The following is a 282,228-nucleotide window of genomic DNA, read 5'->3' as shown; positions in this document are numbered from 1 at the left end:
GGTGGCTGGATCCCCATCCCTGGAGGTGTTTAAGAGGTGCAGAGATGTGGTGCTGAGGGCCATGGCTTAGCCCCAGCCTTGGCAGAGCTAGAGAGAGAATGGTTGGATTGGATGACCTTGAAAGTCTCTGCCATCTGCAACTGTTGTGTGATTCTGTCTTTGCATCTAGAGGATGCCCACACTGTGTGCCAGCAGCCACTGCCTCGGGGAGAGGCCAAAGCTGTCACTCTCTGAAGGGAGACCCAGAGCCACCCCCAGCAGGAAGCAGCACACATCACAGTGCTGAGCAGTGACAGCCACCAGCCTCTGCAGATCAGGGCAGCTCCACTTCTTCTAGGCAACACTTGCACTGCTTGGGCCCAGCAGAGCACATAAACAGATGCTTAAAGGCTGAGCCCATGAGGAATGTTCTGCTGAGGCAGCCTCCATGGGAGCCAGGACACCACAGTCTGCTCCAGCCCTGTCGTTCGCTGTGGCTCTTAGAACATCAGAGCGTGTCAGCTGTAATGGATAGGGACACATCCTGGCTCCTGCTTCAGGGCTTGCCAGGTTTATGCTGCTGGAAACAGCTGAGAGCAAAGTTTGCTCCTCTGTGACTAAACCTCTGCAACTTGTCTGGAAACTGGGTGGAGGGAAGCAGAGGGAAGATGTTCCCAGAGGCTGCACTCGTGGGTCAAATGGAGATGGCTGCCTTGCATGCTGTCTGGGCTCATGACTTCACCTGCTGGCCTCAGCTAGCTCTTTGCAAGGTAGGGTGCTGTTCAGTGTGTTGTGTCTGAGCCCCTGGCCCGTGCCTCTGGTGAGGTGAGGCACTGCCGTCCCCAGGAGCAGGTTGGTCTGTGCTGTGGCGTGTCCTGCTGCAGTGCCTGGCCTCCCTGGTGAGACAGCCCCCAGCTGCAGCAGCTGGATGTCAGCGCTGTGTGCCTGCTCACGAAGCCTTCCCCACACCACGTCCTGGCTCTCTGAGCAGAGGACATGCAGTGAGAATCATGCACACTCCTTGGAAAATTTATGGGCTGACCCTGAGCATTATCTCTGGGGAGGACTCCTTGGGTCAGGCAGAGGGAATTAAAACCAAATGTGTCTGGTCTTCATGTTTACCCTTGCCATAAACACAGCAGATGTGCAGTGTGCAGCTGCTCTCCTGAAAGGGGCTGCTCCCCTGGTGGTTGGGGGATCTGGACTTTCAGAGCACATTCTGTTGATAGCCCTGTAGAAAGAACAAGTGGTCCTGGACCACTTCACAATTCATTCATCAAACTGTCTGGAAGGATTTGAAGCAAGGTAAGACAAGAGTGAAGTCAGGAGCTGAGACAGTCAGCATAAAGTGCATCTGGGTAAAGAAAACGTAACAGCAAGTCACTGCCTTCCCCCTCTGCCCCTATCAGCTCCAGAAGAGATGATGGAGAGAGGTACAGAACCTCTCCCTGGGGGGAAATTACCAGTTGTTTTTATTGATTAGGGCCTTCAGGCTGTGCCCTCAAGCATGCCTGAGAGTGCCTCCCCCTCCTGTAGTGACTCCTTGCTGCTGGTGTTTGCTTTGACAAAGCAGTTTGCAGTCCCTCTGAGCAGGGAGGGCTCCTCAGAGCCACAGCTGCTGGGGTGCTGGATGTGTGGAGTATGCTGAGCCACCTAACCCTCTGAGGGCAGCACTCTTCCTTCTGAAAACAAGGGAGGATGTTCAGTCAGCCACATCAGGAGCTCTGGCATCTCCTGACAGAGATTCCAAGTGCAAACAAACCTGCTCTGAGCTCTGTGGGAGGCTGAAAGTCCACCAAGGAGTTTCTCTATCCAGAAGTGGTTTGAAGTTGAACCAGGGGAGGTTTAGGTAGGATGTAAGAAGAAACCTCTTCACTGAAAGGGTTCTCAAACACTGGAACAGACTCCCCTTGGAGGTGGTTGCATCCCCATCCCTGGAGGTGTTTAAGACACAGAGATGTGGTGCTGAGGTTTCGCACCAGCCTGGGTAGAGCTGAGTGTGGCTGGACTTGATGATAGATAAGGTAAGGCTCAAGGACAGACCATCAGAGAACTTTCCAGCTGCAGCAGCTGAGCTCCAAAGACCCTCCCTCCCTAGCTAATCTGTTCTCTGATCCTATGACTGAGTGAAAACTCAAACTGGATCCCATGAGGATGGTGGGAGCAGGTGAGGAGCACAGGGCTGAGTGACTAACCCACTTTGGAGCCTATGGGGAAGAAATCAACAGCTTGGATGAGGCTCTGCAGGGGCCAAGTGAAGTGCTGGATGGGTTCCTGCAAGCCTTTGAGACTCCTGTTCCTACAGCAAGTCAAGGCTAGCAGGGCAAGAGAGGGGATTCTGCCCCTTTGCTCTCGTCAGACCCCACCTCGAATACTGCATCCAGTTCTGGTGTGCCCAGTAGAAGGATGTAGAACTGTTGGGGTGAGTCCAGAGCAGGGCCACAAGGATGATGCAAGGGCTGGAGTACCTCTGCTGTGAGGATAGGCTGAGGGAGCTGGGCTTGTTCAGCCTGGAGAAGACTCTGGGGGGACCTTAGAGCTGCCTTCCAATACCTCAAGGGATCCTACAGGAAGGCTGATGAAGCAGAACTTCATCTTTGCCTGAGCCTGCAGATGGCTGTGACCTGGTGCTTTTCTGTGGGTGAATTTAAAGCAGCAGCTCCATCAAGCAGCAGTGGAGCTTGTCCTCCTCTCAGCAGGATGATCTCCCTGCCAAACCCCCTTTTAGGGGTCTGGAGGAGCTCTCTGGTTCCTGCTCTCCTCCTGTCCCATCACTGGCAGTGGGCTGGGAGAGAACAGAGTCACAGACTGCTCTGGCTTGCAAGGGACCTCTCAAGATCATCCAGTCCAACCCCCCTGCAGCAAGCAGGGACATCTGCAACCAGAGCAGGCTGCTGAGAGCCCCAGACAACCTGACCTGGGATGTTTGCAGGGATGGAACCTGGGTGAGTGTCCCACACCCTCAGCTTAAAACATGTATTCCTTGTCTCTGGTCTAAATCTCCTCTCCTTCAGTGTACAACTTGTTCTCTGCACACTTCTACCCCAGAGAAGGGCCAGCCCCATGCCAGAGCACCTCACCAGCTCTTTCCAGGGAAGGTTTGGGGGCAGACCTGTGGCTTCCCTGACCTCCAGCAGTCAAACCCTGCGTGCCACTGTTCCTGCCCGTGCTCCTTCAGCAGCCCGCGCTGGGACCTGGGGGAAGTGCCCACAGTGAAACCCTTTCCTGGTTGAACAGGCTTGCATAATGTCACCCAACCTCCCCAGCCAGCCAGGACCTTTTGGAGCCAGTCTGTATCCTTTGCTTGCCGTTGCCATGGCAAAAGAGACTCATTCACCTTGGTCTTGTGGGGGCACCCAGGAGTCGCTGTCCTGGCTTTGGCTGCAGTCGTTTGGAAGGCACAGAGTCACTGTGGGTTGATTTAAACACCAAAGTCACCTTTGGGGGCAGCTTTCTCTGGTGGAGCTGTCTGGGAAACCCCTGCAAAGCACCGAGGACAGGAAACTGACCTGATGCTGGTCACAAATCCTCCTTTAAAGGCTAATTATCCAGGTAGCCAGGCTTGCATTTGGGCTGCCAGGCTGGCATGTCCTGCAGAGGCAGAGGCCAGGTGCCAGCCTGCCGTGGCTTGGGCTGCTTGGGCTGCTTGGTATTGGAAGACAAACTGCACGAATTTAGCTTGAAAGCAGAGAGGTTTGCTTCTGGTTTCAGGTGTATGGATACCACAGCTGCTGGCTGTGAAGCCCTAGTTTCTTGGTTCTCCTTGAAAATAGCCTAGAAAGGCAGCAGGAAGCAAACCAGCATGAGCTCTGGGATGTAAATTCCATTGGTTTGTTGGTGTTTTGTATTGGAGAGCAAGGTTTGGCACTGTTGGGGTTGGTTGGCACTGCTGGAGTGTTGCACTGTTGGGGTTGGTTGGTTTGCACTCCAGTGGCTGTTTTGCACGATTCTAGCTTTGCTCACTGGAGCCTGAACAGTCCTGTGATAATTCATAGACTCATAGAGTGGTTTGGGTTGGAAGGGAACTTAAAGCTCATCCAGTTCCAACCCCCTGCCATGAGCAGGGACACCTCCCACCATCCCAGCTTGCTCAAGGCCTCATCCAGCCTGGCCCTGAGCATCAATGACCACCCTGGGCAACCTGTGCCAGTGTCTCCCCACCCTCACTCTAAAGAATTTCTTCCTCATCTCCAGACTAAACCTCCCCTCCTCAAGCTTCAATCCATTCCCTCTCATCCTATCACTACAAGCCCTTGCCAAAAGTCCCTTCCTGGCTAACACAGTAGCTCCATCATGGATTGCTGCAAAGAATGGGATGGGATGGGATGGGATGGGATGGGATGGGATGGGATAGAGTAGAGTAGAATAGAATAGAATAGAATAGAATTAACCAGGTTGGAAAACCTTCGAGATCATCGAGTCCAACCTATCACCCAACACCAGCTGATCAACTAAACCATGGCACCAAGTGCCTCATCCAGGCTCTTCCTAAACACCTCCAGTGATGGTGACTCCACCACCTCCCTGGGCAGCACATCCCAGTGGCCAATCTCTCTTTCTGGGAAGAACTTCTTCCTCACATCCAGCCTGAACCTCTCCTGGCACAGTGTCCTCTTGTTCTGGTGCTGGTTGCCTGGGAGAAGAGACCAACCCCCACCTGGCTACAACCTCCCTTCAGGTAGCTGTAGACAGCAATAAGGTCTCCCCTGAGCCTCCTCTTCTCCAGGCTAAGCAACCCCAGCTCCATCCTACCCCCAAAACCCCATTTCCAACTGGCAGCAGAGGATCCCCCCTGGCACAGGGCGGCTGAGCCGGGGCCAGTCTGCATCCCACTGCAGGGATCCCTGCTTTGTGCTGCAGGCAGGAGTGCTCTCAATGGGATTAGCCTGCAGCAGGGGCGAAAGGCTGTGGGAAAACCTGCGTGTGTCATAGTTCCCTCCCCGGCCGCCCCAGCGGAGCGTCGCCGCTCGGCCCCCCACAATGGGCTTGGAAAAGTTAGGGACAAGTGTTGTGGTAGCTGGATTTTGAATTATGTATTCATGGATCTGCATAATGGCCTTTGAGCTGCTGCATTGTTGGGTAAATCTGGGAATTGTGAGAGGGGGCAGCCAAGGGGGGGCAGGAAGAGGGATGGAGAAGCGCAGAGGGTGAACGTGGGCAAAACTAAGCCTTAACCAAAGGAGGGGAGGGCGAGCTGTAGGAAATGAGATTTTCTTCCCTGCTTACAGAGTGCCAATGAAACCAGTTTTCACTTGGAAGTGCTGACTCCTCTCCCAGCCTCCTGCTGCAGCTTGTGCTTCCTCTCTTGGGTAAGTGCTTAGAGTGCTAACTGGGAAGGGAGGGAAGCTGTAAGTGCAGGCATCTGCCCTGCTGAGCCGTGCTCACCCAGGTCCCCTGGGTTTGCCTGTCTTCCATGCAGGCAAGATGAGCACTTGGCTACCTTAGTTTGCTCAATGCCAGGCTGTGGCAATTAGATGTCCAGGAGAGGAATGGATAGATTCAGAGACTAGCAGGTTGGAAGGGACCCCAAGGATCACCTAGTCCAACCTTTCAGGCTGAGAAGGGAAGAGACATCACTGGAGAGGGGTGAAGATGAAAAGCAGCCAACACAGGCAAAGCCATTGGCCAGTTCTAAGGAGAACCATCAAATTGTTTTGGTTGGAAAAGGCCTTTAAGATCGAGTCCAGCCACTGAGCTAACAGCACCATGGCCATCAGAGCATGTCCTGAGAGCACCAACATGCAGCTCCCAGTGCAGTTTCACTGACATAATCACCTCTTATCCTGTGTTTGAGGACTGAGCTCCCACAGCAACAGCTGTAGGCACCAAGGAGGACGTGGGTCACGCTGGGCAAGAGTGATCAGAGGCAACATCAGCATCAGCCCTGCCTGCCCATGGTCCAGCAGCCCCCAAGAGCCCAGGACTCAGCGTGGGACACAGCCCACCAGAAGCCCTCTGCCTCCCACTTGAATAATTGCCACAACAAAACAAGGGGCTCCAAGCACATTCTTCTTGCCAGCAAAACGTTGTTTTCTCATCTTTGCCCTGGGTTTTGTTCCCCCCACATTATATTCTCATTCCCCCATATCTGGGGAGGTTTAGGCTGGATGTGAGGAAGAAGTTCTTCCCAGAAAGAGAGGCTGGCCATTGGAATGTGCTGCCCAGGGAGGTGGTGGAGTCACCATCACTGGAGGTGTTCAGAAAGAGCCTGGATGAGGCACTTGGTGCCATGGTTTAGTTGAACAGATGATGTTGGGGGATAGGTTGGACTGGATGATCTCAAAGGTCTTTTCCAACCTGGTCTGGTCTATTCCTATTCCTATTCCTATTCCTATTCCTATTCCTATTCCTATTCCTATTCCTATTCCTATTCCTATTCCTATTCCTATTCCTATTCCTATTCCATTCTATTCTATATTTTCATCCCCCCCATATCATACTTTCATTGCCCCCATGCCTCCATATAATATGCATAACCAGGGCAAAATATTGTTCTTCCCCACCTCCTCCCCCCAAAACAACTCCATTCCACAATGCAAGAGCCTCTGGTGATGCTGCAGCAGACCCTCCTCAAAGCCTCCCAGCCCCTCTGCTCAGCGTGCCAAAGGTGCTCCCCAGCTCAGAGAACACATGCCCTTTATTCCCCAGCTCTGGAAAGCTGGAGGGTTTTCTTTCTGCTCTCGGCCCCTGTGCAGTTTCCATGAATGTGCCCAAATAAACTGGCTGATTTGGCAGAGCCAGCCTGAAAATCATTAGTAAAACATACCTGATGAGGTCCCCAGGCAGCTCTGCTGCTGCTGCTGCCTAACAGAGGTGCACATTGTCAGTTGTGACAGCCCCTGGAACTCGGCCCAAGGCTTGCAGGGGCTGCAAGCTCAGGGATTTTCCAGAGCAGCTATTTTTAGGCGTTCTATAGGCTCTGCTTGGAGCAGTACCTGCGCTCCTCTGGATGTGCAATGTGTTTATTCTCCCTGTGAGGTCGGGAGGAGTGAACACAAGCCGCTGCAGCCACGCTGGAGCTCCTTTCTGCTGGAAGCTGGTGAGCTTCAAGCCTCTTCCCTGCTGCTGAGGCACAGCCACGGAGTGCAACAAGCTTGAGAGCCTTTTAGTGCACCAGTTGTAGTAAAGTCTGTTTCCAGCTAGCATAGAAGACACTCACAAGATAACTGGGTTGAAAGGGACTTTTAAAGGTCATCTAGTCCAGGCCCCCTGCAAGTCTGCAGGGACTTCTTCACAGGATGTTAGGGGCTGGAAGGGACCTCTGGAGATCACTGAGTCCATCCCCCCTGCCAGAGCAGGACCATAGAATCCAGCACAGGTCACACAGGAACACATCCAGATGGGGCTGGAAAGTCTCCAGAGAAGGAGACTCCACAACCCCTATGGGCAGCCTGCTCCAGGGCTCTGTGACCCTCACAGTGAAGAAGTTCCTCCTCATGTTGGGGTGGAACCTCCTGTGCTGGAGTTTCTATCCATTGCCTCTTGTCCTATCACACAGGGTGCAAGTGAGCAGAGCCTGTCCCTGTCCCTTCCTTCCTGACCCCCAGCCCTCAGATATTGCTAGACACTGATCAGATCCCCTCTCAGTCTTCTCCTCCAGAGCAGGCTGCTCAGAGGCCCTTCCACTCTGTCCTGCACTGTTTCAAGGGACTGGGAATCTACCCCTGCTCTGGGCAACCTGTGCCAGTGTTTTCACCACCCTGGATGTCAGGTGTCCACCTGCTGCAGGTGGAGTTTAGACAGTGTGCTGCCTTTCCCTTCCCCCTCATGCTTTTCTTGTCACTGTCTCTGCGGAATCCCACACCTGCAGCGTTAAACACAGTCCAGCCTGCAGCATTTTCCGTTCCCAGGAACTTAGGAGGAGATGCACTTGCTTCAACTGAGGGGTTGAGGTTTTGCTTGCTGGGTCTTGCTGCCATCATGTAGCTGCACTCAGTGTGTGAGGCTGATGCTGTGAGCCAAACTATGGCTCTGTGGAGCCACAGCTGACCCAGTGTCTTGTAACTTCTTCCTTCCCTGCTCTCTGGGCTGAGCTTTTCTCTCCTGCCACTCAGGCTGTCTTGTATTTTGCCTTGGTTGTTTTGGTGGTTTGGTTTGGGTTGGGTTGGGGCTTTTTGAGTCAGTACCTGGCTTCTGTGGCTCACATTTTGCTGCTGTTTGGTTGGTGACTGTATGCCCTCACCCAGAGCTGCTGGGGGATGGAGAGGTTCCACCCAAGCAGAGAGCTTTCTCCTTGGGCTGGATTGTTGAAAGCTGCACAGACTCATCCTCCTGTCGCTCATGGGTACCCTTTGCACATCTGCTTTCTGCTGCCTGTGTGCTTGGCCTGCAGATAAACCCTCTGGCTTCCCTCAGGCTGCAGTGGTGTCTCTGCACCATGATGTCAGCTCTTTCAGCTGTAAAATTCCTTCACATAAAACCAGGGCTTGTGTGCACAGCTGCTCTCTCACCTTGCCTCTTATGGCACTTGATGAATTTTGGTCAGTTCCAGAACATGAATGGTTTGACTGTTTTATTTGCCCAGTTTCAAGCTCTTTTGGGTTGCCTGGAAGCTCCCTCTGAGATGTGCAGGTACTGGAAACAGGTGGCCAGGCTCTGGCTCTGCAGGGCTCTTTGCATGGCATGCTGCTCCCTCCAGCCCTGCTGGGAATGGCATTCCCAAGCCCAGCCATACCTCCCTCCTCCACTGCTGCAGCCCCAGAGACCTGCCCCCAGTTTACTTTGGCTGCATCCAGCATGTTTTCATCATGATGCTCTGAAGCAGTTGGGACCAGCCTGCTTTTCCTCACTGGTGCTTCCTCTTCCCTTCCTTCCTCCCCAGCACAAGTCTGAGGCTGGGTTTGCTCTGCCATGTAACTGCTCTTTAGTTGTTCACCTTGGATTGGACTGCCTCTTGTTCCAAGGACACTGGTGGGTTGGCTGTTAGGCATCTTCAGGGCAGGCACACAAAGGGTCTTCATGCCTGTTCAAGTGCTGCTGTTGAGGTTCTGCTCAGCAGGGTTATCTCTTCAGCCCTGCTTTTTCTGTGAACTGCCTCTGGCAGTCCTTCCCTAGACCTGTGTGAGCTGCAGATCCTTTTCCCCAGTGCCTCTGGCAGTCCTTCCCTAGACCTGTGTGAGCTGCAGATCCTTTTCCCCAGTGCCTCTGGCAGTCCTTCCCTAGACCTGTGTGAGCTGGAGATCCTTTTCCCCAGTGCCTCTGGCAGTCCTTCCCTAGACCTGTGTGAGCTGGAGATCCTTTTCCCCAGTGCCTCTGGCAGTCCTTCCCTAGACCTGTGTGAGCTGCAGATCCTTTTCTCCAGAGCCTCTGGCAGTCCTTCCCTAGACCTGTGTGAGCTGCAGATCCTTTTCTCCAGAGCCTCTGGCAGTCCTTCCCTAGACCTGTGTGAGCTGCAGATCCTTTTCCCCAGTGCCTCTGGCAGTCCTTCCCTAGACCTGTGTGAGCTGCAGATCCTTTTCTCCAGTGCCTCTGGCAGTCCTTCCCTAGACCTGTGTGAGCTGCAGATCCTTTTCTCCAGAGCCTCTGGCAGTCCTTCCCTAGACCTGTGTGAGCTGCAGATCCTTTTCCCCAGTGCCTCTGGCAGTCCTTCCCTAGACCTGTGTGAGCTGCAGATCCTTTTCTCCAGTGCCTCTGGCAGTCCTTCCCTAGACCTGTGTGAGCTGCAGATCCTTTTCTCCAGAGCCTCTGGCAGTCCTTCCCTAGACCTGTGTGAGCTGCAGATCCTTTTCCCCAGTGCCTCTGGCAGTCCTTCCCTAGACCTGTGTGAGCTGCAGATCCTTTTCTCCAGAGCCTCTGGCAGTCCTTCCCTACACCTTTGTGATCCTTTTCTCCTACTTCAAAGCCACTTTTTGCTTGGCAGTATGATATCCATGCTGCATCTGCCTCCATCCCTCTGAGCCTCCATCTCCAGCTGGCCCAGTGGCTCTTGTCTTCCAGCTGTCTTTCTGGGTTCTCCAGCTGCCACTGCAGTGTGGAGGTTTCTCCAAGCCTAGAGCAGTGTCTCCTAAAAACGTCTTCTGTTGAAGAAAGTTTATTTGTGTGTCTACAAGTCATCCCTCCCCTGTTTGGCAAGCCATGTTGGCTTCCAAATTAAACCCAGAGCTCCAGAGAGTTCTGCTCTGCTTTGCAAGCATGCTTCCCTTCTTTTTCCTCATGATTTTGCTGCAGGATATCTGTGGGAAGAGAGTTGCCTCTCTGCAGCCTCTTGCAGTTTGTGATCCCAGCACTCCCTGACCCCTTTACTAGGTGTTCTGGAGCTCATTGTTCCTGCCAATGGCACACCATCCACTTCTTGTCTCTTTTCCCTCCTGAGACAGAAGCTTTACTTCCCTTTTCTCCTCTGTGTTTCCCTCCCAGGGAGCTCTGAAGTCAAACTCAGTACTTGCTTCCATGGCTTGCACAAGTGTTTTCACTCTGGAAACTCAAGTTGCTTGGCAGCCAGAGTCCATGTGGCTGAGCCCAAGCTTGTTTTCTTTGCTAACCTGATGTGAGATTCCATATTGAGAGCCTTTGCTAGCCTCCTATGGCTGTTTGTCACCCCTCACATGCAGGACAGATGTGTAGGAGAGAAGCCCACGTTCATGGGCTGCACAAGCTGGCTTGCATGAGAGCTGGGGCTCCAGCACAAAATCGAATTTCCCTGTGTCAGCAGAGAGCTGGGAACAAGCCTGCTGTGACTGCTGACCTTTTGTGGAAGTGAGGAAATTCTTCTCAACTCATTCTGCAGGAGAGAGTTGTTGTGCTCATTCTCAGTGCTCTGTGCTGTGGGCTCGAAGCAGGCATGGGCTGAGTGGTGATGGATGCCTCAGCTGATGGGTACTGCTCTCTGGTCCTGCACCACAGCCCTGTCAGATCTCCTACCTCAGAAGTCCTCTGTTGTGACCTACCTCAGAAGGCCTTTGAGATCTTCCCCTTCAGACAGCAGTAACCACAAGCAGCACTTGGGGGGCTGGTTGGTGTGAGAGCAGTGAGCTGCCTTGCTGATACCAGCCAAGCAGCTGTATCAGGGGGTGATTCACCTTTCTACAGGGCAGGGACTAGCCTTTACTAGAGGGCTGAGCAGCACCCTGTGGGTTGCAGGCTCAGCTACAGCCCTCAGGTGACCCTTGGAGCCAACACCTGTGATACCTGTGTTCAGGTAGCCCAGCAAATGATGCCCTTGGGGAGTCCTTGCTGTTGGTCCCCACTCCAGACCAGTGGTTAGGATGGATCAGAAGGCACAGGGATTTTCAAAGACCTGTTTGAATCATTCTCTCTCGTTTGCCTCTTCCACAGACAGCCCATCTGATCCCCTGGAGATCCCAATCAGCATGAACAAAGAGTTCCAGGTTGGATGGGAAAGGCTTGGCCCGGGCAGGCTTTACTGCTGCGAGGTGATTAACATTCCTGAGGCGATTTTAAACGAAGTGATGGAAACCACAGCATCAAACTGTAGCACTTCCAAGTCACTTCTGCAGTGGAATAGCATGGCTAGAGGTCTGTGATGTGTTTGATTTCCTTCAGCCTGGGATTCTACTTTGATTTAACCAGTGCATGAAACCTGACAAGCAGGGAGCCTGAGGTGAGAAGCATGAACACCTCCCTGCCAGCCCTGGGGAGGAGAAGGTCAGGCAGGCTGCAGGGCAGAGGCCAGCAAGGTGGTCACTTTGGGGGTAGCAAATGAGGCCATAATGCATTTCTCTTTTTCCCCTGCTCTTTTCAAGCAGGCTGGTGGAGGCAATGGGATGCAGGATAGCAAGCTGGCTCTCTAGGCTGGGTTTTCTCCTTGTGGTTACCTAATATTGACCCAACCACTTCTGGCTGATTTAAGGGAAGAAAGGTGTGGTGGGTTGAAATTACCCCCCCCCCAATTTGGAGAAACTACCCCCCAAAACAAAACTGCCAGAGCAGCTCAGTTTGGGATGGAAGCCAATGGAGCTCTAGTTACAAGCAACCCACAGTCTAGAGATCTGCAATGCAATGACCATGTGCAGAATATACAGGAGGTGTGCTAGATATGTTATAAACAGCACAAAAACTCCCCAGACCCCCCTGGATGGATCCAGGGCACCTGTTCACCTCCTCCCCCACTCCCTCCCTCCTTCCTGTTACCTCACACAGCAGTCAAACCAGAGATCCCCTGGCAAGGCCATGGAAGAGAGAGGGAAGTTGCCAGCAGAAGCAACAGAAGAAGAGAAGAGAGGGAGAACTGTTTCTGCCTCTGCTGTAAATGCCCTTTAGCAACCCACTGGATTCTGCAGACCTGGTCATCCTTTTCCTTTTCCAGCCAATGGTAATTCATTTTCAGGCTTTGCAGTCCAGGGACCAGGCTAAAGTTCCCCCTTCAGACTGCAACAAAAGGCCAGCAGACATGAGGAGAAGATGCTGCCAAGGAGGTGGTCTGCAGGGCTTTTTCTGGGCACTGTTGTCACAGGTGATGTCTTTCACTCCTGTGCCACAGCAAATGCAGGCCCTCTGTGCATGGTGCAGCGTTCTGCTGTGCAGCAGCCTAGGAACAGAGCAGACCAGGGGCACTGATGGCAATTGCTGCTGCATTGCTCCTGAAGGGCAGTCACAGCCAGGAGTTTGCCTTCCATTTGCTTTGGGAAACAGCAATTTGATTGCTTTCAAATGCACAAACACAGTCTCAAGCTGTACCAGGGGAGGTTTGGGCTGGGTGTTAGGAGGAAGTTCTTCCCAGCAAGAGAGATTGGCCATTGGGATGTGCTGCCCAGGGAGGTGGTGGAGTCACCATCCCTGGAGGTGTTTAGGAAGAGCCTGGCTGAGGCACTTGGTGCCATGGTTTAGTTGATGAGATGGTGCTGGGTGATAGGTTGGACTTGATGAGCTCAAAGGTCTTTTCCAACCTGGTTGATTCTGTATTCTATTCTGTAAACCCAGGCTGCATCAGGAGAGCAACACTCCCAAGAAAAAGGTCATTTTCCTGAGGTGCTCTTAAAGAATTGTGACCTACTGCAGCAAAACACAACGATGGATTCCACCTTAAATCACAGGTAAGAGAAGAGGAACAAAGTTGTCTTTCTGCAGCAGCCTTTTTCCTTGCAGTGATAGCTCTGCATTTCTTCCCAGCCTCCCCCTGGCTCTGGTGTGTAAGCAGTGGAGTGCAGGAGAAGCTCTGTTTTGAAGTGGCATGTTGAGAGTTAAAGTATAAACCCACTTGGACCTAGACAAGTCTCTGGGGAGCTTCAGTAGTGAAGCAAATGAGGTAGACAGGGAAAGTAAATACTTGCTGCTCTAAGAGGGCTAATGCACATTTGAGAGCCCAGCCTCTGAAATCCTCACAGGTGGAACAAATGCTGGGCTGCTTTCTTTGCCTAAGTCAATTGCCTCTTTCTGTATTAGAAGTTTTACTTTGTGTTGACTTAAAGCTACCTCTAGTGCTTGGCACTCTTGACTCTCCCCTCACTGCCACTCCAGCCAGGGACAGATGCCCCATGGGTTTCGATAGACCCAGTACCAACCCCTTAATCACAGAACTGTCAGGGCTGGAAGGAACCTCAAGGCTCAGCCAGTCCCAACCCCCCTGCCATGGGCAGGGACACCTCACACCACAGCAGGTTGCTCACAGCCACATCCAGCCTGGCTGCAAACACCTCCAGGCAGGAGGCTTCCACCACCTCCCTGGGCAGCCTGTGCCAGGCTCTCACCACCCTCATGGGGAACAACTTCTTCCTAACATCCAATCTCAATCTACCCACTTCCAGTTTTGCTCCATCCCCCCCAGTCATATCTCTGCTTGACACCCTCAAAAGTCCCTCCCCAGCTTTCTTGTAGCCCCCTTCAGGTACTGGAGGGCCTCAATAAGGTCTCCTCAGTGCCTTCTCTTCTCCACACTGAACAGCCCCAACTCTGAGTCTGTGTCCATAGGAGAGGTGCTTCAGCCCTCTGCCCATCCTCATCAGTCAGCAGGGACTTTGTCCACTGCATCAGCAGGGACATCAGGTTGCTCAGAGCCCTGTTCAACCTGGCCTGGAATGTTCCCAGGGATGGGCATCTACCACCTGTTTGGGCAGACTGTGTCTCACCACCCTCATTGAAAATGTCTTCCTTATGCCTGGTCTGAATCTTCTCTCTTTCACTTTAAAACCACCAGCCCTTGACCTGTCACAATTGACTCTGCATATCTGGGTACCTGGAGCTGCACACCCCTGCATTAGAATCTGCTCTTACCCTGGGATACATTCACAGGCTCACAGGATGTTAGGGGTTGGAAGGGACCTCTGATGATCATTGTGTTCAAAAAGGGATTGGATATGGCACTTCCCACCTTGGTGACGCTGTGATACTTGAAGCCATGGTTTAGTAGTCATGAGATGTTGGGTGACAGGTTGGACTTGATGATCTTTGAGGTCTTTTCCAACCTTATTGATTCTATGATTCATCCAGTCCAACCCCCCTGCCAGAGCAGGACCATAGAATCCAGCACAGGTCACACAGGAACACATCCAGACGGGGCCAGAAGGTCTCCAGAGAAGGAGATTCCACAGCCCCTCTGGGCAGCCTGCTCCAGGGCTCTGTGACCCTCACAGTGAAGAAGTTCCTCCTCATGTTGAGATGGAACCTCCTGTGCTGTAGGTTATATCCATTGCCCCTCATGTGCTGTTCTTGATGGCTGAGAGCAGGAGCTGTGAAGGCTTGCAGTGGCTGGGAGGTGCTGGGCTCTGCACTCTGAGATCAGTCAGACACTGAAATATTTGCACTTTTCCCTCTCCCTCTTTCTTCCCCACTGAGCTCACATCAGAAAATCCCAGATCAGGGCTCCTCACCAGAGATGTTTTTCATCGGGCTGTGCTTCCCCTGACACTGAATTTGGCTTTGTTTTGGTCTTTGTGGGCAGCAGCATTGCTGACCTCCGTGCTTTTCACTCCCTGTGCAAGGCCTCCTGTGCCCTGTGATGCCACACTGTGTGTGTTGAGAAGCAGCTGCACAAGGCCATGCTGCAGACACCGACTGACAATCCTGCTCTGGTTTTTTCCCTCCCAGTTTCCTTGCTTTTTAGCAAGGATGTTGCCTCCATCTATTTCTCAAACTCTGTTTTGGTACCACCCCCCCTGCCCCGTGCCCCTTCAGAAAGCATCAGGATTCGGTACCATTCTCCCAGCCCTTTGTGCCAGCTCTTTCGAAGGTGGCCTCAGCCCCGGGGGCAGACTGTTGTGAAGGTGGGCTCGCCCCCCGGGGCAGGTTGTTTTCTTGCCGAGCAAGGTTTCTGCGCTGGGCTGCCGGGCTGCGGCCGTGGCAGTGAGCGTGCTCTCAGCTAATTGAGCGGGTGGGTCTGGGGGCATTGTCGGCGGCCAGGGCAGCCCTCAGGGCAAGCAAAACCCTGTCAGAGATGGTAATTGAACGGTTTGTACAAAGGGGTAAGAGAGAGCTGCGGGGTGAATGCCACTTTAATCAGACCTGGTCGGCGGTGTAGGGTTGCTCCCTCGTCCTCCTTCCACTTGGGACCTTTCATCTGGTTACAGCCACGTCTCTGAATCCCCGCAGATACACTATTTGCAAACTTAATCAGGAGCAACAGGTTTTTCTCATGACCTATTGTATAGCCTCCCTCCTGAATGGGCTGTTGTGCCGCGGCATCTGCCAGCGGCTCCGGCTGCCGCATAAAGAGCTCCGGGCTGCCCTCCTGCCCCTCTGGATTTCACACTGGTGTGGAGAAACGGCACTACACATCCCCGCTTTCAAGTGACACCCAATGGTTCATTTTCTCCCCTATTCATCGCGGATTTAATTGCCCTGCACATCAAAAGCAGAATATCCTCCCCCCCAATTACCATCCTCTGCCCCAGAGAACAGCGCTGCCGACCCCAGGAAGTTTGCCAAGAGATCCGGGCAGGCAGAGGAGAATGGAGGTGTCCAGACACAGGCCAGAGGAGCAGGGGATAAAGGAACTGGCACAGGGAAGCAGGTGTTAAAGCACTCCTCTTTTTCTGTGCACCTCCATCTGCTGATGTCTGCAGAGCATTCCACCTCCAGCAGCAGCAAAGGGAGGCACACAACAGCCTCCTGACGGCTTGTAGGGCTTCCAGCCCCAAAGAGGATGCACAGGGGCAGTTACAACTTGCATGCTGCCTTAGCAGGGGATTTACCCTTGCCTTAAAAGTGCTTTATCTGCACCTTAAAATATTTGCCAGTTATAAAGAACTCTTTGACTCAAAGCCCCCCCAAAAATCATTTCAGATCCATAATGCACCAAGAAGGAGGATTTTGGTGACAAAGTAGCCTTCAGGTTGCTGTAGGGCTGCTGGGTTCATCTTCACAGACAATTAAAACCGGGGTTGTTTTCAGCAAGAGGTGGTAAGGTGTCCCTGCTGACTGCAGGGAGGTCAGGCTAGATGACCCTTGGAGGTCCCTTCTGGCCTGGACCATTCTGTGACTCTAGTCTATGAATCCCCTAATGAAGTTCTGGGCTCCTCAGTTTAGGAAGGATATTGAGATGCTGGAAGGTGTCCAGAGAAGGGCAACAAAACTGGGGAGGGGTCTGGAGCACAGCCCTGTGAGGAGAGGCTGAGGGAGCTGGGGTTGCTTAGCCTGGAGAAGAGGAGGCTCAGGGGAGACCTTCTTGCTCTCTGCAACTACCTGAAGGGAGGTTGTAGCCAGGTGGGGGTTGGTCTCTTCTCCCAGGCAACCGGCACCAGAACAAGAGGACATAGTCTCAAGCTGTGCCAGGGGAGGTTCAGGCTGGATGTTAGGAAGCAATTCTTCCCAGCAAGAGAGATTGGCCATTGGGATGTGCTGCCCAGGGAGGTGGTGGAGTCACCATCCCTGGAGGTGTTTAGGAAGAGCCTGGATGAGGCACTTGGTGCCATGGTTGAGTTGATTAGATGGTGTTGGGTGATAGGTTGGACTGGATGATCTCAGAGGTCTTTTCCAACCTGGTTAATTCTATCCTATTCTATTCTAAGTTCTCCCCAAACCTGGACATTGAAGCTCTCAACATGTCAGCTCTCAACATGTCACAGTACTGTTTCTATGTCATTTTTCTCTCTTCACCTCCTTTTCTGCCTGGGTTTGTTTTGTACCTGTTCTCCACCCCTGCTAGCAGCTGAAGCTCTGTGTCCTTTGTCAGTGGTAGGGTTTGTCTCATTTCCAAGAGAAGGTGACAGCATCACCACTGTATGGGAAGCTTGCCAGGTGCTTGGAAAGATTTTTCCCTTCCCAGCTTTGCATCAGTGTAGATCTCAGCCAGAAGTGTTGGCTTAAAAAGTTTGCCAACTCACACAGGAGTCAGGAAACTTTCTAGGCTGATTACAGAGATAGGTCTTCAAAGGGAACCAGGAATGTAGAGATGACTTCACTGGAGCTGTGTATCAAGGTAAGGAATGCCTTTGAATTGCTAAGCCATGAGAAAATGATTCAAACTCCCCAGAGGTTGCCTGGATAGGACAGTCTGGGGGAAAAACTGGCAGTGACTTGAAACCTTTCCAAAGAGACTTCCAGACGTGGAAATTGCCTTCTGCTCACGTCCTGCATCCAAGCCCTTTTCAGGATGCTGAGGAAATGCTCCTCCTGGCTGAAGCCACTGACTCTCCAGGGGCCTGGCAAAGTGCAAGGGTAGCTGAGCAGATCCACAAGTGATGGCTGGCACCACTGCACGGCTGGGGCTCCCAGACAGTTTAGGTTGGCTCAAGTAAGAGTCAGCCTTGACCTCTGTCCCTCCTTCTTCTCACCCTGTCTCACTATGCTGTGACACTGCTGCCTGCACCACAGCTTTCCTCAGGAGCAGTTCATGAGCTTCTTTTGTGTGTGTGTATAAAAGCTTGGACTCAAGGTGCTCCTCCTGGCCCCAGTCCTGCAAATAACTAATCATGTTAACTATAGCAGGAACGGGGCAGCTTGTGTGCTTCAGGTGCAGCACAGGCACAAAGATGTTCAGTAGCAGAGCTCCCGGTGACTTCCTTGTGGGTGGATGCCAGTGTGGCAATTTCAGATGTCTGTGAATGCAAAAAATTACAGAGTGGAGGAACTGGAGAGGGACAGAAGTGCTTCCAAGTGTCTGCTGGGTGGAGGCAAGCACGAGGAGATGGAGGAAATGGCCTTTGTCAGAGCTTTATGATCATCCAGTCTAGACAAGGCTGGTGCCTGAAGCAGCATCCAAAGCCTGAGAGGTTAAGGTGTGCTGCAGCCTGGGAGTTTGCTTCAGGTTTTCCCAGAGGTTTCTGTTACAGGCACACAGGTACCTGCAGCAGCAGCACTTGTGTCTGCACAGGGGGAATTCCACTTGCTTCATCCTGGGGATTTGTCCCCACAGTTTGGAAGGTGACTGTCAGTCACTGGGACCACAGCAGGGTGTTTGCAAATGCCCAGTTCAGGCTAGGGGAAGGACTTTCCCCCCTTGGCAGTAGCTAAATAAAACCCCAAACCCCCCTGGCTGTCACTCAGACCTGGAGTGCAGACAAGCAGGTGGTGAGCAGAGGCACAAGTCTTGAACACAAGTCTTTGAGGAACAGCTAAGGGAATTGATGGTGTTTAGTCTGCAGAAGAGGAGGCTGAGGGGAGACCTCATTGCCCTCTACAACTATCTCCAAAGAGGATGGAGAGAGGTGGGGGACAGCCTCTTCTCACATGCAACAAGTGACAGGATGGGAGGAAGTGGCCTCAAGTTCTGCCAAGGGAGCTTCAGGCTGTACACTAAGAAAAAATGTCTTCACAGAAAGGCTTATGAGGTGTAGGAACAGGATGCCCAGGGAGGTGGTGACCTCACCATCTCTGGAGAGGTTTGAAAGGCGTGTGGATGTGGTGTTTAGGGCCATGGGTTGGTGGTAACAGTTGGCAGTAGTGGTGGGACTCCGAGTTCTAGGCAAGGTCTCTTCCAACCCCAACAGTTCCATGATTCTATGACCTCACCTCACCAGACTGCCTGACCAGGCAAGTGTAACTGCAGATCATCTCTGCCAGTAGGATAATCAAAGACAAGTGTAAGTCATCTCACTGGGTGGCTGTGGTGATTTTTCCCTTGGTACTTTGGCATGTTAAACCCCTGTGCTGCTTCTCTTCCCTCCTCCTCCTCATCTTCCGATGAAGTAGAGGGTGGTGGACAGTGCACCCTGCTGCAGAAGGTTGTCCTTTGCTGAGAGAGGACCCTTTATGGCCAAACACTCATAGAAGTACTTCATAACTGAGCATACCAGCAGTGTCTGATGCCGACCCTCAGCAGTCCATTCCCATCTGCTTCTGAACATCATTGTCTCAGCAGGAAAAAGCCCTGCATGCTTTTATAGGTGCAAGGAAACAGAATCCCATTGTCTGTGAGGGGTTAGGGTTCTCATTTTTAACCAAGACTGGGAAGACCTGGGGGTGTCAGCCCCAGCAGTCCCTGTTGCTGTCAGCCTCCTTCAGCCCGTGGCAGCCCTGTTTCATTAGATGCCGTCTCCGCTCTGTGCTCCCTGCCTGCCCGCCCAGGCTTGCCCTCCTGGCCTTGCTTCTCATTATTGCTCTTTGCATTTCCAGCACCTGGGAGCAGCCTACCCAGCATATGTGCAGGTAATTGGTTTGTATGTAGCTGGTGTAGGTTGTGCAACCTTCAGTTCCCCCTCGGCTGGCTGTTCCTTGCCGTGCGAGTGCGGCGTTTGCGGAGCGGTAGTGTTTCCTGTAGTAAAGACTTGATTCCCTGCTGTGTCAGACCATGAATCCCTTGATACCCCTCCAGTGATGTTCTTAGTTTCAAATGAAGGTTCTTAATGCTGTCCAAGGTGCCATGGTCAAAATCAAAAGCCAAACCACCCTTCTATTTCACTTTCCCTAAGCACCTCTCTGCATCTCTTTTAACTCACCACGAGCCAGCAGTGGTCACTTGCAGCCCATAGAAAGCCAACCATATCCTGGGCTGCATCAGCCCTGTGACCAGCAGGATGAGGGAAGTGAGCTGAGAAAGAAGTTCTTCACAGAAGGAGAGATTGGCCATTGGAATGTGCTGCCCAGGGAGGTGGTGGGGTCAACACCCCTGGAGGTGTTTAAGAGGAGCCTGGATGAGGCACTTGGTGCCATGGTCTGGTTGATTAATTAGGGTTGGATGATCAGTTGGACTTGATGATCTTGGAGGTCTCTTCCAGCCTGGTTGGTTCTGTGAAGTGATTCTTCTGCCCTGTTCTGCTCTTGTGAGACTCCCCAGGAGCACTAAGTTCAGTTCTGCTGCCCCCAGCATAAGAGGGACATGGAGGTGCTGGAGCAAGTCCAGGGAAGAGCCACAAAGATGACCAGAGGGCTGGAGAACCTCCCCTGTGGGGACAGGCTAGGAGAGCTGGGGCTGTTCAGCCTAGAGAAGAGAAAGCTCCAAGGAGACCTTAGAGCAGCCTTCCAGTACCTGAAGGGGGCTGCAAGAAAGCCAGCAAAGGACTTTTGATAAGGGATTGTAGTGGCAGGATGAGAGGCAACGGATTGAAGCTTGAGGAGAGGAGATTTAGACTGGAGATTAGGAAGAAACTCTTTCCAGTGAGGATGGTGAGATTGAAGCTTGAGGAGGGAAGATTTAGACTGGAGATTAGGAAGAAATTCCTTCCAGTAATGGTGGTGAGACTCTGGCACAGGTTGCCCAGGGAGGCTGTGGATATCTGCTCCCTGGAGGTGTTCAAGACCATGCTGGGTGAGCCCTTGAGCAAACTGGGCTGGTGGGAGCTGTCCCTGCCCATGGCAGGGGGTAGAAACTAGATGATCTTGAAGGTCCCTTCCAACCACTCTATGAATCTTTGTCTGCTGGCTCTTGCCTTGTGCTGGAGACCGAGGTCAGTACTCCTCAAACCAACACCTCGAGTACTGTGTCACACCTCGAGTCCTGTGTCCAGTTCTGGGCTCCTCAGTTTCGGAAGGAGGTTGACTTGCTGGAACGAGTCCAGAGAAGGGCAACGAAGTTGGTGAGGGGTTTGGAACACAGCCCTGTGAGGAGAGGCTGAGGGAGCTGGGGTTGCTTAGCCTGGAGAGGAGGAGACTCAGGGCTGACCTTCTTGCTCTCTACAACTACCTGAAGGGAGGTTGTAGACAGGCAGAGGTTGGTCTCTTCTCCCAGGCAGCCAGTGCCAGAACAAGAGGACACAGTCTCAGGCTGCACCAGGGGAAGTTCAGGCTGGAGGTCAGGAGGAAGTTTTACACAGAGAGAGTGATTGCCCATTGGAATGGGCTGCCTGGGGAGGTGGTGGAGTCACCATCACTGGAGGTGTTCAGGAGGAGACTTGCTGGGGTGCTTGGTGCCATGGGTTAGTTGTTTGGGTGGTGTTGGGTGATAGGTTGGACACGATGATCTTGAAGGTCTCTTCCAACCTGGTCTGGTCTATTCTATTCTATTCTAAAAGCGGAGGCTCGGCGATTGCCGTGGCTGAGCTGACAGCTCGAGCGCTTCCATATTCATGTCTGTCAGGGTGTGATGCTGAGTGACAGCGCTCCTGACTGGGGGCTGCCAAGAGCACTTTGAGCACTGCAGATGCATGAGGAACCAACACAGTGGGGTTGTTTTCAAACCAGTCCATCTGAACCTCCTAGAAATACCACGTTCCTATCGCACCAGGGCTGCCAGCACCGGCAGGGCTTTTCCTCTGCAGAAAGGGGGCCTTGTAAAGAGTTGTATTCATTGCAGTTACACTTGGCTCTCTGTGGGGTTGACTCCCAGCCAGCTCTTCCCACAGGGCAATTTTTGGGTTTATTTTTTAATTTTTATTTTCTCTAAAGCCTTAAAATAGTAAAGTGCCTATGACATAGTCTGTGAACTCCAGAGTCCAGCTGAACTAAAGCTTCCTTTATACTCCTTCCATCCAGGGTGCCTTGGTGGAGCAGTGTGGCAGAAAGCTAACTTCCTTTAGCCTGCAACTTTTTTTTTTTCCCTCCAGTTTGAGCTTCTGTAGGAGTATCCTGAGGGATTATAGTTACAGAGAAGGAATAAAACTCTTCCTCAAACCATTTGATCCGAGGCAGTTTGGTTGGAGCTTGATCCATGAAGGTACACGTGTCCAGAGAAGGGCCAGGAGGATGAGCAGAGGGCTGGAGCTGCTCTGCTGTGAGGACAGACTGAGAGAGCTGGGGCTGTTCAGTCTGGAGAAGAGAAGGCTCTAAAGAGACCTTATTGAGGCCTTCCAGTATCTGAAGGGGACTCCAAGAAAGCTGGGGAGGGACTTTTCAGGGTGTCAGGGAGTGATAGGACTGGGGGGGAAGGAGCAAAACTAGAACTGGGGAGACTGAGATTGGATGTTAGGAAGAAGTTGTTCCCCAAGAGGGTGGTGAGAGCCTGGCACAGGTTGCCCAGGGAGGTGGTGGAAGCCTCCTGCCTGGAGGTGTTTGCAGCCAGGCTGGATGTGGCTGTGAGCAACCTGCTGTAGTGTGAGGTGTCCCTGCCCATGGCAGGGGGTTGGGACTGGCTGAGCCTTGAGGTCCCTTCCAGCCCTGAGAGTTCTGTGATTCTGTTCCCTTGCTTCTTCCACTTGGATTAAAAAAAAACAAAACAGGAATATTTAGGGAAGGTTGAGGTGGATGTCAGTGTGTTTATTTCTTTAAGACAAAGTAGTCCATTTTCTGGAGTGGCCAAGAGTGCTGTGAGCCACTGAGCAAGTGAGCTGGGCACTCGTGGGTCCCTTCTTTGGTACACTCCGAAGGCAGAAGTTCTGTTCCCCCTCACCCCATGCCTAGCACTGAGTCTTCTTCCTGCCTTAGCCAGGGTCAGAAGTAAGTCTTGGACTTTCTAGCAGGCAGACACTGTTCATCTCACCTCTCTTCTGCCTTCTCCTGGCACTGCTCCACAATGCCCTGGGTCGTGGACTGTCAGCACACCATCAGCATGCTCAGGAACAAGGACCTGCCCTTACCAGTGTGAAACTCCTTAAAGAAAAGAAGTTTCCCTGATTCAACTAAATATAGGAAGGGAGATGTGGTGACATTGACTGCCACAGGGGGTTATGAGCTGCTTGCTGAGCCCTCCTCCTTCCTCTGCCAACTGCTCTTTTGGGCAAGTCACAGCTGGATCACAGAATCAGAGAATAGTTTAGGTTGGAAGGGACCTTAAGAGATCATCTGGTCCCAGTGCCTCTGCCATGGGCAGGGACACCTCCCACCAGCCCAGGCTGCTCAAGGGTTCACCCAACATGGTCTTGAACACCTCTAGGGAGCAGATATCCACAGCCTCCCTGGGCAACCTGTGCCAGAGTCTCACCACCATTACTGGAAGGAATTTCTTCCTAATCTCCAGTCTAAATCTTCCCTCCTCAAGCTTCAATCCGTTGCCTCTCATCCTGCCACTACAAGCCCTTATCAAAAGTCCTTTGCTGGCTTTCTTGCAGCCCCCTTCAGGTACTGGAAGGCTGCTCTGAGGTGTCCTTGGAGCTTTCTCTTCTCTAGGCTGAACAGCCCCAGCTCTCCTAGCCTGTCCCCACAGGGGAGGTTCTCCAGCCCTCTGATCATCTACTAGGCCACAGTGCTCAAAGCCCCATCCAACCTGGCTTTGAACACAGCAGGGATGGGACATTTCTCTGGGCAACCTGTTCAAGTGTCTTGCCAGCCCCCCAGTAAAGAGTTTCTCCCTTGGATCTGGTCTAAATCCACCTTCTTTCAGCTGGAAACCTTCACCCCTTGTCCTGTTGCCATGTTCCTCTGATCAAGTCCTTCCTCACGTTTCCTGTACTGGAAGGATTATGAAAGATTCTTTTGAGTTCTTTTGTGCAAGGTCTGGTGGATGTTGATGGGAAACAAAGTGACTTAGAGTTCAGGGATTGTTATGGTATGGTTCATCTGTCCATCCCACTGAGCATTGCAAGGGGATGAAGCACCAATACTTGTGTCCTTTGGCAGTATCTGCTTTGTGCAAGGTTTCTCACCCTTAAAAGCCATCTACTCCCTCTCAGGTCCAGATGCTGATGCTACACCTGCAAAGTAATTGCAAGTGAGATAAGCCTCCAGATGTGCTCAGGGTGTTGTTTGCTTTTGCAGGAGGAATACGTACCAGGTGAGGTGAGGCTTCAGCCTTCGTTCTCTGGTTGCTGCTAACATCCTTGCCTGATTCAGCACCACAGCTAAACATTGCAGCTTTCCCTGGGCAAAGTGAAGCCAAGGTGGAGCCTTGAAGATGGTCATAAATCAACTGAGATACAATAGCTCTCTTTTCTGTTGACACCTCCCGTGAGCCCCTCGTGAATGCCACTGGGTTAATTTGCAACCTACTAGAGCTTAGAAAACAAAATCAGCATCTTGAGGGCACCCTTACTGAAGGGCTATTCACAGAGACCAGTCACCCAGAAACAAAAACACACATCAAAGGGAAATCTTTAAATGGGACCTGTGTGGCTAACAATTATAACATGAAGGCAATGATGCTTTCATTATCAAGGGAACTTCATAAGCTTCAGGATGGTGCAGTGAGGTTGTGCAATTAACTGCTGTGGCTGAATCTCCTGCTAGCAGTAGTCTAGACCATGAGGTTAGAGGAGGAGTAACATCTGTCTTCTGCCCACTCCCTGGCTCAGACCTTTCCCTCTCTACCTCTCACCTCTGGTTTTTCATTAGCATCCTGTTGAAGGGAGTCAAAGAAGCATGAGGAATAGAATGGAGTGGAATGGAATGGAATGGAATGGAATGGAATAGAATAGAATAGACCAGGTTGGAAGAGACCTCCAAGATCATCGTGTCCAACCCATCAACCAATCCAACACCACCTAAACAACTAACCCATGGCACCAAGCACCCCATCAAGTCTCCTCTTGAACACCTCCAGTGATGGTGACTCCACCATCTCCCCAGGCAGCCCATTCCAATGGGCAATCACTCTCTCTGTGTAGAACTTCTTCCTAACCTCCAGCCTAAACCTCCCCTGGTGCAGCCTGAGACTGTGTCCTCTTGTTCTGGTGCTGGCTGCCTGGGAGAAGAGACCAACCTCTGCCTGTCTACAACCTCCCTTCAGGTAGTTGTAGAGAGCAATAAGGTCACCCCTGAGTCTCCTCCTCTCCAGGCTAAGCAACCCCAGCTCCCTCAGCCTCTGTTTCTTAGCATGCAGACCCCGGCTCATCTGGTGAGATTTGTAGCTCTCTTGCAGACTCTACCTGACTTTTGTTCATTTCCATCTGGGGTCTCAGCAGGCTAAGAGCCTCTAAAGCCAGGTAGCTGTGTCTGTCTGCATGAAGCAATCCAGAATGGGCATATGAAGGGGTACAGAAGGAGCAGGGTCAATAAACCAAAATGAAGATGACTGAGAGTCCCTCACAAAGCTACTGAGATCTCTGGTTCCATGTCCTCTCAGGCTTTGCCCAGGTTGTGAAGGGTTTGGCCCCAAAAATGAACCTCTCTGCTTCTAATTGAGTTAAATGAATGGCAGTGAGTAAGGGAGAATAAACGACCCAAGCATTCTCCTCTCCTTTCTTTGGGAAGCTTTATCTATGGCAAGTTTTTCTGCATCTGGAGTGGAGAAAAGGAACCATTCTGCCTCCTCCTTTGCTTTTCTTCTTCCTTGCAGGGTATGAGAGCTAAACTAACATTTCTGCCTGCCAGCTTGTCTTGGAGTGTGAAATTGCATTGGAGGCAAGAAAGAATAGTAGAGAGTCTGAAAAGTAAGCTTTCCCTGACAGTAGAGGTGTGCAGAAAGACCTGCTTCTGTTTGTGTCATGAGAAACTGGTAGGGAGGGCTTTGAAAGCTCCCTCTGCTTGTTTGCATTGGCAGGTACAGCAGCAAAGCTCTTGAGCATCTGCCATCAGGCTTGGGTTCCTCCTGAACGGGGGGCTTGGGGCAGAGGATTCCAGGGGCTTGGACGGTGAGCTTCGATTTCAGAGCCAGGCAGTCAACTCCTAATTAATTTATCGACTTATTTATTGAAGAAAATGGGGGTTGATCAGCTCCTTGGGCCAAGCCTGGATTGGAATCCGGCTGGGTGGGAGCAGGGACCGGAGCCTGCGTGGCGGCTGGGCTCCTCTCTCCGGCCGAGCCGCAGCGCTGGCATTGCTGGTGGAGGCAGAGAAGCCTTTTCCCTTCCACACACAACCTTCTGCTTCTCTGGTGCCAGTAAAAATAAGAGAGCAGCATGGCTTAAATAGCAGACCTCCCTCAAAATAGCTCTGTGGTCATGAGCTAAGGGCAGAAATTGTTCCTGCTAGGCGAGCATACGTGAGATAAATGATTTGTGTGATTATTTCTTTCCCTTTCCCCCTTCCTTGTTTGATTTTTTGTTTTCCTTAAGAAGAGGGTTCATATTTTGGAGTGGTTTCCTTCAAGGAAGTGTATGAGAGCTATTAAACACATATTTCCTTTGGAAATATCGCTGGAGCCTTCTCTTCCCTGCACTGGAAAAAAGAGCTCTGTGAAAATGCTGTCAGTGAATGGAGCTCGGCTGTGCCATTTGTTTGGTTGTTCTCCTCGGTCTCATCTATTCTTTGTCATTTTCACTTGAAGTGGTTCCTCTGGCAACAAATCATTCCTCCCTAATCAGACAGCCCAGCCTGGGAATTTCTCTAATTTGCCCCACAACTCACTTCAGTCGGTGGAGGACCAGGGGAAGCTGAGGAATGCTGAAGCAGTTCTGCACACCCCCACTTACTGGCATCCTGAGATTGAAGTCCTCCTTTCTCTCGCCGCAAACCCCTGACCCCTCTGCTTTCTTGCAGCTCAGCATCCTCTAGATGGCCCTTAGGCACAGCTTACTGCCTGGGACGTGCAGATAGCTTAATAATAGGGGCTCCTGCTGTGAGGGTCTTATGGACTCTGTGAAATCCCAGAGGGATTCAGGGAAATCTGCATTAGAATGCAGTGTTTGGTACAGGTCTGTGCACTGATCGGGTACACAAAAGGTAACGGAAACTAAATGTGTCAGGCATCATCTTTCTAATCCAATGTGGGCGCTGTTTAATCTCTTTCAAAAGATGTCTTAAGAACTCCCAGTGTCTTCATTGAGCTCTGGGCTTTCAGCCCTGCCTGTAAGGGGGCCGGGGCTGCTGCACGGTGGGGCTTTGCCGGCCGCTGCTCCGCACGGTGGTGAGCTGCCGCAGACGGAGCCTGGCTTAATTAACACATAGAGGCACGTCGGCTGCTAACCCGGCCCTGCCGCTTGCCTCCGCCTGGGCAGAAGGCTGCCACGCTTGGGCTGGAGGTGTGTCTGTAAGCCTACAAGCAGCTCATTGGAGGGCAGGAGGAGAGGACTGGGAATTCGTTCTTGTTCCGTCCAAGTAGGAGAAATCGAACAGCTTTATCACCAGGGAGTGTTGGATGAGGGCTGGTGGTCTTTAAACTGAAAAAGGATTGAATTAGATTAGGTGTTGGGAAGAAATTCCTCAGCGTGAGGGTGATGAGGCCCTGCACTGGTTGCCCAGAGAAGTTGTGGATGCCCTGGGTGTGTTCAAGGACAGGTTGGATGGGGCTTTGAACAATGTGATCCAGTGGAAGGTGTCTCTGCTAATGGCAAGGGGGCTAGAACTAGGTGATCTCTAAGGTCCCTTCCAACCCAAACCATGAATTAGACCTGATACATTCAAAGCAGAAATGGTCAGAGCACCCTGACTACAGTGCTGCTGGCTCTGAATTCCAGCACCTCCATACCCCTAGGATTTCCCAGGCCCCTGCTCACTGCAAATCTCAATGTCTCCTGCAAAGTTCTCTGGCTCAGGCCCCAAGCTCTAGACTCAGATTCGGTTTATGATTTTCCCCATGCAAATATCAGTCTCCTAAGCCAGCTAGGAAAAGGTGGATGCCATGGGAAAGTGGAATGGTGTTTGGAATCTGGGGGTGGGGGAGTGAAATGGATACTGAGTAATAATGGAGTCCTATGACCCCAAAAGCTCTATCAAGCCTGCAACTCCTGTCTATTAAAGTGGTAAAAATCAAGGGCAGGCAGTTGAGAGAAGAGGACAGATGCTGTGGTCATGAACAGCTGGCTGTGCCAGTCGTGACTCAGCTGAGCTCCCTTCTGTCTATGTCTAGAGAAGCTACAGACTTTGCAAAGGCACAAAAGAAGGGGAGAGGTAGGACACAAGCACAGAATCCCTTTCTTTTAGTCCACCTCCCAGTGTTTGGCTTAGCTGCAGCAAAAGCACTCACAGGAGAGCTCTGGTGTGTTTATTAGCTGAAGGCTGGAGCTTGCCTGTCAATGTCTACAGAAGGAAGAAAGCCATAACCCTTGTGGAGCCAGGCAAGCTCTGTCTCTCCTTCTTAGCACTGGCATCTGCAGTTTTGCCCAACTGCTGTCTAAGAGCTCTTGAGCTGTACTCCTGTGACAAAGCAGCTACTTCTTTCCAGGGTATTCACGACCACCACCACCCGGCCTGTGCTGCCTCAGACAAAGTGTTCTGCTTCCTGGTCTGGGTCCCTGTGACTGTGCCCTGGGGAAATCTGCCCCAGCTCCTATAAGGATGAGCCCAACCCCGCGTTCAGCCAAGAAGAGAGCATGCAGAAGAGCCTTTGTGCATCGTCAGTCTCAAGCTGCCTTAGCCGCTGCACCTCCCACCCTCTTAGTTCAGCTTCCAGTAGCACACAAGTGCCACTTCAGGTGGCCAGAGCCCCAAATCTTGGCAGTGTTTCAGGGCTGTCAGTCACTGCGTGGGCTTTGATCTTTCAAAGACCCACCTGGAGTCCTAAGTGACTTTTTAAAGTGGTGCTCGGGGTGGTGGGGTGGTGGTAGAGAGACCAGGAATGCCCGGCAGGAAGAGGCTCAGGCTGATACTGCTGGAAGCAGTGCCTCAACAAAGCTAGGTGTCAGCACATGCTTTGGATGCTGGACTTCAAATGTTGCAGGCAACGATTGGCACTCCCTGCCCGTGGCAGGGGGGTTGGAGTAGACGGTCTCTGAGGTCCCTTCCAGCCCCAGCCATTCTAGGATTCACCACTCGGGGACACAGACCCCCAGGGTTTCCTAGCAGGGCTTTCAGATACCTCAATACACTGTCAGTGGATGCCAAGCACCTGGAGCATACAACAGACTGCTTTCTAGAACTCTCCTGGCCTTTTCTGACGGCATTGTGTGGTCAGAGCTGGGGTTGCAAAAGAAAATGTGACAAATCCCTTGAATATTTAAAAAAACTGTAGCTATCTCCTGCCTGATTTGTTAGCAATGGCTCTTTCATGTGCTGGGACAAAGGGACATTGTGCTAATGGGGGAGTGTGAAATGTTTTCCTTGTTTGCTTGGGACAACAACTGGGAGTACATGGCTTTGCCTATTCACCCTGCATTGTTAGGACAACTTTTTTTCCTTCTTCTTCTTCTTCTTCTTCACCAAGAGTTTGAAAGGCAGCAGTATGAAAGGACTGGAGCTGGCTGTAAATCTGGAGGAGTTTCATGCCTTTGTTTTAAGCTTGCATGTATGAGCTTTGTCAAAATCGTGAGTCTTTCATCCGCGGTGTCTGCCCGATTCAAGGGTTCTTTTCTTGTTCAAATATCCCTCAGTGAAACCCATTTGACTGAAAGGCTGTACAAACATGGGCTGGCTATGATAAGAGTTCTACACCAAATCTTTAATGTGCTTTGTCAGCAGGAGGCTGGGGTGGGTTTTTTTTCAGCTCTGTGCCCTAGTAAACATTTCCCCACCCCCCAACAGTAAGTTCATTTTCTTGTAGTGCCTTTCTTTATAATTGCTGTGATTTTGTGAAGGATTTATGACAATAAGCCATTATGCTGTAGGTGAAATGCTAATCCACTGTGGATTAGTGCTGCTTGAAAGGTACTGCCCTAGTCCAAGCTGTGTTACTAGAGCAAGCTGCGTCAGAACCTAGGTCCCAGCCATGACTGACTTTGCAGTGGATCTATTTTCTCTTGTCTCCTTCCCCAGAGAGCTGTCTGCCAGGCTTTCTTCAGCGCCCAAAATGCTGAAAGGCATCGTGAGAGAGTCTAATCCTCCAGAAGGTGCTGGAGGAGAGCACATTAATCAGCTTAATCAAAACTGAAAGACAAGCTTTTGCTTTCAAATGTGGCTGTCCTAGGCGAGGACCTCATGGCACAGGCAGGAGCTGGGGAGAGAAAGGTTTGGTTAAACCCTTTCTTAGCCCTGTAACACCTGGGACAGCTGCTGGAAAAAATAGCTGTTTGTCCTGTATCAAACTGCTTCTAGCTGCAATACACAACCTACCTTCTCCAGCTGGCTTGGTCCTGCAGCTGGTTTGCAGGAGGAACAAGAGGCAAAACATTGAGAAACTCTTTGTTCCGCTGCTGCTCGGTTCCTGTGCTGCTGTTTTAATGTCTGAGCTTTTCCAGCTCCTATTCATCTCCCCTCACCTTTGCTTTTCTTGGTAACCATATGCATTGGCATCCAGCTCTAAGGCAGGAAAGGAGGAGACATTTCACCACATGCCTCTGCTGAGCACTAACTAATAACGTGCTGGATGCTTTCCACTCCGCCCAAGCTGCATAATTGTTCACCGTACGCAGCGAAGTTAATTCTGTGTAATGACTTGATGAGTAATTTTAATCAGGGCTGTGGAGAAACTGCTCTCAAGTCTGGAAATGTAAGTGCTTCCTGTAGTAAACAAATCCTGTGGCTTTTTGCATTTCACTTCATTTGATTTCTCAGATGACAGAACATGTTCCTTCTCTTGCCCTCTAGTCCTCAAGAATTAGGTGCTCTTCTGTAGCACAATTTAGTTTGTTCCTCCTTTGAGCCAGTCGAAGGGAAGAGAGAAAAAGGTAGTTTTCATCCTCTGGCAAGTCAGGAGAAGCAGTGACTGTAACTTCACAGGACATTAGAGGTGGGAAGGGACCTCTGGAGATCATTGAGTCCAACCCCCCTGCCAGAGCAGGACCATAGAATCCAGGTCACACAGGAACACATCCAGATGGGGCTGGAAAGTCTCCAGAGCAAGAGACTCCAAAACCAGTTCCAGTGCTCTGGGACCCTCAGATGAAGACATTCCTCCTCATGTTGAGGTGGAACCTCCTGTGCTGGAGTTTATATTCATTGCCCCTTGTGCTACCACAGAGTGCAACTGAGCAGAACCTGTCCCCTTCTTCTTGACCCCCAGCCCTTAGCTATTTGTAGACATTTATGAAATCCCCTCTCAGTCTTCTCCAGACTGAATATCCCCAGGGATCTCAGCCTCTTCTCGTCAGGCAGCACTCCAGTCCCTCCATCATCCTTGTAGCCCTCTGTTGGACTCTGTCCAGCAGATCCCTGTCCCTCTGGAAATGGGGAGCTCAGAACTGGATGCAATATTCCAGATGAGGTCTCATCAGGGCAGAGTAGAAGGGCAGCAGAACCTCCCTGGGTCTGCTGGACACCCTCCTCTCAGTGCACCCCAGGTCTCTTTCAAGCCAGAGCACTCTGTGAGTCTCTGAGTCTGTGACAGCAATACTACAGATTCAGGCTTGCTAAAGCCTCCTGCCTGCTGCCAGGCTAAGTGGAGAGGGAGCAAGGGAGCAGGGACCAGAGATGCCTGTGGGTGTGGTGTCTGTATTTGTGTGACCACCCAGCGCCAGTGGCAAGCACAGCTCTTGGAAGCAATTTCCCCAGAAAATGGGAGTGGCTGCCGGTCAGGAATCCACATTTAACAGATGCCCTCCAATACCTCCCTGCCACTCTCCACTGCTCTCCATTTTCCATTCACAATCGAATTTCCCAGGATGTTTCCAGAAAGGAAACACAGGAGAGAGTCGTGGTCGCTTGAACGCGTGTGGAGAGAGCAGGGCAGCGGTGTCAGGCAGGGGTTAGTCCCACTGAGCAGCACTCCTCCAGTTATATCATCAGCACCATTTCACACCCCTGTTGGAAGGGCCAAGCCCCAGCCCCAGGAGCTCTCCTGCCTCCCGCTTTCATTAAATTCTTTGTCGTGGATCCGTCCTTTGCCAAGCACATTACCTGCTGCTTCAACACTCAGGAGCTCCAGATGGTCACTTTTTACCTTGTCGTTGTTGCTCAGGCTGGTTTAATGTTCCCTTGAAAAGCACCGGGGCGAGCAAAAGCTGCGCGCTGCTGCGGCCGTGACGGCTCGCTCGCCTTCCAGCTTGCCTTCCCCTTCCTGCTCTTTGCCTTTGCATTTCTTTTCTTGGTTTTTCCTTATTACTGCTTACTTTTCCTTTTTCTTTACCTTTTCCGCTTTTTTCCTTTCTCTTTGTCTTTTTCTTTTTCTCTTTTAAAATATTTTTCTTTTTCTCTTTTTCTTTTTCTCTTTTTCTCTTTTTCTTTTTATCTTTTTCCCTTTCCCCTTTCCCTTTCCCCTTTCCCCTTTCCCTTTCCCTTTCCCTTTCTCTTTTTCCTTTTCTTTTCTTTTCTCCTTTTCCTTTCTATTTTTCTTTTCCTTTCTCTTTTTTTATTTTCCTCTTTTCTTCTTTTCCTTTTCCTTTTCCTTTTCCTTTTCTCCTTTTCCTTTTCTCCTTTTCCTTTTCTCCTTTTCCTTTTCCTTTTCCTTTTCCTTTTCCTTTTCCTTTTCCTTTTCCTTTTCCTTTTCCTTTTCCTTTTCCTTTTCCTTTTCCTTTTCCTTTTCCTTTTTTCCTTTTCCTTTCCCTTTTCCTTTCCCTTTTCCTTTCCCTTTTCCTTTCCCTTTTCCTTTCTCTTTTCCTTTCTCTTTTCCTTTTCCTTTCTCTTTTTCTTTTATTTCTTTTTAATTTTCCCATTTTTCTTTTTCCCCCTTTTCCCCTTTTTTCTTTTTTTTTAAATCTTTTTTTCTCACTTTTCTTTTTTTTTCTTTCTTTCCTTTTTCCTTTTCCTTATTCCTCCCCCTCCCCCCCCTTTTTTTTCCCTCCCCCCCCCCCCCTTTTTTTTCTTTTTCTGGCATGAATTCAAGGGGCCAGGAGTGCAGGGAGTGCCTGCTGAAGTTCATGTTTCCCAAACTCCAAAAGAGCTCTTTTCATTCCACCCTGCAGGTGACCAGGGGTGTGCAGCTCCTGTCACTGTGCAGCATTCGTAGTGCAGATGTTACCCTAATGAGGGCAACAGAGGAGAGGCTGCCCCCCCCCCCCCCCCCCGGCAAACATAGTGAGAAATCTCACCAGGGCTTGAGTCTATTTCAGCCTTCATTTGCTAAGGAAGTCCATCTGTGAACATGTGACTTGGTTCCTTACGATGTGTCAGCCCCAAACTGCAGAAGGCATCAGCTGCCTCCCCTGGTGAGCTGGCTGCAAGCTAGCAAGGTAAGATGCTGCAGCAGCAGCCTTACAGGGCTTAAACCTGCACTTGACACCTTCAAAGGCTTCTCTGTAGTAGTCATTGTCCCCATTTGTGCAGCATTTGCCACTAGGTGATGTTCTTGCTGCTGCATCCCCCTCCTGGGGCTCTTTAGCCTGGAAAAGAGAAGACTGAGAGGGAATCTTATCAATGCTTATCAGCAGCTAAGGAGTGGAGGTCAAGAAGATGGGGCCAGGCTCCTTCCAGTGATCCCAGGGACAGGAAAAGGGGCAACAGCAACAAACCAGAATACAGGAGGTTTCACTTAAACATAAGGAAAAATGTGTTTGCTTTGAGGGTGATGGAGCCCTGGAACAGGCTTCCCAGACAGGTTGTGGAGTCTCCTTCTCTGGAGGATTCCACACCCACCTGGGCATTGTGAGACTGTGAAATCTGCTGTGGGTGGCCCTTCTTTAGCAGGGATCAGAGTAGATGATCTCCAGAGGTCACTCCCAACCCCTCTGGTCTGTGATTCTGTGATTTGGGAGGGAGAATCACAGCTTCATAGATTGACAGATTGCATTGGGTTGGAAGGGACCATCAAAGATCATCGTGTCCATTCCCCCTGCAGTCAGCAGGGACACTTCCAACTAGATCAGGCTGCTTAGGGCCACATAGTCTGACCTTGAATGTCTCCAGGGATGAGGCCTCAACCACCTCCCTGGCAAACCTGTTCCAGTATTTTACCACACCCATTGTAAAGAACTTCTTCCTTATGTCCAGCCTAAATCTGCCCTGCTCCAGCTTCAAACCATTGCCCCTCATCCTATCACTCCAAGCCCTCCTAAACAGTCCCTCCACAGCCTTCCCGTAGGACCCCTTCAGGTATTGAAATGCAGCTCCAAGGTATCCCCAGAGCCTTCCCTTCTCCAGGCTGAACAGTCCCAGTTCTTTCAGCCTGTGCTCCCATTTTGCAGAGAAGAGCTGAAAAGCAGAATTAAATGGGCTGTGCAGCCCCTCAGAGGAGCTTTAGCCTCCCAAGAGCCTCGCCAGCATCACAGTTCCTTTCCCATGTTCCAAGGGCTTCTGCTACATAAGCCCAAATGGACAACATCATCCTGAGGGTATGCAGCCACTTGTGCTTGGCCCAGAAAATCCTGCTGGCTGGCTGAGGTTCATGTAGGCTTCCAACACAATTGCTGGGTAGGGATTTTATGTCCCATCTGAAGCCCTTCTCAAATGCTTAACACAATAAGTTGGGATGTGAAGATTGCAAAACCATCCCTGGGCTGGAAGGGAGAGCGAGGTGTGCACGCTGCCAAGGTGCAGCCTGTGTGAAACATGTCTTGAACAGAAAACACTGATTTTGCTGTGACCTGGAGGATTTCACAAGTTAGTTTTGCCCTGTGTTTTGTCACTTGAGCTGTCTGAGCAGATCCTGCATAGCCCTTAAAAAAAATAAACCCCTTTGTGGCTCAGCCTTCACTTGTCCTTCAGTGCAGAAGTACACCCAAGCTGTATCCTTCCCCTCCCAAAAGCAGCACCCAGTCTTGCCCTTCCCTGCTTTATCCCTTCCTCTGTGAACCATTGGTTCCTCCATTCAACACATCCCTTTTGCCAGCAGCAGTTTCTCTGGGTCTGTTGGTCACACAGTTACAGCACAGCAGAGGATCTGATGCTGTAGTCATACACTGGGGGGTGAGTTTGAAGCAGCCAAGATTCCAACCTGCATTTCCTACAGGCAAAGCAGGTTCTGATTCTGGTTGAGAGCAGGGGTTTAGCTTTGGTGAAGCTCAGAGACGTGCATTAACTGTGCCCCTCTGATCTCCTTGTTCTTCCTTTGCAGGTAACCTTCAGCAGTAGGCCACTGCTGGGGGTAAGCTGGGCTAGAGGACACCAGTCTGCCTGCCTCACGTACGTGCAGAGACACCGGATCAACACCTGCAAAACACAGCCAGCCGTGGATGCCACACATTGCAGCCTTCCCTCCCCTGCCTGGGAGGGGACAGAACAGATTGTCAGCTTCTCTTGCAGCCATCTAATAAGCCACCATCTGGTTTTCATTTTTAATTCAGACATGAGCCACAGCCCTGCATCAAAGCCCTGCTTCCAGGTCCCACCAGGGTTGCTACAATTTCTTCTGAGTTTAATAATTAAATAAGGAGAGAAAAAAAAAAACCCAACCCAAACCCAACTATGACTGAATCTCTCAGCAGAGTGGATCCACCAAGCTGTGCAGGTGCCTGCCATGAGCAACTGTGTGCTCATTCCCTCCTTCCTCCCAGCCCCCCTGCTGTTGGGACTTGTTCCTTGTCACATCTCAAGGCTGTACCATGACTTCTGCGTGTGTTTGCCTGGTGATGTAGCTATGGGAATAACCCAAATGCTGATGGCATTGGCAGCAGCAAGTGTGAAAGGGCATCTGGAATCTGGGATTTGTTTGGAAGTTTGGTGTTGAGGTTCACCCAGAGCAACCAGGCAGAGAATGGAGGAAAGAAAGAAACATCCCCCTCCAATGGACTTGAAATGAGAAATGCCAGCACAGCCACTGCTGCCCTCAAGGCAATGGGCAGTGACCTCAGCAGGTGTGCCTGCAGGACTTATGAGCCCAGCTCAACACCGCTCCAGCATGGACACCGGGACTCCTGCGTCCCTTCGGTGGTTCAGGGCTATGGTCAAGGGTGTGGGCATGGTGCAGACCCAAGTAGGGATGTGGCAAGCAGCTTGGGGACCAAAGGAGGAGAGGTTGAGTTGCACTGCAGCATTCTCTCTGGAGCCTGGTTTGGGGATAAATCAGTCCTGCCAGCTGGAAGCAGTGACTCACAGGGACCACTCCTCCTCCTGATTCTTCTCCTGTCCGGACCTGGTTCTCTCCCTATCTCCTCTGTCATCACCCTCCACTCTTCAGCCCTGCTGGTGTGGCCCCAACCTGCCTGCTGGCAGCCCAGGAGAGGTGTCTGCCTGGAAGACTGGAGGAGCATTGGTATAAAAGCATAATATTATCAAAACACAGGATTTGAGGGTGAGGTTTTCCAGGGACTGTTTCAAGCTGCTGAGGACTGAAGAGTCATCAGAGTCAAATAGAATAGACCAGGTTGGAAGAGACATTCAAGATCATGGTGTCCAACCCATCAACCAATCCAACCCACCCAAACAGCTAGCCCATGGCACCAAGCACCCCATCAAGTCTCCTCCTGAACACCTCCAGGGATGGTGACTCCACCACCTCCCCAGGCAGCCCATTCCAATGGGCAATCACTCTCTCTGTGTAGGACTTCTTCCTCACCTCCAGCCTAAACCTCCCCTGTCACAGTCTGAGACTGTGTCCTCTTGTTCTGGTGCTGGCTGCCTGGGAGAAGAGGCCAGCATCCACCTGTCTACAACCTCCCTTCAAAAGGAAGCTATTTCCTTACAGACTTTTCCCTGAAGTGGCAATGCTAACAGGAGAAAGAGAGGAGGGGAAACAAATCTCTCCTGCTGAAGCAGACATCCCTTGGAGGTCACAAAAGCTGAGTGAGCTCACGTGGCTCTGTGGACTCCACCGGCATCCTGCTGCTTTGTACCACCTAGGGATGGTTGCCAGAGACACTGCTCTGGCACTGAGTGCTAGGCTTCAGCTTCTCCCTTGCTGCCAGTGTCCCCAGATTCCTCTGAAGTGAAACCCTTTCAGATCACAGGCTTTGATCCCACAATGGGCCGTGCTGACTGGGCGCCGCAGCACGTAGCCCTGGCAGCTCTAGGGGCTGGGGCACCACAGCTCTGCTGCTCTGTTTCCAGAAGTTTCCCAGCGCCTCCCAGGCGTGTCACAGTGAGGGAAGGGCTTCACCAGTGGTGTCAGAGGGCTGAAAAGCATTTGGGGGCTAAACAGGGGAATGCCTTCACAAGGAAGGCAGAGGATGGTTCAGCCCTTTGCTCCCAAGGCACAGTGCACTGCTTGGCTGTTGTGGGCCTGTGGCACTCAGGTTTTGCTGTCTGCAGTCTGGGGAGTCAAGTGCTACCTTGGAATTCTCAGCAGCAAGTCAGACAGTCCTTGGTGTAGAAGTGGATGTCATCAAAGCCCTGACATGGCTGCAGGCACTTCTGCCATCTGCCCCTGTTCTCCTAGGGGCAGTAAGCAGGGCAGAAGCCAGACTCCCACGAAATGGAGCCAGATTACAGGGATGAAGCAGAGGTGGATTTACTGCAGTGTCATAGAGATGCCTTCACCTGAGGTCTGTCAGTGGGAGAAGTCAGCTGGCACTGTGTGGCTGGATGCTGGTAGAGTGATGAGAGATGTCTGCCTCCTTTTGGCATCATGAATAGCTGTATTTGGTTTGCTTCTCCCCGGGGTGCCAGCGTGGTGGACAAGCTGACAGCACTGATGCAAGTGCCAGCAGAGAAGGGAGTGGAGCAGCAGCATTGCTGGGAGCCATGAGGAAATGATGTAGGGCTAGGACAGACTTCCCTCTGGGTCTTACCTGTGTTTTAAAACCCAGAACAGAGTCTCAGAGTTGATTAGAGAGAACTTCTACCTTCCTCCAGCTGCAGCCCTACCCATAAGGGTAGGACAAGAGGAAATGGCCTCAAGTTGTGCCAGGGGAGGTTTAGGTTGTATACCAGGAAAGATTTCTTCAGTGCAGGAGTGGTCAGGCATTGGAACAGGCTCCCAGGGTGGGGGTGGAGTCCCCATCTTTAGCAGTGCTCAAAGCCCACAGAGAAATGGCACTTTGGGACAGGGTTCAGTCTTGGGTTGATGGTTGGCCTTGGTGATCTTAAAGGTCTTTTCCAACTTTAATGATTCTCTGACTGCCTGAGACAGTATCTGAGCTGCTGAGCTGGAGGGACAGTTGCCATCCCAGTGCCTCTGCTGTTATTTTTGCCCCAGGAAAGCAAGCATGTGGCTCTCTGCATGAGGACAGAGGGCTTGAACGCTGCCTTCAGGCCTGGACCTCTGAATGGAAAGACTGAGCTCTGTGCACCACGGAGCAAAGCTCTTCTGCAGCTTTCTGCCCAGAAGCTGTGTCTCCTGTGCCAGCTCCCAGCTGTGCCCAGCTTTCCCAGCACACCATGCCAAACCATCCTGCCTTCTGCTCCTACTTGCAAGGAGCTCCCAATTAGGGTTAGGCTGTGTGGGTACTGTCACGACTCCACGTGGGGAAAGCTGGTTGTTAGGAGCATGCCCCTGAGAGTATCTGTAGAGGTGATCCTACAGAGGTCATCTGATGTGGTGGGAGCAGCTTTGGTCTGAGTCTGGCAGGCAAGCAACAAAACCATTTCAGCCATTTCAGCTTCTGCCTGGCTGATGAAACCCTCCTGTCCTGCTCTGGCAGGGGGGGTGGACTCAGAGTACAGAATGAACCAGGCTGGGAAAGACCTCTGAGATCATCCAGTCCAACCTATCACCCAACACCAGCTGATCAACTAAACCATGGCACCAAGTGCCTCAGCCAGGCTCTTCCTAAACACCTCCAGGGATGGTGACTCCACCACCTCCCTGGGCAGCACATCCTATGGCCAATCTCTCTTGCTGGGAAGAACTTCCTAGCATCCAGCCTGAACCTCCCCTGGCACAGCTTGAGACTGTGTCCTCTTGTTCTGGTGCTGCTTGCCTGGGATCAGAGTCCAGGCTCGATGATCCCCAGAGGTGCCTTGCAGCCCCTGCCGTTCTGTGACCCCGTGCTGCTTTGCTGCATCACCCCTGCGGGCTGTGCAGTGGGGAGGAGCAGGCAGCCCTGCTGTTGCATCACTGGCCTTTACTGCTCACTTGTGGCTGATACTTGCTCCTCAGCCCTGCAATTGGAATGCAGTAGCACTGCTTTGCATTACCACCCTGGAGCTGAGAGCCAGGCCAATGTCATCAAAATTCAAGGCATTCCTTTCCCAAATGTACTTGACATGGAGGAGGATCCTCAGCTCTCTCTAGCCCTGCATGCCAGGCTGGAGAGCCTCTCTACCTGCCAGGGGTGCTGGGCAAGCTTACAGGCAGCTAAACCCCAGGCAGCTGGGGAGCAGGAGGTGGCTCTCGTCCCACCACTTGAAAGGCAGCTTTCAAGAGCTGGTTGCCACTCAGCCTTTAATTTTGCAGCCACAGACCTGAGCCCCTGGTCAGGTGTGAGCTGGGATCTGCAGATCTCATCTGCTGCAGCACCTAAGGGCTGTCACCATGCCCATGGCCTGCCTAGATCCAAAAGAACAGTTAGCTGATTAAATGTCTAAACCTCTGCAAGGTTTTTTTTCCCCCACCACTGGCTATGGGCAGAGAACTAAGAGGCATTGAGCCCTCTGCACACACCCTGCTTGAGCACATTCTTGTGCCCCTTATCTCCTGGTCATTCATTCAGTGTCTGTGAGTGTTCCCAACAGCTTTCCCATTTATCCCAGGCTGCTTACCTGGGAGGAGGCCTCTGCTGTGCTCTGCCAAATGGAATAATAATTGTTAGTATTGCAGAGTCATAGATTTGTTTTGGTTGGAACAGGCTTTTAAGGACCATCAAGTCCAACCACTAAGCCAGCACTGCCAGGTCACCACCAAACCATGTCCCTCAGCACCCCAGCCACATGGCTTTGAAATCCCTGCAGGTGTAGTGACTCCAGCACTGCCCTGCAACAGGCTTTCCAGGGCTTGACAACCCTTGTGGTGAAGGCATCTTTCCTGATGTCTGACCTGAACCTCCCTTGGCACAACTTGAGGCCATTTCCCCTTGTCCTATCACAGAATGGTCAGGGCTGGAAGGCACCTCAAGGCTCAGCCAGTCCCAACCCCTGCCATGGGCAGGGACACCTCACACTACAGCAGGTTGCTCACAGCCACATCCAGCCTGGCTGCAAACACCTCCAGGCAGGAGGCTTCCACCACCTCCCTGGGCAACCTGTGCCAGGCTCTCACCACCCTCATGGGGAAGAACTTGAGGTCCCTTCCAACCTCTGATGTACTGTGATACTGTGCTTGGGGTGTTCATGATGCTGAACCTGATGTTCATCAGCTCGCTAGGAGCCATGGAGCGCCGGGGACGCCAGGCTCCCCAGGGAGCTGTCTCAGCTGGGCCCTGGCCGCTCGCAGCCCACTGCTGTCTGCACAGAGGGATGCTCTCTCCAGCATCTTGGCCAGCTTCCCAGCAAGGACAACTGGATTGGGATGGGGTTTTCTTTTTAATTTGTTTGTTTGTTTTCTCCTTGCATTTCCACTGCTTGATAAATGCCCTGCAGTATTAACTCCACATTTCCTGCCCTCAGCTCTTGAGCTGAGATTGAACACATCCAAGTGCCAGGTGCTGCACATTGGCCACAGCAACCCCAGGCAGTGCTGCAGGCTGGGGGCAGTGTGGCTGAGAGCAGCCAGGCAGAGAGGGACCTGGGGGTGCTGGTGCACAGCAGCTGAACATGAGCCAGCAGTGTGCCCAGGGGGCCAAGAAGGCCAATGGCATCCTGGCCTGCATCAGGAACAGTGTGGCCAGCAGGAGCAGGGAGGTCATTCTGCCCTGTGCTCAGCACTGGTTAGGCCACACCTCGAGTCCTGTGTCCAGTTCTGGGCTCCTCAGTTTAGGAAAGAGGTTGAGCTGCTGGAAGGTGTCCAGAGAAGGGCAACAAAGCTGGGGAGGGGTCTGGAGCACAGCCCTGTGAGGAGAGGCTGAGGGAGCTGGGTTTGCTTAGCCTGGAGAAGAGGAGACTCAGGGGAGACCTTATTGCTCTCTACAACTCCCTGAAGGGTGCTTGGTGCCATGGGTTAGTTGATTAGATGGTGTTGGATGATAGGTTGGACACGATGATCTTGAAGGTCTCTTCCAACCTGGTCTGGTCTATTTCTATTCTATTCTATTCTATTCTGTTCTGTTCTGTTCTATTCTATTCTATTCTATTCTGTGCTGTGCTGTGCTGTGCTGTTCTGTTCTGTTCTGTTCTGTCCTGTTCTGTCCTGTCCTGTCCCCATGGTGGAAGTGGTGGTGGTGGGGAGGAGGTTTGTGACGCTGTGCAGGCTCCTCCAGGATGCAAGAGCCTGTCTGAGGAATGTTGGGGCTTATTGTTTGTTTCAAGGATGTTTTCATGACACTGCAGTTCCTACCCCAGCATGGTGAGGCCATGAAAGCCTGGTGGGGCTGTCTTAGAAGAATGTGTTTTATTTGGCACATTTTGGGAGCAGGAGTGCAAAGGGAGAAAATAAAGTGGCAGCTGGGTCCTCTGTCCGTTGGTAACCACTCACCACAAATAACTGCTGGCTGGTGCCCACAGATGGTATTTTAAGGTCCCAGCTCTTAAAAAGAAGCTCTTAAACATCAGCAATATTTAGTGCTGCACAGCCTGCTGGCCACCACATAATGACTGCAACCTTTTCTCTATGAAAATGAAACCCATCACTTCCTGGCCTTTGCTTTAAGACCTCCCATCAATCACTCAACCCCAAGCTGTGCCTCACACCTTTCCAGTTCCCACAGCCTTGCTCTTTCCCTTCATGCCTCTTTTCTGCCTTCTTCCTTGCTGCCTGCTCCCTGAGGAAATATGCTGTCTCCAGAGGTGTCTGCTGAACAATCCTCTCACTGATCTGGAGGAGTCACAGAACCACAGGATGCTCTGGGTTGGAAGGGACCTCCGAAGCTCATCCAGCCCAACCCCCTCTGCACTCAGCAGGGACATCCTCAACTGGATCAGGTTGCCCAGAGCCCTGTCCAGCCTCACCTTGAATACAGGATGGGGCCTCAACCACCTCCCTGGGCAACCTGTTCCAGTGTTCCAACACCCTCATGGTAAAGAACCTGTTCCCAACATCCAATCTGAATCTTCTCTGCTCTAGTTTGAAAGTCCCTGGAAGGTCAGTGTGAGTTGTGAGGACTGGGTCCTGTGCAGAGTGGGCTGGATCTGCCTCACCTTCACCCCCTGTGCTTTTCAACCATGCTGTGCCTAGGGAGTAAAGCAGCTACAAAACATCATTCCCAGCTGCAGCAGTGCAGTTAATTCCAGGTACAGGTTTGCCTTGCTGATGAGGTGACTCAGTTCTTTCACTTTTTGATCTCTGAGTTTCCTCCTTTCTGCCTAAATATTGCCTTTCTCCTGCTCTCCCATGATGGCTTGTGTGTGCATGCTCCTCAGGGCTCTGACTGTGTCTGCCTTGCTGCAGGGCTGTCTCATGCAACTGAAGCCAGGGCAGTAGCTTTGATTCATTCACTTTCTCCCACTCCCTGCCAGCACCCTATGGCTAAGGCTCTCCCTTGCTCTTTAGTCTCCTCCCCTCTGAGCAGTGGACAACAAATGCTGCACAAAGTCTTTCCACCGAGCAGACACGTTGGTTGGGGCTTTCCAAAGCCTTTGGGCCTGGCTTAGTCCCTCCCCACAGACCCTCCTGGTGAAACAGAGGTTCAGCAAGCCACGAGGCCGATCCTGAGTGTCTGACAGCTCTGCCCACCACTCTGTTTTGCTCTGGAAACCAACCACCCATTGGTGGGTTTGAATTAGGGGTTTGGCCTGGGATCACTGAAATACAGGGGAATATTTATTGCAAACAGAACACAAGGCTGTTCTGGGGCTGCCAGTTGCCTATGTGGTACCCTGGGGTACATCGGGAAGACTGTAGCCAGCAGGGCTAGGGAAGTTCTTCTCCCCCTCTGCTCTGCCCTGCTGAGACCACAGCTGCAATCCTGTGTCCAGTTTTGGGCTCCCCAGTTCAAGAGAGACAGAGACCTGCTGGAGAGAGTCCAACAGAGAGCCACAAGGATGCTTAGGGGACTTGAGCATCTCCCCTGTGAAGACAGACTGAGAGCCCTGGGGCTGTTCAGGCTGGAGAAGAGAAGGCTGAGAGGGGATCTGATCAATATCTATCAATATGTGAGGGCTGGGTGTCCAGTGGAGGGGGTCAAGGGTCAAGCTCTTTCCTTATTAGTATAAGGAACAATGGATACAAACTTGAACAGAGAAGATTTCAGCTCAATATGAGGAGAAACTTTACAGTGAGGGTGACAGAGCCCTGGAGCAGGCTGCCCAGGGGGGATCATGGAGTCTCCTCTGGAGACTTTCCAAACCCACCTGGATGCATTCCTGTGCAGACTACCCTGGGTGATCCTGCCTTGGCAGGGGGGGTTGGACTGCATGATCTCTTGAGGTCCCTTCCAACCTCTGGTGCTCTGTGCTGCTGTGCTGAGATGCCTTAGCATCACTCTATACACTGTGACTCAGAGAGTGCGGGCTGCAGTCAGCTGAATTTCTTGCTCTGAGGCTGCACTCTCTCCTATCTAGGATTAGGATCCCAGGAAGGAAATGAAAGGGAAGATAAGGCACTGCTTCAGATACCTCATTTATCTTCCCCTTGCTCATCTGAGATGCTGGCATACAAAGAGATACTGATGGGCTTTGTTTCAGTGCCTGGTTGAGGACGGCAGTGATGCTTAGTGCTGCTAGTCACCAGATGTCCCGACGCTGCCAGGGAGGGCCAATGAGCCCACAGTAAACAAGTGGGGACAATGGGGACTCTCAGGAGGAGGAATGGGCTTGTACCAGGGCTGGTAACTGTACCTGAAATAATAAAGGGGCAATTCAGCTCCTGGGGATGGCATCCTGCAGCACAGCGTGGGAAGAGCCGAGGAGGAACGATCAGCAAGGCTTGGCTTGTGCAGGCTGGCACTTGAGAACCTTACTGCTTCTGTCATTTGCTGCTGAGTGAAGGATGCAGAGAGCTCCTCTGGAGAATCTAGAACAATACAGCGTCCTGGGCTGGAAGGGCCCTTTAAAGGTCCTCTGCTCTGACTCTCTAAGTCGACTGAGGTAGCCTATGGCATGGGGAAGGTTATTCTCTGGGCTTTCTGCTCCGTTCCCTTTTCCTGTCCCTGAAGCCATCCCTCTTCGCCTTTCATCTGGTGATATCCTTGCTTATCAGGCAGGGCCATGGGATTCCTCACATAGCAGAGCCACTGCTGACCCAGCAGGGACTGATAGACTCAGAAATTCCTGGGGTGCCTTACCAGCAGTCTGGGCAGGTTTGAATGGATCACAAAATGGGTGCCTGGCCCGGGACGTTCAGGGTGGAGGAAAGGTAACCCCCACCTGAGAGCAACAGCAACCACAACGTGGTCTGAGGCAGTTTTGTGCTCAGGCATGGGGCAGCTCTGCTCAGGAGAGCAGGCACACCTTGAGAAACCCAGCACTAAGCATCAGGTTTGTACTCTCTGTGACACACCTGGAAAGACAGAAATAGTAAATAGGAGCAGGGAAAGGATCATTTGCCATGAAGAAAAGGAGCTGGGCAGGCAAAGAAGCAAAGGCAGCTGCAAGAATGAAGGTCCCAGATCTCACAGGGCATTCATTTGCTTGCTTACTTTGGCATGAGACACGGGTGTGAGTTCCTTCTTTGTGTCTTCCTGCAGGCTGGAGGAAAGCCCTGCCTGCTCCTTGCCATGCAGGTAAAATAGCTCAAGTGCTCTTGAGAGCTGTGCTTTGCCACCTTTGTGCAGTGAAAGGACACATGCCTTTGGGGAAAATCAGGAAGTTCAAGGACCAGCCCAAGCCAAATAAATCAAACCTGCAAACTGTTTCCTGCAAGGCTCTGGTGGTGGTTTGCATTCACTCTCCTCACCTCTCCCCAGAATAAGATCAACTTTGGATGCTCATGGATGGCTCTCCCCACTCTTGCATCCTGGCACAGAGCTTTCCACAGGGTGAATCTCCATGGGCCCTCCTGACTCTCCACATGCTCTCTTCTTGGCTCTGTTTGTACTTTAAGCCTTGGAAGGCTTTTCTCATCCATACTTTTGGATCTTAGCCAGCTGTGGCCCTTTCACCGAGACTTTGATGGTGTCTTCTCTGAGGGCACAGAGAGTTTGAGAGAGGGCATAGGGAGGATGGCTGAGCAGAGCCCAGGTAGGAGCTGCTGGCTGCAAAGGAACAGTTTTAGGGGAGGGCTGGACTCATCCAGCTCGAGGAGAGGGAGTTCAGCTATCAGAACTAAACCCAGCTGTGGGGAAGCCCAGCCTGGAGTCTCAAGTGGGTGGAGGAAAGCACCATGCTGGATCAGGAGATATCCACCCAGGCCAGCTGTGAAACCTGGGGTGGGTAAAGGGGAGAAAAGGAGCACTTGGAGAGAGCAGGTGGGTGGACTGAGAAGCAGTATCTTTTACTTAGACTTGCAGAGGCTGGAGAGCAGCAATGGAAAGGAAGAGCAGAGGGGAAGGGAGAGCAGACAGCTGCTCTGTGGCTGGCCCAAGTATTTGGCTAATGATGGTAATAAAACAGGATTAGCTGCAAGCCCTGGATTGATGGCAATTGCCAGAACCTCTGCTTCCCTTCTGTGTGTAAATGAAGGTGGTGGCACGTGGAAATTACTTTTTAAAGCTAATTAGCAGGGTGTTAAGTCTCATCAGACAGTTAACATTTCAAACGAGTCCAACCTGGGTGTAATTGCAGGCTCTGTAAATCTGCCTGCCCCATTACTGCCTGTCACTGGCCATTATTCCATTCCTCCCCAGCCCTTCCAACGCTCCTTTGGAACGGGGCTTTACCTGGGTGCACTGATTTGTCTCTGCTGCTGCCAGGAGGGATTAGGAGCTGCTCAAGCCAGAAGAGGTGTCTCCTGCCTCACCGGCTCTGCAGTCTGAAGGTAAGAGATGAAGTGGGAGACTGGAGAAGGGCGTGAGGGCTGTGTGCTGCTGCAAACCCCACGGCAGCTCTCTGAGGCGAGGGCAAGCCCAGCACTGAGAGCCTCGATGTGTGGAGGACCTGCTTTGGGTTTCAGAGATGTGGCTAAGAGCTCCTATCAAAGCAAAGACAGCCTGAGAGAGAAACTTCTGCTCCTGTTTACAGCAGCAATGAGAGAGGTGCAGCGCCGGGAAAACAAACTCGGAGCGAGGACGGACGTGAGGCAGCCCTGGGGAGTGCAGTGAGCAGGAGCCCAGTAGGGATGCTGGAGGGGAGAGAGGGTCACCCATCCTGAGACACTTGGGGGGTGGATTCGCCCTGCCAGCCTGATAGGGAAAATAATAACCAGGAAGAATCTTCATTAGAGCTGACTCAAACATTTTTGCCCTATCTGAAATGGGAATGTTTGCTTTTTACTGCTGTTGAATTTATCTCTCTCTTCCCCCCCTTCCCCCTTGCTGGCTGCTGTGTCTCTGCTGAAATTTTTGTGGCACAGATGGCCCAGGATTCATATGCTGCTCCCAGGCAGCTTTGCTTGGTGGTGGTGATCTGTTTGATTTGAGTATGAGCTGGAGAGAGCAATGGAGAAGTGAGCTGTTAGGTGGAACCCCTTCCTTCATCTCCCTGTGCTTACCTTTAACACTGTTAAGCTTCTAGCATCAGAATGATTCATTAGGGTGGCACTTCTGTGGTCAAATGGAGAGTGCTTCTTTGGCTCATGGCTCTTTGCAGCTGCTCAGCTACTGTGTGAGCAAGAATTGCTGTGCAGTGCACGTGTGTCCTGCTGCAGTCCTGGCCACTGAGTACAGAGGGTTATTCTGGAAGCTGCTGATGGCTTTGTTTGCACATTTATTCCCTTTGCTGACACTGGCTGCACACTGTTGCTGTGACCTCTTGTGCCACCACCAGAAGAAGCTGTTTGGAGGAACATGGGTCTGGGGCTTTGGCCACCCATGAGCCTTAGCAAAGGCCTTCAGCCCATCTCTGCAGGGGGAGGTGTGATGATGCTCTTTGCAGCTGGAAACCATAGGCTGGGTAATATCTGCTAGGGTTAGATCTTAGAACTCAAAAATGAAAAGGGCTAAGCCAATGTACTTACTCTGGGCTGCTGATGTGGAGGCATCTCCAACCATTCCAGGACTGTTTGACAGAATCATTTAGGCTGGAAAAGACCTTTAAGGCTGTTGAGTCCAATTGTTAACCCAGTACTGCCAGGTCACCACTAGAGCATGTCCCTCAGCACCACATCTACACAGCTTTTCAGTACCTCTAGGAATGGTGACTCCACCCCTGGGCAGCCTGGTCCAGGGCTTGACAACCATTCTGCTTGAAGAAGTTGCTCCTCAAGTTGGTTTCCAACAGAACAGAGAGACACGTGCAGAGGGGAATGTGCCTTACTCCTCTCTCAAGCTGTGCCAGGGAGGTTTAGGCTGGGTGTTGGGAAGAAGTTCCTCATAGAAAGAGAGATTGGCCATTGGAATGGGCTGCCCGGGGAGGTGGTGGAGTCACCATCCCTGGAGGTGTTCAAGAGGAGACTGGATGGGGTGCTTGGGCCATGGTTTAGTTGATTAGATAGTGTTGGGCTGTAGGTTGGATGTGATGCTCTCAAAGGTCTTTTCCAACCTGGTTAGTCCCATTCTATTCTGTCTTCCCTGTGGAAAACTGCAAAGTTGTCAGGTGCCAACTGAAGAGGGCCTTCAGGTTTGTATAGAGGTTGGACTTGCTGATCTCTGAGGTCTTTTCCAACCTGGATGATTCTATGATTGTCAAAAGGGAAGTGGCAAACCCCCCTGAAGACAAAGCAGTGAAGTGTTCTTCTGTCTTTAGAACCTCTCTCAAGCAGAGCTGCAAAGAATTAAAGCTGAAATGCCAATTCCCATATAAGAAGCAAACTACAAATTGTGCTCTGTTCTTTGTTTTGGCACCAGAGCTGCACACCAGGCATGTCATGTTGCCTGCATAAATTCACACCCAAACAATTAGCTCTGATTGAGTTTCAAGTTTTGGTAGCAGTGGCTTCCATATATGTCCCCAGCTTGTATTAGCATAAATCTAGTTACACGAACCATAAATTATGTCAGGGACAAATGAATTAGCTACCAGGATGATGAAGGGACTGGAGCACTGCCCTGTGAGGAGAGGCTGAGCGACTTGGGGCTGTTCAGTCTGGAGAAGAGAAGGCTGAGAGGGGATTCAATCAATGTCTGTCAATATCTGAGGGCTGGGGGTCAAGAGGGAGGGGACAGGCTCTGCTCTCTTGCACCCTGGGATAGGACAAGGAGCAATGGATGTAAGCTGCAGCACAGGAGGTTCCACCTCAACACGAGGAGGAATTTCTTCACTGTGAGGCTCACAGAGCCCTGGAGCAGGCTGCCCAGAGAGGTTGTGGAGTCTCCTTCTCTGGAGACTTTCCATTCCTGTCTGGATGTGTTCCTGTGTGACCTGTGCTGGATTCCATGGCCCTGCTCTGGCAGGGGGGGTTGGACTTGATGATCTTTGGAGGTCTCTTTCAACCCTTAACATCCTCTGATCCTGTGAATTATGAAGAACTTCTTGCTGGACGTCCTAGGTGGGTTTGTTTGTGCTTGGGTAAACAAGCAGCTTGAAGCTGGCCAGTTGAATAAAGGAAAGAAAGAGCCAGCAGTGCCTGTTGCTCCTGCAGTGTCCCTCTCAGGCTGTGCATAACATAATCTATAACATGAGGCATATTTCCATGGCTGCCATTCTGGAGTGAGCAAAGCTTGGTATTAGATGTCTAGCCTGGTTTGTTTGATTTGAACTGCAGGCGGAGGGATGAGTGCATGCTTGACATTTCATCCCCAGCAAAATGTCTAAAGCCATGCCAGCCTGGGCTCCATTAGGGGGGAAACTAATAAAATCCATTCAGTGTGTGCAGGAACAGCTCTGACTTACAAAGCATAGAACCACTTTTGGCCACCAAATGTTTTTGATGTTAAAATAATGATAATAACAATAATGATGTAGGTTTTCTTAGATATGGAACAAAAATATATGAGCAAAGCCCATGTTTGCTTTATGTGAGCTGAGCCTGTTTGTACTGCCCCTGCTAAGGATTATGTTGCCCTCAGATGGGAGGGGAAATCTTGCCTACAGCTGGTGTGGAGAGCCTTCCTTGGAAGAGACAAGGCAGAAACACTGGGGAGAAAAACTCTCTTAATGGCCACATGAATAGTGAAAATAGGAGACAGACCAGCAGCAGGGACTTCAGCGCAGTTCCTTGAACCCTGGAAGTACTTTAAGCACATCCCTGAGCTGACCCTTGGGCCCCTCAATTCAAGAAGGACATTGAGACACTTGAAGGTGTCCAGAGAAGGGCAACAAAGCTGGGGAGGGATCCAGAGCACAGCCCTGTGAGGAGAGGCTGAGGGAGCTGGGGTTGCTTAGCCTGGAGAGGCGGAGGCTCAGGGGAGACCTCATTGCCCTCTACAACTACCTGAAGGGAGGTTGTAGCCAGGTGGGGATTGGTCTCTTCTCCCAGGCAGCCAGCACCAGAACAAGAGGACACAGTCTCAAGCTGTGCCAGGGGAGGTTTAAGCTGCAGGTGAGGAGAAAGTTCTTCCCAGAAAGAGAGATTGGTCTTTGGAATGTGCTGCCCAGGGAGGTGGTGGAGTCCCCATCCCTGGAGGTGTTCAGAAAAAGGCTTGGATGTGGCACTTGTTAGGTATTAGGCAATAGGTTGGACTTGATGATCTCTGAGGTCTTTTCCAGCCTGGTTGATTCTGTGATTCTGTTCTCTGGTTCTATGAACACACAATGTGAATATCTCTTTCAGTATTACAGCCTGCAGAAGTGTTCAGTGATTGTGTAGTAAAGGCTCTGCTGAACTGGGGTCTGCTTTTTAGGTCGTGGGTAAAGGTGTTTCATAGAATCAGTCAGGGTTGGAAGGGACCACAAGGATCATCCAATTCCAACCCCCCTGCCATGGGCAGGGACACCCCACACTAGATCAGCCTGGCCAGAGCCTCATCCAGCCTGGGCTTAAACACCTCCAGGGCTGGGGCCCCAACCACCTCCCTGGACAACACATTCCAGGGCTTCACCACTCTCATGGGGAAGAACTTCCTCCTCACCTCCAGCCTGAATCTCCCCACCTCCAGCTTCATTCCATTCCCCCTAGTCCTATCACTCCCTGAGATCCTGAGCAGTCCCTCCCCAGCCTCCCTGTAGCCCCCTTCAGACACTGGAAGGCCAGGTGTTTGTCCAGCTTGTCCTGATACTTACAAGTAAAACCACTCTCTGTGTTCAGAACAGTATTACACATGCTTGAAAACATTAAAGCAATCCACAAAGTGTTGTTCTCCCTCTTGGATTCCCTGGGGTTGCCTGTCTCATCTGATCCATGGTTTGCCCTCCTCACCAGTGTTTCTCAGCCCATCAGCTTGAAGCATGCTACTCCTTAAAACATCTCCAGCATACCTTCTCCTTCAAGCTGTAAGATCCTCACATCAAGGTGAAGGAGCTGGAGTCTTCTGAGCTCTGCAGCTGTCAGCCCATGCTCCAGTGGGATGTGGCATTAAGAAGCCACTGATGGGCTGTGCCTAAAACGGGAGCAGAGTAATGTCACTCATCCTAGAAATGTAAACTCTTTCTCTTGCTGATGTCCCAGGAGGTCCATCAAGGAGGCATCTGCCTTCTACAGCTATGGAAAACAGCAGGGCCCCAGGTCTCAGGCAGTGATTTCAAGCTTGCTGCTGCTGGGGCAGAGGAACACAAGGAGCTCCCTCCTGGGGGCACTTGCACTGCAGATAGGGTCTTTGTTTCTTCATTCCCCACCCATCCAAATGCAGAGGAGAACAAAGGGGGACAAAGAGGAAGCCTATACACCTTCCAAGTCCTCTGCTAGGCAATTAGCAGGATCTCTGACATGAATTCAGTATGGCTTTTGGGTTGTGGCTAGGACAGATGCTGGATCAATATCGTCATCAGATACGCATCACTTCAGATACTGCTGTGCAAGCTCCAGGCATCCTCTGTCTCTCCTAATGGGATAACTTCTGTATCTCTAGGTATGCACAAACCTCTTCTCAGCACAGCAATCAGTTAACCAGCCTAAAGACTGACACAGATGGCAGGTCACTAAGACCAGAAATCAGTGTGCAGAAGTGGCCTCTACCACAGCCCTGCGCTGGTGGCTTGGCTGGAGCCCTGCCAAGGCTTCCTCCAGCAAGCTGTGTTGGGCAGGCCAGAGGGATGCTCTAACTCACAAGCTCAGCCAGGACCGAGGTGGTGGGAGGCATCCTGGCGCTGGCACTTTCAGCAGGAGCAGCAGGAAGTGGTTTCAGAGTTTCTCCTTTGGGTTCATGCCACCCAAACTGGGATATTTTGTGGGTAAATAGAGGATGTGTGCAGCTTATTTTACCTTGGTAAACACAGCGTGAAGGTGTGTGCAACCTCGGTGTTGGGGCAGGGGTCACGACCCCCAGTCTGGCAGCTGGGAGCTACCACAGCCTGGCTGCAGGGTTGCAGCTCCTGCAAGCAGAGGAAGGCAGAATGAGTGCCACCAAGGCTGCTGGAGTAGCAGAACAGCCAGAGCAAACCAGGTATGTGCAGAGAAGATGATGATGGAGCAAAAGCAAGGAGCCTGCATGTCTCTGAGATCCATCTCTACAAACAGGTTCCAAAGAGATGTTCCCATGCCAGTCACACCAGTGCATGACCAAGCCTGGCACAGCAAAAGGACATCCTCCCACCACTCACTGTCCTGGCTGGAGATGTGTCTCTCCACCACATGGTCTTAGTGCTTTGTTTTCACCCTTTGGCAGCTGGACTAGATGATGGTTAGGGGCTCCTTTAACTGAATAGTCTGTTCTGCTGTTTTCTGTTGCTTCCCTCCCCTGACTGTGAATGAGCCACTTTGGCCTGCCTCTAGAACACACATGTGTCAACAACAGCTCTGGTGTGATGCAGGGCTTGCTTAGCCTGGGGAAGAGGAGACTCAGGGGTGACCTTATTGCTCTCTACAACTACCTGAAGGGAGGTTGTAGACAGGCAGAGGTTGGTCTCTTCTGCCAGGCAGCCAGCACCAGAACAAGAGGACACAGTCTCAGGCTGTGCCAGGGGAGGTTTAGGCTGGAGATGAGGAGGAAGTTTTACACAGAGAGAGTGATTGCCCATTGGAATGGGCTGCCTGGGGAGGTGGTGGAGTCACCATCACTGGGGGTGTTCAGGAGGAGACTTGATAGGGTGCTTGGTGCCATGGGTTAGTTGATTAGGTGGTGTTGGATGATAGGTTGGACACAATGATCTTGAAGGTCTCTTCCAACCTGGTCTATTCTATTCTGTGCATAGGCAGCCTCATGGTAGAAGACTCTTCAAGCTGCTGAAGGCTGGTCCCAGTGTGGCAAATAGAATCATTAGACTTCAGATGAGGAGTGTCCTGGTGGCCCATCTCTGGAGGTGTTTGCAGCCAGGCTGGATGTGGCTGTGAGCAACCTGCTGTGGTGTGAGGTGTCCCTGCTCATGGCAGGGGGTTGGAACTGGCTGAGCCTTGAGGTCCCTTCCAACCCTGACAGCTCTGTGATCCCATGAACAGGGCACTGCTGGATGATGTAACCAATCTGTGGTACTGTAGTGTGTGCACTACAGCCACAATTCCATACCTTTTCCCCTTGAGTGATGGAGAAGCTGGGCAGCTGGGAGTATCTCTGAAGTGGCTTTTGCATGGTGAATACAGGATGTAACTGGGCTGGTTTCACTGCAGGAATGAGAACAAGATGTCACAGACCACTGCAGCACAGGCAGCAAACCGGGGCTCTTAGCCACTGCCAGCTGTTTCTCTGGTGCCTGGCAGCTATCACTTGAATTCTTCTAGCTAATTAGTGGCCCAAATATTTGCCCTCTCCTCAGTTTACTCTGAAGTAGAGATTGAGCTCTTTGTGCACAAAGATGGTTGGGGTTGGGTTTTTTTCCAGCACTGTCAATGTTGTGTTTCCTTCATGAAGCTCCCACTTTGGGATGCCTGTGGTGGCTTTAAGCTGTCTGTCTCAAGGTTCAAGGTTAGTAGTTGGTGGCAGCAGTTTCTGTAGCACTTCCCATCAGGCAGTGTAACTAACATTTCACTGCTTGTTGGTTGGCTCTCTGGGATAAGCTTTCCTAATTTTCCTACTGAAGTTTAATTGGGTTACCCAAAGCAGACATTACTGTGAGGGTGAAGCCTCCTGTAAACAGGATTATGTTTAATGGTCCCACTTCCAAGTGCTCCGCAGCACTGCTGCAGTTCTGAAGTCCTCATTGTGAACTTCCTGTTTGAGTGTAAGGGCAGGGAGCTGCTGCCCTTCCATCGCTACTCTCAGCGTTAGGCTGTGTGCACCACTCCTGGAGTGCAATGAATTTTGGCAACAAGGCTTCTGGCTTTCTGCAGATGAACTGACAGAGTTTGAGAGAGACTTTTGAGGGTGTAGGGTAGTGATAGGGTTGGGGGGAATGGAGCAAAGCTGGAAGTGGGGAGATTGAAATTGGATGTTAGGAAGAAGTTGTTCCCCATGAGGGTGGTGGGAGCCTGGCACAGGTTGCCCAGGGAGGTGGTGGAAGCCTCCTGCCTGGAGGTGTTTGCAGCCAGGCTGGATGTGGCTATGAGCAACCTGCTGTGGTGTGAGGTGTCCCTGCCCATGGCAGGGGGGTTAGGACTGGCTGAGCCTTGAGGTCCCTCCCAGCCCTGGCAATTCTGTGATTCTATTACTGCATTTCCATTCATTTTATGCATTTTGCTTCAAGATAATATTTCAAACAAGTGTGTGACTGGCAGTGCCAAACTGCTCCTTGAGCCACCCTTGGTCCCTGTCAGGACATTTCCAGTAGTGGTTTGGTAGCACTGAAGATGGAGGTGAAGGAAAACAATGTGGCCCCAGTGAAGCTAATTGGAAAAACTCTCATAAACTTCAGCAGAATTAAGATTTCATCCCTGCTATTTTGCAGTAAAGCAAAGCTACAGGAGAGAGAGAGAAAGAAAGAAAAATTATTAGAGGACAGTTGCAATCTTGCCTGTCAAATGTCTTTAATTAGAAGGATTTTTCCAGTCTCTCCAGAGAACTCAGGGACATTCAGGGGGACCTTCTTTTCTGTTTGGAAAATGCTTTGCCCATTGTGGGCACTGGGAGAGGGGGGAGGGGAAAAAAAAATAGTAATTGAAATAAGCTGTCTCCAATTGCAGTTGGAAGTGTAATACAATGGGAGAGGGCTGAGACCCACAGGGAAGGCAGTGGCAGCTCTCCCACTGACCTTAATGGGAGCTGGACCGCGTCCCACACCGCCTTGGAGCCGCTTGTGGGAAAGAAATGTCTACTGTAAGGCTGAAAGATGAGGAGGAAGAAACGCAAGGGTTTCAAAACTCTGTGGCTCAGAGTGGGGTCAGGGCCAAGACTCACTGAGGCAAACACCAAGTCAACGGTCAGGGCTGACTTTGTTTGACTCAGCTGGGTCTTGGGGCAGAAAGTGTCACCAGTTGGTTAGCTACTGCTCTCAGGACTCCCCCTCTTCATCACCTGCATAATGAAGGTTAGCAACAGCTCTCCTTTGTACAACTGGTACTTTGGGTTTGGCCCAAAGTCATGGGAGACAGGTTAACTTTTTGTGTCTTTGAGGTCCTTGCTAATGAAGCCCACCAGAAGCTCCTGACCTCTGCCTGCTCCCCACCCACAGGTTCTCAGGGAGGTTCCCTCTGAGATGAGCCAGCAGGCCCTGTGGGCAAGGGCTGGGTGAGCTTTCAGTCTGGGGGGACACTGGCACAAAAGGGGTCTTGCAATGCTGGGTCTCTTCCTGCAAGGTGAGGTAGACCCTGGTGGTCTACAAATGCTGCCATCACGCTGGTTTGAAAGACAGCAGTGAAATAAAGAGGAGTTTTCATTAGAGGTAAAATGTCTGGGTTTGAAATGAAGCTGAGGAACCAACCTTGGAGGAAGTCAGGAGGGTCCTCACTCCCAAAGCAGGGCTGACACCAACCTTGGAGGAAGTCAGGAGGGTCCTCACTCCCAAAGCAGGGCTGACACCAACCTTGGAGGAAGTCAGGAGGGTCCTCACTCCCAAAGCAGGGCTGACACCAACCTTGGAGGAAGTCAGGAGGGTCCTCACTCCCAAAGCAGGGCTGACTAACACCAACCTTGGAGGAAGTCAGGAGGGTCCTCACTCCCAAAGCAGGGCTGACTATCAGCCTTGGAGGAAGTCAGGAGGGTCCTCACTCCCAAAGCAGGGCTGACTATCAACCTTGGAGGAAGTCAGGAGGGTCCTCACTCCCAAAGCAGGGCTGACTATCAACCTTGGAGGAAGCCAGGAGGGTCCTCACTCCCCAGGAGCTAGGCAAGGGCCGGTTAAGGCGCAGTGAGGTGAGGAAAGAAAACAGCTCCCAACAAAGAGCTTGTTTGCATTTTCAGAAGAACTTGCTAGAAGCCACAAGGCAGCTTGGAAGGAATGGGGCTCATATTTCAGGCCTGGGTTTCAGGCACATGTTGTGACAGCCCGTGGCAGACGTGCCAGGAACTTCATTCCGCAGAGCACATTTCTCGCGAAGGAGGCCTCTGTGCTCAGTAGTAGCAGCGTTTGGTTCTTCTTTTTCTTGGCTGCCTGGCTTGGAAGTGGTGTAAAGGCTTAACCCTGGTGAGAAGGACCTGCAGAGAAATAATGGAGTATGTGAGAGCTCCGGGTTTTGCCTTGTTAAATGAAACTCAGTCTATACGAGCAGCCCTGGCCAAACCCAGTGGTACCGCTGCAAGCCGAGGATCCAGCAGCAGGCTGCTTCCACTTAGCTTTTTGGCAGTGCTTTTAACAAGAAAAGGCTTTTTTTCCCTTTTTTTTCCTCCTCACAACTCTCAAACCAGACACATCATCTTGGATGAACTATGATGGCAATAAAAGCATTGCAAATATCTCTATTTCTAACCCAGGTTTTGCTGGAAACATCTTAATACTTAGAGGAGTCTTTGTGTTGCTTAGGAGTGTGCCCCAAAGCAGAGTCCTGCCTTTACTGCTGCCCCAGCTTTAACTCCTAGTTGTTGGCAGGTTTAGGCTGATGCCCAGGAAAGTCTTCCTCAGATCTTGAGTAGAAAGTGGTTGGATGTAAATAAATTGCCATTGGGTGTAAAGGGGAAATAATCATAGAATCATGGCTGAGATATTAGCTTAAATCAAAATGCATAAAGTGAATGGAAATGCATTAACAGAAGCACAATTGTCAAGGTTGGAAGGGAACTCGAGGGTCAGCCACTTACAAGCCCCCTGCCATGGGCAGGGACACCTCACACCACAGCAGCTTGCTCACAGCCACATCCAGCCTGGCTGCAAACACCTCCAGGCAGGAGGCTTCCACCACCTCCCTGGGCAACCTGTGCCAGTCTCTCACCACCCTCATGGGGAACAACTTCTTCCTAACATCCAATCTCAATCTCCCCATTTCTAGTTTTGCTCCATTCTCCCCACTCCTATCACTCCCTGACACCCTCAAAAGTCCCTCCCCAGCTTTCTTGTAGCCCCCTTCAGATCCTGGAAGGCCACAATGAGGTCACCTCAGAGTCTTCTCCTCTCCAGACTGAACAGCCCAAATTCCCTCAGTCTGTCCTCACAGCAGAGCAGCTCCAGCCCTCTGCTCATCCTCGTGGCCCTTCTCTGGACACCTTCCAGCACCTCCAGATCTTTCCTGTAATAGGAACTCCATTGGTCTGATGAGTTAGTTGTCTAAACTCTCTCTCTTGTCTGCTGCTTCACTCTAGCACATACTAGCTGGTTGCTTCTGAGCTTGGCTGCATTTCTTTGCTGTGGCTAAGTACTAGCAAGCTACTCTCTGTCCTTCTCTCTCTCTCTTCTACCTTGTATAGGGTGGGAGAAGGGATCATGGAGGGGGCAGCTATTAGTAGCCCCCTAGTTTTGTCCAGGGGTGTCCTTGTGTTGCTTATAAATTGCAAAGCTATGTAAATACAGCGTATTTTGTACCTCTTCATTGCATTCCATACTTCTGGATTTCAGTTTTGCTTGTAAATAGAGCTTCATTTGCTTTCCAGCTGAGCTGGCCTGGCAGTTTTGGTTTGGGGGTATTTCTCTCCAAATTACTTGGGGGGGTAAATTTCAAACCCACCCCACTAGTGTTCCTCCTTTGGTTTGCTCAGTGTCACAGCATCTCATTCTGGGTGGCTCAATCTTTGATCTGGCCATCTTGCAGTAACTTCAGAAGCTACTGGCCTGATGCACCTTGGTGGTGTTTTCCCTCTGAAGTGTTTGATGTGTTCTGTGTAACCATGTTTCATGTGCACAGAGGCAAGCACCTCCTCACAGGAGTTGTTTGCAGAGAAGTCTCTCCAGTCAGTTGCTGAAGGGGAGGAAGAGCTTTGCTGTCAGGTTAGATGCTGCTGCTGCCTGGAGTGAGGTCTGCTTTGAGTGCTTCTGGATAGATACTGGGGGGGTGGGGGAAGGTGTGTATGGACCTGTGGCATTCAGTGGTGACACTGAAAAATGGTAGTAGGAAATGGTAGTGGAGATAGTTATCACAAAAAGGGTTTAATCAGCAAAACAGCTACTGCTGTGGGAGCTGCTGCCATTCAGAGTCCCTGCCTCTGCAGAGATACTGATCATGGCCATCCACTCTCATCAGCAAGCACCTCATGTAATCTGTCTACCTAGCTGCAGCCTGAGCTTGCCTTTGTCCCTCAGTGAGGAGCTTTCCCTCACTACCATCTAGAAAGCTATCTCAGAATCTCTCTCTGTAGCTAGAAACTTTCTAACTTCCATTCCTCTTTTACTTGAGCTCTCCACAGGGACGGCCCTGTGTTCTGTCAGCAACAAAAGAGGCACAATTCAATGTGGACAAGAGATATTGCTAAGCACTGCAGGCTTTAGCCCCCCCAAAAAGAGCATGTTTTGGTAATTAACACAAACAGAAACATTAATTTGATGGCTTCCTTGCTTTTATCTATGGGAAGTTTCATCTGGAGCCAAATAGTTGTGTTTTCTCTCTTGACCTAACCCAGCTCCATTACACTTCTGAATGCCCAGGTCTCCATGTCCTGAAGTTACAAGGCTTAGAAATAGACATTTAAAGGTGGCCACATGCAAACAGCAGTGATGCCTCCTCCCTGGGGGTGCTCAAGATGAGGTTGGGTGAGGCCTTGAGCAGCCAGGGGTAGCTGAGAGGTGTCCCTGCCCATGGTGGGGAGGTTGGAGGAGATGATCTCTGAGGTCCCTTCCAACCTGAGCCATTCTATGAAACCTTCTACATTTTCTGGTCATTGCCAGCTTGGCACAAATTGTCATTGTGAATCCTGAGCAGCACAGCTCCTGTTCATCCTGCCAGTGAATTCAGGCTGCTCTCTTTGTTCTGGGCTGTTCTGACTCCCCTCTCCCAGGATGGGCAGTCCCATCTTCCTCTCTTTGGCAGTCCTGCCCAGCTAGAGGCTATCAGCAAAGTTCACCTATGTGCTCTTATTTCCTGTGCTAAGAGTATTAATGAAGTATCTAATACATCCAGCCCTGAGACCAAGCTTCTGGGAGCTCTCCTATTTGTCTCCTTTCATGCTGAGAGCACCCCTTTTAGCTTCAGATGATACCTCCAGCCTCTCTGTGTATTTCCCTCTGCCTCTCCAGTGACAGAGCTGCCAGAAATATTGGACTCTACCCATTCCTCTGCCCAAAAGCTGGGAGAAGCCCCCATGACCCGAGATAAGGCTGCTGCCTGTTCACTGGTGCAAGAAAGGCTCTGCTCTGGCACATTCCTCCCTCCCCAGTGCCTCATGGCATAATTCCCATGATGAGTACTCTCTTTAGTATAGAAATGAGAAAAATAACCAACTGTTGACTTCAGCAACTCTGCCTGCAAACACCTGAAGGCAGGCTGCAAGCAGATGAAGGAGGGACTGAGTTAGGTGAGCTAAGCTCTGCAGTGCTGCTGTGTTTTACAGCCTCCTGAGGTGGCCAAATCCTAGGGAATAGGCTGTTTATCACCAGGAGACCTCCAGTATCTCATTGCTTTGTTAAAACATAGTCTTGCTGTCCCTGAAGGTATGGATTCTATACATCATCAAACAGCTGCTTGTGACCTGTGCAGCTTTTTACCTTGAAAATGTGGCATCTGCAGAGGAGCTTCCCTTGCTTTAGAGCAGAACTTCATGGGAGGATGTCAGCCACACTGCACTCCGTGCTGCAAATGCAACCACAGCAGAATCACCACCTCCAAACTCCTCATTGCCTCTTCCTGTCCAGAGCACTGGGTTCTAGGAAGTTCTTCACTTATGAGGGTGGTGGAACCCTGGAACAGGTTGCCCAGGGAGGTGGTGGAGGCCCCATCCCTCAAGACAATCAAGATGAGGCTTGATGGGGCTCTGAGCATCGTGAAGATGTCCATGCTGACAGCAGAGGAGATGGCCTGGATGACCTTCAGAGGTCCCTTCCAACCCAGACCATTCTCTGATTCTATGGCAACTGGAGACCTTGCTGTGCCCAAGTGTGTCCTCTTTCACCCAGCCAGGGGAGCAGCTCTCCGATGCCACTGAACCACAGCAGGCTGCAGGGTGTGTGAGCATCACTGCCTGAAGGGGAGTGCGAGGGGGCAGCGCTCCGGTGGGGCCGGGGGTCGCTCTCTGGCCGCGCCGCGAGGCGTGCAGGGAGTTAACTCTGCTGCGCTGTGGCTGGGAGGCACAAGGCAGCCGCTTTGCATGAGCGCTGCCCACGCACCGGGCAGCTCTGTCGAGCTGCAACACGCCAGAGACACCCAGACACACCTCTTGGAATAGGGCTTCACCTTCCCCCCCGCTGCCTTGCCTTGCTTTAGCCTTCAACCTGAGTGGAAAACAACAATCAGGTACCGGAGTGCTCAGGGTCAGTCTCCTTGTGCCAAACGCAGGAAGCCTTCCCCTTGCTGTGGGGCGCAGGCAGCCCCAGGAGCAGCCTGCTTGCAGAACTCTCCTGTGACGGTGCCGCGGTTGTGGCTTGTTGCACCGTGGGCTTGTGGCGCCGGCGGCAGCCCCAGCCCTGCGTACCTGCGCTGGGCTGCTCTGCTCTTCTTAGGTGAATGCTGCAGCTCAGTGATGCTTCAGGCAGCACAGTCTGTTGTAGCACGGCAGCTGGCATAGGAGGGCTTCCAGAGAGGTGCCCATGCTGGAACAGGCTGCCCAGGGAGGTGGTGGAAGCCTCCCTGCAGGTTTTGAAGGCCAGGCTGGAGGTGGCTGTGAGCAACCTGCGTAGTGTGAGGTGTCCCTGGCCGTGGCAGGGGGGTTGGAACTGGATCATCCTTGAGGTCCCTTCCAACCCTAACAATTCTATGATTCTGTGTGAGCTGTGATTGTCACTGGGAGCCAGGAAGTGCTGAGACACAGCTTCACCCCAAGAGGAGTCTGAAAGGAGGCTGTAGTCAGGCCACTGTTGGCCTCTTCCTCCAAGTACCTGGTGATAGGATGAGAAGAAATGGGCTTACATTGTGCCAGGGGAGGTTTGGCTGGGGTAGCAGGGAAAATTTCCTTACTGAAGAAGTGGTGAGGCATTGGACCAGCCTGCCCAGGGAGGTGATGGAGTCACCATCCCTGGGGGTGTTCCAGAAGGTGTAGATGTGGTGCCTCAGGCACTGTGGTTCAGCGGTCAGGGTAGTTGGGTTATGGTTGGACTCCATGACCTTAAAGGTCTTTTCCAACCTTAATGATTCTATGATTCCATAGCCCATTTGCAGTGAATCATTACTCTCCTCTAGCCTGCTGGGGTACTTAGCTGAAACACAACATTCCTACAGTGGTGTGTGGCCACAGGCTTTGCAGAGGGAGAGGGACAACATCACAGCATGTGAGGATAAACTTGAAGAGCAAGAACTGTACAAGGGCCACTTGGTGGTGGGAATAAAACCACAGATGAGCACTGCACCAAGGTGCTGGAGGTAGCTGGGGCTGCATTTGGCCCTGGGACAGTGCCTTTGGGGGCCGGAGAGCGTACAGGGTGAGTGCCAAGAGGATGGAGCCAGGCTCTGCTCGGTGATGCCCAATGGCAGCACAAGGGGCAATGGGTGGTGGCTGAGGCACAGGAAGTTCCATGGAAACAGGAGGACTGTTTGTTTTCTCTGTGAGGGTGACAGAACACTGGAACAGGCTGCCCAGGGGGGTTGTGGAGTCTCCCTCTCTGGAGACTGGCTGGAGGTGAGGAGGAAGTTCTTCCCCATGAGAGTGGTGAAGCCCTGGAATGGGTTGTCCAGGGAGGTGGTTGGGGCCCTGTCTATGCAGGTGTTTAAGCCCAGGCTGGACGAGGCTCTGGCCAGGCTGATCTAGTGTGGGGTGTCCCTGCCCATGGCAGGGGGGTTGGAACTGGATGATCCTTGTGGTCCTTTCCAACCCTGACTGATACTATGATATTCAAAACCCACTTGGATGTGTTCCTGTGTGATCTGCTGAAGGTGCTCCTGCTCTGGCAGGGGGGTTGGACTGGATGATCTCTCAAGGTCCCTTGCAGCCCCTAACACTCTGTGACTTTGTGAAACTGGGGAGCAGGAGTGGGGTGTGTGGCTCCAAAGGTTCTCTCCTGCCTGGAGCCAGCAGCAAAGCTGGGATGTGTTGTCCCTGCTGTCGGTCAGACACCACAGCTGAGCTGTGCTAGGGCATGGTCCTGGCACACTGAGCCTGCTCTGTTTTCTTTCAGATGTTAAATTGGTCTAAAGAAAAAATAAAATGGGATAGCCAACCCTAATTTGGTTTACTTGGGAAATTCCCACGGAGTGTAACTCTGCTCTGAGTCGAGAGGCTCTCCTGTGTGAACTCTCTCTGGCAGTGTTTGCCTCACCCCACGCTCCTCTGCATGGACAAACCATTCGTGCCAAGGTGCTGGTGTGGGGAAAAGGGCTCTGTAATGAAGCAGGATTATAATGAGGCTCTGTGGCTGAAAGCTGAAGCTGGAGAATCCAGCCCAGTAATAAGGTGTGCATTCTTGGCCACTGGAGAATTTAATATCTGAAACAATTTGCCTAGGGACATGATGAATTCTCTCTTTGAAAACTTCATTTAAGATGGGCTTGTTTATTTCTCTCTGGTTTAACCAGAAGTTATGGTCTTGATGCTGGAGGTACTGGGAAGCAGCTCCCTGACCCAGGAGATGCAAGGGGTCAGGCCAAACACTGCAAGTCTCCACTTGGGATATTCTATTAAGCCACGGCTTACCCTTGTGTTTTGAGCCTCAGTTCAGCCTCCCCTGCATGAAGAAGTGGGGGAAAACTGAGAACAAATGACACTTACTGAATGGTTTCTGCTGTGATATCTTCCTGTTTCATCTGTTCTTCCAGCAATGGCTCACTGACACTAAAGGTGCTTGACCTAAGAGGAGCTGGATCAGCTCTGCAGAACTTTGAGTCTCTCTTCTTGTCCTGGGGAATGGGTTACTGCCTGCTTGTTAGAATACCAGTGCTAAGGGATAAATCACCAGGAAATACCCCAGGCCAAATAAAGAGCTGCTCAGCACAGCAGCCCTCTTTCTGCTCGTTTTCCTGCAAAAACAATCCCTGTGCTTAGATATTTGAGGAATGCAAAATAAAGTGCTGGTAGTGACTTGGAGCTATTAAGTCTATTTCTTTACTCTATGCAGCACTATGCTGAGGGAAGAGGGAGTTACACAAAAGCCTCTATATTTGGCAGGGTGCAGACCTCCCTGACTGGAGCAGGGCTGGCTCCTTCTTCTGGTCCCTTGTAGAGGGTCTGTAGCTGGAGACCAGTGATATCCAAACCACTGTGGACCTGGCAATGTTTACTACACCACCTTGGCTGGCAAGAGCTGACAAGGCTGTTGCCATGACTGTGCTGAACAGTTGGTAGCAAGTTTTTGATGGGAAGGAATTAAAAGCCAGGTAAGAAGAGGACCTTTGTTTGATACAATGCCATGGGAGCATCCCCCACAACCTGAGCACCCTGCAGAGTCTTTCAGCCATGTGTAGATCTACTAAAATAATCTGGCAGTGATGATCAGGATGAACCCTTGTACTTATCACAGCTGTTTCTGTGTGAACCTGGAAGTAAAGGGAAAAGAAAAGCTTATATGCAAGCTCTAGTTGGCTTTTCTGTTGTTAATGATAGTGGTGAATGGGTGTAGGATCATAGAATTGGAAGGGACCTCAAGGCTCAGCCAGTTCCAACCCCCCTGCCATGGGCAGGGACACCTCACACTACAGCAGGTTGCTCACAGCCACATCCAGCCTGGCTGCAAACACCTCCAGGCAGGAGGCTTCCACCACCTCCCTGGGCAACCTGTGCCAGGCTCTCACCACCCTCCATGGGGAACAACTTCTTCCTAACATCCAATCCGAATCTACCCATTTCTAGTTTTGCTCCATCCTCCCCCAGTCCTACCATTCCCTGACACCCTCAGAAGTCCCTCCCCAGCTTTCTTGTAGGCTCCCTTCAGACACAGGAAGGCCACAATGAGGTCTCCTCAGAGCCTTCTCTTCCCCAGAGAAGTATGCAAGGAGTGACTAACTCTTCTCCAGAGGGTATCCAAGGAGTGACTAACTGAAGTGTGTTATACGTGAGTAAGAAGCCTTCTCTTAATTAGGAATTAAGTAAGTAAACATGGAATTAGTTAGTAAACATGAAAGTACTTTTGGGGGAGCTCAATGTAGTTCCCATGAGTCTAATTTATTTGGTCAGCTGGTTTAATTAGCCCTCAGGCTATCCCCCCCCAGCTGCATCAGTCAGGCTCCCTCTTTTGTGCTTTAGGAGCCAATTCTAATAACTGTTGCTAGTTCTCCTCTGGCCCTGCTCTCTTCACACTGAAAGCAGCTGCTCAAAGATCTGAATTGCCAGTTTACTCCAGGGGAAGGGCTTGTGAAGAGCCCAAGGGGTAAAATCATGGGAAATGCTTCTTGGATCCTGGCTTTGCCATGATAAGGCCTCCATCTTTTAGCCAAGGCTAAATGATTCTTTGTTGAGCTTAATGCAGCTGCACAACTTCTGTGACTTTTTCAAGCTTATTGCCCAGTAGCAGTTGAAACTATCTTAGAATCAGTCAGGGTTGGAAAGGACCACAAGGATCATCCAGTTCCAACCCCCCTGCCATGGGCAGGGACACCCCACACTAGATCAGCCTGCCCAGAGCCTCATCCAGCCTGGGCTTAAACACCTCCAGGGCTGGGGCCCCAACCACCTCCCTGGACAACCCATTCCAGGGCTTCACCACTCTCATGGGGAAGAACTTCCTCCTCACCTCCAGGGGAAAAAAAAATTATGCTTTCAGTTGAAAAATGCTACACTTTGGGAGGAAAAAAATTGTTTACTGATGAGAATTTGCATTTTTGAGGGGAAAAATAACAGTTGGCTGAAGAATGTTTTGGGGGAAAGTGCTGCTGTTTATCTCCCTGTGTTTACTGAAAATAGAAGGCTTTTCCTGACGAGTTCCTTTCAGTGGCAATGAACTGCAGCCTTGAAAACTCGGCTGGGTTGTGAGCTGGCAGCTGGGAAAGTTGTGAATGTTCTTCTGCCTTGTGTGGCTTTCAGCAGCAGAGAGATGCAGGGTGGCATTTTAAGGTTGTAGCTCACCAGGAGACCATGCAGAAAGCTGGGAAGGATACCCTCTGGACAGGCAAGGCAGTGAGATTTATATGAGGAATTGCCAAGTGTGCAATGAAGAACTAGGTCATTTCTGCTGGGAAGATATTTCTTTGGTGGCCTGAGACACACTGCACATTAAAGTGCTTCATGCTGTTTGACCAGTAAATTATTTGATGGAATAAACAGTTAATCTTCAGTGTCCTAGCCTTGACTCTGGCTCTGCTCTCCAGAGCAAACATTTCTGCTGACAAATTCACGGTGATTCTTCCTGCTGTCGGTGTGGTCTGGCACATTTCTTCATGGAAAACCAATCCTGGTATCAGAGAAGGGGAATCTTCCCCTTGGGAGGAGCTGAGGAAAGGCTGGCTCTGTGCATGTACCTTCCACCTGAAGAAGAAACTCATCCTTGTGTTTGGAGCTTGAGAGATTTTACTGACTTCAGGTAGGATTAAAAACCACCTAGTTAAGAAGAAAGGCTCCTGACAAATATCATAGTAGTATCCTAGTATCAGTCAGGGTTGGAAGAGACCACAAGGATCATCTAGCTCCAAGCCCCCTGCCATGGGCAGGGACACCCCACACTAGATCAGCCTGGCCAGAGCCTCATCCAGCCTGGGCTTAAACACTTCCAGGGACAGGGCCCCAACCACCTTCCTGGACAACCCGTTCCAGGGCTTCACCACTCTCATGGGGAAGAACTTCCTCCTCACATCTAGCCTGAATCTCCCCACCTCCAGCTTCATTCCATTCCCCCTAGTCCTATCACTGCCTGAGATCCTGAGCAGTCCCTCCCCAGCCTTCCTGTAGCCCCCTTCAGATCCTGGAAGGCCACAATGAGGTCACCTGGGAGCCTTCTCTTCTGCAGACTGAACAGCCCCAACTCCTTCAGTCTGTCCTCACAGGAGAGGTGCTCCAGCCCTCTGCTCATCCTCCTGGCCCTTCTCTGGACACCTTCCAGCACCTCCAGATCCCTCTTGTCATAGGGGCTGCAGAACTGGAGGCAGTACTCCAGGTGGGGTCTCAGCAGAGCTGAGCAGAGGGGGAGAATCACCTCCCTTGCCCTGCTGGCCACACAAATCTCTCTGCTTGGACTCCTTCGTAGAGCAGAGCTGGAACCAAGCAATGAGTAAATGCCATCAGGGAACATCCAGCAGATGAGGCACATGTTCAAGGGGCAGAACCCCTCCTCATGGTCAAATTAAGATGGGGTTGCCAACCAGCTGCTTATACCTTTCTGGGGTTCTTTGATGTTCCTGTAGACTGGGGAGAGGCTGGCATGCTGGATGCATGCACACACTGGGGAAGAGACGGTCCTATCTCAAGTGAGTTGTTAGTGTCCCCAGCAGCACAGCTGCCTCTCCACCCCAAGGCATGGCCAGACATTTTTGCCTGGCTGTAAGGATGATTCCAGATTAACTGAAAGTGTCATCAGCACACAAATCTTTCTTCCTTCTACTACTTTCCTGATGAAAATATTTCCCACTTCAGGTTTTAGTCCAGAGGGTAGTGAAATGTCCATGTTTTAACTTACAGGGAGTGCTGAGGAGAGGAGGATGGCCATCAACTGCAGCATCAGGTGTGACCCTTTTGGGATGTGGGTGCCCTTGTGATAGAAGGCTGAACATGAGCCAGCAGTGTGCCCAGGTGGCCAAGAAGGCCAATGCCATCCTGGCCTGCATCAGGAGTAGTGCGGCCAGCAGGAGCAGGGAGGTCATTCTGCCCTGTGCTCAGCACTGGTCAGGCCACACCTTGAGTCCTGTGTCCAGTGCTGGGCTCCTCAGTTTAGGAAAGATGTTGAGATGCTGGAAGGTGTCCAGAGAAGGGCAACAAAGCTGGGGAGGGGTCTGGGGCACAGCCCTGTGAGGAGAGGCTGAGGGAGCTGGGGTTGCTTAGCCTGGAGAAGAGGAGGCTCAGGGGAGACCTCATTGCTCTCTACAACTCCCTGAAGGGAGGCTGTAGCCAGGTGGGGGTTGGTCTCTTCTCTCAGGCAACTGCCAACAGAACAAGAGGACACAGTCTCAAGCTGTGCCAGGGGAGGTTTAGGCTGGAGGTGAGGAGGAAGTTCTTCCCACAAAGAGTGATTGGCCATTGGGATGTGCTGCTCAGGGAGGAGGTGGAGTCCCCATCCCTGGATGTGTTTAGGAAGAGCCTGGCTGAGGCACTTGGTGCCATGCTTTAGTTGATCAGATGGTGTTGGGTGATAGGTCTGTGATCCCTGAGGTCTTTTCCAAGCTGCTCCATTCTGTTCTAAGAGCCCATCATCTGCAACCTGCCTGTGCATTGGTGCTGTCACTGTTAAATGTGACACTGTGAGAGCAAAGGGAGATGAGGCTCTGAGGTGCTCCCCAGCAATCAGGATCCACTCAGTACTGAACTGACAGGAGCAGACACAGAGTGTGTCTAACCCAGCCTTACCCCAGCACGGTGATACTCAGGGTGGAAAACTGACCTCAGGGGGATTAGTTGTATGAAAGCAGCACCCAGCCCTCACACGGAAATGATTTCCACTGCTTATCTGCAAGCCCCTCTGCAGCCTGGGTGAAGTCAACTATTACACTTTAAAAGACAATTACGTGTCCTTCACTTCCTCCAGCCCCTCACAAGCCAAATAGTGCTATCTAATCTAAACCACCCCGGCTCTTCTCCATCCCTTCAGACACATGCTGTGCATTACATTTCTGCAGAAATTCATTGCAGTCTGGTTCAGCAATCCCTTTGAAGTCCTTGGGAGCTTATCTGTACTCCAGCGAGCACAAGGGTGTGCCTCTCAGCCAGCTTGCAGGCGACTGTAAAACAGAAATTCATCCCAGAGGCCACAGGTGCCTCCTCTGGGGACTTTTTCCTCAGCATGGAGAAATCTCCAGGATTCATCCCAGAATAAAGGGCTGCTCCTTCTCTGGAGACTTTCAAGCCCCATCTGGATGTGTTCTTGTGCAACCTGTGCTGGATTCTAGGGTCCTGCTCTGGCAGGGGGATTGGACTCGATGCTCTTTGCAGGTCTCTTCCAACCCTTAACATCCTGCGAGCTGTGATACTGACACTGTCACTTGGTCAGAGCTCTTGTGGGCATGGGCCATGAAAGCTTTGAACAACCACCACCCCAAAAAAAGGCTTCAGGAAAGCCCTGAAAATGGTCACAGCTGCTTCTTGGTGCTACTGAGAAGGTGGAAACAAAGAGGGGCTAGCAGGAGGCATCCAGCTGGCTGCCCACTGAACTGCAGCAAAGAATCAGTGCTTCAGAGCGCCGTAACCCCACCCCAGGTACACCCCCCCAGCATCAACCTTGCTCTTTTCACTCTCCTGAGGGTGTCTGGACCCTGCTCCTGCTGCCCCAGGCTCCCACACCCATTACCATTCTCACCTCTTTTCCTGGTAACCACAAATGCCTTCCTTACCAAAATAAAGAAGCTGGAAAAGGGTTTTACTGCCACAGGACAGAAAAAGAAAGAAAGAAGTCTGACATTAATCCTGAGATGAGGAAAAAAAGGCTGAGCAAGTATTTATGTTGATTTAAGGCTGTTCTTGTTACATTCTTGAAACTACTGAGGTTATCTTGTAATCCATCTGAATTGCTGCTCGCGGCGTTTAGAGCTGGTTTTCGATGGTGCTGCTGCCTTTAACCGTTCTTTACCTCCTTCTGCCTCCCAGGGCATGTGGGAAGACGTCGGTCAGGTTTTGGAATCCCCTAAGCTAGGGCCTGCGGGGTGTCTGTGCACCAGAAAAACCTGGAGATAAAGCATTCCCTGCGAAGAGACATTCTGGGGGCCGGTAAGACTTCGGGCTCGGCTGGAAGGCGAGGCTTTCCCGGCGCGGGGCTGGGGCTGGGGCTGGGGCTGGAGGAGGGCTCTGCCGAGCAGCACTTTCTGTTTATTTTCAGAAGGGTTTGAGTGAATGCACGTCTCTGCAGTTGTTTAGAGAGCAGCAGCGCTGGAGATGAGGTTTATTTATTCACAAGATATGTATCATGCAAACAGCTGCGAACTGCTTCTCCTCACTGCTCTGTTGATGCAGTTCGGCTCCCGCCCCCACGGACCACCCGATCCGGGGAGCGGAGGTCTGCGGCGCCTGGAGGCTGCCGCCTGTTCTCCAGCATGTATCTCACTGTTGGGCTTACCGGGTCCTGGAGCCGCAGCCCCATGCAGCAGGCTGAAACGTGGATGAAAAGCTAGACGTGTCCCAGCAACGCACGCTAGCAGCCCAGAAAGCCAACCTGACCCTGGGCTGCACCAAACGAAGCGTGGCTAGCAGGTTGAGGGAGGTGATTCCACCTCTCTGCTCTTCTGAGAGGTCGTCTGCAGTGCTGGGTCCAGTTCTGGAGAGCTCAGCACAAGAAAGCCATGGACCAGTTGGAGTAAGATCAGAGGAGGCCCCAAAAATGGTCAGAGGGCTGGAACATCGCTTCTGTGAGGAATGGCTGAGAGAGTTAGCTTCATAAAAGTGTAGAATTACTTAGGTTGTTAGGTTGGAAAAGACCTTTAAGATGTTCAAATCCAACCTTTAACTTGGCACTGCCAAATCCACAACTAAGCCATGCCACTGAGCACCACATCTCCACATCTTTTAAATGCCTCCAGGGAGGGTGACTCCAGCATTTCCCTGGGCAGGCTGTTCCAGTGCTTAACAACCATTTCTGAGAAGAAGAATTTTGCGCCCTAATATTCAACTTAACCTCCCCTGGCACAACTTGAGACTATTTTCCCTTGTTCTATCACTTGTTACTGGCTTTGCAGCCGCTCTCACCCGAGCTTGGGTTGTTGTGGGTTATTGTGACCCAAGCACAGGATGCAGCACAGCTGGGGTTGCTCAGCCTGGAAAAGGCTTCAGGGAGACCTTATTATGGACTTTCAGCACTTAAAGGAGTCCCAGAAGAAAGATGAGGACAGACATTTTTTTTAGTGGGGTCTGTAGCAATAGGACAAGGGGGGGGATGGTTTTAAATGAAAAGAAGGAAGAGTAGATCTAAGGAGGAATGTTTTACACTGAGGGTGGTGAAACACCAGCACAGTTTGCCCAGAGAGGTGCTAGAATCCCCATCCTTGGAAACATTCCAGTCAGGTTGGATGGGGCTCTCAGTAACCTGATCTAGTGGATGTCCCTGCTTACTGCAGGGGGGTTGGACGAGGTGACCTTTAACTGTCCCTTCCAGCCCACACCATTCTGTGATTCTGACATGGACACCTGGATTTTGGAAGCCTATTTTTCCTCTGGTGAAATTAATTTCCTTCTCTCCTGATTCTCCTTACTGAAAGAAGAGCTCCAAATGAGTGACAGATTGCCAGATTTTTGAATGCAAGGCATGAGGAGGAATTTTCTCCTGGGCCCACTCGGTGATCTTCTTAGCATCCAAGAAAAGGAAGCCTCAGTATTAAACCCTGGATGTGACATATCCAAGGACCAGGCAGATTTTCCTGGAGGACAAAGCAACTCACTGTCTCTAACCACACTGAATCGCACCTCTGGGATCTTTTGCAAGTCGTTTTCTGAGGAAGCTGGAGGAGGTTAACCCCATTTTTCACATCCCTTTGGAAAATGCTCCTTACACCCAAACCAGCAGAAACCTGGAGACCTGAGACAGGCAAAACTTGCATTTCCACATCACCTCCTGCCTTCCTGACAGCTTTAGTGGGAGCACCATATCAGTGCCTCCCTTCCCTCCTTCTCCTGCTTTTTCCTTGAGCCCTTTCTTCTGCCTTTCCTCATCCCACGGGACCTGCTGAACCCGAGCCCCACGGCGGCACAGGAGGAGGCTGATTGCTTGTAGTTACTGCTGTTTGTTTGTGGACACAGGGCTAAACAGGTGTTATTCCTTATCTGTTAGTGATGTTTTTCCTGTTGAGTAAAATTACAAACGCAGCTCCTTTGCTTTTCAGCCCCTGCTTTCCCCCCTCGCTCCCTCTTGGTTGTGGGCTGGAGATCACAGCAGTTTCTGTCTGAAATGTTTCAGCTTCTCTGCTTTCCAGAATTTGACGGGGAGCCTGTTGCTACACGCTGAGCAGGGTGGGACTGCTGATCCTGTTGGGTTTTTTTTCCCTTCCCCTCAGAAAGTAGCTTGCTGAATGTAAGGCTTCAGGGAATAAAATTTACAGGAGAGAAATTGCCTCCTATGTTTTTAATGCTGAGCTACCTCGCTGGCCACCGTGGGATGGCCAAGGCTGCACGCTGGGAAAAGCTTTCCTCGGTGCTAACTGCTCTCTGCGACTGGGGCTTCAACCTTGCCCCAGATCCTGGCTCCTTGCTACACTTTTCTCCTCCTCTGCGGTGAAAATGAAACTCGTTGCTTTCAGATTCACTGCTGAATTGCTCTTATTTGCATGTAATGAGGCTGAATACTCCAGTAAAAATTGGAGCCCCTAAAAAAAACCCAACCTTCTTTTGAGAGATTTATCAGCTGTCACTCACCCTCCTTACAACAATCAGGCAACGTTTTGGGAACCATCCAGCCTGGGAAGGTGGGGAGAGGAGATGGCTTGGAAGAAGCCATCTCTTGTGAGCCTCCCCACCGCCCCCCGGCTGCCCTGTGGGGGATGCCGGTGGGACAGGGTGCTGCAGATCCCCGGATAGGAGCTAGGTCGGTCGGTCTGTCTGTCTGTGCCCAGGGTGAGGAGCATAAGAGGTCACCCTCATCTTCCCGCATATGCTGCTTCCTCACAGGAAGCATCGTGGGGGATCTGCTGGGACATTTTGCCGTTTTTTCTCCCCCCCCCCCCACCCCGCTCTGTTTATGTTCTTAGGACCTGAGCAGCAGAGGGCCGGGGCCAGGACGCACTGCTTCTTCTTGTGTGTGGCCGGGTGGAAGGCAGCACCAAGAAAGGTCCACTCAGTGCTCACTCCACACTTGACAGCCGAGGAGAAAGCACTCCGTGCAGGGTGGGGTAGGCGGTGTGCTGGCTTCGCTGGCATCTCCTCAGATGGATATTGGCTGGGACCTGCGACCTGGAACCCTGCCATCACCTTTCTATGGCAGGGCTTTCCTGACAGTGCCAGGCAGTTTCTCGGCCTCTAAGCTTTTGTGCAGCTTGCTCTCAGTCTCTTCAGGGATGGTTATTCCAGACTAGACAAGTGACACCTCTAAGGCCTTATAAACCTTGTTTCTATCAGTCCTCTTGCCCAGAATGCTCATGCTACCTGCTCACCAACTGCAAGGTGGTCAGATAATCAAGTCTTGTGGTCTTTATGAGACTCTTCTTGGCAAATCAAGGGAGCATTACCTGTGGCCAACGTTAATAACCAGGAAAAGCATTTCTGCACTTCCACACAGATCTGCTGTGTTCCTCCCACTAGAGGACAGTAGCTGGTGTACACAGCTGTCAGTAGCATTTTACAACAGGGGCAAGAATAGAACAGCCTTACCCTTCCTGTAGAAACATGCTCCTTTCCAGTGGTTGTCACATAATGAATCCCAGTGAATATTTAACTAAGTCTCCCCTGTAATCGAGCTCCTGGCCTCCTTACTCGGATCCACAATGTAAAACATTTCCTCATCCATTGCACTCAGCATTTCTGGGAGTCTCCATCAGCATCTACTCCTCTGCTCTGGCATTAGACAAGCTGCACTCGATTGCCATTGAGTTTTTCTCATCCAGCCATCACTGATACAACCTTTCCTATCCTGTCCTTTAAGAGAGGAGAAGGATCTTTAGGACCATCTAAATGAAAAGCAGGCCTTGTCTCCAAGCCCTGGAATACTGCTGTATAGCCATACACCTAGGAATATTCATTGACAGGCACATGAATAGCAATGCAAGTCTAGAGTTCATGCAAACTGAGCTTCCCTCAAACCCTCCCTTTTAAGCACAGCAGAAGGAAGGAGGAAGGTGTGCTTCTGCGCCTCTGTGAGCAAGGAAAGAGGGTGGTTTAGGTCTGTGTGCTGACTTGGGGAACTTCTCTGTAGTAAAACCTATGACTTCTGTATCGAATAGCAAATCCCTGTTTGCTTTTGGGCTTTACCTGCCTGACCATTACCTTTTCATTGCAGCTTTTTGGAGCTGGACGCTTATGAATGTGGTTACAGTGTTAACAAACGAGGACTGCCGAACCTCCATGCACCTCTGTTGACACAGAGGCTCTCTTGGGCAGGTCGCTGGCTTCCCTCCAGAGCAATCCAGTTTCTCAAGTGAAATTGTGGGTACCTTAATCACCTGGCAAAGAGGAGGAGGAGGAGGTCATCTTGCAGTAGGGACTGGAGCTGATAAAAGACATGGCTTTCACTGAGAGGGAGACACACAGGAAGAAGCAAATTCCTCTGAAAAACGAGGGTAGGAGATAGGGAAGTGAAATGATGTGCAAAGGACGAGGAGGGAAGAAAGCCTATGAAGTGCTTGGGGGATGCTGGTTTTAAGAAGTTTGAGGGATGAGAAGAATGAGGCAGGGAAATAGTTGTAGGCATTTAGTGCTTTATTACCCAGGGCTGTGGAAAGTTTAAAAAAGAGCAAAAAAGCCTTTCTGTTGTTGAGCTGCTGCAGAGTGAATGTGCCAGCCTCTGTCTGCAGCTGGGCCCCTCAAAGTGCGAACTGGAAACGCTGAGCTTGGCAGTGCGGCCAAGGATGTGGGAAGCAGAAGGGCTCTGCAGGGATTTGGTAGTGCAGCATGGCTGGGTCACAGGACCCTGCCCACAAGGAACAGAGTGCCTCCACCGTGGATCCTTGCCACGAGTTTTGTCCCTCTTCCAGGGTTTGAACCGTAACACGAGCCCCGGCGTAAGCCCAAGTTCACACCTTCAGCTCTGAGGTTGTGTCTGAAAGTCAGAGCAGGCTCGCTGAACCCTGTGGTGTCACCAGAGAAGAATCTGATCTGATGTAACGCTGCAGGGGAAGCTGCCACAGCCACCAGTTGGTCTAGTTAGACAGCAGAGCTCTGGCGAAACGAACCAGCGTGTATCGATCAGCTGGAAGCGGACCTGAGGAGCGCATGGGCCAACATGCCAAATATATCCAGGATCTGCAGCAGAAAGACAAATTGTCTTTGCAGCCTTTGTCTTCTCAGTTTTTATAAGTCTGGCTCTGTCTTGCTGTGCCCTGCCTGGCGCTGAAAAGGGGTTTATTCACATGGTTTCTCTGAGGCCTGCTTTAGGGGAGCTCACTGCTCCAAGTCCTGCAAAGGATGCTGCTGCTTTCCTCTCTTTCAGGAAAGATAACTCTTCCCCAAGAGCCAGAGGTGCTCCAGCAGGACAGCGTGTGACGAGTTCTAGATGGGAGACTACATAATAAATTGAGGATTTGCTTTTATTTTGATTATTTAGCATTCAATATTTGCATTATGGAAGTGCCTGGAGGTTCCAGCTGAGATCAGTGCCCTATTGTTCTAAGCCATGCATAAAACCACGGTCAGAGATGAGGAGCTTACCATCTAAATAGATGAGCTGGATAAAGGGTGGGAGACAGGAAGCATCTATTATTCTCATTTCATAGCTGGAGAGCTTGGACACAGACAAATTAAGTGCCTTTCCCAGGACTGTGTAGGAAAGGCAACACAGAAGGGAAGAAAGCAGCAAATGTCCAGCATCCCAGTGCAATGCCCTGCTCCTAACACAGCACATTTCCTGTTTAAATTTATCTTCCAACAGTGCAGCAATAACAACAAATATTTTTTGGGAGTCTTTTCCTTAAGACATACAAAATGAGAGAGGAGTCTCAGGAAGGTTACATGGCTACGAGGCATAACAGTCTGGAGAGAGTGTTGACACTCAAAACGCCATTGCAAGTCATTGACACCAGAGCAGGGAAATTCAGCTCTTCTTTTTTATTTCCAGCTGCCTGGGCCTTGCTGCTTGAAGATTCTGCTGTGCATAATGTAGAGAAACATCAAAAATGGATGGGCAGAAGCAACTCATTTGCTTCACCAAAACCAGGGGGCTTTGCTGATAAACAGCCACAAAACCTACTCCTTGATGGGCTGGGATCTGCAGCTCTCCCCTTCTTGTATGCATTTTGCTGCAGAAGAACTTGGTAGCCAGTCTGCTTTACACTCTTGTGGATAATTATTGGATCTCCTGGCATTAAAACAGAGAAATTCTTATCTCCATTTTTCAGCTTAGCAGCCTCTTGAAGTAACACATGGTGAGGACTAGTGATGGAAGTGTCTCAGAAGCAGTTTTTGTCTTAGGAGGGGTTTGTGTTTACATGAAGTGACTTTCCCCTAAGATGCTGACAAATATAGAGAGCAACTTTGCCTGTCTTTGAGAACAAGAATTTCAGCAGTGGGTTCCTGTGATGTGCTGCTTTGCCACTCTAAAAAGTGTGAAGCTGCCAGGAATGGGAACCATAAATACTTTGGAAGCCAGGTAAACAGTTGCTAGAGTTTAGGTGCTTGGAAGAAGTCGATGAAATGAAATCTTGGGCAAGTATTTAATGTCATCCAGCACGGCCAAGCCACAGGTTTGGACAAGACAGCTTGAATTACGAGGAAGAAATGTTGCTTCTCATTGTCTTGTGTGGAGAAGCTAAACTCTCAGTGCTGTGCATGGCTGAATTAATACCTAGAGGATTTCTCCCCATGGTTCTCTGAAGCTCCAGCGTGTGGGTTTTCCTTTTCTTTCAATTTGTTTAATTTTCTGCATTATATTCCTTTTTAAAATCAGACAGATAGGAATGTGATATGTTAGCAGGTCCAGCACCTGGAGAACAGATCAGGGATGGAGAATTTGCTTCCCTCAGGTCCCCATGGCCTCCCTTGCCATCTGTCTGCAATGTGGCAGGAGCCAGGGCTTGTTCCTCGCTGTGGTCCCACAGAGGAGCTGCTCGCCGTGGAGCCATGACTACACTGCTACCTCCAGCACTTAAAAGAAATGCCAGAGCCTCTGTAAGGATTAGAACTGAGGAGTGCTCAGAAGCTCTGTTATGTTTTTTTCCCTGTTTTTTTCCAAAGGTGACTTTTCCCACATCACTGGAAGGCATTGCATGCTTATCTTACCTCATCTCTCCATAGACACAAGCTCTTTGTCTTCTGCTTAACCTTCTTTTACCTTCATCCCTAAAAGCCCTTAATTTGGCCTTTAGTGGATCCACCCAGAAGCAGCAGGCACATTTTCACCTTGCCCTGCCAGGTAAAAGAGATGCCAGGTGGAAAGGAATTCATCATCTTACCTCTGTCTGCTCCTCGGTGGAGTTTTGGCTGAGCCCAGCTGTGCCTTTCCTGCGGCTGGAGCCCCTCACTCCGACCGTGCCCCTGTTGAACATTAACTGTATCCCTGCCTGCATGCGGAGGGGGGGACCAGGGTCCAGCTGACAGCAGTGACAAAGAGCTGGCAGGGCTGAAAGATTCAATTTAACTTTCTTTCTCCTCCCCCGCTTCCATATGCGAGGGGGGACAGCACTGTTCCTGCTTTTGAAACGTGCGGGTGCAAAGGAGCATTGGTGTCCTCATTTTCCTTCCTCCCTATTGATGTATCATTGCCAGGATGAAAAAGGACGTCTCAAGAGCTTTTGAAAAAATGGGTGACTACTCAAGACATTTTATAAAGGAGGAAGAATGGGAAAGAAAATAGGACTCGGTAGGGGGTAGAAGGAGCCTGAATGCGTGCCTTGTCTGTCTATTCTTTCGCTTGAAACCTGGAGCTGTTGTTCCTATTTCAGTTCAAACTGTCACCTTTAGTTCATGATGGCTTTACTGCCCTTGCTCCTGAACCTCAACAGATTGGGGCTTATTTACCTATTCACACTCTGCTGTGGAACCTCATTAATAGGCTTATTAGCCACACCATTCACGTGCAGGAGGGCTCACAGAAAAGATCCCAGCCACTTTGAGAGGAGGAGGAAAAAACTGTAAAGAGATTATGCTCTCATTCAGCAGCCTAACTGCTATGAAAGGCTCCCTGGGCCCACTGAGATCTCTTGAAGCCTAAATATGATGACAGAATTGATCCCACCTCCCCCCTTTTAATTCCAAACATGCTTCTGCTTTTCTCCAATTGAGGAGCTGGGCTGTTGTGAGCCACTTCAGGAGAATGCGGTTCGCTTAAGAGAAAGGGCTGCTATTGATAGACCGCTGTCTTTTCATCCCCCAGTAAAGAAGAATTTCTGACAAGTGCTTCCAGACATTGGAAATAGGTGTTCTGATTTGTCTTTATCTATCTATCTATCTATTTATTTATTTATCAGGGGAATGCTTCCTTTTCTTTCAGAGGATGCAAAGATATCGATGAATTGCAGCTTCCTGCGCCGGACAATAATTTATGTGAGAATCCCTTTACAAGGTTTTCAATGGGAGATGGACATGCCCAGAGCTGGGAAAATTGGATCTTGACATCTCAGCTTCTCAATTAGTCTGTTCAGATGCCTGATGCGTTAGGAACAATATATATATACACATAATAAATTAGCAAACAGTTAATAGAAGAAACAAAATGAACCCTGTGCTTCTAACCCATTAGAGATTGGCCTGCTGCCTTGCACACCGCTGGCCAGGGTGGGAAAGGGTTTTCTGCAGATAACCTCTCCGCAGGTTTTTGGTGTCTGGAAGTCGTGTACACAGAGTTACTGCGCAGCCACAGTCCTTGAAAATCCCCTTGATGGGTGCTGCACACAACGTATCAGCTGTGCAGTAGGGCTCCGCTTAAATAAAGTAACATTAAATTGATCAGCACTTGATTTAATTTGAGGCAACCACCACTTATCGATTTTCTTGTCAGGCCGATTCTACAAAGCCAGCATTACACGGGCTGTGTATTAGCAACCTTTTAGTCCGCGGCTGTCTAAAGCCAGTGCTTCATTAAGTAAGTACCAGGTTAAGTTATGCTGAATTGTGAATACCAATATTCAGCAGTTTTAAATCTGTGCGTGCAGGCAAATGATGTTTGCAGAGCTGTTTGCCAACGTTCCTGTTCAGGCACCACACACGCTGTTATTAAAGGTGCAGACAGATTGACAGGGCAGTCAAAATCAGGCTTTGCACTGAAAGGCCACTACCGCAAGGGCGATTTTCGTTTTTCAGTGGGCGTTATCCAGCCATCCTCTGTAGCTTGAACAGGTCACAGGCTGAGAGAAGAAAAACAAAATCTGGAGTTTTCGAGGCAAGTTGTTTCAATGGTACCATCTTTGTGTGAGCATTTCCATGCCGCCTGGCATCACCCCTCTGCGTGGAGTGCACCAGGGACCCAAGGAGGCACCATGCCAGGATGGTGATGCCACGAGCCAGGCCCGAACCAAACTACCCGGGTGGGACGTGCCCCGCTCCCCGTCTTCCCAACCCGCTGGAAAACTTTTAATGGAGCGACCCACGCAGGGCTGTGCGGCTTTCCTCCTCCCCACTCCAGCCCTGTGACCGCTGCGGGATGCGCTTTCCCGTTCTCCCGGGGACACAGAGGCTGGAGATGGAGCGGGGCCCCGGAGCGGGGCCTCGGGGCTCTCCGGGCCGAGCCCAGCCGGGCCGGGCCGGGCCGGGCTGGGCGGCGGGGGAAGGGGCTCCGCGCCGCAGCCGCGACGATTGGCAGAGCCGAGCAGCGCCGTCCAGGAAACGGCTCGGGTTGCAGCGGGGGGAGTGACCAGGGGAGGGAGGAAGGGAGCCGGAGAAGTGCGTCGAGAGAGAGAAGGAGGAGGAGAAGGAGGAGGAGGGAGGGAAAGAAAACCACCAACCCACCCACCGAGGGGGGTTGTCGGCTTGACGAAGCTGCGGCGGCTCGGGGAGGGCGGCTGGATGGAGCGGAGCGGGACCCGCGGCGCTCTGCTCGGCCATGCCTGCGCGGGGGAGGAGGCAGCTGGCGCCGGGCACGGCGGGCTCGCCCCTCTGAGGCGGTAGCCGCTGCTTGCCGAGCGAGGGGACGGGACGGGACGCCGAGCCGGCTCCTGCCTCGCCTCCCTCCCTCCATCCCGCCTGCCCCAGCCGCGTCCCGCGGGGGATGCGCCCCGCTGCGCCGCTGCGGGTTTGCCAGCCGGCCCCGCCGGGGCTGCCCGCGGACTGACTGCGGCCGCTGAGGAGTTTCTTTACCCCAGTTTCAGGGTGCCGCTGCTCGGCACCGCGCCTCAGCCCGCCTGTTGCGGGGGAGCAGAGCCTTCTCGCGGAGCCTTTTCGCTGCAGGTAAATGGCACCGGGCTGGGCTGAGCGGTGGCGGAGGGAAGGTGCAGCCCCTAAAAAAAGCGAGGCGGTTGTGTGGTGGTTGAGGACCGGGAGTCCCGGCGCTTCCCCGCCTCCCTGTGCTCGCCCGCTGCAGAGCTCCGGCTCCCGACGCGGGGCCTCGCACCTGGAGCGCGGCTGTACCGGGGCGGGCTGCGGCGGTGCAGGGCTCGGGCAGCCCCCGGGGCGGGCTGCGGCGGTGCGGGACCCCCGTTACTGCCCGACGGGACTACGGGTCGGTTTTTCTGTCACTTGATCGTCTTTTGCGTAGCGCGGCGGGCAGCCCGAGCAGCACCGCTGGGTCCGTGCCGGTTGGATGCACGGCGGTCTTTGGGGACAGTTTCCAGCGGTGACAGCGGGACGGTCAGCGGGGGATGAGAGAGGGAGGCTGAGCTCCCGGGGGAGCAGCCCCTCCTGGTTCGGGGACCGGCACCGGCTGGACGGGCCGCTCGGACCAGCCGGGAAGCGGGAGGTCCTCCCCCGCCGCGCCCGCCGCGGTGCTTGGGGGAGAGGGGCCGGCGGTACACAGCTGCCCCCCGCCTGAGGTGAGGGGGCAAAGAAATCCGTAGTGAAATATATATTTAAATGCAAAACGGCCCGTTCAAACAGGGACCCATTATGCGTTTGGTGTGAAACGCTATCAACATTTAAAACTTCATTGTCTCCTTTGTACCAAATCCCTGTAAATCTTCCACTAGCCTTTACTCATTTTCATCTGAAAAGCCTGTTTGGGCTGAATAGACAGCAATCAGCAGCCTCTGGACTTCTCTCTCTCTCTCTGGAATGTCAATTAAAATGCAGATTTTTTTTTCCCCTCTCCCCCCCCCATTTTTCAGTGGCAAAAGACTTGAGAAAAACAGGATAGTACTGGAAAGCAATTGAAAGAAGTTCAGACAATGAAAAAGTACTGAAGCTTGCAAGCTGGTTCCCATTAGTCCTCCAGAATTAATGTTTAATAGCTGCGATGCTCAGATTTGCTTGGAGTTGAACTGCGATGAAGAATCTTCTTAGATCCATGTGTGTGTATGTGTGTGTGTGTGTGTATATATATATATATTTATAGATGCATAGGTGTTCGTGCGTGTCTATGCGTATACAAAGCTGTGAGCATTACAGCTTCGCGTACCTGGCTTTTTTTTTGCGATGAAGCCACTGGGGCTTTTAGGGCGCTTGAGGTTTCTTTGTGGAGGGAAGGTCCAGATTTCATTCAGATTTTGCTGTTCCCTGCCTAACAGCGCAAGATGCCGAGGAGCTCTACAGTGAGCTGTGTATTGATTCGGTTAACATGCTCTACAAATTGTACTCTTCCCTGGGGAGTGATAAACATCTTATAAACAACAATGGAAGTAGATTAAAAAGAACACTGAGCATTGAATTTAATTAATGCCACGGCTGAACAAGTACTACTTGTTTGTGTGTGCTAGTGTGTTTAAACTGAAGTGCAGCTTGGAGGAATTTGGTCGGGCTCCCAAACCAGTCAGCTTTCCCATGCTTGTCAGTTTGGCAAAGAAATTCGGGCAGGTATGTGACGAGGTGAAAATTGACTTGATGAGCGAGTGGCAAGGAGAGCCATCAATCATTGGAGGCTGACAACTCCTCCCCAAAGTGTAGGCTGAGAAGAGAGACAGAGTTCCCTTTCAAGGGGAAAAATAAACACTACGCGTGGCTTTCACTGAGTCTGAGACTCCAGGAGGGATTATGGTATTGTAGTCAGGAAGCCAGAATTGTGGAGGCCAAAAAGCATGCTGGGGCTGTGTTCCAAACATTGAGATAGAGGTACATAATTATCCAGCCCAGGAGGTCTTTCCAGGGACTCGTCCCCCGGCGACTGTGGCGCTTAAACTGTGGAAAGAAGTTGGGGTTGTTTCATCCTCCTTGGACTCCGCTTCTTTTGGGGAAGGGCAGCAGCCCTCGAGCCCTGGCTGCTGTCGTGGCGGTAGAAAGTGGTTGGGCTTCATGGATGGGTCCAGAGCTGTGATTTTTGCTTTGCTATACCTTTGCAAGCCACGGTGTTGAATCTTTTTATGCTGCCCCGTGGATGTGGGGTCCCTTCTTTTCTACTGGCAGATGTGCAGGGGCAGAAGCTGGCAGAAATCTTCAGGTGAGAAGACCTGAAGTAGCTTTGTGCTGCCGTCAGGGTTTAGGGTGAGGGTAGGAACCACAAGCGTGCTTTCAATGGCATTTAACGTAGCCTAAAAATCTGAAACAGCTGAAATGTGAGTGGGATTAATGCTGTTAAAAGGCAGTCTGGAGTATGTAGCCGAGCTCTGGAATGTTTTCTTTTTGCAAATTTATGATTAAATTTTGCATTTATATACATAGGCTGTAATCAGGCTTTACAGGATGATTTATGGAAATTAAAGCAGCATTACAGCTAGTCTGTTAATGAGGGTTTCTAGCAGCTGTACAGCTGGGTAAACTGAGCTACAGAGCTGCGGCTCTCAGCCAGCCAGTCGGGAGGCTGACCTGGGTGGTAGCGTCCAGGAGGGCTTGCTCTGGTCCCTCACCAAAGACAAACCGGTTCGGGAGACAGAGCTCTCTCTGCTTCTCCACCTGCTCTGTGCTTATTTAGAGAAGTGCTCCGTGAACTCTTTGCAAATGTTTATGCCGTGGTCTGGTGGTGTTTTCACTGCAGATTTAATAGTAGTTGCTAGCTTGTGGTCTGGGATGCTTGCACTGTGCTTCAGCTTCTAGAGTAGGCACAGAGCTTTGAACTGCTATCAGCTGAGGTGAAAAAAGCTTGCCCCGAAGTGCCAGGGATTCACCTGAAGGGCCATCTATTAGTGACTACCCCAAGTGTCTTATGTCATCTGAAATCTGTTTCTGCTCTCTCTGGAAGTTAACTGTATGTAGTGCCCCAAATAAAAGGTGCCTCAACGCATTTCTGCGCTCAGCACTGTAACCTTGGTTTGCACGGAGCAGGCAGCAAAAGCCTAATAAAACCTGAGAACTTCTTAAGAGTTGGCTTTATACAAGGAGAATAGTTGTCCCCGTTTCTGTGCACTGCACGCTGAGGTGCCTTGTCCAGGGGGGTTTGAGGAGTTTTGCCTTTGTGCCTGCTTCCCCTTTTGATTTATTTGTTTATTTTTTCAGGGTTATTTTTTTCTTTGTAAGGGCTGAGAACAGGAGTGAAACAGTTTCTCACCTTGTTTTTGCCTTTCCAAGAGAAGCACTCTTGTAAGTTTCAGTTGGGTTTCATCACATCTGAGATGAATCATTGAGGAGATGAGAACAATTGCTACAGTTACTTGTTACAGTTACTTGTTTTCATCCCTTTACTGAGTTTGGCTATCTTTTATGTTTTGAAAATCAGGTCTAATTTTCTGCTTGAGCTGTTAAAGCACCCTTTGAGGATGCTCTTCTGACCCTCACCTGGCTTCTTAGTGTGGTGGCAGCAGGGCCCTCTGAAGGGAGTGCCAATTACTTTGGTCCTGCTTTTCTTTCACCCCATGCCTGGATTACCAGTTAACTCCATACAAATTACTGTGGATAAAGTGGACTTGTCCCACTCCCACCCTTCTTAAAAATAGATACCAGTAAGCATTGCTGAGGGAGAGAGAGAAATGTGTGTGCCTGCAGTTCAGCATACGTGAATGGAAAATGCTGCTGGGGAGGTCCCTGCTGAAGCTGGAGTCTTTACACAGATTTTAATTGCCTGTAATGCAGTGTAGCTAACCAGTACCCCTGTAAAGAGTGGACAGAACTCCCAGGCTCTAAGAGCACAGTGAACTGAGTCTTCTCCCAGGCACCCAGTACCAGAACAAGAGGACACAGTCTCAGGCTGTGCCAGGGGAGGTTCAGGTTGGATGTTAGGAAGAAGTTCTATACAGAGAGAGTGATTGCCCATTGGAATGGGCTGCCCGGGGAGGTGGTGGAGTCGCCGTCATTGAAGGTGTTCAGAAGGAGACTTGATGGAGTGCTTGGTGCCATGGGTTAGCTGTTTGGGTGGGTTGGATTGGTTGATGGGTTGGACACGATGATCTTGAAGGTCTCTTCCAACCTGGTTTGGTTTATTCTAATATTCTAAAAGAAGGCACATCCATAGGGGAGCTGCAAGTCGTGAGATGAAATGACACTTTAGAGCTTATCCAAGCCTGAAGAGTAGATTTTTTTTGTTGGTGTTTTTGTTCAGCTGTGTTTTCTTGTGGAAAATTACCGAATCCTTGCAAATTCAGCTAGCTGCAGAGCTTGCCTAGGTGAAGGAATGCAAACTGAGGCACACTTACATAAACCTTCAAACAATAACAAGAATATCATTTGTGTAATCGTGGTAATTTTGTAACGTTACAGGTGACGTGCCTGCACAAGTGTGTGCCTCTCATTCAGTTGATTTGAGATTGTTTTTTATTAACCTGTGTATTTTTGTCAGTGAAAGAGCTCTCTAAATATGTGCTGAGAAGTGATTTTGTGAAAACAAGGAGGGCTTGGTTACGCCTCAGGTGATGATGGAAACTGCTAACAGAAAATGAAAAGTCACTCACTTTTCACATATCCTTGAAGCTGGAAAACTATTTTTCCAATCCTCCTCCTCCCCTCCCTCTCACTTCAGCTGTGTTCAGGGCTTCCTGAAGTTGGTGTGGTTTTTTTTGGTCTCTGCTTTAAGGTGTTTTCTCTGACAGTGTTAAATCTCTCTCCTCCCCACAGCAGCAGCCCTCATTCCGAGGGAGGAGGTATTACCCTGGCCGAAGACACTGCTTTCTCTCCATGCTTCTCTAGAGGTGTTCAGATGGGATTAAAGTCCACATGGAGCTATGGAAATGGACCAGGAATTTACTCTAAAAAGATGGTCAGCTGGGATTTGGGTTGCCTTATCTGCCTGGTGGTGGTCACCATGGCTGGACTTTGCCTGGCTCGACCTTCGTTTAATTTAGTTGTTGAAGACACCACGCTGGAGCCTGAAGGTAAATCCCTCTAGAATCCTTAATTCCACACAAAGTAAGTTTAAATGTAAATGCCTGGACGTGTGAAATGGAAGCCAATATCTTTATATGCTTTGGTAGATCTGAGGCAAGTACCAGACTAGCCCTCAAGCGTGGTGTGTGTTTGCGTTTCCTTGCTTGCACATGGGCTGTGCTCACGGCCAGCACACACTTGTTTGATCTGATGCAAGCAAGTGGAGGCAGTGGTTGCACTTGGGACTGTTACCATGGTGCAGAATCAAAGTGTAAGGCTGAAAGTTCTCAAGAGTGGGGCTTTAAGGAAACCTGTTTCACTTGCATGTGTGACCTGTGTTGCTGCCTCAAGGAGTGAGAGGGCTGTCCAGCTGCATGTCTTTGTGATGGCCTTAACCTGAGAAGCTCAGAACGAAGTCCCAGTTCCTTTCAGACGTGTGGACTGAATGTTTAGTTTTGCCAGGCACTCTGCAGAAAAGGTGCTGCAGCTTTGTTGTTGTTTGTGCCCAGAACAAATGTCCCTATTGCTGTTAATACCCAAGAACAAGTGCTACGGTGTCTGGATGGCAAGTTCTGTCAGTGTAAATGTGGAGTAGTGAATAGCAAGGGCTGCAGGTTGTTACTGTGAAAGCAAAGGCTAATGAGACCTTTACACTGGGACAGCTGTTTTGATTGGAATCTCCTATTTAGAGCCTGCACCTGTTGGTATCTTCTTCTAGGTATAGCCCTTTGGAAGTGGCTTTCCTCTCAGAAGAGCTAAGGAGGGGCTGCCTTTCTTCCTTGTGAGCTGGTTGTGTTTAAGAATGATTTTGCTGTATTGTGTAAGATCTTTCCTGCTCTTGGGGAGCACCTCAGGGGGGAAAGCAGGTTTCTTTTGTCAAGTTTTGTCTGTCCTTTGGAGGAGTGATTACACTTCTAATATCTCAGCTGTCAAACCAATAGATCCTGCGAGCTTGCTGGAGAGAATTTGCTCTTTGTGTGTTGCCCACGTGTTGCTCATGTCCACAGGCACAGCTTTGTTTTTATTTAGTACCTTTTCATGCACAACTTACTGTTTCTACTCTCTGCCTCTAAAAATAGACCTGACACATCCTTTAGAATCTATTCCAAGTACATTTTTGTAGGTGGCAGGGGATGAGCTATGCAGGGATGATGAACTCGCAGAGATGACGAGCCCTCCTCCCTAGCAAGCGCTCCTGAGAAAGATTGACAAGGTTTAGCAATATTGTCATCTGTCAGTCACAGAGGTGGTGGAGAGGCAAGATCTCAGGGTTTGCTCCTTCTTGTGAAGGTACCCAGGGAATTAAAAACCAAACCCACCAAAACTGAAGCTCGTGACCCTCATCACCACTTCCTCTGTGATCTGTTAATTGCACATCTGGTGGTGCCTTTTTGGCTTGGAGTCGTGAATAATTCCAGTTTGAGATGAGCTGTGTGTAATGAGGTCCCCTCCTTTTTAGGGTTAACTCAGAACGTGGTTGAATGATGGGTGGAGTGTTTTGTAGGGAGCAGAGCAATGTAGTTTTGAGTGATACCTGATAATTTTTGGAGCTTTCTCAGGGAGAGAAGAGCTTTTATTATTTTTAAAAGGCAGGGTTTAAAAATATGTTTCTTCCACAGTGAATATCCAGGGGGTAGAATCTGGGCTTTATCAAAGAGTAAATTGTTAAAAAGGATTTAAAACTTCTTCCCTGGGCAGGAATAGGACTGACATGAAACAATTTTTGACGTGAGAACCCGAATCATTACCAGAAACCAGGAGGGGGAAAAAAGAAAAGGCAAACCACTTCTAAGTTAATGGTATAATAAGAGCTTTTATGCTGCAGAATACAGGGAGTTGGGTGGGATTTATATCTGAGATTTGGGAAATAAAACCTCCTTTATGTACTTCATTAAACCCCTTAAAAAAAACACACCTTCTCTGGGTTCCATCACTGCCACCCACAAGCTCTCTCTCCAAGCTGAAAACAAAACAAGAAAACCCTTCAAGAAATCTCTTCAAAGACAAAGCTGACTCTCTCTCTTAAATAAATAAATAGTAAATGCCAAAGATTTTGGCCACAGCTACTCTGGGGGTCAGGTGCTCTCCTAAGGCAGATCTTCAGCAGGGCTGCTGACTGTGCAGTCATTAGAGCTATGACATTTCATACCGGCTGAGAAGGTCCTCGGGGCCATGACCTTTGGTGACACAGGTTGATCTGTTCCTTAGCTTCCTTCATGGAAATGCCCTAAAGTTTGTCCTTGGTTTTGTTTAGGTGCTTTTATTGTTACTCTTTGTTGTCTTAGTGACTCAGAATACTCAAAAAGCTGTGTGCAGTGGCAACAGGAATGATGGCTGTGGCTCTTGGTTCTTTTGACTGTAAGAGAGTGTACTGCTGTCTCTTAGCTCAATGTGGCTGCAGGCACATTTGGAACTGTTTTCCTTCAGAGCCTCTGGTTAAGTGTCCTTCAGTACCAGCAGTATTTATCTAATAGGCTAATCAACTGCATGGAGATGTGCAAGATGTTGACAAGCTGCTTCTGAGCACCTGCAGTCAGTCCAAGCTTCTCCTGTGTGCTTTTATAAAGCACAGCACTGGCTGAGCTCTGAATCTTCTCTGTGACCGTGGTACATGTGCAAGTATTTACACTGAAGATGGTATCTTGAGCCATTGTAAATGATAATGTCAATATTGACAGCATGGGTGCTCGCTAAGGGCTGGATCCTGGCTGTGGTTGTTACCTGGAGCAGTGACGGTAAAATCAGAGGCGGCTGAGTAGTGTGAGCAGAAGCAGGACCTGTAGGAGTTGGTTTGGGGACTGTCAGCTGTTGAATTATGTCCTGCATCAAGTGTTTACATCTGTGTTGTTTTCACCCTAGGCAGTGTAAAGACTTTCTGCTTTCAAATATTTAGAAACAAGTCTCCCCCAGTGTGTACAAAGGAGCCATTCTCTTTCTGTGTACCCAGGCTGGGAAGGCCTTTGATGATAGCCAACGTTTCCAAAGGGCTCTGACCGCACACATAGGCTGAAGGGGTTACTTTGTGAACTGCATAATTAGTTTAGACATATATTTGATAAATACCAAGCTCTCCCTTGACCTTCCCTTGCCCAGGCTGTGTGTTGTCGTTCTGCTGGGTAGCTAATTTAGGCTCTTCCCCACGTGTGATGCCTTGACGCTGTCCTTGGAGCACCCCCTCGCCTGGTGCGTTGACAAAGTGCTTCAGGTCTTTTAATTTAGGGCAAGTTTCAGAGGACTAATTTGAAGCTTTCCAAATTTCAAAGAGCTATTTTTAGGCTTTCCACAAGGGAGAGACTAATTCTGTGTCCTGTGAAAAACACAATAGTGCCAAACGGCCTCAAATGTGCGTTTGGGAGGTTCCTGGAAGCAGCAGTGAAGAAGAGAGAGACCTTTAGTGAGTGATGTATGCTTGTGGTGGAGGTGTCACTTGGGCTTGAAGTGGGGCACAGCTGTTTTCTGGCACTAACCAACACACAAGTATCAACCCTTTCGGTGCAGTACCCAGGGCAGTGCCTTCCTTGTGGTAAAACAAGCCCTATGAGGAGAGGCTGAGGGAGCTGGGATTGCTCAGCCTGGAAAAGAGGAGGCTCAGGGGTGACCTTATTGCTGTCTACAACTACCTGAAGGGTGGTTGTAGCCAGGAAGGGGTTGGTCTCTTCTCCCAGGCAACCAGCACCAGAACAAGAGGACACAGTCTCAAGCTGCACCAGGGGAGGCTTAGGCTCGAGGTGAGGAGAAAGTTCTTCACCGAGAGAGTCGTTAGTCATTGGAATGTGCTGCCCAGGGAGGTGGTGGAGTCCTCATCCCTGGAGGTGTTCAAGAGGGGATTGGATGTGGCATTTGGTGCCATGATCTAGTCCTGAGGTCTGTGGTGACAGGTTGGACTTGGTGATCTTTGAGGTCTCTTCCAACCTTAGTGATACTGTGAAAATGGTTGCAGAGTGTGAGCAATAGAGGTCAGTTTGTGTAGGAGTGCTGGCAGTACTTAATGTCACCTGTGGTCGCAGTGGTTAGCACAGTCCACTTGCACATCCCTTGATATCTGATGCAACCGGCCTGGATACAGTGTTCTGAGGTGCTTCTCAGGGCTGCAGTGTGTGGAGGGGGGCATGCTGATGGCGTGGCCCTGTCCCACAGAGGGAGCAGCAGCAGCCTGCTCCTTATCCTGGAGTGCTGCCTTGGGTCCTTCCCATGCTGGTGCCACCCGGCAGCGAGGCGGCAGGGCTGGTGGGACCCCACACAGTGGTCATCTTCCCCAGGCAGACGGAGAAGCGGCACCAGGAAAAACGATGCTAAAAGGTCACCCAGGGTTCCCTTGTTACAGTATTTATTGTTGTGTAACAAGAACAGTGGCTTTTAATATCTCCAAGTTCTGATTAATAATTCAAACCGATTAGTTAAATTGGAGGGCTTTGTTTCTTCTCCAGGAAGGGCAATTATCACAGGCCATTACGGAGGAATGTGACATCCCCACAGCTCCGGGTGAGGGCTGGATGCCCTTTCAGGGATCTGGTTCAGTAAGTTGTTTGGCCCGGTACGGGAACAGCTAGCCGAGATTCTGGGGAATTGTACAAGCAGCCAGATTAAATCAGTCTTAATGTGTCCATCCTGCCTTCAGAATCCGCAGCAGCCCTTTAGCAGGGGCATAGTCTTAGGCTGACAAACTAATTGGGCATGGGGAGGGTTGTTATTTACAGTCAGTGTTGACGAGATGCTGGGAGTCAGCGAGGCAACCAGTTTGAAATGTGCACAAATAATTGCACGTTTCAGTCTCATCTGCCATAAAATTGCAGCCTTTTAGAGGGGAGGGAAAACCATTAGCTTCCAGAGATTTGATCCCTTCAGTGAGATCTTTTTCTTTTTCCTTCCTTTGGAGGCAGATTTTCAGAGGTGCTGCCTTGAATGATACCTTTGTGTGCGTGTGTCTGTTTGTTTTTAAAGCCACTCATGTAGATAAACCCCCAAACCAGTGACAACTAACTACAGTGGATGGATAGCTTTCTAATTTTCAAATAGCTCTCTCCCTTGGCAGAGAACTGGCACAAAAAATTCAGGCTATGGTAACTTCCCCCTCCCCACCCCGTTTTTACTTTGAAAGCAGAGTTGAGAATGAAATTGCTGTCAGCTGAAGTTGCACAAGGTTGTGTATGCAGGAGGCAGTGGCCTGTTGTGATGCTTTAATAACAACCACCATAGCAGAGCTCTTAATGAGCATTTTGCTGGGTCCAGCTTCAGCAGACACGATCACTTGGCTTTAAACAAACACCTTTGAAGCCTCAGCGTTAGCTTGGGATGAGCGTTTAGTTCAGGAACAGGTGAGAAAGCAAGAAAAACACTTCACTACCCCTTTTGCTGTCGTTAACAGGGAAAAATTCTTTACTAGGAGGGTCAGCTTTTCAAGCATTAAGCATTTTGTGAGTCCTCGAGGTGGAAGGTTTCCAGGGAAAGCAGGCTGTCCTTGAAGCAGAGCTCCTCAGCAATCTAAACCTGCGTTTTTGAGAGAACCATCACCCGCTGCAGGCAAGTTGCGTCTTGTCTGTTCATTAACAGTGCACCTGGTTTAACTAGGAGAGAAAATGAATTCCAGGGTAGTTAAACAAGTGCAGAATTCATGCTGAAAAGGCAGGAGGAACCCATGACATACCTGAAACCTGGAGTTCTGCACCAGCGTGACCACGAGCTTGGATCTTTGCTCATGGGCTGAGCTGCCCAAGTGGGAGCTTCTTCTGCAGTCGTGGTCAGGATGCACTGGTTTGTGTTTGCAGTGACTGTGGAGAACTGGGCAATACTTCATTTGGTGTGGAGCCTGCCAGGGTGAAAAATATCCTTACAGTAATTTGGGACCCGATGTGAAATTCAAACCTCTCTTTGGATTTAGGTTCAGTTTATAGGCTGCTTTTAGGGGCGGGATTTGGCATGGGGCGGCCCCCAGAAGGAAAGATGCCATCTTGTAGTACCAGGAACTGAAGTGAATTTCAAACTGATTGAAAGAGAAGTTGGAGCAACTTTCAGTACAGGCAACTCTTAAATGAAGACCAGATTTGCAAGAGTGCAGCAGCAGCCAGCAGCTCCTGTTGGAATTGCCAAACCTGCGCTGGGAGCTGTGCGGCGAGTTGGGCCCTTTGGAGTCCAGTCAGCAAAGCCCTGTTGGCGTTTCAGTGCTGGGGGATTGTGCCCCTCCACCAGGACAGCTGAAAATGAGAGAGTCTGTAAAAGGGGTGGATATTTGCATGGACCAGCTGTGCACATCTCCAGGTTATCCTTCCCCATCTCTTCATTGTCTCAGTGCTGGTTCATTGTTGGCTTTTTTTTTAAAGAACCTCTTTTTGTAGAGGTTTAGTTTTCCTGGACCTGCTCCTGAGTGTCAGAGGAGTCAGCATCTCTGGTACAGAGAGATGTCTCACGGGCTTTGCTTTCTGCTGGTTCAGGTCCTTGTGCTGCCTGTCACCACGCAGTCAGAGAGAGGGACAGAAGAGCAAGCTAAGCGCTGAGGCGCGCTCCTCGGCGCGGCTTCCCTCTCTCGCCACGCCAGGGTTATTTGCATTGTATTTCTTTGAAATGCCTGTAAGTGAAAGCATTTGGTGAACCTCAGCGAGGCTGAGGAGCTGTGAGATCTGACCTACTTTTCCTTCCCTTCCTCACATGCCGTTGCAAGTTGTGTGTAATTATTGCTTCTCCTCCTCGTGAAAGAACGGGCTCATCAGTTTGGGACGTTCACCGATGGCCAGAAGCGCCTTACGGTAGCAAAGCCACAAGAACGGAGAGGAGGGGGGAAATTCCTTTGTACCGAGGAAAGAGCTGGCTTTTGTGAGGCTTCACTGGGAAGGGCAGTGTGCTGGAAGGGAGAAAAAGAAGGATGAGAAGCAGGCTGGGGAGGAGAGAACGCTCTTTCGGCTGTGTTATGTATTTGGGTCTTTTATTTTCCTTCCTGGCTTTTCATGAGTTTCTATTTTGAAAGGAGTTCTGTGCCGTGGTAGTTATCACCCCAGGCTTTCTCCCAGGCAGCTTGTGGGTGTTTCTGAGTGAGGCCTGGGGTTGGGTGCTGTGGCTGGGCATGCCTTGGCAGCCTGCACTGACCAGGACGGGTGTGTAGGAGGCGAGGTTGTGGTTGGATGGAGCAGAGCTTGCTCAGAGCTCCCTGCTGCAACTCGGTCTTTAAAGGTAATTAAAAAGTTGTGGTGTAAGAAAACTAGGTAGGGTTCACGTTCCTCTTGCTTTAGGGTGGCCTGCAAGGGTGTGCAGGTGAGCTGCTGGCAGGACCAGCTGCTGGGCAGTGTGCTCTAGTGAGACTTGCTTTGCAAGTTTGTAAAGTGTCTCTGTGGTGTTGCAATGTTTAATTTGTTTCAAGGAAAGCAGCAGGGTTTGTAATTCTGAGTGCCACCCAAGAGTTCTTCAAAATCATTTTGAAACCTCAGCTTCAGTTTTGAGCAGCTCTTCGAGCTTGGGTTTGTTAAAGAGAGTTTAATCACGGAAAGTAATCCCGTTCAGATGTCGCAGCGTGGAAGCGCTCAAGTTGATGTGATCTGGTTTGCTCTCCAGGGAAGCACGGCTATGGCAGGCATGCAAGATTGACCTGGGGGCTCTCTGTAAAACCTGCAGCACACCACTGCTCACTGAAGTCCTTCTCCACACAGTTCATCTTCCATTAGTAGAGCAGAGTGCCCAGGAGCCACGCTGCTGCTGTAAGGGGCGGCAGAGGTGTCTGCATGTTAAAAGTAACCTTTGTCATGTAAATGCTTGTGGGCCACCTGGAAGCGCAGCTAGCTAGCCCAGCTTCTAACTTCAGAGCTTGTTCTGCTGCTCCTTCCTTGTTCTCAGGTACCACTGGGGACTGTTCTGTCGACGGAGCTGGAATTAAATGAGCTGTGATGTCGTTGGGCTGAGCCCTGCTGTGGGTTAAAGCGGAGCCTGGTATGCCTTGAAGCTTTCAAGCCTTTGGCTTTTGAGCATCGTGGATAGGGCTTTCAAAAGCGCCGAGAGGATGTTTTGGGGATCTTGTTTCCAGTGACGTTTTTCACATCCCACTTTAGGAAGATGAATTTCAGGGGACCAGGCAAGATGAGACTTCCAGACGAGCTGCTAAAATTAAGAGGATTTGTGTAGTCAAGTCAAAATGGGACCCTGTACAAAAGCAACAACTGCTGACTTGCTTAGAGGGAATCTGAAGAGATGTTCTCTGCATCCAGAACTAACACTTCAGCATGGAGTTGTGCAATTTTTAACCTCCCACTTGCAATTTATTTCTCTTGCCTGTTGAGGAGTAACAGCCCCGAGCCTGGCCTTTGGCAAAGCTGGAAGCAAAAGGTTGTGTTTGGGTTTATGCTGTGCTCTGTTATGTTTTTATATCACTCTCAAAATGCAAATAATCAACTGGGGGGGGGGGGAAGGAAAAAAAAAAAGCTACAGATTGGAAAGGATGCAAGAAAATAGCCAACCCAAGGAAAAAACCCTTTGCAACTAAATATACATGCTCACAGCTTTTCCCAGGGCTGTGTGTCTTAGGTGGAGCCTTTCCCAAGCAGGCTCTAATGCTAAGTTGGACAATGGGAGTTGGTTGAATTGCTCTGCCGCCTGGTTCTGTGCCTCGTACGGTCAGGGAGGTTTGCTGTGCTGCTTTTAGTGGAAGCAGGAACAATGGCAGAGTGATCCTAGCCTTGGAGCCTGCTTTTTTTCTGTCTTTTTTTCCTTTTTTTTTTGAGAGAAGGTTAATTTTCTTCTTCTTTTTTCCCCCCTCAGCTTTTCATTTGAGGTCCTGGCAAACAGTGATACATTTCCCCTTTGCATTGTGTAATAGATTACACGAGAAGACTTTCCTGTAATGAGTTTAAAGAGTAGTTAATTATTTTTGAGATTGTGTTACATGTGTCTTAAGCTTCTATTGTGCTCCCCAATCCACCTTCCACAGAGACTGTCCTTCTGTCACTTTAGGCAGCTGATGGAGCTTGTGGCTTCAACAGAAATGGCCAAGACTTGTTGCCTGGAACCAAAGGCTCACATGCTGAAGGGAGCCTGTGGTTTCATCACACTGATTACATTATGAAAGACAGCACAAGAACTTCAGGGGTCTGCTGCAGGTTAGGAGTGCTTGCTGCATCCCTGATTACCACCTCTTCGTGCAGTAGCCAGGCTGATGCTTTGCTGGCTCTTGTTCTGCTCTGTATCTGGAGGTGAATGCTAGGCTCCCATTGTTGCATAACGAAGCCTTCGGAACAGACCGTGGCGAATGGGGACAAACAGGAAGAATTTGCAGGGCAGTTCCCAGCAGCAGGAGGGGGCCTTGCTGCTCTCTCAGCTGTTTACTCTGAACTTGGCATGCTGGAAGTCTTCCTTGGCTTGGCTTCCAAAGGCACAGAGCACAGGGCCAAGCCCATGGGCATGTGATACCTGGCGCTTTTGACGTCCGTGGCATGGTTGTGCAGCCGTAACTCAACAACTGCAACGCTAAGGACAGGGAGGAGCAAGCAGGCTACAAGCTGTAGGAACCTTCACTCTTTGCAGGAAGGCTGGATAGATACCTTTTTCTTTTTGAGGAGGAGTCCTTTCTCTCTAGCCACAGGATGAGACACATCAGCCCAATTGCTTTGCAGCCATCAAAGCCTTGCTGAAAGAGTTCCTGTGCCTCACCCCACATCAGCCAATGTGGAGCCTGTTTGCCCCTACTGCTCCTTGCTGCTGAGTGTGAAGAAGCTCTTGTCTATAGCCAGAGCTAAATGATGCTTGAGGATGGTTACTTTGAGGTGCTGCAGTTCCATAATTGCTTCTCTGCCAAGGAGTGTGGCAGTTTTAGGCTGATGCCTAGGAAAAATTGCCACAGGTTGAGTAGAAAAGTGGTGGAATGTAAATAAATTACCACTGGAGGGATAAGGGGAAATAATGACAAGTAATCCCCTTGGTCTGATAACTAACACAGTTAGTTGTGTGAACTAACTCCTTCTCTTTTCAGCTTCTCAGCTCTAGCAGATGCTAGCTGGCTGCGATTCTGTGTTGTGCCTAAGTACTATCAAGCTACTCTCTGCTCTTCTCTCTCTTTTGCCATGTACAGGGGGAAGGGAGTGGAGAAGGGGAAGCTATTAGCAGCCCTGGGGGGGTGAGGGTGGGTGTTCTTGTGTTGCTTATAAATAGTTGTGTATTGTGTGCATATTCCTTGCATTCCATGTTTCTAGATTTTAGTGTGCTTGTAGGTAGAGCTGCATTTGCCTTCCACCTGAGCCAGCCTGGCAGTTTTATTTTGGGGAGTAATTCCAGCCCACCACATTCTATGAATGGGTGCCCAAGGTGGGGCTGGAATCCACAGCCCTGGGATCAAGAGCCCCATGCTCTACCAGCTGAGGTAGGCAGAGGTGGTCGTGTGGGGTAACTTTTAGCTGCATCCACGCAGCTGCTTTTCCTGGCCAGGAGGTGCTGCGAGCAGTGAAACCTTTCTGCTGCTCGCTCAGAATTATTTATTTTTCTCAGTCTTCAAAGCTTAGGAAAACAAGTTAGGGCACTGTAATATTTTCCCTTGTCCATGATGACCTTGGCAAGTATTTCAGCTGGAGGAGATTCTCTCTCCATTTTATGATCTTAGTATATAGTCAGCTCAATAGGACTTGACGTGATGCTGGAGCTCCGTGCTATGGCGCTGTCAGTGTGGCTGGAAGCTCTGTGCCTCCATCTGTTATGTGCCACCACTTACTTTGTTTTGCAGATGTTCACTCCCAGGGCTAAAGGATTCCTCCTGGATTGTGTGTGTGTGTTTGTTTGTTGGTTTTTGGTTTGTTTGTTGTCAGGTCAGAGGCTGGACTTGATGATCTCAGAGCCATAATAATTCTGTGGCTCTATTTCTTGTTGTGGTGGTTTCAGGCTATGCCTTTAAAATGTAGTTACAGATTTTACTCCTCAGGTGAGTAGGGTCCTTATTGAATCAGGAGAGTTGTTAAAAAAAGATGCCAGGAGGGGGAAAAAAGGCCCAAATCTCAATTTATTTTGGAGTGCCTGGAGCTTAACACTTGGTGGAGAGCATTGCTTTCCAATAAAGCACCCTGGGAGCTTATTCTAAAGGAGTAAGTTGAGACTTAGAATCTGATGAAGGGACTGGAGCACTGCCCTGTGAGGAGAGGCTGAGAGCCCTGGGACTTTTTAGCCTGGAAAAGAGAAGACTGAGAGGGGATTTAATCAACGTCTATCAATATCTGAGGGCTGGGGGTCAAGAGAGAGGGGACAGCCTCTGTTCACTTGCACCCTGTGTGATAGGACAAGGGGAAATGGATGGAAACTCCAGCACAGAAGGTTCCACCTCAACATGAGGAGGAACTTCTTCTCTGTAAGGGTCACAGAGCCCTGGAGCAGGCTGCCCAGAGAGGTTGTGGAGTCTCTTTCTCTGGAGACTTTTCATCCCCATCTGGATGTGTTCCTGTGTGACCTGTGCTGGATTCTATGGCCCTGCTCTGGCAGGGGCGGTTGGACTGGGTGATCTCCAGAGGTCCCTTCCAACCCCTAGCATCCTGTGACCTGTTACCTATGCTTGTAACTTGTATGGATCTCTCTTTGATGCTTTGTGTTTGACAAAGGTTTTCTGCAAGGCAAGAGCTTTTTCATCAGTTTTGAACAATTAATATTATACATCAGAGAGGAGGGAAATAGCTCCTGCTCTTCAGAGTATTGTTAGTGCCAGTGGGTTTTGGTTTACTTCACTCTTTTAGTGTTTTAAAACTATAGAGGGAACTCCAGTCATTTGGAAAAGGTTTGTCAGAGAGGCTCCCATGTTGGTGGAGGCAGAGCTGGCAGCCAGCTGATGGAAATGCAGCACAAATCAGACTGCAGGAGAAGGGCAGCAAAGCTGGGGAGGGGTCTGGAGCACAGCCCTGTGAGGAGAGGCTGAGGGAGCTGGGGTTGCTCAGCCTGCAGAAGAGGAGGCTCAGGGGAGACCTTATTGCTCTCTACAACTCCCTGCAGGGAGGTTGGAGCCAGGTGGGGGTTGGTCTCTCCTCCCAGGCAAGCAGCACCAGAACAAGAGGACATAGTGTCAAGCTGTGCCAGGGGAGGTTTAGGCTGGAGGTGAAGAGAAAGCTCTTCCCAGAGAGAGTTGTTAGCCATTGGAATGTGCTGCCCAGGGAGGTGGTGGAGTCCCCATCCCTGGAGGTGTTCAAGAGGGGATTGGATGTGGCACTTGGTGCCATGGTAAGAGGTCTGTGGTGACAGGTTGGACTTGATGATCTTTGAGGTCTCTTCCAACCCTGGTGATTCTGTGTGACCCCAGTGACTTTGGAGGAGCTGATGGGTGAATTGCAAATGCCATTCTGTCCCCTTTGTGGCTTGGGTTTGCTGCCAGCTCATGGGAGGTAGTCAGTGGGGCCAGGACTGGCTTTTTGCATGTTTGCACTAGTGGCTGGCTGTTGCAGGCTGAGTCTATCATCCATCATCAGGAGGCCACTCTCAATGTTAGCCTGCCAGCTTCAGCTGGGGGAGCAGCTCATCAGCTTGTACCTGGGCGGTGGGAGGGAAGATTACAAACCTGCCTGATGATACTTAGGCTTCCTGACCCTGCAGAGCAAGCATCCTGGAGGGAGGATGAAGGCCTGGCTTTGACTTGCAAAGTGGTGGGGCTCATGGCTGTTCTGCTGCAGGCATAGCTTGGCGTCCCCATTCCGTATTGCCTGTCCAGCAGAGCCTTGCTGGATCGTCCTCAATGACAGGAAGAAGAGGAGAAGGGGTGGGAGGAAGCCAGAGGAGTGCCGGTGGTTGGCAGCCTGGTGTTCCCTGTGGGGACATTCAGTTTTGCAATGAGCCTCTTGGATTCCTGACAGGTCAGGTCTGTTGACCCTTCTGGGCATGCTGTGGTGAGGGTTTAGTTATTTACTAAAGCCTTTTGAGGAGAAAGTGGCTTGATGGGATCCCAGGCTTTTGTGTTGTGGAGAGTTGTGTGAGAATCTTTGCTGGGGTTAGCTATTAGCCGATTGTTTAATTATTTGGCTCTGTAACTAAGTAACTAACTGCCTTGAGCCCCAAGATAAGCAGCTCTTTGTTACCACTTTAATAAATGGAGGCAAATAATAATAGTAATAATTTAAAACCTTAGGACGTGTAAATCTCCTCTTTTGACTCCAAATCTTGCATGGAAGCATGGCTTGGAATATAATCCTGTATCACATAATGGTCTGAAATTAGCACAGTCAGAGTGCCCCCAGCCCTCTATTGTAGTCCTGATTTTAATGCAAACACTATTTGATGGCTGGGTGGCACAAACCAGGCTGAGAGACTCTCTGGGTCGGCAAAGAAAAAGTTCACTGCTGTTTGTTTAAGAGCAGCTCGGTTTTCCAGGCTGCTATTGTTCCACAGCTCCACCTTTTCAAGTTTAACTAGGTGGCGTGCAGCACTGTTACAAACAAGGATGTAGCTGAGGGGGGACAATAGCAGGAGCAGCGTGGCCTCCCCAGTGCTGCAGAACACCAGCAGCAGCTTTGCAGCGTCTCCAGTGCTTTGTGTGGGGAGGGCTGACAGGCAGGTGGTGTTCACATCGGGTAATGCAGCCCTGCTCGAGCCACTGATGCCACAATTACAGGATTTGCAGGAGAGCTTGCTCAGAAAGGAAGGAATCCTGTGCTGCCTTCCCAGGCAGAGCTTGCACAGCTGAGCGCTGATTTCCAGGCATGTGGGGAAGCCTACGGTTTCAGAGCAGAGCATCAGAGAGTCATAGAATCAGTGAGGTTGGAAAAGACCTCAGAGATCATCAAGTCCAACCTATCACCTAATACCTAACACCTTCTGACAGCTAAACCATGGTTCCAAGTGCCACATCCAAGCCTTTCTTGAACACCTGAGGGGGAGGGCTGGAGAAGCATGAAAGGGAATTCCACCTCATCAAGCCTGGCTTGGTGCTGCAAGCTCTAAAGGGCTATCTCCTCCACCTCCCATCCAGCCAGTCTCACTAAGGGAAAATCTGTGAGGATGCTGCTGAACAATGCTAGAACAGCATAGAATTAACCAGGTTGGAAATGACCTCTGAGATCATTGAGTCCAATCTATCAGCCAGCACCATCTGATCAACTAAACCATGGCACCAAGTGCCTCATCCAGGCTCTTCCTAAACACCTCCAGGGATAGTGACTCCACCACCTCCCTGGGCAGCACATTCCAATGGCCAATCTCTGGGAAGAACTCCTAGAGGATGGGTGCAAGTGAGGGCTGAGCACCCTTGGGTTTCTCTGGCAAGCACAAAAGATGTGGGAGCAAGGACAGAATCCCTGGGGGAAGCATGGATTTAGTGGCACAGCATGCCCACGAGTTCAGGATTTGTCCCTCAGATTCCTGAGTGGTGTCCTGGCAAGAGGGTGTAGTTCCCAGCACAAGTTGGTTGTGTGCTGCTGGGAGTTTGCTGTGATTTTGTTAAGAGTTTGAGCTGGTTGATTGTTGTTCCCAGCGAAGCTGTGGGGGCAGACTCGGGGCTCGCAATCCCACCTGTTCCCTGTTTGCTTTTGGGCACTGTTTCAAACCCAGGCTGGAAAAAGTTTATAGGCAAACATTATAAAAAGTGACAGTCTTAAGTGCTGCTACATTCAAGTCTGGCAGCACAAAGGCTTACCTGAAGCACCTCACTGTTTCCAAACATGACTTCATTATTTCACGACAGGGCTTTGTGCTGTCTCTTCCCCAATGCTCTGGAGAGCAAGAAATGGAGTGGGATAATATTTACCAAATGCTAATACTGATTCGAACCTTGTTTTGCTTCAGTGTGCTGGTAATTGGCCTTGGAAAAGGACTTTCTATGTTCTTCTGGGGGGGGGGGGAGAGTACTTTTGAAATGCTGTCTGGAGTTTGGATTTGTGCTGGAAGACTTGCTGTGAATGTGGGGATAGTAGCTTCAAGAGAGACTAAATCAGGGATGGGAGGCAGAAAGGTTATTTTCCTTGTAAGGGTTAGATGAGCAGAGGGCTGGAGCACCTCTCCTCTGAGGACAGACTGAGAGTTGGGGCTGTTCAGACTGGGGAAGAGAAGGCTTCAAGGAGACCTTCTTGTGGCCTTCCAGTATCTGAAGGGGGCTACAAGAAAGCTGAGGGTGTCAGGGAGTGATGGGACTGGGGGGAATGGAAAACAAAGCAAACAGAAATGGGTAGATTGAGATTGGCTGTGAGGAAGAAGTTCTTCCCCATGAGAGTGGTGAAGCACTGTGCAGGGAGGTGGTGGAAGCCTCCTGCCTGGAGGTGTTTGCAGCCAGGCTGGAGGTGGCTGTGAGCAACCTGCTGTAGTGTGAGGTGTCCCTGCCCATGGCAGGGGGGTTGGGACTGGCTGAGCCTTGAGGTCCCTTCCAATCCTGACAATTCTGTGACTCTAATTGTGGATGGCTGGGAGGACCCTGCAACCTCTGTGACTGTCCTGCTGTGTTTCCTGGGGCTCCTCAGCAGAAACCTCTAATGCACTTCAAGGAGGGTTCAGAGGAGCACAGGCTGAGAAGGTTGGGGTTGTGGAGCCTGGGGGAGAGAAGGCTCTGGGGAGACCTTATAGTGGCCTTCCAGGATCTGAGGAGGGCCCTTAAGAAAGCTGGGCAAGGGACTACTTACCAAGCCCTGCAGCAGTAGAACCAGGGGCAGTGGTTTTGGACTAGAGCAGGGTAGATTTAGTTTGGACACTAGGAAGATGCTTTTTATGAAGGTAGTGGAGTACTGGAACAGGTTACTGAGGGACATGATGGAGGTCCTCTCCCTGGAGACCATCAAGATCAGGCTTGATGGGGCTGTGAGCAACCTGATTTAATTGGGGAGGTCCCTGCTTACCGCAGGGGGGGTTGAATGGACCTCTGGAGGTCCCTTCCAGCCCAGTGCCTTCTATGATTCTCTGATCTTCGTGGTAGCTTTGAAACAGTTTGAACAAAGACATTTTTAGACTGCAATACGTGGTTGGCACAGTGGAGACTCTGTGGAGGAAGTTTTCTTTGCAGGTACAGCATTGCTAAGAAGTCTTAAAACCTTCCAAGTAAATTAGCTGCCTTCAGCTGCATATTACTTTGACAGTGGAGTCTGACCTAAAACAATCTCAAGCAGACTCAAATATACTCATGACTGATACAAAATAGGTGTAGAAAGGAGCTGGGGCTCCTTCTGAAGACGAGGTTTCTAGCAGTGTAGTGCTCAGTGAAACACTGGCCTTGCAGCTCTCTGGATGTACCAGCAAGGCTGACTTAGTGTCTGAGGAGTAGAAAGCTGTAGTGCAGCTTGCCCTGGACTTTGAGGTGCAACACTGCATGCTAGGAAGTTTATAGGCCTTGTTATAAAGTCTGAATCTGAGAATCTACAGTCTCCATAACTGGCCTTGGTTAAAGGGTTTTATGGCCTCCTGGCCACCATCTCAGTGTGCTGCATGTGTCAAATCTATCTTTTGATAGCACATCTTTGCCCTGGGGAAGGAGGCAGGAGAAGCTTGTGCTTGGTATGCAGGGGCACATCCCTGGATCTGTTCTCCCTTTGTTTTGGGCAAGCTTCCACTGATCTCCCTGAAACTGCCTGATTCCAGGATAAGTTGGAGAGATTGGGCACGCCGCTTTCGAGTGGGTTGGTGTAACCTGGTGTTTGAGTGCGTGAGTGTCCTGCTGTGGGGGCTCCTTCTGGTACTCCTAGAATCAGACTGTCTTGAGGTGGAAAGGATCCATAGGGATCACAGAACTATTGAGGCTGGAAAAGACCTCTGAGATCATCAAGTCCAGCCTATGACCTAACACCACAGCATCAGCTAAACCCTGCCACCAGGTGCCACATCCCAGCTTTTCTTAGACACCTCCAGGGATGGTGACTCCAGCACCTCCCTGGGCAGCACATCCCAGTGCCTCATCAGCCTTTCCATGAGGAAGTTCTTCCTAACATCCAACCTAACCCTCCCCTGGCACAGCTTCATCCCATGTCCTCTTGTCCTGTCACAGGTTGCCTGGGAGAAGAGCCTGACCCCCACCTGACTACAGCTTCCTTTTAGGTAGTTGTAGGGAGTGATAAGGTCCCCCCTGAGTGTCCTCTTCCCAGGCTGAGCGCCCCCAGCTCCCTCAGCCTCTCCTCATACACCGAGTCCAGCTCCCTGTTCCTTGCCTACTGTCAGAGCTTCAGCATTTCCAAACTCCTGCTTGAGACTGCACTGTGGAAAGTGTGATGGAAGAAACAACAGCTCTGTGTCCCAAGGACGAGGAACAGGAGTGTCAGTATTCTTAGAAACAAGGGTGGGAACTGAGGAGCCAGTCACCTGCTTTAGCCTTCCCTGGGGTGTGTTTTATGGAGAGGTGCACAGTTGGTGCCCGTGTGGGGAAGGCTGCGTGCTGGGGAGCAGCTGGCTGTGTGGTGTGACCCTCCTCCTGAGCAAACACAAGATGCCTTCATGCTGCTGCCCTTTGTTTACTCTTCATGCTGGCCCTGGTGAGGCCAAGAGTCTTGTGGGAGAGGGATACTGTGGCTGTGGGGAGAAACCAGTTGCAAAGGCAATCACCATGCTGCGTACAGCATAAATGTGTCGTAGGTGTGATGTGGGGGGATCTCACTGCCCCTGTGGAGGTGATCCCTAGTGCCTTCCTCTTGCTGAGAGCCAGCCTTGGAAAGGGGTGATGAGGCTGTAGTGATTACAGGCAGATACAGTTTTCCAAGGAGATAGATATCTATTTCCTCCCAAACTGTGTTTTGACATTGTTCTTGCTATTTGATCACCAAAGGGATGGATGAGCTCTTTTGCTTTGAACTTCTGTGTCCTTGGGGACTTTGAAAGCTTTCCTTGTGCTCCCAAGGTGGTGCTGTATTCTGCTTGGGGGAGGCTGTGAGGTGAGAAGGAAAGCAAAAAGCCAACTGAAAGGAAAAAGTGAGTGCTGCTGGGAGCAGAGCAGGCAGTGTGGGAGGCAAGTGTAGGGCTTTGGGGAAGGGTGTATAGGGAGAAAAATGAAGGCCATCAGAGATGCTGTGTCCAGGAACTCATGTTTGTTAGCATAGCTTGTGAAGGGATCTTTTGCCATCCTTTTCTTCCAACACAGCTCTTCTCAGTTTGTCTTCTTTAATTTTTATCTTTAAAAAAGCAACTGCCAACAGGTGGGGACAGATAAATGCTTGTTTGAATCACCAACTCAGATGCTAAGATAGGAAACTGAACTCTCCCTGGCATGTCCTTGGGTTTGCCTTGCTGTGACCAGCAAGGAGAGTTGTGCCTTGGCATGGCACCTGGGACAAGGCATGGATCCTCAGAGTTGACTTGCTGTGACCAGCAAGAAGAGTTGTGCCTTGGCATGGCACTTGAGATGAGGCACATATCCTTGGAGTTGCCTGGCTGTGACCAGCAAGAAGAGTTGTGCCTTGGCATGGCACTTGAGATGAGGCACATATCCTTGGAGCTGCCTGGCTGTGAGCAGTGAGAAGGGTTGTGCCTTGGCATGGCACCTGGGACAAGGCACAAATCCCCAGAGTTGCCTTGCTGTGACCATTGAGAAGAGTTGTGCCTTGGCATGGCACTTGGTCTGAAGCACGTGTCTGACCTTGCTCAGAAGGGAATGAGCTTTCCTTGACAATGAACCCCAGCCCCTGCCCGTGGCTGGGTTTTGCCAGACCCACTGCTGGGCTAATCTGGATGCCACTTTTTGTTTTCTTATTGAACATAACTTGCTTTCTGTGGATCAAAAAGGGCCCTCACTGACTTGTGTTGGAAATTCTCTCCTTTCCCTTCTCTTTCTTCTTCTTCTTCCTCCTTTCCTTCCCCCTTCGCAGAGCCGCCAACCAAATACCAAATCTCTCAGCCCGATGTGTATTCAGCACTCCCCGGAGAGCCGCTTGAGTTGCGCTGTCAGTTGAAAGACGCCGTCATGATCAGTTGGACTAAGGATGGGCTCCCTTTGGGGCCCGACAATAGGACAGTCATTATTGGGGAGTACTTGCAAATTAAGGATGCTACAGCCAGAGATTCGGGCCTCTATGCTTGCACTGCTGTTAGGAGCCTAGACAGTGATACTCTGTACTTCATTGTAAATGTTACAGGTGAGTGAGTTAAAGAGGTTTGGGTTGGGTGGTTTTTTTTCCCCCCCTTGCATGTAGAAGCTGTAAAATGTGATACAAAGGCACATTATGATGTGATGTGCAGCAGCCCACTGGGGCACAGCTGAGTCCTGTAGTTATTTCAGGTATTTTCCCCCCTTGTCCTGACCCTGAAACACACTCTGTACACTCCTTTTGCTTTGTGGGATCTGTAGTGATTAACAGCTGCTGAATAGCTCTCTGTTTTATGACAGGATTCAATGATACAGAGGCACTGTGATGATGACAAAGCCAGCAGAATGAATACAAGTTGTAGGTTGGGGGTTTTGTCTTCCCCCTCCCCCCCCCCCCCCCCCCCTTCTTTTTTCTCTTCTCTCTGTGCATCAAAAAAGGTAAAGGGATGTCCTACATCCTTTAAGCTCAGAGGGAAATGATTCTGGGGATACTCAGCTCTGCTTGATTGCATGGCTTAGAAAAATAACAGTTGTAAGTGGAAAGAGAGTTTTGGAGTTAGCAAGCTTCCTTTGGAAACTTTAAGCATTTCAGGCTGATTAGCTGCTTGAGTTAAGAGTTTTAGAAGAGAAACAGAGGTTTTGTGGCTGGATTTCCTTTTTCTGTGGCTTCTATCACAACTACCCCAAAGCCTGTTGGTAATCTGAGATAGACCTCCTTGGCCTGCAAAAATAGGCTGCTTTAAAGACTTGGTTGTTTTTCATGTGCAGATGCCCTTTCTTCTGGGGATGATGAAGATGACAATGATGGGTCCGAGGACTTTGTGAATGACAGCAACCAGATGAGTAAGTAACAGTGGACTGCCAGAAGTCACTTGCAAGATCCACGTGGGAGATTGCGTCCTGTCTCTCGCGCTTCTGCCTGCGGAGCCTCTTGACTGTTAGCTGCATGAGCTGTCAAGTAGTGGCACCTCTGTCACTTCCCATTTTCTGTTTCACATGCTTGGAAAAGCAATAAGAAAAATAAACTAATACTCTTCTGAACCCACTTTTTTACTGGTCTGTACTTTTTCCTCCCTTCTTCCTGGCTTTTCTGCTGTTTCCTTTCTTCCTGGAGTTCCGTCTTTGTCTGGCTTAAACCCTCACAGATGAACTAACTTCCCCTGCAGCTGAGCCTCGAGGCCCAGCTCGCCTGGGCGAAAAGGTGGGGTGAAAACTTGAAACATAACATTGAGTTGTAACGAAGCAAATCCCTCAGTCCTTAGTCTTGGCAGAGATCTCCCCAGGCAAGAGTGAATTTGGAGACAATGAGGTTCTTTTGTCTGCAGAGGACCTCAAGTTCTGCCGCAAAGCAAGCAATCCAGCGCTAAAACCGCAGTTTTATGTTGCTTGTGCATGCTGAAAATGGGCTTAAAAAAAACAGTCTTAAACCTATCTGAATGTTAAACTTCAGTCCCTTTAGAGAATTTGGAAAGCTATTAATAGGCTCTAAATAGAGCAGTTGCTAAGAAAGAGAAAAGGGAAAAAAAGAGTAGTGAAATACATATTGGTTCCTTATGCCCCTGTGCGCTGATGTGAAATCCTGGTGGCGATGGAGTTTGCTGTGGCTCCTGCTTGGTGGGGTTGGGAACAGGCAGAACACAGAAATCCTCCATGGGAGATGTCAGCTGGTTCCAGCAGCAGTAGCCAGGTAGTATATTTGCTGCTCAGCCTGATTGGTAATTGGCAGCTGTACTGTGTGCTTGAAACCCTTGTTCAGATGATAGAGTACGAGCTTGGCTGCCGCTCCCCCAGTTACTTACTGCTGTATACGACTGCCCCAGGTCTGAAGCTGTGAAACATTAGATGCTATTTAAAATGATATAAGTTCTTAGCTGCCTACTTGGCCCCTGCCATCTGTTACTGTGATTAGCCCGGCCTGATTTGCAGGTGCAGCTTGAAGTGGCTGAGATGAAGCAGCTGGAGGCTGCTCTGACAAAGGAATGCGGTGGCAAAGATAATTGGTGGCTTTGGAAAAGGGACACTGGCTTTTGAAAGAGGTTGTCTAGGCAAAATCCACCAACCCAGGCAAACCTTGGTGTTTCCCTGAAAAGGGTTTGTGGGTAGAAATGCCTTTTGGGAAACATCCCTGTGTGTGGCATTGCTTCATGGCTTCATTGGTGTTGGTCAGCAAAGGGCTTGCAATACTTTTGGCGTGTTTTGGTGTGTGCTGGTATCTGTAGAGCTTCATTGTGAGCACAGTGACTTATGGAAGTGCATAATGTGAGGCCAAAAAAGCCACAAAAGGACCTGACCTCAAGGCAGCTTGTGCTGTGTAATGTTGTGGTAACGATTGCTGCCCTTTCACACAACGGGCAGAGCTACCCAGTGGTGTCCTCTCTAACACTAGGGGATGTTCCTGTAATAGGAGCTATGCTTTTTAAGCTACTGTTAATCAATCTTGATTCAGGAGCTGGTGAAAGGCCATTGACAATTTCCATCTGCCAGGGATGGGGTGTGTGCTTCAGCTGGGGTCAGTGGCACTTTCCCTGCCCAAAATGAAGGCTGCCTCTGGAGTGCGAACGTTCAAACGTCTTGGGTGGTGGAGGGAGTGCAAGCTCTTGCAGCACGGAAGAGGGGAGACTGCAGAAGAGAGACTGCTCCTGAGAAGGGCATTCCACAAACAAGTCCTCACAAGGCTGCTCTTTGCAAGGTGCCCACAGACTGCTGGGGCTCCTTAAAGCTGCAGGCAGGTGCGGGGAGCAGCTCAGGCTTCCTCCTGCTGCCTGAGCGCTCAGTGGGAGGAGCTGGAGCCGGAACAATGCTCGTGGCGCTGCGTTCTTGCAAGCAGTCTGTTTTCAATGAAAAGTTGCATCACAGTAACTCAGTTGGATTAATACAACGTTGCTGAAAGAGGGCTGTGATTTGGCAGGAGCTGAACTGTGTGGAAGTTAGGGCTGGGACTTGGTGTGGTGCCTTTGCGAAGCACTGAAGCTTGCAGCTTGAGGGTCTTCAAAGCCTTTCCATCAGCGTTGCTTGCCATTCCCCTTCTAGATTTTATTTTTGTGTCCAGAAGAAACTCTTGCAAGTCAAATTGAAAAGTGAACGGGGAGTTGAGAGGCAGTTTAAGTCCTAGGTGTGCCATGTGTAATGGTCAAATGTCCTTTACAGAATCACAGGATGCCAGGGTTTGGAAGGGACCTGTGGAGGTCAGTTAGTCCAATCCCCCTGCCAAAAGCAGGTTGCGCAGGGTGACGGCCAGGTGGGCTTTGAATGACTCTAGAGGTGGAGACTCCACCACCCTCAAAGTGAAGAAGCTCCTCCTCCTGTTTAGACAGAACTTCCTAGGTTCAAGTTTGTGCCTGTTGCCTCCTGCCCTCTTGCTGAGCGCCACTGCAGAAAAGACTGGATGCACTGCCACCATCCCCTGCCGAAGCTAAGCAGAGGCTAGGGAAGTCCAGGACCTCAAGAGGGTCCCTGGGTTGCTGCTCTTTGAGAGAATAAATCTTCAAGTGTTTCCTGGTTTGAGCTTTGCAGATCTAAACCGATTTAACTGATAATTTACATACAAATTACAGCTGTGATTGTTAAGGATAAGAAATGGAAATGGGCCTGGTTATGCCTTTGCTGGTGGAAACAAAGGCCACAGTCTTCAAAGGTTGTTGCTTTTTGATGAAACAATTCTGATAAAGTCCAGCTGTCCTGGCATGTTAATTATGATGTGATGAGGCAGGAAATGGCTCTAGTGCCTTCCCCAGGAAGCTGAACCTTGGCATTCTCATTCCTGCATATTTAAAAGCCAAGCAAACCTTTCAGAGCTGTTTTGTTTAAGATGGTAAGTAGCCTTTGCAGCTTTTCACATTTTTCTTTGCCTCTGTTTACAGATACTTCTTTCTTTTCCCCCGAGGCCAAGGGTTTTTTTTTGGGGAGGCTGTTGAGGAAATCCAGTGTAGTTTTCAAGGCTGCTCAGGAAATACAACTGCTCCTGAAGGCAGGGGAGGCTGCGAGTGGCTCGGTAGCTGTGAGGAACAACTCGCTCTCAGGAGAGGAGGGCACTCAGGTGCACACGTGTGTGCTCCTGACCATTTGCCCTGGGTGTATTTCGAAGTCCAAGGCATGCATGGCAGATTGCACTCTCTGCTTGGTGTCCTTTGAGCTTGACAGATATTTTAACTGTCTGAGAAAACACTGTGGTAGATTTGTTCCAGACTGCATCCTGAATGGCTTTTTATTACTTCCAGCTTTTGTTGAAGGGATTAGTGATTGTGGGGAAGGTGCAGGACTGGCTCCACTGCAGAAATAGTGCTCTCTCCTCAAAAAGGCTTCATGGTTTTTCCTTTTACTGCCCTGAAGAGGTGCCTTAGCTTGGTTCTGGAGTCCCACCTCCAGGGATAGAATAGAATAAACCAGGTTGGAAGAGACCTTCAAGATCATCGAGTCCAACCTATCATCCAACACCACCTAAACAACTAACCCATGGCACCAAGCACCCCATCAAGTCTCCTTCTGAACACCTCCAGTGATGGTGACTCCACCACCTCCCCAGGCAGCCCATTCCAATGGGCAATCACTCTCTCTGTGTAAAATTTCCTCCTAACCTCCTGCCTAAATGTTGACCTAGGACTTCCTTTTCAGCCAAGGGATGATAATCATTATCAGTGCCTACTGACAGCAGTGCAAAACACTTTGTTGCTACTCTTTGCCTCATCCTCATCATAATTTTGAGAGGTAGCCCTAATTTAAGGGGCTTCTATAGTCTTCACTTGGTGCTGGCAAGGCAGCAGTTACCATGATGGTTGCACTGAGGTCCAGCACTACTAACTTGTTGTGGAGACCCCTGGGTAGCCCTGAAGATGCTGCTCTTCTGGCTGGGCTTCTGCTCAGGCAACTGGAAGCTTTATGACTTTTTTTTCCTTATCACCCTTTAAACAATTTCTCCTGGGCCAAGCAATGGCAAATTGGCACTGAGAACAAAAAAGTATCCAAATGCAATCCACATGCTGTTCTTTTCATGCCTTGAAGAGTTTCAGAAAGGATGAAACAAGCTTCAAATTCATCAAATCCTGTAGAGTGGAAACCCACTCAAGGGAGCAGCAGAAATTGGATGTTGCCTAGAAGTGTTTTTTAATTAAAGGTCAGACACAATGGTAGGGAAAACCTCGGGTTTGATGTGGTCACTTCAGGCGCACTGTTGCCTGCTCGAGGTGCTCGTCGGGCAGGCTTGGGGGCTGACTGCTTTTTGTGTTTCTTTGTGCTAGATAAGCCTAAATAAAAACTTAAGGAGTCCTGAAGTGAAGTGGTCCCCTGGGCTGCCTAATTTCAATTTCACATGCAGGAGATTTGCCTGATTAGATGTAATGTATTTGCAGTGGAGTGCAGTGTGGGTCAGCAGGATATTTTCTTCGCTAATGAGGGCTCTAAAAGCAATCAGGAATTCCCACCCGTTCCCCTGCTGCTCGTTACCACTGTGTGCTGGAGCCTGCTCTGTTGTTGCTGTGAACTTTGAGCAGTGCTGCTACCTACTTCCACCTGTCCTGCTAGCAAAGATGGGATGTGATGGACATGGTCTGTAAGACGACTTGGCACTCGGTGGTGTGTACTTGTTAACTGTGTTCATTATTGGGTTTAGTGGATCTGGAGGGTTTCCTCTCAAGACAAACAGAACAGCAAAAGGTGCTTTTGGGCTCTAATTTAAACTCTAGAGGGAAATGCTGTGTGTTAACTGGGTCAGTTGCTGTATGAAAGCACAAAATGAGGGTGGGTGTTATGCTTTGTGGATGCTGCTGCCTTGTTCTTTTGCTCCTACCTAGGGAAAAGTGGGAGGATGTTTGCAACATGTGATGTCCTCATGTTTTTCTCCAGTCCCCAGAAATTCAGGAGCATGGCAGATTGTGCTGAGGGACTGTGTGAGGGGAAGCTTTCCAAGCAGAGCCCTTTCTCCCAGCCTGGGGAGTTGACTTTCCGCTTCTCTGTGGCACAGAATCGAGCTGTGTCACTTCATTCCTGTTGCCTCCTCCTGGCCTCCTCTCTGCTCCCATCTCTTCTGCAGAGTGAAGTTTTCCCTGCCCTTTGCATTTGTTCTCCTCTGAGTCGTACTGGAGCGCCTCTCTTCCGGGAGAAGAGTTTTTCAAGGGTGGTGGCTGATGGAAAAGGAGGTTGCATGCAAGAAAAGCAGAGGATGAGCTGCCCTTGCACCGTAGAAACCTGGCTGCATGAAGCAGCCTTGTTTGGGAAACTGTAGGTGGCTGGATCTCAACGAGCTCAAGTGCTCTGGTTCTGGGCTGCACCCTGAAGCTTCTGCAGAGCTTTGTCCATCCAGCCTGTGCGCTGCAGAGCAGCCTTGCTAATGAGCAAGCTGTGGAGCCTGTGGTTTGAAGGCTGTGCTTGCCAGTGACTGAATCCCAGCTTTGATGCCCTGTGTGAGAAGGTGCATGTGACGGATGTGATGAGAAGCGGCTGTGCTGGCTGTGAGGTTCCTGGGTTGGTATTGCCAATTTGGGGTCACATGTGTCTGAGACAGCAATATCACTGCCTCATATGGTTGATTGGGTTTGACTTGCCACAGTTTACTTCAGCTTTGTGGGAACTGTGGGTAGAGCCCAGTAGTGGTCACCTTGCATTGCCTTGTGGAAGATGTTTAGTGGTCCAGTGGAAATATCTGTTTAATTTGTCGGTGCCAACATGTGATTCTGCCTGTGCCTGCTGTACTGTGATGTGATTTGTTCTTTGCATGTAGCAGCTAATTCCTCTGGTTGGCTTTGTTTAGAAGTCTTCTGTTTGCTTTAATGTGATCCTGATTTTAGCAAACAACATTAGCAGTGATTGTTCCTTTTCCTTGCGTCCCTAATTCACTTTAGTCCATGTAACCATTTCGTAGTTAAATCTTCCATCCTTACCTGATTCTCTGTTTTGATTACATGCACAAATTTGCTTGGCTTTTCTGCTTCATTAATTTCAACACTAATTGCCACTGGAGGCAAAAAAAATAGTAACATAAAATAGAGCCCCTTATCATTCTCAGCATCGTTTTGTAAGCCTGGCTTTGAGGATGTTTGCTTTAGACTGAGAGAAATGTTGTGAGAGGACTGATTCCTGTCTTTTCTATCCAGCTGCATTTTTATTCAGGGGTGGGGGTGTTTGGGGGGGGTGGGGGGTGGTGGCAGCAGGATTTCAGAGTTTGCAGTGATTGCAAGGACTGCTATAAATATTTGAGGAATGGAAGAGTTTATGGTGGAGTGTTAGGCAGCTAATGAAGGAAATGAAACAGGGCTGAGAGCAATGGAGTTGTTTTTCTGGACCCCTATAGTCCCTAAAAATTCCACACTAATCTGATTTGCTTCAGGAGAACTCCCATTCTGAAAGCAATGAAGGTTTCCCACCATTAAACAGCATCTTTAGCTTTTTACATGGAAGCTGTTATGGTGAGACAGCTGAAGCGATGCCGTCAGGATGCCGTGCAAGGCAGCCAGAATGGTGCATGGAGTAACTTTGTATATGGATCTGTCTACCCAGCTTCCCTGCCTGGAGGATAAAAGCAGATGGGTAGCATTGAAGGTGTTCAGGAGGAGGCTTGATGGGGTACTTGGTGCCATGGGTTAGCTGTTTGGGTGGGTTGGATTGGTTGATGGGTTGGACACGATGGTCTTGAAGGTCTCTTTCAACCTGGTCTGGTTTATTCTAATAATATATATATAAATAGATTTACTTTAGTGTTTTTTCTTCTCCTGGTGTGTTTCCTGTGACAAGTGCTGATGCCCTGGGTGGGGGAGGGGTTTTCTGCGTGCTCCTCACTCTCATGGGGTGGGCGCAAGCTGGGCCAGGGCATGGCAAAAGCCTGGAGAAGAGGAGGCTCCAGGGAGACCTCATAGCAGCCATCCAGTAGCTGAAGGGGGCTATAAGAAGGATGGAGACTGTTTGGCAAGGCCTATGGTGACAGGATGAGGAGCAGTGGCTTCAAACTAGAGCAGAGCAGATTTAGATTGGATATGGGGATCAGGCTCTGCACTGTGAGGGTAGTGGAATGCTGAACAGGTTGCTCAGGAAGGTGGTTGAGGCCCCATCCCTGGAGATACTCAAGGTGAGGCTGGACAGGGCTCTGGGCAGCCTGATCTAGTTGAGGATACTCTTGCTTACTACAGGGGGGACTGGAGTGGATGACCTTCAGAGGTCCCTTCCAGCCTGGACCATTCTATGGTGAGAGCCAGGAGAGCCTTGCCAGGAGCTGGGACAGGTGACCACTTCAGTAAACATTGGCTGAGACACTCTGGTTTTGTGCTGTGGTGTGGGTCATCACTGAGCAGTTGGGCTTCACTTTGCAGGGCTTTCCTGCTCCTGAGTTGGTCAGTGCTGCTGCTGGGTTTCGCTGGCCCACATTTACTCCTTGGGTTTCTTCTTCTTTGGGTAAGATTTCAGGAATCTGTTCCATTTGTAAGTGTGTTTCAGTGGTTTCTATGACAGTAACAGCACAGCTCACCTTGCTGTGAGCTTCAGTGTGCTGCCAGGCAGGCAGATGTGTTTATCCCCCTCCTAACAGATGGGGGAAGGTTAAGGCTGATGCTTCCAGCAGGTCTTCTGTCTTGGCCTGTCTGGCTTCGCAGCTGAAGGCTCCAATTTGCTGAGCGCTCGCAGTAACTCGTCTGGAGGTCAAAAGCATCTGGTGGCTTGAGTCTGCTGAAAACCTTGGTGCCTCTCTCTTGCTTGATGTACACAGAACAAAGGATATCTGGGGTTAATTATTGGAAGTTTTGTCATTGATGATAAACTCAAAGCTGCAAACTGAAGCCTTGGCAGAGCTCTGGTCAGCACTTGTGACATATGATTTCCAGCCCTCTGCTCCTCCAAAACCACACCGTGAGTGAACGTGTGCTGGGCTTCAGGTCTGCAGAGGGGCTGGGAAGGGAGCTCAGGTGCTGAGTGCTGATGTGCCTGGCTGTCTCTCCTTCCCACAGGGGCACCATATTGGACACACACGGACAAAATGGAGAAGAGGCTGCACGCGGTGCCCGCGGCGAACACCGTCAAGTTCCGGTGCCCTGCCATGGGAAACCCAACACCAACCATGAGGTGGCTGAAAAACGGGAAGGAGTTCAAGCAGGAGCATCGCATTGGGGGATACAAGGTAAGATCACAGAGTCACAGAATGTTAGGGGGTGGAAGGGACCTCGAAAGGTCATCCAGCCCAATTCCCCCCGCCCAGGGTGGGTCACCCAGGAACACATCCTGAAAGTCTCCAGAGAAGGAGACTTCACAACCAGCAAATTTGCAGATGACACTAAGCTGGGAGCTGATGTTGGTCAGTTAGAGGGCAGAAGGGCTCTGCAGAGGGACCTTGTCAGGCTGGACAGATGGGCAGAGTCCAACAGGATGGCATTCAACAAGTCCAAGTGCCAGGTGCTGCACTTTGGCCACAGCAACCCCATGCAGAGCTACAGGCTGGGGTCAGAGTGGCTGAGAGCTGCCAAACAGAGAGGGACCTGGGGGTGCTGATTGACAGCTGCCTGAACATGAGCCAGCAGTGCGCCTAGGTGGCCCAGTTCTTCACTGAGAGAGTCATTGGTCATTGGGATGTGCTGCCCAGGGAGGTGGTGGAGTCCCCATCCCTGGAGGTGTTCAAGAGGGGATTGGATGTGGCACTTGGTGCCATGGTCTAGTCATGAGGTCAGTGGTGACAGGTTGGACTCGATGATCCTGGAGGTCTCTTCCAACCTTAGAGATGCTGTGAGACTGCAACCTCTCAGGGCAGCCTGCTCCTCGCCCCCAGGACTTGATTTTGCCTTTTTTTGTTCTTGACTGAAAAACCCCAAACCAAACAACAAAAAAGGACTCATAAAAACCCCCTCCAAATCAACCCAACCCACACCCCACACCCCCCCAAAAAAAAACAAAGCACAAACCCCAACCAACAACACCGACACCAAACCCCCAAACAAGCAAAACCCCATCCCCAAACAACTTGCTGGAATCAGCAGAGCATCTTTAATGGCCTGGATCAAATGTAGACAGGGTCTGTGTTCTTCTGGGGAAGGGGTGGGTGGTTTCATTTGGCAGCTCCTGAGCACTAATTGTCTGTCTTTTGTGGTATGTGTAGTGTTGTTTTGGTCTCAAATTCAAACTTGTAGCAAAGAAGTGCAGCTGAGGATTATTTGCAGAGAGTTATGAGGATGACTTAAAGACTGTGCAGAGTGAGGCTGTTTTGCTATGCTCACTGTCAGCTGCATGGATGAGAGCAGGACCATTCCCTCTGGTGACTGCAGGGAGTTTAAGAAAGGAGGGGCTGGAAGGCAGAAGTTATTATATTCTATGGAGTTTATGGTCTGTGAAACTGAAATGGGAAGTAGAATTTGAGGGAAAGCAGCAGCAATTACTTGCAAGGGATTGTTTGAATTTTAAACAGCTTCAGATTAGATGTTTCATTCTCAGTTGGTGGTTACTGATTAAGAGAGGGCTTTAGGGAGGCCAGCTTAGCTCTCTGGGGGAGTGCATGGACCTTTAACCTCCTGGTATCTGCCTAGGTCAGGTCATAAGTCAGGACTCGGTCATCTTATCCCATTCCTCCCAAGGAATGGGAGTGTGAGACTGATGGCAAATTGCTTTCAGGCTCTACCCTTCCCATCCTGCTCTGTTTGAGTTACCTTAACCTCTTCTGAGTACCTTCTGTCAGTGGCTTCCTCACGTACCTGACACCTCAGCAAGTGCTCTCCAAAGAGGAGAAGGTTCCTAGTTAGTCACCTTTTAAGTCCCAGCCTAGAGCTTCTCCTGAGGAGCTCAGAGAAGTTTGTATTTGTCCCTGGAGCTGTTCAGACGCTGTGTGGAGCTGGCACTAAGGGATATGGTTTAGTGTTGACCCTTCAGTGCTGGGTCAAAGGCTGGACTGGATGAGCTTGGAGATCTCTTCCAACTGGATGTATTCTGTGGCTGGTAATTAAGACAGAAGTTAACTGACTTTTCCAGATGTCACAATAAGCTCCAGAGTGAGTCCTGGGGCCTGCCTGCTCCTGCCTCACCCACAGCAGCTGCAGTATTTTAGGGGTGCCACATTTTGCCATGCCCTGCTGGAGCCAGGGGCTATATTGCTGCTGTTGACTCAGATCCTGCTTGGGACCCAAAAAAACCCCAACCCAAACCCACCAGTTTTGCAGTGCAGAGGAGGACAAGCCATGGTGCCCTTTGCTTTCTAGCTGGCTTGACTGGAGAAAGTGTCACATTTTCCAACCTTTGTGCTCACAGAGAGTGCAGCCCAGAAAGTCTCTCCCTGCATGAAGACTAATTATCTAAGTAGACTTTTCCATCTAGCTTTGCTTACCCCATAAATTACTGTTGCTTGTGGGTCTGCACCTGGCAACACCTTCTGCCTTTCATAGCGCTGTGGAGAGTTAACATCTTGGCTATAGTTCAGTGATTTTTTTTCTCCCCCCACCTATTTTAGTGCTTTTTTTAAGGACAGGAAAAAAAGCTGGTTAAGAAAACAAACCCCAAACCAAACAACCAAACTAATCCTCTCCTGGAAAAGAATAGTAACTGGGTTAGCACTGTCTGAGGCATAATTTGTAACCCTTGACATCTCCTGAAGGGGAAATGAAGATATCACTCTTGACAACAAGGAAGGAAAATGTCTCTTGGAAGGCAGGGTGGAGATACCTGCTCTCCCTTGGTGGGGTAGATGAGCCTGCCTGTGTTAAGGGTTTGGGTGAGCTCATTTAGACTGGAGCCCTTGCAGTGGCACAAATGAAGCTTTTGCTCATGTATCTTAGTATCATAGGATCAGTCAGGGTTGGAAGGGACCACAAGGATCATCCAGTTCCAACCCCCCTGCCATGGGCAGGGACACCCCACACTAGATCAGGCTTGAAACCATTCCATTTCCTAGGTCTGTATGTGTGCTCTGTGATGGACCCACAGGTGGCTGGTGTCTGAAAGCCAGCTGGATGAGTGAAGTACAGACCTATGGAATCCTAGCTCCTTGCATCTCTTCAGGCAAGAGCAAGGAAAGAGGGGACACAGCTGTGGCTCTTGGACTTTTTCTGTTGGTTCCCCTCAGAAGTACATCACATTCCAAATGACCTTCCTGCATTTGCATGCTGTCATTCTGCCTACCAAATCTGTGTGTGTTGTAGGTTCTCTCAGTGTGTTGAGTAAGGTGGAAGTTTGATTTCAGTGAACAGATCTTAAAGAGCAAGAACTTTTGGAGGCTATATCCTCTTGTTAGAGGCTTAGGATGGGGTCACTGTGGACCTACCCAAATTATTCTGGGATTAAGAGAGAATTGTGTTTGCTTGACACCTCTCTACTGACAAACTTGTGATGAAAGAATTTTCAGGAAGGACTGAGGCTTTCCCTGCTGGCTGTGTCCAGCCAGATATCACAGCAGCTGAAATCATGATCATTCTTGTGCATTAGCTGCTTGTGGATCTGCATCTATTTCTGCTCCTGTACTCAGCACTGGTTAGGCCACACCTTGAGTCCAGTTCTGGGCTCCTCAGTTTAAGAGGGACACTGAGACACTTGAATGTGTCTAGAGAAGGGCAACGAGGCTGGGGAGAGGTTTGGAGCACAGCCCTGTGAGGAGAGGCTGAGGGAGCTGGGGTTGCTTAGCCTGGAGAAGAGGAGGCTCAGGGGAGACCTTCTTGCTGTCTACAACTACCTGAAGGGAGGTTGTAGCCAGGTGGGGATTGGTCTCTTCTCCCAGGCAACCAGCACCAGAACAAGAGGGCACAGTCTCAAGCTGTGCCAGGGGAGGTTTAGGCTGGAGGTGAGGAGAAAGTTCTTCCCAGACAGAGAGATTGGCCATTGGGATGTGCTGCCCAGGGAGGTGGTGGAGTCCCCATCCCTGGAGGTGTTTAAAACAAAGTATCTTTCAAGAGATTCCTACATGCAGGGTATCTTTATTAGAATAAACCTTTATTAGAATAAACCAAACCAGGTTGGAAGAGACCTTCAAGATCATCGTGTCCAACCCATCAACCAATCCAACCCACCCAAACAGCTAACCCATGGCACCAAGCACCCTGTCAAGTCTCCTTCTGAACACCTTCAATGGCGGCGACTCCACCACCTCCCCGGGCAGCCCATTCCATAGCACAATCACTCTTTCTGTATAAAAAAAGCTTGGATGTGGCACTTGAAGCCATGGCTTAGTTGTCAGGAGGTGTTAGGTATTAGGTAAGAGGTTGGAGTTGATGATCTCTGAGGTCTTTTCCAACCTGGTTGATTCTGTGATTCTGTTTCTGCTGGAGACCTTCATACTCAAAATACTTGGAGCCACTGGAATAGCTGGAAGGAAACTTGGCCATGTCTGGCATGACCAGTTGATGGAACACTGCCTGTCCCATTGGGAAGAGGCAATTGTCCCTTTGAGACTTTAAGAACAAAGTCAAAGGAAGGAAAATGTGCAGCTTGCCATAATCCTTCAGCCACCTTGGTCCTGCTGCCTGGAGCTCAGAAATCTTTCTTTGTATTTCCTTTATCGCAATCAGATAGTGACCTGCAGCACTTTGTCCCTCTGAAGTGGGGAATGTCTTGAGTCAATTTGCACTGGGGCAGGCCAGCAGAAGGGTGTGTGTGCTGGCCAAGATAGCCTCCAGAGCAAAATTCCTCCCCTGTGACTAATTCTGGGTGGTGGATTTCAGAACGGAGCTCGGGATGGTTCTTCAAGGTGTGCAAAGAGTTCCTGCAGCAAGGAGAGAGGAATCAGTTATGGAGTGTTTAAATCCTTTGTAGTGTTTTCTTTTTCCTCTGAAGTGGTGAGCTTGCTTGAGTATTTAGAGGCTTTGAGTGACTCATCTGAATCCTCTGGGACAGCACAGGAGCCTTTGCTTCCTTGCACCCACCCAGAAAGCAAACGTGCTTCTATCAGCTGTTCCTGTTTGACAGGTGTGTGCTTTCACATATGCATTGTGATAAGCTCCATCGCCACAGCCATCACAGACACATGTAAATGCAGGCAGCTAAATGGCAGAGTCAAGACAGAGTTCTGACTCCATAGGCTTTTCCACTTCCTACAGCTTCTGGGTGGCTGTTCTGCACTACTCCTCTGTGGTGGGTTGAAATTACCCCACTCACCCCAACTGATTTGGAGAAAACTGACCCCCGGCATAGAATTGCCAGAGCAGCTCAGGTGGAAGCAAATGAAGCTGTGTTTACAGGCTAAATTAAACCTAGAAATATGAAATGCAATGAATATGTACAAAAGATGCAGCATTTACATGTATTCACAAATCAGGAGGGTCAGATGGGATGTTAGGAAGAAGTTCTTCCCCATGAGGGTGGTGAGAGACTGGCACAGGTTGCCCAGATCCAGGAGATCCTCTCCTATGGGGACAGGCTGAGAGAGCTGGGGTTGTTCAGTCTGGAGAAGAGAAGGCTCTGAGCAGACCTCCTTGTGGCCTTCCAGTATCTGAATGGGGGCTACAGGAAAACTGGGGAGGGACTTTTGAGGGTGTCAGGGACTGATAGGACTGAGGGGAATGGATCCAAGTTAGAGGAAGAGAAATTTAGATTGGATATTAGAAAGATGTTCTTCCCCATGAGGGTGGTGAGAGCCTGGCACAGGCTGCCCAGGGAGGTGGTGGAAGCCTCCTGCCTGGAGGTGTTTGCAGCCAGGCTGGATGTGGCTGTGAGCAACCTGCTGTAGTGTGAGGTGTCCCTGCCCATGGCAGGGGGGTTGGAACCTGCTGATCCTTGAGGTCCCTTCCAGCCCTGACAGCTCTGTGATTCTATGATTTGATAATTTAGTTAATCAAAATGTTCAGAGAGATTGTTTGCAAACTGGTAAAAGTCTGATGGAGAAGATGGCCAAAAAAGAACCTCAGCAATCTGTTAGAAGTGTCCACACCTAGTCAGGAGAGGGGGAAAAAAACCCCAACATGTTGAAATGCTATTTATTAGTCACCAAAGTACCATTCTGGGGCATGAGGCACAGATAAAACACAAAAATAGGTATTGCAAAGCAATAAAGGGGAAAAAAAAGGCAAAGCTTTTGGTTTATTAAACTGTGGTGACAAAGTATGTGAAGGGTCAGGCTGTGATTTGAGATGCTTGGAATGCAGTTGTTCCCTGACTTTTCCTCCCTCAAGAGAGGCAATGACAGATTGAGCTGGGTAGTCTGAGGATCAGGTCGTGGAGGGGGTGGAACTGTGAGGGTGTTCTCTGGGATTTTGGGAGAACTCAGTAGGAAGCTTCAGGGAACAAACCAGAACTAAGAGGGGAATAGCTGGTGGAGAGCTAGGTGAAAGAGCTGCAGGAGTTTCCTACAGCCAATGAATCTCTGTTGGGGGATGCTTATCCTTTCACAGGATGTTAGGGGTTGGAAGGGACCTCTGAAGATTGAGTCCAAGGCCCCTGCCAGAGCAGGACCATAGAATCCAGCACAGGTCACATAGGAACACATCCAGATGGGGCTGGAAAGGCTCCAGAGAAGGAGACTCCAAAACCTGTTCCAGTGCTCTGGGACCCTCACGGTGAAGAAGTTCCTCTTATGTCTGGTCAGGATGCCTCTGCTTTCAGCAGCTTGTTGCTGCTCTCCTGGTTTTCTCCCAGTTCACATGAGCTCCCTATGTGTTCTGTGTGCCAGATGAGCTCAAGTCATCTATGGGACTTCAGTAGACCAGCTGACATTGCCTAGGGAAATTCAGTAGGGACTACTTGGAGAGCTGAAGGCTTGGTGCCTTCAGTTAGAAGTGACCTAGTGAGCAACCAGGAGGAAGCTAATGGCTTTGACCTCCATTACCAAAGAGAGTCATCTATTTGCAGCTTGAGTCATAAGGGTGAGGGTTTTTTTGGGGCTGGTTTGTTGTTTTGGATTCCTCTCCTCCCCTCCCCCCCAAATGAATATCACTGTTGTGGTCCATCCATTCAGAGAAGACCTGTGTACTGTGGAAGCATGGCTTTAAAGCTCTTCTGAACCTAGCTGGGTGCTGGTTGTCAGTAATGGCACCAGCTTTGCTGCTCAAAGGCAGACTTTGTTGGGACCAGGCAGTGAAGGCAGGTTACAGCCCACATTAAAAGTCCTCTATGGTCATGGGTGTTACAAGGTGAGTGGTAGCAAGACCCCACTGTGCCTGGGAACCATAGAATCATTGGGTGCTTGGGAAGGGACCTTAAAGGTCTTCTAGTCCAACCCCCATGCAGTCAGCAGGGACATGTTCAACTAGATCAGGTTGCCCAGAGCCCTCTCCACCCTGACCTGGAATGGTTCTAGGGCTGGTGCATCTACCACCTCTCTGTGCCAGTGCTTCACCACCCTCAGTGTAAAAAGTATTCCCTAGTCTGAATCTTCTCTCTTTAAATTTCAAACCACCACTCCTCCTCCTGTCACAACGAGCCCTGCTAAGAAGATTCTCCCCATCTTTCTTGGAGGCCCCCTTGAAGTATTGAAAGGCTGCAACAAGCTTTTCCAGAAGGAGATGTTCCATTTGGGAGTCTTCAGCAGAAGATGCCATCATCTGGGTTTGCAGTGCTGTGCTTGCAACCAGCAAGTGCTGAGCTGGCAAGCTGAATCGAGTTGAATCCAGCTCCCTGACATGAATCCAGTTGTGTGATGGTGCAGCAGAAGTACTTTGGGCCTCTGCAGCAGTTGTTCAGCTTCAGCAGAGGAGGCTTAGGCTGATGTTTTATTCTAAAGCTGTTGTCTCTTCTCATTGGAGTGACAAGAAGGGAAATGGCACAAATTCTTGCTCATGTTGCCACCCAGTACAACAGAATGGAATTAACCAGGTTGGAAAAGACCTTTGAGATCATCAAGTCCAACCTATCACCCAACACCATCTGATCTACTCAACCATGGCACCAAGTGCCTCATCCAGGCTCTTAAACACTTTCAGGGATGGTGACTCCACCACCTCCCTGGGCAGCACATCCCAATAGCCAATTTCTCTTTCTGGGAAGAATTCCTTCCTCACCTCCAGCCTAAACCTCCCCTGGCACAGCTTGAGACTGTGTCCTCTTGTTCTGGTGCTGGGTGCCTGGGAGAAGAGACCAACCCCCACCTGGCTACAACCTCCCTTCAGGTAGTTGTAGAGAGCAAGAAGGTCTCCCCTGAGCCTCCTCTTCTCCAGGCTAAGCAACCCCAGCTCCCTCAGCCTCTCCTCACAGGGCTGTGTTCCAGACCCCTCCCCAGCCTTGTTGCCCTTCTCTGGACACCTTCCAGCAACTCCCTTTCTGTGGCCAATTGTGGCTGCAAGTTGGTTGTGTTTCCTTGTTGAATGGTAAACCATCTCCTGTGGTTTCCTGTCAAATTAACTACTCTGATTTTTCTGTTACTCTGATTTTTCTTGTGTTTTAACTTCTGCAGAGCCCTGATTTGTTCTTGTTCTTGCAGTCCATCAGGTTAAAACCCACTTGCTCTGGTTCTGAGGAGTGTGATGTAGCTTGTCATGGTGAAAAGTTCAGGTTGCTGTGACCAAGCCTCCTTCAGAAGAGCTCATAAAGAATTAAAACACTCCAAATATGTAGCTGGGGCAGTGGTTATTTACCAGTGGCTTATGGCAGTCATTCATCCTGATCCAAACCCTGACTTGCAAGGTTGCTTAGCAGAATGACAATGCAGTAAACCAGCCCTGATGAGCTCTCTCTAGTTCCATAAACTCACTTTCTTAGCTCTTTATAGTGTGAAAAACTAAAGTCATGATACATGTGTGATGCATACCACCAAGGGGAGGGCCTGAGGAGGGGAGCTGTGAGTTGGGAATGCAGGTTTTGAGGCAGTGTCACACACTTCTGTGGCATTAAGAAGCATCCCTGCCCTCCACCTGCTGCTGGAGTCTCACCAACATTCATCTTGTTGTTCAAATCTCACATGGGCAGTCTTGAACTAATAATTGATAGGACAAGAGGAAACTGCCTCCAGATGCTCCAGCAGAGGTTTGGGTTGGACATTAGGGGAAAAAATTACTCCCAGAAGGGTTTGTAAGGCACTGGAAGCAGGCTTCACAGGGCAGTGATGGAGTTGCCATCCCTGGAGGTATTCAGGAGTTGTGTAGAGACATGGTGCTTAGGGACATGGTTTAGTGGTGACCTGGCAGGGCTGGGTTAGTGGCTTGGCTTGATGAAGATCTGAAAGGTCTCTTCCAACCAAAACTATGATTCTAATATTATTAGCCTGTAACTGGACAGTAGTAGCAGTAACTAGATAATGAGCTGGTTGCTCTCTGGGGGACTAGGAAAGCCAGAATCCCCTTGCAGAGAGGCCTCTTCTTCCAAGCTTTGAACTGAAGGCACTTCTACCTCCAGCAAGTGTGAGGGCTTAGGTCCTGGCATCTGGGACACAGCCCTGTGCAGCCTTTTTCTGCTGGAGAAGGACCTACACACGAGCCAGGCACCCAGCAGGATTTCAGGGCTGAAGCTGTAATAGTCTTTTAAGAGTATATAGAGTTGCTGGAAGTGTCACAGCATGGCCCTTAACTTTTTGCCTGGTGTGCTGCACTGCAAGCCTGCTTTCCATTTGGCTGATGAAAATGACTGTACCAGACTGCAGTTTTTTATTCCACTTGCTAAAATAAGTAGTTTGCAGTTGAAAAGCTGCACAGGACAGCTACAGGAGGTTCAGATTTTTGAGTGCTTGGTCAGAAATGCAATGCTAAAACAAGGGATTAGTGGAGAGCCAGCAGAAGGGCATTTTGGCAGCCAAGTTATGATGCAGGAAATCTATATGTGTGCTGGATGGCTCTGTATCCTCCCAGTGCTGGGGTGGATCCTGTTCTCTGCAAGACCAATGCCAGCACTCCTTTTCAGTTCAAACAGGAACAGAACAGCACCTTCAGTACATTCTGTCCAAGAAGGATTATGTTACAAGAAAGATCTGGTGGTGCTGGAATGTGTCCAGGGAAGGGCCAAGAGGATGAGCAGAGAGCTGGAGATCCTCTCCTATGGGGACAGGCTGAGAGAGCTGGGGTTGTTCAGTCTGGAGAAGAGAAGGCTCTGAGCAGACCTCATTGTGGCCTTCCAGGATCTGAAGGGGGCTCCAAGAAAACTGGGGAGGGACTTTTGAGGGTGTCAGGGAGTGATAGGACTGGGGGCAATGGATCCAAGTTAGAGGAGGAGAAATTTAGATTGGATGCTAGGAAGAAGTTGTTCCCCATGAGGGTGGTGAGAGCCTGGCACAGGTTGCCCAGGGAGGTGGTGGAAGCCTCCTGCCTGGAGGTGTTTGCAGCCAGGCTGGAGGTGGCTTGAGCAACCTGCTGTGGTGTGAGGTGTCCCTGCCCATGGCAGGGGCTTGGAACTGGCTGAGCCTTGAGGTCCCTTCCAACCCTGACCATTCTCCATAAGTGTGCATCCTCATGTGCTTTTTCTGTGAGGATTTTCTTTAGGCATTTTTGGCCAGGCAGCATCTTAATTTCTTTCTTGTGCTACCCCAGTGCAGCAAGAGGTGAGGCCACTCTGTCTGTCCAGCCCCATCTGGATGTGTTCCTGAGTGACCTGGGCTGGATTCTCTGGTCCTGCTCTGGCAGGGGGGTTGGACTTGATGGTCTTTGAAGGTCCCTTCCAACCCCTTACATCCTGTGATCCTATGAACCCTTCAGGAAGTGTTTCTGTTGGGGGGGGGGCTGGTGGAGAGGGTGCAGTGCTCAGCCGTTGTGGTTTCCCCCGCCAGGTCCGCAACCAGCACTGGAGTCTCATCATGGAGAGCGTGGTCCCGTCCGACAAGGGGAACTACACCTGCATAGTGGAGAACCAGTACGGCTCCATCAACCACACCTACCACCTGGATGTTGTTGGTGAGTAGAACTGGCACCTGGGAGACAGCAAATGAGTTGCTTTGCTAAACCCCTCAGGGCTGAGCTGATGCCTTTTGCATCAGCGTTGAAGATGGTTTTGCAGGAGTCTGAAGGTGAAGCTCTTGGCACCTACCCAGCTGCTCCTAAACTGTGGACATTCACCTCTCTGACTTGTGTCTGTAGGACTGATCTCCCCATGCCTTGGCACAGGTGTAACATCCATCTGTTTAGCCTGGAGAAGAGGAGGCTCAGGGGAGACCTTCTTGCTCTCTGCAACTCCCTGAAGGGAGGTTGTAGCCAGCTGGGGGTTGGTCTCTTCTCCCAGGCAGCCAGCACCAGAACAAGAGGACACAGTCTCAAGCTGTGCCAGGGGAGGTTTAGGCTGGATGTTAGGAAGAAGTTCTATACAGAGAGAGTGATTGCCCTTTGGACTGTGCTGCCTAGGGAGGTGGTAGAGTCACCATCCCTGGAGTGAAGAGGAGCCTGGATGAAGCACTTAGTCTGGTTGATTAGATAGGGTTGGGAGATCAGCTGGGATTGATGATCTTGGAGGTCTCTTCCAAGCTGGCTGATTCTGTGGTTCTGTGGGATTGCTGTTGCTGGGATGCATCTACAAGTGTGCTGTGGTGACCAAATGATAAACAGATGCAATTGGAATAATTAGTCTTACAGTTCCATGATTGCTTCCATGATTGTGCTAACCAATTGTAATGACTACAGTGAGGAAAACCACGAGGTGATCCTTTAGGTTGTTGTTACTGGAGCCGAAACAATGATTTTAGCTTTTCAAGGGAAAAGCTAGATGCTGACTTGGAACTTAGTGCAGATCTGGAGCTTCAGCAGGGGTACTTTGCATTCACAGCCATGTAACAGAGAGAGTAGTCACTAAGAGTCATGCCTTATTTGTCTGGGTCCACTTAAATACGTGGGAAAACCCAAATCCAAAAGAAAGGAAGCATCAGCTCCCTCAGTCAGCAAGAAATCAGAGAATGGTAGGGGCTGGAAGGGACCTCGAAAGGTCATCCAGCCTCCAGAGATCTCCAGAGATCATCCAGTCCAACCCCTGCCAGAGCAGGATCACCTATACCAAGTTGCACAGGAATGCATCCAGGCAGGTCTTGAATACCTCCAGAGAGGGCGACTCCACAACCCCCCTGGGCAGCCTGCTCCAGTGTTCTGTCACCCTCACAGGGAAATCATTCTTCCTCCTGTTTCCATGGAACGTCCTCAGCTGCCACTCCCTGCCCCTTCTCCTGCCATTGGGCATCCACCAAAATGCCACTGAGAGCTAGAGGAACCTGCATGGAGCAGGGGAGGGAAAAAGACAGTGTTGTGATGGGGCTGTCCTGAGGCTCCAGTGTGTTGAAGTCCTCAGAGTCTGCGACATGAAGCACAGTGGTGGAGCAAGGCAGCCCTTGTGAGCCACCCAGCTCGTCTGTTCTTGGGCTTAGGTGTAGTGAAAAGCACTGAAAGCAGGATTCTTGTCTCCTGAGTGGTGTTTTGTCATCCTAGGTGGAGTGAGCTGTGGGTATTGTTGAGGTGAACTGAGTGAGTGGCAAAGCTTTTTTTTGTTTGAACACTTGTTTAAACAAAGTTTATGGAGGGTGCAGCAGCAACGGCTGCCAGAGGTGGTAGTAAATCGTGTCCTGCGTGCTCCTGTCCTCCACTGACCACCCTGCCTGGGCTTGTTGGGGACGAAGCTTGGTTTGCAGAGCCTTGCCCAGGAAGGATGTAAGGAAATGATGACTTGTGGGAGCTTTGGAGGGGGTTTAGGGGTTTTTTCCTTAACCCTTTAGGGAGCCCTGGCTTGGCTCCGCTTCGGTTTTGCTTGAAACCGTTTTGCAGTAGGCTCCATGGGAGGCAAAAGGCAGCTCTGCTGTGCTGGGAATTGTCCTTGCTGAAACAAAACTTGTTGAAAATTCCCCTTCCCTTCTCTTTGCCCTGCTCATTTTCCTCATTACCTCTGCAGGCTGGATCTGGCATGTTTCATGGTGACTGTAAATTCTTTTTCACCCACTTTTGCTTTTTTTGTCCCTGGGCAATGTGTTCATGAGCAAATATTTGTCAGAAACCCTCCTGCCCCCTTCCCCCCCTCTGAGCCTTCTGAATGTCTTACATTGAGAAATCTTATGCAGAGGTTTATTTTTCCTGGCAGCACGTTACAGTGACCTGCATGAATGAATGGAATGGTAATAAGGATTATGTCATTTATTGAAATGTCTATTCCTTTCCTATAGAGAGGCAGGAAAGCAAATAATGAGGCTTCTCAGAAGTGCCCAGTGGTTTGGTGGGCTGGTTACCTGGCTGGTGGCACCCAGCAGAGCCTTGGGTTTTCTCTGGGCAGGTATTCACTCACTCAGCCTTTCCTGGTGCTTGAGCCTTGTGAGAGATGAAACCAGAAGTGCAAAAGTGGCTCTTGCAAGTCAGGACCTGCGTTTTGGAGCTCTCTGCACAGATTGGTTTTGCTTCCAGGTTGGAGTTTGCATTCAATTTCGAGGGTGTAATGATCAGCTTGCCTTGAAAACATGTGTAGGAAGATGCATCCTATGATTCACAGAAGAGTTTGGGTTGGAAGGGACCTTAAAGATGATCTAATTCCAACCCCTCTGGCATTGGCAGGGACACCTTTCACTGGACCACGTTGCTCAAGGCCTTATCCAACCTGGCCTTGAAGACACCTGTCTTGAGTTGACTGTGAGTCTTCCAAGAGACATTGCATTGGGACTTTGACCTGAAAGGAGGATGGATGCGAGAGAGCTCAGCCATCACTTGGTTGCTGAAAGGTTATAATAATGGTGGAGGTTGGGCATGAAGTTGCTGAAGCAGTGACTTAAAGCTGGCCAGGAGGGGAAACTGACAGGCTCTCCATTTAAGACTGTTCCACAGAAATGAATTCTGTGCTTTTCTTTCTGTGTCCATGTACAATTTCAATTCCCCCAGGGCTGTGGAGGGTTAGGGATGTTTGTTTGGAGGCAATTGCATGCCTAGAGCACATCTTACAAGCTTCAGGTTGTAATTTTAGGCCGAGTTGTGTGTGGAAAAGTGTCAGTTGCAAGCCTCTGAAATTGCTTTTTCTATATGGTTTAACTGGTTCCAGAGCTGATTAAGTGTAAGTAATAGCAAATGGTATTAAACATGGTAATGTATTACACTAACATGAGCATCTGACTGTATGGTGTAATGTAGAGAACCCTCTGATTATGTCACAGATTTGGGAGGTATTCCAGCAAAAAAACCCTGCCAAGTAATGACACAATGCTAGTTAGGAATATCCAGGATTGCTCCCTGCCAATAACTTTCCAAACCTTGAACTCTTATGACAATTAAGAGCTTGGAGCCAGGAGGGCTGAGCGGTTCTCATGTAGGTGTGAACTGCTCTCGTTTTTACCTTGTAATTACTTGCAAGAACCCTCTTAAAATAGTCAGCTCGGCTCAGATGGTCTCATTCAGATTTACAAACTTGGCAAAGTTTGCACAGAGCTTTGTACAATGGGAGTAGAAAACGCTGAAGGAAAAATGCAGAAAGTCCTTGGCAGGCTCTCTGTGTTGCAGGGGATACTGGTGCAGGTTGACAGCGTTAGAGAGGAGCTGTGGCTCTGGCCAGGAGGTTCTGTGGGACAAAGGTTATTCCTTACCTGTTGGGGATACCCCAGTTGCCTGCTTTCCCCCCCTCTCCTCCACCTCCATTTCAAAACAGGCTGCAGTGTGCCCAGGCAGCCAAGAGGGCCAATGGCATCCTGGCCTGCATCAGGAGCAGTGTGGCCAGCAGGAGCAGGGAGGTCATTCTGCCCCTGTACACTGCACTGGTTAGGCTGCACCTCGAGTCCTGTGTCCAGTTCTGGGCCCCTCAGTTTAGGAAGGAGGTTGACTTGCTGGAACGAGTCTAGAGAAGGGCAACAAAGTTGGTGAGGGGTTTGGAACACAGCCCTGTGAGGAGAGGCTGAGGGAGCTGGGGTTTCTTAGCCTGGAGAAGAGGAGACTCAGGGGAGACCTTCTTGCTCTCTACAACTCCCTGAAGGGAGGTTGTAGCCAGGCAGAGGTTGGTCTCTTCTCCCAGGCAGCCAGCACCAGAACAAGAGGACACAGTCTCAGGCTGCACCAGGGGAGGTTTAGGCTGGAGGTTAGGAAGAAGTTCTACACAGAGAGAGAGATTGCCCATTGGAATGGGCTGCCTGGGGAGTCCCCATCACTGGAGGTGTTCAGAAGGAGACTTGCTGGGGTGCTTGGTGCCATGGGTTAGTTGTTTAGGTGGGTTGGATTGGTTGATAGGTTGGACTCGATGATCTTGAAGGTCTTTTCCCGTCTATTCTATTCTATTCTAATTCTATTTCTATTCTCAGGGCTACAAAATGTGTTAGGCTGCAGGAGCCTCAACTGGTGGCAAAGCCAAATCCCTCTTGGGTGCTGTGAAGGGGAGACGAATGGAGTTGGGCTTTGTATCGGAGCACTATCCAGAGACCTTAATTATTGTCGGATACTTACTGTCCAAGGCAACGTGCCAGCACCCAGTAATTGCTTACAACCAAAATGCAGAGAGGCCAGGAGAAGGAAATGTCATTGTCCATTTTATAGATGAAAAACTGAGCTGTGGAGTGATGAAATTTCTTGCCCTGGGTCACACAGGAAGCTGGTGGCAGAGCCAAAAAGCAAAGCTGGTACTTGAATCCTAATCCAGGACCTTAATTAAGAGACTGTTCTTTCCCTTGTACAGTTTAGCCCATCAGCTGGGTTTTTTTTACGTGCAGCTGAAGTGCCTTTCTGTTCTTTTGTGTTGAACAGCAGGTAGAAGCTTGCATTTTTATAGTCAGCTTACTAATAGACTAACTCCATTCTCATTAAACATATATAAAGTCATGCAGTCTTAAGGGAGAGTGAATGGGAGCAGCGTGGTTTGCACTGATTAGTTGTATTGTAGTGAATCCGGGTTGGAGGAAGCAACGTGGGAATGCAGCCACTGAGACTTGTATATAATTAGATCACTCTTGGATTGCAATTATCACTGGAGTGCAATTTCAGCTCTGTTTAAGCATGGAAGTAACTAATTGAATTTATGTTTTAATGGCCAAAGAAAAGGAAGGAAAGAAAAGGTTAAGTCTTTGAGCAGTCTTAGTGCAGGTAGCCTTTCCTGTCCTATTTAATGTCATCATCCAGGGAAACAAAAAGGTGGTTTGGTTTCAGCTGAAGTTTGGCACATTACCTCATTTGCTGGGCTTTTATAGGCAGCTGTAATAGCATGACACATCTTCCAAGAATGGATAAGACAGTCCTGCTGTTTACTATGAAAATGAACACAGCTTTTCACACATATATATATGAATGTGTAAATATCTATATGTCTGTATATTTTGAACAGCAGTCCTTTTGCAGCCAGTGTAGCTGCAGTTTGACCACTTCCTACTTTGCCCTTGGCTCTTGTTACCGAGGAGTCAAAACTCCAGAGGTGGCCAAGTACCACGCAGTTGGTCCCTTAATATTTCCAATTTTCATATGAAAACAAGTGAGAGAATAACTTCTGCTCCAGGAAGCATTTGAAGTGACTCTCAGTTTAAGGCTCGGGCCCCAGGAATCTCCTGTATGAGTGGTTTTCCCTGATGGCTGTGCAGAAGAACCCTTTTCATTCTGAACTCTGGGAGGCTTTAGAGGGCTTTGGATGTAGTTTATTCTTGTGTTTTACAGCACATTAGTGAAAGAAACCTGATCAAAATGGAACCAACTTTCTGCTGTTGGTGCTTCACTGTTTCTAAATCCAAGTGTGACCGTTTGAGGAGGCAGGAGATGGAACACAGCAAAGTGCCAGGTTCTGCACATTGGCCACAGCAACCCCATGCAGAGCTACAGGCTGGGGTCAGAGTGGCTGGAGAGCAGCCAGGCAGAGAGGGACCTGGGGGTGCTGGTTGATGGTAGGCTGAACATGAGCCTGCAGTGTGCCCAGGCAGCCAGGAGGGCCAATGGCATCCTGGCCTGCATCAGGACCAGTGTGGCCAGCAGGAGCAGGGAGGTCATTCTGCCCCTGTACACTGCACTGGTTAGGCTGCACCTCGAGTACTGTGTCCAGTTCTGGGCCCCTCAGTTTAGGAAGGAGGTTGACTTGCTGGAACGAGTCCAGAGAAGGGCAACAAAGTTGGTGAGGGGTTTGGAACACAGCCCTGTGAGGAGAGGCTGAGGGAGCTGGGGTTGCTTAGCCTGGAGAAGAGGAGACTCAGGGGTGACCTTATTGCTGTCTACAACTACCTGAAGGGAGGTTGTAGACAGGTGGATGTTGGTCTCTTCTCCCAGGCAACCAGCACCAAAACAAGAGGACACAGTCTCAGGCTGCGCCAGGGGAGGTTTAGGTTGGATGTTAGGAAGAAGTTCTACACAGAGAGAGAGATTGCCCATTGGAATGGGCTGCCTGGGGAGGTGGTGGAGTCACCATCACTGGAGGTGTTGAGACTTGATGGGGTGCTTGGTGCCATGGGTTAGTTGTTTAGGTGGGTTGGATTGGTTGATGGGTGGGACACGATGATCTTGAAGGTCTCTTCCAACCTGGTCTATTCTATTCTGTTCTGTTTCCCCTAGTTTAGGGCAGGAGGGAAGGCTTTGTTTCTAGCCACTTTTATTTCTGGATCCTCATGTGCTCTCAGAGCTGCCAACAGGGCACAGACAGATTGCTTTTTTTCTTCTTTAAGAGCCATGTTTCCATTCTGTCATTCCCCAGTTCATCACCACAAATGCATTGTTATTTGCTTTTTGTTGAGGCTTGTTCTGCCAAAACACAGTTCAGAGCTGCTTTGACTTCGCTGCAGTAGGTTCCTTTAATTTCCAAAGGTCTATTTTTGGGACTCAGGTTGCCTATGAAGAAGGAACTGACACCAGCTAAATACATGCCTTGGACATTGCATCACTGATGTCTGGCAGGAGTTGAGTGCAGGTATTACAACCAAGCCTAAACTTGCATTGCTGGCAGGTGTGCTCAGAGTTGTTGACTGACTCTCTCCATGGACAAGCTTTGGCTTGATGTCTTCACCCGAGAGCTTGCGGCAAGGGACGTGATGGGGCAGGGGCTGGAAGCGTGAAGGAATCCACACTGGTGCCTGCCCTCCGGTGTTTAGTTAGGCTGAGAGGGGAAGAAGATTTTATTTAATGTACTGATAAGGCCAAGTGTGGACTTTACACCTGGCACTGGGCTTTGGGCAAGGCGTGTGCCCCTGAGACGTGACGCAAATGGTTTGGTGCTGCAGGGTGTGCGGTTCGCCCCTGAAAACAAAGGCTGCAGTGTGATGGTTCAGCTAAGGGAAAATGAAAGGTGATGCTTCCCCCCCCCTTTAGCAAGGTAAAAATATTCCAACCTGCTAGTTTTGTAGTGATAGAGCTTCAGATTTCACTGGAGTAGTCTGGCTAAGTTACATTTTCTGGCCAAGTGCTGGTGTCATTACTTCATCTGCTGGGCGAGCAGCGGATCTGTCGTCTTTGGAATGCTTCCTGCAGAGTCTGCTCCAGGAGGACTGGTCTCCCTGTCCCACTTTCTGTCGTATTACAGCCCCAAGGCAGGTATTTCTCTCTTTTCTTTTGATGAGTGATGAACAGGATATTGTTTCAGCTCTGTTATTACCATTTTTAATCATGCCTTCTAATTGGTGCAGTATCCTCCTCGTGGAAGTGCAAGCAGGAATTTGCAGGAGCTGCCTGTGAAGATGCTCAGATGTGAAATTGGCAGGTGTCAAAAGCCAGGGCTGGGCCTAATTCTTATCATTAATCCTTTTATGACCTGATCCAGTCTCTCCTAACAGTTTTGTTACTGGGAAAACCATCAGTGTAATTAGCAGTAAATTGGTTAAGTTACATCCTCTTCAAAAAAAGGTGGGGGGAAAAAAGCAGCTTTCAGTCATCAAAAGTATTGAAAGAGCTGTGATTCTGACTGGATGAACCCAGGGTTGTGAATCCTGTCTGCCTTATTACTGAGGAGTTTGCACCTGCATTGCTTCCTGTCCACTGTGGCAGGAAACACAGAGGTGGGACAACCCCATGGCTGTGTCGGGGTAGCTGCCGGTGGTGGGCGAGATGAATCCACCACAGATCCTTACTGAGACACCACCCTGGTGGTATTGGGGTTTAAATTAGGCTTAAAAGAGATGTAGCAGAGGTGGAAGTGAATGGAGGTGGCAGTTGGCAAGTTGTGCATGACTGTGATGAGCTGAGGCTGGGGGAGTCTGGGAAGATCCGAGAGGGTGGGGATGCCCAGGGACAGGACAAGGGGCAATGGGTGGAAATTGAGGCATAGGAAGTTCCATGGAAACAGGAAGAAGAATTATTTCCCTGTGAGGGTGACAGAACACTGGAACAGGCTGCCCAGGGACATTGTGGAGTCTCCCTCTCTGGAGATACTCAAGACCTGCCCAGATGCATTCCTGTGCAACTTGATATAGGTGATCCTGCTCTGGCAGGGAGGTTGGACTGGATGATCTCTGCAGGTCCCTTCCAGCCCCCTGACATTCTGTGATCCTCTTTGCAGTGTGGTTTCTGCTGCCAGCTTTGGATTAGAATAGAATAGAATTAACCAGGTTGGAAAAGACCTTTGAGACCATAGAGTCCAACCTATCACCCAACACCATCTGATCAACTAAATCATGGCACCAAGTGCCTCAGCCAGGCTCTTCCTAAATACTAGAATTGCATTTCATTAGTTGGTTTCAAAGGTGCAGTTCTGTTGACACCCTGGCTGACGCATGGCTGTAGAGGAGAGGTCAAGAACTGCAGAAAGCAACAGAGAGCCTTGGTGTGGAGCACCAAATTGATGTCCAAACGTGCTGTGAGAGCTGCTGCATCTCACAGACTAGCTGGGTTTACTGAATCACTAGAAATAGAGTGACAAATATACATTGCCAGGGGCACACACCAAGAGCAGTCATCTTCAGCATCTGCTACAATGTTTAGGACAGATGAGGGATTCTGTGCTGCAAAAGTGAGGGTGATCCTGATGAAGGAATAACTCCCCTCCTGACATGGGACCATGGCAAACTTCATCAGCAGGGCAGGCGAGCCCAAAGGCTCAGTAAGGTCCTACCCAGGCACACCTTGAGGTGAAGCCAGGATGATCCAGCATAGAGCATTGAAATTGGGCACTGGAGACTCTCCAGCCCTGAGAGTCTGTGCACTGGGTATGGCCAGGCAGCCAGCTGGGCAAGGGAGAAGGCTGTGGTCCTGCTGATAATTTCACACCTGCATTGCTCAATGGAGCAAGTGTGCTGTGTAGGGGAAGGGGGAGAGTGTAGAAATACAAGAGGGGTTTTAAGGGTTTGCATAACCTTTTCCATTTTGCTTTAAAGGCAGAGCTGTTTCCAGGGAAGGAAATGTGGAGGATGAAAAAATACACAGTCAGGTCACAATAACAACAGCCACAATAAGTCCCAGTGTGTGCTTTATGGCATTGCTGGGTACAGTGGTGAGCTAAACTGCCTGCAGCTGGGAGAGGACATCATCCCTGTGGGGGAGATGCCATTTGCCAGGCATACAGTAAACCTTTGGCAGAACCTGCTGGAGAGCCCACTCCAACGATGCTGGACCCCAGCATTGTCTCTGGTTATTGTAAAGCAGCTGAGGGCTGGGAGCTGTGCAGAGTACAAAGGAGGATATCTCTGAGTGAAAAAATCAATGCAGTCTCTGGGAAGAGCCAGAACAATAACATTTTACCACTTGTCTGTGAGAAGACACGAGTTGGTTTTCATATTCTCTTGTGTTCCTTTTTCTCTTAGGGTACACTGAAAAGAATTTGAATGAAAACCTTGGCTGGTCATTGTTCTGCTTCCCACGTTGTTTTTTCACACTAAAATAAAGCCTCTTCCCCCTTTGTTCAGACATGGATGAAGCTTTTGCTTAGGCATGCACTGCGTGAGGGATACTGCAAGGGAGCTCCCCGTTAGTGTTGTACAACTCTTGCTGCTGTGGCTTTTCTTGCTCCACAGGGCTGATGAAACCCACCCTGTATCAGCCTGACAATGGAGCCTTTGCTTTCAGGACAGACTGCTCTTAAAACCCTGTTGATGGTTTCATGTTTTAAAACAAGAGCCTTCATGTTGCCTGCCTTAGCCCTTAGGCTTGCTGAACGTTCCTGCCTCTCTTAACCCTCTGATAGAGGTGTGATGTGAAAGGATGGCTTTTAAACTAGCCCTGGTTGTGCTTGGTTTTCTTTGTCCTCCTGTTCTCACTCCCCTCAGTGGGTTTTGTATCAAGCCAAGTCAGGCAGTCTTGTTTGCTTCCTTTTCCCGGCTTGCTGCCGCACGAGGAGGAGGTGTGCAGGTGAACTTCTGCTGTAAAGGTGCTGTGTGAAGATGGATTTTAGCTGAAATGCACTTAGGACAGCAAGCTGGAGCCATGCTGCAGAGCTATCCAAAGCAGCAGATGGGATAACATCAGCGGGAGCTGGGCCTGCTGCAGAAACAGTGCCATTACTTCAACTCGGAGGTGAAGGTGGTGAAGTCAAGGACAGAGAGTTTGAATGCACCTGGTTAGCTTCTGGGAAGATTTGTCTTTCTGTAAAGGCACTGCACTTGGCTGGCTGTGGTGAATAGGAGGACTTGGGTGGCACCAGGAAGCTGGAGGGGGTGGCAAAGGCTTTGCTGTGAGTAGCAAGTGGGTCTGTTTCTGGTGTCTGTGACAAAATCTTACTCCTTAGAACTTAAGGGTCTCTAATGGTGTTCAGATGTTTTAATTTTGAGGAAAGCATTCAGTGACAGCAGGGAGTGTGTGGAGTCTAGTTCCCTGCTGTCTCACTTTGTGCTGGCTGCTGATACTCATCCACAAAGCAAAGCAGAGATGGATGTTTGGGCCGAGTGGTTAGCAGTGATGAGGTGTGTGAGACAGCAGTAGAAAGAAATGCCTCAGCTTTATGGAAAAGGCTTTTAACCAGCCTGCAGCCTGCTCTAGGTGAGCCCACTTCAGCAGGGGAGTTGGACTGGATGATCTCTAGAGGTCCTGTCCAACTCCCACCGTTCTATGGCTCTGTAGACTTGAGGACAGAGGGAGTTTAGCAAGTGGTTGTGGAGGTCAGCCCTTCACTTCCACCTCTGTGGGCAGATCCCTGTGCTGTTTCAGGTCCTGTTGAGTTTGCTTGTGAGGAACCAGGAGCCCCGGCTGCAGCGATACCCCTTTGAGCTCTTGGCCCCTGTGATGACTTCTTCAAGCAGCTTTGGGCCAATAGGAAGTGCTCTACATGGAGGCTGCTGCTGTACAGGAACACTGAGTAGTAGGAATGTGTGTTGGCTAATGCCTGCTGATAAAAGATGCCAAAATGTGTGAGGCATGATTTCATCAGCACTGCTCTGGTCCATCAGCCAGCCTGCTGGTCTGCCTGACAGGCTCCTGCTCTTTATCAAGTGTTCTTGCCAGGGATGCTCTTTATCTCTTGGTGCTTAACAACAGTGATCTGTTCTTCCTTGTAGCCTTAAAATATCCTCTGCATTTGCAGAGTTTGGGGAGAGAGCTTTGTCCCTGCCTTGCTCCTTGGCTCGTGTAAGTCACCTGGCCAGTGATGGCTGGAGGGCTGTGTGTGTATGGACAGATAAATGGAACATGGCAGGTCAGCAGCACTCCTGAACTGCCCACAAACAGCATACAGTGCTTCAGACTATGCAGAAAGAGAACCAAACTGAGGTGCAGCTGCTGGAGCTGCTCAGCTCCTGGCTCACTTACGCGTAGTGTATGACGTTAGTCAGCAGAGCCCTTTCGCCTGCACCTGCTTGGTTGTTTCTGGCCTTTTGAAGAGCAGCCAGTACTCAACCTTGCTTCTTCACACCATGGAAGCCAATAGTGGAGTTAGCAGTGTTTTCCTTCCAGTGTTTCATAGAGCACAGGCACCCATAAGCAATTGCTTGCTGCTGCAGAAAAGAAGCCAGGGTTTGGCTTGGCCTGTGTGTAGAATGCTGGGTTGGAGGAGAAGATTCCTGTGGGGACTCTGACATCTGTTTGGTTAGACCCCTTCTATGCACTCTACTTAGGGCTGTGGAGAGGAAGTGTAGTTTCAAACTGGGTCCTTTGTGTGAACTTGGGCAATGCTGGGTTTATAGGCAAATCTGAGTTGCAGTTCCTCATGCCCTGGCTCTTCCTGGAACCCTCCTCAAAAGAGGTCTCTGATTCAGAGATCAAGAATCAAACCTTCCTCTGAGAGCTCCTGAGCTGAGGTCAGATTTGCTGCTTGTGTAGGTGAGACCTTTCAACAAGGGCAGTGGTCACAATCATAGAAGTGTTATTGCTGGAAGGGAGCTCAAGGCTCAGCCAGTTCCAACCCCCTGCCGTGGGCAGGGACACCTCACACCACAGCAGGTTGCTCACAGCCACATCCAGCCTGGCTGCAAACACCTCCTTCTACCATCTCCCTGGGCAACCTCCTGATCCTTCTGTTACTCCTTGCAAATTGGCTGGTTTGCTGTCAACTGGGGCAGCATAGAAGCGTGGAAGATCTTCACTCACTGGAAGGTTGAGGCACTGACAAATATGTAGTCTTGTTTTTAATGGTTAATAGGTAGTGATCAGGCACTGACATCCTGTGGCTGGCCCAGTGGCTTGAGTACATGTGGTGACCCAGTGGTAGGGATCTACACCACCAAAACATCATCAGGGCCAGCATTAATAGTGTGTATGTGCAGTCTCACCAGAGAGGCCAAAAGAGACCAGCAAGATAGACTGGCTTGCAGACTATGTCGGAAATGGTCATTAGTGCCACTTCTGAGAACAAAGAGTGTTTCAGCTTTGAGGTGGCCCTGTGGGAAGGTGGAGCTGAGAGCTTTCACCTTCCTGTCTGTTCTGGGCAGTGGTTAAATCACCTGGGAAGTTACCATGTCGCTGCATTTTTCTGTTGAGGCGGTTCTGATCATCCCATAGCTACAGTTTGGATAGAGGGCATGAGACAGGGGGCTATGGGTCTTCCAGAAATGGGTAATGCCACACAGGCTTCCCACTCCACAGGGCTTGTCTGTGGGTCAGTTGGTGCCATGAGGGATGTGTCAGGTACATATGCATCCATCTGCAAAGTATCTGCCCAGGGAATCCCCAGTTGTGATGCCCTGCTGGATAATAGAGGACACGCAGAGTTCATGTGAGGGCAGAGCCATGCACCAACAATCTTCCATAAGCAGTCCTGCTGCCAAGCCTTGGTGGCCTTCTAGATCTTCTCATGTTAGGTACATCTCTGCGGAAAAGCTGGGAGAGTGGTGTGTGAGGATGAAACACAGAGAACTGCTCCAGTGCTAATGCGTGAGGAAAAGGCTGAGCTCTTTTTTCTGTTGAGGTTTTGTTTGGCTTGTTTTTTCAAGGCAGAAGAATCAATCTTGCAAGTCTGGGATGCCAAGGCAAGAGGCTGTGATTACAGCCCAGCCTACAATGCTGTAGCATCCTGTTGAGACCCATCATTTGCAGGATAATTAGCATTTTCCAAAGCAACAGATGTTGCAGCAGGAAGGTGGTTGGGAACGGGCAGGGCTTTCGCTGAGCAGGGACCAGACTGCTGCTGAGCCTGGAGGCAGGCAGGATAAGCAGCTAGGGCTGAATGTGCTGTGCTGACCAGGACAAGCAGGCATGGCAGGCCTCTGCTTTCAGTCAAGCAGAGAAACACCTGGAACTGCTTCGTGTTTGTGTTCTGTGATGACTGAACATGCAGAGCTTGTACCAGAGGCTGTGGATCCAGAACAGAGGTGCACTGAGAGGCATCATTTGATGGAGCTCTCTGTAGCTTCATGGTGGCAGCCATCAAGGTGACTCTGTAGGAGTCAGTAACTCTTCCAAACTGGTATTAAAGGCTTTGATGAATGTGTCTAATTAGAGATTGTGGAAAAGAATTAGGTAACCTTTTTTTCTTCCCTCCCCTTCATAACTGAGGATCTTTGTTGTCCCCAGAACTCGTGTTTTGTTGTATTTTATTGCATTTGCTATTCATCTTTTATTTTCCTAGCCTGCACTTGATTCACACATTTGCAAGGAGAGGAAACAAGCACATTCAAAAGGAGAAAATAAGAGTAGTTTTCGTGGCTCTTGAAATGAATCAGATGCCTTATCCCAAGCCCATTGAATTCCATGTGAGTTTTCCCCCTGACTTCAATGGGCTTTGGTTCTGGCTTTTAGCTCCCAGGAAAGGTCCTGAACTGTCTGTGCTGGGGTGACAAGGAGGCTTGGATAGACAATTACCAGAGCTCTTCTCAGCTCCTGGCACGGCCAGGTTGCTAGGGAGACTTGGCCTCAGGATGGGCCCCAGAGCTCACCCCTTCCGGGGTTATTGTCTCCTCTCCCTGCCAAGGCACTCCAGTAGCAGCAGAGCCACTCTTTCAGCCACAATAGCCTCTGCTTTGGCCTCTGGCAGCAAGCAGTTCCTGCCCTACATCTTCCCTCTGCCAGCCTGCTCGGCGAGCAGCCTCTCTTCCCACAGCTTTTCCATCGCTGCTCCTGCCGCGGCAGGACCCGAGAGGTGGGGTTGGATCTTCTAGCTCTGCTGGCTGTGAAACTTGGCCCCTGGCATCCCCCTCTCTAGCCCAGCTTCTTCACTCATCCATCCACTTCATGGCTTTTTCCTCTGCCTCTCCTCTCTGATTTCCCTCTGTGCTGGCTACAGCTGATCAGAAAAAGATTCAGAAATAAACAAGCTATGAAGTTGAATGGGAGAGAGCTGAGGCCCTTCTGTAGGACCCATCTGCCCAGGGGCTGAATCTTAAAAAGCCAGTTCTCAGGACCCCTTGTGAAGCATGCAGGTTCCAGTAGTCATTTCCAGAGTGATCCTTCCAGACACTTCTCCCTCTCCATCATCTGTGGCAGGATGGGTTCCCACCATCTCCAGGCGTCCTGCAGGCCTAAGAGCTTCCTGGACAGCTCCTTCCTTTGTGCCAGGATTTGGAGACGTGGAGGTTTCTAGCTTTGGAGGATTCTTATTTCTCTCGTAAAGGAAGGCACTTTGAAGTTTTAGCATGAGCAGGCTAAATGAGAGTTTCTTCCAAGCCATTGGGCAGATCATTGTCAGTTGTCTCTGCAGGTAGTCAGCCTGTCTGCCTTATAGATAAGGGAGGAGAATTTGCTCAGGCCACCCTGAGAGGAGTGCTCACGCCCTGGGCACTTTTATGATGGTGTGAAATGTAGATGCTTATAGCCTTGAGCATGATAACTCCTCAGGTGTGCAATCATTTCTGTTCTGCTTTGTGTAGATAACTGACCCCTGGGGTGGGGATGATGATGGTTTGGCTGGAGGAAGCAAGCAGATGTCTGTCTCTTAAGGTGGGATCCAGCATTGAGGAACCTGTCAAGAAAGCAGTATGAAGTTAGACCTTGGGAAGGAGCAGAATAAAAATGAAACACAGAGATTTAGAGGCAGTTATCAGTTTGCACTGCTTGCAACATAACAATTTTTTCCCCTCTGTATTATCTATATTTTAAAGCATCCATTGAATTGACCTTTGAACCTCTCTTACATTTGATCTGCTGGAGGGTAGAGAGGCTCTGCAGAGGGACCTGGACAGGCTGGACAGATGGGCAGAGGCCAAGGGCATGAGATTGAACACATCCAAGTGCCAGGTGCTGCACATTGGCCACAGCAACCCCAGGCAGAGCTACAGGCTGGGGTCAGAGTGGCTGAGAGCAGCCAGGTAGAGAGGGACCTGGGGGTGCTGGTTGATGGTAGGCTGAACATGAGCCTGCAGTGTGCCCAGGCAGCCAAGAGGGCCAATGGCATCCTGGCCTGCATCAGGAAGAGTGTGGCCAGCAGGAGCAGGGAGGTCATTCTGCCCCTGGACACTGCACTGGTTAGGCCACACCTCGAGTCCTGTGTCCAGTTCTGGGCTCCTCAGTTTCAGAAGGATGTTGACTTGCTGGAACGAGTCCAGAGAAGGGCAAAAAAGTTGGTGAGGGGTTTGGAACACAGCCCTGTGAGGAGAGGCTGAGGGAGCTGGGGTTGCTTAGCCTGGAGAAGAGGCTCAGGGGAGACCTCATTGCTCTCTACCACTACCTGAAGGGAGGTTGTAGTCAGGCAGAGGTTGGTCTCTTCTCCCAGGCAGCCAGCACCAGAACAAGAGGACACAGTCTCAGGCTGCACCAGGGGAGATTTGGGCTGGAGGTTAGGGGGAAGTTTTACACAGAGAGAGTGATTGCCCATTGTTACTCCATGACATTGTTGACTTGGGTTTCAAACATGTTGTGTTAGCAGAGCGGAGCGCTTAGGATTTCAGTGGTCAGGTAGCAAATATTTATTTGAGGTTCTGATTCAATTAAATATTAATGAGTAAGGGGAGCACTGAAATCAGTAGGGCTACAGAGATTTACATTAGGTGTTAGGAAGAAGTTGTTCCCCATGAGGGTGGTGAGAGCCTGGCACAGGTTGCCCAGGGAGGTGGTGGAAGCCTCATCCCTGGAGGTGTTTGCAGCCAGGCTGGATGTGGCTGTGAGCAACCTGCTGTGGTGTGAGGTGTCCCTGCCCATGGCCACAGGGCTTTGGAACTGGATGACACTTGAGGTCCCTTCCAGCCCTGACACTTCTGTGATTCTCCATATTTAGTTCTTTTTCCTAAAGCTGGGTGGTTTTGGAGGTTTTTCATGGAACCCTGCTTAATTTGCATCATGATTCAGGCTAGATGTGAGGAGGAAGTTCTTCCCCATAAGAGTGGTGAAGCCCTGGAATGGGTTTTCCAGGGAGGTAGTTGAGACACTGTCCCTGGAGGTGTTTAAGGCCAGGCTGGCTGAGGCTCTGGCCAGGCTGATCTAGTGTGGGGTGTCCCTGCCCATGGCAGGGGGGTTGGAACTGGATGATCCTTGTGGTCCTTTCCAAGCCTGACTGATACTATGATACTATGATGTGTTCTGTGCTCTTGGACATAGGAGAGGTCCCTTCTGCTGGAGTGGGGTTGTTGACCAAGAAAATCATTGCTCCATATGTTGGAGGGCCACTGAAGTTGATTTTTGACTCCTTTATCCTTACAGAAGAAATGTCACCAGTGGCTGTGTGTGTATAAATATATACACACACACACTCCCCCCCTCCACAAGCACACACTCTCTAATTGTTTAAGAGCAATTTGGGACCAAGAAAATCAGAACTCTGCTCTTACTTCTTTGCTTTGCCTCCTCCTTTTTTTGGTAGGGGAAATGTTTGACAGCCATCAGTAAAAGATTAAATCATTGATGGCTATCAGGGTAAACTAAACACGTTCTGTGTGTTGATGCTGGCATAGTAGGAACTTTTCCAAGATGTTTCAGGCCTCCTTCTCTGGTTTGTTTAAGGGCAGAGAATAAGGTCACAAAGGAAATCAAACCCTGATGTGGAGAAATGAAACATGAGGCCTACTGACTTCTAAAAAACATTTTAAATAACATTCTCTAAGGTTTCATTTTATACTGAAGGCAGCTGTAATAAGTTTTGGGAGACGGTGTAAGGTTTCTATTAAAGAGAGACTTTTTTTTTCGCTGCTTGCTGGTTTTGTACCCGAAGGAAGGGGCGAGGGAGGTGGAACTGGAGCTTGTTTGTATAAGGTGAGAAACTGCAAGCTCTCTCCAGGAGTGTAAAATTGTCATTTATATGTTGTGCTGTCACTTCCAAATTAAAAGCCATTAATCTGCTCCTCCATCTCTGACAGTGGCACACGTAGCCATGGAATAACTTAATAACTGCACCACGAATGCACTCTTGCCACAAGCGAACTAAGGCTGCTGCTGCTGCTTTGTAGCATGCTGCCAGCATAGCCTCAGTGAACAAATTCCCAGTAGATGTTTGCTGCATGCCAAATATATTGGGCTGTATAAAAGATCCCATTGTTCCCTGGGCATCATTATTTGCTATTATACTCGCAGTGTTTGCTTGTGAAACAGTTTATTGGCAGCCAGTACGCTTCAGGAGGAACGCTTGACTTGAAATGCAGTTGATTTGGCTCCTAAAGTCAAAGCTTTTACAGTGTACAGCCTCTAAAAATAAATATTTAGGTCTGCTTTTCTTTTTTTTCTTCCAACTTTATCTTCAAAAGAATTCCTGGAGCAGGGGAGAGCAGGCAGCTTGGACTGAGGACAGGCAGTGGGCGTTTCACTTCTGATCCCTAGGTTGAACGTACACGTGGGTCAGGATTCACTGTACATCCTGATAAAAAGCAGTGAGCAGAGTTGAGCTGGCCTGAAGAAAGTGGCTGGTTCACACCTAGGAGGATGGAACTGCAGCTCTCTGAAGGCCTGCATCAGGAACAGTGTGGCCAGCAGGAGCAGGGAGGTCATTCTGCCCCTGTATTCTGCACTGGTTAGGCTGCACCTCGAGTGTACTGTGTCCAGTTCTGGGCTCCTCAGTTTAGGAAGGAGGTTGACTTGCTGGAATGAGTCCAGAGAAGGGCAACAAAGTTGGTGAGGGGCTTGGAACACAGCCCTGTGAGGAGAGGCTGAGGGAGCTGGGGCTGCTTAGCCTGGAGAAGAGGAGACTCAGGGGTGACCTTATTGCTCTCTACAACTACCTGAAGGGAGGTTGTAGCCAGGCAGAGGTTGGTCTCTTCTCCCAGGCAGCCAGCACCAGAAGAAGAGGACACAGTCTCAGGCTGTGCCAGGGGAGGTTTGGGCTGGAGGTCAGGAGGAAGTTTTACACAGAGAGAGTGATTGCCCATTGGAATGGGCTGCCTGGGGAGGTGGTGGAGTCACCATCCCTGGAGGTGTTCAGGAGGAGACTTGATGGGGTGCTTGGTGCCATGGGTTAGTTGTTTAGGTGGTGTTGGATTGGTTGATGGGTTGGACACAATGATCTTGAAGGTCTCTTCCAACCTGGTCTGGTCTATTCTAGGGTGGGTGGCATCGTCCATCCCATTCCCTGGGTACTCATGGAATCGTTTCAGTTGGAAGGGAGCTTTTAAGGTCATTGAGCTCAATCCTTATCTTAATCCAACCAAAAATACAGCACAGCGAGCTGGTAACCAGGGCTCTCATACTGAGGACTTTTCAAAGAGGTAGTTCTTATGCTATGCCCACTTAACCTGGTCCAGCAAAAAAAACCTGCCTGGCCCTGTTCTTGTGTTGGTGGTTGAGTGCTGGTGAATGGGGCAACAAGGCTGGGGAGGGGTCTGGAACACAGCCCTGTGAGGAGAGGCTGAGGGAGCTGGGGTTGCTTAGCCTGGAGAAGAGGAGGCTCAGGGGAGACCTCATTGCCCTCTACAACTCCCTGAAGGGAGGTTGTAGCCAGGTGGAGGTTGGTCTCTTCTTCCATGCAAGCAGCACCAGAAGAAGAGGACACAGTCTCAAACTGTGCCAGGGGAGGTTTAGGCTGGAGGTGAGGAGAAAGTTCTTCCAAGAAAGAGTAATTTGCCCATTGGGATATGCTGCCCAGAGAGGTGGTAAAGTGCCCGTCCCTGGAGGGTGTTCAAAAGGGGATTGGAGCCATGGTTTAGTTGTCAGGAGGAGTTAGGTGTTGGGTAATAGGTTGATTTGATGATCTCTGAGGCGTTTTCCCACCTGGTTGATTATGTGATGGACTTGGTAGCCCTGAGGGTTGGGAAGCTGGCTCATGTACTGGCCACCACTCAGAAGATTTTAGCAGCTTTTGGGCTTGGTGAGGGTAATGTAAAGCCGCCAAATGGTCATAGCTGAGGACAAGGCTCCCAACAGTGCTTTCCCCAAAGACTGTGGATATCACATCCACAATGTTGACCCAGGAAGCCTGGCTGCAGTGGCTTTGGGTACCCAGGTGATACAGTATGCACCTACATCATAGAGTGGTGGAATCATAGAATATTAGAGGTTAAAAGGGACCTCATCCACACCAATCACCCTGCCAAAGCAGGATCACCACATGAACCCCACAGGAATGCATCCAGGTAGGTTTTGAAGGTCTCCAGAGGAGACTCCACAACCTCTCTGTGCAGCCTGCTCCAGGGCTCCATCAGCCTCGCAGTAAAGACCTTTCTCCATGTGCTGAGGTGGAGTGTTCTGTGTTCCAGATGATACCCCTTGTTCCTTGTCCTATTACTGGGCACCACCAAAAAGAGCCTGGCACCTTCTTCTGACACCTACCCCTCAGCTATCCACAGACATTGGTCAGATCCCTTCTCAGCCTTCTCAAGACTAAGCAGCCCCAAGGCTCTCAGTCTTTCTTTGTAGCAGAGATGTTCAAGTCCCCAGTCAGCACCGTGGCTCTCTGTTGGACTCTCTCCAGCAGGTCTCTGTCTCTTGAGCTGGGGAGCCCAAAACTGGACACAGTATTGCAGCTGTGGTCTCAGCAGGGTAGAGTAGAGGGGGAGGAGAACCTCTCTCAGTTTACTCAGTGGAGTAAGCTCAACAAAGCACCCTGGAACAATCCCACAAGCCCTTGGACTACAAGCTCTGTTGGCCCCCATTGAATACACTACAGTTTTCCAGAGAACTCTGTGTTTCCCTGGGTCCTGCTCAGGATAAGAACAAAGGGGTGCTTCTGCTGCTGTGGCTGGGTAAAGCAGAGAGCAGTGCTCATGGCAGTGCTGCTCAGGGTGTTCTAGGACGTTGAGCTGTCTGACATGTGCATCCTGCATGGGGAGCTTCAGTGCTGCTAGTTTTGAGACATTGCCTTTGGTTTATCTTAATACATTAATAAGAGGTTTTAAAATTTAGTATTACTAATACTTTCTAATTCACAGCATCACAGAATTGTCAGGCTTGGAAGGGACCTCAAGGGTCAGCAGGTTCCAACCCCCCTGCCATGGGCAGGGACACCTCACACTACAGCAGGTTGCTCACAGCCACATCCAGCCTGGCTGCAAACACCTCCAGGGATGAGGCTTCCACCACCTCCCTGGGCAGCCTGTGCCAGGCTCTCACCACCCTCATGGGGAACAACTTCTTCCTTACATCCAATGTGAACCTACCCACTTCTAGTTATGCTCTACTCTCCCCCCTCCTATCACTCCCTGGCACCCTCAAAAGTCCCTCCTCAGCTTTCCTGTAGCCCCCTTCAGATACTGGAATGCCACAATTAGGTCTTTTTGGAGCCTCCTCTTCTCCAGACTGCATAACCCCAACTCCCTCCATCTGTCATAGCAGAGCAGCTCCAGCCCTCTGCTCATCCTCCTGGACACACTGGAGATGTATATTCCAATCAGATGGTTTAAAACTCTTCAGGTAGTTATTACAATAGCTTTAAAAGAAAAGCTGGGTGCATGAAAGTTCCCAAGCAGGGCTTTTCCCCTCCCCCCACACAGCTATTCTTGATTTTTTACAAGTGTAGTGCTCAAGCCCTCTCCTTTGGACTGTAGTTTTTGTTACAGGTTTTGGCTGCAGTGTTATTTCGGAGGAGTCAGCCAACAGGCTTTGCAGGGCTTTTTGGCTCCAGTTCACTTGCAGCTTTCCTGGCAGCTCTGCTTATTTATGCATCTTTATTTCTCTCTCTCCCTCTCTCTCTCCTTCTCCTTGCCCCCACCTCACCGGCACAGAGCGATCGCCGCACAGGCCCATCCTCCAGGCTGGCCTCCCAGCAAATGCCTCTGCGGTCGTGGGAGGGGACGTGGAGTTCGTCTGCAAAGTCTACAGTGATGCTCAGCCTCACATTCAGTGGATCAAACACGTGGAGAAGAATGGCAGCAAATATGGACCAGATGGGAGGCCGTATCTGCAGGTTTTAAAGGTGAGGCTGCGCAGGTGCCGGCGATGGCCACGGCTGCTGTGAAGTGTTGACTTTATTTGGTGTAAATCCGAGAGTCTTGAGAGCTGATCTTCCTCTTGAAAGTGGAGGTGTTTGTGTTCCAAAGGAAATGATGAGTTAGGTAAATATCCAGCTGTCTAAATGCTGATTGTGCTACTCATAGACACCGTTTTGCTCTGTTTTTGTGTGTGTGCTTGTATGCTTCTGTGAAGTCCTTTTATCTCTGAATGTTTCAGGAATGACTTTGTTCAGAACAAAAGCCCCATGAAATCACTCTCAAAGAGCATCATTGACATCTATGTATGGGTAAAATGCATCCAGAACATACCCAGGACAACCTTCTCCCTTTTCTTCATGTTTCTTCAGCTTTTTTTGTTGTTGTTTCAAAGCAGCGTGACAGCTGCTGCCAAAAGCTTGTTGGCAGGTTGGCTTTTCTGGATGCTGAACCTACAGAGAGCTCCGTTTTCACCAGTCTGTTGGTGCTTCCACTCCTGCCTGCAGGCCTGTGGAGCAAGCCTAAGCAAGGGAAGTCCAGATTTTTCTGAGCTGGGTGGCACTGCCAAGCCCAGCGCGTTGGCAGGCAGGACTGCCAGCTCTCTACCATCTTGTTCCACACAGCTGCTCTGCCAGCCCAGGTGTTTTTTTCCCTCCACGCTGCTGTTTTCCAACTCCTTGAGCGATGCTTCAGATACTAAAAAAGAAACCAAACCCAACAACCCAACCCAACAAACACACCAAAACCAAGCAGCAACGAAAACAGCCCAACCCAGCCCCAAGCCCTCAATGTTTTGATGCTGATACCTGTGTGAAGTGGAAGGCATATTCGTTCTGAGGTGTTGGTGGTGGGACCATAGACAGATTGGTGTCCCTTCTGGGCAGCAGTGACGTTGTTCTCCTGTGTTATTGGTCTATTCTAGCATTCGGGGATAAATAGTTCCAATGCTGAAGTGCTGACACTGTACAATGTGACAGAGGCGGACGCTGGAGAATATATTTGTAAGGTCTCCAATTATATAGGGGAGGCCAACCAGTCTGCCTGGCTCTCTGTTCTGCCAAGTAAACAAGGTAACAACGTTTTTTAAAGCAAGCTGGATGTAGAAGCTGGAAAAACTGGTGCTTTGGGAGACTGCAGGCAGCTTGTAGGATCCCTCTTTTGGCCTTTGTGGTATATCTGTAATCCTCCTTTGGTGATGCAACTGGTATTGCGCCAGCAGCCATGGAAAAATTCCCACAATACCCTGTGTGTACCATAAGCACTGCTTTCTGATGCTGATCTTCACTCTCTCCTGTGTCTTTGTGCCTGTGTGTTTATGTCCAGTTTTGTTGCTAAGTCTGCATACTTTGCAGTTAGGATAGAGTAGAATAAACCAGGTTGGAAAGATCTCAGAGATCATCCAGTCCAACCTGTCCCCCAACAACATCTAATCAACTGAAACATGGCACCAAGTGCCTCATCCAGGCTATTGTTAAACACCTCCAGGGATGGTGACTCCACCACCTCCCTGGGCAGCACATTCTAATGGCCAATCTCTCTTTCTGGGAGGAACTTAATTACCTAATACCTAACTCCTTCTGACAACTAAAATATGGCTCCAAGTGCCACATCCAAGACTTTTCTGAACACCTACAGGGATGGGGACTTTACCCACCTCCTGGGCAGCACAATGGCCAATTACTCTTTCTGGGAAGAACTTTCTCCTCACCTCCAGCCTAAACTTCCCCTGGCACAGCTTGAGACTGTGTCTTCTTGTTCTAGTGCTGGTTGCCTGGGAGAAGAGACCAACCCCCACCTGACTCCAACCTCCCTTCAGGTAGTTGTAGAGAGCAATAATGTCACCCCTGAGCCTTCTCTTCTCCAGGCTAAACAAGAGCTGGGATGCCTTCCACTGTGCTTCCAAGCACACCAGCAAATATGACCAGGCTTGGGTTAGAAGATTTGGCACCACAGCACAGCGTACACTGTTTAGCTGTGGTGCAGTGGATGATGCAAGGATCATATGCTGCTTGAGACAGCTGCTAAGTTGTGTCTTTTGGAGCAGAATTGGCCCTCTTCTTTAGAAGAGCCTTTCAGAATATATTTTGACAGCAAATTCTTTCCTCTGAAGAGCTCCATGGGAAGGACTGCATCCTCTAACTCCATGTAAAGGATCCTGTGTTCTGTCCTACTTCGTTTTCTCTTTGCTTTCCTTTCGACTTTCTTTCATTACCAAAAAAAAACAAAAAAGGAAAAACAAAAGAGAATAAACGATAATAACCAAAGAAAAAGCTTTGTGGGGTAATTTTTCCATGTTGTTTGATTGCATGCATGTCTAGGTGGTGAGTTTTCAAGTCTGGTGAAGGGTGTTGATTTACTTTCTGAGGTGAGCTGGGACCTGTTGGTAACCGCCTTTCGGATGAGGGACTGTGGATGGGGAAGGAGCTTTGCCTCTCTCTCCTCCTCTGCCCTGTGGCTCCATCTCCCTATCCACAAGGATTCTCTCAATGTCTAGCTTTTTTTTTTCCCCCTCCCCTCTCCTTTTTTTTTTTCTCCTTCCTCTCTTGCTTCCCTCTTTTGTTTTTTTCTAGGCTGCCGGTGTTAACACCACGGACAAAGAAATTGAGGTTCTCTATATACGGAATGTAACTTTTGAGGATGCTGGGGAGTATACATGCTTGGCGGGTAATTCTATTGGGATATCCTTTCACACTGCATGGTTGACAGTTCTGCCAGGTATACACTGCTCTCTTTCTGTGGTTTTCCCTCCTTTTTTTTTTTGTTTGTTTTGGTTTTATTTCCCCTCCCCCCCACCTGTGGTGATCGCTGCAGCATTAGCACAGCTTCTGTCTCGGAAAGCGACTTTTGCAATGATTTGGAAGTGCCTGTTGTTTTTAACTCAGTTATCTCACACTGGTGGCTTTTGGTTGTGTATTTGCAACTCAAGAGGGGCAAAATGGAAAAAAAGGGAAGGGGTGGGGGCTGGGCAGGGAAATGGCTATTGCACTTCATTGAAATATATATATATATATATATGTATATATATTTTAACATCCGTTAAATTTTCATCAGAAAGGCTAAGGACCTGCATTTCCTTGGCACTGAAGTGAGATAACTGAAAGCCAGCACATTAATCATTGTAAATGTTTTCAAGAGGAGGAAATTCAAGGTTTCTTAGGAAGCTTTGGGACTAATTTGGCCACACTCATGTTAAAAAAAAAAAAACAACAAAACCAAACCAAACCACAAAACCAACCAACCAAAGATCCCCAAGTCAACCAAGCAACAAACAAACAAAACCCCCAACTGTGTTATTCGCTGCCCTAAAATTGGCTTTTTCCCCTCTCATCCAAAGCTCTGATGGAAATTCTGATCTGAATGCCAGTGGCTTGTGTACAGAAGCAGTGCCTTCCATATCTTGGGAGTGGGCTCCCTGCATCTTTAAACATTGCATGCTCTGAGAAAAACCAAGTAGCCATTTGCTTTTCCTGCAAAGCATGTCTCGCTGTGCTGGGGTTGATGGTGTTTCTGCCCTTAAAAGAAACAAACATCAATGTGCTTTTATTGCCTGAAAATTGTTATCAGCTGTTAGATGATGTAACCAGAGTTGGTTTTGACACCAGTCAAACTTTCTCATTTATAACTGTTGGCAGCTGCCTTAGGAGTTCCTCTGGATATAAAAAGAGAAACCAAACCAAACCAGAACCATGAACCACCTGAGGTGTGCTGGGTCATCTTGTGCTTTTAACATTGATTAGTCGTTAATCCTAAAGTGAAAAGGTGCAAAACCTGCATGTGCATATTGCTGAGGTTCCCACTTTGTGCAGATAGTTTCTAAGCCTTCATTAAAGCCCCATGAAACAAAGGCAACTTTATCACCTCCCTTACGTCAACACAGAGCCTGCGTGGTCTGCCGCCAAGCAGGCACAGCAGTGCTTGCCTAGAGCAGAGCTTGCTTCTGCTAGCAGTGTTTGCCATTTTGCAAGGGCTTGAGCAGCGTTTTTGTAACCACATTTTCTTGAATGAAACATTTTTATGTCAAGCCTGAGGACGAGGCACGAGAAAAGTTCAGCCTGAAACACGCGTCGCTTTGCGGAGCGACCACCGCTGGCTGTGGAATGCTGTTTATGCAGGGGTTGAATCCCAGATAAGGGATTAGGGACAGTGTTTGCACAGGGAAGTGTCTTGGAGATCATTTCAAAATGGTTTCAGTCAGAGAAACAGCTCTGCAGGACCACTCCCCCCCTAAAACCTGATCTCCAAGACTAGTATGCACTGGTGAGGTTACTTGAAAGGTGCAGTCCTCGCAGAAGAGGACTCGCCACTTAAAGTCTTGTTGGCATTAAAGGTCCTGCTTGCTTTATGCTTTTAAATCTGACTCTGGTCTCTCAGAAGGACCTCAGGGGGGTTAGGCACCCAGCACAAACTGCAGTGAGTCAAGGTGCTGGGTCCTCAAAACACTCTTGAACCTTAAACCTGAGCTGATAACCATGAGGAGGGACCAGTTTATTCTGCCTTCCCTCTGTGCCTTGAGATGCAGATACAAACTTGGGCTAAGCAGGCGATGCAGACTCAAGCCTAAACACCTGCTTCCAAATTTGAACACTTGTCTTCTAGGCTAGCTAGCTCAATATTTTACTCTTAGATGTGTCTCGCTGTGCCCAGAAGAATTACAGTGCTTTTGAGTTTTGTTGTAGGCAACAAAATGAACCTGAGCCTAGTTTGAGCACTGTGGTTTTTACTTCATCCCTAAAATGCTGCTTGACCACCTCATATTTCAGTGTTTCTGTGTCTGCCTAGCTAGGCAGACACATGTATGTGTCTGTATATGTGTACTTAACATGCACAAGCTCACACTCAATGGCAAACTGAGGAGTCAAAGCAATAATCTAGCTAAGAGAAACTCCTCTCAGGCTGCAGGATGACCCAAACATTCACAGTGTGCGCCGTGTCACACGGTCACTGCCCAAACCGCTGATCTTTGACCATTTGAAAGTTGTTCCAAGCAACTGAACGATGCCTGTCCTGCCTGCTAACTTTGTGGTGTGGTTGTTCCCTCCTCCACACTCCCAATCCAGCTCCAGAGAAGGAGAAAGAATACCCCACCTCTCCAGACTACGTGGAGATCGCCATTTACTGCATAGGGGTCTTCCTGATCGCCTGCATGGTGCTGACAGTCATCATGTGCCGCATGAGGAACACCACCAAGAAGCCTGACTTCAGCAGCCAGCCGGCGGTCCACAAGCTGACCAAGCGAATCCCCCTGCGCAGACAGGTAACAGAAAGTAGATAAAGAGTTCAAAAAACCTTTTACCCACCCACTGAGCCAGCACAGCCTCCTGATGAAAGCTTGGGAGGAGGGGAATAAATAATCCTTTGACTGGATTGCGGTGGGATCTAACCTGGCAGCTGCTCTGCCCTGGTGAGGCCACACCTGGAGTATTGCATCCAGCTCTGGGCTCCCCAGGTCAAGAGGGACAGGGATCTGCTGGAGAGAGTCCAAGGGAGGATTAAGGGACTGGAGCACTGTCTTGTGAGGAGAGGCTGAGAGACCTGGTGCTGTTCAGTCTGGAGAGGAGAAGTCTGAGAGGGGATTTAATAACTGTCTATCAATATCTGAGGGCTGGGGGTCAGGAGGGAGGGGACAGGCTCTGCTCACTTGCACCCTGGGATAGGACAAGGGGCCATGGATATAAACTACAGCACAGGAGGTTCCACCTCAACATGAGAAGCAACTTCTTCACTGTGGGGGTCACAGAGCCCTGGAGCAGACTACCCAGAGAGGTTGTGGAGTCTCCTTCTCTGGAGACTTTCCATCCCCATCTGGATGCATTTCTGTGTGACCTGTGCTGGATTCTATGGTCCTACTCTGGCAGGGGGGTTGGACTCTGGAGGTCCCTTCCTAACCCTAACATCCTGTGAGCCTGTGATCTAGGAGTCTGGCATGGGAGGAAAGCTCATTTGTGACACAGCTATGTGTATCTCCAGGCTAGGAAGTCAGGGGTAGAGGTGTTAGAGGAGAAACGTGAAGAAAGGGAATGTGTTCTCTATTAGCAGCCTAAAGGTGGGGAAAAAAGGTATTTACAGCATTTTGGGGCCTGGTCCCACAGCTCATTGAAGCTGATGGAGAAATTTTCCCTGGGTTAATGGACTTTGTGGCAGAATCCTGTTTAGTTGTGTATCTAGAATATCTCTAAATGACTACTGTCTTAGTAACTAGGTTACAGAGAGGGCTTTCAGGAAGAAGGGTGAACGTGGAAGGGAGGGAATTTCATGGCCAACTATCCAGAAACCACCCTAAAACCAGAGAGAAGGCTGTAATGAAGTAGAAATGGGGGAGAGAGCATACCAGAGCTCAGACAGTTTGATCAAGATGCTGATGCTTTTGAATGAGGAACAAAAGCAAATGTCAGATTTGAAAGGCACACAACAGCATCACATGAAATACATTTTACAATGGCTTCTGGAAAGGGCAGTGCCAGGAGCTACAAACCAGTTGAACGAGTATCAGGACTTTGGCTTTGCCACAGGCAGCCTCCAGTCATACACACTAGCCTCTCCTGAAAGACTTGTTCCTCTGGAAGCTGCAGTTTAATAAACTTTGGTTTGCTTTTGGTTTTTAATGTTTTTTTTCCCCCCTCCCCCCTGCAGTAAGTCTGAACCTCTGAACTCACCAAATCCACCTCCCCAGCTTTCAGCCCCGTGCAGTGGAGGGGTGTTAGCATCCGAGCTGGGGCTCACCTCCTTGTTCCAAATAGGGACCATCTGTGGGGGGTTGGATCCAGGCTTTGGCCAGGGGTGGGTTGGCTCTGGGGATGTAATTGAGGTCAATCTGCATCACGGAGAGGTGGCGCCGAATTCCTGCGGATTGTTTTCACAGCCTGGTCAGAGCATTATCACTGTCAGAGACATGCAGGCAGCTCTCAGACTGCTTCTTCAGTGGGGAGAAGTGATTGAAATGGAGATGCAGAGAATTTAGAGCTTGGTCTTGGGATTTTTGACATCAGTATTGCTTTTTTTTCCCCTTTTGAATCCTTGTTTTCATGGTTTCTGAAACTCCTTGGTTGAAAGTGCTACAGAGGAGTAAGGCTACAGAATAGAATAGACCAGGTTGGAAGAGACCTTCAAGATCATCGTGTCCAACCCATCATCCTACACCATCTAATCAACTAACCCATGGCACCAAGCACCCCATCAAGTCTCCTCCTGAACACCTCCAGGGATGGTGACTCCACCACCTCCCTGGGCAGCCCATTCCAATGGGCAATCACTCTCTCTGTATAGAACTTCCTCCTAACCTCCAGCCCAAACCTCCCCTGGTGCAGCCTGAGACTGTGTCCTCCTGTTCTGGTGCTGGCTGCCTGGGAGAAGAGACCAACCTCTGCCTGTTTACAGCCCCCCTTCTGGTAGTTGTAGAGAGCAATAAGGTCACCCCTGAGTCTCCTCCTCTCCAGGCTAAGCAACCCCAGCTCCCTCAGCCTCTCCTCACAGGGCTGTGTTCCAAGCCCCTCACCAACTTCGTTGCCCTTCTCTGGACTCGTTCCAGCAAGTCAACCTCCTTCCTAAACTGAGGGGCCCAGAACTGGACACAGGACTCGAGGTGTGGCCTAACCAGTGCAGTGTCCAGGGGCAGAATGACCTCCCTGCTCCTGCTGGCCACACTGTTCCTGATGCAGGCCAGGATGCCATTGGCCCTGTTGGCTGCCTGGGCACACTGCAGGCTCATGTTCAGCCTACCATCAACCAGCACCCCCAGGTCCCTCTCTGCCTGGCTGCTCTCAGCCACTCTGACCCCAGCCTGTAGCACTGCATGGGGTTCTTGGGTGATGAGAAGCCCTCAGCTGAATCCACACATCTCTAAGGCTGAAAATCTGTGGAACTTTTCAAAGGTTGTATTACTTCACCAGAGAAAGAGACACACATCAGCTGCCTAGGTAAAAGGAATTGAATAGAATAGAATTAACCAGGTTGGAAAAGACCTTTGAGATCATCAAGTCCAACCTATGACCCAACACCATCTAATTCTCTGCTCAGCTCTGGGGAGACCCCACCTGGAGTACTGCCTCCAGTTCTGGAGCCCCTATTACAAGAGGGATCTGGAGGTGCTGGAAGGTGTCCAGAGCAGGGCCAGGAGGATGAGCAGAGGGCTGGAGCACCTCTCCTATGAGGACAGACTGAAGGAGTTGGGGCTGTTCAGTCTGGAGAAGAGAAGGCTCCCAGGTGACCTCATTGTGGCCTTCCAGTATCTGAAGGGGGCTCCAGGAAGGCTGGGGAGGGACTGCTCAGGATCTCAGGTAGTGAATAGGACTAGGGGGAATGGAATGAAGCTGGAGGTGGGGAGATTCAGGCTGGAGGTGAGGAGGAAGTTCTTCCCCATGAGAGTGGTGAAGCCCTGGAATGGGTTGTCCAGGGAGGTGGTTTGGGCCCTGTCCCTGAAGGTGTTTAAGCCCAGGCTGGCTGAGGCTGTGGCCAGGCTGATCTAGTGTGGGGTGTCCCTGCCCATGGCAGGGGGGTTGGAACTAGATGATCCTTGTGGTCCCTTCCAACCCTGACTGATCCTATGATCCTAAACCACACTACTACATTTTTGCCTGTGTTTTGAGCATCACAGTGACTCAGAGATAAGTTGACACCATGAAAATAAAAGAAACCTGAGGTTTGGTGTGAGCTCCTTTGGGGCTGGGTGCTGGTGGGGTGAGTGTGATTTCCCTGCCTGTGACAGCAGTGCCAAATGCTGCCCCTCCGTGCAGTTATCTATCATTAAGTGATGCAGTGTGGACCTTCTCCAGGGCTATTGTTTTCACAGAAGGAAAATTCTCTGCTTGTCAGCTAGGGGTTTATTGGTTTGTGAAAAAAAATTATCATTATTTATTTATTTTCTGTGTTTTCTTAGAGCATTTTGCTTTTAAAAGTGGAAATAGTTTTATTTCCCCCCTCCCCCCTCCCCCCCCCCCCCCCCCCCCCCAACCCAGCATGAGCTTGAAAGTGCGAATCCTATTTCAACCCCCTAAGCAGAAATTCCCCTGCTCTCCAGTCTCCCAAGTCCATTTGTTGGTTTTCATTAACAGGAGTTTCTCATTGAAGTCCTCTCTGCTTTTGTGCCTCCACAGAGGAAAGCAGAGCCACTGGAAGTGTTAGAAGAGATCTGTGTTTCTGTTTGGCTGATTCCCCTGGTCAGTTGGCCGCTGGTTTGTATTAGCTGGCAGAGGCAGGAGGAGGTGGGCAGTCCCTGCAGGCTGGCTCATCAGCAGTGAGGATGCCTGAATTTCCCAGTTAGCATCAAATTCATCTGTGAAGCTGCAGCAGTTCTTTAGTTTCTGTGCTCTCTAAAGCTGGTTTTGGATTTCAGGATTGTTGCCACGAATCAAGAACTACAAAATGATGCAGGAGATGTTTTATCTGCTGTTTTCCCACCCCCCCCGGATTATTCAGCTGTTTTCTTGTCCTGCCAGGCTTATTTTTTTCCCAGTTCATCTGTGTTTCAGGGAGTTGTATTTAAACCCTGATGAGGTTTTGTCATTAAACCTTTGTTTATCTATTGATCATGGAATGATAGAATGGCTTAGGGTAGAAGAGACCTTAAGAGATCATCTGCTCCAACCTCCCTGCTGTGGGCAGGGGTGCCTCTCAACCAGCCCAGGTTGCTCAAGGCCCCATCCAAGCTGGCCTTGAACACAGATGCTTCTCTCTTGCCTTTGTGCTGCGTGTGGGAGGAAAGTGGCCAAGCTGTTTGGAGCAAGGCTGAGTGCAAACAGCAGAGATGCTTGTGGCAGGTAGATGGTGTGAGCTAGGTGGAGACCTGGGGCTGGCTGAGGGGATTTGTTGGAATTCCAGAGAAGTGAGGCCATGGTTTGGGGAGTGTTTGGTACTGTTTTCAAAGCTCTCTGCTGCTGGGTCAGGCCCCCTAAGGATCTGGATATGAAAATAATCCTGGTTCACGAAGAGGCGTTTGTGTAGCTGTGATGCCATCCTGTCTGGTGGGAGGAGAGTCTTGCTGGGCAACATATGGTTTGGTTTGTAGGCCTGGATTCCCCTGCACTGTTTAGTCTGAGCTACCACAGGATTTTATCATTCCCCACATGCAGGCCTTTTCTCCCTGCCAAAATGCAGTGCTTTTCACGTTCGTAGGAAGGGTCATGATGGAGTCAGGAATTATCTGTTCCCTCCCCCTCCAGCCCTTCAGCCTCACTGGGATCTGGTGCTTGCTTTTTGGAATAGAAACTGCTCACAGGGAAATCCAGCAAGGAGCTCCTTCTCTGTGTGTGAAAGCAGAGAGGTGTGGTGCTCTGCTGGTATTGTCCATGTTCTGCAGAGATGTGTGCCAGCTGGAGAGGGAGGAGAAAGAAGTATTTGTAGGACTCAGCATCCTAGGATGGGCTGAGTTGGAAGAGAACTCCACAGCTCATCCAGTCCAGCTCCCTCTGCAGTCAGCAGGGACATCCTTAGCTAGCTCAGGTTGCCCAGAGCTCTGTCCAGCCTCACCTTGAATATCTTCAGGGATGGAGCCTCAACCACCTCCCTGGGCAACCTGTTCCAGTGTTCCACCAGCCTCATGGTGCAGAACCTGTTCCTCACATCCATTGTAAATCTGCTTCTCTCCAGTTTGCAGCCATTGCCCCTGGTCCTATCCCTACAGGCCTCTGTAAACATCACAAGCTGAGTTACAGTGTAGGCTTTAGGTGAGAATTCACTGAACCAACAGGTGGAGTGTTGCCTTCAATAGGGTTTAGATCCATCCTGTAGAACATTTTTCTTTTAACATAGAATTACATAGAAAATAGAAGTTCTGGCTGAAAATGCCAGTCCCATCTCTTATGCCTTGCCCATCTGAAGTCCAGTGCAAGTGGTTGTCATCACTAGAGCATTTAATTCAGGCTATTATAGTTAGTCTGTCACATTTAGAACCCCTCAGGTTGGGACTTACATAGGGAGGAGTGATTTCTTCTGGTTGGTATTTTAAATGCCTTCCCATTCCCTTCCAATCCTGCTGTTGTGGAGTCTCCTCCTTCCTAAAGAAGTAAAGAGCATGTTCATGATGCACATTACAGCTTCCAATACACCATCTAGCACCAGTTTGCTTATGTGCTGCTGGGCAGCAATGCTGTCTGGCTTGAGCCCAGCCACTGAAATCTGCTATGGAATTTATGCTGATCAAGGCTGGGTGGCAGGAGGATGGGCCCAGGCTTTGTTCCGTGGTGCCCAGTGAAAGGACAAGGGGTAATGGGCACAAACTTGAACATAATCATGGAATCAATAAGGTTGGAAAAGACCTCAGAGATCATCAAGTCCAGCCTATTACCTAATACCTAACACCTCCTGACAACTAAGCCATGGCTCCCAGGGCCACATCCAAGCCTTTCTTGAACACCTCCAGGGATGGTGACTCCACCACCTCCCTGGGCAGCACATCCCAGTGGCCAATAAGTTCCATCTAAACATGAGGAGGAACTTCTTTAATGTAAAGGTGACAGAGCAGTGCAACAAGGTGCCCAGAGAGGCTGTGGAGTCTCCTTGAGTCCTTCCAAACCCATCTGGATGTTTTCTTTTATGACCTTCTCTAGGTGACCCCCACCATGGCCTGGAGGTTGGACTCAAATGATCTACAGAGGTCCCTTCCAACCCCTAACATGCTGGGAGGGTTTTTTGTTCTGGGACAAAAGCTGATTGCTGGGTGAGCTTAATTCTTCCCAAAAGAACTGATTCCAAGTGAAGATGGCAGCTGGAACCTGGGAAAAAAGGAAAGTCCCCTGGAACATGCAAAGCAACCTAGGAAGCCAGGGAGTCCTGAGCTGTAGAAGTAGCACTCATTTTGGGGAACAGACTCTGGGAGACAAAGATGAACACACAGCTCTCTGCAGGATACATTGGGAGGAATTTACCTGAAGAGATCACAGAATCACTCACAGAATCACCAAGGTTGGAAGAGATGCTTTGGTTGCTTTATCCTTGGGTTTGTCCATGTGGAAACCTTTAACTTGCCTTGTTTTGTTATTTTGTTGTTGCTTGACTGTTTCAAACGCTCTTTCTTTTTCCCCTCATGAAGGAGTGGTGTGTGTCTTGTAAATGTCAGCACTTAGCTCTTAACGTCAGGAATCTTCAGTTTCATGTCAGCTCTTACCGTCAGGAATCTTCAGTTTCATGTCAGTGCTTACCATCAGGAGTCCTCAGTTCCATGCAGTGCCTTTAACCTTGTTTTCCTAGCTGCAGTCACTCAGATGGGCTGTTTGTGTGGCCAGCTAATAGCATGCTTTGCTAAGTCTATACATACATATGCATATGGCTTTAAGTTGACTTTGATAGCACAGCCTTCACAAAGACTGACAATTATTATATAGATTAAACAAGAATAATCACTTGATGCCTGCTCAAGTTTCCCAGCATGAGTGCCAGAGCTGACAGACCTAGGCTCCAGGACATGGCATAAATCATCAGTGCAGGATGACTCCCCCTCATAATCAATTACAGACAATTACACGCTGCTCTGCAGCGGATTTTACCACATGGCATTTAAGGATTCCAGCAAAGCTTTGTTTGTTTTAAATGCTCCACTGCATAGAAATGCTTGCAGAGCATTATCTCAGAGCTAATGAAATACATTGTGTTAGCCAAGGGAGAAATATCTTGTGAAAATGGGGATATGACTGTGCAGTGGTGTGTAAGGCTTGGGCACAGTCAGCTTTTCTCCTCTGGAAATGCAGGTATGGAGCTGAAGGTCTGTCCAAGGCTGGGACCTTGCCCTGGTTCTGGCCTCCTAAAAGCAGAAAAGAAGCCCACAAAGAGCATTTTAAGGTGAAAGTTTACCTTCCTCTTGAGCTAAACATGTATGTCAAAATAGTCCTGTTAGTGTTCTGCACAAGTCAGGCTGACTTCTGCTTTCCTGCTTGTGATTAAGTTCTCAAAACACCTGCTTGGTGTAGTTTTATCACTTGAAACAGGTGCCACCAACACACTGAGCAGAGCTTGGAAGATGTCTAAATTGTCCACATCAGGTGCCCTTCCTTGCTGCTCTGCCTTATTCTCAGTCCTGGGAAACACACAGTGGTGAGCTGGGTGATTGCCCAAGCTGTCCATGCATTTTGGCTGCTGCTTCTTGGCACCTGCTAGACCCAGGAGCGGCCCTGGAGTCACTCAATAAGCCATGTACAAAACCTCAGTATGGCCTCTTGGTTGTGCCTGTGTCCTGCATACCCTGAGTCTCTGCATGGCTGCCATCAGAAAGAACAGCCACAGGGAGTCATAGAACTGTCAGGGCTGGAAGGGACCTCAAGGATCAGCCAGTTCCAACCCCCCTGCCATGGGCAGGGACACCTCACACCACAGCAGGTTGCTCACAGCCACCTCCAGCCTGGCTGCAAACACCTCCAGGCAGGAGGCTTCCACCACCTCCCTGGGTAACCTGTGCCAGGCTCTCACCACCCTCATGGGGAACAACTTCTTCCTAACATCCAATCTTAATGTACCCTCTTCTAGTTTTGCTCCATCCCCCCCACTCCTATCACTCCCTGACAGCCTCAAAAGTCCCTCCCCATCTTTACTGTGGCCCCATTCAGACACTGGAAGAATATAATAGAATAGAATAAACCAAACCAGGTTGGAAGAGACCTTCAAGATCATTGTGTCCAACCCAAAGGCCACAATAAGGTCTCTTCAGAACCTTACTTAATCCAGTGTGAATAGCTACAACTCCCTCAGCCTGTCCTCATAGGAGCGGAGCTCCAGCCCTCTGCTCACCCTTATGGCCCTTCTCTGGACACCTTCCAGCACATGCTGAGTTGTGGGGCTTGTGGCAGGAGTGTCCCAGGCTCTTGAACCCGGTTGGAGAGCAGTGCTGCAAGTAGGCAGCTGCAAAGGGACTGCTGTATGCTGTGACCGAAGTGTGTGCATGTAGATGAAAGCTGACCATGTCTGCTGACCTTGGAGTAGGTAGGGTTTTCTTCATTGTTTTATAGTGCACTCTAAGGTAATGAAAAAGAGATGCTTAAGGGAGGAGTTCAAAGGTTAATTCTTTGCTGTTGCAGAGAAGGTGAAAGGTCCTTTTTGAAACAAAATCTCCAGCCACAGCCTAGCCTTGGTTGGCTTCATCTTTTCTGGAGCAGATTTTTATAGCCCTGGAGCTCCTGTAACTCCTTGTACTGCTCCAATTAATCAATCAGAAGAATATTCCCTGGGACTGGAGGCTATTTTTCTTCTCCCAGACATTGAGTAATTCCTCTGGATTTCTCATCATTCCTATCCACGTTAATGCACTTCGGCTACCTACAGCATCTCCAGCCAGTCATCCACTTACTCTGTGAAGTAAACATGTGCAGGAGTGTTAAAAGGGAAACTGGCAGAGTGTTTCATCTGTTTTTCCTATACCTTATTACTCTTTAACTCCTGTGTTTCAAATGCACCACCAGGATGTTCCAGTTTGGTGCAAGTTTACATGTTGAGGTTTTAACCTCACGGAGGCTGAGCGTAAGAGCTTGTGGAAAGAGGAAGCTCTGGCACAGATCTCAGCTGTCTCTCATACAAATATTGTGTTCATGAGGGGAAAAGGGGAAAAACACCACAACCCCAGAACATTTGTGAGACATGGGGGATGTCACTTAGCTTTGTTTCCTGATGTCCCATGGAAGCAGTGGCTGTAGTGACAGGGGAAGGTGAGGCAGGAAAGGCAGTGTTAATGAAGTGCTAAACAAATCAGGAATTCAATGAAGGTTTTGGTAGAATGGCTGGTTGGTGGAGTCTGGAAACATGAAGGGGGAGCTTGTGGATTAATAATAGTAGGTCTGCAGTGAGAGAGAGTTAAGAATCCAAAGCAGAAATAAGAGAAGTGAAATGCAGGGGAGCTGTGGGGGCAGGAGGGTTGCTGCACTGTGCATGGAGCTTTGTCCATGTGTTACTCCTGAGCTGGTTTGTTTCATGAAGCCTTCTTTTTAATGATGAAAATGAGCAAAATAGAAGTCAAAGCCTAATTCTAGCTGGAGGTGTCATGCTGACCCTGCCATACAGTTCTGAGCCAGCAGTTCCACTCCAGCAGGTCGTTCCCCTCTAGGCTGGGCATAGCAGCACCTCTCAGGACTCTGTCCAGTGTTCACTTACTGATTTATCTGGAGCTAGGTAATCTGCCTCAAGAGTAGTTTTCTGTTTATATTCAAGTGGTCACTATATTTATTAGCCTAGAGGAGTGTGACAGTTACTTTTATTTGCTGAAAGTAAATATTAACAATTGCCATGGTTGGATGGACAAGCAGGGGAGCAGTCCACCTCTCTGATTTGAATGGTGGCCTTATTTGTGCAGTTCTGCTCTGTTGATCCGTGGATACCACAGCTCACCTGCAGCAGCTGGAGCTTCTGCTAGCAGGAAAGGTCTGTCAGGCAGCTGCAAAGCTGATTAGCAAGGTGAAATTTCTTTTATAGCAGTCCCTAACACTTTCTTCCTGGTGAAATGTCTTTCCAGTTGTGATTGCAGGATGGTTTGAGTTGGAAGGGGCTTTAAAGATCATCCAGTTCCAAACCCCCTGCTGTGGGCAGGGACACCTTCTACTAGACCAGGCTGCTCAAGGCCTCATCCAACTTGGCCTTGAGCATTTCCAGATGTCTGGTCAGCCAGAAGCAGCCAGCTCCCATTTGATGAGAGGGGCTTGAGGATGCTGCCCTGCAGAAAGAATGTATTGATGTGTTTGTTTTCCCCCTTCAAACAAAATACACAGTCAGTCACAAAAAGAAACTTCTTTGAGAAGCCTGGCCTTGTCCTGTCAAAATGCATTGTGCAAGAGCATGGCATGGTTGCAAAAGCCTCTCAGCCCCATTCTGAGGAGCTCAAGTAATTGCAGAGGCTGAGACACTGTAATTGCTGATTAGACTTCATCACAGAATCATTAAGGCTGGAAAAGACCTTTAAGATCAAGTCCAGCCATAACCCACCTGCCATGACCTCTAGACTGTATCCTGAAGCACCACAGCTACAGCTTCCTGAACACCTTCAGGGACAGGGGTTCCACCCCCTGCCTGGGCAGCCAGTTCCAATGCCTCAACACTCTTTCTGGTAATACATTTTTTCCTAATATCCAACCTAACCTTCCCCTGGCACAGCTTGAGCTCACTCCCTCTCATCCTATCACTAGTTATTTGAAATAAGGGATCACTGAGCTGTGCTTATCAGGTGTCACAGAGGCAAGAGGAGTTTGTTTTCACATCGCCATGTGTCACTGGTGTGAAGCCTAATGCTGTGAGGCTCTCTTTGCTTATAGTTGTTTTCAAAGCAAGGTATATGACTTCTGGTGGCACTTTACATAAGCAAACTGGGTGTTCAAGTTGACTCCAGGTGATGAAGACTAAGGTTGAGAGGTAGTTACTCTGATGATCCAGGCTTCCAGCTTGGGCAGGATCTCAACAAGGGCCAAGAAGAATCTCCTGTGCCCTGACGTGAGGATGGCTACCAGCAATGGCATTACAAAACGACCTTCATCCTTCACTGGCCACCAGACTTGGACTTGACCAAGATTGTCACAGCCTGAAGAAAGAAGAAGGATTCACACATAGGGGAGGGGAAGACAGTTGTGGCAGTACAAGCATTCTTGTGTTCATAGTCTCTTGGAACCAACAGGCTCCTGCTTGCAGGTTTGAGGCAAGAGCTTTATGTTCCCACCAAAACAAGCTTTGCTGTGTGGCTGGGGATAGCTGCCTCCTTTTTCAAAGCTGTTACCATTAAGTAGCTTCTGATGCTCTGAGGCAAACGTGCTGCTGTTGGGGCTGACTAATGAGAAATCATGCTCCAAAGTGAATTACACAGCAAAGCTGTAGACATAGGAACTTGTTTCTGTGAGCTCTCCTCCACGTTGCCTGCAGAATGCTTAATTAAGAATACAGCGAAGGGAAACTGAAGTATCCTCCAATTACTGCCATAGCTTTTTTGATGCTTTCAATATTGAATGCTTTGGAAATAAGCAGGAGAATCCAGCCTTCCCTACACAGTTAGATGTGTGGGGTCTTCAGTGTTGGCACCCACCAGAAGTGTGTCAGCCTGTGCCCAAAGACCACTTTTTCAATTACAAATGTCAGTTTCATTGTGAGACCCAAGAGAGAGTACCTTTCATGCTGACTGGGGAAAGAAAGGAGGGCACAAACAGCTAGAAGTGAGAGAAGAGAGTTTGTTGGTGACTGCTGCTCACGGTGTAAGCTGCCCACTTTGAGGGTGGTGGTGTAATACTCTCAGCTGATTGAAAACACGCTAGTGTGACAAAAAGAAGGGAAGGTTTATTTGATTGATCTTCTGAGTGAAGTTGTTTAAAACTTACATTTAATGTTATGTATTTTTTTGACCCATGGGACAGAGTTCCAGCCGTGGCAGCACTTGGAGTCAGTGTTGTGCTTCGAAGGGAGGGCCAATGTGTGAGGAGAGTGCACCAGGGCCGCAGACCCAGTCGCTTTCATCTCCCACCCTTCCGAGCTGGCTTGGTTCTCATGTAGTGATGTTTGTCAGACATTAGGCCAAGATTACATCTCCATCTTCTTGTTCTTTGTTCCCCTCCTTGTTGCATCTTGCATTGCAACAACAGGTGTCTGCTGACTCGAGCTCCTCCATGAACTCCAACACTCCTCTGGTGAGGATAACCACTCGCCTCTCCTCTGCTGCTGATGCCCCTATGCTGGCAGGAGTCTCGGAGTATGAGCTGCCAGAAGACCCAAAATGGGAGTTTCCAAGAGATAAGTATGTAGCCTCTTTGCCTTAACACTTACCTGTGCACAGCTGTCAAACATGACACAATGAGAGGAAACAGCACAGTGTGGGAGGGGAGAAGCATCTTTCGTGATGTCTCTCAGGGTGTCTTCAGTTAAAAGGAAAATCTCAATTCCCTGAATCTCCTCTGGAGCTCAAGAGCCAGTTCCATTATCTGAAAGCAGTTTGTTTGAATAGGAATTAAACTTTCCTCTGCCTGTCATTCCAGTTTTCAGATTTCCTGTGGGTTTTGCCAATGCAATCCCTCTGTTAGCAAAAGAGAGAATCTGAAAGGTTATTTCAGAACACAAATGATGTACACTGGGAGGCATCCCCACGTGCCAGCACTGTTGAAGGGTAGTTGAGGTTTCCCTAATCAATACCTCTCTATCATTAGACTGTTTCTTGGTTGGTTGCTTAACATTTCTTAAAGAGGTAATACAATATCATGGAGGAGATCAAGCCTAGAATGTGGCATTGGACAATCTCTTCTTTCTGCCAGGGCTCTGGGTGGGGGGTTGTGTTGACTTGGTGTTGCCCTGGGTTAATGCAGAGGATGATTTTTCATTCAGGGGGACATGTTGCATGTTGTGTGTGTGTCTCTGCAGCTTCTCTGGCCTAGAAGCATTAGATCTCAAGCAGAACATGCTGAATGTTGATACATGAAAATTCACAGGGCTACAGAATGCTTTCTTCAAAGTCTGCTGGCTAGCATGCAAAAGGAGCTTCTGAGCATGCAAAAGGAGCTTCTGAGCATGCAAAAGGAGCTTCTGAACAGCCTGATTACAGCTGCAACTCTATTTCATAGTATAAAGAGGCATGTAAAAGAAAGAGAGTATTAAGACAGGTGGAATCAGGATTAATGTATTAAAGTTAGTACTACCTTTAAGAAGTATCAAAGTATCACCAAGGTTGGAAGAGACCTCAAAGATCATCGAGTCCAACTTGTCACTCACCACCTCATGACTAGACCATGGCACCAAGTGCCACTTCCAATCCCCCCTTGAACCCCTCCAGGGATGGTGACTCCACCACCTCCCTGGGCAGCACATCCCAATGGCTAACAACTCTCTCAGTAAAGATCTTTCTCCTCACCTCCAGCCTAAACTTCCCCTGATACAGCTTGAGACTGTGTCCTCTCATTCTGTTGCCCAAGAGAAGAGACCAACTCCCTCCTTGGGTGGCTTTGAGAGAAGAACACCTTTTTATCCTGAACAGCTCTCTCTGAAAGCTCAGGGTTATAGCTTTTGGCTAGAACCTTCTGACAGCTGCTCTGGAAATTGTTTGAATGATATAGGTGCAAAACCCCCACAAACCCCCGGTGCAGAATGCTGTAATTGCCACCTGCAGGATCCTGGCCAGCAGTGGGGGCCTGTCTGTGTCCTCCTGTCAGCCCCACGCCCTGCGGGGATGCATGAAAGGCAGAGAAGTTGTGAGTGCTGAGCGTTTAAAAACAAGGCTCGGCACAAATGGAGGTGGAGCAGAGCTGCAATGAAAGGAGGCTATTTAGAGGCAGTTTATTAGGTCGGGGGGCAGGAGGCACACAATGAGGGGTTTGTTACTTTAGGGCTAGCAGGGCAATAGCACATAAATTAACCAGTTTCCAATGCAAATGTTTGTTCTCTGCCAAGACCCTACATTCAGTTTCAGTTCTGCAGAAAGTGCAGGGTGACCTCAGCGTGGCACACACTGCCCCCCAGGCTTTGCACCTCTGGCAGCTCACTTCTGCTGTGGAAACCAATCCAAAACAGCTCCCGGGATTCTCACCCCATTTGACAAGGAGCCTGTGGGCTGGCCTCGGGAGGGACCACCTCTCACTTCTGTCCTGTGCCTCGGGAGGGACCACCTCTCGCTTCTGTCCTGTGCCTCGGGAGGGACCACCTCTCACTTCTGCCCTGTGCCTCGGGAGGGACCACCTCTCACTTCTGCCCTGTGCCTCGGGAGGGACCGGAGGAGGCTCAGGGGGGACCTCATTGCCCTCTACAACTACCTGAAGGGAGGCTGTAGACAGGCAGAGGTTGGTCTCTTCTCCCAGGCAACCAGCACCAGAGCAAGAGGACACAGTCTCAAGCTGCACCAGGGGAAGTTTAGGCTGGAGGTGAGGAGAAAGTTCTTCACTGAGAGAGTCATTGGTCATTGGAATGTGCTGCCCAGGGAGGTGGTGGAGTCCCCATCCCTGGAGGTATTCAAGAGGGGATTGGATGTGGCACTTGGTGCCATGGTCTAGTCATGAGGTCTGTGGTGACAGGTTGGACTCGATGATCCTCGAGGTCTCTTCCAACCTTAGTGATACTGTGATGCTGTGATACCTCTCACTTCTGTCCTATGCCTGAGCAGACAAGCAGGGTTCCCAAACTCCCTAGCCCTGGTCTAACACTCTTGTGTTGATGACAATCTCTTCCTGTCCTCCATGCTTTCAAAAATAAAGCTGTGTGTATATTCTGCCTGTGACTCCTGCTTTTGACCATGGGAAGCACAGAGCTTAACAACTTTCTTGATGAAAATGCAAATCTGGGCCCTGCATTAGCAGCTTCAAACTCGCTGAGCACCCTCCCTGCTTTCTGCCATGCTTTTGGCTGTTAGATGACATTCTCTGCCAGTGAAAGAGCCCAGGTTTGGCTCTTGAGTGCTTAGGCTGGAACCAAAAAAGATTTTGCCCATGGGCTTTGAAGTTTCTTTTATGTTTGTATCTCTTTATCCTGATGCAGTTGAGATTGACATCTTTGTGTCTGTTATAGCTGAGCAGGTTTTGCAGCCAGGTATGTGCTCCACAAAGCACATTTAGCTCATGTAATGACTTCTCTTCTTTACAGTTTGGGGTTTGGTTTTTTCCTTATGTTGGTGCTGTGACTCTGAGTTCCAGTTTCCCCCAGTCTCTGAGCACAGCCTGGGGGCTGCAGGCAGGAAGCATCTCCTGTTGCCCTCATACATGGCATTTGTGGCAGCAGAGAGCCTGCAGCCAGGAAGGGTTAGACCCAGCTGTGGGTGCATAAAGCATCCAGTCTCACTCCCTAAAGGATCCCAGTGCTGAGGGAATGCTGAAGATGTTAGCAGAGTGATCTGGCTGAGGGTGAGGAGGCCATGGAGGAGGTGTTTCGTGGGGGACACTCTGATCTGCCAAGAGCTCTGTCCCATGGAGGTGCTGCCTTTGTGCTGTGGTTGGTGTGGCTGTGCAGGAGCAGGGTCACCTCTGTGGGAGCTGCCCTGGGACATCAGCTGAAGAGCAGGGCTGGGGGCAGCTCCTGGCAGCTGCTCAAGGCGCGGGAGCATCTCTCCGGGCTCCCGTGAGCATCCCCTCAGGCGCCCGTACCCAGCCCGGCTCTCTCAGCAGCAGCCTCTCCCTCCTTCCCCACAGGCCTGTCGCCAGCCTCCTTTCCCTTGCCTTTCCCCTCCTTCCCCTTTCCCACAGAAAGGTAGCTCTCTGGCCACCTCCTCAGCCACATGAAAGCCACATGGGTGTTACAGCGCCCACAGCTGCGCCCCAACACCGTGTCTGCCGACGTGTGCTGTCTCTGTCCTGTCTGATGCCTTCAGCACAAGAGATCATTAGGCAAATGTTCCCAGCCCTCGTTCCCCAACAGAAAGCAGGGGTATGAACTGTGAGCTGGAATTAAAGTGCCTGAGGATGTGTTGGATTTCTCCTTTCTGTTTTGCACCGTGCCATTCTATCACGTACACATGTGATGTATTTAATGTCTATTTAAAACATCTCTTCTGCACTTTAATACCCCTCTCTGCCACACAAACCATCAGCCACCACCTGGCAGCACACACAAAGAAACTTTTCTTTCATCTCTTTGCAGTCAGTGTGGCAAAAGAAGACGTCCAGCTGTGCTGCAATGACAGGAGAAGCTTGTGTGTTGCTGGCTGCTCCTGAGTTTCAGCTGCAGCCTGATGCTTTGTGAAAGCTCAGCCCCTTCCTGCTGTCTCTTACCCCCTGGCCATCAAGTGCAGCCACTTATCCCATGAAAAGGCAGAGTTTGAAAGCTGGGTTTAGCAACTGAGGTGCTTGCTAGAGCATCCCTGAGAAAGCCTACTGGGGTGCAGGTGAAAACTGATGTGTGCCCAGAGTCTCATTAGTTCTGTGTGATAAATGCTTTGTGCTGCAGCAAGCTGTTGCAAGCATTGTATATATAGCCCTGAGTTTGACTGGCTGCATCCCTTCCACCAGATGCTGTGTGCTTAACCTGCTCTTTCCACCTCTAGGCTGACGCTGGGGAAGCCCCTGGGAGAAGGTTGCTTTGGGCAAGTTGTCATGGCTGAAGCTGTGGGGATTGACAAGGACAGGCCAAAAGAAGCAGTGACTGTGGCAGTGAAGATGTTGAAAGGTAAGCAAATGGATCGGTCAGGGATTGGGATGGGTGATGTGGCAGCGCTCATGCAGGGAAACGTCTTCTGTGGCATCTGAGCTCTGTCATCATGGGGGAGGTCAAAGAGCACATAGCTGACCTCAGCCTTCAGCAGTGTGGGGTGTAAATCTGTGCCCTTGACAGCCTGTTTATCTTGAGCAGGGAGTATTTAGGAACCAGGAGGTGCATTAGCATGGTGTGGGGCGCTCTGCTTTTAGCTCAGTTGGTGTCAGAGGCTGCCACGTGCGGATCCTGGCCCGCTCGGGCCGGCTGCTTGGTGCCTAGTTATTTCCAGTCTCATTGTGAGGCTGGTTTGCAGGATAGGCTTAGTGCAGGTACAATAGCCAAGGACAGCATTTTTATGTCTGCTGTTAGTAGTTTTCAACAAGCAGCACTGAAGAGGGGGTCAGCCCATCTAAGGGTATTTTGTAGTTGGGACGTTGCACTGGTTTTGTGTGACCTACAGTGTCTGTTGGGAAACAAATGCCATATCCTGCATTTTGGAGCACACTTGGTTTGCACCAACTGAGTTCAAACCATCTGAGCCTGAGTGAAGCTCAGGCTGGCACCCCATGAAACATGAACTGAGCCTGTGTCTTGCACAGATGATGCTACAGAAAAAGACCTGTCTGACCTGGTGTCGGAGATGGAGATGATGAAGATGATTGGGAAGCATAAAAACATCATCAATCTTCTTGGAGCCTGTACCCAGGATGGTGAGTAGAGAACAGAGAAGCAAAGCAGGACTCTCCTGCAGGCCTGAGAGGGGCTCATCAATCATCATTTTTCAGGGGGTTTCCCAGGCAGCAGTCATGCTGTGAGGGGATCTTGAGATATTTCCCTAGCCTAGCAGCAATGTTTTAACTTCTGCCTCTCGTTAGGCTGCAGCTTTAATCTGAGAAAGGCCACTCTGTCGTAGGAAAGCTCTCTAATCCCTTGCTGTGGGGAGAAAAAGACACTTTACAGGGCCTTTACCTGTGCCTGTTGTTGGGAATTAGCAGTCCTGGTTTGGTGGATTTTGTGCTCCCTGAACTCCAAATGAGAACACCTACTCTTGGAAAAAGCACTTCCTGTTTTCCAGTGCAAAGCTAAATTGTGTCGTGTGAAGTGGTGCAAACTGGCACACAGCTCTGGAGTTGAACACAATGCATCTGAGGAAGCACTTTCCCCTTGTATGAGATTCACAGAACTGTAGAATGGTTTGGGTTGGAAGGGACCTTTAAGGTCATCCTCTTTGAAGAGGAGCCCAGGTTGCTCATCCAGCCTGGTCTTGAACACCTCCAGGGAGGGAGCATCCCCAACCTCCCTGGGCAACCTGTGCTAGAGTCTCACCACCCTCCCTCTAAAGAATTTCTTGCTCATCTCCACTCTAAGTCTGCCCTCCTCAAGCTTCAATCCATTCCCTCTCCTCCTACCACTACATCCCCTTGTAAAAAGTCTTGTCTCTTCTTTCTGTAGGCCCCTTTCAGATACTGGAAGCCTGTTACAAGGTCTTCCCAGAGCCTAAGTTATCCCATGCTGAACATCCCCAGCTCTCACAGCCTGTCCCCATAGGGGAGGTGCTCCTCCCAGCCCTCCTCTGGACCCACTCCAGCAGATTGATCTTGTGGCATTGCTTTGGCTGAAGATGCTTGCTTTTCAGTACATTGCATGGGCTGGGAGGGATGGGCTCTGGGTCAGGATTTAAGTGCTTCCAGCTGCTCCTTGTAGCTGTACCACTACCCTGCCATGGAGTCTGTCACTGGGGTCTGTCACTTTGCCAGGTCCAGACCTCCTTTTCTTTCCATTTATGCTTCCTGATTTCATATTGAAACATTTATTGGTTTGGTTCAGTTATTAGTTAATTGGAGCACTGTGTCCAGTTCTGGAGCCTCTATTGCAGGAGGGATCTGGAGATGCTGGAAGGTGTCCAGAGAAGGGCCACAAGGATGAGCAGAGGGTTGGAGATCCTCTCCTATGTCTCCAGACTGGGGGAGTTGGGGCTGTTCAGTCTGGAGAAAAGAAGGCTCTGAGGAGACCTAATTGTGGCCTTCCAGTATCTGCAGGGGGCTACAGGAAGGCTGGGGAGGGACTTTTGATGGTATCAGGGAGTGATAGGACTGGGGGGAATGGAGCAAAACTAGAAATGGGGAGATTGAGATTGTCTGTGAGGAAGAAGTTGTTCCCCATGAGGATGGTGAGAGCCTGGCACAGGTTGCCCAGGGAGGTGGTGGCAGCCTCCTGCCTGGAGGTGTTTGCAGCCAGGCTGGATGTGGCTGTGAGCAACCTGCTGTAGTGTGAGGTGTCCCTGCCCATGGCAGGGGGTTGGGACTGGCTGATCCTCGAGGTCCCTTCCAGCCCTAACAGTTCTATGATGCTATGATTACAGAACACTGAAAGCATTATAAAAATGTCACACTTCAACCTCACTCCAGTTTTTACACAGCTGTGTTTGTCCCCAGGTCCCTTGTACGTGATAGTGGAGTATGCCTCCAAGGGGAACCTGCGGGAGTACCTGCGGGCGCGCCGGCCCCCGGGCATGGAGTACTCCTTCGATATCAACAGGGTGCCAGAGGAGCAGATGACCTTCAAGGACTTGGTGTCCTGCACCTACCAGCTGGCAAGAGGCATGGAGTACCTGGCTTCACAAAAAGTAGGTAGAACTCAGCAAAGTACTCCTGAGGTGGATTTGTTTGGTGCTTTGCTTTTGGGTTCTGTTTTTTATTCTTCCCAGTTTCATTTCCTTCTCACCTCTGTCTTCAGGAATTTGCTGGGAGGAGGATGGACCTCTCTCTTTTCCAGCCTGGTGTGTTCTCTTCTCTTCCCTTTTCTCCCCTCTCTTCCCTTTTCTCCCCTCTCTTCCCTTTTCTCCCCTCTCTTCCCTCTTCTCCCCTCTCTTCCCCTTTCTCCCCTCTCTTCTCCTCGAGATTGCATCATGCATGCTCTTGAAAATCAGTGGAGAAAATTCACATGCTGAAAGCTTTTTGTGGTGGGTTGAAATTCCCCCACCCTGCTAGAATTAACTTTGCCAGACCAGCTCAGCTGGAAGCCAGTGGAAGCTGTATTTACAAGCAGATCTACACTCCACAATGGAATGCAAGGAACATGTACACAATATCCTGGAGTTACAATATTTACAGGTATTTGCCATTAATGAGCAGCACAAGGCCCCCACCCTGGTCAAAGACCAGGGGAAGCTACTAGCTTCTCCTTCCCAGCCATCCCCTTACCCCCTGTACAAAAGGGAGAAGAGAAAGGAGCAGAGAAGTTAGACTCAGCCAAAACAATGCAGCCAAGGTCAAGCAGAAGCATGTCAGCAGCATCTTGTTTTGGGACAACTAGTTTTAGTCCCTCTAGAATTATCTTTGTTTGCCCTTTTTACACCCAGTAGTGATTTATCTCTATTTCTGCTACTTTCTGCTCAAGATCTGTGAAAAATTTTCAAGGCATAGCCTAGAACTGCCACAGTTGTCCATCTCTGTTTGACAGCATTGCTAAGAGGAGGCCCAGAGTGGATGGCTTCAAGCAAACATTGCCCACAGAGCTGCACTTGGCATTCATAAGAGCAGGTGGTCACTCGCTTACCCAAGTCACATTACTCCACCCATGGGACCACAGGCACCATTTGCCTGCTGCTTCCAGTCAAATAGACCAAATCAGCTGACAGAGTGGTGTGAAATGAATGCATTTGGTTAGTGGAAGGCTTTACAGGATAATGACAGGCAGAGCTGAGGTGACCACAGGATGCCAGGGTAAAAAAAACTGATGAACAAAGGAGGCAAAAAGCAGTGGAGTGCATTAGTCACTTAAATGAGGCACTTCACTTGGAACTGATGTTTGTCAGGAGATCAAGCTTCTCGAAGGAGTCTGTTTATCTTATCATGTCCCCAGCCTCTTATTTCTTCAGCTTCCCTTCAGAGGGTTGGGGTTTTTCAAGCAGTACTTTGGCTCTATTCTAGTTGTGAAGCATTGAACAGCCCTGCAGGGCTAACTCTGTAAACACACTGTGGCTTGGTGGGCAAGCAAGCATGAATGCTGTGGGTGGTGTTTGGACCCAGTGGCCAAACCAGATACTGCTGCAGAGTGTGGAGTGGTTAGTGGGGTGTATACTGGGATTTAGACTCATTGCCAGCCGGGTCCCCTCCCAAGCATGGGGCTGTGTCTAACCAAAGCCCTCGAACTGAGTGTAAGCCTCCATTCCTGCTGTGGAGAGTCATGAGTATTGCTTGTTTCCTTTCTTGATTTTCTGCACTTGTAGAGCTTAGGAGGAGGGAGACTCAAGGTCTGATTTTTGCTGTTCTCCTTTTGTTTTGAAATAGTAATTCTCAGCACAGTGGTGTAGACAGGGAGGTGTGCATGACACCAAGACAAAATCTTCTCATAAAGCAAACCCCAGTACTGTGTTAGGTAAACACCTTAGGATATCTCTTTTTATGTTTAATGGAACATTTTTCTGGCAGTGAGCCACATCCCAAGAAAACAGAACTGTTGTGAAAGGGAAAAAAATCACCTCTTAAAATGGGCAAATCTTGAGAACAAGCATCTGCCTGAGAGGCTCAGAAGTGCAGGGAAGGACACTGCCAGCCCAAGGAGGTGTGCACTCAGATGCACACAGCAGAACTGCTTCATCCTTGATCCAGTTCCTTTGCAAAACCACTTGATCAGCAACAAGTTATCCAAGGGGCAGCAATGTGCCCTGGTGGCCAAGAAAGCCAATGGGATCCTGGGGTGTATTAAGAAGAGTGTGTCCAGCAGATCCAGGGAGGCTCTCCTCCCCTTCTACTCTGCCCTGGTGAGACCTCATCTCGAGTACTGTGTTCAGTTCTGGGCTCCCCAGTTCAGGAGGGACAGGGATCTGCTGGAGAGGGTCCAGCAGAGGGCTACAAGGATGATTAGGGGACTGGAGCACTGCCCTGTGATGAGAGGCTGAGGGACCTGGGGCTTTTTAGTCTGGAGAAGAGAAGACTGAGAGGGAATTTAATCAATGTTTATCAATATCTGAGGGCTGGGGGTCAGGAGGGAGGGGACAGGCTCTGCTCACTTGCTCCCTGTGACAGGACAAGGAGCAATGGATGTAAGCTGCAGCACAGGAGGTTCCACCTCAACATGAGGAGGAACTTTACTGCAAGGGTCTTAGAGCACTGGAGCAGGCTGCCCAGAGAGGTTGTGGAGTCTCCTTCTCTGGAGGAGAAGACTTTCAAGGCCAATCTGGATGTGTTCCTGTGTGACTTGAGCTAGATTGTATGGTCCTGCTCTGGCAGAGGGGTTGGATTTGATGACCTCTTTGGGTCCCTTCCAACCCCTGATATCCTGTGAGCCTGGGATCACAGAACCTGGCAGAGTGTGAGGTGTTGCTGGAGGCAGAGGGACAACCAAGGCCGCACGACGTTCAGCTCTGTGTTCTGGTTCTTTGGATAGCTCACCATTTCTGGTTGTATTTCTCTAGCTATTTTTCCCATGGGGATCCATTTACTGAGCTGGGATAATAAGAGAGCTGGCCTTCTGGTGGCATTTCCATCATGCAGGAGCTGTGAGAACATCTCTGTTCTTGTTTCAGTACAATAAATTGGCTCACTGAAACCAAGAAATGCATGTAGAAGATTTTTTTAGGCACCTACTTTTGGCCTTGCAAAAGATTTGCCTTGCAAGCAACTGTGCATTGGAGATGGGCTATTGTTCCTCACTTGGATGCATGCTTTTGAAAGTCCTGTTGGATGTGTCCAGTACTGCACACAAAACAACAGGGCAGCTCCAGCTGCAGGGGCTGGCACAGACCGTTGCAAAGAGACAGCAAATTGTTAGGGCCAGAGAGTCAGCTGTGAAAGCTGTCAGGTAGAGAGATCCATAATAGCCCCATTGGGAAACTGCAGGATATGAGAAAGCAGAAATACACTGACAGAGGGTAACAGGGTTTGAGTTGTTTGGTAGCACCTCAGAGGTATTATGTGGCATTTGAGATGCTCTCTGCTACCCCAGCCTGCCTCTCTGGAAAGGTACTGCTCTGCTGTTGATCCCTTGTCTCATCAAGATCCCTTACATACCCCAAGGCATCTCAGAGGAGGATCCACACTACTTTTTGGGTGACTAAATTGAGCTCTTTGTGTCTCAGAGGAGGTTTGAGAGCAGGAACAGAGAAGCAGGAAGGCTGGTCTGTGTTGCTTCAGTTCTCATAGTGCTGCTGCTGCTGCTGAAGTAAAGGACTGATTTGATGCTGAAAGCATGTCCTGGTGTCTGGCTCTGCACACAGGAAGGCATTGCTGGAGCAGGTTTTTTCCTGGCAGCTCCCCATGTGAGGAGCAGACATTGTTTTACCTATGCAGCATAAGAGATCTCAGAACATTGCTGGGGCAAGTTACAATGCAAGAAAAAACCCAAATTGGCTGTTGTGCAGGGTTGTGGGGTTTTATTGAAGTGGGTCTGTCCAGCATGTCTATGCACATGCTGAAGTAAAGAGGGCAACAGAAAGAGGCATCCAGAATTCAGGAGAGGGAAAAGAAAGGAGGTTTGGCTCTAAAAGCAGTAGAATAACCTGAGGGGATTCCACAAACAGTGTTTCTTACCATGCCCCTAACAGGGCTGCTTAACACCAGTGTAACATCCAGAGCAGTCACAGCATCATTGCAGTGACAAGAATCAGTTGTAAGTTTTCAGGCCAATGCTGACATGAAGGAGAAAGGTCTGAGGGAGATAACATTATTAGTTTGAGTATCAGAGCTGTTTAAAAGGCAAACAGGCCAGGCCAGGTTGTGTTGGTTTGGTCTGTTTGGCTGGGGTTGTTTAATTAAGTCGTGATAGTCTCGTGGTGGAAGTAAATACACACCCTAGACAGCCAGGTTAAAATTGCATCCTCTGGATGTAGTAAGACTTTTATTTTATATTAAAAAGGGTTGCACTGATCCAGACTGTCAGGGTTTGAGCTGTGATGAGATGATCTAATTGAAGAGAAGCAACTTGATGAAAGGCTAATTAGCAGTTCTGGTAGTACGTGTACCTGGGCACGTGTAATGGAGAGTGAATTGCAAGCAGCGTGGCACAGTTTGGGTCACTGCCCAAACTTCCAACCTTAGCAAAATCTGTTTTAACTAAACCAGGCTTGTCTAAGAGGCCTCCTAGGCCTGCTGTTCAACTTGGAAGCTCCAGCTGAAGGGCTGGATTGTAGTCATGAAGACAGTCACAGTCTCACAGTATCACCAAGGTTGGAAGAGACCTCAAAGATCATCAAGTCCAACCTGTCACCACAGACCTCATGACTGAACCATGGCACCAAGTGCCACATCCAATCCCCTCTTGAACACCTCTAGGGACAGAGACTCCACGACCTCCCTGGGCAGCACATTCCAATGACCAATAACTCTCTCAGTGAAGAACTTTCTCCTCACCTCCAGCCTAAACTTCCCCTGGTGCAGCTTGTTGCCCTTCTCTGGACACCTTCAAGTGTTTCGATGTCCTTCCTAAACTGAGGGGCCCAGAACTGGACACAGGACTCAAGGTGTGGCCTAACCAATGCAGAGTCCAGGGGCACAATGACTTCCCTGCTCCTGCTGGCCACACTATTCCTGATGCAGGCCAGGATGCCATTGGCCTTCTTAGCCACCTGGGCACACTGCTGGCTCATGTTTAGGCAGCTGTCAATCAGCACCCCCAGGTCCCTGTCTGTTTGGGAGCTCTCCAGCCACTCTGACCCCAGCCTGTAGCTCTGCATGGGGTTGCTGTGGCAAACATTTCTTGGCAAGGATGGATGAAACCTTTTCCACATCCCCTCTCTCTGCTGCTTTCACCAACCTGTCATATTTGTTCCAGGCTGTGCTGAGCGTGCAGCCTGCGATGGCCGCTTCACGTTTCTTCGAGCGGGACTTGCGGCTCTTCGTGGCGCGGCCTATATTTCACAGGCTTGTAGTGAATGTATCAGCTTCCCACCTTGGTGATGGTGGCTAAAATCTGTGAAGGAGACTTAGTTCTGGTGTAGAAATTCTTTCACTTGCCCAGCAGTTGATTTCAGTGGGCCTCTCTTCTTCTCTCCTTTCCAGTGCATCCATCGAGACTTGGCTGCGAGAAATGTTTTGGTGACTGAGAATAACGTCATGAAAATAGCAGACTTTGGTTTAGCCAGAGACATCAACAATATAGACTATTACAAAAAGACTACTAATGTAAGTGGATGGTTCTCCTATCTCTTGGAAACAAATGCTTTGGTTTGGTTGTTTTATTTCTTTTCAATGATTCACTTCAAAACTATGGTTACAAACTCCCTGGGCTTCTCGTTAGAGCAGCCTCACTTTTCATCCCAGACAGAAAACAGAGATCAAGGACACCAACTTTTCTCTCCCTTCTTGCAGTGAGATAGTTAAAAACATAACCCAAGGGGCTGCATTTTGTGTGGTTTATTGACAAATGCTAAAGTGCAAGAGCTGGGTTTTGTGTGTCTCTGACTGCAGTCACCTGAAGTAACTGGAAATACTCCTGCTGACTCCAGCTTGCTTAGTACCAGGCTAGCATCTTGCAAACCTCTGTGTAAACAGTGCTAGCAATAACCATAAACAGGAGTTTTATTATATGTGGAATAAGCCTGATGCAGCTTTATACCTTTTGCCTGTGCTTAGCCTGTTTGATCCTACTGCCATAACCTGCACCTAAGTGGGGCTAGAGGTGGGGAAAGTTGATTTTGGTTTTTTCCACTCCCTACCCTGTCACCGTTTTGTTGTTTAACCCCTTCGTACCAAATCATGGAGGCAAACCATTGCAGATGTAGTTATTGCTGCCTGGGCTGAGCATCTTGCACCTCCTTCTGAGAGAATCAGTGAAGATCCTGATGAATTACCCCTGGGTTTTGATGGGAATTGTGCAGAGCTTGCTCAGTTCCACAGGCTTCAATATTTGGTGTAAAGATGAATTGTTATTAATGATTCTATGAAGATGCTTGTCTAGGAAAACAAAGCACTAAGTGATAAATGGCTGCTTGGTGGTGGTGTCTGCCTGCTTCCAAAGACACAGCAACCAGGTGTGGGGGCTAGTGCTGGAGGGAACTGAACCTCTTCCTGCCAAACGTGGTGTGATCCCTGGGCTCTGAGCATGGCAGGCTTTGCAAGGCAGCAGGCAGCTGTGACTGTGAGCTTTGGGTCACAGCAAAAGGTGGAACAGGAGCCCCAAACCCTCTGGTTCAGTGGGTTACCAATCATTGCAGGCAGGCCTGTTTTTCAGAGAGTTATTGACTGGGGTTTCTGTTTGTTTGTTTTCAGAGGGTTATTGATTTGCTTTGGGTTTGGTTTTTGTCTTTAAAGACCCATAGCAGAACGATCTGTTAAATTTTGATCCACTTGCCCTGGTATTCCCCCAGCAGAGCAGCCCTGGGGACTTTCCTGGGGCCCTCAATGCTTTTGGTTTTTGTCAGCAACGTTTATGTCTAGTTTTAAGTCTCCCTACTTCAGCCCATTTCAGCACATCCCCCCTGAAAATCTGAAGAGTGAATGGTGTGCTTTGCATTAGCAAATCTGTGTGCTGAGCATTGATTGACCTTCTTAAAAACAAACCAACCAAATAATTGGTGTTGAAAGAATCCTGTACATTGCTGCAGTTTCATGTTTGTGTTCTTCCCTTTCAAACTGACAGGGACGACTTCCAGTTAAGTGGATGGCTCCAGAAGCTCTGTTTGACAGAGTTTACACACATCAAAGTGATGTGTAAGTGGCTTTATCTGAGTGGGGGCTTGGAGGGGGGGTGGGCAGGAAGGTTGGTTGGGTTTGTATTTGGGTTTGTATGTGTTAAAAGTTTGGGATGGTTTAAAGGTATTTTTTTTCACCCCCCTCTTGTCCTTTACCTTGAAGAGTTTTCATTCTGCTTCACATATTAATAGATGGAACAGGAGTTGCTCTTAGAAAGTGAGGATTTTATGGTAGACTGCTAACCAGCGCTCTGTTACTAATCTGCCCAGCTTCAAAGCACATGAAAGGTGGAAAACGCTAACCTCCTTCTGTCAGTGCGGAAGTTTCCCCCCTTGAACTTATTTACGGATGTGCAGCTACAAAGAGTCTATCTAATTTGCTTGGCTTTTGACATACACTAGACTGCCTTCAGGTTGAAAAAAACAACCCACCAAAACCAAATCAAAAAGGGAGGGAGTCAAAAGGAAAGAGAAAAGCAAGCTCCTGAAAGCTTGTTATGAAAACTGGTGCTAGGATGAAGTACAATAAAAACACAGGCTGGCCGTCCTGGCAAACCTCTTCGCGGTGCTGCTGCTTCCCAGGAGTTCTTCACATGTTGTAGGAAATCATTGGGCTCTGACACTTCAAAAATCTTTTCATGTGTGCTCAGAGTCAGTGGCTGATGCAACTGCTCAGGGTTTATTCTGCTCCCCATTAGAGTTTCCTGGGCCCCTGTACAGTTAGTGGCGTGTGTTGTGCTTGAACTCGCCATGCGTTTTCTTTTATGCGACGCAGATGAAGGGCTTGCATCTCCTCAGCCCTGGAAGAGAAGCTGTTAGCTGTGAAAGGCTGGATGCTTCCCAGCACAAGTGTAAAAGGTTATGCATGCCAGTGCAGGGCGAAAAAGTGAAAGGGTAGGAGATAGCTCTTATTTGATCTCCTTTTTCTTTAAGCTAGGTGCGCTTCCCGAGCTGCTGCTCTCCGTCAGAAAAGCATTCAGTGAAGCTTTTCCTGCAGCCTGTGCATTCTTTCTGAAGCAGGCTATATAAACAGGTGAAGGGTGGATCAAGCTTTGCCTTTAAAGTAACATCTTGGCAAAATACTTGTGTGAAGGCGAAGTAAACAACCTCACCGGTTCAGGGCTACAAGTCAGGCTTAAGCTCCCAGGCAGCACAAAGATTTCAGTGCTGGAACTTTGAGACTCTTGGCCCCATGGAGGCTCTGAGAGGGCTAAAGATAATATTATTGTAGGTCTGGGCATACAGTTTACTAAAATACAGTGCTGCAAAGCTGGGAGAGCTGCAGAGAATCTCAGGAGCCAGGGCAAGCTCTGTGCTGTTGCTCACCTGGCAAAGCAGCCTGCCAGAAAGCCCTGGGTTGCCAGCAAGGCATGATCAGGCAGGCTCAGGAGGAGGTGGCAGGCAGGCAGGAAAAATGGCTTAAAATTATCCTCCCTCACTTCCTAACACAAATTAATTGGAAGGGGGAAGGGAGCAAAAAAAAAGAAAGCAAAAGGAGCAGGGTGATGCAAGATATTTTTGTTTTGAACAGTCTGCTTCCTCCAAAAGATCCTGCCCCAGAACTGCAAATCCAGCTCAGCTCTGAGGGCTCTCTCAATAATTAAGCTGTGAAGACACAGCTCAGCCACCAGACAAAGGGTCTTTGAGAACAAGCTCAGGTCCTTCCTTGCTGCTTCCCACGCACCTGATGCGTTTCACAGGTGGATGGCTGTGTGTGAACCTTGGGAGGTTCAACAAGGCCAGGGGCAAGGTCCTGCACCTGGGCTGGGGCAGCTCTCAGAGGCTGCAAGATGATGGGATTGGGAGCAGCCCTGTGGAGAAGGACTTAGGGACACTGGTGGATGAAAAGCTGGATGGGAGCTGACAGTGAAGAAAGATGGAGACTGTTATTTAGCAGGACCTGTTGTGGCAGGATGGTTTTAGATGTGGCAGGTGATGGTTTTAAACTGAAAGGGAGGAGACTGAGGCTGGAGAGAAGGAAGAAATGAGGGTGGTGAAACACTGGCACAGGCAGAAGACCCATGCCTGGAAACATTCCAGAAGGGGTTGGATCTGAGCAACTTGAGACTTTAAAAGTCTCTTCCAACCCAACCCATTCTGTGATGCCCCTCTCGGGGCACTTGGAGTTGGGCAGATGCTGATTGAAGCACCTCCTGAGAGGGGCTGACAACCATTGTGTATGCTGCTGAGGTGTCTCTGCTTTCAGCAGCAGGACAGATCTACTAATGCAGTTTTCTCTTTGCTTTGTAGCTGGTCATTTGGTGTGCTAATGTGGGAGATCTTCACCTTAGGAGGATCACCCTACCCAGGAATCCCAGTGGAGGAACTTTTTAAGCTGCTTAAAGAAGGGCACCGAATGGATAAGCCTGCCAACTGCACCAACGAGCTGTAAGGAGCCTTACTTCCTGTAGCAGCACTGAAAGGCACAAACTGGGCTGAATTCCCATGGTTAATTCACTGCCAGGTTCCTTTTCAGAACCTCTTGACTCTAAACTTGTGGCTGTGTGTGTGCCTTTGGTGAAGACAAGGTATGAAGGGGTCTTCAGGAGATGTTTGACAGAGGGCTATGGCTTTGCACACCCTGCTGTGATGCCATCCAGGATCTACAAGCCAGCCTTTGTCTCAGTGGTTTTTAGACCCAGATTTGTTTTGGTTTAATCTCATTAGCATAAAGATTCCTAACTGGCACACATACTGCAAGCTACATCAGGTGGGCTTTGCACACAGCAAATTGCATCTGAGAGCTTCTGCATTACCAGAGCATGATATGGTGCTGATGAGGGAAGTGTGCTTCCATGTGCTCCTGTTGCATTGCCTGGTGCTGATGAGGGAAGTGTGCTTCCATGTGCTCCTGTTGCATTGCCTGGTGCTGATGAGGGAAGTGTGCTTCCATGTGCTCCTGTTGCATTGCCTGGTGCTGGTGAGGGAAGTGTGCTTCCATGTGCTCCTGTTGCATTGCCTGGTGCTGATGAGGGAAGTGTGCTTCCATGAGCTCCTGTTGCATTGCCTGGTGCTGATGGGGGAAGTGTGCTTCCATGAGCTCCTGTTGCATTGCCTGGTGCTGATGAGGGAAGTGTGCTTCCATGAGCTCCTGTTGCATGATCTGGTGCTGATGGGGGAAGTGTGCTTCCATGTGCTCCTGTTGCATTGCCTGGTGCTGATGAGGGAAGTGTGCTTCCATGAGCTCCTGTTGCATTGCCTGGTGCTGATGAGGGAAGTGTGCTTCCATGTGCTCCTGTTGCATTGCCTGGTGCTGATGAGGGAAGTGTGCTTCCATGTGCTCCTGTTGCATTGCCTGGTGCTGATGAGGGAAGTGTGCTTCCATGTGCTCCTGTTGCATTGCCTGGTGCTGATGAGGGAAGTGTGCTTCCATGTGCTCCTGTTGCATTGCCTGGTGCTGATGAGGGAAGTGTGCTTCCATGTGCTCCTGTTGCATTGCCTGGTGCTGATGAGGGAAGTGTGCTTCCATGAGCTCCTGTTGCATTGCCTGGTGCTGATGAGGGGAAGTGTGCTTCCATGTGCTCCTGTTGCATTGCCTGGTGCTGATGAGGGAAGTGTGCTTCCATGTGCTCCTATTTGAGTGCAGCCCTCCACTGTCTGAAGCTGTTGTCACCGTTTCAATTAGTGCATTGCATGAAGCCCACGATCCCCCAACATGCAAAAGATACTTCAGCATGTGTAAGTTAATACCTGGGACAGAAGGCTACACAACTTGGCCCAAACAAAGGTACTTCAGACACTGGGCAAGAGAGGAGTAAAACCATGCAGCTGTGAGGGAAGGGAGCCTGGCACAATTTGGGCAAGGTCAGTGGCCTGTGGCTAGGACTGTGGGTGCTCCTGGCTTTACTTGCCTTGAGGTCTGTGCAGGAAGAGGTTCAGGAGAAGGAGATGTGGTGTGAGTGAAGCCAAGACAATGTCTGTTTCTTACAGCTACATGATGATGAGGGACTGCTGGCATGCTGTGCCTTCACAGAGACCGACTTTTAAACAGTTGGTAGAAGACTTGGATCGGATCCTCACTCTTACAACTAATGAGGTAGGTGGATTTGTTTCCCTCCATAAGCTGCTGTTGAGGAGAAATGCTTCAGGAGACAGGTGGAATTTATTCAATTATGAACTCCTGCTCAAGTTCTCTTCTTGTTCAGTTTGTCCTTGTCCTCTGAGGATACAGGCAGCTGAACTGTACCCTGGCTCCAGAGGAGGGCCAGGAAAATGCTCAGGGGGTTGGAGCACTTCTGCTGTGAGGACAGGCTGAGGGAGCTGGGGGTGTTCAGCCTGGAGAAGGGAAGGCTCCAGGGAGACCTCATAGCTGCCTGCCAGTACCTGAAGGGAGCTATGAGAAGGCTGCAGAGAGACTGCTTGCAAAGGTCTGCAGGGACAGGACCAGGGACAATGGCTTCAAACCAGAGCAGAGCAGATTTAGATTGGATGTTAGGAACAAGTTCTGCACCATGAGGGTGGTGGAAGCCTGGAACAGGTTGCCCAGGGAGGTGGTTGAGGCCCCATCCCTGGAGATATTCAAGGTGAGGCTGGACAGGGCTCTGGGCAACCTGATCCAGTTGGGGATGTCCCTGCTGAGTGCAGAGGGGGTTGGACTGGATGAGCTTCAGAGGTCCTTTCCAGCCCAGAGCATTCTGTGGTCCTGTGCAGTCCTCAGTTTCTTGCCATTCTGCCCTCTTTTATGTGAGTAAACAACAGCACACCTTTGAAGTGGTTTTGTTTGTTTGTCATTGCATCTGTTGACGGTTTTGTGTAGCTGTATTAGAGGGCTACCCAGGGCAGGCTGAGAGGCAGTGTTTGTTTGTTTCAGTGTGAATTTCACATGAGGGGAAGATGGAAAGGCCGTGGTGGTTTTAATTTATCAACTCAGTTCGATTCTCAGCCGTGGTATCTAGGTCAGAAGAGGAGAAACTGTCACTGGTAGGTTTCAGATTATGTGTCTGAGAGTGAATTAGGTTCATGGAAATAGATCTCTGTGGAGGGAATGAGGACCCACAGGGAACTTGTGAACAGCCATCCAATTATCCAAAGGTCCTGCCTAACACTGCTTCAGGTTGGGATATATGAATGCTAAAAGGTTTTATTGGCAGAGCATTCTTTCAGGGCTCTGAGATATTATTAGTTCCAGCAAGGTACACACTGCTGAGGGTATTCAGGCAGGAATCTCTCCTCTTGTCACTGAATCACATCCACCTTTGAGGAAGATCACAAGTGGAAACTTCTTTTAAGAGAAGCTGCTTGGTGTCCCAGAAATATTTTCACACATTCCTCTCATTTCTGAGCAGTTGATATGGAGAATGGAAGGCAAAAAAAAACCCACCCCAAAACCCTTAAAAAAGACCCAAACCTGTACAGAGGAAAGTTGCAGCAACCAATTTTGGCTGCCTTCAAATCAAACTGTTTGGATTTGCTGTGAATAGAATAGAATAGAATAGAATAGACCAGACCAGACCAGACCAGACCAGGTTAGAAGAGACCTTCAGGATCATCGTGTCCAACCTATCATCCAACACCACCTAATCAACTAACCCATGGCACCAAGCACCCCATCAAGTCTCCTCCTGAACACCTCCAATGATGGTGACTCCACCACCACCTCTGGAGCACCTCTTCAGAAGGAAGGGGGGAAAGGGGGTGGTGGTAGGGGAGCTTTGGCTCACATTATCTTGGTCCTCAACACTGCTTTCCAGGCTTCCAGAACTATTAGAGAAAGAGCAAATGGATTCTTAAGCAGCATTAGAAATGCTGTAGGCAGTACAGGAGAACCTGAGCCCAGAGGAGCTGGTTTCTAGGATTGCCCTTTGCCCAGAAGATCCAACTGAAACAGATGCTGGCTTCAGTAGCAGCTACAAATGTATCTGGATTGTGCTTTTTGAAGGTTTACCCTATAGAAAAGTGGCAGCCTCAAGGGTGATTCAGAGCTGAGGCAGGAGCATGTGCTCCCCATGGAGCTAGCAGCACAGCTCTGCCCAGGGTTCCCATTTTCCCCTCATCCAGTGCTGGCTTGCATCTTGTCCTGCCTGATTTATATAGGGTTTCACAAGAGTGCTTGGAGGTGGGCTGGCTGCCACCACGGAGTGCTGGGTGGCTTGGCCTGGATGTGTGTTTGCACATTCAAGAGGGAGGCTCCGGGCTGCAATTCCATGCCTGGGAAAGGAGATTGCTTTCTTTTTGGTGTGCGCTCAGCCCTCTCGCCTTCCCGATTCTCCGCCACTCAGTGGGTCTGGAATGATCTCAAAGGTAACCTGAAAAGGCCTTTAGGGTTCTGTAAATTACTTGAGGCTAGAATCATAGGAAAAAAAGGCTGGAAAAAGCTGAGGAGAGCACACCCAGCCCATCAGCCCATACGTTTGTCATGCCTGACTGATGTTTACCGAGCTTGTCCTCAAAGATCTCCTCTGCCGTCTTTCCGCAGCGCCCTTCCACGCTCTCCTCCTCTCCTTAGCCCTACTGCTGGGCAAGACTTCCCTGCTCTCTGATGTTTCTGCATAGGCTGCTGCTTTTGTCCTGTTTACCCTGGGCATACAAAGCAAATCATTTCCCTTTGCAGCACACTTTAGCTTCCTGAAAGCTCGCTGTGTTCTCCCTCTCCAGAGAGCTGCTGCATGGCCCATTCTTCCTCCCCAAGCTGTGTGTTTCAGACCCCTCATTTTGAGTCACCTGCCCAGTTTCCCTGAAGCCCAGGCCCTTGGTGCTTTGCTTTGCTCATCCTTCTCTGTGCTGCATCATCACCTGTTGGGTTTTCTAATTGGACATTTGGGTTTTGGGGGCTTCTGCTTTGGTTTCTCGTTCTTGGGCTTTTAGTTGTGGATTTGGGGTTGGTTGGCTCGGTGGTGTTGTTACTGTTATTCTTTTGGGGGTGGTTGTTGTTGGATTAGTTTTGTGTGGTGCTTGGTCCCCCCCCCCCCCCCAAAAAAAAAAAAAAAAGACCCCAGGCCCCATGTTTCTCACAATAATATTGATTTGTAAGAGCTGAAGTTGCCAAAAGTCATCCTCATGGCTGCTTTGTTATAAGGACACCAGAAATCATTCTGATGCTGCAGACTTCTTAAACCCTTTTATGTGACATTGGATAGTGGAGAAGGGGATGAGAATTCCACCTTCAATACTGGATTCATAACTGAATTGCATCAAGTGTTGCTAGGATGAGCCACCCCTGATATCCCATGAGAAATCCTTGTTTCTTCACAGACTGCACTACTTTCTTTTTGCTGCCTATGAAGTGCCAATATTGCCTGTATTTATAGGACAAGGTGGTCCTTGAGGAGCTTCCAAAAGCCTAGGTAGCAAGATTATAGAACCATAGCATTGTTGCCCTCCTGGGCAACCTGTGTCAGTCTCTCACCGCCCTCATGGGGAACAACTTCTTCCTCACATCCAGTCTGAATCTACCCATTTCTAGTTTTCTCCATCCCCCCCACTCCTATCCCTCCCTGACACGCTCAAAAGTCCCTCCCCAGCTTTCTTGTAGCCCCCTGCAGATACTGGAAGGCCACAATGAGGTCCCTCAGAGCCTTCTCTTCTCCAGACTGAACAGCCCCAGCTCCCTCAGTCTGTCCTCACAGCAGAGCAGCTCCAGCCCTCTGCTCATCCTCCTGGCCCTTCTCTGGACACCTTCCAGCACCTCCAGATCCTTCCTGTAACAGAGGCTCCAGAACTGGACACAGTGCTCCAGGTGGGGTCTGAGCAGAGTGGAGCAGAGGAGGAGAGTCACCTCCCTGGCCCTGCTGGCCACACTTATCTTCCTGCAGCCCAGGCTCTGCTTGGCTCTCTGAGCTGCAAGTGCTCACTGATGGCTTCTGTTGAGCTTCTCCTCCACCAGCACCCCCAGGTCCTTTTCTCCAGGGCTGCTCTCAAGCCAGACCCTGCCCAGCCTGTATCAGTGCCTGGGATGCAGGATCTTGCACTTGGTCCTATTGAACCTCATGAGATTGTCATGGGCTCACTTCTGCAGCCTGTCAAGATCTTGCTAGTAATCATAGATCCAGGCTGCCTTTTCTTGCTGTCTGCTGTATTTGCCAGCATTTGAAAGCTCAGATTCCCTCCCTCTTTAAGCACTGGTGACTGTTGGTAACAGTTGAATTTCTGACTTAAAATGCATTAACCAAGAAAGAAATTGCTCCAAACCCAGGCACTGCAGTGTGAAATACTGACTGAGGTGGAAGATTTGTCTGGTCAGTAGGATCAAAACTTGTGGTTCAGCAAATGAAGAGGTTGCATTTAAATGAATGCAGCTGCCTGTAGAAGTTGAAAGAGAAGGAACATTTCAAGGGGGGGGGGGGGGGAGGGAAAGAAATAACTTTATTCTCCTGCCAAAAGTGTTGTTTCTAGCTGAAAACCCAAAGCTTGGGCTCAGCAGATATTATTTCCTCTATTGATGGCTGCTTTGGTCGTGGCTGCTCTGGTGTGCACACACAGAGGAGAGCCTGCAGTGTCAAGAGCCCAATCCCAGGGCATTTATTTGTTGTCCTCCTCTCAGCTCCTCTCCTGCACGTACGCCAGCGGGGGGTTAAACACACATTTCACATGTGACAGAATGCAAAGCAGATATTCCAACTGACCAAGGGAAATAGCCCCTTGGAAGAATCTTTCCCTCTCCAAATCATTACCATGTGCTAAAGGAAAAAAAAAAAAAAAGGGTTCTATTTAGGCTGAAATTTCATTTTTATCATGGGGAGTGAAAAGCCTTCTCTTGATGTGGTTGGCATGGTTATTTCCACTGACGTGGCTAATGCTGCTGATCTTGGACTTCAGGAGAGTGCCAGGGACGTGGTTGGCTGTTTTTCTTTCTCCACTCAAGCTCTTTCTTTCCTGAGCTACTGAAGCAACAAGCAGTTCTGACTGGAATCACCTTACAGAAATGAGTGCAGTTCGTTCTGACCTCTTCTTTTACCCACTGGAAGGTGTCCAGAGAAGGGCCACAAGGATGAGCAGAGGGCTGGAGCTGCTCTGCTGTGGGGACAGACTGAGGGAGTTGGGGCTGTTCAGTCTGGAGAAGAGAAAGCTCCAAGGAGACCTAATTGTGGCCTTCCAGTATCTGAAGGGGGCTACAAGAAAGCTGGGGAGGGACTTTTGAGGGTGTCAGGGAGGGATAGGACTGGGGGGGATGGAGCAAAACTAGAAATGGGGAGATTGAGATTGGATGTGAGGAAGTTGTTCCCCATGAGGGTGGTGAGAGCCTGGCACAGGTTGCCCAGGGAGGTGGTGGAAGCCTCATCCCTGGAGGTGTTTGCAGCCAGGCTGGATGTGGCTGTGAGCAGCCTGCTGTAGTGTGAGGTGTCCCTGGCCATGGCAGGAGGCTTGGAAGGGACCCTCAAGGATCATCCAGTTCCAACACTGACAGTTCAGTGACTCTTTGAAGCCCACTCACAGCAGTGTTCTCGACAGCTTTCCTCACTGTCTAACAATGCATTTTCTTTCTTTCATCACAGGAGTATCTGGACCTCAGTGGACCCCTGGAGCAGTATTCCCCCAGCTACCCTGACACGAGGAGCTCTTGCTCGTCAGGGGATGACTCTGTTTTCTCTCCCGATCCAATGCCTTATGAACCTTGCCTTCCCAAGTACCAACACATGAATGGAAGTGTTAAAACATGAAAAGAAATCCTGCAGAGAGGAGTGAAGAGAGGAGAACGTCAAGCTACCTACCAGACACCACACAAAAGCTTTTCTCCAGGACCTTAGCGTTTCTGCTTGTACATAATGAAATGTGGGGAGGGAAAAAAACACCCAAAACAAAAGCCAAACAAACAAAAGGAAAAGGAAAGAAAATGAAAAGGGGTGGTGGTGGTGAAACCCAAACAAACAAAAGGAGAAGGAAAGAAAATGAAAAGGGGGAGGGGGGGAACCCAAACAAACAGAAGGAGAAGGAAAGTAAATGAAAAGGGGGAGAAAAAATCCAAGGAAATAAAAGGAGAAGGAAACAAAATGAAAAGGGGAAAAAAAGCAACCAAGGAAAAGGAAACAAAATGAAAGGGGGGGAAAAATCCAGGGAAAGGAGAAGGAAATAAAATGAAAAGGGGGGAAAAAAGCAACCAAGGAAAAGGAAACAAAATGAAAAGGGGGAAAAAAAAAGCCAAGGATATAAAAGGAGAAGGAAACAAAATGAAAGGGGGAAAAAAAGCAACCAAACAAATGGAAACAAAATGAAAAGGGGGGGAAAAACTCCAAGGAAATAAAAGGAGAAGGAAACAAAATGAAAGGGGGAAAAAAAGCCAAGGAAATAAAAGGAGAAGGAAACAAAATGAAAGGGGGAAAAAAGCAACCAAACAAATGGAAACAAAATGAAAGGGGGGTGGGGGGAAATCAACCAAACAAGAGGAAACAAAATGAAAAGGAGGAGAAAAAAGCAACCAAGGCAAAGGAAACAAAATGAAAAGGGGGGGAACAAAGCAACCAAACAAGAGGAAACAAAAGCCCTCACCAAACAAAAGGCAAACCTGGATGGAGGAAAACGGTCAGAAGCTCCAGAGAGGATCTCATCCTTTGCAACTTCTGAATGCTCCCAAGAGAGAAGAATGTTTTCCTGAGCTGTGTACCCGTCACTACCCAATTTTCTGGCTCCCCTGTCAGCTGCAACAACCTCCCTGGGTTGGTTTCTCTGTCGTCGTCGTGGGCTTTGGTTTTGTTTGTGCGACGGACCAGTTGGACTTGAGGCAAACTGCGGGTCTGCCTGCCTTGTTTATTTTGTAATATTTGGAGAAAATATATGGTGGCACACACTTACAGAGCACAAGTGCAGTATAGAGGTGCTGGATGTATGTAAATATATTCAGAATATGTATAAATATATATTATATATATTTACAATGAATTATTTTTTGTATTGATTTAAAGAAGAGAGAGAGAGAGAGAAACAAATGGATGTCCCGATCCGCCTAGCTCGTTAGTCGTCTTTGTTTTGTTGTTGTTTTGTTTTAACAGTTTGGTTTTATTTTTTTTTGGCTAAAAATGCTGTTTCTTACACAGAAATTTTCACCATCCAGAGGTGGAGAAAAGAGAAGAAAAAAAAATGAACTACTTTGCTTTCAGGGAAAAAGGTCTATCGTTAATTTATTGACTAATTGGTGATGTCCCACACCGCTTCAGCCTTCCCAGGGTCGCTGTGGTGGTGTGATTTAAATGGCATTTCTATGCAGGCAGCGGAGAGAACTGGGAGGTATATTGCTCAGACTTCACTGGTTCTCAGAGCTTTTAAAAATAGTAATAATTAAGAAGAGAGAGAAAAAGAAAAAGTAATATTTACAGTCTCTAACTCATGGGGGGTGGGGAGGTGTGAGCTTCGGAGTTATTTGTGTTCAAACAAACAAACAAACAGAAAAGCCCTGCAGTGTGAGATGATTTTTTTTTTCTTAGCCAAAGCAAATCCTTTTTAACAAGAGAAGTTGGCTTTTTGGTTCAATTCTCAGTACCTGTCACTTTGACAATGTGACTCCTCAGCGAGGCTTCCCAGGGCCAAGGGCGGAAACAAAAAAGCAGAATCCTTCCACAGGGGGAGGGTGTTAAAAGGAGGGGGAAAAAAAAGAGAGAGGCAAAATAAGAGGGGAAAAAAGAAGGTGAGTGGAGGGGGGGGAAAAAAGGAGAAGAGGAAAGACAAAAAAAGATGGGGGAAAAGAAGAAGAGGGGGGAAAAAGGAGATAAAAAGGGGGGGAAAGGGGAAAAAATAAGAATTGGGGCAAAAAGGGGGGGAAGAAGAAGGGGGGAAGGGGGAAAGAAAGAATTGGGGCAACAGGGGGGAAGAAGAAGGGGGAAAAGGGGAAAAATAAGGGGGAAAGAAGAATAGGGGGAAAAAGAAGGGGAAAGAAGAATGGGGGAAAAAGAGGGGAGGGGGAAATAAATGAAGAATGAGAAAAATAAAGAGCAGGAAAAAGGGAAAGGGAGAGGAAGAAGAGAAAAAAGGGGGAGGGAAAGAATGGAAAAAAGAGGGGAAAGAAGGGAAGAAATGAGGTGGGGAAGGAGAAGGGGGAAAAGAGTGGGTGGGGAAAAGAAGAGAAGGGGAAAAAAGATGGGGGAAAGGGGGAAAAAAGATGGGGGAAAGGGGGAAAAAAGATGGGGGAAAGGGGGGAAAAAAGATGGGGGAAAGGGGGGAAAAAAGATGGAGGAAAGGGGGAAAAAAGATGGGAAAGGGTGAAAAAGGGAACAAATATGGGGGGAAAGAGGGAACAAATATGGGGGGGAAGAGGGGAAAAAAGGGGGAAAAAATGTTGGGGGGGGAAAGAAGAAGGGAAGGGAAAAAAGAGGGGGAAAAAGAAAAAGGGGGGGAAGAAAAGGAGGAAGGGAAAGCAAAAAAGAAGGCAAAAACATGGGGAAGGTAATTTTGAAGAGAATTCCTGAAGCAAGGAAAGAGATGAATTTGCCTTTAACCATAGCAGAATGCACTGCTCTGAGAGGAGCTGAGCTTCTACCCTGCGTTGCACATGCATCAGATTAGCAGAACTCTCCTCCCTGAGCTGGATAATGGGTTCCAGATCTTCTGGCCTGGATCTTTTTGCCTTTTAGACTTCTCCCTCTACTGTAACTTGACTTAAAAGGAGAGAAGCTGTTTATAATGACAATTTGCCATAGGAATATCAACATCTTTGCTTTTAAGGGACTAACTCATGCTGACTCCAGGACTTCCTTCTGCTCCGTTCCCTAGCAGTAGGTACAGCGCTGACCCCTGCTCAAATGTCACTGTTGGTTTGTGTCTTTGGACTGAAGCCTCTGTGTTTGTCCTTTCAGAACACTCACACTCGATGTGGCCAGGCAGTATGAATGCAAATGACACTGTTTTTATCTGGTGGTGTGGTGGGGTTTTTTTTTTGGGAGGGGGGTGGGGGGGTGTGGGTGGATTTGGGGTTGTTTTTTTTAATATAAAACAACAAAAAAACACCAAGTAAAAATTGGGTGAAAGAAGGATTCAATTCTGTTAACTTTTGTACTGACAATAAAAATGTTTCTACAGATATTAATGTCGAAACTGCAAAATAAATGTCATGCAGCTTATTTTTCCTAATCCTTTGTGGCACACAAAAATGGTTTCCTAAACATCAAGTGATGGAAGGGGTCCAGAGCTGCTTCCTCTTGGCCTTATCCTGGATCCTATATCACAAAGCAATTCTTTCAGGATTAATGCTTCTGCCCCTGCCTTATAAAACCTCTGCTCATGAATAACTGGGGTTGTTTGAGTAAACACACGGACACTCCCTGGGCTTTGTGGAGCCAGGACACTCTTCTGTCTGGAAAGTGGCTTGAAGTCTTCCTAGAGCAGATAGAAAATATCCTTAGTCAAGCTGGAGCCTTTAATTAGTGAAGTTTGGCCTTCAGACTGGAGAGGCTGAGTGACCATTCCTGGTGAGGTTTGTCCTTCAGCCTGCAGAGGCTGAGTGACCATTCCTGGTGAGGTTTGTCCTTGAGGCTGGAGAGGCTGAGTGACCATTCCTGGTGAGCTTTGTCCTTGAGGCTGGAGAGGCTGAGTGACCATTCCTGGTGAGCTTTGTCCTTGAGACTGCAGAGGCTGAGTGACCATTCCTGGTGAGCTTTGTCCTTGAGACTGCAGAGGCTGAGTGACCACTCCTGGTGAGGTTTGTCCTTCAGCCTGCAGAGGCTGAGTGACCATTCCTGGTGGGCTTTGTCCTTCAGCCTGCAGAGGCTGAGTGACCATTCCTGGTGGGCTTTGTCCTTCAGCCTGCAGAGGCTGAGTGACCATTCCTGGTGAGGTTTGTCCTTGAGGCTGGAGAGGCTGAGTGACCATTCCTGGTGAGCTTTGTCCTTCAGCCTGCAGAGGCTGAGTGACCATTCCTGGTGAGGTTTGTCCTTGAGGCTGGAGAGGCTGAGTGACCATTCCTGGTGAGGTTTGTCCTTCAGCCTGCAGAGGCTGAGTGACCATTCCTGGTGAGGTTTGTCCTTCAGACTGGGGAGGCTGAGTGACCATTCCTGGTGAGGTTTGTCCTTCAGCCTGCAGAGGCTGTGTGACCATTCCTGGTGAGGTTTGTCCTTCAGCCTGCAGAGGCTGAGTGACCATTCCCATAGGAGATTTACCAATGCATCATAACATGAAGAGTCATGAAAAGAATATAAAAGCACTTGGAGTTTGTGGAGGTCTTTGTGCTTGAAAGCAGAAGGCAGGCACACCAAACTAGCTGGTGCTTGAGACAAAAATGGGAAACTTTTGGTCACATTACTGTTGCAGCTTAGCCAGAAAAGGGTTCTTGAAGCTGGTCTTCACCACGTGCTGCAGAAATGCTCCAGACACCAAAGTATTCATTAATTGCTTTCTGTCTCCTTTGCTTTGACCACTGATCCCACAGCAGTCCCACAAAACTCAACTGAAAAAGGTTGGGTTGGGCTGAGAGTTGTCCCATTGGAAAACTCCCACTGGCTCTACTGAGAACTAACAGTTGCTTTCCCCACATTGATTACTCTTATCTGCAGCAGTAGTGACTCTCTGATAAGAACCCAGCGTGTTCTGAATGGCACAGCTGGAGGTGAGGTTGTCTTAAGGGGTGGTGGAAGATCTTGAATCCCATACTGAAATGGTTTTCAGTGCATCTTTGCTACCTTTGTAAAGTCACAACAGTACCCTCAGGAATGTAAGGGTGAAAAGATAAGTGGACAATGTAAATGGCTGGAGAGGAGAAGGCTCTGAGACCTTCTTGTGGTCCTTCAGTATCTGAAATGGGCTACAAGGAAGCTGGGGATGGACTTTTGAGGGTGTCAGGGAGTGATAGGACTGGGGGGAATGGATCCAACCTAGAGGGTAAAGGTAGATTAGACATTAGGAAGAAGTTGTTCCCCAGGAGGATGGTGAGAGCCTGGCACAGGCTGCCCAGGGAGGTGGTGGAAGCCTCCTGCCTGGAGGTGTTTGCAGCCAGGCTGGAGGTGGCTGTGAGCAACCTGCTGTAGTGTGAGGTGTCCCTGCCCATGGCAGGGGGGCTAGAATTGGGTGATGCTTGAGGTCCTTTCCAGCCCTGGCAATTCTGTGTTGATTCTATGTTTGGTTACACTGCTTTTGGTTGTCAGCAGTCTGTCTGCCTTCCCTCTTGTTCAGTTTTGTTTTCTCTCTCCAATGTTGAAATGTGCATCTTGGAGACAGAGCAGGATTCCACAAGTGCTGCCTGAAGTCCTTCATGCCATTTCCCTGGGTTTGCAGTGCTCCCTGGGCTAAGCTTTTATTCTTGCCTGCTCTCCCAAGGCTTTCTTCCCAGTTGCCTGCTGGCTGATTTCCTTCTGTGGAAGCACTGTCTCTGGGGCAGGGCACAGGAGCACTCCAGCTCTAGGGGAGCAGAACAGGTGCTGAGTGTGAAGCTGCAACTTTAAGGCAGAAAGTTGCAACTAGACAGCAGCAAATAAAAGCTGACATCGACATTTGCCCAAAGGGGAAATATTTATTGCCATGATTGCCTACATGAGCAGATAGGGTTAGGGATTGGGGTTTGTCTCACCTGAAAATAATGCTGCTGTTAATAACAGGAGCAGCAGTGAAGAGCAGCATTGTCAGGAAATGAGTTTGTATTGATGTGGATAATGAAGATCATGTTCTGTGTGTAATCAGTTTCCTGCAGCACCTAATTGTTTCTTGTGCCCTGTTTATAGGATTGATCCAAATGGACTCTGTAATACATGAGCAAATATGGATGCAGAAGGCAGGTTGGTTATGGCTCAAGTCCATAAACCACTTCATGTTGCCTGCTTTGGTTTGGTTTTTTCCCCCTCTTCTTGCAAGTAGCACAGGCTGTGACAGCAGATAGGAATATAGCTTCTCTTCTGTCCCTTCTTTCCCTTGGTTTTGTATCACTGAACATTTCATTATGCCTCTCCAGAAGTAAGAACTGATCTGTGTTTTGCGTGCCAGATCTGCCACAAGTCAGTTTGCTGCTTTATTTCTGCAAGTAACACAAGCAAAGCTGTGTACAACATCTGGTTGTGTTCATGCCTAGCACCTGAGCCCTAGCACCACTACTCCCTGAATTCTAGAGACCATCTTTTTAGTGGACTCATCTCAGTCTAATTCATTAAACCAAGAGAAGGTTAATAGAATTGTCAGGGTTGGAAGGGAACCTCAAGGATCAGCCAGTTCCAACCCCCCTGCCATGGGCAGGGACACCTCACACTACAGCAGGTTGCTCACAGCCACATCCAGCCTGGCTGCAAACACCTCCAGGCAGGAGGCTTCCACCACTTCCCTGGGCAGCCTGTGCCAGGCTCTCATCACCCTCATGGGGAAGAACTTCTTCCTCACATCCAATGTTAATGTACCCATTTCTAGTTTTGCTCCATCCCCCCCAGTCCTATCCCTCCCTGACACCCTCAAAAGTCTGCCTTTCAGGAACCTTCAGATGCTTTAGTCTCATTTGGGTAAGTAGCCTCATGTAAGGGTGAGAGTGGAGAGAAGAAAAGGTGGTTGTTCATGGAAGGAAAGCCAGCCATGGAAAGGGAAACAGAAGCCAGCCAACACCTGTTGTGGAAGGGTCATCTGTCCAGTCTGTAATCAGGAAGTTCCCTATCTGCATCACTTGATCTAATCATTACAGAAATAGTGCACTGATTGTGTTTTACCCCACAGTAAATGTATTAAGTCTGTTGTGATGAAGCTTAAGCTCTCTCTAACAGCTTGTGCTGGGAAGGGCCATCAGTCCTCTGCCTGTAAGTATCTCTGTATGCTTCTGAGCTTTGGTCACCCTGAGGCCTGAATGTCACAAGCAGCTCAGATGTGGAGCCAAAGCTTTTGTTTTAATCCCCTTTTTCTGTTCCATAAAGCTCCTAAGCAGAGGGAGAAGCTGAAGGCAGTTTTTTCTCCACAAGGATGCACGAAGAACAAGGGGCAAGAGACACCAGCGGAGCCAGGATCTTTCTGTCTCGGTTTTAGAACCAATTTCTTCACTCCAAGGCCACTTGGACACTGGGATAAGCTGCCTAGAGAAGCACTGGAACATACATGGCTGTAGTTATTCCAGACTTGGCTTGACAGGGCCATGGATAAGCTAATCTGAAGCCCTGCTTTCAACACAGTGCTGGCCAAGATGATCTCTGGGGTCCCTTCCAGCTGAAACCTTTCTGTGATTTTGCAGGTGTCTGTTGTTGGCCAAAGGTAACCCAGGTCTGCAGAGGAGTGCTGGAAAGCTGCACTGACTTGTGTTGAGGCTGTCAATGGAATGGATCAATCAGTAAATTCCATCTAGTGATGCTTTTAACAAGACAGAGATCCTGCTCTATGAAGGCATTTGGACTTTCGAAGCCAAGTCCTGATTTGCTTTTGATTATCACAGCTGCTCCAAGGTTTTCTGATTTACTTCCTGTGTTTCCTCAAAAGCTTTCTGAAGCAGGAGTGTCTTGCAAGAAGATGAAGTATTTTGGCTTTACCAGAGTGGCATGACCCCATCAGAGTCCTCTTGTCAAAGGGAGATGAAGTCACTTCATGATGCAAGTATTTAACAGGAGACAATACTGCATAAAATCAGAGGGGGGTACTTTGATTTGATCAAACCAGAAGGCTTAGACTAACTCAGAGTGACAGCCTGTAAGTAATTGCACTTTTAAAATGTTTTATTTCCAGTTCTGGCTGCTGCTGAGTTTCCCCAGCCAGCACCAAGTGAGGAATACACTCCTGAGTATCAATGATGTTTATACTGCTCAGAGTACCCAGCAGCATTTCCGCAGCAGCAGCTGTTGTGCCCTACAACCAGACAGCTGTGAGCAAGGTCAGGAGCCTGCATAGCTCAGAAGGGTTTGTGAGGAGCCTGGTACCATTCCCACAGAACAGCACCAGGCACTGGGACCAGGTTGCCTGCCCTGAAACAGTGAATCACTGGGGGAGCTTTTCCAAAGCCTCCATGGATTGCCAGGGAGCACTGATCCTTCCTTGTGGCAGAGGAGCAGCTCATCTCTTCTGTTCTGGCATTGTGTGTTTGAAGTGTTTGAGGCAGTGAGGACAGAGTGGAGAAGCAGGACAGCAAATGAGATCCCCAGTGCCCCTGCTCTGGAGGAAGGTATGGCCCATTATGCTGCACCCAAAGGGAACTGCAGCTGGTAGAGACAAAAACCTATACTGCCATGGTCTGTTCAGAGAAGGTAGCCAAGGTGCAGGGTTTTGTCCAGATGTGTTCCCTGGGACAACACTCACTGGGTTTAGGGCTGTCCAGCAGCATGCAGGGCTGCCTGTTCCAAAAGCTTGTTAGCACAGGGATGCTTGAACTGACAGCTGAGTGCTCAGCTGGTGAGGGATCTGCCCTGGGGATGGTGATTTGGGTGTTGAGAAGAGCAGGCTGCAGCCAGGTCTGCAAAGTGTGAGTGTGACACCACTGAAGGAAGAGGAGTTTCATCTTCTTAGGTCCTGCCTGAATTTCAAGCCTGACATGTTGAGTCCTAAGCACTGGGAGCACTTGAGCAGAGTTTGCCCCCACGGAGGGTCGGTGCCAGTGCTCCTGAGCAGCCTGACCACAGGCACCTGCAGCTGGCCCCCCATGAGGCTTCCCGAGGAAAGCAATTCAACACCCAGGCAGAAGGATGCCTTTGCCCTTTACTCCACCAGCTGGGTTTTGGAGGGCATGAGACAGAGCCCACAGTGTGCAGTTTCTGCTGGTGCAAAATTAATTTGGAGCTGAGGCTCCTTGTTGGTGCAACCTTCATGCTGCTGCTGCAGGAAGGGCATGCAGAGGCCTTCAGCTGAAGGGAGAGCGATGGGCTGCCACGGGCAGGGAGCAAACACCCTGCAGGGAGAGGGGAGAGAAGAAAACAAGCACAGTTGGCACTGGCTCTTGATGCAAAGCTTTTCCTTGTGAAACTATTCATTTTCTCCTCCTCCTCAGCTCCAGGAAGCTACCAACCCAAACACCTGTGCGCTCATCTCCTGTGGAGCTGCCAGTCTGCAACCTGCTTGGCTCGTCCAACTCTCCTGGAGCATTTCCTTTCATCAATGCTCCCTGCTTGCACCAGGATTCATTTGCTTCTAAATAAGTTTGGGCTTGGGTTTTGTTTTGTTTTGTATTCTTTTTGCTTGGTTGTTTTTGCTTTTGTTTTGGGGTTTGTTTGTTTGGGATTTGGTTTGGTTTGATTTGGAATGTGTCCAGAGCAGGGCCAGGAGGATGAGCAGAGGGCTGGAGCACCTCTCCTGTGAGGACAGACTGAAGGAGTTGGGGCTGTTCAGTCTGCAGAAGAGAAGGCTCCCAGGTGACCTCATTGTGGCCTTCCAGTATCTGAAGGGGGCTACAAGAAGGCTGGGGAGGGACTGCTCAGGATCTCAGGGAGTGATAGGAGTAGGGGGAATGGAATGAAGCTGGAGGTGGGGAGATTGAGGCTGGAGGTGAGGAGGAAGTTCTTCCCCATGAGAGTGGTGAAGCCCTGGAATGGGTTGTCCAGGGAGGTGGTTGGGGCACCGTCCCTGGAGGTGTTTAAGGCCAGGCTGGATGAGGCTGTGGCCAGGCTGATGTAGTGTGGGGTGTCCCTGCCCATGGCAGGGGGTTGGAACTGGATGATCCTTGTGGTCCCTTCCAACCCTGACTGATACTGTGATACTATGATTTTCATGTTACAGCTTTGGGGGGAAAAAACCCCACAAACAACCCAACCCCAAACCCAAACCCAAGGGGTTCTGCTAGGGGATTGTAAGTAACAAAATGTTGCTTCTATATTTCCCCAAATTCATAATTTCCCCCCTCTCATTTGAAATTCCCAAGGCTTGTTCCCTGACAGCTGCTCTAACAAATGGTGGGCTCCTTCAGCTGATGTAATCCAAGACCTCATTGATGTCAGAGGACATGTAACATTGATTTATCAGCTGGGCAATGAACTGGATGAGCCATTGGCTTGCTTTTCAGTTCAGTAGCTTCTCTTTTGGGGGGGTATTTTCCAGTAAAGATTGTATCTATCTCTCTATCTGTATCATAGGTATGGGTATTATTAGCTATAGATTATAAGGATATTATTAGCTATAGATTATAAGGATACTATTGGCTATAGATGATAGGTGTAGATGATTAGTCTGCACAGACTAATAGACTATACAGTCTGTATAGACTGCACAAGGGCTTTTGTAGCTCCATCTCCACAGGTTGCCAAATCCTGAAGCTAATGCCATATAAATATTCAGTAGTCAGCTAACAGATGTAATCATGACAGGGCCCTGGAAGAGTCAGTGCAAATGTTACAACCCAGATAAAACTTCCAGAGGGGAAATATTTGTATTGTTAGTTAAAAGCATTGGTTTGGCTTCCCCTCCCCCCTTAGTATTTGGCAGGACCTTGCTTGCTCCTCATTTGACTTTGTGCTTCATTGTTTGCAAATGCTCTGTGGATCCTCATCTGGCTTCATGGCTGAGAAACAGCAGCTACATCCAGGGTGACTCCAGCAAGTCAAAAGTCACCCCAGAATTCCATGCCTGGTCTCTCTTTTGATACCAAGTGCCCCAAAGATGAAGGCTCTCAGCTGGATCCAGACTTGCATCTTGCAGTCTCTACTTTTCCACACGTGTAAATCATCTTCCCAGTCAGTGTGTGTGCTGAGCTCCCTTTACTCTTGCTGCTGCAGTAAACAAGGGGGAAACATCTACTGTGGTTTTCTTTAGGCTTTGCTTCCCTTGTTGCAGACAGATGAGGGGGAAAGAGGCAGCAGTCCTTTGCTTTTTGTAGTGCTGTGTTAGTTGTCTTCCTTGCTGGAACTTCTTCCACCTCCTGCCCCCTCACAGCTACCCAGCACACACCCCATCAGCAGTTGAAACCCACACATCCTCAAAGACCTTCCTGTTTTGTGGAGGTTTCTTTGTGACTGGAGTGCAGACAGCCATTGCTCCCCTAATCAGCTCCCTCTGTTTGACAAATGGGAGATTTATGGCTGCTGGGTTGGGGAAACCAAACTGTGCTTCAACACGCTCACTCAGGGGGGCTGAAGTTTCCAGAGACTGCTGGCAAAATCTTTTTCAGGCTTCATTAGAGTTGGGCCTTTGAGAAGTGTGGGCTGAAAACTAAGACAAGATAATTTTTCCAGAGTACTTTCAGTCTCTCTAAATGCCCCCAAAGGTTTAAGGAATAAAGGGCCAAAGGGAAGACAGGAATGCAGGGGTTTACTTTGGGTCCTGGGGTAGGAGTGGGGGTGATGGAGTGGTAAATCACTGGGTCTGTGTGGTTTCTGCAGGCACAGTGTCTGCTTTCACTCTGAGTGGCACAGCAGCCATGCACAGTATGTTCCCCTTTGGAGGGAACATTCCCACTTCATTAATTAATAGCAAAGATCTGCTCCCAGCCTGGTGACGCTGCATGCTGGGTTTGTAAACGCTTGCTTCAACAGCTGTGGGGTTGTGGATTTGCACAGGGGCCCTGTGTGCATCCCACAGACCAGCAACTGACTTCCAGGACACTACCATCCACCAGAAACTGCTTTCATTTCAGTTCTTTACTCATTGCTTTGCTGCTGAGAGCAATGCTTATTCCTCACTGCAGCTGCAACATTCACATGAGGACTCCAAAAGGTTTCAAAGTTGCATCCCTCCATCCTTTGGGGAGAAATGCTCAGGGTTCCTTGAGCTTACCCAGCTTCAAGGCAGTGTCAATATTAGTGGTGTATGTGTCTTGCAATGGAAAGCTTCTGCAAATTACATCTGCTCTTCTAGAGCATGAAAAGGGAGAGCTACTCAGGTCTTAAGTACACCTTGAGTCCTGTGTCCAGTTCTGGGCCCCTCAGTTTAAAGAAGATGTTGAGTTGTTGGAAGGTGTCCAGAGAAGGGCAACAAAGCTGGGGAGGGGTCTGGAGCACAGCCCTGGGAGGAGAGGCTGAGGGAGCTGGGGTTGCTTAGCCTGGAGAAGAGGAGGCTCAGGGGAGACCTTCTTGCTCTCTACAACTCCCTGAAGGGAGGTTGTAGCCAGGTGGGGGTTGGTCTCTTGTCTCAGGCAACCAGCACCAGAACAAGAGGACACATATTCAAGCTGTGCCAGGAGAGGATTAGATTAGATGTGAGGAAGAAATTCTTCCCAGCAAGAGAGATTGGCCATTGGAATGTGTTACCCAGGCAGGTGGTGGAGCCCCATCCCTGGAGGTGTTTAAGAAGAGCCTGGATGAGGCACTTGGTGCCATGGTTTAGTTGATCAGATGGTGTTGGGTGATAGGTTGGACTGGATGATCTCAAAGCTGTTTTCCAACCTGGTTAATTGTATTCTGTTCTATCTTAGTGCCTGTGCTCTTCGTAGAGTGTGAAAAGGGAGAGCTACTCAGCTGTCAGTGCTTGTGCTCTTCATAGAGTATGATGCCAAGGAGAAGAGACCAACGCTCACCTCACTGCAGCCTCCTCTTGGGTAGCTGTGGAGAACAATGAGGTCTCCCCTCAGCTAGCTGTGAGTGTTTCAAATGCTGGGAGGGTGATCTGTGGGAAGTTATCACTGTGTGCTTATCCCCCATGTAGTTGCTGTTTCATCATCATAATTAATTACAAGAAAGCTCCACATGGAAGGAGCCTGCAGACCACTTTCAGACATGCAGCCACCCCGCAGACAGATGATGCCCCAGCAGCTGTGCAGAAGATGGCTCCAGAGCTTGTACAGCTGCAGGAGCAGTCAGAAATCACAGGAAGGAGGTGGCCCACCGCAGCCAGTTTTGTTTGCCATCATTAACAGGGAAATGTTGGCTTCTCTGGAATGTTGTGGTGTCTGCTGTGGCACGGTAAGCATTCACATAGGATGTGTCCTCAGCTTGGTGTGCTAGGAGGGGGCAATTCTGGACAGGACTCTTGGTCCACTGAGCCTGACAGCTTGCTGCTGCTAGTACTCAGTACCTTGAGTAGTTTGCTGCTGTTTGCTGTCTCCAGAAGGGCTGCTGGGTGGCTTTGGAGGAAGCACTGTGACTCACAAATAAAGTCCTTGAGAGGAATGTTGCTTGTAAGGTTCATCCTCTCTCTGTGAACGCCTCCTCTGCTCCCTGTGGCAGCACCAACCACCCACAGCTTCTTTGCCTACAGCAGCAGTCTCAGGTGAAGAAGCAGCTAATGGGTGCAAAAAATGTGTCCTCCCGTGCTTGCTTGTGCCCCCCAGAGGGATCCCCCCCCACTTGTTGAAGCGTGACTGACCTGCATCAGCGCTGCTGGCTGGAGGAACAAGCACGTGGTGGAGTCACCATCACGGGAGGTGTTCAGGAGGAGACTTGATGGGGTGCTTGGTGCCATGGGTTAGTTGTTTAGGTGGGTTGGATTGGTTGATGGGTTGGACACGATGATCTTGAAGGTCTCTTCCAACCTGGTCTGGTCTATTCTATTCCATTCCATTCCATTCCATTCCATTCCATTCCTATCCTATCCTATCCTATCCTATCCTATCCTATCCTATCCTATCCTATCCTATCCTATCCTATCCTATCCTATCTTATCCCATCCCATCCCATCCTATCCTGGCCTTACTGGCTGCCACTTCACCTCCTAAAACAAATGAATCTGAGTTGTATTTAAGAAGAAAGCCTCACTTCCAGTGCCTCTGAAGTGCTACCTCCAGAAGCAGCTACTGCATTGACCACATCGCCCGGACACAGCAAGGGCTCCGCTCAGCTCTGGCTTTGGTTTCACTTAGCCAATTGTTAATTTCTTAATGCGTCCCTCAGGTCCCCTTTATTAATGGACAGCTTGCAGAGGAGGTCTGGGTTACTGTTTACCACAGCCCTCAGTGCTTTGGCATCCCTTGAGTCAGATCGAGCTCCCAGGCTGCTGCTTGCCAAGTCAAATCCTTTTAGCATTTTTCTAATCTCCAAACACAAGTTCCTTCATCTCCCAGGCAGCCTCTGCAGTGCACTGAGCCTTTGCTGTTTGAAATCAGATCATGATGAAATCTCTTAATAGTGGCTCTGTGAAAATATTTTGTCAAAAGAAGCAACCCCCAAACACTCCAAACTTAATTGGAATGAAAATAGCAGCAGCTGGATTGCAGTTTGAAGTCCTGAGCCTGAGGAGCAGCTGGAACAGCAGGACTCAGAGAGGGACACTTCCAAATCTTCCTCTTCCTCCAGGAACGTTTCAAGGCGGCTTTGTTTTGGCAGGCAATGAAAGGGAGCCACTTGAGTTTAGCTTTTGCTGACCACTATCCTGTGCTGCTGTCCCCTCTGCCACTTAGCTTTGCAGGCAGAGCACACAAAATTTGGAACGTTCTCTGGAAGGTGTCCAGAGAAGGGCAACAAAGCTGGGGAGGGGTCTGGAGCACAGCCCTGTGAGGAGAGGCTGAGGGAGCTGGGGTTGCTTAGCCTGGAGAGGAGGAGGCTCAGGGGAGACCTTCTTGCTCTCTGCAACTACCTGAAGGGAGGTTGTAGACAGGCAGAGGTTGGTCTCTTCTCCCAGGCACCCAGCACCAGAACAAGAGGACACAGTCTCAAGCTGTGCCAGGGGAGCTTTAGGCTGGAGGTGAGGAAGAAGTTCTTCATAGAAAGAAAGATTGCCCATTGGGTTGTGCTGCCCAGGGAGGTGGTGGAGTCCCCATCCCTGGAGGTGTTTAGGAAGAGCCTGGATGAGGCACTTGGTGCCATGGTTTAGTTGATCAGATGGTGTTGGGTGATAGGTTGGACTGGATGATCTCAAAGGTCTCTTCCAACCTGGTTAATTCTATTCCTATTCCTATTCCTATTCCTATTCCTATTCCTATTCCTATTCCTATTCCTATTCCTATTCCTATTCCTATTCCTATTCCATTCTATTCTACTCCTATTCTATTCTATTCTATTCTATTCTATTCTATTCTATTCTATTCTATTCTATTCTATTCTATTCTATTCTATTCTATTCTATTCTATTCTATTCTGAATTTAGATCTTTTTCTGGCATATGAAAGATTCTGCTGAGCTCCAAGACCTTGTTGCCACTACTGTCTCACCTGAACCCCTTGCTCTGCTAGAGAAGTGATTAATTTTTCTCAGCTTCTCTAATGAGACTTACTGAAAAATCTACTGCAAAGGAAGATTTTGGATCATTCCTCCCTGTCTGGCAGCTGCCTCCTTCCCTTGTATCGAGTGTGGCTCTCAACTTGTCCTAATTAAATGACTACAAACATTCGTGGGCTGGTAGGCAGCTCTTGGTGTCTTGTGTTTATACTCAGTCAGGGGAGCTGTCAGGATGCAAACAGCTTGAGACCTCAGACTCACACAGCAGTGTCACTTCTGAGTGCAGCTGGCAGAATGTCCCTTTCAGGCCAGTTCAGTTCTCTGTCCAGTTTCTACTAGATAAAATTCCTTCCATCCCAAGAGCTAATTGATAAGGATGGAATTAATTGCCTGCAGAATCTCCTCCTCGGGGCAGAAGTAACCACCCACAGCACAGCAGCTTCTTGTTTGGGTCTGGCAATAGTGGCTCTTGAATTTCACCACTGTAGAACATTTGGTTTCAGATAAGAAGGAAAAAGAATTTCTTATTTAAAAAGGGAAAAAAACCTCATTTTGACATTGGGGCTGTGAGAGGTGCATGGAGGGGGGGGGGGGGGGAACCCAGCTCCTACATGACTGCAAACTCTTCGGGGCAGCCTTTAGATTAATCCTTCTCATTGGGTGTTTACTTCCAAATTCTGGTTATGACCAGCAGGATATCTGACGCCTAAACCATTTCTAAAGTACAGATACAGTAAGACAAACTTGGCACAGAATGCAAGAAGAATGTCAGCAAGCTCAGAAGCCTAAAAGAATCCAGTGCTCTTGCTTGGATGAAAGATCCTGCTGTCAGCAGCAATTCAGGAACTCCAGTGAGGACTCTTGGGAGTTTAAAGAGGCATCCAAAGTGATTTAGCCAGGCCTGAAATCTGAACAGTACTGAGGGGCTTTTTGCTTTGCTTTGGGCTCTTTTTGCCCCCTCTCTGGCTGATAACCTGGCAGGCAAACTGAGACCAGGGGGCACTAACAGCTGAGTGTGGTTGCAAAACTACATGGTTAAGATCTCCAGCAGCTTGAAGGAGTTGTCCTCATTCTAACTCCTCCTGAACAATCCAATGACAACTGTGAGGATGAGGAGAAAAGAAGCAAACACATTTTAATGCAGAAGAGGAGTGATTATCTCCTGTTTGTCTAAGCCCACCCTGACCATACAGCAACTGTTTTATTAGAGGCTCCACACACATTGTGGCTTCTTCTTTCTCAGCAGAATTATTGCACTGCCTATAAGCAGTTTAGGGGTTTTTGTTTCAGTTAAGACAAAACCAATCTTCCTTGGCTTTTTCATCCCTCCATCAAGTGCATGGGCATTGTGTGCCTGCAGATAAGGCAGAGATTCATGAGTGCAGCCAGAACTGCAGCCTTCACCTTTTCCTAAGAGATTTTGTGGGGATAGAACTTGGAGATGGCACCAAGGAGCTATCTACCATCTCCAGAAAGTCCCAGAATCACTTCTGTTGGAAAAGACATTTAGGATCATCAGGTCCAAGCGTTATCTAAGGCTACCAGGACCACCACCACCACCCCATATCTAGATGGCTTTTAAGTACATCCAGGGGTGGTGATTCAACCACTTCCTTGGGCAGCCTGTTCCATTCTTTAACAAGCCTTTCAGTATGGAGGCTTTTCCTAATGTCTAACCTACAACTGCCCTGGCAGAGCTTGATGCCATTTCCTCTTGTCCTGTCGGCTATGACTTGTGAGAGGAGACCAACGCTCTGCAAGCTCCTTTCAGCTAGTCTTAGTGGGCTCTTTCTGAAACTCCTTCGTGGAGAGGTTCCCTCTCCCTTACAGCACTGCTGTAGAACAGCTGGCATTAATTCCACACACTGCCTGTCTGCTTGCTTCCTGCACATCCTTCATTAGCACTGAAATCAAGCTGAGGGGAAACCCTGTGCTTGGGCTTCCGAGTGAATGAGGTGGAGGTGGCCTGTGGGAAAGGGTTTTCAGGTGCCTTGGCTGACCCATGTCAAGCAGGACCCAGGCAGAGGGCCATGGGGCAGAAGCACACTCAGCATAAGCAGGGCATGTCACAGTTTTGGATTCCCTTTCTGGGCCCACCTCCATGGTGATGCAAATGATGCTCAAGCCAAGAAGCTCTGTGGCAAATCTAAACAAGTAACTTCCAGCAGTTGGCAATCCATTCTGGGAGGGGTTTTTGGTTGGTTTGTTCCCAAATTTTGTGTGATGAAGATGCCTTTCTGGACAAGGCTGCAGACAGCAGGAGTGTCTCATCAGCTGGGCAGTGCAGAATGGGCACATGAGCACATGTGATGCAGAGGGGACCTGATGAGCATTTGCTAATGTATTCTGTGAATATTTACTTGGATTTTGAGCTGAATTCACTTTGCCCTTGGTCACAGAGACACAAAATGTTAGGGGTTGGAATGGGCCTCAGAAGATCATCCAGTCCACCCCCCCTGGCAGAGCAGGGTCACCCAGGGCAGGTCATGCAGGAACACATCCAGGTGGGTTTGGAATGTCTCCAGAGAAGGAGAGTGTACAACCTCTCTGGGCAGCCTGCTCCAGGGCTCCAGTGCCCTCACAGTGGGTAAGTTTTTCCTTCTGTTCCTGTGGTAGCTCCTCTGCTCCAGCTTGCCCTCAGTGCCCCTTGTCCTGTCCTTGGACATCCCTGAGCAGAGCCTGGCTCCATCCTCCCCACACTGCCCTGCACATCTTTATAAACATGAACAAGGTGACCCCTCAGGCTCCTTGCTCCAAGCCCCAGCTCCCTCAGCCTGTGCCCACAGGGGAATATTCCACTGCCTGCAGCAGCTCTGTGGCTCTGAGCTGAACTCTCTCAAGCAGTTCCCTGAGGTCCTTCTTGAACTGGGTGGCCCAGAACTGGACACAATATTCCAGATGTGGCCTAATCAGAAGAAAAACTGAGTACAGCACTTCTGGCTGGTCACAACAGCTGCTGCTAAGAAGGAAGGGATTAATGCTGACCATTTTGCCTTGTAAGCATAGCAGAAGATTAATTTTGTTTGGGGGAAAAAAGGTATAAAAAATTGTATTCCCCCTGCCTTTTGCTGAGGGTTACATTGCACCCAGGGAGTGGTCACCTCACTTCTTGAACCTGCAGTAGATACGAAAGGGGAGGGAGAGGTCAAGAAATAATTAGAGGGCTGGAGCACCTCTCCTATGAACAAAGACTGAGGGAGTTGGGGCTGTTCAGTCTGGAGAAGAGAAGGCTCCCAGGAGACCTAATTGTGGCTTTCCAGTATCTGAAGAGGGCTGGAAGAAAGCTGGGGAGGGACTTCTGAGGGTGTCAGGGAATGATAGGACTGGGGGGGATGGAGCAAAACTATAAGTGGATAGATTGAGATTGGAAGTCAGGAAGAAGTTGTTGCCCATGAGGGTGGTGAGAGCCTGGCACAGGCTGCCCAGGGAGGTGGTGGAAGCCTCCTGCCTGGAGGTGTTTGCAGCCAGGCTGGATGTGGCTGTGAGCAACCTGCTGTGGTGTGAGGTGTCCCTGCCCATGGCAGGGGGCTTGGAACTGGCTGAGCCTTGAGGTCTCTTCCAGCCCTGACAATTCTGTGATTCCAGGATGAGAGTGGAAATGGGAACCTGGTTTAGCTGCCAGTGGGTAGAGGCTCTTACTGCAGAAGACCTTTGTGTGCTTGTATTCAAGCTGGGTTGAGGGTTTCACCTCCAGGTTGTCTTACATATAGGAGTAAATGCAGGTCCTGGTCTAATGGAATGGAGCAGAACAAACTGGTAGCAGTGGCAGGAAACTTTCACTGGGGTGGATATTGATCAGAGCAAATGGGTTTAGCACAGAGTGTTTGGTACTTCCAAGAACAATCAATGAAAGAAGGGAGCTAAAGAAATGGAAGAAAGAAAATCCTGCTGCAGAATTAGTAACAAGAGCACCTAAGCAGCTTGTGATCTGTTCATGGAGCCTCTGCATCCAGAGAAATGAAATCTGTCAAATACTTTACTGCTCTGTACACTTGGCAAGGGAGGGGTTCACTCAGCTCCTGAATGAACACACAAGCCAACAGATGGACATGGATTTCAAGAGCACCCAACTGTCACAAGGCTGAAAGCTGAGTTTCTTAGCTGTGGTCATAGAATCATAGAATCAATAAGGTTGGAAATGACCTCAGAGATCATCAAGTCCAACCTGTCACCCAACACCTCCTGACAACTAAACCATGGCTCCAAGTGCCACATCCAAGCCTTTTTTGAACATCTCCAGGGATGGGGACTCCACCACCTCCCTGGGCAGCACATCCCAGTGGCCAATTACTCTTTCTGGGAAGAATTTCCTCCTCACCTCCAGCCTAGACCTCCTAGATCCATTCACCTTCACCCTTCCAGAGTAGCCAGAATCCTGAACTGCTAGGTCAGGATTTACCTTTCAGAAGAGAGTGAATTAAAACACAAAGATTTCATCACACATATTCCAGAGCTAAGCACAAAGCCCTCAGTGCTCTGCTGAAATTCAGGTGAAGGCCATCATTGTATTGATCAGCTGACCATCACTGCAGATGCTGGGGGGTTATGGATTCTTTCCTGTGCTCATATTAAATCTTAAATTAAGTTCCTGAATTACCAAAGTAAATGAGAGCATCAGCAAGTATAAATGATCAAATGAATGCAAATGAATAGTCAAGGAGGCAGCATCAGTTTCTGCAGCTACCTGAAAGGAGGTTGCAGTGAGGGGGGGGGTTGGTCTCTTCTCAGGCATAGGAGGTTCCATGGAAACAGGAGGAAGAATTGTTTCCCTGTGAGGGTGACAGAACACTGGCACAGGCTGCCCAGGGGGGTAGTGAAGTGTCCCTCTCTGCTCTGGAGATATTCAAGACCTGCCTGGATGCATTCCTGTGTGATCTGCTCTAGGTGATCCTGCTCTGGCAGGGGGCTTGGACTGGATGATCTCTTGAGGTCCCTTCCCTCCCTCCCATTCTGTGATCAGGTGACAGAATGAGAGGAAATAGCCTGAAATTGTGCCAGGGGAGGGTTAGGTTGGAGATGGGGAAAAACGTCTTGACTGCAAGAGTGGTCAGGGATTGGAACAGGCTGCCCAGGGCGGTGGTGGAGCTGCCACCCCTGGAGAGCTGATCAAGGAATGTGTAGACCTGGCACTGTGGGACATCACTTAGTGGACACGGTGGTGTTGAGCTGATTGTTGGACTTGATGCTCTTAGAGGTCTTTTCCTACCTTAGTGATTCTCTGCTTCCCTGAATTCACACAGCCTGAGTTGTGAGCTGTGCTTTATTTCATGCCAGCTGCATGCTCCTGCACCAGTAGTTGCTGCCATGGCCTCTGGTTGTGGCCATTTGATTCCCAAATAATTGTGTCACGAAGCCCCCTCCCATCTCCTGAGGCAAATCATGCATTCAGTGTCCAGCAGCTTCATCTGTGTGCAGGTATCAGCTACTGAGCAAACATTGTCTCCACATTCATGAATGCACCCTTGAGCACAGGGGGTTTGAAAAGCCACTCTAACATCCTGCTGTTGGAACACAGCCTAGCAGGAGGCTGAACACTGTGCAGCAGCTCTCAGGAGGTGAGAGTCTTGCTTTTAGAGTCACTTTGAAACCAGCTTTTACAAGGACAGGCAACACCTACTGCTGCTGGACTACACATAAAGCCTTTTATGGCATTCGTGATCCTTTGAGGGGAATAATGCTGGTGTCTTGCCTGCTAATGGCTGAAGAGGGAGGGGAAGGGGGGAAAGAGGGAGGGGAAGGGGGGAAAGAGGGAGGGGAAGGGGGGAAAGAGGGAGGGGAAGGGGGGAAAGAGGGAGGGGAAGGGGGGAAAGAGGGAGGGGAAGGGGGGAAAGAGGGAGGGGAAGGGGGGAAAGAGGGAGGGGAAGGGGGAAAGAGGGAGGGGAAGGGGGAAGAGGGAGGGGAAGGGGGAAAGAGGGAGGGGAAGGGGGAAAGAGGGAGGGGAAGGGGGGAAAGAGGGAGGGGAAGGGGGAAAGAGGGAGGGGAAGGGGGGAAAGAGGGAGGGGAAGGGGGGAAAGAGGGAGGGGAAGGGGAAAGAGGGAGGGGAAGGGGGAAAGAGGGAGGGGAAGGGGGAGAAGAGGGAGGGGAAGGGGGAGAAGAGGGAGGGGAAGGGGGAGAAGAGGGAGGGGAAGGGGGAGAAGAGGGAGGGGAAGGGGGAGAAGAGGGAGGGGAAGAGCCAAAGGAAATTAATAACAAAAGAAAAGAGAAAAAGAATTAAAAAGAAGAAAATATTTAAAAGAAAAAGAATTAAAAAAAAGAAGGAAAAAATTAAAATAGAAAGGATAAAGAAAGGCATAACATTTTAAAAGGAAGGAAAAAATAATAAAAAGGGAAAAATAAAAAAAAAAGGATTAAAAAGAAAAAAACAATTTAAAAAGAGGAAAAGTAAAAAATAATAAAAAATAAAAAGAATAAAATAGAAAAAAAATTAAAAATAAAAAGAATGACAAAAGAAAAACAATTGTAAAAAGGAACAAAGAATTCAAGATGCAAAGCAGCCTGAGAAAGCAGAAGAATAAGAAGGGCACAAGTGCCAATCTCCTGATGCCTCCCAGGTGGTGCCATGGCCCCCAGTGCCAGCCTGGGCCCATGCTCTGTGCTCAGGGCCTGGATCTGCCACCCTGTAGTCTGTGACACTCTGCCCCAGCTGAGCTTCACGCCACTGCTGCAGGCACTTTTGTCACACCCCCTGATTTCCTCTCCTTATTTTTCCCTTCCATTGGGGCAAATCTCTCCCCTGCTAAGTCTCTTGTGGCCTCAATCACTGTCGCTCAAACAGCAACACTTGCTCAGCAGGCTCCTCCAAAGCAGCCTCCACAGCTGAAGTGTTTGCTGGGAGCAGCAGGAGGTGGCTTGGAGATTGGGTGCCTGTTAGGATGATTAGCATCAGATGGGGTACCACCAGGGCTATATAGGTGCTGAGCAGCACCTCCTGTTTCTGAGCGTGGGGGTGTGCTTCTGGAAAGCTCCCTGGAAGCCTTGCAGGAGTGCCTCTGAGAAGTGAGGTGCTGCTGAGGACCAGGATTGGAGACTACCTGCTGTGGGATCAGAAAGGTAGGACTCATGCTGCCTGGTGATTTTTATGCTTGCATATGGGTGAAGAGAGTGATTGCCCACTGGGATGGGCTGCCCAGGGAGGTCAGTGTCCCTGGAGGTGCTTAAGAAAAGGCTGAAGGAGGCATTTGGTGTTGTGGTGTAGTTGATTAGTTAGTGGTCAGTTGAACTGGATGATGATTAGAGGGCTGGAGCTTCTCTTCTGTGAGGACAGACTGAGGGAGTTGGGGCTGTTCAGTCAGGAGGAGAGAAGGCTCTGAGACCTTACTGTGGCTTTCCAGTATCTGCAGGGGGCTACAAGAAAGCTGGGGAGGGACTTTTGAGGGTGTCAGGGAGGGATAGGACTGGGGGGGATGGAGCAACACTAGAAATGGGTAGATTGAGATTGGATGTGAGGAAGAAGTTGTTCCCCATGAGGGTGGTGAGAGCCTGGCACAGGTTGCCCAGGGAGGTGGTGGAAGCCTCAACCTTGGAGGTCTGTGCAGCCAGGCTGGATGTGGCTGTGAGCAACCTGCTGTGGTGTGAGGTGTCCCTGCCCATGGCAGGGGGGTTGGAACTGGCTGATGCTTGAGGTCCCTTCCAGCCCTGACCATTCTGTGATTCTATGTTCTTGGAGGTCTCTTCCAACCTGGTTGATTCTGTGGGGTGGCCAAACCTTCTCCTCCACACATTAATGTGTCTTTTCTTCCAAAAGCTGTGCAACAGAGGTGCTCTTCTGTTGTGTAGTGGTAACGTTATGCAGCTAAGTTCCTGGCAGTTTACTCTGCTAACGTGTGCTGTAGGAAAAAGGTATTTGCTTTGGGCTAGCCAGTGGTGGCTGTGGCTTCTGCAGCAGTTAAGGTACCTCTGCCATGGCAGTGGCTGCGGTTGGGTCACCCAGCTGCTGTGTGAAAGCATGGTGCAGAGGCAGCCAGTGGCCTTGGAGGACAGTGCCTCTGCTCTGTTTCTAAGGGGATGAGTTCATAAGCATTGATGTCACCAGGCATGTGTCATTCAGGCTACCCAGGAGGTATTGCTGAGGTGGTGTTGCTTGGACCTGCTGCATTGCTAAGTCACTTCTTATCACTGCTGTGTTTAGGTTTATAGCTGCGTGGTGTTGTAAGCTTGCCCCTCACTTTGTGCCCTGCTTTCTAGGCATGCATACAGAGGTCTGTTCTCACAGCCCTCCCAAGATGAGCTGTCCTGCAGTTATAAATGGTAGCCAATATTTAACTTCAAGAGTTGTGTCCTGTGGTGATGTTTGGCTTTATTTCTGCTGTGTCTATCCTGGCAGGCTAATCCTGACTTCTAATGGCTCGTTCTGCTCTAGTGAAGTTGCTATTGATTTACACTGGGAAGAGTGAGAGCAAAGCCAAACCCTCTGTATTGACCATGCCCAATGACAGCATCTGGGAGGGGGTTGGACGTTCGGTGCTCAGGGTGCCAGTGCAACGTGATGGCCCTGCTGCTGCGTGGCTTTGGGTTAGGCTTGCTGGGGCAGGCTGCTAAGGCTGAGCTCAGCATTTTGCAGCCCACATCGTGTAGCATTCTGCAGGAGCCTGAAAACAGCTGAGTTTTTCCCTGGCTGTGTTCTTTTGGGTGATGGTTGCAGCTCCTACACTGTGCGGTGCTGGCTAGGGAGGAGGCACAGGCACAGAAGGGTTGGGGATGTGCTGGCATAGCACACATCAGCAAACACCTTTGTTGGCTGTGCTTTTATGAGATGTCTAAGGAGCCTGTGGAGGGCTGGCCTAGCAGGAGTCAGCCCTTCCTTGGCAGCTGCCTGCTGCTGCCTCCCAAGCATGGCTGCTCACTCACTACAGAGAGAACTTGCCCAAGCCAGACTGGAGCCTTCCTGGCTGGGAGGATCCAGCCACAGCCTGTGGTCCCTGATGGAAATGCTCTGCTGCTGGGCAGGTCCCCTGCCGTGGGTGACCAGGCAAGAAAAGTCGTTTTCTGCCCCGTTGCCTCGTGAGGAGTTCACAGGAGGGCAAAACAGCATTCACTCCTGGGTGCCAGGATGGGGCACTTGGCCAAAACCAAGCTCCCACAGGGCCTGAAAAGATCCTCTCTGCCTGCCCCTGTGGCTCTCTGAGGATTGTAATTAAACGAAAGAAGCATTGCTCTCCTATTGACAGGTGATTAGGGGTGGAAAAGGAGTCCTGGGGAGGCAGAAGCAAAGCCTGCCTCTGGTCCTGTGATGCACCCTGAAGTTTTGCTACTTTTTTTCAAGCACTTTCAGCTCTCCCTACCTTGAAGGCATATTCCTCATTAGAATCAAAATGTGGTGATGCCCTGAACGAAACTGCGTTTGATGTTTACGTTTAGGTGCTTAGTTACAATGTGGAGCAGCCAAGGATGAGGAGCAGGAGCAGCCCAGGCTGGGGAACAGGAGCACTTGCTGTTAAATGGGACTGAGAACTGTAGCTGCCTGCTTTGTGGTGGCTCTTTCCCAAAAGCTATGTGTTTAAGTGCTCAGAAAATTCAATGGATTATTACCCAGCTTTATTGTAGCTCCCCTAATGCACCCCCACCTCAGACCAGGTGGCTTTGAACTGCACTGGGAGGAGCGAGCGCTGGTTCTTGGCTGTGACAAATGGATAGGAAAACAGGAACAGCAAATTTATGGTCCCTGGAGGGTCGGGCATTTCTGCTGCAGGCAGAAAAGCTGCTGCTGTAAGTCATCCTGTCACCTAGACCCCATCCCGGAGGTAAGAGGTATGTGCTCCTCACAAGCATGACAAGCAAGTGTCTGAGCTTCTCAGCGCAGCCTCACGTTTTAGGCACCCTGTGAGAGCCACCAGCTCTGGTGCAATGCTCAAGTGACAATCCTAAAGCCATCCTATGTGTCCCTTTCAGCCTGCAATTCGCTAATGACATTTCAATCCAGAGCTGGGGAAGTGGGAGGGAGCATGTGCCTGCCCTCCTGACCTCGCAGCTGGATCTGGGCAATTGTACACTTCAATGATTTCTTTTATTCAGACCTGTGTTGGGTTAATTTAAAACAATAATAGTAATTATTCTGAGTTTTCAGAGTTGAGAGGCAGGGACAGGGAGTGTTCCAGCAGGCAAAACAAAAGCCACAAATAAGAAAGCTTGAAACACTGCTAAGAGAACTTACACTCAGCAACTTTATTTTTACCAGGACATAAGCATTATTTATGCCTGCCTCTCCTTATCGTTGTGGGCAAGGTTAAATATGCCTACAGCTGTGCTACTGCTCCCATCAAACCCAGCTTCAGAGCATCTTTAGGTACTGATACATGCAACCCATCCCACCGTGGCAGAGGAGGTGGACTTGGCTGTCCTTTCCAACCCAAACTCTCCTATGGTGTTGGTTCTCAAATAGGTTAAGGCTGAGAGGCTCAGAGGAATCATTCTAAAATACATGGGGATTATGATGTTGTGGTGAGACTTCAAAGAGCTCCCTTTATGTTGAGCAGTGTGCAGTGACCTAAATCCTGCTAGGACTGTCCTGTTGTGCCCAGTTCTGGAGCCCTAGATGGAGGGTGGCCAGGGAAGGGCCAGGAGGATGAGCAGAGGGCTGGAGCTGCTCTCTTATGAGGACAGACTGAGGGAATTTGGGCCGTTCAGTCTGGGGAAGAGAAGGCTCCCAGGAGACCTTATTGTGGCTTTCCAGTATCTGCAGGGGGCTACAAGAAGGCTGGGGAGGGACTTTTGAGGGTGTCAGGAAGGGATAGGAGTGGGGGGGATGGAGCAAAACTAGAAGTGGGGAGATTGAGATTGGCTGTGAGGACGAAGTTGTTCCCCATGAGGGTGGTGAGAGCCTGGCACAGGTTGCCCAGGGAGGTGGTGGAAGCCTCCTGCTTGGAGGTGTTTGCAGCCAGGCTGGATGTGGCTGTGAGCAACCTGCTGTGGTGTGAGGTGTCCCTGCCCATGGCAGGGGGTTGGAACTGGCTGAGCCTTGAGGTCCCTTCCAGCCCTGACAATTCTGTGTGACTCTGAGAATCCCATTCTCCAAGGACAGATCTGCTCAGCTGTTGTGCCTGTATTTTTCCTTTCAGCTTTATAACTTCCACCACTTCCTTAATTTCTAGCAGAGCATCACAGGTTGCTGTGCCTGTTGAAGTGATGGGCAAGGTCACAATAGAGAGCAAGGTCAGGCATGTGTGCAGGGTGTGAAAGCTGAAACCTTTAAAATGGCTTTGATTTTGGAGAATGATGATGATGCTACATCCTGATTGCCTAACATCCAATCTAAATCTGCTCTTCTTGAGTTTGAAGCCACTGTCCCTTGTCTGATCATTGCAGACCTTTGCAGTGTCTCTCTAGCATTCTTGTGGCCCCCTTCAGGCTGCTATTAGGTCTCCTGGAGCCTTCTCTTCTCCAGGCTGAACACCCCCAGCTCCCTCAGCTTGTCCTCATAGCAGAGGTTCTCCAAATCCCTGACTGTTTTCATGGCCTCCTCTGGACCTGCTCCATCAGGTCCATGTCCTTTCCTATACTGAGGGCTCTGGAGCTGGATGCAGTACTCCAGGTGAGGTCTTGCCAGAGTACAGCAGTGGTAGAGTCGCCTCTCCTCTGTGCATCTGCTGGCCATGATGCTTTCAATGCAGCCCAGGCTGGCATTGGCCTCCTGGGCTGCAAGCTCAGGCTGTCTGCTGCCTGCCTGGTGTGTGTGAAGGTGCAGTGTGTACTTTTTCAGTGATCCAGCCATTCACAGGTTATTTTATGGGGAAGCAAACCAAGGGGTGGGGGGGAGAAGAAAACCCAACCACCCTATTCATCTTCGAGGCTGTCATATGCTGGCCACGTTCCTTCACTCAGTGCCTAGTGAAAATGAGGCTGTACAAATTGCATGGGTACAAACCTGAGCATTACCCAGTCGATAAATCATGCAAGGAATTTGGTATCTGTGTGCTTAATCTAAATTTGTTAGCACTGGCAAGATAAAGGTCAGTTGGACTCCGCGCCGCCTCTTGAAACTGGGAAGCTGTTCAGCAAGCCGAGGTTTCTCCATCCAGCTGTGTACATGTGCCCTGTTATCTAATACTTTAATTGCTAGCAAAACAGTGGCTAGGGGAGAATATACCCTTCTGTGTCAATATTTAAGCAGGACTTTGCTTATGGCTTAAGTGTATTCGCCTCGGGGGGAGAGAGAAGTTTTGCCTCGCTTGCATACCTGGGCGAAGGAGCACAGCTGCTCCTGGGGTTTGGACTTGCTGTAGGGGCACAGAAATATATGTGAGCTGCTTCTTTTTGAAGCCTGCAGAGCTCAGGTCCTGGATATTTACCTTTTCCCTCCCCCTCTTTGAGATTTCAGAAACTGTAGAGTCCTCATGAAGGTCCAGCACCTTTCCCCTTCATCCTTCCCCCAGTGGTTGAGGCACATGAAACCCTCTGGCTTGTTGCTGGTGAACATTTGCCAAGATTCTTAACATTCTTCCACGCAGAAGCTTAGCAATGGTGGTTGTCCTTCTTTTCCTTCTCCTCAGGCCTTGAAAAGTTGATGATGGGGGGCTTCTGCAGGCATGCATGCAAGGGAAGCTGAGAAGAGAAAGCATAAGATGCTCAAGTTTAGGTCCAGAGGTCACCACCTCCGCGCTGCACTCGGTGGCTTTTCCCAGGAGCTGCTGTCACTTAAAGTCAAATTCCTGTTTTCAGTGTTCAGAAGTCTGATCCTTGCTGTGGAGGAAGCTAAAATAAGAGATCCCATCCTAAAGTCCTAGCACATACAGAATGAGAATTCAGGAGGATTCCTTTTATTACTATGATGATGTTTTTTCTCAAGCTGGAGTTGTCCATGTGGGAGAAGCAGCAGCATGGAATTGTGGCAGCTGCCATGAGCAGAGCCTCACTCTGGGTTATTTTGCCTGGAATCTGTTCACAAGCCTTAAAGGATCTGTTTGTTTTTAATACCTCATGCTCACCAACCCATGATAACATGAACAGACCAAGTTGTGAGGAAGCTGCATACTCTGATCATTCCTTTTATGCTTCCTGAAAGTCTCTCCTGACTTGATCCTGCTTCAGACTTCCCCTTCCCCATACTGTGAGTTTAATCCTGGCTTCTGCTTTTCAGGTAGTGCTAGGACTAGGGGGAATGGAATGAAGCTGGAGGTGGGGAGATTCAGGCTGGAGGTGAGGAGGAAATTCTTCCCCATGAGAGTGGTGAAGCCCTGCAATGGGTTGTCCAGGGAGGTGGTTGAGGCTGGCTGAGGCTGTGGCCAGCCTGATCTAGTGTGGGGTGTCCCTGCCCATGGCAGGGGGGTTGGAACTAGATGATCCTTGTGGTCCCTTCCAACCCTCACTGATACTACTATGATACTATCTCTGTGCTACACTGGGGCATGGAACACATATGGAGCAAAATGAGTCTCCTGTATCAAGACACAGGAGGTGTATTCAGCCTTTGCCTTGTGAAATGAGGCTGTGCTGTAGCTTATGGCTGTGTGGTGGAGCACAGCAGAAGCTAGGAATGTAGGTACCAAACGGCTGCTCTCCATACAAGTCTCATCATGAGTTTAAGACCTGGTTTATGGCCATTAAAGTGGTGTCTTTGAATGTAGGGGGTTGGGTGTTGGGGTTGGTTTTTGCTTGTGGTGTTTATCCTAAGCAGAGGAATTGTGCAAAGAGAGCACACACCATAAGGTAAAGTTACGTGGAGATAACTGAGGAGAGGAGGAAGAGGTTGAACCAAGCAGCTTTTCTGCACAGATGATGCTCATGTATGCCATGCCTTTACAAATATCTGCCAAATTTGCCTGAACTTGTTAGAGGAGCTGGCTGGGGCTTCTCCCTGGCTGTCCCCAGGTAGATGGGGCTCTAACTCTGTCCCTCTGGTGGGCAATCGAGGAGCCCTGTTACTCGGAATGGTGCATCTGGAGTCTAAGCTGGGGCTTGTGGTGCATGAAAGTGTAGAGGGAAGCAGAGTGAGAGTTGGATGAACTGCACCCTGTGAATCCATAGACCTTAAAGCTCTGGAGGTGTTACTGGATGAATGCTTCAGGAGAAGTGTATCTGTGGTAGTCCTAGAAACTCCTACCTCAACCCTTGTGTGGTTGTGGCTGTCACTTAGACAAGTACAGCAGCATTGGCAGAGCTGACAGACACTTGGGGGCAACTTTGACAGAACCTCAGCTCTGGGGTTCTCCCCTTGACAAGCCAGTAGGTGCTTCAGAGTGTCAATTCTAGCACTGTCCAAGCTTTTCTGCTGGATACAACAATACTGCTGTAACCCCTGCCCTCTCTGTCAGGGCTAGTACACGCTTAGTCCTTGCCAAAGAGCCCAGGGAGTCATGCTGCCCCTAATCCCTCTGCTGTCTCAGCAAGCAAGTATTCAGCTGGTGGCAAATTATTCTACACAACCTCCTTGTAAAGTAAGGCTCTGAGAATTTCTTGTGATGTTTTCTCCATCCTTGAAAACAAACAAAACAAAACCAGACAACATCCAACCTAGAAAAGGCTACCAAAACCAACCAGCCCAAAACCCCAAACCAACCTACAGCTGAATGTAGCCTTTGTAGGTGCACAGCTCTGTGCTCTCGATCTACCCTGTGTGTTGCAGGCTGCTCTCAGGTCATGTGCTCTAGATAACGGAATGTAAAAGGAATGGGTTAACTCGCAGTTACTGCTACTACCACTTAAAGCTAAAACTGTGCCAAGCTTTCTGTTGCTTTTGAGACTTTAATCAGCTACCTTTTGCTTTTAATTGCTATTTTGGCAGGCTAGAGAAAGGAAATGGATGTTTTGAACAATTTCATATCAACATAAACCAAAGAGAATTTGATGAGACAAAAGGTCTTTTTCTAGCTCAAAGATGCTCTGCTTGCCAAATGTCAGAAGCTTTATGCAATCATCAGAGGTGGGAGAGGGTTTTTTTATGAGAAGCTTCTTAGACTCCTTTTTAGTGGAAGACTTTCTGCAGTGTAGGTAAACACAAGATCTGATTCCATTTAGAGTATGTCCTGACTAACATATCTTGCCCACCTAATGTTCCACTCCAATGGTCCAGCTTCTTGGAGAGCTTTGGGGAGCTCTGATACACACTGAAAAGCAGCAAACCTGGTATCCCATTTACCTAGGTAAACTCTCCCTATCTGTGTCCTAGGTTATATTTCCTACAGTATTACTGACTTCCACCTCCCTGTTCAACGCCACAAGCATGGCTGTGGCCAAGCCCGTCCTTATCAGCAAGGTCTGTCCTGCTGGATTCGTCCAGTGACAATCAAACGGCACAGCTGTTAGTAAAGAAAGTGGCTGTTTGTCATTAATACCCACTTTGCTTTAAACTTAGTTAAGCACTGGAAACCTCAGAAGCTGCTCTTCCAGTTGCTTATAATGTGCTCTTTGTTTTCTGCTGGGCTTATCTGGAAGCACAATGCAATCTGGAGGAAGCATGCCCACTCCCCCACGCTTTCCCTGGGAGCCAGCGCCGTGCGGCCGCAGCCCAGCGAGGCGGCTGCCCAGTCAGAGCGGAGGGGATGCTCTGAAAGGTGCAGGGGGAAGGCAGTGGTGGGGTGCAGGAAACTGTCCTCAGCTCTTAAAGGCTGCAGGTCCAGGCTAAAAGCAGAGCTGTGACACTTGTTCTGCTTTGAGACTGTGCAGCCACAGTCGAGAAGCTCAGTGAGTGAGTGCAAAGCAAGGCGCTCAGCTGGCCCTGCCTGATGGGTGGCTGCGTGAGGCTGGTACACCTTGGCTTAGGAGTACACCCAGCCTCTGGAAAGCTCAGCAGCTCGGCTGAAACTAACCATTGTCCAAATACTGTTGTAATGAGAGAAGCCTGTTTACTTTAATGGCTTCCCTTCCTAAGGGGGATGCTGGGTGGTTGTTTTTCTCCCAGCCTGCAATATCTCTTCTCTCCTTATAGCATTTCCAAACCTGAGATTCCCCCTGGCTCCTTGGCTAACTAATTCTGATTGCTTTGCAAGTTGTGTTTGGGGGTTTTTGTTTTTTTAATTTTTAATTATTTCTGGTAATTAAAAGGTTTTGAGAATTAATTAATCAAGTTTTGCTGAAGTCTTCAATTTTCATTTTGGCTAATGCTCAAGCTATGAATACAGAAGGCTACACTTTATACATGGCTGGCTGGGGTGTCCAGATGTAGAGTGTGTGTACTTTATATACACACATATATAATGCTCTCCTCCCTGAACATGCTCAAGGCCAGGCTGGACAGGAGAAATTCCATCATAAATTGTTTGGAGGTTGCTCAAGGTCTCATCCAGTCTGGCCTTGAACACCTCCAGGGAGGGAGCATCCACAAACCTCCCTGGGCAACCTGTTCCAGTGTCTCCCCACCCTCACTGCCAAGGATTTCTTCCCTGGGGTAGGAGGTAAAAGCAAATATGATGTGTACCAGTCCTGCTCTAAGAGGTGTGAGGCATAGCACCACTGTACATGTCATTAGCCAGTCCTTCCTACGAGCAGATCACTGTATCACAGTACATTAGAGGTTAAAAGGGACTTCTAGAGACCATGCAGACCAATCACCCTGCCAAAGCAGCATCACCACATGAACCCCCCAGGAACACATCCAGGTGGGTTTTGTAGGTCTTCAGAGGAGACTCCACAACCTCTCTGGGCAGCCTGCTCCAGGGCTCTGCCACCCTCATTGTAAAGAAGTTTCTCCTCATGTTGAGCTGAAATCTTCTCTGTTCAAGCTTGTAGCTGTTGTTCCTTGGCTTATTCCTGTGCACCACTGAAAAGAGCTTGGCCCCCTCCACTTGACACCCACACTCTCACAGTCTTTTCAGCCCCAGGGCTCTCAGTCTCTCTTCACAGGGGAGATGCTCAGGTCCCCTAAGCATCCTCCTGGCTCTCCACTGGACTCTCTCCAGCAGGTCTCTGTCTCTCTTGAACTGGGGACCCCAGATCTGGACACAGGATTGCAGGTGTGGTCTCAGCAGGGCAGAATAGAGGGAGAGCAGAACCTCCCCAGCCCTGCTGGCCACACTTTTCCTGCTGAACCCCAGGATCCCATTGGCTTTCTTGGCTACAAGGGCACATTGCTGTCCCATGCAGAACTTGATGTCCAAGGCCTTTCTTTGTGGAGCTGCTTTCCAGCAGGGCAGTCCCTAGGCTGTACTGGTGCCTACTCAGAAACATGTGCATGCCCCCTCTAACAGCTCATCTGTGGGAGGGTAGCAGTCTCCTGCTGTGTTTCCAGGGCTGGCTGTTTTTCAACATGCTGAATCTCTGCTCTGAGCATCTCCCCAGTCTATGAGATTAACCATATCTGCAGCCTCAGCCTCCACTTGGCTTTGGCACATACCTTCATCTTCTACTGCAGTCTGAATACAGCTCCAGAATATCAAAGAAAACATGAATCATAGAGTCAGCCAGGTTGGAAGAGACCTCCAAGATCATCCAGTCCAACCTATCACCCAGCCCTATCCAATCACCTAAGCCATGGCACTAAGTGCCTCATCCAGGCTTTTCATGAAGATCTCCAGGGATGGTGACTCCACCACCTCCCTGGGCAGCACATTCCAGTGGGCAATCACTTTCTCTGTGAGGAACTTCTTCCTAACATCCAGCCTGAACCTCCCCTGGTGCAGCTTGAGACTGTGTCCTCTTGTTCTGTTGCTGCTTGCCTGGGAGAAGAGGCCAACCCCCACCTGGCCACAACCTCCCTTCAAAGAAGGGCTGAATTCAGGAGGGGAAGGAAGGGCTGAAGGCAGGGGGGGACCATGTGTATGTTTTGTGTCCCCTTGCTGCTGCTGCTCTTAACTTTCAACACCAAACTGTATGCAGGCATCAGATATGAGACTGCACTTCAGAATCCCTTCAAACTTCAGTCTTGAATGCTGAGCTTAAATTCCCAGGTAAACATTGTTGGAGTTCTATTCAGAGGCTGCTGAAAAGTGAGTTGAAGATCTCTGATATGAAGATCTGTGTCTTAGAGGCAGTCCTGAGAAGCCCTTTCAGAAAGTGCTCCAGCAGCAGCCTGCCAGCCTCGGTTCAGGTTCACACTGTGATTCCCAGGTTTTCAGTTTAAAAGCAGTTAGTGACCCATTGCTGGCTTGCTCTATCTTGATCAAAGGGAGCTGGAGACAAGGCTGCTTTCCTGTAAAATAAGCATTGCTGTTCCACTGATACTTTTTAACCTGAAAGGGTCAGCCCCATTGTTTCCAAAGCTGTGGTGTGTGCAGCTGAAACACAGCTCCTCAGTATCAACAGTGAAAGCCATCCTGTAGCCAAACATTTGTCACAATGAACGGGAAAATAAACAACTTGTTCCCCCAAGACCTCACCCCAGCCCTCTGTGCTATTTAGAGCTGAATGAAAACTTCATTCAATAAAATAATCAGCTCGAATACTTTATTTGTTTAAAAGCTTGAATACTTCTTTTGATTGTTCTGTGGAGGCTCCCGGGAGACCTAACTGTGACCTTCCAGTATCTGCAGGGGGGATACAAGAAAGCTGGGGAGGGACTTTTGAGGGTGTCAGGGAGGGATAGGACTGGGGGGAGTGGAACAAAACTAGAAATGGGTAGGTTCAGATTGGATGTGAGGAAGAAGTTGTTCCCCATGAGGGTGGTGAGAGCCTGGCACAGGTTGCCCAGGGAGGTGGTGGAAGCCTCCTGCCTGGAGGTGTTTGCAGCCAGGCTGGATGTGGCTGTGAGCAACCTGCTGTGGTGTGAGGTGTCCCTGCCCATGGCAGGGACCTAACAATTCTGTGAATCTATGATCTCCAAGAGACCTTAAAGCTATCACTTGGCTGTGCCTGTGCTGCAGGCTGCCCAAAGCCGTGCTGATGCCTGCACAGTGCCAGGCAGAGGCAACGTGCTTCACCTCTCCCCACACTGTCAGCATGGGCTCAGTGCCACACTGACCACAGCTATGTGGCAGCTGGTCAGCACTGACCATGGGTAAAGGGAGTGCACATCTGCTCACAGCCTGCCACCTGAGAGGTGCCCATGTCTGCTGCCTGGGCCTGAGGGACCGGAGAGAAAGCTATCTACAGTGCAGAGCAGATTTCCCTCGGGCAGTGGTCAAGAGCAAGGTGTTTGTCTGTACTGCTGGGGAAATTCTGCCAACCATAACAGCATTTCCAATAGTTTCCTCACTGCCACTGTCCTGAGTCACAACCATTTCACATCCCTTGGTGCCTTAGTGCTGGAGAAATCAGCACAATGGATGGGATTATTACTCAGTTATTGCCCTTGGAATCTCTTAAGTACTGTGGCTGGAGAGGCACCTTGGAGGCTCCAGCTAATTTGCTGCTTAGGCACTGCATCGTTATGAAAAGAAGCTGAGGGCAGAAAGCCTCCCTCGGAAGTTAAAGGGGGGGTAAAGAGAAATCTCCTTGCTTTATGTATACAAACTACTGGGGGGTTGGAGCTGGCTGAGCCTTGAGGTCCCTTCCAGCCCTGCCGATTCTATGATGATCTCTTCCTTGCAGGCACCAACACAAAGTACTTGAAGAAACCTTCTTAATCTCTCATTTAGGACACGTTTGGAAGTCAATTCCACTTCTACACCATCTTCATGTTTGCAATTTATTGTTCTAGCTAATAAGCCTTATAGGAGTACACCAAAATGGTCCTCCTTGTATTTCTAATATCTGCTATTACCTCATCCTTTCTGGAGAGGGAAAGTAATAAAAAACAACCAATCCCTTGAAAACAGAAGATGGGAAAAAAAAAAAGACATTTTTCAGTCTTCAGAAGCCAAGCTGAAATATTTTGAACTGAAATGAAAGCATTTTGTTCAGGCAAAAATGAAGAATGGTGGGAAAACCACCCCCACCCCACCCCCCCAAGCAGATGTGTAGGTGCTGGCTGGCTGCTTCCTTTTGCAGTACTGCCTGCTATGGGCAGAGCAGGATCTTCTTTTCTTGTCTTTATCCCCCTAGTACAGAAAAAGGCTTTGCAAGAAGTGGAACTTTTCACTTGGCTGCATCTTCCTCTGGCTTTCCTGCTGCACCTCTCTGGGGACAAACCAACCCAGCAAAAAAACAATCCCCTATTAGGCATATGCAGTGTGCCCACTCTTTCCACACTGTTTGTTTATTCTCTTTGGTCATATAACTCCAGGCAAATAACTTGCTGTCAAAATCCTGCTCATAAATCTCACCAATAAGAATTAAAAGCAGCAGCTTTGCAAGGAGGAAGAGGAAGGCTGCAGGGCACACCTGCCTGTGCAGGATCACATGTGCCCTCAGTGAGGCTCAGGGGTGACCTTATTGCTCTCTACAACTACCTGAAGGGAGGCTGTAGACAGGCAGAGGTTGGTCTCTTCTCCCAGGCAGCCAGCACCAGAAGAAGAGGACACAGTCTCAGGCTGCGCCAGGGGAGGGTTAGGCTGGAGGTTAGGAAGAAGTTCTACACAGAGAGAGTGATTGCCCATTGGAATGGGCTGCCTGGGGAGGTGGTGGAGTCACCATCCCTGGAGGTGTTCAGGAGGAGACTTGCTGGGGTGCTTGGTGCCATGGGTTAGTTGATTAGGTGGTGTTGGGTGATAGGTTGGACATCATGATCTTGAAGGTCTCTTCCAACCTGGTTTATTCTATTCTATTTGTTCCACATTATATTCAATTCATAGATTAAGAACAATTAAGCAAGAGAGCCTTGCAACATTTCCATCATTAGCTCTCTGACCAAGTGTGCCAGTTTTAGGCTGTGCCTAGAAAAAATTTCCTCAGGTCTTGAACAGAAAGTGATAGAATGCAAATAAATTACCATTGGATGCAAGAGAAAAGTAATGATAAGGTCTAAATAATCCCTTTGGTCTGATCTCTAACATGAAGTTAGATGTGTAAGCTAACTCTCTTCTCAGTTTCTTTGCTCTAGCAGATACCAGCTGGTGCTTTTGCTTAGCTGCTGCTGCCCTTGCCTGTGTTCTTGTGGCTAAGTGCTAGCAACTTTCTCTCTTTTACCCTGTATAAGGTGGAGGAAGCTGTTTGCAACCCCCTGATTTTGTCCAGGGGGGCTCTTGTGTTGCTTATAAATCATAAATATATGTAAAGATAGCATATTTATGCATCTTCATTGCATCCCATATTTGTAGCTTGTAGTTTAGCTTGTAAACAAAGCTTTATTTGCTCTCCAGCTGAGCTGGTCTGGCAATTTTATTTTGGGATGTGTGTGTAATTTTATCTCTTCCCTCTGGCACCCAGCACCAGAACAAGAGGACACAGTCTCAAGCTGTGCCAGGGAGGTTTAGGCTGGATGTGAGGAGGAAACTCTTCCCAGAGAGATTGGCTATTGGGATGTGCTGCCCAGGGAGGTGGTGGAGTCACCATCCCTGGAGGTGTTTAGGAAGAGCCTGGGTGAGGCACTTGGTGCCATGGTTTAGTTGATCAGATGGTGTTGGGTGATAGGTTGGACTCAATGATCTCAAAGTCCTTTTCCAACCTGGTTAATTCTATTTTATTCTAATTTCAACCTCCCCCAGTCCTGTAGATCCATGGACTGAGAACAATTAAGCAAGAGAGCCTGGTAATATTTCCATCATCAAACCCCTGCCCAAGTAAGGCAATGCACTGGAAGCTGCATAGCTTTTGAAGCACCTTAGGTACATCAGGGCCTGCTTTTGGCTTTGTTCTCTTGGGCTGCTTCCACAGGCAGGAACTAGCTGGCCAGAAGCTTTATAAACAGCTTTGAGTATCAGCTGCGTGCTGGGGTGGAACAGCATCCATCACCCCAGCCTCAGGGATGCAGCAGGGCGCTTGCTCTTATCTCTGCTCTCCCGGCAGCCCCGTGCTCTCATACCTAGACGGTTGGCTCATTAAAACAAGTGTGTTATTGCTGAGCAGAGAGGGAGAGAGAGCCATGCTGTGTTTTTAAAGACTTGGATTTATAGCTCCATGGTGTAATCAGACATCACAAATTCTTGCACGAGAACTCTAAAACAAGTTTTCTCATGAGAAGGGGAAAGAAAAAGAACAATAGAAAAGGGAAATAGTAGAGAGAGGCAGAAGTGAGCATGCTGTCCTCCTTGAAACAAGTGGGACTTTTTTCCCCTCCCATAGTTTAGTGCAGGCTTGAGGGGGAGGGGAAAGGGCACCCAACAGTAAATCATCAGTGCAGCTCTCAGCCATAAATTTTCCTGAGCAGTCAAAACTGCCAGGGCTTGTTTGGATGACTTACTCCTAGGCAGGGGGGATGGAAGAAAGTTCATAACACAGCTGCAAACTTCTGCTGTCTCTGGTGTCATTGCTCTTTAGGTGACGTGATAATGTGCTCCAGAACGCTCCTTCCATTGCAGAGGTGACACTTGCCACTCTGACCCTGTCTTGAGGTGATTCCCCCCAGCCAATGGAGCAGAGGGCTGCAGTTGGCTCAGCACTGGTGCAGTCTGTGCAGAGAGGACCTTGGATAGGTCTTTGCAGAGACTGGAGAGGGGGTCAATAAGGGCTGCAGTCACCAAGCCTGGCCAGGTGAAGTTGGAATTGAGCAGAGACCTGTTGGGCTGACTGGGGTTTGGATTAGGCTCTTGAATTCTTTGCCAGGAGAGGTGGTGTGGGCTGTTATGTGAACTGGGGACTGAGTGAGTGCTTGCTTTGTGTGGAGATTGGAGAGGAGCAGGGTGCCAGTTGGCTTGGGTGAGTGGTAGCTCTTGGATAAGTTACCTGCTGCTCTGCCAGCATTTTACACTAAATCATTAGATGCTTTCCCTGAGGCTGAGGCTAAAATGTTTATTGCTTATTTTGATTGACAACACTTGATCAAAGAACTCCAGCACTGCACAGCATCCCAAGCTGTTACTGCTGCAAACTGTGTACCCTAGTTGGAAGGACTAACTGAGGGGGGCTCAGCATGAGGACATCAACCTGTGGGAGCAGGTCCAGAGGAGGCCATGAAAATGATCAGAGAGCTGGAACATCTCTGTTAGGGAGAAAGGCTGAGAGGCTTGGGGCTGCTCAATGTGGTGAAGAGAAGGCTCCAGGGAGACCTCAGTGTAGATTTGCAATACTTCAAAGGGCCTATAAGAAAGATGGAGACAAGGCTTCATCACCAGCCCTGCTGTGACAGGACAAAGGGTGATGGTTTTAAACTAAAAGACAAAGAGTTAGACTAGATAAAAGGAAGAATATTTTTACTAAGAGGGTGGTGAAACACTGGTTGAGGCTGCCCAGTGAGGTGGTGCAAGTCCCACAGAAGTGTCAGGGTTGGAAGGATCATCCAGGGACACCTCACACCACAGCAGGCTGCTCACAGCCACATCCAGCCTGGCTGCAAACACCTCCAGGCAGGAGGCTTCCACCACCTCCCTGGGCAACCTGTGCCAGGCTCTCACCACCCTCATGAGGAACAACTTCTTCCTAACATCCTATCTCTATCTACCCATTTCTATTTTTCTCCCACCCCCCCCCCCCCCAGTCCTATCACCCCCTGACACCCTCAAAAGTCCCTCCCCAGCTTTCTTGTAGCCCCTTTCAGATACTAGAAGGCCACAATAAGGTCTCCTCAGAGTCTTCTCCTCTCCAGACTGAAGAGCCCCAACTCTCTGTCTCCAGAGGTGCTCCAGCCTTGTGACCTTTCTCTGGACACCTTCCAGCACATCCATATCCTTCTTTTAATAGGGGCTCCATCCTTGGAAACATTCCATGACAAGTTGTCTGGGGCTAGGAGCAGTCTGCTGCAGTTGAAGACATCCCTGCTCATGGCAGAGGGGTCAGGCTAGATGACCTTGAAAAGTCCCTTCCACCCATTCCATGATTTTTAGTAGGAGAGTGCAGTGCTCTGATGTCAGAGCAGCCCTTGCAGAGCAGATCAGGGTCATGAGCAGGCAGGGGTGCAGTCACCTGTGCCAGGCTCTCACCATCCTCATGTGGAAGAACTTCTTCCTGATATCCAATCTCAATCTACCCATTTCTAGTTTTGTTCCATTGCCCCCAGTCTTATCACCCCCTGACACCCTCAAAAGTCCCTCCCCAGCTTTCTTGCAGCCCCCTTCAGACACTGGAAGGCCACAATAAGATCTCCTCTGAGCCTACTTTTCTCCAATCATTATTTAGCCATGCAATCCACTGCAGTCAACTATTTGAACTGTTGGATTCCTTCAGGCTGCTTCTCCAGTTGTTCTTTTCAGATGATCCTGTATGTGGGCAAACAACTTTCCCTTTCTCCATGCATCCTTATCAAGTGACCTCTTAGCAAATTGCCTTGTTCTTCCAGGCAGTTACTTTTTTGCCTGCTGATGGCACTGCTTCCTGGACTTACATCATGTAACAGTAGAGCAGTCTAAAATAGCAGCTAATGATCTGTGAAACTAAAAATAGAGAACACTTTTGGAGAAGCCTTCAGTTGTGGAGAGCTGAAATGGCTCTGATTTGGAAATATACATTAAAGTAGGCTAGGAGGTGTCATGCAGTCAGCAATTCATCCACACCTTCAGTTTTGCAGAGGCTAGCTGGGTTCCACCTTGACCTTCTGCAACCAAAACTCCCCTGACCTTATCACCCTGCTGAACTTCATGAGGAAGCACTGAAAAATTGCTCTGTTGTTGAATATTTATCCCTTGAGTCATGTGTTAAGCTTAAAGCACAGTGATTGAGAGGGACTCTCAACAGATTAAGTCACCTTCCAGGATCTGGCACGGGAGAAAAGGGATAGCAAAGCTTGATGTGTTCTGAAAGGGACTGTGGAAAAATAAAGTGAAGTAAAAATCCAAAGCCAATCACCTCCAATGTGGTGACACTAAGATTCTGGCACTTTGCTCTGCTCTGGTTAGACCTCACTTGCAGTACTGTGTCCAGCTCTGGAGCCCTCAGCACAGGAAGGACATGGATCTGATGGAGCAGGTCCAGAGGAGGGCCACAACAATGATTGGGGGTTGCAGCACTTCTGCTACAAGGCCAGGCTGAGGGAGCTGGGGGTGTTCAGCCTGGGAAAGGGAAGGCTCTAGGATGACCTAATAGCAGCCTGGCAGTACCTAAAGGGAGCTACAAGAAAGCTGCAGAGAGACTGTTTGCAAAGGTCTGCAGGGACAGGAGCAGGGGCCATGGCTTCAAACTGGAGCAGAGCAGATTTAGATTGGATGTGAGGAACAAGTTCTGCACCATGAGGGTGGTGGAACACTGGAAGAGGTTGCCCAGGGAGGTGGTTGGGGCTCCATACCTGGAAATATTCAAGGTGAGGCTGGACAGGGCTCTGGGCAACCTGATCCAGTTGGGGATGTCCCTGCTGCCTGCAGAGGGGGTTGGACTGGATGACTGTTGGAACTCCCTTCCCACCCAGACCATTCTGTGAAACCCCATGCCTCATGTTTTTTCAAACCCACCCTTAGATGCTAAGGTGATAGGAACAGAGGATGTCCAAGCCTGGGGGTTTCTATTACTAGAGCATTAGTAGAGCTGAAAAATGGTGCCCCTGCCTTGTTAAGTGTTCAAGGCCAGGTTGAATGGGGCCTCGAGAAGCCTGGTTTAGTGAAGGGTGTGCCTGCCCACGATGGGGAAGTTGGCAGCAGATGATCTTTAGAGGTTTTATTCAATAATGAATAACTTTGAAAGGTTTCTGGAACCACACTTTGGTCCTCTGCTTGCTGGGGTTGATTTTGTTAAAGCCCTGGGTCCTTGCTACTTCTCTCCCTGGATTGCAGCAAACAGGACATGGCAGGGAATCAGGCTGGGCTCACACAGGCTGACATTTGGAGCTCTTTGTGCAGAAATACCTGAGGAGCACGCAGGTGCTATCTCTTGCCCCCACTGCATGGGCTTGGATGCAGAGTAAATGTCCTGGATTCGGATGTCCTCCTTCAAGGAAAGTGCTCCTCGGCACCTGATACCCCTGGTGTATCTGTGCAATAGATACTGTGTTATCAGCACTGCTCAGCATAAAGGAGCCCCTTGTTTGTGGTGTAAGAGAAGGTTTATGTTTTATATACACACACATGTGTATTGGATCCATAAAATCGTTCAGAGAAGAGAGTTCTGAGGAGAAGAAAAGTGTAAATGCATCATATGTGACCACAACCACCAAGAATTTGCTCACCAGTTTGGGTTTCATTTCAGGAGAAAACAGGAGAGTGGGGATCATATCTGGACAAGAACAACCTGTGGCCATTCTAAATAAAGGTCCTTTTCAAGGTCCATTAGGCACTAATCATACCTTGGATGAAGGGGAGAAGGGGGAAGCACAGGTCTAAGATTGCTGAAAGGGTACATTTCATACTCTTCAGAAATCCAAGACAGAGACAGGTCAGGCTGGGTTCTGTTTAATTTAAGAGATACTCATCTCATGCCTTAGTCAGAGCTCTCAGGATACTGAATGTTTCTTGCAGCAGTGCACACAGGGAGAAGAGTTTCAGGAGCGGAGAGAGGGATAAAGCCCTGGTCTGGGCCTCGTTTCCTCCATGCCCCCCAACCCTCCTGCAGCTTAAGGGAGAGCTCTCAAGCATTATTCTCACAAACCTGCAAGCTGCTCACCCAATCCACATTGTAAAGAGAGATTTCTCCTTCCCTGCCAGGTGACTTAAATCAAGGTGCACTGCTTAATGCCCTTTGGGGCAAGTCCTCATGGGCTGCAGGAGTATTTTTCTTCCACTGCTTCAGCATTTCCATAGCTTATCCAAGCAGTGCCAGCCTGCACAGGTGACTGCACCCCTGCCTGCTCATCACCCTGATCTGCTCTGCAGGGGCTGCTCTGACATCAGAGCACTGCACTCTCCTACTAAAAATCATGGAATGGGTGGAAGGGCCTTTTCAAGGTCATCTAGTCTGACCCCTCTGCCATGAGCAGGGATGTCTTCAACTACAGCAGACTGCTCCTAGCCCCAGACAACTTGTCATGGAATGTTTCCAAGGATGGAGCCACTATTAAAAGAAGGATATGGATGTGCTGGAAGGTGTCCAGAGAAAGGTCACAAGGCTGGAGCACCTCTGGAGACAGAGAGTTGGGGCTCTTCAGTCTGGAGAGGAGAAGGCTCTGAGGAGCCTTGTGGCCTTCCAGTATCTGAAAGGGGCTACAAGAAAGCTGGGGAGGGACTTTTTAAGGTGTCAGGCAGTGATAGGACTGGGGGGGATGGGAAAAAACTAGAAATGGGTAGATAGAGATAGGATGTTAGGAAGAAGTTGTTCCCTGTGAGGGTGATGAGAGCCTGGCACAGGTTACCCAGGGAGGTGGTGGAAGCCTCCTGCCTGGAGGTTTCTAAGGCCAGGCTGGATGTGGCTGTGAACAACCTGCTGTAGTGTGAGGTGTCCCTGCCCAGGGCATGGGGTTTGGAACTGGCTGAGCCTTGAGGTCCCTTCCAGCCCTAACAATTCTATGATTTTTTTTATTATTGATTGCTGATATTTGGGGTGTTGGGGTTATTTTTTTGGTGGGGGTGTTGTTTGGGGTTTTTTTGGTGTGTTTTTTGGTTGGTGTTTTGCATTACTGTTCTTAAAATAATGCTCACCTTGTTTACACAGAAATCACTGCTAAGGCCAAGGGATCCTTTGTTTATTTGCTTACTTATTTTTACTGCTTACTGAAAAACTGTAAAAATGTGAATGGAAGTGGTTAGGGCTACCCACATCACAGAATCATAGAATCAATAACGTTGGAAAAGACCTCAATGATCATCGAGTCCAACCTGTCACCCAACACCTCATGACTAACCAAACCATGGCTTCAAGTGCCACATCCAATCCCCTCTTGAACACCTCCGGGGATGGTGACTTCACCACCTCCCTGGGCAGTCTAGTAGGAGATAAAAATAAAGTGAGTCCTCTCCCATCTTCCCCCAGTCACATCTGAGAAACAGATTGAGGATGATCTCTTTGGGTCCCTTCTAACCCCTGCCATCCTGTGATGCTGTGACAGATACTATCAGTCTGTGGGCAGAGACCTGGGCAGGTGGGTGCTGTGACTGTATTATACATCCTCAGCTCTGAGTGCTGGCTGTGGCTTTAATCATCTGGATTTTTCCAGATCATCTAGTGAGGACAGACTGAAGGAGTTGGGGCTGTTCAGTCTGCAGAAGAGAAGGCTCCCAGGTGACCTCATTGTGGCCTTCCAGGATCTGAAGGGGGCTACAAGAAGGCTGGGGAGGGACTGCTCAGGATCTCAGGCAGTGATAGGACTAGGGGGAATGGAATGAAGCTGGAGGTGGGGAGATTCAGGCTGGAGGTGAGGAGGAAGTTCTTCCCCATGAGAGTGGTGAAGCTCTGGAATGGGTTGTGCAGGGAGGTGGTTGGGGCCCCGTCCCTGGGGGTGTTTAAGGCCAGGCTGGCTGAGGCTGTGGCCAGGCTGATCTAGTGTGGGGTGTCCCTGCCCATGGCAGGGGGGTTGGAACTAGATGATCCTTGTGGTCCCTTCCAGCCCTGACTGATACTGTGATTTTTGTTGTGCACACAAACACACACATTAAAAAAGTTAACACAATGAAATGAGCTTAAACAGAGGCTTAAGTTGGATGTTACAGAACTATGCAAAAAGCTCTTTTGCAAGGGGCTGAGTTCTCCAAGTATGAGATGGTTAAAGCAGAATGGATCCTGTAAGCCTTGAAGAGTAACAGGGCAGGGCAATTTAAAGAGGATCTGGCCCTGAACACCCCATGCAGCTTCTCCAGGCTCTGTTTGAAATGTCCAACCTGAGTTGTTTTGCCCCTTTAAGAAGAACACTTGGTTCTGAAGGAATCCTTGCCTGGGTGCACAGTGGAAAGGTTGGAGAAGCTTCGCTGTCGTCATTTTTGTTCTCATGCCCACAGGCTGTACCAAATAAATCAGAAATCTTTGTCTGATGCACTCTCAGCTTGCTGGATGGAGTCTGTGTTCAGCTCAGGTTGCAGACAGAAATGCACTTGATGGAGCTGCTGGGACCCATCAGCAGGACTTGTGCTTGGGGTGGAACTGTTCCACCTTTAACCCGCTTGGCCGTGGCACATTTCTCACTAGTTGCTAATTGCTGTGATTAGTGTTTATAAATGTTACTGGCTTGATTTATGCTTTGATTTCTTTATACCTTCATTGCTGAGCTATCTCAGTGACCTCAGCAGGTTTACTCAGGAGGCAAAACCCCCTAATTTCTAATGGTGGAAGCTTACCAGACCGAAATACTTCTTGTTTAAGTAACTTGGGTTTTGTGACTCAAACCCTCAGTTGTTTGATATTTATCACAGCACTGACTGCAGTTAACGCAGAAACAACTTCTTCCCCGTCATGAGCCTGTCAGTGGTGAATAAACATCACACAAGTTAGGAGCATCACGTGGGGCTTCGTTTTGCTAAGTAGCTCTGGGGGTAGAGCAGCTCTTTGGTGGAAGAAAGAAGTTCTTCTTTGGCATTGTTTAGAGTATTCTGATAAACACAAACCCAGCTTTCTGTGGGTCTGCATTTCTACCTAGTGCTTCCCCCCACAAAATAAATGAATGAAGGCAGTGTTGTCCAAGAGGTGGCTAACACCTGATGTGCAGTGGTGTGTAGTTCTCTGCTCTACACACTTGTGCTGGTCTGACCAATAAATAAGTGAAGGTAATGTTGTCCAAGAGGTGGCTAACACCTGCTGTGCTCTACACACTTGTGTTGGTCTGATCAGCCTCCTGCTGATGTTTATTTGTGGGTTTGCAAATGATCCAGCGATGCTGTGCAGAGCTTTGGAGCCCCTCATACCCTTCTGTTGGGTGGCATTGCACCTTACCTGGATGGCATTGCACCATCAGTATTAGCACAGTGCCTCGCTGAGAGATGGCTGCTCTGATGATGGTGAGAGGTCCGGAGAAGGAATCTTGTGAGGAGTAACTGAAGGAGCTGGGGCTGTTTGGTTGGGAAAAGAGGCGGCGGAGGGGAGAGACCTCCTTGCTCCCTACAACTACCTGAAAGGACATTGTAGAGAGGCAGGTGCTGGTCTATGAGGAGAGGCTGAGGGAGCTGGGGCTGCTTAGCCTGGAGAAGAGGAGACTCAGGGGTGACCTTATTGCTCTCTACAACTACCTGAAGGGAGGTTGTAGCCAGGTGGGGGTTGGTCTCTCCTCCCAGGCAGCCAGCACCAGAACAAGAGGTCACAGTCTCAGGCTGTGCCAGGGGAGGTTTAGGCTGGATGTTAGGAGGAAGTTCTACACAGAGAGAGTGATTGCCCATTGGAATGGGCTGCCTGGGGAGGTGGTGGAGTCACCATCACTGGAGGTGTTCAGGAGGAGACTTGATGGGGTGCTTGGTTGCATGGTGTAGTTGACTAGGTGGTGTTGGATGATGGGTTGGACGTGATGATCTTGAAGGTCTCTTCCAACCTGGTTTATTCTATTCTATACAAAGAGTTATTAGTCATTGGAATGGGCTGCCCAGGGAGGTGGTGGGGCCACCATCAGTGAAGGTGTTTAGGAAGAGACTTAATGGGGTGCTTGGTGCATTGGTTTACTTGATTAGATAGTGTTGGATGGTAGGTTGGACTCAATGATCTCAAAGTTCTCTTCCAACCTGGTCTATCCTATTCTATTCTCCCAGGTAATTAGAGACAGAACAAGAGGGAATGGCCTCAAGTTGCCTCTGAGTGGGTTTGGACTGGACAGTAGGAGGAATTTTTTCATGGCAAGAGCAGTCAGGCATTGGAATGTTCTGCCCTGGGAGGTGGTGGAGTCACCATGCCTGGATGGTGGTTTGGATGTGGTGCTTGGGGATATGGTTTAGGGGTGAACCTTGTCGAGCAGGGTTATGGCTTGGACTTGATGATCCTGAGGGTCTTTTCCAACCTGAATGTCTGTGTGTTTCTAACCCCTGGTTTGCCTGGTGAGACTCCCTCGAGGCTGAACGAAGCAATTCCTCCGCTTCTGCTTTTCTCCGGTTGAGGACAATTTCCTAAACACTCTTGCTGCCCCTAATGAGAAAAGCCCACAGTGTTTATTGTAACCTGCTTTGAACTGTTGGCAGCTCCAGAGGAGGGAGCCAAGAGGAGGGCGGCGGGCAGCGCGGGGCCGAGGCGCAGGAGCAGGGCAGGGAGGGAGCGGCGTTAATCCAAACACTGCCAGCGCAGCGCCGGCGCGGGGCGGGCAGCGGGCTCGGCTGCGCAATGTTTTCACACATTAGGTTCTGCTTAAAGCAGACAAGTACCAGGGAGAGCGTTCTGAAAAGGGGCTTTGTATAGGAGCTGGGGCTCTATCCATCAGATTTGTCATTTCAGGAATGCAGCCAGATGTATTGACTTACTAGCAATTGCATTGGTGCCATCTGGCCTGCTGGAGGCTGTGCTAAAGATGGAAAAAACTGAGCAGAAAGAAATGAAACTTGTTCATCCTGCCATTACCCTGGCTGCTTATTTAAAGGGGGGGAGGGGGGGAAATGTAACTTCTTGGCAGGGGAGTTGTGATGTTTGAAAAGAAAATGTAAGGTTTTAAAGGACCACAAGTTTCAAACCCAAGGGCTGATGTTTAGACATACTTGAAAGCTGGGGCTTGCTGTTGTCATTTGGTATGCTTTTAATTATTATTCTCTTTAATGGAAAAAATGCTTTCAAATCCTACTGTTCTGAGTTGTGGAGCAAAAAAGCACACTCAGCCTCCCGCCTGGTTCACAGCAGCCAGTTATTTCTTCTCAGTCTCCCTGTTACAGTTTAACCATCTGAAGTTAGAGGGCTGGAGCACCACTCCTGTGAGGACAGACTGAGAGAGTTGGGGTCGTTCAGTCTGCAGAAGAGAAGGTTCCTAGGACACCTAATTGTGGCCTTCCAGTGGCCTACAGAAAGCTGGGGAGGGACTTTGTATGGTGTCAGGGAATGATAGGACTGAGGGGGATGGAGCAAAACTAGAAATGGATGTTAGGAAGAAGCTCTTCCCCATGAGGGTGGTGAGAGCCTGGCACAGGTTGCCCAGGGAGGTGGTGGAAGCCTCCTGCCTGGAGGTGTTTGCAGCCAGGCTGGATGTGGCTGTGAGCAACCTGCTGTGGTGTGAGGTGTCCCTGCCCATGGCAGGGGGTTGGAACTGGCTGAGCCTTGAGGTCCCTTCCAACCCTGACAATGCTGTGATTGTATGGAGTGGCCCCTTTCAAGAGGTGAGGTTTGTAGGTGCTGTGCTTTCTGCTGCTGACCTAAGAATGTCTTCATGGCTTTTGGATGGTTTCTTTCCCAACTTATCAGCACTGCTTTCTAAAGCAGAGCAGCTATTCCTAACACATCAGTAGCAATAACACATTCCTGATTCTAATGCCAACACCCTTAAAAGTACTTGCTTGAGACTTGGCATTTATTCATTCAAATATTTCCATGCATTTAATTTAGTAAGATGTTTTTCTTGGTATTAGTAGCATCAGGACCAGTGTTGACATTTGCTGACAGAGTAAGAATAAAGGGTTTTTTTTCAGTACAGAAATGCACTATGGGTATAGGGTGAGAAGTGTTCCCCAGCCTTACTCAGATATGATTATTTTTGTATTCAGTTCTGCACTTTTCCTGAATCAAAAGGTGGAGGCTGCCCTCTTTCCAGGAAATAATTCCATTTGATTCATAGGATAAAACCATGGGTCTGAACCACCCCCCACTGATGCTAATGAAAGTGGAATGAAGCTGGAGGGGAGGAGGAAGTTCTTCCCCATGAGAGTGGTGAAGCCCTGGAATGGGTTGTCCAGGGAGGTGGTTGGGGCCCCAGCCCTGGAGGTGTTTAAGCCCAGGCTGGATGAGGCTCTGGCCAGGCTGATCTAGTGTGGGGTGTCCCTGCCCATGGCAGGGGGGTTGGAACTGGATGATCCTTGTGGTCCATTCCAACCCTGACTGATACTATGAAAGTGAGTCAGGCTCCTGTTCAGAGGCCATGAAGCTGTTCCTAGATGTTTTCAATCTTTGCTGAAGATCAGAAGAAAGACTTAGGGAAAAGTAAAACGATGTAAGTGCTGGAGCACTGTGTCCAGTTCCGGAGCTCCTATTACAGGGAGGATCTGGAGGTGCTGGAAGGTGCCCAGAGAAGGGCCAGGAGGATGAGCAGAGGGATGGAGCTGCCCTGCTATGGAGACAGACTGAGAGAGTTGGGGCTGGTCAGTTTGGAGAAGGCTCCAAGGAGACCTTCTTGTGGCCTTCCAGTATCTGCAGGGGGCTACAAGAAAGCTGGGGAGGGACTTTTGAGGGTGTCAGGGAGTGATAGGACTGGGGGGGATGGAGCAAAACTAAGAATGGGTAGATAGAGATAGGATGTTAGGAAGAAGTTGTTCCCCATGAGGGTGGTGAGAGCCTGGCACAGGTTGCCCAGGGAGGTGGTGGAAGCCTCCTGCCTGGAGGTTGGATGTGGCTGTGAGCAACCTGCTGTAGTGTGAGGTGGCTGGGGGGGTGGAACTGGCTGATCCTTGAGGTCCCTTCCAGCACTATCAATTCTATGAAGTCTGTAAATGAGACTATTTCATTTATTTCTTCAGTGGTCTTTCCTAGACACACCAATTGCTGTGCTGTCACAATAAAAACTGCTGACCAAAAAAAGAAACAAAGGACCAGAGCCCTTTTCACAAAACCCTTCTCTGTTCTGGCTGCTATTTTTACTACTTTTGGTTTTGCCATTTAAGTCAGAAAGCTCTTGAGGGCAAGGAAGTGGAACTTTGTAAAATGCTGAACTACTTGTGGCTGAAGTCAGTGTTTCAGCACTCCCCAACACATGTGTTAGAAGAATACATGCTAGCTTCAGGATTTCTACAGCCATGAAACCTCCATCCTAGCAGCACTGCCAGGGTCTTCGCTCTGAGGGCTTTTATTTTACCAACAAGATGAGAAATGCTGGCACCAGTGCTGGAAAAGTCAACAGTGAGCAAAGGCTCTTAAAAGAAGATGTAATGTTCTTACTCACAGCAAGTCATTGAGCTGTGTGGGGGGAAAAAAAGACCCAATTCATTAAAGGACAGGAGAATGACTTCTGTCCACTACAGAGAAAGATGGTTTGTGCTTTCTAAGGCAACACTGAGCAGCAGTGACATCCGAGCAGGAGCGTCAGCCGCTACTGGCACTGTGCTAGCGTGGCTATGGCCATAGAGAGCACTGAGCTCCTTCAAGATTGGCCTGTGAACAATCCCCCAGTGTCTGCATCACCTCTGAGAACATGCCTTCCCCTTCTGTGTTTGTAGGAGTGCTTATCATATCTATGGCAGCCCCCATTTGTGGTTTGTTGGGTTATTGTTTGGTGTGTGTGGTGACACAGTCCATCAGGGTGAAACGGCTCAGTGTGAGCTGATGAGGGGAGTTTAGGTTTGCTCTGAGCAGCTGCTGCATCTGAATGCCCTGCTTTATCTGCTGAGGAGCACTGAGAGCTTTGGTTGCCACTCACTTTGTATTAATTTTTAACATTCTGGAAATGAATTAATCCATCGAGGGAACAATGAGAGAGAATTCTTATTAAGGGAGGGGAGGAAAAGCAAAACAACCCTCCCTTAAAATGAAAGGACTTAATCTCTGTTCCTTTTGTTTTGTAAACTCCTGCTGTTGACATTTATTATTGTGAGCAGTAATCTCACGATTCCAAGCAGGAAGAGGGGAGGGCTCAACTGGATGACACACAGGACAAAATGCTCTGCTGGCCAGGAACCCCACACTGAGCAAGGGTACAAAACATTCTGGGAAAAGGCAAACACTGCCATTTCCCTGCGGGGAACTTCTGCCTCTCCACAAGTTGCCACCAGCTAGTGGCAGCCCTGCCAGGAACAGAGATGTTTCCAAAACTCTGTGGATAAGTTTAGAGGGAAAGAAGGCAAACCATAAGCTTGAGTCTGTACAGGAAAAAACCCAAAGTGTGACAGGCTGAGTTGTCAGGCTTAGACTCGTGGAATTGCTAGGGTTGGAAGGGACCTCAAGGATCAGCCAGTGCCAGTCCTCTGCCATGGGCAGGGACACCTCACACCACAGCAGGTTGCTCACAGCCACATCCAGCCTGGCTGCAAACACCTCCAGGCAGGAGGCTTCCACCACCTCCCTGGGCAACCTGTGCCAGTGTCTCACCACCCTCATGGGGAAGAACTTCTTCCTAACATTGCATCTGAATCTCCTTTCCTCTAGCTTGCCTCCATTCCCCCCAGACCTATCACTCCCTGACACCCTCAAAACTCCCTCCCTAGCTTAGCATCATATAAGAAGCTGAAAGAACTGCTTTAAGAAGAATTATTCTCTTCCCCACATTCCTCACCCTTACCCAGGTGAAGTGGGGAGTAGTCCAACCTGCTTGAGATTGGAATGATCTTCAGAAGTGTGTGTTCACATTTAATCTAGGAGAGTGCAGATGTTCTGTGCATGAGATGTGGGCATACAGAGCACCTGTGCCTGCATTTTTAAGTGTGGGTTAACAGCTATTGCAGTTTTAGAGTACCATAGTATCAGTGAGGGTTGGAAGGGACCACAAGGATCACCTAGTTCCAACCCCCCTGCCATGGGCAGGGACACCCCACACTAGATCAGCCTGGCCAGAGCCTCAGCCAGCCTGAGCTTAAACACCTCCAGGGACAGGGCCCCAACCACCTCCCTGGACAACCCATTCCAGGGGTTCACCACTCTCATGGGGAAGAACTTCCTCCTCACCTCCAGCTTCATTCCATTCCCCCTAGTCCTATCACTCCCTGAGATCCTGAGCAGTCCCTCCCCAGCCTTCTTGTAGCCCCCTTCAGATACTGGAAGGCCACAATGAGGTCACCTCAGAGCCCTCTCCAGACAGAGTAGCAGTAGCCACTCACTGGCTCACTCAGCACTGCTAATGGCAGTAATAGAGCTGTAGAAGTCAGAAGAATGAAAGAAAAGTAATAAGCAATACTACCTAAATACAGGTAATTAAATATACTGATGACAACAATGTAAAGCAATAGATCTCCCAACATTTTTATCACTCATTTAGCAGCTGGGCTGGAAGGGACCTTTAATGGTCATCTACTCCAACCCACCACCTAACATGTATGTATCTGTTATGGGCATGCACAAAAGGCAATGCACAGCTTCTCTGTGTGCTTTTGGTAATATAACATCCATCACATCAAGCAAGGGTAGGAAAAAGGGGCAGGAAAAGGCAGGAAAACTTTTATTCTTCGCTCTCTAGAATGGTTTATTGCTTGATTTCTTTTTTTTTGACTGCACTTATAGCAGCCACGGCCAGAGAGTGATAGTTGCTAGTGATCAGAAAGCAGAGATTCCATCTTACCTGAGGATTTTAGTATGGGTTTGAAGAAGTCTGTTATAGCCTTGAAAGCTGAAGGCCACATGGAAAAATCCTTGTAAAGCAGTTTCTAGTCCACCTGTAGCAGCACAACACGTGTAAGTATTGAAACCAGGGTGTTCTGGTAGTCCTGGACAACTCTGAAATCAGTGGATGTTTCCTTCATGAATATGAGAGCAGTGTTTTGCCAGCCTGGCTTTCATTAGCACAAGCAGGCTGCTGGTGGTGACATAGGTAGTGACATGAGGTGCATTTATGATAAAGAATGGACTGCCAGAGGGCAGAACTGTGCTAGGGACAACTTTCATGTGTAGTTTTGGGTGATGCATGACCTGCCCTTACTCCACAGGCTTTTTATCATCTCTGCATGAAAGAAACATGTTTTGGTCAAGCTCATGTGGATTTGATATCTCTATCTCTTGTAGCCTTTCCTACAGTACTCCTCAACAGGCTGATGTGCAGTCATCCACCTCTAGGCCATCCTTGCTGGGACAAATGCAGTAGTTTCCAAATCTAGAAACACTTGTACAGGTGACAAGAGAAATAAAAGCAAGTGTAAGTCCAGGCAAAATAACTAGAGGTGGCCAGAAGTTCCAGTGGCAATCTGAGGGGGATTGGAAGCCTCATTCAAGTATGGTCTCCACAGAGAGGTGCTGACAGCTTGCACTGTTTCTGCTCTTGGTGCTGGTTTTCTGCACTGCCAGAAACTTTGAAATGCTGTATATAGAGGAAGCCAAGACAAAACTGCTGGCTTAGCTCTGAAACACCCCTAGAAATGAATCCTGTGAAGTCAGTGAGGGGAAAGTCCTGGTGCCACCCTACTCTGTGTGGAAGTTGTACTGCAGCCACATCAAGACTTTGTCCCTCCTACTTGGAGGAGTGAAGCTGCAGTTCTTTGACAATTTATATATTTATGTATTTCAACTCCAAAATTCCAGGCTCACAGGGTGTCAGGGGTTGGAAGGGACCTCTGGAGAGTGAGTCCAACCCCACTGCCAGAGCAGGACCACAGAAGCCAGCACAGGTCTCACAGGAACACATCCAGATGGGGCTTGAAAGTCTCCAGAGAAGGAGACTCCACAACCTCTCTGGGCAGCCTGCTCCAGTGCTCTGTGACCCCTCACAGTGAAGAAGCTCTTCCTCATGTTGGGGATGGAACCTCCTGTGCTGGAGTTTATATCCACTGCCCCTTGTCCTATCCCAGGGAGCAACTGAGCAGAGCCTGTCCCTTCTTGACCCCCAGCCCTCAGATATGTATAAGCATTTATGAAATCCCCTCTCAGTCTTCTCTTCTCCAGACTACAAAGCCCTAGGGCTCTCTTAATTGAAACATTAACTGGGAATTAGGGCTCAGATTAAAACTTCACAGCCTAATGAGCACTAGAACCAAGGTCCATCACTTCTGTTACACTGTCAAAACCAGAACTTGATAACTGAAATGGCTGCAGTCATTCTCCTCCTTGCTGAAGTTCCTGTTCCTTAAGTGGTTTATTGTGCTTAGGTGCTGGGCTAGATTTGGTTTTTTTTAAAGGAACTGCCTGCTTTTTCTTTTTTCCCTGTTAACTGCCCACTCTTCATGCATCCAACAGCCTCTGACAGCAACACTTCGAATTTCAAGAGCTCTACTTGCCCTTATTCCGCTATTGTTTGTCCCCACCACAGTGATAGCTCCCAAACGCCTGCACTGAGCAGACGGCCGACCTTAATTTTGCGATTGAAAGGGAAGTAATTTGATGATGCCCACAGCCAGGCGGCCGGGGCACGTGTGTGCACACACAAACACCGCGGGATCGGATGGAAGCTCTTAACGAAGCCCTTATTGTAGGACTCTTGCTCAGATTACAGTGGTTACAGCTTATCTGCTCCGTGTGGTAGGTGAGAACAACTCTGCAGTTCAGCCAAGGGAGGAAAGCAATCTTAGTAAACATAATACCTGACAGCAATTCTCAAATCCTTCCCTGAGTTCTAATGTGCAGTAATCTCCAAGCCAGGCTGTCGGGGCTTTCCCCCAATCCAGTTTCCAGGTTGTGCTGGTGGTTTTGAGCCAGTAGTGCCACATTGCTCACCCCCTCAAATCCCTTCAGTCTCAGCATGTGATGCTTAGGTGTGCTGCAGCTGACAAGGCTATAATTTTCTGTCAGAATGCACTGGCAGGACAAAGCTGACGTGGGAAATGGGGGATGTGACAGTTGGGGCACTCCTGTTCACCTGCAGCCTGAGACTGGGGTATTGACAGACGTCAGTTTGTGGACCCACATGCTGCAGAGGAGATGATCAGAGAAGCATCATTTATTGTGTTTGTCTGGCAGGCTTATCACACACAAACTTCACACCTACACAGGATATTGAGAGGCCAAAGGCATCCTGGCTGTTAACAACACTATCTCTCCAGTTATTGTCTATAATGTTTGGTTGCCATCTCCAGCACAGAACCATTGACTGCTAGGAGACAAGAAACACTCCATCTTTCGTCTTATTTTGTGTCTGGCTACTTCCTTACGTGTGGCTACTGTTTCAGATGAAATGAGCATCACTAGACTGAAAGCCTTGGAAGCTTTTCTTCATGGCAGGAGAGCTTCTGAATATGTGAATGGGCTGGTCCTGAATCATAGAACTGCTATGATTGGAAGGGATCTCAAGGCTCATCCAGTTCCAACCCCTCTGCTATGGACAGGGACACCTCACACTACAGCAGGTTGCTCACAGCCACATCCAGCCTGGCCTTCAAAACCTCCAGGGATGAGGCTTCCACCACCTCCCTGGGCAACCTGTGCCAGTGTCTTGACCATTCCTATTTGGCCTTTCCTACTAACTTTCAGAGCTTCCTGGGAGATGGAGAAATTAATTTTGCCTTTGAGCCAGACTGCAGGTTTCCCCATGTCTGTGCTCCTACATTTTTCAAAGGCTGATATGAAATGGAGGAGAAAATTCACATCCCTGCATCATTTTACTCTCTTCTGTCTCATTTTTCTGTCTCTAGCAATTGTCCTTACTCTCTCTCTGCTGGTGGGGAAAGCTGCTTAGCTCTTCCCTTCGCATTAAGTACTCTGAGGGCCAACCCAGCCTCTCACTGTTGCGATCGCTGTGTCAGGCACCAACAGAACGGTATCAATAGCATCCTAAAAGGCACAGTTTTTACTATCCTGACATAAAGTCCTTAGACTATCAAAATTCTTCTTTAAGCATGCCAGGAAAATAATTGAAAGCATATTTAGCTGCATGGCTGTAGAAACCTAGAGGAATTTCTTTGGTCTTGTGGTTAGCTGAGGCAAGATGCGAGGCGACGTTCAAACCCAGAGCTTGCACAAGCCACACATTCATGTTGCTGCAATCTGAGAGAAAACATTTGACAACAGCACTCCCTTTAAACTGGATATGAGCTTCTTTAAGATTGCTCTGTGCCTTTGGAATATTTTTGTTGGAGAGAGAATTTCAGTTGCTGTTCAGGATTTTTTTTGTTCAGGGAAGGCAGCTTGGACCTTTTCAAAGTGGATGTGCTTCTCTCTCGTCTGCAACCCCAATGCTTTTCAGGTTGTCTTTCAGCCTAGCTGAGAGCTTTATTTTTCTTTCTTTTCCCAAGCAGAATCTCTCCTCCAATTGTCAGTCAGTGCAAACTTTCCATTCAGATCAAAGCCTGTAGGCTGGCTCTTTGTTATCACCTGATGACACGATCGTTGGGAATATTAAGCTGTCAGCAGTAGATCTGAAGGAATCACTTTCCCAGTCTGCAGCAAATTACAGAGGATGGGAGTCTATCACACATAAAAGTCTTTCCATTTTTCTAAGTCTGTATCTAATTCTAATAGTTTCAATCTGACCTCAGACTGCATTTCCCCATTGTTTTAAATCATGCTCGAGACACCTTCCAAGGGCTTAGTTACAAGATGTGCAGCGACTCAGCGTATTTGTGTATGTATTTATGTTTTGGTTTCTGAGATGTGTTTAAATCTCTATGTGCCAAGCCTGTGTCTGGAGAGAGAGTGGGGTCTGGTTTTTCTGTTGTTGCTGCTGCTGAAACACCACTGATCTGTGATAGATCTTTCACTTTCTGGTTGCACTCCTGATTAATAAGTTGTTTGCATGGCTTGATGCTAACGCACACATCATCCGGGGCTGAGCCTGGGTCAGTGTCAAGTGGGGCAGGATTAGGATGTGGGAGGTTGTTAGCATTAATACTTAGCTTGTAGGATTAGGATAAAGCTATAATTGAACAGCTCAACTAACCTGGGATTCATCAAGAGATTTTCAGAAGCACATTGCAGTGGTCAAAGAAAGGAACTTATAAACTACCAAGGCGATGTGGTCCTGCAGAGGGGCAGGGCTAAGCACTTTTCTTGCCTGTACAAATGTTAAGATGCTTTGCTGGTTTTTGGCATCACAGCCTGTGCTGCCAATTACTTGAGTGAGACAGGGAGAACTGAAAAAGCTAAGGAAGTTAAAAACCAAAATATGGCAGCAATGCAATAGCATTTATTGACATCCCATTAGAAAGACACTGCCTGGTGGAATTGGAAGGGATAATTGTAAGCAATAAATTAAGTCTCAAAGGGCCTTAAAAGGAAAAAAGGCATTTAAAATGAATCAATAACCCCAGCAATTCACTATTTGCAGAAGCAAAATGTCCTATGGTTTGCTAATCCTGCCCATTGGTGGGCTAGGGAGGCAACACTGTCTAGCAGATATGTGGAACGGGTTGCCCTAGGAGGTGGTTGAGGCTCCTTCCCTGGTGAAGCTCAAGATGGCTCTGGGCAGCCTGATCTGGTTGAGGATTTAAACTTACAGAATTAACCAGGTTGGAAAAGACCTTTGAGTTGAGTCCAACCTGTCACCCAACACCATCTAATCAACTAAACCATGGCACCGAGTGCCTCATCCAGGCTCTTCTTAAACACTTCCAGTGATGGTGACTCCACCAGCTCCCAGGGCAGCACATTCCAATGGCCAATCTCTCTCTCTGGGAAGAATTTCCCTGTTGATTGTGGGGAGGTTGGACTGGATGACCTTTGGAGGCCCCTTCTGGCCAGGACTATTCTATGATTCTACATAGGCTTTGTGATGGTCCTCTGGAGAGGGATGATATGTGATAATGCACCATAGAGCTGGTCCCCTGAACCTTGACAGCTCACTCTGGAAAGATAATGGGTGGCACTCTTGAAAAACCCCACAGTGTTGATAAACACCTAAAAAATGCATCCTCATTTCACCTAAAACTTCACTCCAGCCCCCAGATAACTGCCCTGGGTCAGTGGGGAGAGAGCAATCTCTGTTTGCAGTTTCTCTGGGCTGTGATCCTTCTTGGAAGGGGAGGCAAAATGGGGTTGAAATAATAGCTTTTGATGACATCATGGCTATGGCTAAGATGAAAACTGCTCCCCTGGGGGGTGTTGGTGGGATTCTTGCTCTGTCAGCTTCATGGACATGCATATTTGTACTGCCCTGGCAGTGGGCCAGCTTCTATGATTGTTTTATTGGGTGTCCAGTGGTATTAAGCCTGTCTGTATCCCACCCCCCCCTCACTTTTTTACTTCTGAACCGCCTTTCTGTAACCAATTTGCATTACTCTGTGTTAAGTTTCACGTGCCATGTGTCAGCTGCATCACACATCAGAGCTAAAGAGTCAAAGCCCCTTTGGAGTGGCTCGTGGTGGCTGTGCTATGATAGTTCCTGCTCGCTCCCTTCTGCGCCGTCAAGGAATTGAACAAGCTTCCAACTGCTTTCCTTGTCTGAGGACATCTACACACAGGGCAGACTGCAAAAAAACCCTCAACAACCCTCTAAAGGTCCAAAAAGGGAACGTTTAGGGATAACTAGCAATGCAATTTATACCCTGCTGTATAACAATCCTCTCGTGTTCTGGCTTTTATGTGCGTTCAGCAAGGGCATTATTCCCCTGATTTACGAGGACCCAGAAGCCCGCTCTTTACGTCTGTGAAACGCACAGCGCAGATAAGTCTTGATGCTGCCTCAGGAGAACCAGAAGGGTACTGAAATATACAAATCATTAATAAATTATGGTCGTAATAATGTCAGGTTTCTGCATGCTGGGGCTCCAGGACATCTGCAGTGGCCTGGAGGCTGTAAAAACGCACATCTCTCTCGGAAAGCCTGCAAATACTTTCCCTGCAGTTGTAGATTCTAATTTGCCCACACCAGTGGGTTTCCAAGGTTCAATAAAAAGAATGGAATGATGCTGGCTCGTTCCCAGTCCCAGAAAGTATCAGTTGCTAAAGATCACCTAGTCTGACATCTTACTTTTCATCAGTTCTTGCAGTTCCTGGCAGGCCACCCATGAAGTTGTCTACGAGTGCAGAACTTTGTCTGAGGTTTTTTTTTCTGAGCTGCTTTTTGTTGGGAGTAGAATAGGGCCACACCTCGAGTGTTGTGTCCAGTTTTGGGCACCTCAATTCGAGAGATGTGGAGGTGCTGGAACAAGGGGAAGGAAGCTGGGAAGGGCCTGGAGAATAAACCCGATGGAGGGCAACTGGAGGAGCTGGGGATGTTTGGCTTGAAAAGGAGGAGGCTGAGGGGAGACTTCATCACTGCCTCCAGCTACCTGAAAGGACATTATAGAGAGGCTGCTGCTGGCCTCTTCTCACAGATAGTTAGTGCTAGAACAAGAGGGAATGGCCTCAAGCTGTGATAGGTTTAGACTAGACATTAGGAAACATTTTTTCAGGGCAAGAGTGGTCAGGGGTTGGAATGTGCTGCCCAGGGAGGTGGTGGAGTCCCCAAGCCTGGATGTGTTTACAGGTGGTCTGGATGTGGGGCTATGGTTTAGGGGTGACCCTTGTAGAGGAAGGTTCTGGGTTGCCCTTGGTGATGCTGAGGGTCTCTTCCAACCTGCACATTTCTGTGGTTGTGTGCATTGAGTATGTTCTGGTTTTCTTAATGTCCTTTTCCTGTTTCTGTAAATCACAGATAACAAATTGCTGTGAGTGTCTTAACTCCTGTCTTCCATCCAGCTGAAGTCAGCAGAGTAAACATGGTGTAAACAAGAGCAGAGTCAGGCTTCTCAGTCATGATAAATGCCCTCATGCTAGTGGCACTATGTTCAGAATGCTTTGAAGTGCTGGCTTGTCAGAGTTCACAACAGTTCATTTCGGCTCCAAATAAAATATTATCTGACTTTTGCTGGCTCCCCAGCCCCAGTTGGTGTAACAGTAGAGCTGCTCCAATTCATTTTATGAAGCCATTTCTCTTACACTGGGTTCTTTATTGGAATTGGTACAGAGCTTTCTTTAAACACAGCTTTTTCACTGAAGGAAAACAAAAGAATGTTTATACAAGACAATAGGGCAGACATCATTTACTGCACAGGGTTGATTTGGAGTTTCTGCAGCTAAGACAAAGGGAAATGAACACCCCCCTGTGGCACAACCTCTGCAAGAGTGTAGCTTTGTTGTTTTAAGCCTTGAAATGCCTCTTTAAAGGTTGAGTTATTGAGGAGCAGCCTCCACAGCACAGACTTTGTTCTGCAGAATGCGAGCACAGTACTTCCCTTGTGCTTTTTAATGCAGAACGCCCTCAAATCAAGGCAGCTTCCACCTCTTCTGCAGCAGTTTGCAGAGCATGGATGTAATTTTTCCCAGTTTTGAGGTCTGAAAACTTTCAGCAGCTGATTTTTGCTGATTATTATTTTTTTTTAAAGTCTAAGAGTGTCAAAACTAAGGCTTAAAATAAGCCTCACTGCCAAGCAGAAATCCTTGAACAGCCAGTCTCCCATTCTTGTGTCTCTATCTGCTCTCCCTCTCACTGCCTGCTTTGAAATTCTGAGTGAAGCAGCCCCTTGGGTCTCTTTCAAAGATTATGAACCTGTGTGCCAGAAATGGTGAGGACAATGAGGAATTTCAGGAGCTATGTGCAGAGCAGGGGAGGCAACAAACTGCAACTTCTTCCACTTTGATCTTCCCACTCCTTATGGCTTCTGAGTTAACAGAAGGAGACTTGATGGGGTGCTTGGTGCCATGGGTTAGTTGTTTAGGTGGGTTGGATTGGTTGATGGGTTGGACACGATCTTGAAGGTCTCTTCCAACCTGGTTTATTCTCTATTCTAAGCAGTGTCCCTTCTCTTCATTGATGATCTGGATGAGGGCATTGAGTCCATCATCAGTAAATTTGCTGACAACACCAAGCTGGGGGCAGGAGTTGATCTGCTGGAGGGTAAAAAGGCTCTGCAGAGGGACCTGGACAGGCTGGACAGATGGGCAGAGTCCAAGGGCAGGAGATTGAACACATCCAAGTGCCAGGTGCTGCACATTGGCCACAGCAACCCCATGCAGTGCTGCAGGCTGGGGTCAGAGTGGCTGAGAGCAGCCAGGCAGAGAGGGACCTGGGGGTGCTGGTTGATGGTAGGCTGAACATGAGCCTGCAGTGTGCCCAGGCAGCCAAGAGGGCCAATGGCATCCTGGCCTGCATCAGGAGCAGTGTGGCCAGCAGGAGCAGGGAGGTCATTCTGCCCCTGGACACTGCACTGGTTAGGCCACACCTTGAGTCCTGTGTCCAGTTCTGGGCCCCTCAGTTTAGGAAGGAGGTTGACTTGCTGGAATGAGTCCAGAGAAGGGCAACAAAGTTGGTGAGAGGTTTGGAACACAGCCCTGTGAGGAGAGGCTGAGGGAGCTGGGGTTGCTTAGCCTGGAGAGGAGGAAGCTCAGGGGTGACCTTATTGCTCTCTACAACTACCTGAAGGGAGGTTGTAGACAGGCAGAGGTTGGTCTCTTCTCCCAGGCAGCCAGCGCCAGAACAAGAGGACACAGTCTCAGGCTGCACCAGGGGAGGTTTAGTCTGGAGGTTAGGAAGAAGTTCTACACAGAGAGAGTGATTGCCCATTGGAATGGGCTGCCTGGGGAGGTGGTGGAGTCACCATCACTGGAGGTGTTCAGGAGGAGACTTGCTGGGGTGCTTGGTGCCATGGGTTAGTTGTTTAGGTGGTGTTGGATTGGTTGATGGGTTGGACACGATGATCTTGAAGGTCTCTTCCAACCTGGTCTATTCTATTCTAAGATGATTAAAGCATAGAAAAATCACATCTGACTTCTTTATTAATGGGATAAAAAGGGAAATGTCCCTGAATATGTTAGTGGCTGCAAAATATATATCTGACTGCAAAGAATGAATCCATTCTGTATAGAGCTGATGATCATGCAGCCCTTGGGACTAACCTCAGCACAACATCACTGTGAAGCCATGGAAAATCCAAAGGAGTCAGTGAACAATGCCTGTGAGGTGGAGAATTAATTTTTCATAGTTTTGGTTGTGATAAGTTCAAAGTTAAAAGAAAAAAAGGTCAATGCCAGGAAAAGCAATAAGAGAGGAGCTAATAGTTGGGAGAGAGAGGGTAGATGTGAGGCACAAAGATGACTTGGTTGTGGTGCAGACCAGACTGCTTGACTCCACCTTCCAAAGTCCATGTAGTTACTCAGGTCTGATCATTCTGATAGAAGAAAGGAGATGCTAAGCCTCTTCTCTTAGGAATAGTCCTCTGAACCACTTCCCCTTCTTTGGGTCTAGCCCTCCTATCCTGCAGGTCATGCATTGGTTATCTCAAATGCCTATCTGCACAGAGGTTAGGATATGTCTTTATGGGTAGCTCAGGAACTAACATCCAGGTCTGGAAGTGCCAGCCTAGCCTGAGTTCAGCACCAACACCCCCAAGGCCATTTGAATGAGCAGTGTTGTACTTAGCTTATACAAGTAACATGCTTTCCAGTGTGAAAATTGTCAGAGTCTTGACAGGGTAAATGGAAACCTGGAGAGGTCATCTAGTCCCCAAGCAGTCAGCTACTGCAAACTATTCCTGCCAGAGTTCTGCAGAATTCTTTAGCACTTGTTTTTAGTTATTGTTTGGTTTTAATTAATATATTCCACATTCTCTGCTCTTCCTGGAGTCAGACTTCTCTCCCCATGCTGTATTCCTCAAGCATACAATAGAATAGAATTAACCAGGTTGGAAAAGACCTTTGAGATCATTGAGTCCAACCTATCAGCCAGCACCATCTGATCAACTAAACCATGGCACCACGTGCCTCATCCAGGCTCTTCCTAAACACCTCCAGTGATGGTGACTCCACCACCTCCCTGGGCAGCACATTCCAGTGGCTAATCTCTCTCTCTATGAAGAACTACTTCCTAACATCCAGCCTAAACCTCCTCTGGCACATCTTGAGACTGTGTCCTCTTGTTCTGTCACAGATTGTCTGGGAGAAGAGACCAATAGATATGGCAGACCCTATTTGTGTTTCCTAGCAAGGTCTGAAGAATCTTTTCTGTCCTTGGAGACAAGCCTAGGTGAGAAAGGTGAAAAACTTCAGGAGGTTGCTTAGTGTAATCTTTTGGATGCATTCCTGGGTGGCTGTGCTGGATTCTATGGTCCTGCTCTGGCAGGGCGTTGGACTTGATCTCCAGAAGTCACTTCCAACCCCTACCATGCTGTGAGCCTGTGAAAAAGCATTGGCTGACTAGAAACAGTCAGATAATGTAGCCTGCAGCCACCCTGCTTGAAGATTACCAGTTAAAACATCATTTTGGTTCATAAGGGGAGATCATCGGGCTTAACTAGCAAGTACCACCCTTCCCCCCAGGCGAGAGATGTCTGACTAGGAATGATGGTGGAGTAATAAGCCAAGAGAACGGAAGCTATGCTTTGATGAGCTTCCTCACAGCTTCTAGTGTACACCTAAAGATAAAAAACTATAATGTTTAGAACGGATGTGTTACTCCAAGGGATGCACTGCACCTATCAGTGCCTCAACTATTAATAGGTAACTGGTATATGTATGGAGAGAATGTGCTTTTAGCACTGGCAGTGCTGAGCTCCTCAGAAAATGGGCAGGCTCTGCAAATCCACTTCACAAATCAGCTTCAGCTGCAGCATTTATTGCTAGGAATCTGCAGAATTGAAGCTTAGATATATGGGAGTCCTGCTTGCTTTCTATGGAAGGGAAGAGTAATCCCTCAATTGTTCTTCTCCTAAGGGCTGAACGCTCCAACTTTGCCTGCGTCAGCTGCCTCCTAACCAGCTCTGGCAAGTTTATTTTTAGTGAGGGGGAGGCTGCAAGTTTCATTTGGAGAACTTCAAACAAAGTATAAATCAAGATGGTTTAGTGATAAAAAAAAGGAACAAGCTTGGCTGGGGAGCTCCTATTGGCTTTTCTATATGAAATGCAAGTCGAGAGGCTTTTAGTGCTTGGTTGTTTGGGGGGTTGGTTGGTTGGTTTGGGGTTTTTGTTTGGGGGGTGTGTGTGTGTTTTATGGTCACAAATGTTATTTTCCCCTGGCTGTCAGGAATGGCCTCTTTCAGCTTTCTTGTACAATTGACCATTGTGACACGTCAGTGAGTTTGTCCTTTCCATCCATTAGACTGAGTAAACAGTGGGATTTTGTTCATCTTTTAAATCCATTATATGGCGTTTCCCAGAGGAGGCAAGCTTTTTATTTACTTGTGTGGCAGCTCTTTGAAATGTGGCATTTCTGAATCACCTCCTTTTTCCCAGAAAAGTGCTCCCAGCAAGCCAAGGGTTTGGCTTTCCAAGCAGGTTTCGAGGATCCCTCAATGTGAAGATGCACTATAAAGTTAATCAAACACAGGACTACTACGAGATTAGATCAGGAGATTGTTTATATCAACAGTGTTTTCCAGGAGAGGGGGGAAAAAAATAAAGAGGGTTTGAAAACCAACTGCTGAAAATAGCTGCAGAAAACTCTCAATGAAAGCCAGCAGTGGGGGGAGAAAAAATCCCCAAGACGAATTCACTCGGAGAAGGAAGAGCTGAAGACCCTATCTCCGCTTAGATTACTGCTGGCCTCTTTGTGGCATGATTCCTTTTGATGATCTAAGGGAGCTGTCTTGATGCTTTACATACTTGCTATTTTATATCTGTTTTAAGCTCCAGCAGAAATTGGAGTGTGAAATACTTTTTCAATTTGAGACAAGCCCTGGCTGAGGACTGTACAAAGAAGCAGCGATTTCAAAGGGACACGGCTGTAGTGTTTCCATGTGTGAGGGGTGTTCCTTTGGGAAAGAGTTTTGCAAAGCTAGAATAAAACAGAAGAGAGGAAACTCAGAAGACAAATACTTACTTCACCAGGTTGTAGTAGATCCAGTGGTCAGTTAGTTTGGAAAAGAGGAGGCTGAGGGGAGGCCTCATGGCTCTTTACAACTACCTGAAAGGAGGTTGTGGGGAGGTTGGTGCTGGTCTCTTCTCACAGGTGTTTAGTGATAGAACAAGAGGGAATGGCCTCAAGCTGCCACTGGGTAGCTTTAGACTGGACATCAGGAAGCATTTTTTCCTAATGAGAATGGTCAGGGATTGGAATGTGCTGTCCAGGGAGGTGGGGGAGTCCCCAAGCCTGGATGTGTTTAAATGTGGTTTGGATGTGGTGCTTGGGGAATATGGTTTGGGGTGAGCCTTGTAGAGCAGGGCTCTGGGTTGGACTCGGTGATCCCGAGGGTCTCTTCCAACCTGAATGTTTCTGTGATGCCATCCTTGGTGTTTGTAAAGGTTGTTTGATCAACAGCTATGAAAAACTGTAGGAAATGATTCTGTCTTGGTACTGTGTAAGATTGAGTGGAGATTCAGTTAGCATAGACCTGTCCTGCACTTGGAGATGCTTTCAACAGCTCCAAGCCAGAATACTCTGAAGAGCCTTTTCTCCCAGCAGTAGTATGTCTGATCTACAGCCCCTGTGATGGCTTCTCAGATGATCTGGAACATCTTGGATAACACGAGGTGCTTGTATTTAAGCAGCTGGCTGTGGTGCTAAGTTATGCACTGAACTTCAGATTCTTTTCCTCTGGAAAGTAGTCTTGTTGTGGAAGAGGACTTTCATTTGACTGTTGGACACATTTGGGTTAGACAGTCTTAAAGAAGCTAATGAGGTTGCTTCCAGGAGCATAGTCAAAACACAGCATGGCACCAGCTAAAGCTTAAATATTTGTTCAGTTTCTTGTGAGGACTTCTAGTCATGGGGTCTGTGGTGACAGGGTGAACTCGATGATCCCTGAGGTCTCTTCCAACCTTTGTGATACTGTGACTGGAGCATGTCCTTGGTGAGTGCTGCAATGGTTAGACCAGTAGCAGTTTTGATGAGACATTGGTTAGGCAGAAGATGTCTGGAATATGTGTTTTTGCCATCTCCTGCAGTCTAGCTGTGCATCCTGAGGGTACAGCACAGCCATCCACAGCAGCCTAGGAGCTCACAGCTCTTCTGGGTCTCAGTATGGCAACAGCACCTCGGGCATTGCTTGAGAGCTGACCAGCGAGATCAGCAGAGCACCTGGAAAAGCAAAGCTGTCAGATGCCTGCTTAAGGGAAAGAGATGTTCAGGCTGACAAACTGCAGTTATAAACCTGCCATCCATCTACTTTCTATGGCAAAAGTGAAAACTGTAGCAAGCAGCTCTGGTAACTCTTGGATCTCTTCCCCCTCAGGCAGCTGGTTTTGAGGAATGTTACAGCTCAGAGCCCTTAGTAGAATAGAATAGAATAAACCAAGTTGGAAGAGACCTTCAAGCTCATCGTGTCCAACCCATCAACCAATCCAACACCACCTAAACAACTAACCCATGGCACCAAGCACCCCATCAAGTCTCCTCCTGAACACCTCCAGTGATGGTGACTCCACCACCTCCCCAGGCAGCCCATTCCAATGGGCAATCACTCTCTCTGTGTAGAACTTCTTCCTAACCTCCAGCCTAAACCTCCCCTGGTGCAGCCTGAGACTGTGTCCTCTTGTTCTGGTGCTGGTTGCCTGGGAGAAGAGACCAACCTCTGCCTATCTACAACCTCCCTTCAGGTAGTTGTAGAGAGCAATAAGGTCACCCCTGAGTCTCCTCCTCTCCAGGCTAAGCAGCCCCAGCTCCCTCAGCCTCTCCTCTCAGGGCTGTGTTCCAAACCCCTCACCAACTTCGTTGCCCTTCTCTGGACTCATTCCAGCAGCTCAACCTCCTTCCTAAACTGAGGAGCCCAGAACTGGACACAGGACTCAAGATGCAGCCTAACCAGTGCAGTGTCTAGGGGCAGAATGACCTCCCTGCTCCTGCTGGCCACACTGTTCCTGATGCAGGCCAGGATGCCATTGGCCCTCCTGGCTGTCAGTGATGTACTCCTTGCAGTGGGTGCAGAAAGAGGTCCTGCAGCAAGCCATAGGCTTACCAACAGCCTTTGACACCTGAGGGATAGAATCATAGAATGCTTTGGGTTAGAAAGGACCTTTAAAGGTCACTTGGTTCAACCCCCTGCAGAGAGGAGGGACATCTTCAACATGATCAGGTTGCTCAGAGCCCTGTCCAACCTCATCTGAAGTGTTCCCAGAGATGGGGCTTCTACCCCCTCTCTGGGCAACATATGGACTAGAATAAGCCAGGTTTATTCTATTCAAGTCCAAGGGTGCAAAGTTTAGCAATGTCTGAAATGAATACTTGCAAAGCACTCAAGGCTCTAGCCCTGAATGGTCTTTTAAAACTTTATTCCAGCCTGATCTTAAAAAAATCTCTCTGCTGCAGAGCTTGTTGTCAGTGGTTTCCAAACCAGCAGCATCAACATTCAGAGGGAGAATTCACAATAACATAAATAATTCTGATGATTCTACTAAACAGAAAGGAAAAAATATCTTTTAAAGCCTCCTTTCACCGCAGGTTTATAACTTGAACTGTGATGTTAATAATCAGTCTGCTCTTTCTCCCTGTTTTACAAGCTTAAGATGAGCAGGCCCGCCCCTCCAGGGTGCTAATCCTCTGGATGGAAGAAATTCTTCACAGTGGGGTTGTGAAATGCTGCATAGGCTGGAGAAGAGGAGCCTCAGGGGTGACCTTATTGCTCTCTACAACTCCCTGAAGGGAGGTTGTAGACAGGCAGGGGTTGGTCTCTTCTCCCAGGCAGCCAGCACCAGAACAAGAGGACACAGTCTCAGGCTGCACCAGGGGAGGTTTAGGCTGGAGGTTAGGAAGAAGTTCTGTACAGAGAGAGTGATTGCCCGTTGGAATGGGCTGCCTGGGGAGGTGGTGGAGTCACCATCACTGGAGGTGTTCAGGAGGAGACTTGATGGGGTGCTTGCTGCCATGGGTTAGTTGATTAGGTGGTGTTGGATGATAGGTTGGACACAATCTTGAAGGTCTCTTCGAACCTGGTCTGGTCTATTCTACTCTACATATCCCAGGACAATAAGGTGCAGGTAACTCAGAGCTGACCCTGGGTTAAGCTGCAAAACAACAGAAAAGGATATAGCTGTGCTGAGACTCCACTGCTGCTGCTAAGTTTTAATACCTTTAATGAGATGTTTCATGAGCCTTCAGTGAAGCACCTGGTAAGTGGATTGCACTGCTGTGTTACATGCCTATAAACTGAGGGAGATGCAGGATCCCATTCACTGGGAGCTGAGAGACTTCTGAGGAGCTGAGCCACTTAAGTCAGATGTTTCTGATCATTTAAAAGATTAAGGCTTTTCATTTAACTCATTCTTCCTTCCAGTTATCAACAGCTGCTAGAAAGCTGTGTTTGAGCTTCCAACATACCAAATAGGCAGTGTGCTGTAGGCTGACATACAAACTTTGCTGCATTATTGGTACCAGCAGTGGCTGGGTCATATATTTGCCATCAACTTAGTCTCCCCCATTCTGATTTCCTATTTGAATGTGCTGGCAGGAGAACTTCGTCAGACAAATATGATAACTGCTGAGATAGAAGGAAGAATTCGGTCTGGGCCAGGGCACCTCTAGTTCAGACATTATCTGGATTTAACCTTTCTCTGCATAGGTTAGAATCTCATATAATCCTTTCAAGACTTTGATTCCTGTTTTCCTAAGTAATTGTCTGGACTACCTGCCCTTGTGCTTGACTGCCAGACTTGCTGAGGTAGGAACAGCGAGGCAAGGTTAACACCTTCTCCTGCTGCTGATTATCTCAGAATGGACCAAGTCTGTGAAATACAAATATCCAGGATGCCAAAGCAAATACTGTGATGCCCTTGAACTCATTAGCAAAGGTTTATTTTAGATGGGATGGGATGCAAGCTATTACTCCAGAACAGAATAGATGGATAGATTAGGGCAGACGAAATTCATGCCTGAAGCAGGTCAGTGTCTTATTGGAACTTAATGCTTCCTTATTGAAAGCTCAAAACCAGCTTAATTTATGAATGCTTGCTCAGATACAAATATTTTATTTGCTCTTTCATCACTTACAGGTAGAATTTTGTTTCCTTTCAGTCCTTTCTGAGTTTCTGCCTTGAGAGGAAATAAGGTAAATCCATTAAGCGACTCATATTTCACACCAAAAGGGGGGCGGCAGCAATAAGTCAGCGTGAGCAGCGCGTAGGAGCGGGAACACCGTGGAGAAAGCTCTGCAGTTTAGGGAGCTCAAAGTTAAACCAGGAGCAGCACAGCAGAATGTGAGGCATTATCTGGTGCACCTTTGTTCCTGTGAGTCTGATCTTGTGCTTGGCTAGCAGAGCGAGCTGCCGCTCAGCCCCAATTAAGCTGTAAGAGAACAGCAGGAAGCCCTTGACAGATAAATCCAAGATGGTAGCTGCAAGTGGGCTTCTCTTCTCTCAAACTGATTGCAGGTTTAATTACCTTGTGAAACATATCACAGGGAAGCTGGAACATGCTTAATCTTTCAGGAAAAGGAATAGTAGAGACAAACCTCTTCTCTTGCTTCTCTTCCATGCCATACCCCATCTGCTTGTGCCTGAGCTTTGTTCATAGCTTGCAAGGGTGTCCAGTTCTGGGCCCCTCAGTTTAAGAAGGAGGCTGACTTGCTGGAAAGAGTCCAGAGAAGGGCAACAAAGTTGGTGAGGGGCTTGGAACACAGCCCTGTGGGGAGAGGCTGAGGGAGCTGGGGTTGCTTAGCCTGGAGAAGAGGAGGCTCAGGGGAGACCTTCTTGCTCTCTCCAGCTCCCTGAAGGGAGGTTGTAGACAGGCAGAGGTTGGTCTCTTCTCCCAGGCAGCCAGCACCAGAACAAGAGGACACAGTCTCAGGCTGTGCCAGGGGAGGTTCAGGTTGGATGTTAGGAAGAAGTTCTACACAGAGAGAGTGATTGCCCATTGGAATGGGCTGCCTGGGGAGGTGGTGGAGTCACCATCCCTGGAGGTGTTCAGGAGGAGACTTGCTGGGGTGCTTGCTGCCATGGGTTAGTTGTTTGGGTGGGTTGGATTGGCTGATGGGTTGGACATAACGATCTTGAAGATCTCTTCCAACCTGGTTTATTATTACTATTATCATTATTATTGTCCCAGCTGGTTGTGCTCTGAGTTCATGTGGGTTTCTACCTTCAACTGCAGAATGTACTCCACAGGTTCTCGTGTCACTCTGCCTGGCTATTCTTACTGTTGGCCTGCCAGGGTTTATCACCACTCACTTCTGGACAATGTTAATGGTGCAGTCACTTCCTCTCTGCCAAACAAGCCCTAACATTCCCCAGACTTCCCTGCCTGCTAGGGAGCAAGTCAAGAATCATTACCTGAAATGGTAAAAAAAATCAGAAAACACAGAAAGCTAATCCTGGTCACAGAGGGAATTTGGATAGATGCTGAACACCCTCCTGAACGATTAATACAAAGGAGTCAGTTTGGATACCTGAGCAGGGTTTCAGCTGAGGGATCACAGAATTTTTAAGGCTGGGAAAGACCTCAGAGATCATCAAGTCCAGCCTGTGACCCAGCACCACCACATCAGCTAAACCCTGCCACCAAGGGCCACATCCAAGCTTTGCTTAAACACCTCCAGGGATGGTGACTCCAGCACTGAGCAGAGCAAGAGGACACAGTCTCTGCCTGGGGAGGTGGTGGAGTCACCATCCCTGGAGGTGTTCAGGAGGAGACTTGATGGGGTGCTTGGTGCCATGGGTTAGTTGTTTAGGTGGTGTTGGATTGGTTGATGGGTTGGACACAATGATCTTGAAGGTCTCTTCCAACCTGGTTTATTCTATTCTGAGAGGCCAAAATCTGAAACGGGAGGCAGATCCTTCTGTAAGTTTAATGTTTGGTTGCTTTTGCAAAGCCAAACTGAAAGGGAATTTAGGTCTGTAGGTGTGTTCAGAGGGCAGCAGCAGTCTGAGGAGGGTTTGTTTTGTTTTCTTGTGTGTTTCTTTGAATGGAATCACTCTCTTGAGCTTGTTCTGGGAAATCAATCTCAGACCAAAGCAAGCTTCATAATGGGAATTCTGCCCAAACAGTAACCACCTTCATGAAAACATTCTCTCTCACCAAACCTGCTGGTCATCTATTTTTCTCCAGCTGTGTTTTGCAAGCCCATTGCTTTGAGGTCCTTCTTTTGTGCATTCAGCAGTTACTATGTCTGAGGGTATGAGAAGAAAGCAAACATCTTCTGCCTCTCTGAAACTCATAGCAGCTCCTGCATCACTATCAGATGGACAGAGCAGCAGACAGCTCTCAGCCCTCCAAACCTGCAGGGTTCAGTCTGCAAGAGGAAGCTCAGAGGTGTAGAGTTTGTAAAAGCTCTTCTGAAGTATGAGGAGGAAAAAAATATTGCTTTGCATCTCCCAACCTCCAGTGCTCCTCTTCTGTCACCTCATGGGCAGCTTTGACTGGTTTCTAACAGTACACTGGCATCCTTCTCCCAGTGCAACCAGTCACTGCCAGCCCCTTGGGGAGGAAGGAGCTTGGTTTCTGGGGAGTTATATAGACCAGGTCTGAGGGACATGGGGCTGTTCAGTCTGGAGAAGAGAAGACTGAGAGGGGATTTCACAAATGCTTATAAGTATCTGAGGGAGGGGACAGGCTCTGCTCAGGTGCACCCTGTGACAGGAGAAGGGGCAATGGATGGAAGCTCCAGCACAGGAGGTTCCACCTCAACATGAGGAGGAACTTCTTCACTGTAAAGGTTGCAGAACACTGGAGCAGGCTGCCCAGAGAGGTTGTGGAGTCTCCTTCTCTGGAGACTTTCCAGACCCAACTGAATATGTTCCTGTGTGACCTGTGCTGGATTCTGTGGTCCTGCTCTGGCAGTAGGGTTGGACTTGGTGGTCTTCAGAGAACACTTAGCATCCTGTGACCAGAGAGCCCAGCTTGGGAGGTCTTGGTCTGGCATCTGACAAAGGCTGTGTCTTTCAGGCAAGCTCAGGGTGATATGCTGCTTTAAACTGCACTGATCTTCAGCTAAAAAGGGAACTTTTGACTCTGTAGGCTTAGGACCCAGGGTTTCCAAAGGGCTCCACAACAAGTTAATGCTCGTGGTGAGATGTCAGAGAAATGGAAACTCAGTGTTCACTAAACACTAAATCTTCAGCTTCTGTGGAAAAGCTCTCAGCTTCAAAGACTTAAAAGAGCTAAATGTACTGCTCTTCCCTCCCCAGCAGCACCTGGCTTGGTGTCACTTACAGCCATTGGGCAGCTTATTTGTTGGCATTTCCTCTTTTTTTGGTGAGTTAAATGGGAGTTCAACCTGTGAACCAGGCCTGATCTGCCTACTGATTGAAATGTTCAGAGGTCTGCAAGTCTATGGAAGGAGTGCTCCCAACTAGTTATGGGTGATTATTTCTGGGTGTTTCATAGGAAATTGAGCAATGAGATGGCTGCAACCTCGAGGTAATGCAGCATTGTAGTGGCTGGGTTTTAATGTTGTAAGCTTTAACTACTGTCTCTTGTCTCAGAACTCCTCACTTGCACAGTGAGGAGCCACACAGAATGAAGATTTAAGTGCATGGTGTTCTTATGGCCTTTCCTTAAATGAAGGATGTGTCTCAAAAGGAAAAACTGACCCCTTACAGAATCTCAGAGTGGTAGGTGTTGGAAGGACCTCTGGAGTTCACCTAGTCCAACCCTTCTACCAAAGCAGGGCCACCTAGAGCAGCTGGCACAGGGGGTTTTGAATCTCTCCAGAGGAGACTCCATGATCTCTCTCAGCAGCCTGCTCCCAGGCTCTGTCATCTTCAGACTGGAGTTTTTTCTCATGGAACCACCTGTGTTCCAGCTTGTGCCCACTGCACCTTGTCTTGTCACTGGCTACCACTGAAAAGAATCTGTCCCCATCCTCTTGCCCCCTGCCCTTCAGATACTGATAAGCATTTGGGAGACTCCCTTTCAGTCTGCTCTTCTGCAGGTTAAACTGCCCCAGCTTTTTCAGCCTTTCCTTGTCAGAGATGCCCCAGTCCCCTCATCTCTATAGCCCTCTGCTGGACTCTCTCTGCCTCTCCTGAGCTGGGAAGCCCAGAGCTGGACACAGCACTCCAGATGTGGCCTCACTAGGGCAGAGTAGTGGGAGAGAGGAACCTCCCTCAAGCTGCTGGCCACACTCTTCTTGATGCAGCCCAGGATCCCATTGGCTGCAGAGCACATTATTAGCTCATTGTGAGCTTTCTGCCCATTAGGACTCCCCAGTTCCTCTCTGCAGAGCTGCTTCCCAACAGGTTAACTCCCAAGCTGTCCTGCTGCATGGAGTTGTTCCCATGTCTTAAGGGTCATGCAGACACTGTCTGAGATGAAGGTACTATAAAATTCAGTCCACTTCAGTGTTGCAGTTCCTGCAGGAGCAACTCTAGGAGGTTTAGATGGTCACTGAAAAACCTTGCAAGACCCCTGCACAGCTTGGGGGTGATGGCCACTGGGTTTGAGTAAAGCCTGCTGCAGTACAGAGCAAAAGGCATTACTGATGGTCAGGACTAAGACTAAGCTTCATTTCAGTAGGGTTCTGGGGAAAGGGAAGACCACCAGAAGCTGCAGTGGGATTTCTTTAGTGCTATTCTTCTAAGAGCTTTCTGTAGCTCCCTGAAAGGAGGCTGTAGAGAGGTGAGTGTTTGGTCTTCTCTCCCTGGTAACAAGTGATAGGATGAGAGGAAATGGCCTCAAGTTGCACCAGGGGAGGATTAGTTTGGACACTGGAAGGAACTTCTGCACTGAAAGGGTTCTCAGCCACTGGCACAGGCTGCCTAGGGGGGTGGTTGAATCCCCAGCCCTAGAGGTGTTTAAAAGATGCTGAGGTGTGGTGTTGAGGGACCACCTAGCACCAGCTTGATAGAGAGTTAGAGAATGGTTAGGTCTTGGTGATGTTAGAAGTCTTTTCCACCTGAAATGGTTCTGTGATCATAGCAATTGAATTTATTCTTCATTGTTTCAATAACCTTGCTGCAAATATTGATTCCTTCCCCCCCAATAAATTGTGATACTGTGAGCAACCAAGAATCTACTCAGATTAGCTACAGCCTTTACCAGGTGCTTGCCCAAGTACTCAGGAGCCTAGAGCGGACTGAGTTGAATAGAGGAGTGAAATGTGTGCTCAGAATTATTGTCATCAACTAGGTGAAACTCACATCCCTGCTGAAAATGGCATTGGGATGAGTCACCAGGCAGCAGAACATTTCCTGCTAGGGCTAGGTAGAGTCCCCTGCTAGGATGCTCTCAGCCCAGCCTCTTATTCACACCAAAGGCATGTCTTGGCAGAGTTTGGCAGGCTTTGGAGGAAGCCTGTGAAAAGCACACAAACCCTTACGTGAAAATGTCCCTGGGACCTCTCCTTTCTCTCAGCTGTGTGCTTGTGTGTGAGCCAGAACCCTCTGCTGTGTGCCTTGACCTTCACCTGCAGCATTTGCTCACACAATGTCTTTTGGAGAGAGCTTGCAAGTTGCTGCTTTGAACGTGATGGGTGTCACCTTGTGGTGGGCTGAAATTACCCCCACAACTACTTTGAGAGGTTTTACCCCCCAGATAAAACTGCCACACCGGCTCAGTTTGGGATGGAAGCAAATGAAGCTCTAGTTACAAGCAACCTACAGCCTAGGAGTATGCAATGAATATGTACAGAATATACAATAGGTGCACAATATAGAATAGACCAGACCAGGTTGGAAGAGACCTTCAAGATCATCGTGTCCAACCTACCATCCAACACCACCTAATCAACTGACCCATGGCACCAAGCACCCCCTCAAGTCTCCTCCTGAACACCTCCAGTGATGGTGACTCCACCACCTCCTCGAGCAGCCAGGGGACCTGTTCACCTCTTCCCCCACTTCCTCCCTCCTTCCTGTAACCTCACACGGCAGCCAAGAGAGAGATATCCCTGGCAAGGCCATGGAAGAGAGAGGGAAGTTGCAAGCAGCAAATAGCAGAAGAAAAAGAGAGCAAGAAATGTTTCTGCCTCTGCTCTATATCCCATTAGCAACCCACTGAATTCTACAGCACTGTGTCCAGTTCTGGGCTCCTCAGTTGAAGAAGGATATTGAGCACAGCCCTGTGAGGAGAGGCTGAGGGAGCTGGGGTTGCTTAGCCTGGAGAAGAGGAGGCTCAGGGGTGACCTTCTTGCTCTCTCCAACTCCCTGAAGGGAGGTTGTAGCCAGGAAGGGGTTGGTGTCTTCTCCCAGGCAGCCAGCACCAGAACAAGAGGACACAGTCTCAAGCTGCACCAGGGGAGGTTCAGGCTGGATGTTAGGAGGAAGTTCTGTACAGAGAGAGTGATTGCCCATTGGAATGTGCTGCCTGGGGAGGTGGTGGAGTCCCCATCCCTGGAGGTGTTCAAGAGGGTTGTGGCACTTGGTGCCATGGTTTAGTCAGTCATGAGGTGTTGGGTGATGGGTTGGGCTTGATGATCTCTGAGGTCTTTTCCAACTTAGTTGATTCTGTGATGCTAGAACTCCATGATTATTCTCCTGCTACATCCAATGGTTATTCATTTTACTTTCAGTCTCTGCAGTCAGGGATTAGGCTAAAGCTCCCCCTTCAAACTGCACCACACCTTGTGGGGGGGAAAAAAGGGCAGAAATTCTTCATGTGTGTGCTCAGAGGTCTGAAAGTGGCAGCACTCCTGTGAGTCAACACTAAAGCAGGGTCAAGGTTGGAGGGAAGATGGATTTTTAGCTGAGGAGCTGTTTCTTTGTGTCCTGTTTAAACTTTCTCTTCATTCTTTTAGAGTGGAAAAGGCAAACATGTGTCAAGGAGCTAATAGTTTGGTAGTTAATCATTGATTTCTGACTAAGTCTTCAGTGCACTCAGTCTGATCATTCACAGGCTCAACCCTTCACCCGTTTTTCCCATGTGTGTGACTGCAGGCAAGTAGAGCTTGTGGCTTTTGTCCCCAGGGGAGCTGCTTCCCTGGTACTGGTGCAGGAGTGTTTTGATTCTTTGGGAGCTTTTTGTTGCCTTGCAGTCTCTGGCTGCAAGTTTCCAAGGGGTGGTGTTCAGGCAGCAGCTTATTGTCAGGAAGATGTTACTTTGTCAGTGGTTTGCTGGTTTTGCCAGGCAGAGCTTCCTGGCTAAGCAGGAAAGATTGTGCTGGTGTGTGATCCACAGGAGCCAAGAGCTGGGAAGGGAGGCTCAGGTGCCCTGGGAGAAGCACAGGAGTGAACAGGATGTGCCAGAATCTCACTAGTGGAGACTGCTCTTTCCTGGTGGGTGTACTGCTGCCACTCCCTTGGCATAAACCTTGTGTTGTAGCCTCAAAAGCAGCAGCTGGCCCTTGCTGGATGGGTGAGGGTGGTCCTGTCCTGTGCATGGGATGCACATGTGAGTTTCCATCATCCTGGGTGTGGAGGGAAGCATTGCTGCCACCTCCCTCCTCTCTCCCCCGTGGTGTCTGAACAAGAGGAGGACTCCTGCACGACAGCAGAGCCCTTTGCTTTATAGTGGAAGTGTTGTGCTACCCAGGGCAGTGGTGCTAAAAAGGGAGCTGTCTTCCTGGCACTGGCACTCCTCACTCCAGCTCTGCAGACATGGCCAGACTTCTCACACTTGAAATCTGTGACTGTGGTCATGCAGGAGCAGCTGCTGATGGAGTACCACTGTTCCCTGGCTGGGTGACTTAGAGGCCACAGGCAGCAGAGGAGTGCTCATGATCCCAGGGAAGCTTCCATGGGAATCTTTGCAGAGCTGTGTGTGTTGAATTGCTTCTGCAGCTTGCAAAGAGAGCCCAGTGCTCAGGAAAAATGCCTTTTTATGCAGCTCTTATAAACCAAAGGTGGTAGCAGTCTGCTACCGCAGCCTCAAGACCACCCTTTTCACCAAGCAAATGTGGGTTTGTAATTGAGTCTGGTTGGGAGAGGGAGATGCACACTGAAAAGGGTATTGAATACAGGAGACCCTAAGGATTAGGACCAGAACAATGGCTGCTGCTTGGTATTGCTGTGCTCTAATTTCCTGAAACACTTAGCATCAAGATAGGAACCTGAGCATCCTGCACACTTGATCTCCCTTCTGGGCAAGGCACCAGGTCCTAGTGCAAAGAAGGTGCAAGACCAAACACTCTTGGGTGAAGGGAGTGTCTGGAACCAGCTGTTCACTGAGGCTGTTGGTCAGTAGCTGTTCCTCTGGCCTTTGCTAGGAGACGGGTGATGAGCTGTGAGGATCCCCTACTAATGCAAGGAGTGGGGGCTCATCCAGTTTTGAATCCCCAAAAGCTCATACAAGGTTTGTTGTGATTTGGGGTTGGATTTTTTCATGCCTGGGAGCAAATATGTGGACAGTTATATGAAGGGAGGTTGTGGACAGGCTGAGGTTGGTCTCTTCTCCCAGGCAGCCAGCACCAGAACAAGAGGACACAGTCTCAGGCTGCACCAGGGGAGGTTTAGGCTGGAGGCTAGGAAGAAGTTCTATACAGAGAGAGTGATTGCCCATTGGAATGGGCTGCCTGGGGAGGTGGTGAGGTCCCCATCCCTGGAGGTGTTCAAGAGGGGATTGGATGTGGCACTTGGTGCCATGGTCTAGTCATGAGGTCTGTGGTGACAGGTTGGACTCGATGATCCCCCAGGTCTCTTCCAACCTTAGTGATACTGTGTGATACTGTACCGTATGATTTTATTGGTGGGAACTGTGGGATCTGCCTTCCCAGCTGTGTTCAGACAACCAGAGCTCCTCTGACTTTGCTCAGAGCCCTTAAGATGTGAGGCAGCTTTGGACTAGAGGTAAGCCAGATGCCTTAGTCCCAGCCATACACCTTCTCAGTCAAGTTAAAATGAGCCCCTCTGACCCCTGGGCAGCACAAGCCTCTTCTCTGTCCTTTGTCACTGTAGACATGCCTTAGGTGTTTTAAATACCCCCTAAGCTCAGCAGTGTTTCAGGGAATGAGATTCTGCAGGTGCCACTTTAGGGATCAGCTTTCCTGAAAACAATCATTAAAGGAGAGACTGAGAGAGAAGTAGGGCTAGGAGGAATGGGAACAAAACCAGCAATGGGTAGAATCAGATTGGATGTTAGGAAGTTGTTGTTCCCCATGAGGGTGGTGAGAGCCTGGCACAGGTTGCCCAGGGAGGTGGTGGAAGCCTCATCCCTGGAGGTGTTTGCAGCCAGGCTGGAGGTGGCTGTGAGCAACCTGCTGTGGTGTGAGGTGTCCCTGCCCATGGCAGGGGGGTTGGGACTGGCTGAGCCTTGAGGTCCCTTCCAGCCCTAACAATTGTATGATTCTAAGTACACAGAGTCGTCTTATGCTGCTCTTTTGTATGGCTCTCCCTGCCTTTATTTTAATCTATTTGGGGTTTGTAAAACAAACAAACAAACAAACAAGAAACCGAGAACAACAAAACCAACCAACCAACAACCAAACCCCAAACCAAAGAAACACCAAAAGAAGCCAACCAAAAAACCCCTGTCCCAGCCTTGGCACAAATAATTCTCTTTGCAGAGATGCCTTCATTATTTTTCTCAGCAGGAAGGCTTTGGGGCTGTTCAGAATTTTATAGGAAGGATGCCAGAGCAAGGGACCAACCAGTGTTGTGTGAACTTGCATGAAACAAGATGAGAAGTAATGCCCAAGCTTCTCTCCTGGTGGAAGGTCTGCTCTGCAGCTCCTGGCCTCGCTAGGGTGCCTTGCAAAAACAGGATACAGCAAAATCCTCTAAGATATACAAACCTGCTGCTCTCGTGCTGGAAGTATGGGAGGACTGAGATTATGTACTCCTTGGTGAGTGTCATAGGCTGGAGGAGGGGGGAGGGGAAGGAAAGGCAGACACATGAACTGCCTGAGTCCCTTTGGGGAGAGTATGACAGACTCAAGACAGATGCACGTGCATAAATCCTCCTCTAATGAACGACGCTTGGCTCTGCTGGGCTGCATCAAAACCATTGCCACGGTGTCTGTGCAGCTTCAGCAGCAGGAAGCTGAATTGCCAGAGAGGTAATATCCTGAGTCTGATGGGTGTATCATAATCAAACAGGCTCTAAGCAAGAAGGATAGAGGTGTCTCACAAGCCATGTGGGACTAAACAAGCGCGCTCGCTCTCCGCGGCGCTCGGTGGGCGCCGCCAACTCCCTCGCAGGGCTCGGCAGCAGCAGGGGCCTGGAGCGCGCTGTTGTGGGAGCTCACTGCCTCCCTCAGCGCTGCCCTTGCCCTAACACAGTGACAAATGCACCACTCCAGTTAATATTCCATTATAGACCTCATTTTCCCAGGGTCTATAACTCACCCACAATAATTTTGCTGAGGGTTGGAACTTGGCAGGCAGGGCTGCAGCCCGGGAATTAATTTTGGTAACACTATAATAAGTGCTCTTTAATTAATGTGAAATGAAAATGGAATTCCTGAGAAATTACACACAGCAGTCCTGCCACAGGCTGAATGAATCCAGCCTGATTAATGGCACCAAAATGAATATCAAACGTGCTAAGTGGGATTGGCCTCTTATTAAAAAGTGGTGCCAGCATTCTTGTGCTGTTATCTGGCACCAAGCTGAGCTTTAAAGGGACAGCTCAGGCAAGAGCCACCTGCTTAAGAAGGAAGAGGAAAGTGAGCAGGCAGGTCTTGTGTTAGTGTGTGCTTAACTGCATCTTAATCCTGTGAGCCCTGCTTTCTATCACAGTATCACCAAGCTTGGAAGGGACCTCAAAGATCATCGAGTCCAACCTGTCACCACAGACCTCATGACTAGACCATGGCACCAAGTGCCACATCCAATCCCCTCTTGAACACCTCCAGGGATGGGGACTCCACCACCTCCCTGGGCAGCACATCCCAATGGCTAACAACTCTCTCTGGGAAGAACTTTCTCCTCGCCTCCAGTTTAAACTTCACCTGGTGCAGCTTGAGACTGTGTCCTCTTGTTCTGCTGCTGGCTGCCTGGGAGAAGAGACCAACCCCTTCCTGGCTGCAGCCTCCCTTCAGGTAGTTGTAGAGGGTAATGAGGTCACCCCTGAGCCTCCTCTTCTCCAGGCTAAGCAACCCCAGCTCCCTCAGCCTCTCCTTAAGGCTTAAGGCCTCTCCCCAGCCTTGTTGCCCTTCTCTGGACACCTTCAAGTGTCTTGATGCCTTTCCTAAACTGAGGGGCCCAGAACTGGACACAGGACTCCAGGTGCAGCCTAACCAATGCAGGGTACACGCAGTCTGGAGTCATTCAGGGTAGCCACCTACTGCCTGAGCTGGTGCTGGTGACAGCTCTACTTCAAGTGGGAAAACTAAACTGAAGACCTTAGTCAGTCCTTCCCACCCAGCACACCTCTGCCTGCATGAGTAATAGGAAAATTTAGGGGCTGGGTTGTATGGGGCTTGGTCTCTTCTCTTGGGCAGCCTGTGACAGGAGAGGACTCAGTCTCAAGCTGCACCAGGGGAGGTTTGGCTGGATGTGAGGAAGAACTTCTTCACAGAAAGAGTAACTGGCCACTGGGATGTGCTGCCCAGGGAGGTGGTGGAGTCACCATCCCTGGAGGTGTTTAAGAAGAGCCTGGATGAGGCACTTGGTGCCATGGTTTAGTTGATCAGATGGTGTGATAGGTTGTACTGAATGATCTCAAAGTTCTTTTCCAACCTGGTTGTTTCTGTGAATTCCATGTGGCTATATTTGTGTAAAGAACAGTCCAGGGAAGGAGAGATTAGCTCTTGCAAGGAGTTCAAGTGACTCTAACTATCCCCATGCTGCAGTCAAGGAAAGAATGAAGCAGCAAGGAAAACCCAAAAGGCACTGTCCAAGGAAGTCAGCCTATTGGTGACAGCCAGCACACATAAGGTGATCTTCTTTACCTCATAACACCTTTGACCACCGTGGCTGAAAGGCTTTCTAAGCTTCAGAGACCTTTAAATTACTTTTCACTGGTGAGAGATAAACATTTCTTCATTAATATTATTAATCTCAGCCAATTGCACTGCAAAGCTGGTGGCAACAGGCTTGGAAACTCTTTATGGGAATGCATTGAGGGTCACTGGATGGATCCAAAGTGCTCTGAGGACTGCTGCTATGGTTTCTGTATAGGGCTGCTGTGGGATTATCTGGACTGCCAGATTTCCCTTTGGTGAGGATGCAATGAAACTGCTATGTAGACTGCTCTGGAATGCAGGGAAGAGACCACCTGGGAAACAGCCAACTTCATTAGGAGAGGATGGAGGAATAAATTTCCCCGCCCCCCCCCAGCCTCCAAATAATCTTTTGTAATAGCCTATAAAGAATCAGTATTCCCAGCACAGTAGGTAGTGGAGTACCTGATGCAAGAAGTCCCTGTGAGCTGGACCACAGCTTCAATGAGGTAATGATGACTCATCTGCTCCTTCACATGACTCTGCCAGCACCTCATGCTCTACCCAAGGCAGAATCTCCTTAGAGAGAGAGGCCATAAATCACCTGAACTGCATATTCTGGGACCCAGCATGACAGATGAAGTTTGCTGAGGAGCTGACTTGAGAAGAGTTTATCATGCAGACCACAAAATGAAATGTTTTGGTTTTGATGGAATTTGCCCAGAAAGAAATTATCCAGTTATGTGGATCACAGGATGTCAGGGGTTGGGAGGGACCCAAAGAGATCATCAAGTTCAACCCCACTGCCAGAGCAGGACCATATAATCTAGCTCAGGTCACAGGGGAACACATCCAGACAGGCCTTGAAATTCTCCAGAGGAGGAGACTCCACAACCTCTCTGGGCAGCCTGCTCCAGTGCTCTGTCACCCTCACAGTGAAGAAGTTCCTCCTTGTGTTGAGGTGGAACCTCCTGTGCTGCAGCTTACATCCATTGCCCCTTGTCCTATCCCAGGGAGCAGAGCCTGTGCCCTCCCTCCTGACCCCCAGCCCTCAGATATTGATAAACATTGATTAAACCCCTTCTAAGTCTTCTCCAGGCTAGAGAGGGGGTGGGTGGGTATTGAAAGACTCTGCATTTGAAGAGGCAAAGTGTTCTTTTGTCAGAAACCCCCAAACAAACAAGAAACCAACCACAACCCCCACACACCTCCCATTAAATCAATCCCCACAACCTTGAAGAGTAAACAAATAACAAGGCTTTGCTCAGGCTGTTAGGTGAATTATTTGCTTGCACGGCATTGGTGGCAACCATAGCAGCCAGGCCATGCTCCTGCCTAGGCAATCACAACATTTCCACCTGATTGCACTGAGTTTAGTAGTGGATTTCTCTCTTCAGCAGCTCTGCAAGCATCTCTCCTCCTTCCTTTCTCTCTCTTTACTACTAATTTAAACAATGTGTATGATATACAGAAGAGTCATATGGTTATCCTTACCAATATGTTCTGTTTTGTCTCCTGTGATGTTCCTGTTATCCCTCCAAACATCCCCAGTCTGGCAGTAGGACATCCCCCTAAAGACAGACACACTGGTGCCAAAGAAAACAAAACCAAACCAATGAGAATGTCTCAGACTGTCTCTGTGTGAATGTACACTGTGTCTTTTCTTGCAAGCATCATGATAAATGAAGAACAAGATAGGCTATGGGGTTTGGGGGTGGGTGTTTCTGTGGCAGATGTAGGTGTGTAAGAGCTTGGATAATTCTGGTTATTCATAGAGGATCTTGTTCTGAGCCAGAGGGGGTTGAAATCCAGAAAGCTTTAAGAGGAATCAAATCACATCACAACCACCACCACTGTGTCAGGGAAAGAAAACACAGTGGAAAAAATGAATGAGACTAAAGCTCTGCTGACAATTACTGCTGACATCCAGCATCAGCAGCTGAACCAAACAACAGTCATCTGGAATTCTCTCTCTGCTTGATAAAACAAAACAAAGGATGTATCTTTACTTTAGATCTTCCATGTTTTACCCAGCCTGGGGGAAGGGAAACTATGTCTTCCTCTTCAATTTGCATTCCACTTAATTTGCCTCAAATAATCTGCTATGGTGATCCCCTCCCTTCCTTCTTGCTTCTCCTCCTTGGGCTGGGCAGCTGAAGCAGAGGGATGTGCTAGGATGCATGACCTCGTGCTGCTCTGCTCACCTTCAACCCACACTCTCTGCTCACTGTGTTCAGTCACCTGAACTTGTAGGTGGGCTTTGAGTTCATTCCTCTCACATCCCAGGGGAAGAATTTTAAGAGTTTTGGTGTTTACCAGGACCACAGCAAAATATTCTAGAGCGGGCAGTGGTGACATCAACATGCACTTAGGTGTAACAGTGCTGTCCAGTGTGACTCCTTAGGGACAGCAACACATCTCTGCTGTCACAGAATTGCCAAGATTAGGGAAAAAACCCTTTAGGATCATCAGGTTAGGCTAATGCCTGACAGTGATGAGTCCTTGACTAACTCATCTCCCTGAGCACTACATCTGCACAACTCTTAGAGGCCTCTGGGGATGGGAACTCCACCATTTCCCAACTGGCAAACTGTTCCAATGTATCAGAGGTGACTTTCTGTGGCAGGAGACATTGTCCTTGTTCCTCCTGGTTGGTTTTCTATAATGGTTTCCTAATGTTTCCTTCCCCCAGTTTCCTTCCCTTTATTCTTGTGCTAGTTTGTGCTCCACAGTCTACTATTTCATAGTGATATAACAGTATGCTAGAAGCCATATGGAAACATAGCTACATCCTCCTCCTCATATCATTAAAAGGTGGGGGGGAGGGACAGGGAACTTTTCAGTAGCCTCTAGGCAGGATGATTTCTTCAGATAAACAGCTTCTCTCCTAAGACTTATGCTGCTCTTGCAATCACCTGTGTATGAATAGACCAAGAGAAATCAAACAAAAAAAAAGAGGCCAGCCTTCAACAGATGGCTTTGGGGTCCCACATGCACCCCTCTGTCCAACAGTCTGTTTATGCTCCATGTTTATTTTTCTAGTGATCACTTATTTGGACAGAGATAACAGTGTTGCTTTCCCCAAAGAGTGAGTTATCTGATCTCTATGGTGAAGGAGAAGGCTGAACGATTTTTGGCCTTGGAATACTGGTTTTGCAGTGCACAGGACTGTGCATTCTCTGAAATTAGTGAAAAGCTGAGGAGAGCCTGTAGAAAGTGGAAATAGAGCCAGCTCAGAGGTTTCTCTCTCATTCATTTTGCCCTGCTGTGTGGGGCACACTTGAAGAGGTTAGGACAACCAAATGGGATGGGAATGTAGGCACCCAAATTTTACTAAATATGTGGGAATGGGACTGTAGGCATCCAACTTGCACTAAATATATAGGAACGGGGCTGTAGGCATCCCAATTTTACTAGCAAGAAGCAATGCAGAGGGGAAGAGAGTGCCAGGGACACCTGAAGAGTTTAGAACAACAGAAAATAGACAGGAATAGGACTGTAGGCATCCAAATTTAACTAGCAAGCAGCAATGCAGAGGGAAAGAGTACCAGGGACACCAGAAGAGTTTAGAACAACAGAAAATATATGGGAATGGGGCTGTAGGCATCCCAATTTTACTAGCAAGCAGCAATGCAGAGGGAAAGAGAGTACCAGGGATGCCTGAAGAGTTTAGAACAACAGAAAATATATTGGAATGGGACTGTAGGCATCTAAATTCTACTAACTATGTAGGAATGGGACTGCAGGCATCCAACCTTTGCCAAATATATGGGAAGAGGACTTTAAGCATCCAAATGTTACTAGCAAGAAGAAATGCAGAGGCAAAGAGAGTACTGTGGGCACTTGAGGAGTTAAGGATAACAAAATACATAGGAATAGGACAGCAGACATCCAAATCTTAGTAGCAATAAGGAAAGAGAGTACCCTGACACTGAGTTGCTTGTGTCTTGCTTGCCTTCAGTGGCACACAGTTAAAAACCAATCCTTTCAAAGAGCAGGGGGTGGGGTGCAGTGGGGTGTGTGTGTGGGGAAGGATTCTGCATTCAAGTACTGAAAGTCTCAGAGTTGCAGCCTGTCTTGCACACAGTCAGAGGCAGTGGAATGCTAGTAGGAATTTATTTCTGGAGAAGCCAACCACATTTCATTTCCAATGTCTTCCATCAGAGCACATTTCAGTATCTAAAGCTGCCTGGTCTGGAAAGGGAAGTTAAACATCATATATGACATTAATGGATGAAGGAAAAGTAAATAAAGACTAATATCCCATTTTAGCTTAAAAAAACCCACGCTCATACCAGACCACATTTGTCTTCCCTGATCTATGAAAGTATCCTACATGTCCAGAAAAATGACATATCTAATAAAAATAACCTCCATTCCTTCTGACTACTTGAGCTTGCTCCACCATGAAAAGTTTGCAAGAAAAGGGCAGGGGAAAACCAATGCCAGACAGGCCTTGGTGTCTCAGTGTAGTGTGCTGGAAGCAGAGGGAAAGTTTTATTGCTGGTTTCTGTGTGCTGTGGCTGAGAGACTGGGAATAGAATAGACCAGAGCAGGTTGGAAGAGACCTTCAAGATCATCGCTTCCAACCCATCAACCAATCCAACACCACCTAAACAACTAACCCATGGCACCAAGCACCCCATCAAGTCTCCTCCTGAACACCTCCAGTGATGGTGACTCCACCACCTCCCCAGGCAGCCTTCTCCTAAGCTCCAGACTAAACCTCCCCTGGCACAGCCTGAGACTGTGTCCTCTTGTTCTGGTGCTGGTTGCCTGGGAGAAGTGACCAACCCCCACCTGGCTACAACCTCCCTTCAGGTAGTTGTAGAGAGCAATAAGGTCACCCCAGAGCATCCTCCTCTCCATGCTAAGCAGCCCCAGCTCCCTCAGCCTCTCCTCACAGGGCTGTGTTCCAAACCCCTCACCAACTTTGTTGCTCTTCTCTGGACTCGTTCCAGCAAGTCAACCTCCTTCCTAAACTGAGAGGCCCAGAACTGGACACAGGGCTCAAGGTGTGGCCTAACCAGTGCAGTGTCCAGGGGCAGAATGACCTCCCTGCTCCTGCTGGCCACACTCTTCCTGATGCAGGCCAGGATGCCATTGGCCCTCTTGGCTACCTGGGCACACTGCAGGCTCATGTTCAGCCTACCATCAACCAGCACCCCCAGGTCCCTCTCTGCCTGGCTGCTCTCAGCCACTCTGTCCCCAGCCTGTAGCACTGCCTGGGGTTGTTGTGGCCAATGTGCAGAACCTGGCACTTGGATGTGTTCAGACCTTAAGAAAGCTTCAAGCAGTGCTGCAGCAGAAGGCACATTGCACAACACACAAAAATGTGTTCCTGTTGAGTGGAACAGCTCAAGGGTACAGATCTTACCGAGGGTGGAGTTCCCAAGGAAGCAAGACTGGAAAAGACTGGGCTGGCTGGGGACCCAAGGGGCTCTGTCTGCCACAAATGAGTAAGGAGGAGAATGCAGTCTGGAGGTTGGACATAGCTGGAAAGGCTCCAACAATTTGAACTCATTGGCATGGAAAATAATTACATACTGACAGGTCTCCAGGGCAAAGAGAGACAAGGGTTTATATTAACTCTTGCTGGTTTCAGCAATCAATCAGTTGTTATTTAATTGGACAGTATTCATAGGCACTTTCATTCTGTGTGCAGGAAATGGCACTCAGGTTTGTTTCATTAGGGTACAGGACAGTGAGGTGTTCAGTGGATAGCAGGAGGAATTAAAACACAATGGCTTTGGGAAACCCAAACTTCCCTGTACCACAAACTCAAAGAAGTACTTTGACTTGGGTAGAAATCTTCAAGCAATTACCAAGTGTGGCATATAAAACTGTGAGCAAAGGGAGCAAGGGGAAGGGAAGTGAGCACAGTGTGAGCCAAGTTATTTGGGAACTTAGAGCAAGTGAGAAAATTCAGCTGGTGGTTTGCCTCAAGGGTTCAGTGGATGGGCTACACTGCTGTGAAGTCTGAGGCTTCTAGAGCACATTGCAGGAAGGTTTCTCTTGCTCTGTTAAAAGCTGAACTGAGGAAAATGCACAGAGTGCTCAGTAAATAAAACTCAGCTTTAGAATCACAGAGTTGTCAGGGTTGGAAGGCACTTCAAGGATCATCCAGTTCCAAGCCCCCTGCCATGGGCAGGGATACCTCACACTACAGCAGGCTGCCCAAAGCCACATCCAGCTTGGCCTTCAAAACCTCCAGGGATGAATTTCTTCCTAACATCCAATCTGAATCTCCCCATTTCTACTTTTTCTCCATTGCCCCCCAGTCCTACCACTCTCTGACACCCTCAAAAGTCCCTCCCCAGCTTTCTTGTAGCCCCCTTCAGATACTGGAAGGCCACAATTAGGTCTCCCTGGAGCCTTCTCTTCTCCAGACTGAACAATCCCAATCCTTTCAGTCTGTCTCCATAGCAGAGGAGCTCCAGCCCTCTGCTCCCCATCCCTCTGTGTCCCTCAGGAAGATGCATGCAAATAAGACCTCAGTTGCCAGGCTCCTTGATCCTGGGTTATTATTATTTCTTAATAATGATGTTAGGAACAACAACATTTGGTGAAATGAGATGCAAGCCTGCTTCAAGGCAAAGTGGAGCACGTTGCCATTAATCTTTGTCTCAGCACTGGTGCCAAGAGCTCCAAATTCCATGAGCACCCTTCAGAGGTTTATCTGATTGTCCTCCCCGGCGCTCGGCATGCTGCAACCTATAGCAAGCAAATTAAGCCTAATCATATCAGTGCACTGAAATTACAGTCCTTTGCCATATGGGGCCTGTGGGCAATAATCATCTTGTTATCCATTTATCTGTTTCCCTCTAGGAAGTTTGCAGACTAACTAGCCAGAACAAATTCGAAGGCTCTGTCATAACATCAGGAATTGCAGCGCCGGAGGCCTTCTAACACCTTTGGTATTTCTTGCTTTCCTGCCAGGGAAGGAGGGGCTCCTGGAGGTGCTTGGGGGTTGGTTTAGGTTGCATTTTTGTTCCTTTTTCTCCCCATGTAAGATTTTCTCATATTCTATTCTCAAAGCAGAGAAGAAGAAGGCTGCAGTGTTTAGCTTGTGCCCACGGGGTCACCCTAGCAAACGTGTTTCCTCTACACGCTGATATTGTGCAAGCTGAATGACATCACATTGCTGCTTCTCGTTCATTCCTCCCTCACAAGAGCAATATTGTCAGAGATACTGAACAAGAAAAGGCCTGGGAGCAGCAATAATTGTGAATAGGGTGAGCTGCTTCGCTGTTAGGACTTGTTTCAGGGGCTTAGCATTTGGAAAACAGCCCAAAAAAATATATCCCTTTAAAGGGTGGGGGGAGGAATCAAGCCTAGGTTACTCACTAGGGCCAGACATTGCTTCCATTCAGACCCTGAACCATTCCACACTTAATTGTAGGTCTGCTGCATTAGCTTGTAAGAGCAGTAAAAGCATGCCATCTGATCTAATCAGATGGGCAGAGGAAGTGGTGCTCGGTGCCAAGCAAGCCCCTGGAACAAAAGGACGAATGTGATGCCAGCAAAGCAGTTTTACAGCAGCCTAGGAAATTCTTGCAGGACTAGTTGAACAAAAGCACCTAAGAAAACGTTGGTGTCTAAGCTCTTCTGGTCCTGCCTCAGTAGGACACCACCTGAAGTCCTCACAGAGCTCTCCTTGAATGAACCTGCACAGCCCGGCCCCTGGTCCAAGGTTTTCTGTCTCACTCAGGCTTGGCTGCCTGACAGCTGGGTGCCCTCTGTGCATTCAGGGATGGCTTCAGCAGGGAGCTCAGGTTCCCTGCTAAGCCTCACTTAAAAGATGTGCTGGGTGTTGTCCTCTGCAGTTATCAGTCACTCTTGATTCCCTGAAAGAACTTTGATGAGTGTTGGCTGGATGCCTCGTGGGGGCTCACCTGGGACAGCTGCTGTGTAAAGTCACCCCCCACTTTATTAGGCATTAACTCTCTCGTGCAAGCAGTCTGTGGATGCATCCTCACTGTGAAAGCAGGACACTCTGCAGACCATGCACATTGTTCCTAGGAACAGATATTGCAGGGAAATCATCTGGTACTGAAAAACGAGGGACACATCCCATCACTAAGCAGCTTTCCTCTAGTCCCTTCAATACATCATACTGTGGGCATGACAAGTTCCTGAGGTGATAAATGCTTGCCTGAAGCTTTTATTGGGGAAACTCTTTGTGCATGTGGAAATTGCAGCCTCTCTTGAGCCTTCTCCTTGCTCTGCTTTCTGGGATAACATTCTCTCCTTGCTGAAATATGAAGTTTTATGCTGTCAGTGGAGATTAAGATGGCTTATCAACATCTTCAGCTGCAGTGGTGCTTTAGATGGTCTGTATCTGCACTGGCTTGTTGAAATTAGGATGGGTCCTTTTGGTTCCCTCCCCCTCCCCTCCCCAGTCTAGTTTAAACATTTACAATTACAGATTCTATGATTCTATACTCAAGACCTGCCTGGGTGTGCTCCTGGCAGAGGTGATCCTGCTCTGGCAGGAGGGTTGGACTGGATGAGCTTTCAAGGTCCCTTCCAGCTTCTGTGACTCTCCTCTGTGATTCTCCTCTGTGATTCTGTGATGTGGGACTGTTTGGTCTGAAGAAAGGAGGCTGAAGGGAGACCTTATCACCCTCTACAACCATCTGAATGGAGGTTGGCATGAGGTGGGTGTTGGTCACTTCTCCCAAGTAGTGATAGAATAAGAGGGAATGGCCTCAAGCTGCAGCAAAGGAGGTTTAGGCTGAACATGAGGAATCAGGGGAGACCTTCTTGCTCTCTACAACTACCTGAGGGGTGGTTGTAGCCAGGAAGGGGTTGGTCTCTTCTCTCTAGCAACCAGCACCAGAACAAGAGGACACAGTCTCAAGCTGCACCAGGGGAGGTTTAGGCTCAAGGTGAGGAGAAAGTTCTTCACCGAGAGAGTCATTCACCATTGGGATGTGCTGCTCAGGGAGGTGGTGGAGTCACCGTCCCTGGAGGTGTTCAAGAGGGCATTGGATGTGGCACTTGGTGCCATGGTCTAGTCATGAGGTCTGTGGTGACAGGTTGGACTCAATGATCTTTGAGGTCCCTTCCAGCCTTGGTGATTCTGTGATACTGTGAAATAATCAGGCATTGAACATGAGATACTTGAGTCACCATCCCTGGATGTGTTTAAAAGCTGTGTTGATGTGGTGCTTAGTGGCAGGCTTGGTAGGGTAGGATGAATGGTTGGGTTTGATGACCTTGAAGGTCTTGCCCAACCTCAATGGTTCTATGAAAATAAGCACAAATGGAATGGGAGTGGGGCTGGCTCTAGGATATTTTTAGTCACCTTAGACTTTTTCAGAGCTGCAGTGGAGTGGCTCTGGTGGTCATGGCAGATAGCTCCTGCTTACATTTAAATCAAAGTGTCAAAGGAAGAGCTGAACAAAGGTAATTTCTCTCCCTATGAAATAAATGCAGACAACAGAAGAGCAGTGATTAGCAAAACTTCAGTGAAATTAATTCAGTTTGAATAATAGACATGAAAAGGGGACAAGAGAGAAGGAAGCTGTTTGCTTTTAATGGAACCAAAGCAACCCCCAGCAATCAGAGAAATCTGATCAAGAGAGCACAGTTTGTGTATTTCTTTTAGGGGAAGGAGAAATGAGCACCTATATCTTTTTTTGCCTGCCACTCTTCACCAATCAGTTCACTTGCAGGTCAGAAGGCCTCTCCACTCACAGGTCCTTTACTGAAACAGAAAATCAAATCAGAGTTCAGTGAGTTACTAGAACAGAGAATGGCTTCAGATGGGAGCAGGCCCTGCTGGGTGGCAAAGGCTTGGCTGTGGTGCCAGTCCTTTCACCAGTAACCCCTCAGGAGGTCAGCCCCACCAGCCTCCTGGATGCCTCTCCCTGACCCACTGAGGGTTGCACACTGCTGTAGCCTGGCTGCTTCTCTCCTGGCATTAAAGGGATTTCCTCTACATCTCTGCCACTTCTTCCTCCTTTCAGCCTGCCCTCCTTGGAGCAATTATAAGATGGCCTTTAAATGACAGCATCACAAAACCTGCCACTGGGATTATTTAGGAATACAGAATCAACCAGGTTGGAAAAGACCTCAGAGATCATCAAGTCCAACCTATTATCTAATACCTAACACCTCCTGACAATTAAACCATGGCTCCAAGTGCCACATCCAATCCACTTTTGAACACCTCCAGGGATGGGGACTCCACCACCTCCCTGGGCAGCACATCCCAAGGGCCAATCTCTCTCTCTGGGAAGAAACTTCTCCTCACCTCCAGCCTAAACTTTCCCTGGCACAGCTTGAGACTGTGTCCTCTTGTTCTGGTGCTGGGTGCATGGGAGAAGAGACCAACCCCCTCCTGGCTACAACCTCCCTTCATGTAGTTGTAGAGAGCAAGAAGGTCTCCCCTGAGCCTCCTCTTCTCCAGGCTAAGCAACCCCAGCTCCCTCAGCCTCTCCTCACAGGGCTGTGCTCCAGACCCCTCCCCAGCTTTGTTGCCCTTCTCTGGACACCTTCCAGCATCTCAACATCTTTGATAACCTGTGGGGCCCAGAACTGGGCACCAGACTCAAGGTGTGGCCTGACCAGTGCTGAGCCCAGGGCAGAATGACTTCCCTGCTCCTGCTGGGAACAGATTAAGTGGAGCCCTTAGAAAGCTTAAAAGAGAGAACAATCTGATCTGTCAAAGCCCAATGACCAATCCTGTGTTTAGGAACAATGAGCATATTATAGATGTGCTCCCCATTTGCTGGGGAGTGCATGGATTGTGTAAACATTCTTAGCTCATTTACATGGAAGTTCTGCCTTTGTCTGCCTGACACTTTTGTTTCTTGCAGCCTAAAAAGAGTCCACTAAACAAAGCACAAATTAAAGGGGAAAACCATGACTTACATTGTGAGATAATTTGGTAGGCAGTTATTTGGTAATTAAGTGCTGGGGGTTGCCTCAGACAGAGCTGCTTATTTCTTAATGTTTATGATCTTATATATAAGACTTAAGGAAGTGGAAAGGTTATCAACAGGACTGAGCAGCCTTTGAGGCAGAGCTGAGAGTAAAGTAGAGCTTTTGTAAGCTCATATTTCAGCTTTTGTTTTATTCTAGTTTGGGAGGAAATAACCCTGAAGGGAAAATGCTCTATTAGGAAAACAAATAGCCTATATTATGTGTGTGTATATATATACACATATATATATACATACATACATATGTGTGTGTATATATATATATAAGCCTAGTTTGGGGATCAGAATAGTACCTCTAGATATGTATTTGAGATGGAATAGTATAGAATAGAATAGACTAGAATAGAATAGAATAGACCAGGTTGGAAGAGACCTTCAAGATCATCGTGTCCAACCCATCAACCAGTCCAACCCATGGCACCAAGCACCCCATCAAGTCTTCTCCTGAACACCTCCAGTGATGGTGACTCCACCACCTCCCCAGGCAGCCCATTCCAATGGGCAATCACTCTCTCTGTATAGAACTTCTTCCTCACCTCCAGCCTAAACCTCCCCTGGCACAGCCTGAGACTGTGTATTCTGGTTCTGGTGCTGGCTGCCCAGGAGAAGAGACCAACCTCTGCCTGTCTACAACCTCCCTTCAGGTAGTTGCAGAGAGCAATAAGGTCACCCCTGAGTCTCCTCCTCTCCAGGCTAAGCAACCCCAGCTCCCTCAGCCTCTCCTCACAGGGCTGTGTTCCAAACCCCTCACCAACTTCGTTGCCCTTCTCTGGACTCGTTCCAGCAAGTCAACCTCCTTCCTAAACTGAGGGGCCCAGAACTAGACACAGGACTCAAGGTGTGGCCTAACCAGTGCAGTGTACAGGGGCAGAATGCCCTCCCTGCTCCTGCTGGCCACACTCTTCCTGATGCAGGCCAGAAAGACATTGGCCCTCTTGTACTTCCCTGTCCCTTTGCTATCCAGCTGTGCTCTAGATCCTTGATAAAATATGGGGTCTTTACATAGAGCTGTATCACCAGAGCACCTCATTAATATTGATTCTTCTTTCTCTTAATTTGTTTTTGCTGACTCTTACTATGCTGTCAATTAGTTCAGAAGTCTTGCAGATTCTCCTGTAGGAGATCACAGTCATTTGTCTGATTTGCCATTCATCCTTTCAACTTAAACTCACAGCACACTTCTGAACTGCTGTAACTTTTGAAACTTTCCTGCAGGGATGAAATGTTGTTATGGAACCACCTCTGTGCATTTAAAGCCCTTCATGTTTGAGCCTACCTCTGGTTAGCCTTGGTGACAACTTGCTGTTGTTCTAGCAGTTGAAAATGTCATGACTTTCCCAAGGGAGAGCCACAAGGATGCTTAGGGGACTTCAGCATCTCCCCTGTGAAGAGAGGCTGAAAGCCCTGGGGCTGTTTAGTCTGGAGAGGAGAAGAATGGAATGGAATGGAATGGAATGGAATGGAATGGAATGGAATGGAATGGAATGGAATGGAATGGAATGGAATGGAATGGACTAAACCAGGTTGGTTAGAAAAGACTGAGATGGGATCCGATCAATGTCTATCAATATGCAAGGGGTGGGTGTCAGGTGGAGGGGGCCAAGCTCTTTTTGGTGCTGCACAGTAATAAGCCAAGGAACAAGAGGTACAAGCTTGAACAGAGAAGATTTCCCCTGAACATGGGGAGAAACTTCTTTACAGTGAGGGTGACAGAGCCCTGGAGGAGGCTGCCCTGAGAGGTTGTGGAGTTTCCCCTGGAGACTTTCCAAACCCACCTGGATGTATTCCTGTGTGGACTACTCTAAGTGATCCTGCCTTGGCTGGGGGGTTGGACTGGATAATCTCCTGGGGTCCTTTCCAACCTCTAATGTTCCGTGATACTTAGTAGACAGATTAGAGGGAAGAGCACTGGGGGAGGGAAGAGATGCTTGGACATGTATGGTGGCTTCCATACAGGCGCCTAGTCCAAGGAAGCAGTTCCTGGTCTCATGGGGACCAAAGCTCTACAAAGGATGTGGCTTGTGTCTGCTCTGTGTTCAGGCAGCTGTTTCAGACAGGAAGGTGGAACCAGAAGATCCTTCCCTCCTGCTGCAGGATCTGGTCCTGCATGGAGTCATCAGGAAGGCTTCTGCTCTGCAGTGGGTGTGGAGCCAAGCAGTGTCTGTGCTCTTCAGCCGTGCTGTGACTTACCCCTGAACACCCAAGGACTTTTAATTCCTGGCTCTTCAAATCCTCTGAGTCTGTTCAGTTCTGTTGTTTTGGCAAGGGTGCTAACCACTGTCAGGAGAAATCTCACAGGTCACTTTACACATCAGCTTGGCGTTTGGCTGCTGAAAGTGAGGTAGTTTTATATTGAAGTGCAAGTAGAATAGAGTAGAGTAGAGTAGAGTAGACTAGACTAGAATTAACCAGGTTGGAAAAGACCTTTGAGATCATTGAGTCCAACCTATCACCCAACACCATCTAATCAACTAAACCATGACACCAAGGGCCTCATCCAGGCTCACTTCCAGTGATGGTGACTCCATCTCTCTTTCTGGGAAGAACTTCTTCCTAACATCCAGCCTGAACCTCCCCTGGTGCAGCTTGAGCTTGATGCCTCACTTCTCTCCAAGATGTAAACCTTGCTCCTGCAGGAGCACCACCCTGCCTTTCATATGTCCACAGATTATGGAGGATTTCATCAAAAGGGAGCCAGAGGGAAAACAAACTTGGGCTCCCCTGGTACCAAGAGGCATTTGTGTTGTAGCAGCGTGAGAGGAGATGTTGGGCTTGATGATCTCTCAGGTCTTTTCCAACCTTATTGATTCTATGCATTCTGGGTTTGCAGTGCCACTCTGGGTTTGAAACTGCCCTCTTCCTCACAGCCATCATTTTATTTCTTCTGTTCTGTACCAAGTTCACAAGAGCTCAACTGAAAAAGTGCACAAAGCAGTGGTAGGAAAGGCTGCTGGGCTGGGAACCAAGACCTGGAGGCCTTGGAAACAGGGAGGGAGAAAGGCACTTCTGAATGCACACCTTTGCTTGTAGATTGGCACAGGGTGCATAAACTGAACCCCATCTGATTAGAGGAAGATTGATCACCACGCCGAGTTTGAGCCCTTCCATGTCATTCTGAGCTGAGTTTCACACCTGGAGTTGGTCCAAGCAAAGCCTTCATGGCTCAGTGAGTCTGCAGAACTCAGCAGAGTGCCTGCCTATCAAGAACCTGTTCTTTTAGAAGCACTGGGCTCGTTAGTCAAACATTTTGATGCATAGTTAACTTCTTGTTGCGGAGCCACTGGAAAATATCCTACTGCTGGTGAATAAAGAGGCACAGGAGCAGCCCTATGGTCAGGGGCTGCACAGCACTAATGGCAGTGTAAGAGTAGATGGGGTAGTGCTGCCTACCTGGTAGATGGGAGAAATTTGATCCCCCATTGCCAAACAGGCTGCCACTGTATGCCCTGCTGTGCTTGCACCCTTTCATTTCAGTAGCAGAGTGGTGCCAGGGCTTTCAGAACAGAAGCGCTGTGTTGGAGCAACAATGTCTATACAGCTGGGATGTGGGGGTTAGGGGGGGAAAGGAGTTGCCCTTCAGGGCTAAATTGAGTTTGGTATATGTAACACACATATGGAATGTGTTCATTTGAGAGTACCAAGCTCCCTGTCACTGTGTCTTTGGCTGCTCTTTGTATGGGTTCTTGTAATGATAAGGAAATGGACTGTCTCGGACTAAATCAATGCCAGGTGCCCCCAGTGTGCATGGAAGTGGCAGCTTTTGGCTTGGCTGTCACTGAAACCTCCCTGTGAAGCCATGTGAAGGCTCAGGGACTCTCTTCCTGCTAGCCAGCAGCTCCTCTCTAGCTTCTGCATAACGTGTAGTCAAACCTCTTTGGGCTGCAGCAAAAGCTGCTGCTGGCTCTGGGGATCTTTGAGTCCAACCCCCGCTGCCAGAGGAGAAGAGAAGGCTGAGAGGGGATTTAGTAAGTGTTTATAAACATCTAATGGCTGGGGGTCAAGAGGAGGGGAGAGGCTCTGCTCACTTGTGCCCTGGGATAGCACAAGGGGCAATGGATGGAAACTCCAGCACAGGAGGTTCCACCTCAACATGAGGAGGAACTTCTTCACTGTGAGGGTCCCAGAGCCCTGGAGCAGGCTGCCCAGAGAGGATGTGTTCCTGTGTGACTCCTCCAAAATGATAGATGAACACCCAGAATCACAGGATGTTAGAGGTTGGAAGGGACCTCCAAAGATCTTTGAGTCCAACCCCCCCTGCCAGAGCAGGAGCATAGAATCCAGCACAGGTCACACAGGAACACATCCAGGCAGGGCTGGAAAGGCTCCAGAGAAGGAGACTCCACAACCTCTCTGGCTCCAGCACCTTCACACCAAAGTTTTTCCCCGTGTTCAGATGGAACCTCTTGTGTCCTACCTTGTGCCTGTTCTCCCTTGCCCTGTTGCTGGGCACCACTGCAAAGAGTCTGGCCCCATCCTCTTGTCCCCCCACCCTTCAGCTATTGATCAGTATTGATCAGATCCCCTCTCAGGCTGCTCCTCTCCAGGGTGAACAGCCCCTGCTCTCCTGTCTTGTAAGAATCATGGAATGGTCTGGGTGGGAAGGGACCTCCAAGGGTCATCCAGTCCAACTCTCTCTGCAGTAAGCAGGGACATCCTCAACTAGATCAGGCTGTCCAGAGCCCTGTCAAGCCTTTACACTGTCATAGCCCTCCACTGGGCTCTGTCCAGTAGCTGCTTGTCTCTGTTGAGCTGGGAAGCCCAGGACTATACCCAGTACTCCAGATGTGGCCTTGCTGGGGCAGAGTAGAGGGGAAAAAGAACCTCTCTCAACCTTCTCATCAATCTCTTCATGCACCCCAGGACATCCTGGCCACAAGAGCACGTTGCTGGCTCATGATTAACTTGCCCACCAGGAATACTATGCAGGTATTTAATCAGGCTGTGTGTGAATTGCTCTCTGAGCCCCCAGGATTTATCAGAGGGGGATCATCTTGGAACCATGCACTAGGATAACCTTTCCTCTTGCAGGGTCATGCAAAACCATGGAAATGTTGGTATTTATCATGAGATGCCTCAGGATTCTTCTGTGCAGGAAGGATTGCTGGCTGTATTGTGCTCCTGTTGGCTATATTGTGCTCCTGCCCCTCTGCCAAAAGCTTATCTGCAGCAGCAAACACCCTCTAGGCTTTGTGTCTGTTGCAGGAAGGATAGCTCTGCTTTGGAGAGAGAGTGAGAGAGAGCACCAGGGCTCTGTGTATACCAGAGAGCTTATAGCAGCAGCTGCTGTAAACAGAGGTACATTTTCCAGAGCAGGAAGAAGAAAGCCAGAAGGAAATCCAGGTTTCACCAGAATTTAAGGCAGCAGAGGGCACGTCCGAAGGCTGAGGAGGGCTGGGCTTGCATTTGCACAAAGCTTTTAAGCCCAGGCTTAATTGCAAACACATGCTTACGCCTGTCACTGGCCAGCAAAGGCCTTGCACAAAAGATTACTTTAACAAAGCAGCTTAACAAGAGTAGTTGCTTGTGCTTCTCCACCTCCAAGTCTGCAGCTAAGGTAAAGAGCAGCAAGGAAACACGCTTGGCTTTGTCCTGCCCCGGCAAACAGGGGTCGTAAAACAGGAGAGGTCATGTGGCAAGTGTGATTTACCTGAACCTTAAGTGCTTTGAAAATGAAACACCAGGAACAGCATAATCAGTCAGGAGAGCAATTAGGGACTCCATTACCACTCCAGAGAAGCAGCAGAGCCCATAATCACTTGCCTGAGGAAATGGTTTTCACGGAGGTGCTGAATGCAACTTGTTTTCTCTGCCTATCGGCAGCCTGTAAGCAAGGGAGTGTCTCAAGCTCTCGACAGGAGGAAGAGTAATGCCTAGGGAAGGGGCTGGTTATGTAGGGAATCTGCCTGCTGTGATTTATTTGTCCTGCTTCGTATCTGGGAGCAGCTGCTAAAAATGTTCCAAGCCTGGGCTTGCTGAAGGCATGTGGAGTGCTTCATTTGCCTATGAGGTTTGCAAGGTGTCCAGCAGGCAGGGCACAGCAGGGAACCTCTGACTCCTGTTAGTATAGAATAGAATTAACCAGGTTGGAAAAGACCTCAGAGCTCATCCAGTCCAACCTATCCCCCAGCACCATCTGATCAACTCAGCCATGGCACTGAGTGCCTCAGCCAGGCTCTTCCTAAACACCTCCAGGGATGGTGGTTCCACCACCTGGGGAGTCACTCTATGGTTGCACTCTAAAAATGAGTGAAGGCTCCAGCCAATGTTTATGGAGGATTTACCACCATGAGGGTGGTGGAACACTGGAATGAGTTGCTCAGGAAGGTGGTTGGGCTCCATCCCTGGAGATATCCAAGGTGAGGTTGGACAGAGCTCTGGGCAACCTGATCTAGGGGAGGATGTCCCTGCTGAGTGCAGAGGGGGTTGGACTGGATGAGCTGTGGAGGTCTCTTCCAGGCCAGACCATGCTATGACTCTATGATTTGTGTGATAAACAGACTGAGAACAGCTACAGGTCCACAATCTGCTTGGTAAAATTTCTGCTTAGAGGTTTTTCTTTCAGTGTAGGTTTTGTGCATTCATCAAAGATCCTCAGACACCTCGTAGCCCTGCTGCTCTGCCAGGGCTGCTGGACATCTGGAAGCCTGGCTGTGCCAAGTGCATTAGCATGTATGTGCTCTGCAAATCTGGGGCATCCAGGAAGCCTCTCCTCAGGTCCCGTGAGCCGAGCTGTGCCTGTGCCCAGCAGCTGCTGGCACCGCAGTGGCTTCCTGGCAACTGCCTGGAAATTTGTCAGAGAAACAGGAGAAAAGGGCCAGGAACATGCTCAGGGGGTTGCAGCACCTCTGCTACAAGGACAGGCTGAGGGAGCTGGGGATGTTCAGCCTGGAGAAGAGAAGGCTCCAGGGAGACCTAAGAGCAGCCTGCCAGTGCCTGAAGGGAGCTACAAGAAGGCTGCAGAGAGACTGTTTGCAAAGGTCTGCAGGGACAGGAGCAGGGACAATGGCTTCAAACTAGAGCAGAGCAGATTTAGATTGGATGTTAGGAACAAGTTCTGTACCAGGAGGGTGGTGGAACACTGGGACAGGTTGCCCAGGGAGGGGGTTGAGGCCCCATCCCTGGAGATATGCAAGGTGAGGCTGGACAGAGCTCTGGGCAACCTGACACTTCACTCTGGAGAAGAGAAGGCTCCCAGGTGACCTCATTGTGGCCTTCCAGTATCTGAAGGGGGCTACAGGAAGGCTGGGGAGGGACTGCTCAGACTCTCAGGTAGTGATAGGACTAGGGGGAATGGAATGAAGCTGGAGGTGGGGAGATTCAGGCTGGAGGTGAGGAGGAAGTTCTTCCCCATGAGAGTGGTGAAGCCCTGGAATGGGTTGTCCAGGGAGGTGGTTGGGGCCCTGTCCCCGGAGGTGTTTAAGCCCAGGCTGGCTGAGGCTCTGGCCAGGCTGATCTAGTGTGGGGTGTCCCTGCCCATGGCAGGGGGGTTGGAACTGGATGATCCCTGTGGTCCTTTCCAACCCTGACTGATACTGTGATACTAGTTGAGGATGTCCCTGCTGAGTGCAGAGGGGGTTGGTCTGGATGAGCTCTGGAGGTCTCTTCCAGCCCAGCCCATTCAGTGCGGAGTGCATAAGTCTCACTGCAAGTGGGGTAGAAGGAGCTCATTGTCCTGAAGCACACCTGCATAAGAGAGTGTGTGGCAATATTCAGGACAAGGTTTATAGTCAAGGAGAGTTCTTGAATCCCATGATTTATGTCT

The 282,228-nt window shown here is 49.3% G+C and overlaps 1 protein-coding gene and 1 long non-coding RNA gene across 12 annotated transcripts; both read left to right on the top strand.

The window, feature by feature from the left end:
* The first annotated feature begins 5,206 nt into the window (after positions 1-5,206).
* Positions 5,207-36,167, top strand: LOC137441635 (uncharacterized). Its single transcript, XR_010987457.1, has 4 exons — positions 5,207-5,288; positions 11,254-11,351; positions 12,859-12,971; positions 34,796-36,167. It is a non-coding gene; the product is annotated as an uncharacterized lncRNA (long non-coding RNA).
* A 41,774-nt stretch (positions 36,168-77,941) lies between these two features.
* Positions 77,942-184,788, top strand: FGFR2 (fibroblast growth factor receptor 2). Of its 11 annotated transcripts, none has more exons than XM_068140394.1 (18): positions 77,942-78,050; positions 82,734-82,987; positions 101,675-101,941; positions 102,661-102,735; positions 110,817-110,986; positions 121,454-121,577; positions 142,943-143,133; positions 144,069-144,216; positions 148,204-148,407; positions 160,670-160,820; positions 165,036-165,157; positions 165,784-165,894; positions 167,620-167,810; positions 173,185-173,307; positions 174,764-174,834; positions 177,066-177,203; positions 178,746-178,851; positions 184,247-184,788. In XM_068140394.1, the coding sequence occupies exons 2-18, from the start codon at positions 82,813-82,815 to the stop codon at positions 184,409-184,411; spliced, it is 2,532 nt and encodes an 843-aa protein (XP_067996495.1). In that variant the 5' UTR covers positions 77,942-78,050; positions 82,734-82,812; the 3' UTR covers positions 184,412-184,788. The 11 variants fall into 11 exon arrangements, with proteins under 11 accessions (XP_067996495.1, XP_067996494.1, XP_067996486.1 ...); XM_068140393.1 differs by having other exon boundaries at positions 77,943-78,050; positions 82,731-82,987; XM_068140385.1 differs by lacking the exons at positions 77,942-78,050; positions 144,069-144,216 and adding an exon at positions 145,717-145,861 and having other exon boundaries at positions 148,204-148,400; positions 160,669-160,820.
* Positions 184,789-282,228: the final 97,440 nt, after the last annotated feature.

Source organism: Melanerpes formicivorus, unplaced genomic scaffold (assembly GCF_026170545.1).
Source record: "Melanerpes formicivorus ecotype bairdi unplaced genomic scaffold, bMelFor1.0.p_v2 SCAF_6, whole genome shotgun sequence".
NCBI classification, from domain to species: Eukaryota; Metazoa; Chordata; class Aves; order Piciformes; family Picidae; genus Melanerpes; species Melanerpes formicivorus.
Note: the sequence above shows the minus strand (reverse complement) of the source record. Positions and strands in the feature narration are given on the sequence as shown.

Excerpts from the sequence above, each read along its gene's own strand:
- FGFR2 (XM_068140394.1), top strand. The coding sequence starts at position 82,813 with ATGGGATTAAAGTCCACATGGAGCTATGGAAATGGACCAGGAATTTAC. Across the intron at positions 82,988-101,674 it reads CACCACGCTGGAGCCTGAAG|AGCCGCCAACCAAATACCAA; the intron begins GTAAATCCCTCT and ends CCCCCTTCGCAG. Across the intron at positions 148,408-160,669 it reads CCTGCGCAGACAGGTAACAG|TGTCTGCTGACTCGAGCTCC; the intron begins AAAGTAGATAAA and ends TGCAACAACAGG.